General features: G+C 44.0%; 1 protein-coding gene and 5 pseudogenes across 1 annotated transcript; 3 read left to right on the forward strand and 3 right to left on the reverse strand.

The window, feature by feature from the left end:
• Positions 1–3,464: 3,464 nt before the first annotated feature.
• On the reverse strand, positions 3,465–9,934 carry HOXC13 (homeobox C13). Its single transcript, XM_065935507.1, has 2 exons — positions 9,199–9,934; positions 3,465–3,721 (listed from the first exon to the last, which is right to left on the reverse strand). Exons 1-2 carry the CDS (start codon positions 9,932–9,934, stop codon positions 3,465–3,467), a joined length of 993 nt encoding a protein of 330 aa, XP_065791579.1.
• Positions 9,935–11,722: 1,788 nt separating this feature from the next.
• LOC136167516 (FUN14 domain-containing protein 1-like) lies at positions 11,723–37,291 on the forward strand (annotated as a pseudogene).
• A 9,486-nt stretch (positions 37,292–46,777) lies between these two features.
• On the forward strand, positions 46,778–48,697 carry LOC136167518 (glycine cleavage system H protein, mitochondrial pseudogene; annotated as a pseudogene).
• Positions 48,698–50,729: 2,032 nt separating this feature from the next.
• On the reverse strand, positions 50,730–52,061 carry LOC136167519 (sorting nexin-6-like; annotated as a pseudogene).
• An 11,372-nt stretch (positions 52,062–63,433) lies between these two features.
• On the forward strand, positions 63,434–210,317 carry LOC136167520 (large ribosomal subunit protein uL22-like; annotated as a pseudogene).
• LOC136168070 (U6 spliceosomal RNA) lies at positions 84,870–84,968 on the reverse strand (annotated as a pseudogene).
• Positions 210,318–233,067: the final 22,750 nt, after the last annotated feature.

Raw genomic sequence — 233,067 nt, forward strand, 5'->3', positions numbered from 1 at the left:
GGAAAGAAAAGCTTTTATAAATCTGAATGAAGAAAACACACTCTACACCTTGAGATGAGTGCTGGCTGACAGCATTGCTACGCATGCACACAGAGAGGCAGTAAAAGCTGGGGAAATTCTGTACTAATCAGAGGCTCCATACACACACACAAAGATGCACACAGGCACACACACAGGCATGTGCGTGCACACACACACACACACACACACACACACATCCTTTCATAGGAAGATCTCACAGAGTTCCCCAGTGAGAATACCAACTCTTGGAGGAAGGACAGGTAAGGAACCAACACAATCAGGGAACAAATACTTTTTTCCCCAACTCTGGGGAATGTGTGTCTCCCCAGAATACACACTCACACAATACCTGTCTCACACAGGAGTTTCCATTCTCAGACCTGCTTACTTTTCTAGGAGAGGCATCCCCAAAACTGCTCTAGGCATAGTTAATCCAGTGAATGGGTAGCATCTTAAACACCCTGGCACACTGGGGTTCACCGGGGCTCAGAAGTACCACATGCCTGCCTGGGTCACTGGTGTCCCAGTGAGCCTGCACCAGCTTACCCTCTCTTTTCCATCACCCCCTTCTGGGGCCTTAGGGCGGGTCCCTCCATGTGGGAAGGCTCGTTCAGTTGACTTCATGTGGGTTTGTGTGCAGAAGTGGAAGGCTGCCTCGGAGAACTTCAGAATTCTCTTTCCCTACTGAGCCTCCAAGTCTCCACTGTGTCTACAGCTGTGTCATGGGACTTCCCAGTGCACTCCCAGGTCAAGAGGGCTGTGGGTCCATTAAGGAAGCCCCAAGGTCTCTTGTCTACTCACTTCCTTTTTCTGATGAAACACACACATTTAGTGTTCAATTCTTTACATCTCAGGGAAGACTGAGGGGTTTTGGAGAGAGATTAGAGTGGTGAGTGGGGAGAGAAAGGGGAGATGGAATTAAGAATGAACCTTATTCCTAGGAGATTCATCTATTTGCAACTCCTAATCTGTACTGCTCAGCCTGGGATTCTTTGGTTAGTTAATCCTGGGTTGAGATGGTGAGAACAGGATCAGCAGCCACATCAGTAGCAGAGGCTCCACAGAGGGTGAATTCTTAGTCTCTTAGTCTCTCAGATTCAGTGTGTGTGTTGTGTGTGCATATGTGTGTATCACAACCCCCACCAAACATTTATTTAAATAAAACTTGAAGACCTTCAGCCATCAGGCAAAGAGAAATTGGAGCACTCTGAATTCCAATCCAATGCCTCCAGTCTTTCTATATCTCAGGAGAGGAAAAATATCATAACATAAAAGTTGTTGCAGTAAAGATTTAATCTGAGATAACATTGTTTTAGGCTATATTGTTTTTTTAAAATCTCTTAACCTGACGACTTAGTGATCTCATTAACTCAGTGGGATAGGAAGATAGGCGCAGATGGACAGGACAGTGAAAACAAGTTAGTGGCAGAGTCTACACAGCTCCCGATTGCCTAGAAGACTGAGGTTTCCAAGAAAGCTGGAGAATAGAAGCAAGGTTGGCTTAGCAAACTTGGGGCCCACAGCGTCCTTGGGGCCTGACCTCTTGCGCAGATCGGTGGGGAAGAAAAGAGAGCAGCTTGGGAATGCTGAGCTTGCAGCCACCCCCCACCAGGGTTGACTAAGGGGACCACTTCCTAGTTCCAGCTCTGAACTGTTGGGAAGGATTTGGGACACTGGGGCACTAGAGCCTCAAGAACCTAAGATTAGAGCCCAATTGCTGCCACCACCACTGAAGGATCCAGCTCCCAGATGGGATGGCCATTTTCTCAGCCCTGGGATCCAGGATCCAGATCTGAGCCCTGACTATTAACTGAAGTGAACTCACTCACCTGCTGCCAGGCCTTTTTAGTCACTGATCACATCCTTCTCTCCGGAACCTACTCATTTGTTTGGGGCATTAGGATGGTAAAGAGTTTTCTCCTGTCTAGACACTATCAACAATCTGAATGACTAACTTAAAAAACTTAAGTAAAGCAAAATATGAGTTTGGGATGCACTAGCCTGGTGTGATGTCAGTACGTAGCCCTGGCCAACTCTGGCTGCATCAGGGCAACAGAGCCTCCCTCCCCCAAAGAGCCAGAGGATAGGAGTTTCAGAAGTAATCCAAGCAATAAAATTAAGGCAAAAAAAAAAAAAAAGATTTTATTTTAAAAACGGGTTTGTGGGTTCTTTTTTCTTTTTGCATTCAGTACATTGTCATTTAGACACCACAATACTATATACAGATACACAACATTAAAAAAAAAAAAAAAAACCTATTTCTGATGAACATTTCAAAAGAACACTGTTTTGTAATGCGCCAGTGGGAAAGGAGAAGGTGAGCCCCCACACCTCCCCAGCACCGAGCTGGCCTTTGAGGAGGGAAATGTCAGTCGTGTCTACATTAGTTGGCTAATTGTGATTATTTTGGCCTCCTGGAAGAAAACGGCTTTCTTCTGGACAATGAGTAAAAGTGAAAGTGTGAGGCCTTCTGAGCTGTTGCCTTGATGGAGAAGTGACTGGAGAGGGATTCTGCTGGGGGACCCACTCTCCATCCCCTTGGAAGAGAAGTTTGTCCTTTCCTTACAAAAAAAGTTCTGCTTCTGTGCCTGGCCTAATCTCAGCCTCACCATAGAGAGACAGAGAGATAGAGAAGACATATTTAGCAGCGTGGCGGGAGTTTCTGTCTTCCCTGGATTTTCCGATGGGACCCAGAAGCAGAACAGAGGAGGCTATGGGAGCACCAGTGGCTCCAGAGAAACTCAGTTCCTTGCTTGAAGTGGGAGGGGGGATAGGTGGTTCCTCAGCCAATTCCAGCTTTTGTTGAAACAGATAGGAAAAAAGAAAACCTAAGCGCTGTCTGTACTCCAATCACGATGCCAGATCCCTAATGCTTATGATTAATATTAATGAGACTTTTAAAATATGCACAGAAACTCTTAACTGGGATATTCTGCCTAACTAAGGAATGCCAAGGGGCTGGGAGCAGGAGGAGGGACTGAAAGGAAAGTAGGAGCTCCCCAGGTCCTGCACCCGGTGGCACCCTCAGTAGGGTTGCCTGTCTACCTGCCGGGGCAAAGGATGAGGCAAGAAAGGGATCATTCAGGGTTCCCCAACTCTGCTTTGGCTGGAATGATCTTCCCTGCCACTCTGCTTTCTGGCAAGGGGAGAAGGGTGAAGGCCAGAGGGAGTGGAGGCCAGCTGCCTTTCTCCCACAGCCCACTCAGACCCACCTCCAAAGCTGTTGAGGCCAGGTAGGTCCCATCTGCGTAGGGGTGGGGGTTGAGGATGGGGTGGGGAGTAGAGGGCAGCAGAGCCCACCATCTAATATTTTCTGCCTCTCTGCGTTCCTCTTTCTGGTTAACATTAAATATTGGTCTGCACCCGGGAGAAGGGTCCTTCTGGTGAGTTCATATATGGTACAAATCAGCGACATAAATAGATGGGGCGGGGCCGGTGGGCAGTCAGGTGGAGTGAAGGTGAGGTGTTTTCGATTTGCTGACCACCTTCTTCTCTTTGACCCGACGGTTCTGGAACCAGATGGTGACCTGGCGCTCCGAGAGATTTGTGGTAGCCGAGATGCGCCGGCGCTTCTCTTTGGTGATGAACTTGCTGGCCGCGTACTCCTTCTCTAGCTCCTTCAGCTGCACCTTGGTGTAGGGCACGCGTTTCTTGCGCCCGCGCCTGTAGCTGTTGGCCTCGGGCTGTAGGGGGACCACGTCTGGGGGGAGAAAGAAGGCAGGCAGCAGGAAGTGAGTCGCGTGCTGGATCCAGCAAACGGCTATAGAGGCTCAAGGCGCAGGGACTCACAGGCGGGCAGACTGCCCCCAAATCCTTTGCATCTCTGCTATTACCAAGGCCACGGCCGAAGTGAGGACACTGAGGTATTGCCTCTGGTGTGAGCTTTATTTTTTTTTTTTTTGGCGCAAACTTTAAAGGAGGGGGTGCCAAAAGCTCAGAAATCAAGATAAATAATATTTTCTGTATTATACCTATATGATTATCAAAAATTTCATGATGAACAAAATATCAAAATTTTAAATGAATGCAGGACCAGTACTACTGATTTTTCTTTTTGCCTCAGCCTCCAATCTGGTTCTGCACAGCATTCCTTATCAGAATCCTTGTCCCCATAGAGGGGTCCCTCCAAATTCCATCCTGGTCTGCTAGCTTGCAGGATTGCAAGTATTCAGGAAAATTCCTCTTTCCTAGCAGTTAGATCACTTGGGAATCAGTCAGTTTATACTCTGCCCAATTATTAGAAGAAGGTGTCCTTTTGTACGCTTGAGGGAGAGCACGGCGGGCAGGGAGACTGTTTCAGTGGGCACAGACCATCAAGTGGGGCCTCCTGCCTTTGGTCACTGGCTCTGCACTGGGAATCTGAGGCCAGCACCAACAGCTAGAGAAAAGTGTCCAGGTGAAGCTAGACTGCCTGGGAGCCAATCTCTCAAGGAGTCCAATATTGTAAGCCACTTTGCAACATCCCAGGTGGGAAGCCCTAGCACTGAGATGTAAGAAATCTGGTCCCTAGAAGTAGAGGGTCCACACCCCAGGGTGTGCCCACCAGAGGAGACACACTAAGAGAGGCCCTCTTGGGTTAAGACCAGCGGTTCACATAAATCTTCTACAAAAAGAAATCAGTGCCCCTCCTTTGCCCTCCCTCAAATTTTCACTCACCAAGACACAGCAACTCTGATCTGGTTCCCCATCCTCATCTTTCCACCAAGGCTGAAGGAAACTCTCCAACCCATGCAGGACCCCTAATCCTAAACTCCAAATACCTTGCCATACCACCACTAGTTCAATTTCTTTCTGTTCTATGAGAATATCACAGGAACTAAAGTGCATCACTTACAGCCCCTCTTCCACTCCACCAACAGAAAGGTCCTAGCAACACTTTCAAGGAAAGTAAGGAACTAGGGAGATGAGCTGAATAACTCACCCCTCAACTTTAAAAAATGTAATTGACTGACTTCTTCCTGCAGGATCTAATGAGTAGGGCTGAATATTTAAATGGTTTCCTCTTCATTCTTACTGCCCTTTGGAAGTGCAGACACAGTCTAGAATAAGGGCACAGAACTCTTTGTGAAATGCCTGTTCTCACCTCCCCTTTATGAATCACCTTCCTTATCCCCTTTCTCACTGGGTCTGCTCTCTTTCAGAGACCTTTATCTACACAGGACAGGAAAGAAGAGGTCACCCAGGAAGGGGGAAATAAAGTACATGGAAAGAATATGGGAGAGAGGGGATTCCAATGGCCTGGTCACACTGTCTCCAGGATGACAATGTCTATGGAAAATTGTTGGACCTGTCACTTTTCTCTGCCTATGTAGGAACAGGCTAAATTTTTTTTAAATCTGAAAAACAAAACAACTTCACTTTAGCAAAGCAGATCCTTTACGTTAAAAATGGCTTTTTTTTTTTTTTTGCACAAGATGTTTTTTAAAAAAATCTCTCAGTTCTCAAATATGTTTTGCTCTTACAGACATAACTATGATTTGAGAAACTAATGAATCTGGAACAAGAGTAAAACACAGAAAGTAAGTAATGATAATATGAGATTATTATTATTATTTTTCAATCCTTGGAACATCTTTTTTAAGGCTTATTTTATTAAACCCATTTTACAAGATAAGGAATCTGAGGCTCAGAATAGGTAAAGAAGCTCAAGTGGCAGAGCCGGGTTTTAAAACCAGATTTTTGGGCTCAACATAATGACACAGTAAGTTCTAAAATGGAAACAGACCACCTGGTACAATTTATCTTTCCCCTGGAGAACAAATACCTCCTTTCCCCTGGAGAACAAATGGGATAGAAGTGGGTTTGTGTTCCTGAGTTAACCAGATAATTGTCCCTGATCTGTTAAACGTCACTTTCTGAAAAAGCTCACAATTATCTACCTGATTTGGGCTCTCCTAAACCCCAACTATAAATTTCCCATGAGGTTGAATCAACAAACCCTAAAAGAATCAGTTTTTGAAAAGCAGATAACTGGTCTAAATTGGTTATTTTTCTCTATAGAATGCCAAGGGTTGATCTGGCCAAGCTTACCCTGGATCAGACCAAACTGCCAGTTATTTTGGGCAGCTGGGGAAATACCTTCAGCCTTGCCTTCTCAAAGAAGCCCCCTTTCATTGTCTTCTGTCTTGTCTGGAAAGGAAGTGGGATCTATAGATATGGAGACATCTTGGAAATTTAGGCCCTGAGTTGTGTCTATGCTACCTAAAGTAAATAGAGGACTCGGTGACTAATTTTACAATCAAGCTTTCCGTAGTCTCCCTTCAGCGCATACGCAGGCATGCAGGCACACACACGCACACATGCACACACATCCCACTTCATACCTGGGAACCCAACAGACACTTTTGAGGGGCAAATAAAAAATCAGATCAATGCTTAGCCACAGCTCTCTCTTGGGGTCCTGTGTACATGTTTCTACCACCCACTAGATCTTGCCCACCCTTTCCCACAACAGGGCTCTGCGCTCCGAAGAGGACCTAGTTGGGCTAGAAATCCTAGCCACTCTTCTCAACCAAAATCCAATGGCTTATCAACAGAGACTTTCAGTATGACCCAAAGAGCCCATTATTTCTGTCTCTCTATTTTTCTCTCCCCCTCATCCTGTCTGTCTCTGTCTCTCCCTGTCTCCCCACCACACCCACCTTCTCTCTTGGACTCTCTGTCAAAATTAAAAATTGTCTACCCTCACTATAGGAAGAAAAAAAAAGAGCAATGAAGCAAAGGTCTATATAATTGGGTGAAGTTGAAGAAGCCACAACTCATCTTGGCCCTAATTATCTGGATCTTTCTGAACAATTGCCTTCATCTCCCACACCAGCCCAGACTGCCATGGATGAGGTTTCTCAGAGCCAGAGGCACTGAAGAGAGACAGTAGTGTTTATGCTGAGATGCTGCCGAACAAACCACAATTGCATAGACAGAGTTATCTGGAAATCTCACTACTTCTGAAAGAGCTCTGTGTGGGTAGAAAGATGGAGGGTGTCTGAAGATAATTTCTTATTCATCTGCCTTTTGCCTATACCTCTGCACAGAGATACACCAGCCCGTTTCTATTTCCACACTGGGACTGTGTGAGCACATAGCTGTTGAGACATATTTGGTTTTACATGCGTTTTCATGCCATAATTTGCAAGTGTGTTAAATCTCAGTTGGGTTGTATGATTTTTTTATGTTAAAGATATTTTTCCCTAGGAGGCTGTGATCAAAAAGTGCTTACTTTTAGCAGGTTTTTGGCATTTTTTTTTTCTTTTCTGGGAATCTTTAAGATGTTTATTTTTGCTGATATATTTCTGAGCTCCTTTCCAATCTCTCATTCACTTGGCATGCAGACACAGCAATGCCAGAGCAGCTCCTTCTCGTCCCCTCTTCACACTAAACCAACTGCCCATTGCTCTGCCCACAGTGGGGCTGGTGGGCATCGGCCGCTCTGCCCTTCAGCCCCTTAGCATGGTCCGTTGGCTACCAGCTACCCATGCTCCAGGAATTCCTGCTAAATCCCCACCTCCCAAGGAGCTTCCCATCTGGGTGAGATGGGAAATTAAAGGGTCATATCTCCACAACACATTATTGTACACCTACATGTGAGGTGCTTATCTTCTAGAAAAGTGTTATTATGTGTTTCATATTAGGTTGTTAATAACAGAAATCATATTATATAAAAATATAGTCAGTGCAGAGTAGGTAATGCATACATCATCCCTAAATCTTCTGGCAGTCAGAAATTGGGTGTCTAGTGTGGGTCCCACCTTGGTCAGTTGTATTATACTAAGTCATCTTAGAATATTTACAAGAATATTATTTGCTACACTTTGTAACATCATCCAGTATTTTTTTTTTAACTGTCTGCTCTTTCCCCAATCCCGGATGCAGAGGAATTTCAGGCCCACCCTAAGGAGGTCTTCAGGTCTATATGTCCCAGTGAAAATGTCCCTTGGTCCCAACGGAGAGCCAGGAGGGGGGCCTGCTGGGTAGTAGGAGGAAACATATATGGCTGTTCTGGGCCCCCAGGACCCCTGCAAGCATCAGAATGGAGCCAGCCAACCCTCGCCCACTGAGCTCTGCTTATATGTAATTAGAGCAGACTCAAGATCTGGATTCGTTGAATCCTGATTTCTCAGCACTGCGCTGAATCCAAAGCTCCTGATGTGATTTTGAGAACCCTGGAACTGGTCTTTTCCTCTGGGGAGTGGGGAGTGGGTGTTGCGGGATCCTCTCCTATTCAGAGATAGTCTCAATTGGAGAGGGAACACGCCACCAGTGAGTTCCAATCCCCCACCGAATACATAGCCAGACAATACTGAGGGGTTCCCAGCCTGGGCCTGGACCTCAGATTCCTCCAAAACAAGCCTTCCCCCGAAACCTCATCCTCATTCCTCTCTTCCTGTGTCTAAGGCATGAGTAACTCTCTCCCCGACGTTTGGCGGAGTTGGTAGCGTACATACACACAGAGAATGTGAGCCCTACAGACAGGCAAAGAATTTTATATCCCAGGAGAGGGATGCAAACACCCTTTTTTCCCACACTCTCTCCAGAGATTTCAGTTCTCTTGCTCCTTCAGCAATCAGGAAATTCGTGGTCAAATTCTTAAAACAAATCAAGAAAAAAAAAAGAAAAATTTTAAAAATGAAAAATCTACATTTCTGTAGACTCCAGCAAATTAGACCCGTATTTTAAAAACAGCAACAAAACATCTGTCTAATGCCTAAATGTTCTTGGAAATTCAGGCCAAGAAAACGCTTGCGGGTTCTTATTTTTTCCTCCAATTGATTCGGTGGCTTGAGCGTTTTTGTTCTAATGGGTTTAGATTCCAAGGCACCCAAGGCCCACCCACCCCCCATTTCAGGCCGGAAGCGCATTTAGGGGGCCAAGAGCCGCGCGTGAGACTGGAGCCCTGCGGAGGGGGAGGCGGCGAGCTCCCGACTGGAGCGGAGCCGGCGGCCCGGCGCTTGGGCGCCTGTGATTGCTTCACTCTCCGCCGGGCAGCTCCGGGGAACGTGTCGGAGCAGATTTCTTCCCCGGCGCATTCCTCAGCGCAGCTCGCCCGGCCGCCTCCATCTGCAGCCCAGCAAAGCCGGCGCGCCGGGGCCAGACGGCGGGGGTGGCTGGGGCGCGGAGCCCCGGGGCAGACGGGGCTGGGAGGGGTCCCTGGCGGCGGCCGCGTTCGGGACCCTTCCTTACCTGGAAAGGGAGACTTCCAGAGGTGGGCGGACTGCGACTGTTCCTTTGAGCAGTACACCTGACTGTCCCAGCCGTTGGAGAGAGCCCAGTGCTGGTAGCCTTCGACGGGGATGAGCGCGTCGTGACGCGGCTCTGGGTGTCCGCTGATCCCAGGCACCACCGACACGTCCAGGTAGCCGGGCATCGCCTGATAGGAGCTGGCGAAGCTGGGATAGAAGGCGAACTCCTTGGCCCTGGAGGACAGGTCGTCACCAGGAAGGGCGCCCGACGGCTCGGGGTACTTATCGCCCGGGTGATAGGCGCAAGGCTTTTGCTGCAGGTTCACGTTGTGCGACAGGCGGCAGCCGTAGTAGCTGCCACCGAACGGGTAGCCATAGCCCAGGGTGGCGCTGGACGAGGTGGGGGGCGCCGGCGGGGGGGCGCACTGGCGCGCCGCCTCCGGGGTCGGGATGTCCGTGTAGACAGCGCCCTGAGGGGCGCCCAGGGGAGCCGGCGGGCGGCCCAGCACGGGGTGCGGAAGCAGATCGCGGCAGTGGCTGGCGGGGCAGCTGTTGCCCAGCCCGTCCATGCTCGGGGCTTTGCCGGGACTCGCTCCGCTGCAGCCGCCCCCCGCTCCGCCCGCGCCGCCGCCTCCCCCGCCGCTGCCGCCGCCGCTGCCGCTCTCCGCCGCGCTGTCCTCATAGACGTACATAAGGCTCTCCGGCCAGCGCGGATGCAGGAGCAGCGAAGTCGTCATGACATGATCTGCTCGAGCTTTTTAAAAACTCCACTTGCCAGAGGCTGCGAGCTAGGGAGACACCTCGCTCCCTTTTCCCCTCCCCCATCCCTCCTCCCTTCCCTCCCCACCCCTCCCCTCCTCCTCCTGGTGCTTCCACCACCCTCCCCACCTTCCCTCTACGCATGCGGGTACACTTCATTAAGAAATCACCGGCTCCCGCCAGCCTCCCCTAGGCCACCCTCCCGCGCTCACGTGACGCGGGCAGTGCACGTGACCTCCTGGCTGGGTCTCCTGGGGTTCCCACCCCTAGAGGCGGGGCGGGGCGAAAGGGGAAATGTCTCTGCTGATTGGCTCTCGGTGGGGCAAAAAGGAGGGAGCTGGGAGATTTAAAGGGACAGGGTACCGCCCCCTGGCAGGCCCGGGGGAGGGAGAGTAAGGAGGGTGAGGCTGAATTTGGCCGACTCAAAGGGGTCTTGGAGAGACCAGACCGTTCCCGGGCGCTTCCTCCTAGGCTGAGGCGGCGTACGGGGAAGACTGATTCCAACCCACAAAGGTCTCTGACCGGATAGGGGCTTGGAGTTAAGGGTGGAGGAGACCCCGTATTTTTTTTTCCTTAATAAATAAAAAATCTAGAAAGCAAGCGGAAGCGCACCGGCAAGGAGTAGAGAGCCCCGGGTCTGGCCTTGCCTAACTACCCTGGAACTCCGGCTGGCACCGGACGCCGACGCCGAGCAGCGAGACTTTGATGTCGGGGATTGGGTTTCCATTTCCGACTTTCAGACACTTTCTCCAAAGCTCCAATTGTCTGACGGGGACCCTCTCTAGTCTCGTTGCCCGCAGGTCTTCCTCCAGCGGAGCAGAGAACTGGGAGAATGTAATAACTCCCAGACACAAACATCATCACACCGAGGGCAGGATGCTCTCAATGAAAATTTGAGATCTGAGAATAAAGGAGAGAAATGGAGGCATTTCAATACACAGTAGAGTTTAAAAGCCTCGGAGTGAGATTTTTCAAAGGAAAAGGGGAGGAGGAGCAGAGATTCGGTCTAGAAAAGCTGAAAAGCCCTGGATGCGAACCAGAGCACGCGTTTCTCGGATCCATATACAAAAGGAACGTGGCATGAACCAGAGTAGGCAGCGCTGCCCCTTTGGGGGAACGTTTCCCAGGCGCTACTCTGGGAGACCCCAGGAGGCCCGACCCCAGCCCCGCGGATCCACCGCCGCCCTCGGCCATAAGTTGAGGGGCCAGGCAGAGTGGATCAACGCAATTCCCAGCCGGATAACCCCAACTTTAGCTCCCAGAGCATTCTTGGGTTCACTCCCTTTTAATGGGAAGTGTTTCAATGCTTTGAAATTGCCTAATCTTCAAGAAAAAAATCAACACCAATTTAACAATTTTCTAAAAAAAAAAAAAATAAGCCACCCTTTTCTCTCCTCCCAATTTCCCGACTTGTCGGACTTCTGTGCTCAGTTTGGATACCCCTTTCCAGAGAGCATCTCGGTGGGATTGAGCTATGTTCCCTTTCAGCACAGGGCCTCCCTGAGGAAAGCGGTAATAAACAGAGAGAAAAAAAAGGGGAGAGGGGCTGCGGCATCTCCGTCTTCCCTGTCGCTGCTAAACATTTTCAATGCTGGGTGCTCCTGTCCAGACAGCACACAGGCCTTGCTGAGGCACTAGCATTCGGCTAAGCCTAACCCACTGAATCCTTCCAACTCGAGGAGAGCAAGTGGCCAGGTCTGTACTGAGATCTGGCCCATGGGCCAGCTGCTTCCCTTCTCCCTATAGGGGCAAGGTGGTGTTTGACGATGGAGAGCACCCTGGCATGGGTGAGTTAGAATAAGAGCTGTAATCCTTATCTGTGTGATCTTCATTCGGACAGGTCACCTCAGAATTCCAGAAAGAAGGCTTCGGGCTGGGCTAGCTACAATAGGAAGAAAAATATATCAGGAATCTTGGAAACATCAGCAGGCTAGCTTGAGTGCCTGTTGAGGGCAATGATGGTGGAGGGAAGAGAGACGGGTGGAGGGGAAGGTGGGTCTTGCTGGGAGTCAATTCTTGGCTAGGAAACTGGCTTTTCTGTCTAGGGGGCCCTAAGGTCACAATAAAAGGAGGAAAGCAAACATGGCCTGGCTAGTCTAGACTGGGTCCTGTGACCTTGGCCCCCGAGTCTGCCTGCTGTCGGACTGGTGGGGGTGGGTGGGTGGAGAAGTCCGCGGGTTTACCACAGGCAAGTGTTGGGGTGGTGCAGAGGCCCTGGCTTCACCTCCTCTGAAGTGCGGGGTCCGGCCCCGCAAAGAACCCCTGGGCGAGGTGGACCAGGCTATGGGGGGCAGCTGGGAGAAACAAAGGGCCTGAAATGGCCACCCCATTCCTGGGACTCCCTCCAGGGTCTGGGGAATGGTCTAGCCCAACGCGTCTTCACCCTGCCAGAACCCAAAGATGAGTCCCTTCAGCCTTTGGGAATAAGGGGCGGAATAGCAGAAAGGCTCTGGGTGCTGGTGGCCCAGCAATAAATAAAATTAATAGTATGCTCTTTTCCACGTTTATATAAGGGCATTAACTATTCCTATTGCAATGAGATATAGATTTAATTAACCCAGCAAATGTACAATTCCATTTATTAGGGGTGCTGTGCGGCCAAAATTTAGCGACCAGTGGAAAGAGAGGGAAAAGTCCCCTTCCTTCAAGGAAGACCAGCCGAAGATGTAGGCCTCCAAGAGACTAGAGAGAGTGGGAAGGCAGCAGGGGAAAGTTCAGGACTCAGGGCGTTGAAAGCGCTGGAGAAGCGTCCGCAGGCTCTGAACGATCCCTCACTCTTTCCCTCGGTTCCTCAAGACCTTCCGCACCCGAAACTGCCGCCTCCAAGAGTGGGGCGCCCCAGGAGTGGGGAGCGAGGCCTCGAGAAGAGAGCCTGGGGCGGGAGGCTCAAAGTAAAGCCTTGTTGGTTAACTGACTTTAAGCCTGGGGTCTCTTCTCCCTCCTCCCCCGAAAAAAAAAATGTGGATCTCGCTGAGACACAAAAGCAAATTAAACACTCCAGGAGAATATGCCCTACTGGAAACGTCGTAATTACATCTCAGAGGCGATGAGGCGATCCCGCCCTAGAGAGCCAGGCGCTGAAATCCACGGCACCGGGCGCTCGCTCGCCCCCCACCACACGTCCACACCTCGCTCCGACCAGGGCTTCGCGGAGGGATGATGGAGCTGGACTGCGGTTGGCAGGAAGTCAAGAGGAATGAATAGGAATATGACCCTTCGGTCTCTAACTGTGATATTGGTGTGTGGAGGAAAGGACGGAGCATTTCATCATACCAAAGGAAACTGGAAAACAGTTCCTCTAGCCCTGTACAGAAGCCCCGGGCTGCGCTCTCCGCTCTTTTTTTCAAAGGGATATTTGTGATGGTGAGGCCACGCGATCCGCTCTTCCCTCAGCGTCCTCTATGGACTGGGGGGAACTTAAACTAACTTAACTCTGAAATTCTTGTTTTCAGAGGTTCCAATATATAAAAGAGATATTCAATGTGCCTTCTTACTGGAAGCATGTGTGTGTTTGTGTGTGTGCACGCGCGTACATCCGCGCACATGCCTGGCCTGTGGGTTTGGGGTTGTGGAGAGGCTCCATGCACTGTTTCATCACATGTTCTTGTGGATAAAGCCCAAATGTATTCATGAAGATATCTGGCTCGAATCCTCTCTGTGCAAATAAAGATCTCTGCTGGTCTGTTTCTTTCTCTGGATACACAGTTTATGCGCTCATCCTGCTCTCTACTTAGACATCGCCAGGAGAATACCAGGAAAATGAGGAAGCAGATGTCTGTGTCTTTCTCAAGGTGAGGGGTGAAATTCCTGGCCTGCTGTGTTAGAGACCAAGTTGGAGGGGTAAGTTAGCAGCATTTGGAGCAGGAACTCTCAAGCTTGGCGCACACTGCAGGCTGGGTGTAGCTAGAATACCAGGTTAGCGAGAAGGGAATGAGAGAAATGAGGTTGGTGTGCCCCATATTCAGTGCCCAGATCGCTTTCTCTGGAAATCAAGCATCAATTGATTTCCCGTCATTTCCCTGCCCCTATGCCCCCTTTCCTCTGTTTCCTCTATATTCTCCAGAAAAAAAGAAAGAAGGGGGGGGAGAGTTTGAAGCTCTGAAACTCCTACCCCCCCCTTTTTATGGGAGGCATTCCAGTTTAAAAAAAGAGGAGGGAGTGGGTTGAGGCTGCAAGAGAACAAAGAGCTTTACCACCATGGGGTCTGGATTCTTGCCCAGACTTGGGGCCCTGGTGGGCGGGCATAGAGTTTGGGGGGCCCTTTCAGGTTCAGGATACTAGCTGCAGGCAGGATGGAAGAGGAGGTTTGTGGAGAACAGAGGACATAGGACTTGAGCTATCTAGGAAAGAAAGGGATTTGGGGGATGGAGAGGCCACAAACAGGAAGGGGTGGGAGTTGAGGGGGGATATGGAAGAGACTTCCACACATTCAGAGGAAATTCCCAGTGGGTCACAAAGGGTGATACTGGTGGGGAAGGAAAGAAAAGTTATTGATTCCGTGACTCCCTGGCCCTGCCCATTTCCCTCCTTGCCTCCTTTCCCCCCACCTCCCTGGCTCTAGCATGAAGATGCAGATGCCACTCCCAGGCTCCTAGTTTCCTTTGGAATGGTCTCCACTTTCTATCTCCACCCTCACAACCTGAACTCAGAGGAGATCCACCCAGGCCTTTTCTCTAGTCTGAGACTCACCTCCTGAACAGCGGCTGCCATCCTGGCATCTTCCACCTTTTTTGTTCTCCCTCCTTGGGCCCCTCGATTGAGGGAAGGTGGGACCAGGACGGGTCGAAGCACTGCTTTGCTCCTAATTTGCTTACTGCTCTCAAACCCAAACTTGCTTTCCTCCAGGCCCTATTCACTTCCCTCTCTTAGACTTCAGGGAAATCTACCCTATTTGTCAATTTAGGGTTGCAGTGCTGGCTGTGAGCTTGGGAAGTCACGTTAAACATTCCTCTCTGGTTCTGCAGGGATGCACAGGAAGGTGGGGGATTAGGCTGCCATCTCCAGTCTTCTCCTGGATTCTCCTCCAGCTTGCCCTCAATCACAGACCCTGCCTCGTGTGCTCTGTGTTTGAGTGGGGGGATCAGGTAGCCACTTCCCTGGGGAAGTCTCAGGAAGCCTCCTCCAGTGGGCTCCAGGATTCCTACCTCAGCCCTCTTTCTTCTACTGCTTCCCATCCTGGCCCTCTCAGCCCTGCCAGGCTCCTCACAGAAACCCTTTCCAACCCTCCTTAACCTCTCCTTCCCTAGCCACCCCTTTTCTAATCTTCATTCTTCCTATTCCCTTTTTCTTTTTCAGCAGCATCTCTGCCAGTCACTTGCCCTCCTGTCACCCCACATGGACAGAAGTTCTGGAAATAAACAGAGTTAAGAAAATTAACAAAGTATCTCTCCCTCTTCTTACTGTCCAGAGTCCCTACCCCTACTCCATCCCTGCAGTGGGAGAGGGCCCTCTGTCCCCCTTCTCTCCCCGCAAACACCTCCTCCTTTTTGGAAACCCTTTAAAAACAGACAAATAAAATCTCTCTTGGTTTTAGGGCCTGTCTGAGAGGGAAGTCCAAGTTCATTTTCAAGTTAGACAAGGGAGCTGATGGGGGTTGGGGAAGAGGTGGAGAAGTGTTTGCTAGGGGCTGGATTTGACTTCCTTGCAGAGATCTAACAACAGGCCCTTTTGGTCAGACAGCCAACAAGCCAAATGCTTGAAAAGGTATTTATCACTTGATAATTTCTTCTATCTTTTAAAGTTTAAATTTGGGGCTCCTAGAAAGGAGACAGACCATCTCTTCTCATCTCTTCCTTTCTTTCCCTTCCCTCTCGCCTTTTTGTGTGTTTCTTTAAGATTTCAGATTACTTTAAAAGAAGATAATGGAAAATAACATTTTTCTGAGAAAGGATTGTAGACCTCAATACAGCATTCTTCTGGATCAAAGTGGACTGTTTTTCCTGTCCCAAATAAGGAATAAATATAAAAGGCATAGCTGAAAGGCTGAACATTTCTTCTCTAACTAGGTGAAAGTCTGCCCTCAATTCCATCATGATGCTGATACCTGGAGTTTAGTGCCTCCTAAGAGGTAGATAGAGATGGTAAGAGGTTGTATGTATATTTCATTATGAGGAAGGGGAAAATTATACTTTAAATGGATTACAGCCTAGTTCTCCCTATGACCAGATACCCTCAGAAGTAACATCAGAAGATGCATTCTAATCATTCTAATTTGAAAATAATTGAGCTGGACACCAGAAATTAAAGAACTTTCAGAAGATCCCTCACCAAAAGAAAGAAAATGTAGTTTTCCTACCTCCAAAAAACAGGGAAATGGAAACCCAAGACTCAACTAAAGGGGGATGAACACCTCTTTGCTAAAATAGCTGATCTTGCTTGAGAAATATGAAGCAAAAAGGCAGGAGGAAGATTCAGTAGGTACTTGGGACAAGATTTCTGCTGGTGGCAATTAATTCCACCTTCCTAAAAAGATATAATCTGGTGAACTATTAGTGACTGGAAGGAAACTGTCCCTATGATATCTGTAAGGAGGGAACTGCTAGATTTTCTCTCCCTCACTGTCTCCTCCTTCTAACCCCAGTTTCTCCTTCTCTAGAGTGTATTGAGAAGAATTTTCTGTCTTAGTTATGGTCTTGTACATGTACACAGTAAAGTCAATGAAATCTAAAGAACTAGAAAGGAGGATTCAGATATCTATTTTCTCTGTTCTGAAGGATCACCACACTCACTTGCATAGACAGAGGAAATTTAACTTAGATAAGAAAAAGTATATTCAAGGTATAGAGAACACCTCAGACTTCTTGCGCTTGATGGTCTTCAGCATTTCTGGGGAGCAGGACTAGAGGGTCCTAGTTTTTGAACACTACTGGATAGTACACAGGCTGGGAAACATGCACGATGGCTGGGCATTGAGCTACCATGGAGACAGACTGATCATGACAGAGGTGCTGGTGGGGGTAGGCTGAGAATGGTGAAAGAAAGGGAAACACAGGCAGGATTTGAGCTTGGGGAGACCCCGAGAGGATCCTCTGACTCCCGCAGTGGCGGTCTTCTCTCCTTCAGCTGAGCCACTATAAGCAAATGGATGGGAGAAAAGACCATCCTTATGTCTGCCGAGATGCTATTTCTGAGGAAATAAGGAAACCTTGTGCAACTCCTCTCCTACTCTGAGGACTTAGGACAACCTTTTTCTGCTAAAATCTGCATTTGTGATTTGAAGCACTAGTAATTCTTTTCAGTGCTTGGTTTATTAATGAGCTTCTCTCCAAAGAGGTAATATAGATATATTTCTCTCATCTATTATAGACCTATCATCATGAAACAAATAAATATGTAATATATGCTTTGTTAGATGTTAAGGGAACTTTAGATAAATATTAACATAAGATATGTACCCTCAGATACCCATCTCCATCTAATTACGTACTCTTTGTAAAAAAATTAATAATGTTTCCCTTGAATATGAAACATAATCACATTTAAATGTTTTAAAATTTAAAGCCAAGTCTTTAATTGTCTTTATGCCAGCGCTGAGATGTGTGTGGGGAGTTTGGTGAACCTGTGGTATGGTGGGTAAAAACATACATTGACATAGACACATGGGTTTGATAATCCACCTTCACCAGTGTTATCTCTGATGCAGTTAGTTGTTTTTAAGCAGAGATGGTATTCAGGCATGTATGTAAGGCAGAAATGCTTTTTGTTAACAATTTTGCTAAAAGCCTTCTATTTAAGAGAGAATAAAGACACCATGCCTGACGATATCCAGGATGAACTCTGCAGTATACATCACTTAGTGGAATTACGTGCCTGCCAGAAACCCAATTGCCATCTAGCCAAACTTGGCAGAATCCTGGGCATTGGCACTGTTCTTTCAGAGCATTTTTTCCCTCTGCACAGATTTTTAGGAGATTCGGGTCACTTCTGGAGCCTGGATGGCTAGTCCCCTCAGTAAGAGCAATCACTGCCGCCTGGCTCCGCTGGGAACGCGGCACCAGCATCTAATTCCTTTCTCTTTTCTTTGTGGATTGCTCCCAAGACTTCGAGAGCTCTTCCGTTAATTTTAACAGGCTGATTTTGTTTGTGTTTTTTTACATGTAATAATTATTTAGTATTTGATTTCACTAACTCCGACTAAACTGAAGCTTGGCGAAAGTCGCTTCACCCGGGAGCATCAGTGGCCGAGCTTTGAGGACAGCGGGAAGAGCGCCCGCATCGGCGAGCTCCCGCTCCACTCCCCGGGGCGCCAGCGCAGAACCAGGGGATAGTCACAATCACAATTCACACCCGTAATCCTGACTGAGGCACTTGGGGGCACTCCGTGGGCACTGATGGCCGAGCACAGCGGTGAGTACATTTCTCTGTGGTGCAGAGAGGGCTCTAATGACATCCCGGAGAGCTCTGGGCGTGTGGGGAGGCGCGGGTCCGCGCGGGTGCCTGGAATTCAAGGGCGTGCTGCTGCGAACAGATCTGATGGTTCTGGAAGTTGGTCCCTGCGCCTCCGGGGGCTCCTGTGCTTATTTGAAGGGACGCATCTTAACTGTGGATTTTTTGTTGATTACCACCACTGCCATGTCCAAGAATCAGCCAGCTTTCCTTTGCTTTTTTCCTGTCTGTCTGCCTGCTTCTGTGGAAAGGGTACCTCCTAAATAGAGAAAGAAACCCCTCCCCTTATCCTCTATGCCTTGTGTCCAGTCTTGGGCTAGGAAAGTGGTCTTCTAAAAAATCATACACTTAACAAAGATTTCTCCCAAATAGTTGAGAGAATCCCTGGTTTAAAAAAAAAAGTGGGGATAAGTGGGTGGGTGGATGGGTGGGTGGAAAGGCTGGAGGCCAGAGAAGCCGCTAAGAACAGACTTCTGCAAAGCTTTCTAAATGTTAATTGGCCTTAGGGTAAAGGAAGAAAGCAAATTATTCAGATGTTAGGGATCTTGGTATTAAATTCTGGGTTGCTATGTGTTTGTTGCCATTTGCTTATTTACATGTTTGTCACCATTTGCTTAAATAAATAATATGTATGAAGTGGCACAGTCATGCATGATCCATGTAGGAACTCATGATGACAATATCCCCTTCAAATGGATATGTTAAAGTTGTACTTCTAAACCTAGTGCATATATACTATAGACCTACAAATTTCTGATACTAAGTTTTTTCTTTAGAATATTTTGTCTTTCAAATGGCAGGGGCAGGCTCATAAGCAGTGGCAAATTTCTCTTTCCAAACACTGCCAGTAAAAAGAGCAGGCTCACTACCTTTTAAAGTTTAGCCTCCTCATTCTTGGGGGAAAAAATGTTTCCCAAATGTATTTGTCCTAGGAAGAAGAAAGTCCAGTCCTATCCCTTCTTCCCTCAAAATGACTGCTTCATTAGTCCCTGGGTTCTGGCTGTCTGGATGCAAACAGAAGAGTGCTTCTTGCAAGGCCCAGAGACTTCCCTCCCGTCTGCATGCTGGCCTCTGAAGGCTCACTCCTTAGGCTCTGAACCGGGCAGGAATCTGGGCAGGAATCTCTCAGATGTTTTGCCCAGTTTGGAATATGGATCTGAATCTACCAGTTCAAGTGGGTTGATGCCCCAAATTCACTCTGTGATTGCATTCAGCCTAGGGGTTTTGTGGAGGGGGCTGGCCCTCCCCAGCTGTGGTCAACCTGGAAAAAACCCTGGAGGTCCAAGAAATATGTTTTCCATTAACATAAGGAGAAAACCCATATTTTCTCTCTCTTGCTCACTTTCTCTTTCATATATATATCATATATGCATTCTGACAAATGTGTCTAGTTCTATGCCTTTCATCGCAGCAGAAGCCATATCCTTAGAGGAACTGGTGCCCTGGAAAGGCAGATTTTGTCCTTTTAAGCCAGGAAAAATGCACAAAGGACCCGTTCCACCATTGTGGAGCACACTGCACTGGTCTCTATTAGATTTTCCTTTTTTTTTCCTTTCTCTTTTTCCTCTCCATCCAGGAGGGTCTCCACAAGCAATCAGAATTCTCCTCTTCCTAAATTAGACAAACAATCAATCCAACGGTGAGAGGAAGAGTTGTGAGAATGTTTTCAGGATTTCATCGTGATGATGCTTTCTAGTACAGCCCTCGAGCCGCACCGCCCACGGATAACATTGCGTCTATGACCCGCCCCACACAGTGAACCTGGAGAATGCGGGCCGTGCTATTTGAACAGGAAACATACCTGTGAAATTTCAAAATCTGCCTTGATGACAAGGTAGCTTCAGTTTCGAGACTCTAAAACTGTGGGGGAGAGTCCCCCTTCTCAAGGCCGAAAAGGCCCCTTTTCCTGCCCTGGGTGGGGAGGGGGGGGGCAGACTAATGGGGGAGGGTCTTCAGCGGAAAAGCCGGTGGGGTCATAATTTCGCTCCAGACCTTTATTTAAACTTCAGTCGAATTATTTAATTTTTTTCTCTCCCAGGGCCTTTCAAATTTCTCGCGAATCTTGTCTTCCTATCTAATTCCCCAGCAGCTTCCTCATCTTCCCTGGTGAACTGATGAATCAGGCGGAGAGAATGGCCGCAGCTGAGCAGGAGAATCCTTCCCCTTCCCGCCCTGCGGCCTCATGCGCTGACCCGTGCCTTCCCGGCGGTGACTTCGAGGCGTGCGGGCTGGGATGCCCTGGGCTTTTTCGTCGTCCCTCCCCCATGGGGATCTGGGATCCAGCGGTCCCGACGCCTGCTTCCATGGAACCTCCTGAGTCTTTGGCCTGCTGGAGTCGCGCACCCCTCTCGAAGGAGCCCCGGACGGTTTGCACAATTCCAGACAGACGTCCCACACTCCCAGCCTGGGACCTGGAGACCCTTCTCTTCTCAGCCTGAACCAAACGAAATCTGCACGAGTCACAACCTCAGTTCCCAGACCAGGTGGCGTCTACCCGTTCTCATCTTTGTTTTTTTGAGAACAGATTTAAAGAAAAGAAAAAAAATCCTCGAATGGGGAGAAACGTTAAACATTCCTAACGGACCTTGTGTGTGTGGGCGCTGCACTAGGGCCAGGCATCCGCCCAGCGCCTCCCGCCCTTTTCAGAAGCAGACTCCGCTTAACGGCATTCGCCCTTCCAGGATTGGTCTCTCCCCAAAACCGTTTTTCCAGAAGTTCGCCTCCTTGTCCAGGCAGTATGCCAGCTTTGGCCGCTGCGGGCGGGTACTCATCTCCGACCTCCGCGGGGTGCAGCACCGGGAACCCCAGATCCTTCAAGCCTTCGGGCCCGGCTTTCTCCTGGACGAGCAGTTAGGTGCGGCCCAAGTGAGCTCAGGGATGATTGACCCCCGACGCCTCTAAAGACTTCACTTCGCGGCTTTGGAACTCCCAGAACCGACGTTCTGCTCCATCACGGCGTTGCGGGGACCCGGAGTAAATTCAACCCTTAAGTGTCTACATTAACGAATTCTTTACTCCCTAAGTCCGTTTCATTTTACTCAGAAAGCCTCCGTTGCTCTTTGCTTTGGGATTTGACAGACCCCCGTCTCCCTCAGTGTGTTTTTCCTGCGTGACTTCCAGATTATTTCAAGAAACCCAGAGGGAAAGGGTGCTTAACATAAAACTCTAGTGAAACTAGGGGAACGGGAAAACATTCTCTTCACACATACATGAATAAGGTAATGAGTGTCTCTGCAGAATGGAACATCTAGGGAAGAACGGAGATGCCCTTTTATTTTCAGTAGCGAGCCAGAGGCCTGAAATTTAGATAACAGAGGGGATCAAATTGCTGGAAACTTTGCCTTAGGTGATAAATCCAGCGAAGAAGCTGTTTGCTTCCATCAGGAGTGAGACGCCAAGAGAGGCAAGTGTTTATTTTTGTTTTTAATTGTAAATATTTAAACTCTTTTTGAGTTGACCTCGATCTCTGCCAGATGTGTCTTCTGATCCTACCAGAATGAAGCATTAAAAAAAAAAAAGGCAATGTAAATCCAGTTTTGGAATTACCTTCGTGTAAAGTATGATTTTGTTTAGGGTTGAAAGACCAGGCAGTTCTTCTGCTTTCATTGGATTTTTATGGCCTCTGTGTCCAGGGTTGAGTTTCATTGGATTCTTTTCAATAACAAAAAGTTTTTTAGAGTTGTGTTCCCTTTCACACTTCCTAAGACCTAGGGGTTTTAGGCACATCTTCATTACACAAGAGGCCGGAAGTTCCATGGGAGAAGAAACCAGTCTCTTGTGAGTGGAAGGTCTGGGTAAGGAAGCTGCAGGACCCTGTCCATCTTCATGGCCACCTGATTGCAGTATCCTCTGTTCTTTCACAAGAGTCCTCTCTTTGCCTCCCAATCTTTTCTCTCCCCATTCACCAACACATGCCATCTGGGAAAAAAGATCTCTTTGGAGAGTGATGCTCTTCCTTTTGAAGAAAGAAGTATTCTTACAAAGGTGCTGTAGAACCATTGGTTCTTCTTGACGATTTTCCAGGTTGGTCTCTAAAGCAATTATCTCCCCCAAATCTGGTAGCTCTTCACAGCTGGACTACATTTCCCAACTTCCTTTGCAGTTTGATGTGGCCATGTGACTAAGTTTTTGTTAATGGAATGCCATTTTCTAGCCAAAGCTTTTAATAAGTGCATGATCCCATCCCCTCCCCCAATACTTTCTGTCCCCTTCTTCTGTTTGATGCTAATCTTGAGGCCCTAGGGAACAGTGGAGAGTCTCATGGGAAGAGCCTGGATCATTGAATCACATGTGGAGAACTGCCCACTGATAGGTATCAGTTGCCTAGGACTTTACCCAAGGGAGAAATAACCTATTGTGTTTGATCCACTGTACATTTTGGATTTTATTATTGACTAACATACTCTTTAAAGACAAAATCGTCCCTTATAAATGTCAGTAGATGTTAGGTCACCTTTATTGGGATTAAAACTCCAAGAGCCTCCAAGATTCTTCTGCCTCTTCTTAGGTGACAGTCTGATAACAACTTCAAGTCATATATACAGTTTCAAATCTGTATTTAGAATATCCAGTCTGGTGTATCTTCAAGGCCCTGAGTTTGATTTAATGTGAGATCTTCTCCTCTCCCTAATTCAGGATTGCTTCAGTCTAGATGCCTGTAGAGGGAAGGAGGGGGTAGTTTTGACTTATTACTTAGCATTGAGTTTTTCCCTCCCCCTATCCTCAGCTGCTGTTTCAGATCAGTTAGTGGTTTGAGAGGTGGAGACAGTGGGGGCTTGGTTAGAATGATGTAAAGTGACTTTGAGTTTAGATAAACTAACTAGATCATGCTGCTGTAGTGGAGCATGGCACCAAATGAAGCAAAACTTTGGCCATTAGTAACTCAATTGGATATATAGACAAGAGAGTGGAGGTCTAGACAATTCATGATTTTTAAGTAGATTTTCTGAGTTATTAGTTTGATGTGTTTCCAAATTTGAGTAAAGAATCACCATTCATTCACTAGGTTGTGTAGAAATGGCCCCCACTGGTCTCCTGCAAAAGTGGCTGGTATGGAAGCATTTCTCCAAAGGTAACGAGAATACGTTGTTTTGAATTAGTTCACCCAAAGTTCTCCCATCATCTTGCCTAGATTGTAGACTAGGCTCAGTCTCAGAGAACAAATTCCGTTTTGGTTGTTTTTTGTTTTTTGTTTGTTTTTTTTTGGCCCTTTCCAATACTAGGAACTGGGCCCTTTCCTCTCTGCAGTTCTGTTTTGCATTCTACTTCTTTAATGGAAATCACAGCAGTTGTCTGACAGTTAAAATGCCTGCCAGACTCTCTGGCATTTTTGAGACACTGGCATCCCTCTTTATAGCCAGTGCCAAGCCATTCAGGCCAGCCTTGGGGTTACCAGTTGGGGAGAAAGCCTGTCCAGTAACAGCATGCCAAGTGCAGAAGTGTTAATGATACAGTTTACTTTATCTGTGGATCCTGCTTGACTGTAAGTTTTTAGGGCTGTCTACATGCTGATACAGAAAAACAACAGTGGTACCTGTGAAATGTGTAGGATTCAGTAGCAGGGTCAGTGGCTGCTGTCCTTTGGCAGACGTCAACAACATGACCCTGGCCAAGACTTTAGAATGAAAACATCAGGAAAGTGAACCCTCAATGCTCCGTCACTAGAGGACTCGCTGGGAGCTGTCAGGTTGAAATACTCATCTGTTTGGGAAGGCAAAGAACAGGAGCAAGGCCTCCGGCACTCCTCTCCTCCTTGAAAATACCTCTCAGGCAACAGAACCGATGCCAAGCACATCAAATTAATTAAGAAAAGAAATAGGAGAGGTATCAAGGCTGAGCTTCTACCCTAGCCAGTCTGTCAATCAACACCCCTATGGGGAACAAGGTGCTGTCCACCTGGGGGCGGGGACACCACAAGGGGTGAGGCTGGTTTCCTGCACAGCGGGAGACTCATCCAGTCTGTGCGGGGAGGTGGAGCATGGGCTCAGGACCCAGCAACAGAAGATGAGAAGGCTGGGAGACAGAAGAGGTGACAGAGACGTCCATGCAGAGGGAAGAGGAGGAGCGGGAGCTGAAGAGAGGCTGGAGGAATCTGCCAGAGAGGAATTCTCAAGGAGAGGAGGTCGCTCAGAGCTGAGATGGGGCTGAGGGCAGATGTGGGGAAAGGCTTGTGCCCCAGGTTGGGCAACGGCTTGTGCAACTTAGGGACTGGAGACTGTGTTGGTGCGCAAAGGGCAGGAGTCTGGTTGAGCAGAAATTCTGCAACAGGAAGTTACGGGAGAAGAGGCCAGGAAGCTGTTGGATTATAAAGCTGGCAGGAAAAGATGGGCCAAACTTGAATTTCTGGGCAAAGGTGTTTGTGGCCGTAATGTTGACAAGGGAGGAAGATTTCGCTCTGGCTACCTTTTGGAAAAAAGCAAAATACAAGCAAAGGAGGGCAATGCAGTCATCTTTGGTCAGCAACAGAGGGTAAAAGCATGCTGCTTTCCCAGTTCCAGCCTGAAGTAGCAATAATATCTTCTAGCTACTGCAGGAGCATCCAGGGAAGAGCTAAGGAATGTGTGGTAGCATGTGACTGTCTATATGTCTCTGTGAGTGTGTTTAAGGCTGCAGGTACACGTCTTTATATGTTCTGATTGTGTTTCTTCTGGAACCCTTTAGAAAAGTATGTAGAAGATGCACCAACAAATATAGTAGTGCAATAGATTAGCAGGTATACTGCTGAAAGAGCTTGAGAAATACATATCCCATGGAAGAAGGTGTAGTATTGGCCACTTCATACACACACACATGCAGAATAACATTCATATATATATATATATATTTGTATGTTTTTCTAATATATATATATATTAGAAAAGTACATATACAAAGACACACCATTTCAGATCTGTACAGAGACACAAGTGCTATTAACTGCTATCCATTTCACATACTGTAGAAAAAATTAAGAGAATAGTAGACTTTAAATTGTATTTAAATCATCTTATCTATTTTTTTTTTTTTTTTGTCTATAAGAAAGAATATCAGCTAACCAACTACTTCAAGCAGCATAGTGGCTAATTTTTTTTTGAAAGAACTACAAAAAATTAGTCCAATATCTAACTGCCACTAGCATGTGTGCTATAGAGGAAAGTGCACTGAATTCCTGTAGGAATAAAAATATATGAATTATTAGTCCATACCTATCACCTAATAGCAGACTGTCCTTTGGTAAGCTACTTTCTCTCTCACTCTGTTTCTTCATCCATTAAGTGTGAAAGTTATTTATAAAATCTAAACTTCCTCTTATCTATAGTCAGAATACACATATATCATATATGCAGTGTTATCCAAGTGGCCAGAAAGTTTGGTGAAAAAGATCAGAAGATGACCATAGTTGTACACAAAATGCCCAAATAATTTTTTAGTTCTGTTTTCTAATGACAAAATTTCAATTTTTTTGATATTGTAAGGGGTTAATGACTGAAATTTTCATATTTGAACCCCTGTTTTGGTGTCACACAATGAACCTGAGAATGAATAGGTCTATAGTCACTTGTTCTACCCAAATGTTGGAGATTGACTGCAGTTACACAAAGGAATGCTTTAGTTAAGTCAATGAAAAAAATCAGTTATTTTGGCCATTTGGCACTATGTAGTCAAAACATTTTTTTTTTTTTAACATTTTAAGTAGATTCAGTGTCTGTGTTATGGATGTGCGCCCATTTCCTCCAGAATTGGTGCTCAGGCCCTCTTCTCTCTGGATCTCTCTCTACCTTCATCCTGAGTAATACCGCACACGAAGACTTTGCTCTGGTCTCCCAGAGCAGCCACATTCTGAAAACCTATTAGCATACTTTAGCATGCATAGTTATGCATGTTGAACATACAGACCAACAAATAACAGCACACTCTTCTTTTGAAGGCTCCTATTAGAGCTCTGGCACTTGCCATAATATTCCATTGCAAAAAAAAAGTCTGCAGCTTGTAAACTTCATCCTGAATGTCAGTAGGTGGCTGATCCCATAACACAACAGTCTGAGATAATGTGTATCACAAAGCTAAGCCTGGCTGTGATTACTTAGCATTTATATAGCACTTTATCTGGGTTCTGTATGTCAGCATCATTAATGGGAGATAACTCACCAGGAGTAATAGCTAAGAAAAAAATTCATGACCAAAAAGGAAGAAAGAAGGGAAAGCTTAAAGGATCTGAGTGATTCCATAGGGGCTTGCAGTTGCCGTTACTGGGTAATGGGGAAAGGGCAGAGGTGCTATTTTAAAGAGGACAAGGAAAGCTCTTTTGTCTCTCCCCTGTGAATAGGAATGACTGAAGGTGCAGAAGAAGAGAATGAGTTCAGATAAGGGAAAAAACCCTGCCAGGGAGACTCACTAAGCCTGAGCTTGACTAAAAGAATTTATAGTTTGTCTTCTATAGTACCTTAGATCCCAGGGAAATTATCATCTAGCAAAGATTGTGAATAATGGTTGGAGAGTGGTTCTGCCTGGAGGCAAGGGGATGGACAAGATGCTCTTTTAAGGTGGCTTTCAAGCCCATAATTTTATTTTTTAAATAATTTTATTTATTTTAATTTATTTGGCTGCATCAGGTCATAGTTGCAGACTCTCTCTTGTGTCATGCAGGATCTTTTGCTGTGGTTTGCAGGCCCTCTATTTGCAGCACACTGGCCTGGTTACCCGAGGCAGGTGGGATCTTAGTTCCCCCAACAGGGATCAAACCTGTGTCCCTGCATTGCAAGGCAGATTCTTAACCACTGGACCACCAGGGAAGTCTCCAGAAGTCTAGTTTTTAAAATAGAACATTCAAAAATTCATCAACGTTCCACTGTGGTTTGTTTTTTGTTCTAAAAAAATTTTTTTTAATCATAGTTGATTTACAGTGTTGTGTTAGTTTCTGATGTACAGCAAAGTTATGCAATTATATATATTATTTTTCATATTCTTTCATTTATGGTTTATCACAGGATATTGAATATAATTCCTGTGCTATATAGTAGGATAGTAGGATGTTGCTGTTTATTTATTTTATATGTAGTGGTATGTATCTGCTAATCTTAAACTCCTGTTTTATCTTCCTTCACCCGCTTTCTCCTTTGGCAGCCATAAATTTGTTTTCTATGTCAGTGAGTCTGTTTCTGTTTTGTAACAAATTCATTTGTGTCATATTTCAGATTCCATATATAAGTGATATCATATAGCATTTCTGTTTCTCTTTCTGACTTAGTTCACTTTGGGTGATCATCTCTAGGTCCATTCATGTTGCTGCAGATAGCATTATTTCAATCTTTTTTGTGGTTGAATAATATTCTGTTGTGTATACATCTTTATCTGTTCACTTGTTGGTGGAGAATTAGGTTAGCTCCATGTCTTTGCTCTTCTAAATAGTATTGCTATCAACACTGAGGTGAATGTATCTTTTTGAATTAGCTTTTTCTCCAGATATATGCCCAGGAGCGGGATGGCTGGATCATATGGCAACTCTATTTTTAGTTTTTTAAGGAACCTCTATCCTGTTTTCCATATTGGCTGCACCAATTTACCTTCCCACCAATAGTGCAGGAGAGCTCCCTTTGCTCCACACTCTCTCCAGCATTTATTTTTTAAAATTTATTTATTTTCTTTATTTTTGGCTGTGCAGGGTCTTTGTTGCTGTGTGTGGGCTTTCTCTAGTTGTAGCGAGCAGAGGCTACTCGCTAGTTGCAGTGCGAGGGTTTCTCATTGTGGCGGCTTCTCTTGTTGCGAGCACAAGCTCTAGAGGGTTCAGGCTTCAGGAGCTGGGGCTATCAGGTTCTCGAGCATGGGCTCAATAGCTGTGGCGCTCAGGCTTAGTTGTCCTACTGCATGTGGAATCTTCCTGGGCCAGGGAGCAAACTCATGTCGCCTGCATTGGCAGGTGGATTCTTATAACCACTGGACCACAAGGGAAGTACCAGGATTGATTATTTGTAGACTTCTTAATGATAACCATTCTGACCAGTGTGAGGTGGTACCTTATTGTAGTTTTGATTTGCATTTCTCTAGCAATTAACAATGTTGAGCATCTTTTCATATGCCTAACTGGCCATTTGTATGTCTTCTTTGGAGAAATGTCTGTTTAGGTTCTTTTGCCCCTTTTTTTGATTGGGTTGTTTGGTGTGGTTTTTTTTTTTCCATGTTTTTTTTTTTTTTTTTTTAATTGACTTGTATTAACTGTTGGCACATTTTGAAAATTAAGCTCTTTTGGTTTCATCATTTGCAAATATTTTCCCCAAGTCCGTAGGTTGTCTTTTCATTTTGTTGATAGTTTCCTTTGCTGTGCAAAAGCTTATAAGTTTGATTGTTTTTTGTTTCTTTTTGTTTTTATTTCCATCATTTTGGGAGAACAGCTTAAGAAAACATTGCTATGATTTATGTCAGATAATGTTTTGCCTATGTTCTCTTCTAGAAATTTTATTGAGCATGCGGGCTCAGTAGTTGTGATGCAAGGGTTAAGTTGCTCTGAGGCATGTGGAATCTTCCCCAACTGGGGATTAAACCCGTGTCCCTTGCTTTGGCAGGCAGATTCTTATCCACTGAGTCAACAAGGAAGTTCAAGACCTCAGGTTTAAACTCAGTTCTACCATTTGTTATCTGTGTAAGCTTTGGGAAATAATTTAATCTCCTTGAGACTTAATTTTCTTATTTGTTAAATGGAAATTTTGTAGAACATATTAATGAGATGGGCTTTTCTTTCCAGCATTATAGCAAGTAAAAATCCTTTACTATAAACCACTTAGAAATACTGGATAAAATGTAAAATAAAATATATATATATAACTAGTTAGAAAGAAAATTCTCTTAAGGGACCAAAAATAATAAGAGAACTGAAAACTTGAATCATAAATGTGAGAACTGATCCTGAAGCTTCCTTTACAGTATATTTAGGAGTGATTGCTGATCCTGGTAATCAAAGGATTGGTTTTGTTTGTTTGTTTGTTTGTTTTGCTCTTAAAGTTAAACACCAATCAGAATGTTAATTTTTAAATATTATAAATACAGGAATATAAATAAATATTATAAATACAGGAACACATACAAACTTTAGATTCATTTAGGTTTACTTATTTCTTCTAATTTGATATGTTTAATTAGATTAAATAATTTGTATTCCATTTCTCCAGTCAATACCCACTATTGTTATATTATTATTATTATTTTTTTTAGGATTTTAGTGGTCACATTAGAATAAGAATCAAAATTTGGCCCAAATAAAAAGCAAGAGTAGAAAAAATATCTGCTCCCTGAAAAAAATTATAAAACAACTAAACTCCAACTAATATATCTGCTCCTTAGTAAAGGGAAAGAACAAAAAAGTTTATCTTGGTCTGGGTTCTGGACTGGAAAAGAATTGCAACATATCAAAACACATTCTCCTATGATATATATTTATGTGTGTGTGTATATATATATATATATTTTTTTTTTTTTTCCTCCCTTCATGCCAGTTTGGGATTCAAATTTTTATTAGTGGTGCATGGTATAGGAATTCTTTAGCTGAGAAATATAACAGCAACATTGAACAAATTCTGGAGGCCATGTGGGGCACTCTTGGGAAATGCCCTTGAGATCACAGAGGATGCCATTATGTACAAATGCATGGCATTTAAAAATCATTCAGAATATATGGACTCGGAATATATGGACTCGGAAGAAGTTTTAGAAGTGCTTTAATTCATTTATTTCCCTTATATATATTTTTTCTTTTTTTGATGCAGCTTGTGGGATCTTAGTTCTCCAACCACAGATGAAACCCAGGCCTTTGGGAGTGAAAGCGTGGAGTCCTAATCACTGGACCGTCAGGGAATTTCCTATTTTTTTCTAATGAATACATGGGTAATAAACTATAAAACCTTTGTCGGAAGTCTGAACTAGTTCTTTAAATAGATAGCAAAAATTTCTGTGTCGATAAAGTATTTGTCTTAGTTTAATTGCAGTAATGGCTTTCTTAATTCATTAAAATACTGCTTCTTACCTTTGATATCATCTTAGATTATGTGATGTACAAGAGTCATTGTATGAGTCAGGATTCAGGACTGAAAAAAAAAATCTCCCTAGAGATTTTAAACAGGAAGAAATCAAGGAACTAAGTCCTTTCAAATTACTGAATGGGCTAGGGGAACGGAAGCCTCAGTCAATTCATTGTCTTTATCACACCTCCTTTCACAAAGATAAATGCATCACTGAAGGTAGAGAAAGGTGGTCCCTACTCTGCTCTGCCTTCCAAATTTCTCATGCATACATCTTTTGGATGGAATCTAATTTGTACCTGGGAAATGTAGGTAGATACTTATTTGTTTTGCTTTCTAGGTTCTCTTTTATGAAAAGATAAGGGAATGAGAAGGGATTTTCAGCTCCAGCAGACCATATCCATGAGGGTAGCTAAGTATAAAAACCAAATGGATAGAATTTTTGCAATTAATTTCATTAATTGCAATTAATTTCATTAATTGCAAGTTAAATTATTAGCTATAAATTAAAGCCATAGTAAGATACTATTAGATATCCAGATTGGCTCAAATAAAAAATTCTTCTTACAATACCAAGTATTGGTGAGGTTGCTGAGCAATGGAGTGCTTATATATTGCTGATAGGAGTATAAATTTAGTACATCTTGAAGAACAGTTTGGCATTATCTGATAAGTTTGAAGGTATGCATATCTTAGGGCTCAGCAATTCTATTCTAAGTATATAACCTACAAAAATGCACATCTATATATACCATTATACATGAACCATAATGTTCATAGCAACATTGTTCATAACAGCCCCAACTGAAAACAATGAGATGTTCATAGCAGTAGAATAGTTAAATATTCGGTATATTAGACAGTGGAATAGTACATAAACATACACACAAAAATGAATGAGCCACAGATAAACACAATAAAGTAGGTAGATATTTAATGTATATTGGTCCAAAGACAAGGACAGAAAATTTTACATACAGTATTTATTTTATAATGTTTGAAAACAAATGAAACTAGCCTATATTGTTTAGGAATACATACTTAGGTGGTAGAACTTTTTTTTTTATTACAAGACAGAGAGTACCATGAAAATCAGGATTGTGGTTACCTCTAGTGGAGAGGAAGACAGTGTGATTGGGAAGATGTAGATTTGGCAACATTCTATTTCTTGATCTGTTACTGTAACTATAATAATTAATTCAACAATACTCTTTGTGTGTTCACTTCTATGTATGTGCTGCACTTCAATTTTTTTAAGTTTTAAAAAGAAACTAAATGGGTGAATAAAAAGAAATCTAGGTATAAGTAAAAAAAGAATTATAGAGCTAGAGGAGAAATCTGAGGAAATTGTTCAGAAGATAATACAGCAGATAAAGAGAATATATTAGCGACTATAGGTGAGTTGGAGAATGAGAAGGTAACATATAGTAGTTCTGGAGAAGAGAATAAAGAGAATGGGAGGAGGCCACATTTTATCAAAGAGAATATGGCTGAGAATTTTCCAGAATTAACTGAAGACATGAGTCCTCAGATTCAGACTGCAGAAATTTTCAGCAGGATTGATTAAACTAAATCCATCCATACCTTGCTGTGAATGTTCTATTCAATTCCAACTACAGTGAGAAAAGTTTAAAAAGCAAACAGAAAGAAAGACACATTATCTTCAAAGTAACAACAGTTTTATTCACGGCAGACTTTCTGAAAGCAACAAAAGAGACTAGATAACAAGAAAAAATGTATTCAAAGTTCTAAAGTTTAAAATTTTTTCAGCATGAATTCTTTAATCAGCTATACTATCATTCAAGAGTAAGCATGAAATAGATAAAATTCCAGACAAACACAGCAGGTTTCTTAACACAAATAGACCTCCCACTAAAGACATTTTCTTCAGGGAATTTCCTAAAGAAAATTTCAACCCAGAAGGAGGAAGTGAGATAAAAATAAGAATTCTGAGAATAGTTTTGATGAGTAAAAACACTGAAAAACATGTGGTATATCTAAACAAGTATTAACTAGGCAAACAATAGTAATAGTGACTAATTTGGGGATATAAAAATAAGGGGTATTATAATATTGGACAGCAATAACATATAAAATGAGAGAGATATGATCAGAATTAGAGTTCCAAGTTTCTTGCATTATTTGGGAAGACAATAGGGATATTGCTTAGGCCAAATAAGATTACTTTTTAAAAATTAGAATAATCATGAAAAGAATAGAAATAGAATATACAACTTTCAAATTAGTAAAGGAGAAAAGGAAAATTTTTCAAAACTTTCATCAACTTCATAGAAAGCAGCAAGAGAGACACTGAAAAAATATAAGCACAAAATAATCTGGTATGTATAAAACAAAAGTTATCAGTAAGCTCATCAAATATAAATGGACTAACATCAACAGTTAACAGCTTGAGATTGTCAGACCGGATTTTAAATTTTAGTTATGTGCTGTCATATGTCATAATGACATAGAATGTTTGAGATTAAAAGAATAGAAAAAATACCAAATAAGCTGATATTACTATATTAAGATGGGACAAAATCAGCTTTAAGATACATAGAAAAGTGGTTACTGTGGGCTTCGGGGAGAGGATAATAGGAAGTTATTGGTTAACAGGTACAAATTTTCAGTTTGTGATGGATGATGAAAAAGTTCTAGAGGTGGAGAGTGGTGATAATTGCACAAAAATGTGAATATACTTAATGCCACCAAACTGTATGCTTAAAAATGGTTAACATGGTAAATCTTATGGTGTGTATATCTTACCACAATCAAAAACTTAGACCTTAAGATTTTAAAAATGTAATCACTATATAATCATGAAAGCAACAGTTTACCAGGAAGATATAGTATTTACTTTTATGTGCTCACTTAAATACATGAAACAAAGCTATAATAAGAAATTCATAAATTTACCATAATAGTTGGAGATTTAAAAATTATAACTCTCTAGTAATTGGCACACTGGTAGATAAAAATTAGTAAAGACATAGGAGATTTGAATAACACAAATCTTTATATAACAATTAGGAAATACACATTTGTTTTAAAAATATAAAGAACCTTTCAAAAACTGACCACATACTGGACCACAAAACAGATCTCAACAAATAAAAAGAGTTGGTGTTATACATAGCACAGGGAACTCTACTCAATGCTCTGTGGTGACCTAAATGGGAAGGCAATTCAAAAAAGAGGAAATATATGTACACAAAGAGCTGATTCACTTTTCTGTACAGCAGAAACACAACATTGTAAAGCAAGTATACTCCAATTTAAAAAAAAGAATGTGTTACACTGACCATTTTTCTCTCCATGTAAGCAATTAATTTAGATAGCAGTAATAAAAAAAGATTAAATTCCCATATAGTTGGGAATTCATGAAAAAATTTGAAGTATAACTAATAAAGGAAATTGGGATAATATTTAGACTGAATAATAAAGAAAACATACATTCAAAATATGTAAGATATAGCTAACGTAGTATTGCTGCTGCTGCTGCGGCTAAGTCGCTTCAGTCGTGTCCAACTCTGTGCGACCCCATAGACGGCAGCCCACCAGGCCCCGCTGTCTCTGGGATTCTCCAGGCAAGAACACGGGAGTGGGTAACACAGCATTAGAATAGCCTTTATAGTCTCAATACATTAGAAAAGAAGAAAAAGAAACAAAAAGCTAAGTTCCAACTCAAGAAATTACCAAAAAAAAAAAAAAGTCACAAAACCTCCCCTATAGTCGAAGCAAATGGAAAGAAATAATAATTGTAAAAGTAGAAATTAGAAAACAAGGATACAATCAACAACAAAACTACAGATTGGTAAATGCTTATTCACCAAAGGGTTCTAAGACGTCTCAATAATGAGGTGGATGGGATCACCTGGGTCTTTAAATGTCAGTCATTCTCTATCAAACTGCTCAGGAGATAGAGAGAGAACTCTTAATACAGTAGCTATGGGCACAAGTTGGAAATTATGCAACGAAACAGATTTTGCTCTCACCCAAGTAGATCTGGCTACCATATACCTCCTGAGGATAATCTGCCAACAGCACAGACCAATAATGAGCCATATGATACTGTACCTGAGGGAACCAGCTAAGACAGGCTGATTATAGTGGATTCCTTCCATCAGGGAGAGGCTGTGTTTTGCCTCACTTGAACAGACAATTTTCCTGGCTCCAGATTTGCCCATAATGCTTCTGTCAGCCCCCTCATCCATGAACTTACTAAGTGCCTTCTTCACCATTATGATAACCCATACTGTATCTCTCCCATCCAAAGTACACACCAAAAGAAGTGAAGCAGTGGGTTCAGGCTCATAGGATTCAGTAGTCTTAACATGTATTCTACCATCCATAGATAGAGGACTTTATGAAATGATAGAAGGGTCTAATGAAGATTCTACTACAGAGCCACCTGGGAGATGATACTTTGTGAGTTTGGGGTGCTGTCTTGTAAGACTGACTGAGAGAGCCATAGTTGGAGATATTATTCCTACAGCCAAAATGCATGGGTCTAGGTACTAAGAAGTGTATGTAGGGTTGAATTCTCTCAAGTATCTGCATGCGTGCTCGGTGATTTCAGTCGTGTCTGACTCTTTGCAACCCTAAGGACTGCAGTCCACCAAGCTCCTCTGCCCATGGGATTTTCCAGGCAAGAATACAAGAGTGGATTGCCATGCCCTCCTCCAGGGGATCTTCCCGACCCAGGGATCGAACTCATGTTTCCGTCTTTACCACTGAGCCAGCAGAGAAGCCCCGATTTCTCTCACTGTTACACATACTGACCAACTTCAACATTTTTCTTGCTCTCATCCCTCTAAACTTGGATTCTGGTTTAGAGGTATTCATTCCTAGGAAAGTTTTATATCCTTTATGCCACTGAATCAAACAGGCAAAGGAGTTCTTATACCAGCTGGGGTGAGACAAAGTGGTTGCTTTGCGATGAGAGCAGGGGATCCTCTGGGGGTGCCTCACAGTAGCTCCATGATTAGGGTAGAGCTGATTGAAGATTGGAGACCCCCAATGCAGGCAGAACCCCTAAAGGCTAGCTCCTTCAGGAATGAAGGTTTGGGCCTCTCCACCAGGAACCCAAACCAGCTAGGTGCTGATTGAAGACAAAAACAACATGGAATGGGTAGTTGATTAAGAAAGTTTTAAGTGGCAGCTACAGCCTTGGTCTCAGAAGCTTTGTGCCATATATGGGTGGTGTTGGCTGTTATGATGGTGGGAGCAGCAGCTTCCTGGCCTCTTGATTACAACCACAGCAGTATGTTCTTCAACTAACAAGTTTAGTGGCACCTTCTGACTCCTGTTCTTTCAGTCTTTCCAGCAATTTTGTGAGCATCGAACTTCTTTACATCATTGTGGTAAATTCCTTTCTGCTTCGAATACCTGGAGTTATTTCTGTCCTTACATTAAGCTCTGACTAAAGGAGAAGGAGGCAGCAGAGAATGAGATGGTTAGATAGGATCACCTACTCAATGGACATGAATGTGAGCAAACTCTGAGAGATAGTGGAGGACAGAGGAGACTGGCGTGCTGCAGTACCTTGTGCAAAGAGTCGGACACAACTAAGTGACTGAACAACATCAGGTGAGTGTGATATTTGCATAGGGATGATCAGATTGACTAATTTAAAAGACTAGAACCCACAACAGACCTCTGCTATTTAAATCTGGTGTCTGATATTTCAAACCAATAGAGAAAATGCTGGACTATGTAACTAATGCCGCTGGGGCCAGTGGGCTTCCCTCAGGGGGGACATTAAATCCTTTTCTCTCACTAAACAAAAAATTAATTCCAACTGGATTAAAGAAGGAAAGGTGAAAAGCAAAAGTATAACACCATTAGAAGAAAATACAAGAAAAATTATTAAGGTAATAAATTTACATCTCTCGCTTATTGCTATTGTTTAGTCACTAAGTTGTGTCCAACTCTTTTGTGACTCCAAAGACTGTAGCCTGCCAGGCTCCTCTGTCCATGGGATTTCCCAGGCAAGAATACTGGAGTCAGATTGCCATTTCCTTCTCCAGGGGATCTTCTCCACCCAGGGACTGAATCTGTGTTACCTGCATTGGCAGGCAGACTCTACCACTGAGCAACCAGGGAAGCCCAAGGAATACTATACAACAGTTAAATAAATAAATGAGCACTTCTTGTAGCCACACAGATAAATACCAAAAACAATATTGAACAACAAAAGCTAGCTGGAAGATAAGTATGGTATGATACCACTTATAAAAATTAAGAAACATATAAAATAATACTGTATATAGCTTATGTTACATACATATGAAATAAAAGTTTTTGAAAACTTCCATGGTAATGATAAGCACCAAATTCAGGATGGAGGATACTTCTGAGAAAGAAGATCACTAATATAATAGGGGAAGATTATCCATGGATTTTCCTTATATTTATAATTTATTTCTAAGCTGAAAAGTTGGCACATAGTGTTAATTTTCTTATATAGTTTTTGTATGACTGAAATATTTAATAATTTAATAACAGGGCCCAGAACTCCCCTCCCGAAGAATATGAAAGTGATGATGACTTTTATGACATGTTAGATTTACCTGAGTATGTAAGAAGACACCACTGGTGGAATCTAGTGTTTGATCACAGCTCTGGATCTGTGGTAGAAAATTACTCAGTAGCCACCCAGACTGTAATGGATGAAGTGAGTGACAGATGTGCGGGATTTTTGTTCCAGAAAGTTGGAAAACTTGCAGCAACTGCAGTAGGTGGTGGCTTTCTTCTCCTTCAGATTGCCAGCCACAGTGGCTGTGCAGATCACCTGGAAGGGAGTTGAAAAAGACATAAACAAAGCAAAAGGATAGATGAAGAAATGAGCAAATAAGGCAGCACCTTAAATCAACAACAGAAGAAGCAACAGAACTTGTCAAACAGAACCTTGTAATATCCGGTGGATTTATGGGAGGTTTTTTGCTAGGTCTTGAATCTTGAGGCTATGAATGTTTCGTCATGGTGGGGTCACCTCTGAGAAGTGTTGGTGACAAGATGATCTCAACATTTTCAATGACACATTTTCCAGGATGACAAGAAATAACTAGCTGGACAATACCAAACCCACAGCTTAGCATTTTGCCATCTGAAATTTGGCAGACTAGTATCTACTATGGAGAAGGGAATACTAGTATCTACTAGTATCTCCATATCTACTATGGAGAAGGTAGACTAGTATCTACCCACTCCAATATTCTTGCCTAGAGAATTACATGGACAGACAAGCCTGGTGGGTTGTAGTTCATGGGGTCACAAAGAGTTGGACATAATTCTATAAAACAACCAATAGAGTATGTGTATAAAAGTATCCCTGAGCAAAACATGGCTTTTTAAAAAATTTGCAGTTGTTTAAAATTTGCCTATAAACACCACCACCAGATGTAGATATATATATAGAGAAATACTATCCTTATTTTATTTAAATAAGATGTTCTCCATTGTGCTTTTTAGTATAGCGCCGATAATTAAAATAATTTGTATTATAGCTTCAACAGTAGGGTTGACTTTTTTAAAGATATATTTGCAATAAACTGAAGAACTATAATGCCCCTTTGTGGAAAGATTTATAAATAATAGAATTATTAAAGATAATAAGCAATTTTTTTTTAAAAAAAGATAAGGACTAGGGTATAAAAATAGTCACTATTTATATAGAGTCTGGTTTGAGTGCTGTTCTAAGTGCTTTATGTGTGATAGCTCATTTAAATCTCAAAACAAGCTTTTTTCTTTTCTTTCTTTTTGGCTGTGTCCCACAGCTTGCAGGAACTCAGTTCCTGAACCAGGGATTGAACCCAGGCCACAACAGTGAAAGGCTAGAATCCTAACCACTAGCCACCAGAAAACCCCCTCAAAACAAGCCTTTGAAGTACTATTATCTTTAGTCTAGGGATGAGGAAATGAAGACACAGAGAAGTTAAATAACTTATTTAAGACTAGATGGTGGAACTGATCTGGGAGAAGAAAAGCAATTTGGCTCTGATTTTTAACTAATACACCAAATCACCTCCTAGTCCTATTAAACACACAAGACGTTCTTAATACTCAGTTGAAATCTATGAGATTATGGCTTTTGTAGACCAAAATGGCCAAATATATCAGCAATTGCATATGGTTCAAGCAATAAATGGCTAAGAAATACAAATACAACTAAAATGATTGTATGACAAGGCTCAATGATGACTTTGTCATTGCTTTTAAATGTATGGAAGACTTCTGCATGCTTGTCCTAGATGTTGTTACCACTGAAGCACGAATGCTAGACGTCCCTTCCTGACCATTAACTCTGAAATCAAGTGAAGAAAGGAAGGTCATAATAGTATAGGTGGTGTGAGAGCCAACCACGGCAGGGTTGCAGAGGGGAAATGACAGAGTTACCCTGTCAACAGCTTGAGTCTTCCTTCCTCTTTGCTTTCTCAGCTTGTCTCAGAAGCTGCTCCACAACAACCAGGACTTTGCCACAGTTTGGCTCCAAGGTCCTTACCTGCAGGCCTCTGAGTGAGCTTTTAAGAAACCCAGACAGGGCGTCAGAACCATCTCCTTAGAGTGTGAAAGAGCATGAGATCAAAGATCTCTCTCCCCAGCTCCTGGCTGCATCCTGACTCCCAGGAATTTGGAAATAGAAAGAAAGAAACAGGAGACAGATAAACATTACCCCAGGTTCAACCTGTCTGGTCTTTGTTGTCACAGTCCTAATTTTTCATCTGACATTTCCAAGACTCGTCTTTTGTGTCTGTTCAACAGCATTGCCTCCTCCCCCGTCTCTGCTTCTAGTGAATCAAAATTTAACTCCATCTACATAGTTAAAAGAGTCTGTGTGAATCACTGCTTTCCTCACGTCCTTCAAGAACAATCATTTACTGAATTCAATTCAGAATACGTAGTGCAGATTTCTGCAACTCCTCATCACCTTTATAGTTGCTCCTCTTAACCATGCAAACCTGAACAAAACCCATGTCAGTGGTTGGATCTAGCCTGGAGCCTGTATGGAAACAAAAGAATGGACAGAATTGTAGCTGAAAAGTGTAGTGAAATTATGTTGCAGGCTATTGCACATCTGCTCTTTCTATGGGCATAAGTGTCTGAGTCTGCACATGGAGAGGGTCCATGTACGAGTGCACAAATGTAAAGAAAGGTGTCTGAAGGCAGTGTGAGCATTTTCTAGAACTCTATGCTCGAAGCTTCACTCCATAAACCTCTTTTACTGGCAGGACTCTGAAAGCCAAGGGCTGTGTAATAATTTACATTGCATTGTCCTTCCTCTCTTGCTCCCCTTCACTTGCCTAAGATGAAAAACTGAAGATTGATGGTAATGTCCCTTTGGAGGAGCCAGGAGTGTCATTCATCCTGTCTCTGTTAGTCTACCCCTCTAGAGCTTTTCACTCCACTCCTTCTGTTTTGCTTTAGGAGCTCTAGAGGCCAGTCTTTCTGTCTGTATCCTCTTCTTCCCCAAACTTTGTCCGCTGACTCCTTCTGAAATGTTCTCCCCATTGGGGCAGCCACCTTGAGTCAAGTTGAAGGAGAAGGACTTTTCAGCTGATCCAATCATGAGACACCTTCCCTCCCTGGCCCTCTGCTCAAATGAAAGTCCTCCACAGGGATCCAAATAGCTCCAGAGGTTTCCTCCTTTCTCCACTCAAAACTGTTTTAGTCCAACTTTTAAAGGTCCCAGGGAAGATAAATCCATATTTCTGTTGTTCTTCAGGAAGAGTATTTCTAACTCTCAAAGCTTTACCTTTCATCCTTTCCACTGTGGTTTTGGCCATATTCTCTTTAGATTGTTTTATTTTCACTAGATAGAAAGTTCCAGGTGAAGGATAAGGGGTAAGGATGCCAGCAGAGACAGTGACCTGGATAGGGTGGTACACACTATTTTCAGTTTGCGCCTTGCAGCTTATTAGTAATATATTTAGGCTCACTGAGAATTGGAGAATTATTTTGTCTGTCCCTTGACTCTTAGCCTCTCCTCTCCAGTTGAATTATCTCTCTAGTATTCATCAACCCCCAAGCAACCACCACCACTACCAAGCAGAGTGAAATAGACTCCATTGCTTCAATAAGCCATCATAGATAAGAAACCCTTCCTGTGGTTAGATCAACTCTCTCTGAAGCAGCATCAGCTCTAATTCTGTGTAGATGGACCACCTTTGGCATCTGCCTTCTATGTAAAGAAAAACTACCTCTTTTGATGGATTCCTATTTCATTTTCACACTTCTTCAAAAATCAACTCCACAAAACATGTCTCTATGACTTCAGGGTAAAGAAAGGTTTCTTAAAATAAGATGTAAATAGAGTAAACCATAATAGAAGAGATGGGTAAATTTGACTACATTAAAAATGTGTTTTCTTTAAAGGCCTCCATCAAAAAAGTGACAAACCATGAACTAGGAGATATTTGCTATTCAATAACTTACCAAGAATTTGTGCACAGAATATATAAAGAATTGATAAAAAATCATTTTTTATTGTGGGCAAAAGGCATGAGTAGGTCATTCACTTAAGTGGAAATCCAAATAGTCAATTAACATCTGAAAAGATGTTCAAACTCTATAGTAATCAATAAAATTGAAATTAAAATTACCCATATATTGGCAAAATTTAAAAAGCATGACAATACCAAATGTTGGTGAGGATAAGGAGCAAAATTCTTATATACTGTTGGATAGAGTATAATTGGCACAACCACTTTGGAACAATTTAGTTTTATCTTCTAAAGTTGAAGATACATATCAGCCAGCAACTCTATTCATTGTGTGTGTGTGTGAGATCAAAAACATAGATTAAAAAATTTACCATCTTAACCTTAGGTGTGCAGTACAGTAGTGTTAACTATATGCACAAAGCACATCTCTAGAACTTTTTCATCTTGCAAAACTGAAACTCTACATACTGAACAATTCTTTACCACTTCTTCCAGTCCCTGGCAACCACTATTCTACTTCCTGTTGCTAAGAGTTTGACTATTTTAGATATCTCATAAAAGTGGAATCAGAAAAAAAAAAAAAAGTGGAATCAGGCAGTATTTTTCTCTTTGTTATTGAATTATTTCACTGAACATGATATCTACAAAATTCATCCATTCTGTAACATAAAAAAATGCTTCCTTCTTTTTTTTTTTCCAGAGAAGGAAGGATTTATTACTTGCAGCAAGTAAGGAGAACAGTTGCTTTCCCAAAGCAGAGTGTCTCCTTCTTTTTATAAAGACTAAGTCATGTTCCGTTGTGTTTGCATTCCTTTATCCATTCATCTGTCGACAAACAACTGGATTATTTCTATTTCTTGGTTGTAATATGAATAATGCTGCAAGGAACATGGATGTGCAAATATCTCTGTGAGATCTTGTTTTCAATTCTTTTGGATGAATACCCAGAAGTGGGGTTGCTAGATCATGATAGTTCTACTTTTAATTTTTGGAGGAACCTCCATATCATTTTATATTTACATTTAGTAGCTGAACATTCCCACCAACAGGGCCCAAATCTTCCAGTTCTCCACATCCTCACCAGCACTTTTTTTCTATTGATTGCTGTTGTTTGACAGTGGCTTTCTTAATAGGTATCAGGTGATTATAGTCTTGATTTGCGTTTCCCTAAGGAGTCAAGCCTGTATATTGTCACCCTGCTTATTTAACCTATATGCAGAATACATCATGAGAAATGCTGGGCTGGAAGAAGTACAAGCTGGAATCAAGATTGCTGGGAGAAATATCAATAACCTCAGATATGCAGATGACACCACCCTTATGGCAGAAAGTGAAGAGGAACTAAAAAACCTCTTGATGAAAGTGAAAGAGGAGAGTAAAAAAGTTGGCTTAAAGCTCAACATTCAGAAAACTAAGATCATGGCATCTGGTCCCATCATTTCATGCAAATAGATGGAGAAACAGTGGAAACAGTGAGAGACTTTTTTTGGGGGGGCTCCAAAATCTCTGCAGATGGTGATTGCAGCCATAAAATTAAAAGACACTCACTCCTTGGAAGGAAAGTTATGACCAACCTAGATAGCATATTAAAAAGCAGAGACATTACCTTGCCAACAAAGATCCATCTGGTCAAGGCTATGGTTTTTCCAGTGGTCATGTATGGATGTGGGAGGTGGACTGTGAAGAAAGCTGAGTGCTGAAAAATTGCTGCTTTTGAACTGTGGTGTTGAAGAAGACTCTTGAGAGTCCCTTGGACTGCAAGGAGATCCAACCAGTCCATCCTGAAGGAGAACAGTCCTGGGTGTTTATTGGAAGAACTGATGCTGAAGCTGAAACTCCAGTACTTTGTCCACCTCATGTGAAGAGCTGACTCATTGGAAAAGGCCCTGATGCTGGGAGGGACTGGGGGCAGGAGGAAAAGGGGATGACAGAGGATGAGATGGCTGGATGGCATCACCGACTCAATGGACATGAGTTTGAGTGAACTCCAGGAATTGGTGATGGACAGGGAGGCCTGGCGTGCTGCGAGATTCATGGGGTCGCAAAGAGTAGGACACGACTGAGCAACTGAACTGAACTGAATGACTGTAATGCTTAAAATATTTCCATATGCTTTTTGGCTATATGTAAATCTTCTTTGAAGAAATATCTATTAAAGCCCTCTCCCCATTTTCTAATTAGATTTTTTTATTGTCGAGTTGTTAGCTTCTTATATATTTTATATATTCATCCTTTATCAGATATATCTTTTGCAAATATTTCCTCCCGTTCTACAGGTTGCCTTTCCAATCTATTTATCGTTTCCTTTGCTGCACAGTAGGTTTTGAGTTTGATGTGGCCCCATTTGTCTCTGTTTGCTTTTGTTGCATGTGCTTTTGGTGCCATATCCAGAAAACCATTGCCAGATCCAGTATCATAAAGCTTTCCTCTATATTTTCTTCCGGAAGTTTTATAGTTTCAGATCTCATATGCAGGTATTTAATTAAGTTCTAGTTAATTTTGGTATCTGCTGTAAAGTAAGGGTCCAATTTTATTCTTTTGCACATGGATATCCAGCTATTGTAATACCGTTGATATAATATAATATATGTAATATAATTATAATATAAATATATATAATATATATAATATAATATAATAATGTTGAAGACATTATTCTTTCCACATTGTGTGGCCTTGGCACCTTTTTCAAAGATTATGGCTATATATATATATTTGAGGGTTTGTTACCAGGTTCTGTGTTCTATTCACCAGTTATATGTCTGTCTTTATGCCAAAACCATGCTGTTTGGATTACAGTAGTTTCTTCTTCTTCTTCTTTAACAAATGAACTTTTATTTAATTATTGGCCATGCTGGATCTTCATTTTGGTGCTTCTCTAGCTGTGGTGTGTAGGCTTAGTTGCCCCACTAGCATATGGGATCTTAGTTCCCTGACTAGGGATTGAATCTACATCTCCTGCACTGGAAGGTGAATTCTTAACCACTGGAACACCAAGGAAGCTCCTGCAACTTTTTAAAATGTTTTGAAATCAGACACTGTGAGGCTTCCATTTTTGTTTTTCTTTTTCAAAATTGTTTTGATTATTCAGGGTTTTTTTGAGATTACATATGAATTTTAAGTTTCTTTTTTTCCTATTTTTGCAATAGAGATTGCATGGAATCTGTAGATCACTTTGGGTAGCATGGACTTTTCAACAATATTAAGTCTTTTAATTTATGAACATGGGACATCTTCTGATTTATTTATGTCTTCTTTAATTTCTTTCAGCATTGTTTTAGAGTGTGCAAGTCTTTAGTTTCTTGATTAGGTTTCTTGTTTTGCATTTTACTGATGAGACAGTCACTCAGGTGTAACCACAGGAGGAGATAGAAGATATGCTCAGGAAAAATGAAGTTTATTATATTCACCCATGCTAGAAACAGGAGGCACCCCACGTGGGACCACAAGGGAAAACACCAGGGTGATCAGGAGGCAGAAGACAGGAGTGAGAGGAAAGTTTAAGCTGTAGAATTTCTTGGGATTTCCATAGAAAAGGCAAGGCCGGGAAAGGTAAACAACTTAGCGTTGGTTAGATTGAGTAATTTTGGTGGACTTTGGGCTATAGAGATGGTCTCTTGTTGCCTGGTATCTAGTCTTAGAATGAAAAGGCAAAGGAATGTTGCCTCTGGGGTGCACTAGCTAGAGAGAGGAAGCATGACTGCCAAGTGGTTAGTTTACATACCAAAGGGATGCTTCCAGCTGGGTATTTTTTTTTCTACTTTCTCTAAAAATTGGCTAGCCCAGGAAGGGTAGTCTCAACCCATCCAGAAAAGTCTTTTAAGATGTCAAAATATCATAATATACAAGGGGGGAAATTAATATATATAAATGATACATTTATTTATATACATTAAATATATACACATAATGCATTTATTCCTAAGTGATTTATTATTTTTGATGTTATTAAAAGTGGGATTGGGCTTCCCAGGTGGCTCAGTGGTAAAGAATCTGCCTGCAATGCAGGAGACACGGGTTCGATACCTGGGTCAGGAAGATCTCCTGAAGAAGGAAATGGCAAGCCACTCCAGTCTTCTTGCCTGGCAAGTCCCATGGACAGAGGAGCCTGGAGGACTACTTCCATGAGGTCACAAAAGAGTCGGATACAATTTAGCAGCTAAACAACAACAACAAATGGGATTATTTTCTTAGGATTGCTCATTGTTAGTGTATTGAAATGCAACTGATTTTTGTGTCTTGATTTTGTATCCTGCAACTTTGCTGAATCTGTTTATTAAGTCCATGGGCATCTGTTTTATTTATTTAAGACTTTTTATATATATATTTAAAAACTAATTTTATTTATTTATTTTTGGCCATGCTGGGTCTCTGTTGCTGTGTGGGCTTTTGTCTAGTTGTGGAGAGCAGGGGCTACTTTCTAGTTACAGTACACAGGCTTCTCATTGCGGTGGCTTCTCTTGTTGCGGAGAACTGGCTCCGGGGTGCTCAGGCTTCAGTAGTTGCGGCACACAGGCTCAGTAGTAGTGGCTCCTAGGCTCTAGAACCCAGGCCAGTAGTTGTGGTGCACAGGCTTTGCTGTTCTGCAGCATGTGGGATCTTCCTGGATCAGGGATCAAACCCATGTCTCCTGCATTGGCAAGCTGACTCTTTACCACTCTGCCACCAGGGAAAACCTATTTAGGATTATATTTGATATACACACTTTTCTATATGTATGATGTATCTGAAAAGTATAAAAATGCTCCCTCATTCAACAACTATTTGTCAAATACCTACTATGTTTCAGTCCCTGTTCCTAGGGTTGAGACGTAGGAGTGAAAAAAAAACAGAAAGAAAAAAAAAATTCAGAATTAGAAGGTGAAAACAGCAAACATTTAAAATAAATCTTCCAGCCAGGAAAACTGTTTAAGTAAATCTGTGCCAAATTCTGTCAAGTATGACTCACAAATATTAGAGCAGGAAAGAGCACCCAAATCTGCTATCCCCAAATGAGGCAGTGTTTATGACTCTCAATGATTTGCTCTGGGCGCGAGGTACAGTGGTGTGGATAATCTAAGGAAAGGATTATATACTCACCTAGATCAACATTACAGGGAGGAGGCAGAGGTAGAGTTAAGCCTAAATAGTAGTTCATCTAAAACATCAGCTAATCCAAATAATAAAAAAAGAGCAAATATCATTTGCATTTGTCTTTGGGGTGTATTATCCTGCAATTATAGCATATCTACACAATGCACTTTCTCTTGCACATTTTAAGAAGTAGTATTAACTTCACACAGGCTGCCTGGGACTGCCCAAGAGAAAACAGCTGCTGATTCAGTCACTCATTCAACAAATGTTTGTTGGTCTCTACTAGATGTCAGTTATTGCTCTGGACACACCAGATACAAGACAAGTAAATTTGATTCCTGTCCTGAATCAGTTTAGCCTTTAGAGAGGTAGCAGAGGAAAACAGATTTCTCAAAAGAACTTTAACATTATAAATGTTAAGATGAAAATAGGAACAAGGCCTTCCCTAGTGTTCAAATGGCTAAGACTCTGGGCTCCCAACACAAAGAGCCCAGGTTCTATCCCTGGTCAGGGAACTAGATCCCACATGCTGCAACTAAAGAACCCACATGCCTAATATCTAATATCTGGTGGAGCCAAATACATATAAATAAATAAATAACTTTTTAAAGAGGCAAAATCCTTTTTTAAAAAAAAAAAAAGAAGAAAGTATAAACAAAATGCCAGGAGTATACATAGGAGGGACCACCCAACTCTTTAGAGGGGAACACAGCCCTCTCAGAAGTGATGATATTTAAGCTGCATTAAAGAACAAGTAGAAATTTTCCAGAAGGAGAAGGGCATTTCAGACAGAAGAACCAACATATGAAGACATATGTGGCTTCACAGAGCACAGGATGATAGGCAAGTCAATGTGGCAGCAGCCTAGGGTAAGTGATGGGGAGTTTGACTGATGGGCAGTTAGTGCCACACCCAAGTGCTTGGCCTCTGGCCTATGGGCAATGCAGAAGCAAAGTTTGAGCAGAGGAGTGACCCACCTGGATTCATATTTCAGAAAGATAATTCTGGTGGTGGCAGTGGTGCGGGAGGTGTAGAAGTTTGGGCTGCAGGATGGAAGATGCCTGGTAGAAAGAAGTACATAGTGGTTGTTGCAATAGTTCAGGGTAATGATGATCATAGTCTGAGCCAAAAGAAGAGACAACAGAGAAATATATTCACAAGATATTTCTGAAATACAATTCAACTGGTCACAAGCCTGGATAATCAACTTGATATGGAAGAGAGGGACTTAAAGATAATTGCAAAGTTTTTGGCTTGAGAGACTGAATAGACAGTGACTACATAAACTGAAATAGGAAAAACCAGAGAAGGAAGCTTTGGAAAGATTATGGGTTGAAGAGTGAAAGGGGATTGGCATTTTAGGGGAAAGAGATTCAAGGATAGATTTATTTGGGGTGAGGAAAATGAAAACATCAAGGACAGGTGAAAGAGGAAGAAGATGGAATGAGAACAGAAGGGGAGAAGTTGATCTAAAAGCAGTAAGGCCACATCTGTATATTCCTCTAATTAATATAAGAGACTTGGAAAGGCTATTGGTTATAATACAATTTAAAGACTAAGGGGATGGAAGTTGTGAGTGTTAGCATTAGCTGGTTTTAATGGAGGGGGCAGTAGGAGGAAAGATCATCTAACAAGGTTGAACAAGCAATGTGCGATGTGAGAATACACTATTATATGTACTCTCCCAACTATATGTATTAATGAAATCATAATACTAAGCCCACAGTTACAATCTATAGCTTAAGCACTTGCTATTCTCATAGATGTTCTTCTCACTAGTCCTTTATTCTCTTAGAGCTTCTTTCTCCCCTGTAGACATGCTACTCAAAGTTGGTTGACGTCAGAAACAACTTCAGTTAGCAAATCAGTGTCATTTCTTCACTTTTTATATGGTTAAATATATAACTGAAACCACTGAGAACTGACTTCTGCTCAAACTTCTTTTTTTGACTTAAGGCTCTTTCACTTTGGGCAATTTGATAAATGTCTAGCAAGCTGCTTAAACATTTGAAATGTTTAAATTTTATGTTTAAATTTAAATTTAAATGTTTAAAGTGTAAATTCCGGAGGAAATACCTAGTTCTCTTCACTACCCATTGAGAACTTGTGTCGCAGGCACTGTACTAGATTCTAGAGATCAAGAACCAGGGAGACATAGCCTTTGCCCCTGGGCAGCTGACAACTACGGGCAGAAGCTCCGCTCTGGAGTGTAGAAGGCAATGTGTTTGTTTATTTCACTGTTATCGCTGTTTATTTGATAATAATTGATTTAGTCTGTGAGTTTAAGACAAACGTACTCGTGCGAACACGGCGCTGCAAGCGGTGCGGAGCGTGCGGGCCGCGGTCGGTCGGCAGCCGGCGCGCCATCTCCGCACCCCGCGCGCCAGCTCCGCACCCCGCGCGCCTTGCTCGCCGCGGCCCTGGGGACTGCGGGCGGCTGCCGTCCGGGCGCTGCGCACCGGCCCTGCTCTGCTGGCGGTGTGGAGATTCACGGAAAAACACGAACGGGTAACAACAGAAGACGGTGTTGGAACAGTGGGAATCAGCAATTTTGCACAGGAAGCTTTGGGAGATGTTGTTTACTGTAGTCTGCCTGAAGCTGGGACAAAGTTGAACAAAACAAGAGGAGTTTGATACTTTGGAAAGTGTGAAAGCTGCTGGTGAATGCTATTCCCCTCTATCAGGAGAAGTAACTGAAATTAATAAAGCTCTAGCAGAAAATCCAGGACTTGTCAACAAGTCTTGTTATGAAGATGGTTGGCTAATCAAGATGATATTCAGTAACCCTTCAGAACTAGATGAACTAATGAGTGAAGAAGCATATGAGAAATACAGAAAATCTATTGAGGAATGAAAATGGAACCCCTAAATGAACTACTTTGACACAACTTAATCTAGCATAGTTGTCTTAAATTAGTGGTGGATAGATATTTAAAAAGCAACTTTTAGCAAAAGAAACTACTTGTAACAATGTTTACTGAAGAAAATACCCCTTAACTTTCTAATGTCTTCAGATAAACACTGTGCATCTTTTCCACAGCATCCTGTGATTTTTAGGCTAGGCTCCAGTTATAATATTCAGAATTCCTGAAATTATCTCTGGTAAAACTAATTACAAAAATTATATAATTCAAGGATAACATGGTTATCTTATACCTTATCTTATACCATTGTAACATGCTTACAGCTATCCTTGGATTTAGGTCAAAATGATCTTCCCACTAGAAATAACTGCCAGTGGAGAAAAGTTTGTTTGTTGTATAGTGTCCAGTGAAGAATATTACTGTCTTAATTTTGCAATATACTGTGTTTGCTGGTGCTATTTTTATACAGTGAAGCAACAGCCTTTCAGGAGAATAAACAATTTAATAATAAAATATTCAACTTCTTAAAAAAAAAAAGACAAACATAGTAATACATTTGCTTTTCTTCAGAAATTGTACTTATAAAAATTACATAGAGTCTCTCCCAAAACCTCTAAGAAATGATCATTAATCAAAAATAAATCTGATTAAGATGCTTTACCAGGAAACAAGAGTGAACTAAGGTGGTGTACAATGCTTTTTTTAAAAAAACAATTAAAAAAAACCCCAAAACGGCAATCTCACCTTGTTTGAACAATGTATTTTGAAAGGGTTAAACTTCAGGTATTACTTAAAGGTTAAAAAACAGATTGACAACCATAAGGGATACTATTTACAAAATAAACATAGCTCGAGAGCCTACTTTTTTTTTTTTTGAGAGGCTACTTTTTTTTTTCCATTTATTTTTATTAGTTGGAGGCTAATTACTTTACAATATTGTAGTGGTTTTTGTCATACATTGACATGAATCAGCCATGGATTTACATGTATTCCCCATCCTGACCCCCCCCCCCACCTCCCTCTCTACCCGATCCCTCTGGGTCTTCCCAGTGCACCAGGTCCGAGCACTTGTCTCATGCATCCAACCTAGGCTGGTGATCTGTTTCACCCTAGATAATATACTTGTTTTGATGCTGTTCTCTCAAAACATCCCACCCCTCCCTTCTCCCACAGAGTCCAAAAGTCTGTTCTGTACATCTGTGTCTCTTTTTCTGTTTTGCGTGTAGGGTTATCATTACCATCTTTCTAAATTCCATATATATGTGTTAATATACTGTAATGGTTTTTATCTTTCTGGCTTACTTCACTCTGTATAATTGACTCCAGTTTCATCCATCTCATTAGAACTGATTCAAATGTATTCTTTTTAACGGCTGAGTAATATTCCATGGTGTATATGTACCACAGCTTCCTTATCCATTCGTCTGCTGATGGGCATCTAGGTTGCTTCCACGTCCTGGCTATTGTAAACAGTGCTGCTATGAACATTGGTGTGCACGTGTCTCTTTCAGATCTGGATTCCTCAGTGTGTATGCCCAGAAATGGGATTGCTGGGTCATATGGCAGAGGCTACTTTTAAAAAGACAGCACTTTGGGCATCTGAAGACAAGGAGCGTGCGATGATCCGCATTTCTCTGGGATGCACGCGCAGGTGAGCAGGTCTGCAGGTCCCGTGGGCAGCACCAGGCCATTGTTTCTCAGAAAAAGGGAAGATCATCTGTTTATTTTGTTTCCAGTGAGCAGTAAATGCCTAACATAATTAAGTAAAAAAAAAATTAAATCTGGGAGCTTCCCTGGTGGTCCAGGTTAAGATGCTGTGCTTCCATTGCTGGGTGGCAGGTTTGATTTCTGGTTGTGGAACTGAGATCTCACATGCCATGCAGTGTGACCAAAAAAACCGAAAAAAAATTGTTTTAATTGTTAAAAGAATTAAATCTGAAGGAAGGCAGCCCTTTTTAAGGAAGGTGGCATGTGGCTTATGTGTCTCCATAACATCTCCAGGCAGTTCTGTAGCAACTATGGTTACCCTTTGCTTGCTTCACTTCTAACTCTGCCAGTTACACTGATTTTTTTTCCGAATGCAGTGACTCTTTTTGTTTTAAAATCCATGTGTTCTTGTTTTGCAGATTCAGATATTTTTTCAAGTTTCTGACAGCATAATTGTTTGGGACATGCAGAGCATCTTTATTTTTCTATCTTGCTTTACTCAGTGCTTTGTTAGCATTTTAATAATCCACTAGTGACCTACATCTTTGATAGAGGAGATTCTTAGCAGTTTGAATTCTATTAAGTAATATTTTAAAAGATCAGGAGGTTTGAAGTCCTCATCAGCTGATACCTGTGCTTCTATTTTTCCCATTTTATCAAATGGTTCTGAAACTTTGAGAAAAAACTTGCATATTTCTGTAGAATCCTGAGTTCCTAAAGCAGATAATGAAGAACCAATTCTACTGCAATCATCGCCAGCACTTTTGTGGGATCTTGTCATCCTATCAGATTTAGCAGATGTACCCTTCACTCGGTTGCTACTGTTGCTGCTAAGTCACTTCAGTCGTGTCCGATTCTGTGCGACCCCATAGATGGCAGCCCACCAGGCTCCCCCGTCCCTGGGATTCTCCAGGCAAGAATACTGGAGTGGGTTGCCATTTTCTTCTCCAATGCAGGAAAGTGAAAAGTGAGAGAGAAGTTGCTTGGTTATGATATCCTAAAAGGAATATTCATTCATGTTCAAAGAAATCATCTACAGCCTTTACTCCAGAGACTACTATTCCATCTGCTGATTGAACCATGTTTTTAAAGAAATCTTCAAGTTTCTCTTTTTTATTTTTTTCCTTCCACACTCAAATCTTTATTAAATTCCTAGAAGATGTAGTAATTTAAATCTTTCCATAAAATAGAATGTGCTGCCACACGACACAGGAACACTTCACGCATTGCCATGGTCTTGCATATAGCCAAATACTCAGCTTCCGACTCCTGTTTCATCTTTGTGGATTCTTCCTTTGTTTTAGACCCTTCTCCTTTTCCGAGTTTCTGTAGTTCTTCCCTTGAAGCATCACAATCAGGTCTCGGCAATGCTGGATGGATAATGTAGCCTGCATAGTCTTCATTTTCAATGAAGGAATCAAGCTAGGTAAATTGCTCATTCTGTCCAACAACGGAAAACCCATTTTATTTAAAATTTGGCAATGAACTGTTTGTGTGAACAGTGAATTTTACTTTGTCTCTCTTACTAAGAGAATCAGATATGTCCACCCATTAAGCAGTGGCACTTTGAAAATCTCTATTTATTGCCTTAGGTCCAAGATCCTCCTCTGGGGGGAAGTTGGGACTGTTGCCCAGATGTTCCGTCATGGCTGCTCTGAGGCAGGAGGGACAATATGTTTTACACACAATGAGATATAGGGAAATTGTGCTCTGGTCGCTGCAGTATGGGGGCTCCTTTTTTGTGTGCTGCCTTTTTTGCAGCACACGGATTTTCTCTAATTGTGGCACACGTGGGCTTAGTTGCCCCATGGCATGTGGGATCTTAGTTACCCAACCCAGGAACTGAACCTTTGTCCCCTGCATTGGAAGGCAGATTCTTAACCACTGCACCACGGGGAAGTCCCTGGTGCTCTGTTTTATACAATACTTTTAATGAGGCATTACTTCTTCTGTGTATAGACTATTAATATACAGTCAATTTTTCTAAATTTTCATAAATTTTGACATGAGTATACATTTGTAATTCCATGGCATGCATGCCATGCATGCCATGAAATTAGAAGATGCATGTTCTTTGGAAGGAAAGCTGACAAACCTAGACAGCGTTTTGAAAAGCAGAGACATCACTTTGCCAACGAAAGTCTATATTGGTTTTTTCAATAGTTATGTACAGCTGTGAAAGTTGGACCTTAAAATAGACTGAGCACCAAAGAATCAGTCAGTTCAGTTCAGTTCAGTCGCTCAGTCGTGTCCTACTCTTTGCGACCCCATGAATCGCAGCACGCCAGGCCTCCCTGTCTATCACCAACTCCCAGAGTTTACTCAAACTCATGCCCATAGAATCAGTGATGCCATCCAGCCATCTCATCCTCTGTCATCCCCTTTTCCTCCTGCCCCCAGTCCCTCCCAGCATCAGGGTCTTTTCCAATGAGTCAACTCTTCGCATCAGGTGGCCAAAGTACTGGAGTTTCAGCTTCAGCATAAGTCCTTCCGATGAACACCCAGGACTGATCTCCTTCAGGATGGACTGGTTGGATCTCCTTGCAGTCCAAGGGACTCTCAAGAGTCTTCTCCAACACCACAGTTCAAAAGCATCCATTTTTTGGCGCTCAGCTTTCTTCACAGTCCAGCTCTTACATCCATACATGACCACTGGAAAAACCATAGCCTTGATCAGACAGACCTTTGTTGGCAAAGTAATGTCTCTGCTTTTTAATATGCTGTCTAGGTTGGTCATAACTTTTCTTCCAAGGAGTAAGCGTCTTTTAATTTCATGGTTGCAGTCACCATCTGCAGTGATTTTGGAGCCCAAAAAAATAAAGTCTGACATTGTTTCCACTGTTTCCCCATCTATTTCCCATGAGGTGATGGGACCAGATGCCATGATCTTAGTTTTCTGAATGTTAAGCTTTAAGCCAACTTTTTCACTCTCCTCTTTCACTTTCATCAAGAGGCTTTTTAGTTCCTCTTCACTCTCTGCCATAAGGGTGGTGCATATCTGACCTCTGCATATCTGAGGTTATTGATATTTCTCCCAGCAATCTTGATTCCAGCTTGTGCTTCTTCCAGACCAACATATCTCATGATGTACTCTGCATATAAGTTAAATAAGCAGGGTGACAGTATACAGCCTTGACATACTCCTTTTCCTATTTGGAACCAGTTTGTTTTCCCATGTCTAGTTCTATCTGTTGCTTCCTGATCTGCATACAGGTTTCTCAAGAGGCAGGTCAGGTGGTCTGGTATTCCCATCTCCTTCAGAATTTTCCACATTTTATTGTGATCCACACAGTCGAAGGCTTTGGCGTAGTCAATAAAGCAGAAATAAATGTTTTTCTGGAACTCTCTTGCTTTTTTGATGATCCAGCGGATATTGGCAATTTGATCTCTGGTTCCTCTGCCTTTTCTAAAACCAGCTTGAACAACTGGAAGTTCTCCGGTCATGTTTTGCTGAAGCCTGGCTTGGAGAATTTTGAGCATTACTTTACTGGTGTGTGAGATGAGTGCAATTGTGCAGTAGTTTGAGCATTCTTTGGAATTGCCTTTCTTTGGAATTGGAATGAAAACAGACCTTTTCCAGTCCTGTGACCACTGCTGAGTTTTCCAAATTTGCTGACGTATTGAGTGCAGCACTTTCACAGCATCATCTTTCAGGATTTGAAATAGCTCAACTGGAATTCCATCACATTCACTAGCTTTGTTCATAGTGATGCTTTCTAAGGCCCACTTGACTTCACATTCCAAGATGTCTGGCACCAAAGAATAAATGCTTTCAAATTGTGGTGTTGGAGAAGATTTTGAAAATCCCTTGGACTGCAAGGAGATCAAATTCAACCCTAAAGGAAATCACCCTGAATATTCACTGGAAGAACTGATGTTGAAGCTGAAGCTCCAATACTTTGGCCTCCTGATGGGAAGAGCCAACTCACTGGAAAAGACTGGTGCTGAGAAAGATTGAGGACAGGAGAAGGGGACAACAAAGAATGTGATAGTTAGATAGCATCACCAACTCTACAGACATGCATTTGAGCAAACTCCAGGAGATAACGGAGGGCAGAGAAGCCTGACGTGCTGCAATCTATGGGGTCACAAAGAATCAGACACAACTTAGTGACTGAATAGCATAACATAAAATACCTTTGTAGAATCAGCATCACAATCTAGATAAACATATTTGTCCCCCTCAGAAGATTCTTCTTGCCCCTTTGCCATCTTCCCCTCCAGCCTCAGCCCTTCTAGGCAACCGTCAACCTAACTTCTGTCACTGTAGAATAGCTTGCTTTTTCTAGAGTTCTACATAAATAAAATTATAAATATGTTCTCATTATTACCTGGCAAACGGCCATTTTTTTGACTGACTAATGAAATGTGGATATTTCTTTTTAAAAAATTAAAAATTTTTATTTAGTTATCTACTTTTGGCTATGTTAGGTCTTAGTTGCTGTGTGGACTTTTCTCTAATTGTGGCAAGCAGGGGCTGCTCTCTACTTGTGGTGTGCAAGCTTCTCATTGAGATGGTTTCTCTTGTTTTGAAGCATGGTCTCTAGAGCATAGGCTCAATAGTTGTGGGGTGCCAGCTTGGTTACTCCACGGCCTGTGGGATCTTCCTAGATCAGGGATAGAACCTGTGTCTCTACATTTTTTACCACTGAGCCATCAGGGAAGACCTGGATAATTTCCTAAAGAGGATGTATATTTATTTTAAATTCTAAGGGGAAATATTTAAAAATTAAATTAATACTCAAGATCATGTGAATTTATTGATCAAGTTCTTCTGGAATTTGTGTGGGAAACTTAAATGCACATAGATTTGGCCATTTACAAATAGGAATACTCCTTTGAGTATGCAGTAGAAAATGAATTGATTTGGGAGCCAGAATTATATCTACATTTAGGCTCCATCATCCCTAGAAAAGTGAGTCTGAATAAATTATTTAACCTCTCTGAGTTTCAGTTGTTTAACCCATAAAACGGGAATAACAAGGACCTCTTTATTGGGTGACGGGGAAGATTCAATTAGACTTGGATATGGAAGTTGTCTCATAGTCACATATTAGCCTCTCTTCCCCTAACAGTGATTCTTATTTCTATGAGAATATTACTTCAGAATCGTAAAGTAAGTCATCTAAAAATTACTCAACATAAAAATAGTCACTTAATAGCCTTTATGAGAACATATCTGGTGTGTAGAGCTATGTTAATCTATGTAATCTTATTTTACAGTAGCTGGCTAACTTTCCTAATTCTGCTTTGTCCTAAATGACATGAAAAAGAATTTGGTATTAGTATTCCCTGACTTCTCATTGATTAGGGATGGGAGAAGAGAGCCAAGAGGCAGACCAGGGAGACCATCAGAAATTGATTAAAAAAAAGACCATGGATAAACTCCAAAATGGATAACCCCTACAGAGAAAATACTGAGACCATGACGGTAAAACGAACCAAGTGCTGCTACATGTGAGGCTTTGTGCTAAGGCTTTACCTTAATTTAACCCCCATAACAAACATTTGAGTTAAGAACTATTATTGGGCCTATTCTACAGATGAATAAATCAAGGCTTAGAGAAGTTTAGTAACTAATTCATTCAAACAGATGGAAGTGACAAAGGATTCAAACCTCAGTCTCTGCCCTCAAAGCTCAGATTACTTCTTCTAGAGAAACACAGATGAATCCCAGGCTTGAAACATGTCCCTAATTTGCAAACACCCAATTCTTTTGTGGTAGGCCTCAGAGAAGTTTTACTCTCTCAGAAAGAGAGGAAAGGAAACTACTATAAAGTTGTATCCTGGATTTTAGGAAAGCACCCATCCACAGTGACTTAAGTGGAATTCAATCACTTCTTGATCATCTTTCTGTACCATTTTTTTCCATGTACCACCCATTTTAGGCCTTCCTCAGTTCCCTCCCCAGCATCACCCCCTAATACATGCCTTTGAGTTCCCTCACGGCTGGAAAAGTCCTCCTGTTGTTGAACCTCAACCATCCCATTGAAGTGGAGTCCCTCCAGTCCTGGCTAACACCCATTTCCCTCCAGGGCTATTTGTCGAGGAGGGGGTGAGTATGGACTTAATGACATGCTTTCCTTAACAATCTTCCAAACCTATCATCTAGGATAGGGTTTATAAGCATTCATCAACAGCACCCCAGCAAAGTAGGTTAGTAGGATGAGCCCACTACCTGTTTAGGAATCTGGAGGGCTAAGAAATTGGTACTAAGACTCAGGGATTTTAACCTCAGTTCCTCCTGTACCACATGGCCTTCAGTAAGTTGTAAGCTGCTCTGGTTGTCCATCTTTTCCCTGCCTTCCTTCCGCCCCCACCGCCATCATCTCTGTTGGCAGAGTGAAGGTTGCGTTTTGCCTTACTTCCCACGGAACTAATTAAAGTCTACAAAGTGCTTTGAGAATATTCAGTGTGGAGTTCTTGCCAAGATAGAATTATAGGTGGGAAAGGCAAGGAATAGGAATAGACTAAACTGAAAGAGTTGAGTTGTTCTAAGAAAGGCTCTGAAAAGCCTCTTTACACTGTGAATCTAGAGGCTCGTCCTTCCTTGCTCAGCCTTCACAGGGAAGATTCACTTCTTTTCCCCTTTCACAGGCTCAGACATAACGTGAACTGGGACCTGAGTTCTGCTGTTGAATCTGCCCTTTCCCCTCAAAATCACATGCAGACCCCTTCAGACAATACTTGTCTCACAAAAAGGAAATGGTTAGATTATATATTAGTCTGGAGTGAAGTCCTCAGATGCAGGGTGTTGACTGTTGCATCTTCAGGGTTTTACACTGTGGTTGGTTCATCTTTGTGTTTGAACTTGTACTCTAGTACAGCCTTGACATGGGCACCTCTGGTCAGGGACATGCTTCTGAGGAGTCAGATCCTGTCTAGGGGGAGTTTACCTATGAAGGTACACTCAATAAAAATTTACCTTTTACAACAAAAGCAACTTGAGAACAATTACAAAGCAACACATTAATATGGACAAAATAAAATAGCACAATGGATGTTGTGGGTTCTGCTTTGCTTGCTAGGTTTAGGAATATGCCCATTTGAAAGCAGAGAACTTTTGGCTTTAGTACTTGTCACTCATGTTACAAACACCTCAGTCCTTGGGGTCTTTTAAATATGTCCTGCTTTTAAGCAGGTCTGCAGTATCTTTGGGTAACTTTGGGTATCTTTCCCGTTCTTTTCTCACTGTCTTATGAAACATTTTCTGGTTCCATTTTCCTCACTCCCATATCCTGAATAGCAGAGGCTTTCTATTGTCTAAATCAACCTGTTCTCTTGTGGGACATATCATGGAACCAGCCAATAAGCTGCCAGCTGAAGGGGAACAGCACTGTTAAATATTCTTTTGTATGAGTCTCTAAGTACAAATGCTGATGTGGAGGAAGGAGGATGAAGGTTGGGAAAGGTTATCTACCCCTCATAAGTTCTCAGAGGTTAAGCTCCACATCCATCGAACCAAGGCCTTTCACCTTTTTAGAAAGGGCTCTTTGTTGTCTCTGAACTGAGGAGACTCTTGAGAGTCCCTTGGACTTCAAGGAGACCAATCAATCCTAAAGGGAATCAACACTGAATATTCATTAGAGGAACTGATGCTGAGGCTGAAGCTCCAATCCTTTGACCACCGATGCAAAGAACTGACTCATGGGAAAAGACCCTGATGCTGGGAAAGATTGAAGGCAGGAGGAGAAGGGGATGACAAAGGACTAGATGGTGGGATAACATCACTGACTCAATGGACATGAGTTTGAGCAAGCTCTGGGAGATGGTGAAGGACAGGGAAGCCTGGCATGTTGCAGTCCATGAGGTCACAGAGTTGGATACAACTGAGAGACTGAACAACAACAGTTCTGTCATCTCAACTGTCCACGTTTCTGGTAACCAACTAGAAACCGATAGTCGAAAGAGATTTCTGATACAGATGGAACAGTGTTCCTTGAGGGGTCTGATCCAGCAGGAAGAGCTTCTCTAGGAGGAGTGGCTATCAGGAGGGGTTTGTTTTGTTCTACTATCACCAAATGATAGAGCAAGGAGATGGCCAAGCCCAAGGATGCAGGGTAATAGGAAAAAGCTGGGCCGAGACAAAGCACCTGCCGCAAATGATTCCAAAATGTTAACAAACAGAGACAATGGCAAAATGAACAGACAATAAGTGGGAAATGATCAACTCTTGCCAAAATTATATTCTCATTGGAAGAAGAAATAAGAGGAAAGGGAACTCTAATTTGGGGAAGAAAAGGAGGTTATGGAGATGAACCCTAGTTCCAGGATCACTCTGTAACTGTGGTTTCTGGCCAGGAGGTTGTGTTTTCAGACTTGCAAGGTACATGACTACAGTCCTGGAGGAGAAGGTTCTCTTCAGTGTGGGTTCAGCCAAGTCAAACAGGCCCAATGTTCTCTTCCAGCCCCACTCTGCTCTACCGGTTTTTTCTCTTCTTCTTTACCACCTGCTCTGTTGCACCTATGTTCCTGATCTTTTTTCTTCAAACTACATATAAGGCTTTTTGGACTCCATTGGATACACTTAAGGAATATGGATGAATTATATCTTAATACAGAGCAAGCTTCTCTGACATAGATCAAAATAATACATTTCATGAACTTGAAATGGCAGAAGGGCCAATCATAATTTTTTGATACCTGTCCTAAAATCTACTGTGGTTTTAGGCCAGGTATCAATTATTTAATAATATCAAAGAATATAAAATAATATTAAAAATACCTGGCCCTGCCCAGAGGACCTTACAGTTTAGTGGGGAAAGAAAACACAAAGATATGAGAGCAATCAAACAGCTCACACAAGTCTAGGAAAATTACACAGCACATTTTGGAAAAGGGAGAATCGAAGCTAGATTTCCTTCTATTCTTCTTAACAACCATTTCTGAGCATTCAGTGTCGGCCAGGCACAGTGCTGGCAGGTACTTTAATAATACAAACCTTTGTGGTGGGAATTGTTACCATCATTTCAGAGATGAGACTAGGTAACTTGCCCTACTAAGCAGGAGAGTGGGTTGAAACACAGGCCTATGTGACTCAAAACTCATACCTTTAATCATCACCTCATACTGCCTCCTTCTGCAGAAGAACCTTCTACCTGGAAAGAAGCTGAAACTCCTTCTTTGCTTGAGAGGGGGATGTACACTCAGAGGCTGTGAAACTAGTGTAATGACTTCATGAATTTTTATCCTTGCCCGATTGGCTCGCCCAGCTCAAAACCCTGGGCCAAGGGAAAAAAGGCAAATGCAAAACACTGCAAGCTCAAGAGATGCTAAGAATGCACATCTAGGAACCTTGGGCCGAAAGGTGCTTTAAGGAATCATTCTGCTTTCCTGAAGAAGGCTCTTTCTGCTCAGTCGCTCAGTCGTGTGTGACTCTTTGCAGCCCCAGGGACTGTAGCCCCCCAGGTTCCTCTGTCCATGGAATTTTCTAGGCATGAATGCTGGAGTGGGTTGCCATGCCCTCCTGCAGGGGATCTTCCTGACCCAGGGATTGAACCCACGTCCTTTGCATCTCCTGCATTGGCATATGGATTATTTACCATTAGCACCACCTGGGAAGCCCTAGAAGGCTCTTTAGACTCAGTGGAATTCACTTTGGCAAAGTAGAAGAACAGTATCTTAGTATAGAGCAAACTCCCTTGCAGTAGAAGATTACATAAAGCATTTCATGAACCTCTAAATTGGTTATTCCTCAATACAGCTTTTGTTGTTTCACTAGACTCAGTGAAATTAGTAAAAAGGAATATTTGTGGAATCACTCCTTTGACTTTCCAGCATAGCAGTTTTCCCATATGTCTAGCCTCAATCCTTGCTGCTGTGAAATAAGCCTGAGAGTTTTACTGTGGCTAGGAAACAGGCCACATACGAAGCTATTTAAGTTATATACAATATAAAGCTGCATACAATGGTCGTTGTCCTCCAATAACTTATGCCACTGTATATAAGTAATTACAATACAAGCAGGATTCAACATGAGAGGAGTATGAAAACAGACTATATAGTTCTTAGGACCAAGAGCCCCTTCAGTTAACGATATTTACACAAATGCTAATGGATCCACAGTCTATGTAAGGAAGTTTTGAGTAAGAACACTCAGGTCCTATGCTCAATTTGGGCTACCAACCTACCCTCTCCCAGCGCTCATGGACCATTTACTGGGCACTGATGCTTGCAAGCACTGGGAATGCAGAGATGACTCTGAGGTGATCCTGAGAGCTCTCACATACCTAGGGATCCATGTCCATCCGACACATCCAACTTTAGCATGGAGTTTAATTAGGGAGTGTTGCAGGGAGCACAGGGCTTAATGCTCAGGGTGCCGAGTCAACAGTTTCTCCACCCCACTGCCTCAGAGAGTGGGGGAGTTGTAGGAAACCACATGAGTTTCACTAATCCCCCATCAATAGCACCCACTGCATTACTGGCCTCATTATTTCTTAATGGGACTTCGTTGATTACAGACTGCATAATTATAGTGACAGACTCTTGGTTGATGGGGGGTGTGGGGACTGGGGCAAGAAAATAAGAGTGAGAAGGTATGGGGGGGCTATGGATGCAAGCAATCCTGTCCTACCCCCACAGTCCAGGGCAGAAGCTAAGGTGAGGCAATCTCTGATCAGCAATGTTGACCCTCCCACCACTGCCTTCCCCCCAGTTCATAAAACCTCCAGAAATAAAGGGGGAAGTCAACTTCCTGTGATAGCTCTTTTCCTAGTATAACTTCCTTCTTTAGGCTTTTAAAATTTCTGGCAGAGTGGTGGTGGTGGTTTAGTTGCTAAGTTGTGACTGACTCTTGCGACCCTATGGACTATAGCCTGCCAGGCTCTTCTGTCCATGGGATTTTTCCAGGGAGAATGCTGGAGTGGGTTGCCATTTTCTTCTCCAGGGGATCTTCCAGACCCAGGAATCAAACCCGGGTCTCCTGCATTGCTGGCAGGTTCTTTACTGACTGAGCTACGAGAGAAGGTAATTAGAGAGACACAGCAATATCATGTCACTATTGAACCACAGATATAATTCTTGGCACACAGTAAGTACCTGATAGACATTTGTTGAATACATGAAAGATTACTGAGAGAGACAAAAGAGGGAAAAGCAGACAGAGAGCAAGCTGATGATACATCTATGTTGGGCTACTTGAATCAAAGCACTGTTCCCCATTCACTGAAATCAGTCGGTAACACCAAAAGGCACTTTTAGCATTATACACATGCATCTCGTGATCAAAAGAGAAGAACGAAGAAGGGAGAGAGGTTTTTCTATGTGAGTAGATAGGTGCAGCTGTCCCAGAAAGGCTAAGGTGAAAAAACAGAATGGGCAAGGCAAGGTTAGAAACACTGAGGGAAAAGGTGTGGAGCAGAATGGGCATTTCAGGCCTTAAAGGTTTGGGGCTGATCCGGAGTCACATTTTCAAGTAATATGATTTGGTTCTTCTGTGGCCTTGAACTGACCTCACATTGTCACCCCTGCCATATCACCATAGCTATCCCAGGTACTCAATAAATATTCTTGGTTTAATCTCAGGCAACTCTTGATCAGTTGTGCTAATAAAGATGAAGTGGACAGTAAACATTTTTTATTATTAAAATTTTTTTAAAATTTTAACTTTTTTTTCTCTGTGCTGTGCAGCTTGCAGGATATTAGTTGTGGGTTGAACCTGGGCCCATGCCAGTGAAAACACTGAATCCTAACCACTGGACTGCCAGGAAACTCTGCCCAAATTTTAAAATTTGGTTTGCCCAAGGAGTTACATCTTAGCAATTATGATTTATATAAGCAATCCCATTTGAAAGAGTTTGCAATGCTGATTTGGGAATGACTGGGATAGGGGAGCCAAGATACATGTTGACAGGCAAGGAAAAGTCATGTTAGGTTTTTAAATTTCCTAAAGATAGTTGGCATGCCAACGTTTAATAGCTGACTCTTTGTACTCACATTCTTTTTTTTTAATTTACTTATTTTTAATTGGAGGATAATTGTTTTATAATATTCTGTTGGTTTCTGCCATATATCAACATGAATCAGCCGTAAATATACATATGTCCCCTTCCTCTTGAAACTCCCTCCCTCCTCCCACCCCATGTACCCATGAACTACATGATTTGTGGAAATTTCTTTAATGTTCTTAGCTTTTATTTGTCATAGTCATCATCAAATGCAAATATATCTCAGGGTTGTTTCTCTCTTCTGTTATATAAACTGGTTTATGCCTTATTCTGGTAGAGTATTAAACTGTCTATAAAGCTCCCTAAATTAATCACCCAGTATTTTAAACATAATAAACATGCGAATTGTCTCAGTTAATTGGCCCAAGAAATTGTGTTCATCCACACCACCATATTTCTTTTTTCTCCTCACACTTTCCCTGTCATGCTGAGCTAATGTCAGAAGCAAGAAACATTTGTTCTTGAAAGATGCTGAATTCATATCCAAAGTTAGAGCAAGATCTTAAATAGGAATTTAAGAGGGACTTCCCTGGTAGTCCAGTGGCTAAGACTCCATTCTCCCAACGCCAGGGCCTGGGTTCCATCCCTGGTCAGGGAACTAGATTCCACATGCTGAGTTTACATGCCATAACTAAAGATCTCACATGCTACAACTAAAAAAAGCTTGCATGCCACAACTAAGTCCAGAAGAGTCAAATAAATACATATATGTATATTTTTAAAAATAGGAATTTAAGAAATATCTCACTGACTTGGAGAATTATCAGATGACGTGTGGATCAGTGACTTCTGAGGTGACCACCTTGTGTTCAGGGAGCAGAAGGAAAATCCAGAGACAGGAGACCCTCTTCTTATAGGTGGAGTCCAGTCCCATCGGGGAGGTGGGATGGCACTCCTGACACAGGGACCAAGGCAAAGAAAGACAAAGACACACCAGGAGGCACTTTATTGAGCTGCAGAGATAAGTGCTGGAAAGATGTCAAGAAATGAAACAGAAAAATCAAGGTCAGGACTAAAGATTAACATGAAGGGATAGCTTTTCTGGTAAGGGGCTTGAGATGACCTCTAAAAATGGTTTGCCATTCACTTGACTCAGGAAACCCCACAAAATCATGCAAATCATGAGGTTCATATCTTTGTGTTCACTCTAAAAACACTCATGGAACTGCCCAGGCCATTAAGGGTATGAGTATCTGAAAAGCCACCACATACCTAAAGGATGTCCTTTATAGAGCTGTGAGTACCACTCTGCCATTATGATAGTAGAGTTGGGAGGTGGGCCTGGGTCAAACAATGGGGCCAGATGCAGAGTCAGTGGCCCAAAAAGAGTGTTGAATGTTTACTGCACGTGCTCAGAATGCAGAGAGTAATGCCGAACTTAAGGGCTTAGATGTAGATTCTCTGGTTATTGAGTACATTCAGATAAACCAACTCCCAAGATATGACACTCATGGTCAGACAACCCATTCATGAGCTCTCCCTGCCACACTGAGATGGTTCTTACTGAAAAATAACACACTGTTCCTAAACCAGAAGATGGGGTTGCACAGAAGAAAAGAAACCCCAGAAGAAACTAAAGAAACAAAAACTTCTGGGAGTAAATGCCGTAAGAAGATAAAGTTAAAAAAAATAAAGAGAGAGAAACATGAATGGATATACACAAGATGCCATGTATGTGTCTCTATGTATGTTTTGCAAGAAGCATCTGGAAAGGGTAGTGAAAAGCAGTGGACCTAGATCTGTGGAGAGGAGCATAGTAAGGACCTCAAGTCTGGGGAAGAAAGTAAGAGGGTAATAGACAGGGAGGTGTGATGGAAACTAGGTCACCAGCTTTCTGTTCTCCCAGTTGATTCAGATCCACACCCACCACTGGTGGGCAGGTCAGTAGCTTCTTGCCAGGCTATTTGGCCCATGAAATACATCTTCAGGGTCCAGAGAATGAAAAAGAGTGATCTTGCTTACATACACCTTTGAGCCTCTACTGAGGAACACTCAGAGTTAAGTCCACTCTAACATGAAAAGATGGGCACTGGGAGAGAACCGTCTTCCACACCATAATGGGCTTCAAATCTCTGAAGAGTTATTGTTTGTGGGACCACAGGCAGCCGTTCTTCATTCTTTCTGGGGAAATAAAAACCACAAGGAAATAGAATGAAACTATAGATGCAACAATTGAGTTAGACAGAGGAAATATTTCCTGAGTGAAGCAACCCCCCTCTTGGTAGTGTTTAGGGCAAGCTTTCTGATACTCACCCATCAGGATGACTTAGATGCCAGTTATTCGAGCTTGTTGGAAAATAGTGCTAAATGCAATGTTTCATTGCAGAACTCAAATATTTCCTCATCTGTAAGATGGGCAAAATAATTTTATTTCACAGAGATGGCATGGGAGAAAATGCATAGTCCCACAAGTGGCCCCTAGTAGGTAGTGTGTGTGTGTGTGTGTGTGTGTGTGTGTGTGTGTATGTGTGTGTGTGAGAGAGAGAGAGAGAAATAATTTCCTCAGTAAATATTGACACTTTTCTCTGCCCCCTCCTCAGTTTTCTTAAATATAAAATGTGTATGGACTGCATCCTTTAGAGGCTTAGTGTGACTATCAAAGGGGTTCAATAGATGGGAAATATTTAGATACTGTAAACACACAAAGATATATGTTATCATTAGAATCTCTGTGTAAGTATTTCACCATATTGTTCTATCAGTATATCGCAGTGGTAAAGAATTCTCCTGCCAATACAGGGGATGCAAAAGAAGCAGGTTCAATCCCTGGGTCAGGAAGATCTGCTGGAGTAGGAAATGGCAACCCACTCCAGTATTTTTTCCTGGAAACTTCCATGGGCAGAAGAGTCTGTAGGCTATTGTCCATGGGGTCGCAAAGAGTCAGACACGACTGAGGACACGTGCACTGTCTGTTATCACAGGTCGGTGTTTTGTGTCACAAATATAGGCTATACCCCTTGCCCCTGGCTCAGAATAACACCCTTACACTGCTGGAAAAAAATGCCAAAATAATCCTAAAAACTCAAACTTCCCTGGCTTCAGATCAGTTCTAGCACAGGAGAAGAAAGAGAATAAGAAAGCTCATAAGTCAGTCATGACTGAGTCCAAATCCTAACACCACTCTTATTTAATATCTTTGAACCTTGGTTTTCTTGTTCACAAAATGGAGGTAAGTATGATCTCCCATTTGGCCCGTTTTAAGGTTTTAATAAAATCAAATATATGCAAGGCCTGGCCTATTGAGGATGGTCTTTGAGTACTAGTTCCCTTCACACAAGACACGTTACATCTTTTTACCGGTCAGGGTTCTGCGAGGAGACAGGAGCATGAATACATGATGTCTAACAATCTAAGATTTGGAGCAATGTGTAAAGGGCAGGGAGAATCACAGAGAACCTCTAAAATAGGACTGCAACGCCCTGACAGAATGACCATCGTTTCCCAAATTGGTTCTTTCTTTCCTGTACCTTCTCCAATAGAAATTCCTCATTTTTCCCTGTAGGCTAATGTGCCACTTTAAATAGTTTTCAGCCTCAAAGTAGCCTCTGGGTCCTACTTTGTCCAGGAGAAGAGGGCAAGGAGACTGGTGATTAAGAGAAGATGCTACCACAGAGGGCTTGCCCAGCTCATTTCGAAAACTGGTCCAATATACATCCATGATAGTTTTCAAAGCACTTCTGCTCCTGACAAAAGGGAGCATGTTTCCACATCCCTCACCTTGCCAGGGGGAAGGAAGGAGCCTGGAGGGGAAGCTGAGGTCTGCAGGTGTATTCGTGTCCCTCTGCAGGTACACACATTAGACAATATATCTGAATGGATATGTATTAGCGGAGGGGAAGGTGGCATAATCCGAATGTGGGGAGGCTTGCTATTTGGATGAATGTATGATTAGTGAGTGCACACACTGGGTTATTGCTAAAGTGTAATCGTGTCTCCAGGTGCCAATGTCTATCTAGCATGGCATAGGTGCTACGGATAGGTGTGTGTATTATGTATATTGGTGTTTGTGGTTGAGAAATATGATCACAGAAAGTCACATGCAGATAGAGCTCAATTGTCAAATTAAAGTGGAAAAATGAAGCCATATACATATGGCTGAACTGAAATTGTCAGACAATTTGGGCAAAAAGTTTTTCTGTTCTCAATCTGTCTCTCAGTGCAGTCTTCAGACTAAACCGTTAAAATATAAACATTATGAAGGCAGGAATTTTGACCATCTTATTGTTTTATAAACATTTTATAAAACGTCTTAGACTGTTTTATCTGGTGTATCCTCAGCATCTAGAACAAAGAGTGCTTGGCACAAGGTAGACGTGAGATAGATATTGGAATGCCTGTGTGCGTGCTAAGTCACTTCAGTCGTGTCTGACTCTTTGCGACCCCACGGTAGCCCACCAGGTTCCTCTGTCCATGGAATTCTCCAGGCAAGAATACCAGAGTGAGTTGCCATGTCCTCCTCCAGGGGATCTTCCTGACCCAGGGATTGAACCAGCATCTCTTATGTCTCCTTCTTTGATAGGCAGGTTCTTTACCACTAGCACCATCTGGGAAGCCCAAATATTGCAATAAATATCTTATAAATAAATAAGTGATTTATTTGAACTCCCAGGCCCATTATGGCTTGGCCAATTAATGGGGGAGTTGGGATGATGGCAAAGAAAGACTAGGGACCATCTGGAAACTGATACTTGAGGAAGAGGAAGCATATGAAGAACGAAGCTGGAAGAATTCATCCAAGCAATCTCCTCAGGTGGATGGGGGCGTAAAACAGAGAGCTCTTAACATTCTATGGGAGAAGTTATTCCTGAGTATTTGTTCTCTAACATTTTATGAGGATCTATCGTGTGGAGGATTCGGTATGTGGTGGGGTGATTATAGTGATGAGCAAGCTGTGATCTTGAGGTGTGCATTTTAGTGAAGACAATAAAATGGGCATGGGCCTTGCTGCTGCTGCTAAGTCATGTCCGACTCTGTGTGACCCCGTAGATGGCAGCCCATCAGGCTCCTCTGTCCATGGAATTCTCCAGGCAAGAATATTGGAGTGTGTTGCCATGCCCTCCTCCAGCAGATCTTCCCCACCCAGGGATCGAATCCATGTCTCCTACATCTCCTGCAGTACAGGTGGATTCTTTACTGCTGAACCAGCAGGGAAGCCTATAGGCCTAAGTAAAGTTTTGTATAAAGTGCTCTGGGAGCAGATGGGATGGCGGAGGAGCTAGGTTTTGAAGCCTGAGTTCTTTCTTACTTGCCCAGTGCAGAAGGGGACAGGGTTTTCCAAGCAGAATAGGGCAAAGCCCCTGATATTCATGGGAACAGGGAGATGTGGGGCTTATTGTGCGTAGGGGCAATGACACAGAGAATGCACGAGGAATCCAGGCTTGTGGGTACAAAGATTTCCTAGAGATGCTGTCCTAGAGCAGATAATAAAGCACAAACCTAACGACACAGGTATCATCTCCTGACTGCACATGTAGCATTGATTTCATGCGCTGTGCTTAGTTGCTCAGTGGTGTCCAACTCTTTTCAACCCCATGGCCTGTAAGCCCACCAGGCTCCGCTGTCCATGCGTATGCTCCAGGCAAGAACACTGGAGTGGGTTGCCATGCCCTCCTCCAGAGGGTCTTCCCGACCCAGGGATCAAACCCAGGTCTCCCACATTGCAGGTGGATTCTTTCCCATCTGGGCCACCAGGGAAGCCCAAGAATACTGGATTGGGTAGCCTATTCCTTCTCCAGGGAACCTTTCCGACCCAGGAATCAAACTGGGGTCTCCCGCATTGCAGGCGAATTCTTTACCAACTGAGCTACCCGGGAAGCCCATTGATTTCTTACTTGTGGTCAACAGTAAGAAAAGGGCAATGTGTGGATAAGGATTAAGAAGTTACATGGAGATTTTTGTGAGACAATATCACATGAACAGCATTGTAAAATGCAAATGAAAGAAAAGGGAAAACAGCTACTGAGAAGAATTTCTTCATAAATTCACTTAAGGAAACACAGCCCACATATAGAAAAATGACTCAAAAACACTTACAAAGCAACATATAAATAGTGCAAATAAATACAATACAGATCGAGTCCCCTGGTGCTTTGTAAACACGGAGTAAACAAGAAACCAATATTGGATGAGGAGATCTAGGGAATGCTTCCTGCGGGATGGAGATTTAATTATTGGCAGTCCTGGGATAAGGGTATGTTAAATAGAGTTACTTGGAAATAAATCAAGCCACATTGTGAAAATAGGCAGGGTGAGAAAATCATCAGAGCCCCCCTGGCTCACTCCCATTGAGGCTGTTTTCCTGCCTGCCACATTGAGCACATTACTCATTTGCTACTTTGAACAGTCTGTGTTCATTTCCTATGCTGGCAGACACCCCTGTCAGATGTCCCACTTGGTTTCTCACAGACAATTATGACTTTCAGATTTCCTGTGGCTCCAGGAGTATGGGGGTCAGGTAGCCCTAGACCACAGAGAGACAATTATCTCGGTAATTTAGGTGTCAAACTACTTTACTTGAGTATCAGGCTCATCCCTCCAGTTTTCTGCTCCCCACAGCCTGGCAGTTGACTATCCTAAGACGAGCATATGCAGCACTGAGTCTTGGAAAATCTAACAATGTCCAATAAAATGCAGCTATATGGACATCAGGCAGGACCTTTGGGCCCCTCAACCACCTTTTCCATCTGCCATGTGGTTTGACATACACAGCAATCTTTAAGTTATTGTTCAGTTGCTAAGTCGTGTCCATGGACGGTAGTAAACCAGGCTTCCCTGTTCTTCACTATCTCCTGGGGTTTGCTCAGGTTCATGTCCATTGAGTCGGTGATACTATCTAACTATCTCATCCTCTGCCGCCCCCTTCTCCTTTTGCCTTCAATCTTTCCCAGCATCAGGGTCTTTTCCAAAGAGTTGGCTGTTTGCAGTAGGTGGCCAAAGTATTGGAGTTTCAGCTTCAGCATCAGTCCTTCCAGTGAATACTCAGGGTTGATTTCCTTTAGGATGGACCGGTTGGATCTCCTTGCAGTCCAAGAGACTCTCAAGAGTCTTCTCCAGCGCCACAATTCGAAAGCATCAATTCTTTGATGCTCAGTCTTCTTTATGGTCCAACTCGCACATCTGTATGTGACCACTGGAAAAATGTTAATGTCCTGTAGATGGATGAGTGAAGATCAGCTTCTGGTTTTGTTAGGTTTGAAAATCAAAGTAGTCACTGACCTAGAAAAGGAATGTGAGTCTGAAAGAACCCCTCACCATGGGGATCTCTAAACTGAAAGACTGTTAGCCTAGACTTTTGTCAATATAAACTGCCTGATCTAGAGGTAGGTTTGAGAAGAATTTAAATGGAAAGGATTTGGTAATTTAAACAATGGTAGAGAGGGAGAAGAAGAGAAAGGAGTCGATAAAGGTGACCAGGCTTCTGGCAGAGGCAACTGGATGCCCCAAATGAAGCAGGTTCCATAAAAGATAGAGCAGTTTAGAGAAAGTAGATGAGTTCTACTTTTGAGCACATTAAATTTGAGCTACTAGGGGGACTTCCCTGGTGGTCCAGTGGCTAAGATTCTGTGCTTCCAAGGCAGGGTGCCTGGGACTGATACATAGGGAGGGAACTAGATTCCACGTGGCACAGCTAAGGCCTGGGGCACCCAAATAAATGAATAAATTGTTGTCATTGTTTAGTTGCTAAGAGGTGTCCAAATCTTTGTGACCCCATGGACTGCAGCATGTCAGACTTCCCTGTCCTTTACTATCTCTCGGAGTTTGATCAAATTCATTTCCTTTGAGTTGGTGATGCCATCTCATCCTCTGTCACTCCCTTCTCCTGCCCTCAATCTTTCCCAATATCAGCGTCTTTTCTAATGAGTTGGCTCTTCCCATTAGGTGGCCAATTTGAATTTTTAAAAAATATGAGCTACTTGGGAGTGAACAGTGGCTGGATACATCAGTCTGTTCTAGCCTTGTCTACTCTGTGTATTCTGTTTTATTTCATGCTCATGTAGCCTTAACCTCCTACCATATTTCATGTCATAATGTCTAACATTTCTTTAGTATCCACCTCCAGAGAACCTCAGATGGGGTCCACTCACAATTGGGGCTAATATTTGTTGTTGCTTAATGGGCTGGGGAAAAAATATTTGAAGACTCTTTAAGAGAAAACTCCTCCCTCACAACTTGCTAATTTATTGGGGGCAGCATGTTTCTTTGGACCCAGTATAGACCAGTTTAGACCAATGTAGCTTTGCTGTTTAAGTCTTCTCTCTTGTTTTCTTTTTTTGAAATAGTCCTGGTTGTATCTATTCACTAGGTTTTTAAGTTGTCAAACGATATTAAACTGAAGTTAGGGTAGATGATTTCATAAGTCTGTCACCATGACTGCATTACTATTATTTTAGTCTATTACTTTATATCATAAAAATGCAGCTATATGGACATCAGGCAGGACTTTTGGGCCCAGTTTGTCCCACCCCCATAGCAAATGTACACGTATCAAATAGTGCTAAGAGGACCCAGGAAGAAGACTCTGACCTCAGAGACCAGAGATTTTGGAACCATTTATTTGATGCTTTTGAACTGTGGTGCTGGAGAAGACTCTTGAGAATCCCTTGGACTGTAAGGAGATCCAACCAGTCCATCCTAAAGATTAGTCCTGGGTGTTCATTGGAAGGACTGATGCTGAAGCTGAAACTCCAATACTTTGGCCACCTCATGCGAAGAGTTGACTCATTGGAAAAGACCCTGATGCTGGGAGGGATTGGGGCAGAAGGAGAAGGGGACAACATAGGATGAGATGGCTGGATGGCATCACCGACTCGATGGGCATGAGTTTGAGTAAACTCCGGGAGTTGGTGATGGACAGTGAGGCCTGGCCTGCTGCGATTCATGGGGTCGCAAAGAGTCAGACACGACTGAGTGACTGAACTGAACTGAACTGAATTTGTGGTAGAGACATGTTATGCTCCCACATATGAAAAAGCAGTAGGGTTAACTCTTTCCCCCCATTTCCTCGCTGCTATGAAGAGTACTCCATCAAGTTTGTGAAAATGTGGAATTAATTTTTAAATTCCCCCTAATCTTTGCCTTATACAGTCAAACCTTTCACGTTCTTCCACCTTTTTATCTCTCAGATTCTGCTCTTCTCTCTTCTGATTTCTTGGCTCTAGAAATCAGAGCCTGAAGTAGAAGTTTCTGTGATAACATTTTATTGAGGAGTACAATTCCAGGAAAGCAAGAGTGAAGGATGGGGAAAGCAAAGCAGAAAGAAGGAGCAAATCAAAAGGATTGTATTGGGACTTCCTGAGTGGTCCAGTGGCTTGGGACTCTGTGTTCCTAATGCAGAGGGCCTGGTTCAATCTCTGGTCAGGGAACTAGATCCCACATGCTGCAATTAAAGATCCTGCATGCCACAATTGAGACCTGATACAGCCAATTAATACATTAAAAAAGTAAATATTAAATAAAAGAATTGCATTATATAGCTTACCATGGCTTCTTGAAAAGTTGTTGCTTCACATGGGACATTGTCTTCAAATGAGCCCTGTGAAGCTTCCATGTGTATCCCCAGTCTATCTAGGGGAAAGAAGGAAAACATTTAACTGCTAGCTCACATGATTAAATTTTTGTCATTTGAGGTGTTAACTATCTCATGTATGTGAGTGTGTATGTGTGTGTGTGTGTGTGTGTGCACAAGCCTCTTAAGCATCAAGAGCAGCATGGAAGCCCCAGGGTAGGGGACAAAAGACAGAGAGGACAGGTGTAAACTGGGCCAGTCTGTGCGTGTCTGCAAGTTACATGAGGAGCCTTGTTCACTGGGACTGAGCTCCCCGAACTCCTAGCAACAACAGACACCCCTGCCAGAGGCTGCATCTGGCGTATACTTTATCATTTTTATAGTCCTGAACCTGGTCTAGAACCAAATTGGTTGTCTGGACTATCTCAACAGACTCCTAGCCATCTTTCATGTTTTCTTGTGTCTAGTATTTCCCTTCTTTATTTTTTAAACTTGTATTGAAACATAGTTGAATTACAATGCTGTGTTAGTTTCAGGTATACACCAAAGTGACTCAGCTATACATATATATTTCTTTTCCAGATCCTTCTCCATTATAGGTTATTACAGGATACTGAACCCTGTGCTATACAGTGGGTCCTTGTTGATTATCTCCTTTATATACAGTAGTGTATATATTTTAATCCCAAACTCCTAATTTATCCCTCCTCCCTCTATCCTCTTTGGTAATATAAGTTTGTCTTCTATGTCTGTGAGTCTATTTCTGTTTTGTAGGTAAGTTCACCTGTATAATTTTTTTTGTATTCCACATGTAAGAAATAGCATATGATACCTGTTTTTCTCTGACTTACTTCACTTAGTTGATTATCTCCAGGTCCATCCACATTGTTGCAAATGGCATTATTTCATTCTTTTTTTATGGCTGAGTAATATTCCATTGTGTATCCCTTCTTTCAATTAACTAGTTACTGGTAAAAAATAAAAAATCCATAAAAGTTGTTTTAATAGGGTCCCTTTGTTATGCAGTAGCTACTGTTGTTCATCATATCAGACCAAATCTCCTCAATTTGGGCTTAATTCACCCCTTGTGCTGCTTTAGCCCTCTCCCTCCATCTAATGGCTTTCTAAATGGAATCTCTTCTCTGGTTCAAGTCCCCTGTCTCCTCTCTTTCATATCTGACATATTCATGCAAAACCTTAGGAGTTCATGTCAAAAATGCTCTTCTCCAGTAATATAAATTCCTCTCCTTATAAAAATAATGATAGCTAAGATTTCTTAAATGCTTACTATGTGCCAGGCATTGTGCTGAAGATTTTGCATATATCATCTTCAGTTAACATTTTTAAAAAAACCTTTAAGGCAAGTAGCATGATTATCCACATTTTACAAAAGAGTTAACTGGTACTTGGAATGATTAGGCATTTCGCCCAAGATTATATGGCTAATAAACTGCACTGTAATGACTTAAACTCCGGTTTGCCTAAACTCCACATAAAACTTCCTATTTGCAGGAAGACTTCCCTTGTTAACTCAACCCAGTAGTGACAACTCTATTGCTCTGTGACTGCTCAGCAGTTGCAAATATAGTTTCATTATGCTGCTTTGCCTCTTTTGAAACATTACCTTATTAAGTGTTCTTAAGTCTTTTATTGCTGTGTGTGTGTGAGAGAGAGAGAGAGAGAGAGAGAGAGAGAGCACTTTCTCAAACTAGACCTTAGACTGGGAAATCCCAAAAGTCAGAGACTGACTTTCATGATTTTTTGGTTAATCATTTGGTTTATTATTTTTTTTAATAATTTTTATTGGAGTATGGTGTTCTTCAAATTTTAAACTTTTTATTTTTTATGGGGGTATAGCCTTAAGAATTTGTGATATTTTCAGGTGAACAAGAAAGGAACTCAGCCATACATACACATGTATCCGTTCTCCCCCAAAACCCCCCTCTCATCCAGGCTGGCACATAACATTGAGTAGAGTTCTATGTGCTATACAATAGGTCCTTATTGAGTATCCATTGTAAATATAGCAATGTGTATATGTTGATTTACAGTGTTGTGTTAGTTTCAGGTGTACAACAAAGTGAGTCAGTTATACACATACATATATCCACTCTTTTTAAGATTCTTTTCCCATATAGGCCATTATAGAGTATTGACTAGAGTTCCCTGTGCTATACGGTAGATCCTTATTAGTTATCTATTCTATATACAGTGGTGTGGATATATCAATCCCAATCTCTCAACTTGTCTCTTCCCCCTTACCTTAGTTTCTTTTGTACATCTGTAACTCTACTTCTGTTTTGTAGATAAGTAAGTTTATACTTTTTAAAAATTAATTTTTATTGAGCTGTGTACTAGTTTCTACCACACAACAAAATGGATCAACCATACCCATTCATATGTCCCTTCCCCTTCGGATTTCCTTTTTGTTCAGGTCACCACAGTACATTAAGTAGAGTTCCCTGCTGCATACATGTGCTCATTCTGTGCTTTTGTTCTCAGTCATAGCTGACTCTTTGCAATCCTATGGACTGTAGCCTGCCAGGCTCCTCTGTCCATGGGATTCTCCAGGCAAGAATACTGGAGTGGGTTGCCATTTCCTCCTCCAGGGGATCTTCCTGACCTGTGTCTCCTGCACTGCAAGCAGATTCCTTACTGCTGAGCCACTATTTTATTTATTGGATCAGTAGTGTGTATGTGCATTTGTACTTTTATATCTTTGTCATCAGAGGGCAGAACTCTGCTCTTCAGCACTAGAAACACAAGGATACTAGAATGCTTACAGAACAGCATTCAGATTTTTATTTTGTATAAAACAATGGTGTGGCCACACACAGGATAAGAACCCACTCCTAGATTCTCCTCCCTATGAATGAAAATGAAGTCAAGGATGGCCCAGGGAAGAGAGGCCGGACTGACTTATGACAATAGTGATCTTTATTTACAAAGATAAAATTTGGCTGGGTAAGGATACAATGAAAAATTTTAAGTCAAGAAGGATATGATTGAAGGTGAATATAATATTTACTAAATCATGAAGTAATGGGTCAAGGGGGGCACATTTTGATACATAAAAAAACACCTGGGGATCTTGTTAAAATGTGGATCTTGATTCAGTAGGTCCAACGCAGGGCTGACATTCTGCATTTCTTCCAAGGTCTGGGTAATGCCAATACTTGGGTTATGAGCCACACTCTGAGTAGCATATATCTAGACTTTGCAAGAGACTCCTGAAAATCAATAAAGAAAACATAACGACTCTAGTTGAATAATGTAAGGAAACTCAGATATGAATATACACTTCCCAGTATTCTGAAGTTGCATGTGTTGATAGTTTATTCCTTCTTGTTGCTGAGAAGTATCTCATTGTGTATATCCCACAACTTGTGATCCATTTACCAGATGATGGACTTTTGAGCTGTTTACAGTTTTAGCTCTATTATGAATAAGGCTGCTGTGAACATTTGGTGTTCAAGTCCTTGTGGAACATACATGGACTGTTAGGGATAAATCTGGGTTAGTTTAGCCTTGGTACTAACGCATCATCCTTCTGGAATTTCCACTGATTACTCCAGGTGTTCAATGATGTCTAAGTGAATGAAATCTGACTGTTTCCCAGTCCTGTGCAAATTCTAAGAACTGTCCAACTTACACTTATCTGCTGTTGTTCTTTCCTCAGCTTCATGGAGTTTTACCCTACCCAAGCACAGATTAGTATCTATCCAAAAAATTCCAGGAGGCTGTAAACAGACTTCTGGAGCTTTTTCTCTGCATAATTCCTCCTCTAAAGTCCTCTTACCCACCAATTCTAGCTGTCTCAGCTTCCCTGATCTCCAGTTTCTACCTCAACTTGTCATGACCCCCATACTCTACTTGATGCCTACTGTCTCTGCTGCTACTCTTTCCAAATTGCCTCCAGGCTGGAATCCAGGGTGATGTAGGATCCACCTTGTTTGTTTCCCTCTCTCAGGGATCACAGTCCTGCATCACTTTTGGGCTCAACATTTGAGAATATTTGAAAATATCATGTGTATTTTCTAGGTGTTTACAATAGGAAAATACGTTCCAAATCAGCTCTTTCCTGTAAGCAGTCCTCTTACCTGTTTTTATTTTCTGTTACTCTTCATTTTTCATATTCTGACACTGGTTAAGTATGGAGTTTCTTTATTTAACTTGCTTGGAACTCATTGGACTTCTTAGCAACTAAGCAGCTTTAGAAAATTCTGTAGGGTAATTAACTCTTCAAATATTGCCTCTTCTCTATTCTTTCTCTCCTTTTGTTTTGGAACTTTAATTAATATATGGTAGGTCTTCTCACTCCATCTTCCATATCACTCAACTCTCCTCTATATTTTCATATTTTTGTCTCTGTCTCTCTGTGCTATATTCTGGATTTCTTCTGACTTACCTCTCAGTTTGCCAGTTCTCTCTTCAACTGGATGATCCAATCTGCTGTTAGATTCATTCTACAGTAAGTCGTCTACATATGAGCCTTCAATTGTGAATTTTCAAAGATGAGAACATGTGTTCCATCAACATCAGATGTGAGTGAAATCGCAGTTTGCCCTCTGTCTCCTATTGCTGATGATCCTTCAGTTCAACCATCTCCCACTTCCTCTCCCTCCTCAAGTCAGTAACTCTTCTTATCTGTTCATTTGATGCTAGCTGATCTGATAGAGTGCCTGAAGAACTATGGATGGAGGTTCAAGACATTGTACAGGAGGTGGTGATCAAAACCACCCCCAGGAAAAAGAAATGCAAAAAGGCAAAATGCTTGTCTGAGGAGGCCTTACAAATAGCTCAGAAAAGAAGAAAAGTGAAAGGCAAGGAAAAAAAGGAAAGATAGACCCATCTGAATGCAGAGTTCCAAAGAATAGCAAGGAGATATAAGAAAGCCTTCCTAAGTGAACAATGCAAAGAAATAAAGAAAAACAATAGAATAGGAGAGACTAGAGATCTCTTCAAGAAAATTAGAGATACCAAGGGAACATTTCATGCTAAGATAGGCACAATAAAGGACAGAAATGGTATGGACATAATATCTAACAGAAGCAGAAGATATTAAGAAGAGATGGCAAGAATACATAGAAGGACTATACAAAAAAGATCTTCATGACCCACATAACCATGATGGTGTGATCACTCACCTAGAGCAAGACATCTTGGAGTGTGAAGTCAAGTGGGCCCTAGGAAGCATCACTGTGAACAAAGCTAGTGGAGGTGATGGAATTTCAGCTGAGCTATTTCAAATCCTAAAAGATGATGCTGTGAAAGTGTTGCACTCAATATGCCAGCAAATTTGAAAAACTCAGCAGTGGCCACAGGGCTGGAAAAATTTGGGACTCCAATCCCAAAGAAGGGCAATGCCAAAGAATGTTCAAACTACCACACAATTGCATCCATCTTGCATGCTAGCAAAGTAATGCTCAAAATTCTCCATGCTCAAAATTCTCAATAGTACATGAACCGAGAACTTCCAGATGTACAAGCTGGATTTAGAGAAAGCAGAGGAACCAGAGATCAAATTGCCAATATTTGTTGGATCATTGAAAAAGCAAAAAAATTCCAGAAAATCATCTACTTCTGCTTCATTGACTACAAGAAAGCCTTTGACTGTGTGGATCACATAAAACTGTGGAAAATTCTTAAAAGAGTTGGGAATACCCTATCACCTTACCTACCTCCTGAGAAATCTGTATGCAGGTCAAGAAGCAACAGTTAGAACTGAACATAGAACAACAGACTGGTTCCAAATTGAGAAAGGAGTACGTCAAGGCTATATATTGTTACCCTGCTTATTTAACTTATACACAGAGTACATCATGCGAAATGCCAGGCTGGATGAAGCACAAGCTGGAATCAAGATTGCTGAGAGAAATATCAATAAGCTCAGATATGCAGATGACACCACCCTTATGGCAGAAATCAAAGAGGAACTAAACAGCCTCTTGATGAAGGTGAAAAAGGAGAGTGAAAAAGTTGGCTTAAAACTCAACATCCAAGAAACTACAATTATGGCACCAGTCCCATCACTTCCTGGCAAATAGATGGGAAAGCAACGACAACAGTGCCAGATTTTATATTTTGGGGCTCCAAAATCACTGCAGATGGTGACTGCAGCCATGAAATTAAAAGACGCTTGCTCCTTGGAAGAAAAGCTATGACAAACTTAGACAACATGTTAAAAAGCAGAGACATTACTTTGCCCACAAAGGTCCGTCTCGTCAAACCTATGATTTTTCCAGTAGCCATGTATGGATGTGAGAGTTGGATCATAAAGAACACTAAGTGCCAAAGATTGATGATTTTGAATTGTGGTGTTGGAGAAGCCTCTTGAGAGTCCCTTGGACTGCAAGGAAATCAAACCGGTCATTCCTAAAGGAAATTAATTCTGAATATTCATTGGAAGGACTGATACTGAAGCTGAAGCTCCAATTCTTTGGCCACCTGATGTGAAGAACTGACTCATTAGAAAAGACCCTGATGCTGGGAAAGATTGAAGGCAGGAGAAAGGGACTACAGAGGATGAGATGGTTGGATGGCATCACCGACTCAGTGGACATGAGTTTGAGCAAGCTCTGGGAAATGGGAAGCTTGGCGTACTGCAGTCTGTGGGGTCGCAAAGAGTCAGACACAACTGAGCGACTGAATGACAACAGTACTTTACAAGGTATTGTATTGTAAGATTAAAAATGTTTTCTTTAGGACTTCCCTGGTGGTACAGTGGATAAGAATCTGCCTGCCAATGCAGGGGACACGAGTTCGATCTCTAGTCCAGGAAGATGCCACACACCACAGAGCAACTAAACCCATGAGCCACAGCTATGGAGCTCACACGCCACAACTACTGAAGCCATTGCATCCAGAGCCTGTGCTTCACAACAAGAGAAGTTACTGCAATGAAAAGCCTGTGCACTGCAATGAAGAGTAGGCTACACTTGGAGCAACCAGAGAAAACCTGTGTGGAGCAACAAAGACCCAGTGCAACCAAAACTAAAAATAAAGAAAATGTTTTCTTTATTTTTTGTGTTTGTTTCTTATATATTATTTGTGTGAAAAGTATTATAAGCCTATTACTCACAGTACTATATAGCCAATTGTGTTAGTTGGATACCTAGGCTAACTTTGTTGGACTTATGAACAAATTGGACTTTCGAATGCACTCTCAGAACAAAACTCATTTGTATGTAGGGTATTTACTGTACTTAATTCTGTTTCAAATCCACTAGGTCACTTTTCATATGTTCCCTGTAACTACTTTCTAGCTTGTCTTATATTCCTAAGAATATTAATGTCTGAATTTGTCATGAATCTGTCTCTGTTGTCTGTCGTTATTGTTGATTCTCTTTCATGGCGCCTTCCCTCCCTGTGTGCTTGCTTATTCATTGCCTTTGAAGAATAACTTGTAGGCATTTTTGAAGGTTAGGATTAAAGTGTTTTCACCAAGGGAGGATTTGCATTTTACCTTTGCCAGATGCCTAGGGAAATACTTGTTTGGCATCATTTTAAAATTCAAGGTTTGAGGGTTTTTTTATTACCTAGGTAATGTAAATTTGGCTACAAATTCGGCTGGCTCAGAATCTTCCCCCTGCTGTGTTCAGCACCAGGGACACTTTCTTGCAGTCCTTCAGGAGGTAGAAGAAGAATTAGGTTTACTACTGTTTCACCTTGGAGAAGGAAATGGCAACCCACTCCAGTGTTCCTGCCTGGAGAATTCCAGGGACGGGGGAGCCTGGTGGGCTGCCGTCTATGGGGTCGCACAGAGTTGGACACGACTGAAGCGACTTAGCAGCAGCAGTAGCTGTTTCACCCTTACCCTAAGGATGTAACCCTTTGATTCTTCAGTATGTTCTAGGAAAGGTTTCTTATCAGACTCCCCACTTTAGCCAACCCTGAGTTTTAACTTCTGAGACCAGAGTTGAGTTTGCCTTAATCAGCAAATATCTTCTGGTCAAAACTTGCCTCTTTATTCCACTTACCACTTTGAATTTTCACCTTTCATTAAATTTGGCCTGATAATTCCTTACTATCTTGTCAGCTTTTTGATGCTTTTAAGATGTTTTAAATATTTCATCTAGCATTTTTAGTTGTTTTCAGCAGGAAAGTTGATTCAAATAACCTAGCCTGTTGTGTTTCCAGAAATTGAAGTAGTTTTTGTTTTGTTTTGTCTGTTTTAACAGATTCCATCAAATAGCCTCTATAAGCAATTCAAAGTAGCATTGATTCTGTTTTTATTTGGTGGGGAGGGGTGCTGTTTGTTGTTTTTTCTGGCTGACGTGTCTTCCCCAAAAAAGAACCTAATTTTTCAAATTCAAGTAATTGAAAACATATTCTACAATATGAGACTTTATTTTATGAGGATTCATATATAAACCAACTTCTTTTCTAGGAACTTATTTTGGGAAGATACAACTTCACCTTATATTTAGGCCAAAATGGTATATAAAGACTCTTTAATAATACCCAGCATAGAGTAGGTATTTCATAAATATTCATCTCCCCCAACTCCTTTAGCTCTTCAGGGATCAACTTTAAAAATATTTAAGTGGCCCAGTTATTTAAACTAATGTCAGTCTGTCTCTGCTTAGGGTAAGTGACATGGTCAGTGTGACATTTTCTAGGTCTCTTCTAGTCAACAGTAGTAATCACGTGAATTACACACACACACAGTCACATAACCTTATAAATGACTGGGTTTTATGCTCTTTTATTTTACAGGGATTGTTATGAAGCATAACAGCCAATATATCATAGAAGAAATTTGAGTTCCATTTAGAAAATGAAGATTTTTTTTTTTAGCTCCAGACAGAACTAGTCTTTATTTACTCACATAGGACTTGGGGGTTTCTAAGAAAGAAATGAGTAAGAACAACATGTAGTCTTTTTTAGTGACTCTAGTGAAGGTGGGCTCATCTTCCTGAGGTAGAATAAGCATATTTCTAGGCTACAGGGTCACTGTACAAAGGATGTAAGGCTTAAGCCATAGCCACTTCCCTACCCTCTAAAACATATCACATGTATTTCTGTAATATTACAAGATTGACCTCCCTGGTCCTTGCTACAAATTCCCAATCATTACCACCAGTACTGCTTACACACTAAAATGGCTTTTTCAAACCCCTACTAATTAGGTGTCTCTCTTGCTCCCCCTTTTTTCTTTTTCTTTTTTTGGTGTTGGCAGGTTTAACTTCTCCTGAGGCCTCTGTCCTTGGCTTGCAAGTGGCCATCTTCTCCTTGGTCTTCACATGGTTCTTCCTCTGTGAGTTCCAATCATGTCTTTGAATTCATTTTTCTTTTATTCTCTGATCTCCCTGCTTGTAGCGTTCTGTCAATAATTTTGGAGGAGACCAAGAAGGAAAGGAAAACACAAATTCATAATATTTCAAGTTTAAAGCGGTCTCAGAGATGACTTAATGCAATACTTCCCTGTCCAAACAATTAACTGAAAGGCCAGAAAGGTTATGAGTTGCCCAGAGTTACCCACACTAGAACCCTGGGGTTCTTGACTTCTGTACTATTCTACACCCCTATAATACTCTGTTACTGGTCCCCTGTCTGCTCCTCAGGACTTTTTTCATCTGGACTTCGTATTAAAGACAGTGAAGTGAATGCAGATCTTGAAGCCAGCTGAATGAAGTTCTTCACATGACTGAGAGAGGGAATCAGAAGGACTGGGAACACAAATGCTCTTAGGAAAGGCAACTGACAGGCAGAGAGAGAGAAAATGGAACAGGGCATTAAAGTAACAGAAAGTCAGGAATGATGAGAGAGGAAAAGGCATCCCAGACAGAAAACTCCATCTGAGGCCTCAGTCCAAAGAAAGGATGAGATATATTGGGGGTGGGGCACAATAACAAAGTGACAAAAACATGGACCACTAGTTCAGGTCAACAGTGCTCAGGTAATGAGGCAAAATTCAAATAACTTTCCTCTTCCTCTTCTGGTACAAGGAAGACAGACATGAAACATAAACTAACATTTGAGAAGCTTTATAAAAGAACTGAGAACTTTTAGCTGGAGAACTCTAAGAGACACCTGGATCTCCTTTTTTGGGTGGGCGGTGGGTGGGGTATGGCAGGTGATCTTACAGGATCTTAGGCCCCCAGCATGAAGTGCCAGCTCCTAACCACTGGACTGCCAGGGCATTCCCTTGATCTCCCTTTTCACAGTGACATGTAATGGGTTGAAATTGCCAAAGGAAATTGAAATTAGACAGCAAAGGCAAAGAGCTGTGCATGTTCAACCAGAAGATGCTGAAAACTGAGGAAATCTTGAAACAAGGTCTAGAAGAGACAGCCTTCAGTCTGGGATGAGTTAAATTCAATCCTGCCTAGAGGCAGAGGGAGGGTTGAAATGTCCTCTCACAGAGTCTGAAAGTCTGGATCAAGGCCGATTCATTCACTGAAACAAAGCATCTCATTATGGAGAGAGGTGGAGAACAGCAGGAAAAATCCCCAACCTATTTGCCTGAGGCTTCAAAGCAGTGTAGATGCTTTCTGGCTTGATCAATTTTAGGCTCTGATTATAACACAAAATTTTTCAGTTAAATCAAAGTGAAAGAACATCCCGTGATGCTATCATAAAGATTGAATCTCATTTACTGGGAATTTAACAACTGGGAATAATTTGCAAGAACAATTTAGGCACCACTGGGGATGGAAATAGCAAGAGGGAAGAGATTATCGCTTGGTTTGGGGATTTAGGAGGCAGCGTGAGGCCCTGGACTTGTCAGGGAGCATTGGTTCAGTGAGGGTCCTCCCAGCCTGGTGGCTGTGCAGGAACCCGCTTCTGGGAACCCGTGAAGGCTGGGTGTGGCCGAGCGTGTGCTGAATTCCTGGCTTCAATTACAGACTAGCAGGCGGCTGAAGAGTCTGTCATTGCCGATGTCATCACATTTACAAGATTCATAGGTCCCCTCTCCAGTAAGACCCAAGAACCAGGGCCTCTCCACACCTGCAGCCATGGCCCACCACTGCACGCCGGGTGAAGTAGGGAGTAGATGTGAGGATCTATCTGGTGCATTCACTCAGTCCTAGCAGGGCGATGAGGAAATGGGACCTGGGAGAATTTACACCAAGCTCCCGCTGCCCTGGTAAGGCCTCCATGTTATAGGCCAAAAAAGTCTTCAAGGGAAGAAGAGATTTTTATTTATGTGGGATCAAGGCAGAAGTATGGATAAGATGAGCTCTCAAACATCCTTTCCATTGAAACACTCGATGATACTTTGATGGTCTATGGATTGTCCTCTGCCCATTAATATCCAATTAAATTCTCCTGTCAACATCCTGGGGGATTCAGAAGAGTGTGGCTGCTCATTCTGTCTTCTTCAACTGATTGTTTCTAGGCTCTGCCCTGGGGATGCCATTAGAGAACCGACAGGCACGGGGAACCGGCTTCTCCTCATAGAGCAAAACTCCCAACCAACCAACCCCACATTCCTCTCTGACTCATGTCACAAACACCCCACCACCACCACCACCACCAGCGCCCAGCAGGTCAGTGGGCTGGGAACCCTGCCACATCTGGAACAATTGCAGCTGGAATAAGATGTCTATTCTGATACCCAGGACTCACCTCCTCCCATCCACAGCCCTGGATCACTCCCTGGCCTGTGCCCTAGGTTTTACCATAAGATGCAGCCAGTGACGGGCAGAGGATGTCAACAAGGGATCTGCCCTAGGGCTGCCAGCCTCACCTGGAGAGATCTGATCTCAGTCTGTGGCTCATCTCCGATTCCTCCACTTGCTGTAGTACAGAATCCTTCCAGCCTCTGGAAAGGCACTTCTCATTATCCAAACCAGTAGATAAGAGTAGAGGCACACAGAATTCTTTCATTTGTTGACTGACTACTATGTGATTAGTCCTATGATAAATGTTGAGTGTGAAATGGCGCATGAAATAAATATAAGTCTTGCATGAAGCTTACTATCTAGTGGTAGAGGCCACTATTAAACAGACTCCCAAATAAATACATAAGCTCAAAATGTAATTAGCGTTACCAAAAAAAGTGAGTGAAATAAATGCATATAATTTTACCCACACAAAGTCGCTCACATACACACACTTGCAAGCATAACATCTGTGTCTACAACTCATGGTCTTTCTTTTTCTTTAAAAATTCATTTATTTATTTGGCTGCCTTGGGTCTTAGTTGTGGCATGCAGGAATCTTTGTTGCAGTGCACAGACTCTCCAGTTGTGTGGCCTAATTGCTCTGCAGTATGTGAGATATTAGTTCCCCTGAAAGTTGCTCAGTCATGTCCAACTCTTTGCGACCCCACAGACTATACAGTCCATGGGAATTCTCCAGGTCAGAATACTGGAGTAGGTAGCCGTTCACTTCTCCAGGGGATATTCTCAACCGAGGGATAGAACCCAGGTCTCCCGCATTCCAGGTAGATTATTTACCAGCTGAGCCATCAGGGAAGCCCTAGTAACCTGACCAGGGATTATCAAACCCATGTTCCCAGCACTGCAAGGCTGACTCTCAATCACTGGGCCACAAGGGAAGTCCCCCTGATGTTCTTTCTGACACTTTCTGCCAAACCCAAGGCAGTGCAAGTATGGAGGCTGCAAAAACCCACCAAGTGGATAATCCACAAATCAGGAATAAAGACTTTACCCAATATCTATATGAAAATTCACCTTGATTAATCATCTAGATATGAAAATCATATCAGACTTGATCACAAAATTCCATGTGCACATCTAGGTGAATAAACTTCATTTTCATTTTCCTCAAGGTTTTCTATCTCTGAATTAGAAAAGCAAAAAAAAAAAAAAATTTTTTTTTTTGAGAAACCAGAAAGGCAAGCAGCCATGGTAAGAGAGAGATGAAAAATGAGTTCAAGTCCCTCTGGCTTCCTCTGGCTAATTCCTATTCTGAAATCACTGAGTTTTAGGCCTTCAGAACTTTGGAGGTCTCCACATCTGTTTCATCACCTCCAAAATCAAGCAGGCAGTTGGTAATTGACCTAATTCGTCTAGTTTCTCAGATAAAAGGAACTACAAAATTTCCTTCATGAATGTGCATGTCATTCTTGCATAGGAGCCATGCTAATCTTCTCTAGTATTATTCTAATTTCTTTTATTTTAATTTAAAATATTTATTTATTTATGTATTGCTCCACTGTTGGGCATGCAGGCTCTTAGTTCCCCCACCAGGGATTGAACCCCTGCCGTAGAAGTGCAGAGTTTTAACCACTGGACCACCAGGAAATCCTCTTATTCCAATTTTAGTATATATGCTGCCAAAGCACACACCAGTTTCTTTCAATCATCTCAATAACCCACTTTGTTGGGAAGTTCTTCTTTCTTTTGTGTTTCTAGTCTTTCTTTCCCCACAAAATTTAATTCTTTTCTTGGTATTTTGTCTTTTAAACCTAAATATATCAAAGAGAAGAATATCTTTTCTCCTCATTCATATTTAAGCATTATATGGAAAGTGGTCATCCCTTCCTTCTGCTTCAGAGGAAATTCCAGCAGAGCTTCAAGGTGAAAATATCATAAAAGTCCTGGAAGCTACAGCCGATACTCTTTTCCCCTGTGGTGGTGGTTTAGTCGCTAAGTCATGTCCAACTCTTACAAGCCCACGGACTGTAGCCTGCCAGGCTCCTCTATCCATGGGATTCTCCAGGCAAGAATGCTGGAGTGTGTTGCCATTTCCTTCTCCAGGGAATCTTCTTGACCCAGGAATCGAACCCAGGCCTCCTGCATTGCAGGTAGATTCTTTACCAACTGAGCTGTGAGGAAAGCTCTTCCCTTCTAGTAGCTAACATAACCCAGATTTAGAATACCTCTCTGACTAAATCTAAAGGCAGTTTCTCCATGAATACTTACTCCCCTCAAGCAGGGTCAGTCCAGAAAGGCAAAGGTCAATGGACAGACAGCAGGTGTGAAAGTTTCTTTGCCTTACCTTGAAGCCTTTTCATACAGGAGAGATGGACAAACTGAAGAATGCAAGAAGCATGTGACTGGGTAAGCTCATTTCTGTAGAGTCATTCTATGATTCCAGAGTAGAACCAAGCAAAGGGAAGAACAGAGTTCTTGTGAATAAATAAATTACAGCTGAAATTTAAGCAATATTTTGAAACAAAACAAAACAAAAAACCAGACCCCTGGACTTATGTTATGCTTGGTCTTTGTTCCTTCCCTCATGTTAGCAGAACCCTTATGTCAGATAGTAGTCAGAGTTCTAAAAGCCTTAATACCCTATTCTCAAAAGCTGAGGGGAAGAATAAAAGTTTTAGTCCTCCTAAAGCTATTTTATTTATTTCCCTGCCTTCAGCTAGGAAGACACATCAACCTAGGTTGATCATCTCCACCAAATCTACTCTAATCTCTCACTGAACCTATTTCCTTTTATTTTTCCTACTTAGATCTTCTGCTTCAGCCAAGATAACCCACTCACCAACTCCCACATTCCCACTCATTCCCACATCTAAGCCTGTGATTGACTATCATCTCCTATCCCCTAGAATGTCGTCTTCATGGCCTCTATTTCCCACATCTCCCATCAAAACCCAGCTGCTCAAAACCCTTTCCTCCAAAGAGCCTTTCTTTATTAACACCAAGTAACTGAGATGACTTCTTTGCTCCATTTTAGTTTTTCAATAATATTTAATTGCATAAGTTGCACATAGGTACCTTTGTATATAACAGTGGGAGAAATGTTTTCTGTCTCATTTGTTAAAAGTTTAAGTTCTGTGAAGGCAAGAAGTAGGGCTTCTGTTTTTTGGGGGGACTATCTAGTCTCCCCAAGAATCAGACACAGCTGAAGCGACTGAGCATGCATGCATGCACACATCTAGCCTCACCACCTCCATCCTTTGAGTTCTTCAGTAAATGCTAAAACTGCTCATCACAGGATGAGACATAAAACAACATTTCTATATCAAGTTCTGAGAGACAGACCAATGATGAGTAGCAATATGAAATCCTAATTTTGTCCTCAATGAGCGACTTCTAGGATTTTGACACTATTTGGGGACATCTGATTAAGTAGTTTCCCATAGCAAACCAGTATCTAAACTACGACTCAGAAAGAACATTGAGTATAAGCTATATACAGGAAGAAACATAGAACGGCGCCTAGTACACAACAGATGTTCAACCAGCATTTGAGGAAGGAAGGAGTGGTGGGAAGAAAGGACCGAGGGAAGAAGAAAGGGGTCAAGAAAGTCAACAGCTTCTAAATCTCTCTTCATTGTCACCTGTTAATATTGGTTGGCTTTCCAAGCAAGAGAAAGCCAGCCAATGACCTCTCTGACTGGAGAAACTGGAGGCTGCATGGGTGCACGCAGAGTTAATAAGACAAGTAATATCTATATGGGGGCATTCCCTGGATGATGGAAAACAGGACACAGAGAAATAGGAACATCATTAAAAGATCTGGGCTGAGGTCTTGCCACCCAGGCTGGGAGGGATTAGGAAAGGTTAAGGACATTTCTGGAAGGTTGTCAGAGAAGACTTTCTATAGGAAGAGGAGAAAATAAATCAGGATATGGCAAGAAAGAAGGTACAAGGACTTCCCTGGGGGTCCAGTGGTAAAGAATTCACCTTCCAATGTAGGGGATGCAGATTCGATTCCTGGTCAGGAAACCAGATCCCACCTATAGAGGCAGGGGGCAACGGCTAAGCCCACTCACCGGCCACTAGAGAGCCTGTTCCCCCTAATGAAGACCCAGCTCAGCCAAAAAGAGAAAAGAAACTACAGAATTGAACACAGAAGACAAGGGCTGAAGAAATTACCCATACAGACCTTCAGAAAAGAGAGAGGGTAGCAATGGAAACAATCTAACAGTTTAACCTTAGAACATAAAGGGTTTGTTGAAGTCGGGAGACCTAAGATGGTGTGGAAGTGAGTAGTTAATGGGAAGAATTGTCAAGAAACCCAGGAGGTTAGATTTGTCTTTTCTTAAGCATATGTCAGACCTTATTTTTCTGGGCTCCAAAATCACTGCAGATGGTGACTGCAGCCATGAAATTAAAAGACGCTTACTCCTTGGAAGGAAAGTTATGACCAACCTAGATAACATATTAAAAAGTGGAGACATTACTTTGCCAACAAAAGCCTGTCTAGTCAAGGCTATGGTTTTTCCAGTGGTCATGTATGGATGTGAGAGTTGGGCTGTGAAGAAAGCTGAGCGCCGAAGAATTAATGCTTTTGAACTGTGGTGTTGGAGAAGACTCTTGAGGGTCCCTTGGACTGCAGGAGATCCAACCAGTCCATCCTAAAGGAGATCAGTCCTGGGTGCTCATTGGAAGGACTGATGCTGAAGCTGAAACTGCAATACTTTGGCCACCTCATGCGAAGAGTTGACTCACTGGAAAAGACCCTGATGCTGGGAGGGATTGGGGGCAGGAGGAAAAGGGGACGACAGAGGATGAGACGGCTGGATGGCATCATTGACTCGATGGACATGTGTTTGAGTAAACTCCGGGAGTTGGTGATGGACAGGGAGGCTTGGCGTGCTGCAATTCATGGGGTTGCAAAGAGTTGGACACAACTGAGCAACTGAACTGAACTGAACTGAACGGAAGCATATGGAGCCGTCAAAACATCATGTTCTTCACCTCCTGCCAACAAGCACAGCGGAGCAAAGCCGTCAGCCCTTCCTTAGGCACCTGATAGGAAAAGCACTGTCAGTAACATTATTGTAGCAAAAAGAAACAAGCTGGGTGCCAGGAGTAAAATGAATACCTCTAAGCAAGTACACTGCCCTTTTTGCTGACATACAAAATCCTTAAACTGATCCCTTTCCCAGAAATCAGTATCTTCTCACCTTCAGGCTCCTCTCCCTTGATCCTGGTTTCTCCCCAGTGGCTCGGCAGAGCCATCCCTACAAATGCCTTTTGCTACGCAGGAAAGCTAATCTCAAACCAGTCCAGAAACTGTCTAAGGATGGATCTCCTTTTGGGATCCTCTGAAACCTGTCAGTTCCACTGCACTTAGATTATTTTAGATGCTCAGCTCTTACTATAGACAGAGATGAAGAACACCCAAAGACAAATTCGGTCAGTACAAAATGGTGACTCGGTTAGAGGAGAACTGTAAGAGCAAAATGAACATAAAAGCAAGGCCCTGGGGACTTCCCTGGGGGTCTAGTGACTAGACTCCACACTTCAATGCAGGGGGTGCAGGTTTGATCCCTGGTTGGATCTCACATGCTGCTTGGCTGAAAAAACAAAACACACACAAAAAACAAGGCCCTGTTTTCCAATTAACTGATATTTCTTGAGTACCTACCGTCCAAAGCATTATGAGAAACATAGGAAGGGATACAAAGTCCAAAAATACACAATTTCTACCTTCCAGAAGTTTACAATCTAGTAAAAGAGACATATAAATATATGATATAGGTTATATAATATATATGTGTATATATGTATATATATGTGTATACACATGCATATATGTGTTTATATGTATACATGTGTATATGTATATATGTATACACATGTATATGTATACATATGTGTATATATATGTATATATGTGTATATATATATACATTTTTCCAGTACAAAACAGTGCTATTACAGAGGTTCAAAATAATGTGACATTCTAGTTGGAGGAGAGAGAGAAATAGTGGTCACTTGAGAGATCTAAGAAGTATTCTTACAGGAGAAGATTTTAAGTTCAGCTAAAACGAAGGATAGGACCTTGATAAGTCAATAAGGGAAAGGATGGCATTCCAGACAAAAGAACAATATGTGCAAATTGTGGAAGCTGAAGAGCATAGAATAAGTTCAAGAACCTCAAGACCCATGAAGTTGTAGTCTAGGTTACATAAAGGAGCATAGAGATAAATACAGGCAGTGTCAATATGGAAGACTCTGAAGATCAAGCAATGGAATCTGGACTTTATTCTGTATGTAATGGAGAACCAGGTAATCACAAGTGATGCTCCATATTTCTTCAAAATAACCAGGTAACTGACTCCATTTCTGAAGTTTGAGAATGAACAATCTTTAAGTTATCATAAGGAAAATAGCATTTCTCATGGACTCCACCAAAGAAGCTACTGTCTTTATCAAGTTCATCTGCATCTATCCGGCTCCACTGGAAGTAAAAACTGGAGGCCAAGGAAACATGTACAGTCTCCTTCTTTGGGAGGCCTTCCACAGAAGAGAGATTTTTATTCACCTAAGAAGCTGGTAGGATTAGTTTTTCTCTCGGTCAGGAGGCTCATTCAGACGGCCACAAAAAGTTCCTTTATGGATGTAGGGAGCCAATAGGGCAAAAGGCTAAGTGCAAATAACATAATGTTGAGGACCTGAGAAACAGTGGAGTCCTAGGAGTCAGGTAAGGCCAATTAAAGCAGCTTTATCCCCTGGAGAAGGGCATGGCAACCCACTCCAGTATTCTTGCCTGGAGAATCCCTTGGACAGAGGATCCTGGTGGGATACAGTCCACAGGGTCTCAAAGAGTCAGACGTAACTGGAGCGACTAACACTACTGTAGAAGAGACTTTTAGAACCTGGCAACAAGGAGGAAAGGGACAGGGTTGAACAGAGAGGACAGAGAAACAGTACTAAGGTTGAAGAAAGAGGAAACTGGCCTGTCAAAATGTTTGAAGGCAAGTACCAGCAAGTACATGTGGTGAGTGTCATGTGTGGGAGAGAGAGAACAAATGAACTCAGCTGGAATGGACAGTCTGTAACATGAGCCGACAGGGACTCAGTCCACAGGTAGACCAGTTTCCAGCACAGAACCTAGGTCAACGCTGGATGTTACACTGGTCTCGCCAGAAAGGGAGGTAGGAATTTCAGTCTTCATTTTCCCTTTATATTTAATACTTCCACAAGACGTGGGTTACATTCCTAGTTGTTCTGACATTGACTCATCCTCCTGTAATGAATCTGAGTGTCCTAGGATATGATGCTGTTTATTGTACTGAGGGACAAAGTGAAGTGGGGGCAAAGAAGACTATGGGGCCCAAATTCAAATTATACTTAAGAATGGAGTTCTGCTTAGGCTAAAATTATACTCTTCATCCTCTGCTCCCCCTGGTCATCCCTAAATCAGGTGAAGGAGTGGTCAGGTGTAGGAGTTACAGGTTATTACAGAATGACTTCAGAAGGATTGCATTGCTTGGGGTTAACTGCCTCTCATAGCCCAGGCCCCATAGGTTAAAGTACAACATTCTTGCTTCCAATCCCATCTGAATTCACAGAAGCAAGTAGCCACAATGGGAATTTCCTGAAGAGCCTGATATCAGAGTAGAAACTGCTCATTGACCATTCTGTGCAACCAGTGAAGCCATGTTGACGTAAGCCATGAAGAGAAGTTTTGTTGAGTAGAACCAAATGTTCATACAATCCAACTGCAATTAGAAGCTGGGGACAAGGCGTCCCTGAAACCCAGCCGAGGAAGTCCTCCTGCATGTTTTCTCTAAGCTCTGTATTCTACCACAGAAGACAGTTAAAAGGGGGCTGCCCCACACCCTTCTTGTAGGAAAAAGGTACACTTTGGGATGGTTTGGAGGCATCAAAATGGTAAGCAATTTTAGGGTACAATTAATACCTGGCTGCTCAACCCTACAATAAATTACCATCAAAGGCACTCACACGTCAATAGGGGAAAGAAAAAAAACACAAGTGCTTGCAAGACGATGTGTGTTTGATGCTCATAAAAAAGATAAAAATATAGGTCATCATCATGTAACGAGCTTGTAGGTGTCAGAACGTGTGCTGTTGGGGGAGGTAGGGGAGGAGAAATAGAGGGGGATCAGCAAACCAAAAAACTGGAAGTCAGACTCTATCTCCAAGTTCTTCCCCGAGGTCAAAGAACGAAAGGTGGGCAACGGGGACACAGAAGGACATCTCTCCCATGTTTTATTGCTCGGGACATCCCCTTCCCTGCTCCCCTTCGCTGGATTTCCGACATATTAATCACCTCTCCCATTTTGAAATCAGCAGGTCAGGCTATTATTCAAGCATTGTTAATGACACCATCGGCCAAGGTATCAATTAGGCAAGTTGGGATAAGAAGAGCAGAGAATGGGCTGGCCAGAGAGAAGAACACACGTCTGTTTTTGTGTAGCTAACCCACGCGACAGCAAGGGCTCCCTACTCTCCTTTTCTGCTCCCCTTAAAGGCAAACGCACTGAATTCCCCACTCAAGCCCTAAACCAAAGCTAGGATAGTGGGGTCACAAGAGCCCCCTCATCCGCTCAGTCACCCCTTGCCTAGATTTCAGCTATCACTGAAATCACGCAGCAAATCACTCACCATAAGCAGGCAAAGGGCCTCAGTTAACCAGTGCTGAGGGGAGTTATTCCTGCGGTGGGGGCCCAGCATCACGGGAATGAATGCATCTGCAGTCCACACTCGGAACTTCCTTTAAAATCTCGCTCAACATTTCTCATTCAGAAAGGTGTTTTTTTGTTTGTTTGTTTTTTCAAATAAGGAAAGTCTTTCTATTTGTTGATTCTTTACTTCTTAAGTCCAAGCGCTCACTAGCATTTTTCTCATCAGACTGTTTCCTGAAGACCAGCAATTAAGTCTTTTCTCCCCCTGCCATATCTCTCTGCCCCCAAACCTGCCCCCACCCCTTCCTTCTGTCAAGATAGGCTCTGTTCTGGATGGGGGAGGAGTTTGGGGGAGAATGGATACATGTATATATATGGCTGAGTCCCTTTGCTATGCTCCAGAAACTATCACAACATTGTTAATTGGCTATACTTCAATATAAAATAAAAAGTTTTAAAAAAAGACAGGCTGTTGTTTAGAACAAATGGGTGTGAAGATAACTGAAATTGGGATTCTTGAAAAATGAAGGGAACCAAGACTAGAATCAAAACTACAGTATGTGTGTGCATGCTAAGTAGCTTCAGTCGTGTCTGACTCTTTACGACCCCATGGACTGTAGCCTGCGAGGCTCCTCTATCCATGGGATTCTCCAGGCAAGAATACTGGAGTGGATTGCTCTACCCTCCTCCAGGAACTGGAGCATAGTAGGAGTCAATTTAGTCATCAAGATGTCCAAGTTCCTTCCCATTATATACTTACATACTTATGCAGAGTCTTTTGTTCCTAGACTCCAATCTTCTTGAGTCATTCCCCAGCTCTTTCTCACCTTGCCACTCTCCAGATGGAGACAAGTTCTCCGTGGCTTTCTTCCCACACCCAACAATTATCCAGATCTTCAGGCCAATGTGGGAGACTAGAGGAGGATACAAGTTCGATATTTCATATTTTTAGTGTCATTTGCACCAGAAGAAGGTGGTTGAGACAACTCAGTTCCAAATACCATAACCAAAACTGGAACCCTCAGTCAAAGATATTCATATTTGGAGTCTTGAAGGCATGGTTCTTACCTATTAGATAGGCTAGGAGACTGAACAGGCCTCCCAAGCCTCTTCTCCAAAGACTTCACTCCTTGGGTTCCCTTTAGCCCTTATTCTCTGTCCTTTTTCCTCCTCTGCCTTTCCTGCACCTTTACCCTGAACTCCAAAGCACTAAGTTTACAGTAGCCAACAGACAATAAATTAACAAACTTTCAAAATGGAGTGGCCAGGGTTTTTAAGATGAAGAACAACAACAACAAAAAAATCAGTTAGCTTGTAGGTTCCCTAAGGGCAGGCACTGTATTATAATTTTCTTTGTTCAATAAAAGCTTTATTGAGATATAATTCATATACTATATGATTCACCTATTTAAAGTGTCTACTGTTCAATGCTTTTAATATACTCACAGGGCTGTGCAACCATCATCACAATCAATTTTAGAATATTTTCATCACCTCAAAAGGAAATCTAATAGCTCTTGTCTCCCATCCCCTACCCCAAGAATCCTAGCTCTGGGAAATCACATCTACTCTCTCACTTCATAGATTCACCTACTTTTAACACTTCACATAAATGGAATCATATGATATGTGGTCTTTTGTGACTGACATCTTTCTTTTAGCATAATATTCTCAAGATTTATCCATGCTGTGGCGTGGATCAGTTTATTTCTTTTTTATTGCCGAATAATTGCATTTTGTGAATATTCCACATCTTATTTATCCAGTTGTTGATGGATATTTGAGTTGTTTCCACTTTTCAGCTATTATGAAAGTTCATTCTGCTATGGAAGTTCATATACACATTTTATATGACATATGTTTTCATTTCTCTTGGGTATTTACTTAGGAATAGAGCTGCTGGGTCATATGGTAATTCTAGGTTTAGCAATTTTCAAAAACCACCAGACTGTTTGCAAAGCAGATGTATCATTTTATATTTCTACCAGCCAGGGTTAAAGTTTATCCAGCCTTCAGCAACACTTATTATTAATATATTATTTTTTATTATTATAGCCATTCTAGTGGTTTTGATCTGCATTTCTTTGATAGTTAACGACACTGAGCATATTTTCATGGGCTTATTGGCATGTATTTCTTCTTTGCAGAAATGCCTATTCATATCCTTTACTCATTTGGGCTACTTGTTTTATTTTTGAGCCATGAGAATTCTTTATATATTCTAGATACAAATCTCTAATCAGATAAATGATTTGCAAATATAGTCTCTTATTCTGTGAATTATCTTTTCACTTTCCTCAGGTATCCTTTGAAGCAAAAAGTATTTAATTTTGATGAAGTCCATTTATGTATTTCTCTTATGGTGCCTTTATCTAAGAAATCATTACCTAATTCAAAGTCATGAAGATTTACACCTATGTATTTTTTTTAAAGAGTTCCACATTTTTAACTCTTACATTTAGGTCTTTCATCCACTTTGAGTTAGTTTTGCATATTGTGTGAAGTAGGAATCCAATTTAATTTTCTTGCACATGGCTGTCCAGTTGTCCCAGCACCACTTGAAAAGTCTATCCTTCTTCTATCGAATTTTCTAGGCCCAGTGTCAAAAATCAATTGACCATAAATGTGAAGTTTTATTCCTGAACAATTATTCTATTTCATTGATCTATATGTTTTTCTTTGTGCCAATACTGTACTGTCTTGATTACTGTACTATTTTTGAATGTTTAAAAATCAATAAATGTGAGTCTTCCATCCTTGTTCTTCTTGTTCAAGATTGTTTGGGTTCTTCTGGGTCCCTTTGGTTTCTATACGAATTCTGGGATTAGCTTGTCAGTTTCTACTAAAAAGTGAAATGAGATTCTGTTGTAGGCATTATATCGAATATGTAGATAAATTTGGGAAGTATTGCCATGAAATGGGGATGTTTTTACATTTATTTAGGTTTTCTTTAATTAAGTTTCAACAGTGCTTTGTAGTTTTCAGAGTATAAATTTTTCAATTCTTTTATGAAATTTATTCCTAAGCATTTTATTATTTTAATGCTATTATAAGTGGAATTGTCTTTATTAAATTCACTTTTGTATTGTTTATTCAAGTATTATAATTTTCTTTTAAATACTATAGTGATGGGCATAATTATTTACAGAGCACCTACTCTGCTAGGTTGAATGGGAAATAGACAGTATAAGACTTGTGACTTCCCAGGTAGTCCAGTGGTTAAGAATCTGCCTACCAATGAAGGGGACACATGTTCGTTCCCTGGTCCAGGAAGATCCTGTATGCCACGGGGCAGTGAACCTTGTGGACCCTAAAGCCTGTGTTCCAAAACAAGAGAAGCTACCACAACAAGAAGCCCTTGCACTGCAACTAGAGCAGCCCCAGCTAACCACAACTAGAGAAAGCCCGAGCACAGCAACCAAGACTCCAAAATAAATAAGCAATAAGTAAATAAATACATTTTTTAAAGGGTGTAAGATTTGGTTCCTAAATTCAAGAAATTTATGATCTAGTTAACTAGAAACAATGCTTTACACTCTTTTCACCTGTACATTTTTTTGAAGTATTTCAAATAGTTCATCTTAATCCTGACAATGCCATTCATTCATTCATTTATTCAAATGTATTTATTGGGTGACTGGCCAGTGCATAGAAGCACTGAACTAGATTCCGGGAATTAAACGGAGAGGGAAATAAACACAGTTCTTGTCTTCCTGAATAAGCCTTTCAAGTGAGGAAGACAGATCTTAATCAACTACAAGTTACAAACTATGAGAAGTACCGTCAAAGTAAAGTACACTGAATAGTAAATAGGGCAGGAATTGCTGTACCCATTTTGCAGAAGACAAAACAGGCAAGCAAGCACCTGAGTGTTCTAGAGGCAAAGAGCAAATGAATTCTGTGAGAAGGGTTAGGCCCTTCAGCTTTTAACATGGAGTTGTTTGATTATAACCCAACATTTGGTTTTATTTCCTCCCTTCAGCCTAAGGTCAGGGGAAGGAAGAGGCAACAGGATCAGCAGGGATGTGAGGCCTCCTGTTCCAATCAGGCCAGGACAAGAGAAACAGTCTTCCTTGTAGAACACGATACAGACCCTGGTCCCTGCTTGCTGTCCCACTGCTCTAAGTTAAGGGTAGTTTTCTTTTCTTTTCTTTCTGGCCACACTGTGGGGCTTGCAGGGTCTTAGTACCCTGACCAGGGATTGAATCTGGGCCCTCAGCAGAGAAAGCGCAGAGTCCTGACCACTGAATTGCCACGAAAGTCCCTAGGGTGGCTTTAAACTGCTGGTTAGCACTGGCCAAAGTAAACCCAATGGGTTCTTTCCTATTATTTCACTTTCTCGGCATTCCAGCCTCCTCAGCATTAGTCAACCTGTCCTAACTTTTGTAAAAAACTGTCTCAAGTTATAAATACTCTTCCAGATAACTTTGAAATACTTTCTTAAAGATTTCACAGAAAGTTGGGATAGGACAGAGTTAGACAGAGCTGGTGGCTTCCCAGAAGACTCAATGGCAAAGAATCCGCCTGCCAGTGCAGAAGACATGGGTTTGATTCCTGGGTCAGGGAGATCCTCTGAAGGAGGGCATAGCAGCCCACTCTAGTATTCTTGTCTGAAAAATTCCATGGACGGAGTGCCTGGCGCACTAGAGTCCATGGGGCTGCAAAGAGTAGGACACGACTGAGCACGAGTGAGCCGATGACTATTATATGAGTGGATTAGAGAAGAAAACTTTGGTTTTATTTCTTCTGGGTGACACAGATAGAGAGGAGGGACAGTGCATTTAATTAACCAAGGAAGCAGAGGTCTGGCACTGGCCCAGGATCTTGCCCCGATTTCATCTTGACAACCAGCAGCGGGGCCAAGTCACAAACTGCAATCATGGAGCCTGATCCAGAACCCAGACCTCCAGACTCCTATTCCAGTGCTTCTGCCACTGCAATTCCAGAGACTTGACCAATTCATTCAACAAGCAGAGTATCATACTAAGGACTAGAATGTACGACAATAAAGTTCTGGCTCTCATCTTCCGCTCATTGAGAGTCCATCCTCCACCCCAAAGAGCAGGTTAGATATCACCTCTCCTTTGTGCTTTTATAATACTCTCGTGTTACTTTTTTCATTGTATTATACCTATTTGCGAATATGTCCATTTCTTCCACAAATATGTACCGTGAGGACCTCATAGACAAGATCTTGTTGTCTTTACACCAGAACCTCATGCAGTTCCCAACACTTAGTAGGGGCTCAATAAATCTTTGCTGAATGAGTAGATGAGATGCTGGTCCTATCCTCCTTGGCCCACTTAGTTCTGCTGTCACAGATCTAGGTAGTATATAGGCACATATATCCCAAGCGAGAACTGGAAAGCTGGTATATCCACCCTGTGATTAAATGGCATCACCAGGAATATGGATGAAATAGAACAGCATCTAGGTACCTAACAGAGTACTTCCACTTCTTCTTCCTGCAGGCCCATTCTCAACTAGAGATTTGACTCAAGTAAAACAACAGAAGTTGGTTTAATGTTGAATGTATTTAACAAGGTGGGATGTTTAAAACTGAACAATTCAGAAAACTCTCTTTTATTTTATTTCATCCCTGAGTAGTCAATCTTGGGTTCAAACAGGGTAGTCTTTCTCCAAGGCAGAGTTGTTTTCTTCTCCCATGCTTCATTTTGGTTTTGCAAACAAGATAAAAGATGCAACTAGGAGAATGAGGTGCATATTTAAAACTAAGTTGTTGTTAAGCCAATCCAGAGAGAGGAGAATATTAACAAAACTCATTTATATAATTTTTCATAAAAAAACCATCACAAATGATGTAAAGTGGGGTCTTGGGAGCCTCCATAGTCAGCTCAGCCTGGACTATGCACAGGGGATGGGGAGATGGTAGCAGTGACCTTCTTCCCGCTCCATTGTCCATGGTGTGACCCTGAGACCCAGCTCTTGGAGGCGGACTTGGGGGACGCAATTCCAATATCTGTTCCAGTTTCAGATACAGAATCAGACTGGGAGATAAGTAGGAATGTCAGAGAAGCTCAGAATCAAGATAGTAAAGTAGGGACTTACCTGGTGGTCCTGTGGTTAAGAATTCACCTTGCAATTCAGGGGAGGCAGGTTTGATCCCTGGTTGGGGGACTAAGATTTCACATGTTGCAGGGCAACTAAGCCTGTACACCACAACTGGAGAGAAACAAACTAAGACCCCACGTAGCCGAATAAATAAATTAAAAAAAAAAAATAGATGGTGGAGTAGAAGAACATGGAGCTCCTCCCACAAATACATCACAAAAAGTACATTTTCTACATGCAGAACGATTCTCACAGAATACCTACTTAACACTGCCAGAAGACCTCAGACACTTGAAAGAACAAGAAAGATCTCCATGTAACCAGGGAGGATGACAGAAGTGTCACAGAAATCTGATAAAATATTTGGTAGTGGTTTGTAAACAATTTCTCAACCAAGCCATTTTGGGTCTAACGCACATCTCCATAGCTGTGGCTTGTGTGCACTGGTCTGTTCTTGTATCTGGAGATAGCCTTGTTTTGCTTACTCCCCTCCACGGACCATCAAGCTGCTGTCAGTCCAGCCCAGAAAGAAATTAGCATCAGTTTAATAAAAAGAGTGAGTGTGTAGATGTGTGTATGCATGCATGCCTGTGTGTGAGAGAGCAGGACAAAGAGTGAGAGAAAATAATCTGACTTCATCACAAAGACAAATTGAATTTCTTTCTCTTAGCTTTTTCTTGGATAGTTTTCTATTCTTCCTCCCTTCAAGAGGGTGGATAATGCAAATTGGAACCAGTAGGTCCTTAACTATTCATCACACACTTGCGCATTCAACTGGTTCAAATTTGTAGGGCCTGTATCTACGTAGCACCAAGTATGTGAAGATTTTAGAACTGAATTCATATAATTAGTAAATGCAGTTTATTTAAGCCCCAGTGTAGATTACTTGAGTTTGAACTGCTCACTTTGGCTATCTACACTGGTTCAGAACCCTCTCTCTGAAAAATAGCATATATGTATATATAATATATATATATCCTAATCTATTCTATGTATAATGTATACAAACATCTGTAGGCAAACTAGAAAATACATATATAATTTATAAGTCTAAATACTTGTGAACATCAGGATAACAGTGAAATTTTCAGTCAAATATAAAAATGGTTACAATTTTCAAAAAACATACCTGAGCTATCTGCGTAATTACCTCCACCCTCCACAAGGTTGCTGTAGTTATATAAAAATATTTATATACCACTCTATTTAAATCTGCAAACACACATATTGTGTAAGCTACTAATATGCAGAAACCTATATATGTTTATATGCTGAGATATATCAGGATTCATAAGTACATTCTTGTTCTTTTATTTATTAATTTATTTATTAGATTTCTATTAGACATGTCTATTTTGGTTAATTATCTGGGGAGAATCTGGCCTCACATAGCCCTGCCTCCCTATTTCCATATTTCTGCTGCCAGGAGGTCTTGTGCCCTAAGGCCTGGGAATTTTTAGCTCCTTTCTGTAAACTAGGGAAAAGGTCAATCGCGGCCTGAATGAACCCATAAATGTTAATACTGCCCCATTTCCTGGGATGTTCTTACAAGAAGAGTCATCTATACACTATCCTCCCTAATAATTTTTTTATGTAAACAGGGGCAGTCCTACAACAGAACTGCTCCCCCTCTTGGGATGAGGAAAGAGGCGGTGCAGGGGCGAACCATGGAATCCTGTTTCCACCCCAAGTTTAAATATAACTCGGAGTCTGTATAAAAGTGACAGGTAACCACTCTACCCCTATCTTACACTACTTAAATTAACTAGACAGTAAGCTGAGCAAGTAGGCAATGAAATTTGGGCCCCATGACCCTGTTTGTGTGTCTTTGTATTATTATTGTTTAGTTCCTAAGTTACATCTGACCCTTGCAACCCCATGGACTATAGCCTGCCAGGCTCCTCTGCTCATGGGATTTACCAGTCAAGAACACTGGAGTAGGTAGCTATTGCCTTCTCCAGGGGATCTTCCTGACCCAGGGACTAAACCTGGGTCTCCTGCTTTGCAGGTGGATTCTTTACCATCAGAACCACAAGGGAAGCCCAAGAATACTGGAGTGAGTAGCCTATCTCTTCTCCAGGGGATCTTTCCAACCCAGGAATCGAACTGGGGTACATTAGCACCTACGGAGCCTTTAAAAAATACTGATACCTGGGCCCCACTCCACACCAGCTGAATATATACATCAGGGAAGAGGCATCACTACTGCTTAAAAGTTCCCCCAGGTGATTCTGATCCACAGTGTTGGTTGAGAGCCACTTATTTACACTGATCTGATTCAGCATAAGCTAGAGACATATCCCAGGAATTGGGGACTGATAGACAGAGTGATTCTAGCCAAAAACGAACAAACTAACAAAAAAACAAAGGTTGCTTTCACAAGAGCATTATGTGTTAATATCAGATCATGTAGAAACAGCCAAGAAACTGGGTTGCCAGTGGGGGGATTGCTGTCTTTTAGGAACTTCACGTTTGGGAACCCATTCCCAGAGTAGTTACAAGGAAAACTGGGGCATGTGTGTGCACGTGCACACGCGCACACACACACTCATCCACATCCACACATACATACCATGTGACTGCAAGCAACTTAAAACAAAAAAATTTTAATTGAATTTCGGGGCCTGGGGAAGATCTGAACCTATAATTATTTCTTAGCAAACTGCTGAACACAGAGTTTCTCTCCTCTGGGACGAGATGAGACGGGTAGCATAATGAACCCTCTTTAATTAAAAAATAAAATGTTTAAGGATAATCATATTCTTCCAAGCTACATTATATTTTTTAAAGGAAAAGAAGGATGATGAGAAAATGTCCATTTTCAAATGCCCAGTGTTAGGCGGCCACAAATGGCCTTATTTCTCACTCAACCCTCTAGATTTAAACTTAGGTCCTCAAGGGAGAACTCGAGTCTCTGCATTATTCCCAGGAGGAAGCTAACTTCTTCATCCCAGCTCTATTCCCAATTCTCTTAAAATCAACAGGCAGATTCAATGCCAAATTGATTCTAGCCAAGGAGAGCTGCAGGAGGGGAGCAGAAGTTGAGGCACCAAAAAGAGACTCTTTGCCCAACAGCCCTCTCACCTAATTTGATACGATTCTCCAGGAAAGAAGTGCACTTTTCCAGACTTATGGACAGGGGGTGGGGGAGGGTTGGGGGAGGTGCTAAGAAGGAGAGGAAGGGACAAACAGAGAGAGTTGCATGGAAACATATACAGTAACATGCATAAAATAGACAGTATAGACAGTGGGAATTTCCTGTATTTGAGTTTCCTTGAGTAAACTCAAACCAGGGCTCTGTGACAACCTAGAGGGGTGGGATGGGGTGGGAGGTGGGAGGGAGGCTCAAGAGAGAGGGTACACATGTACACCTATGGCTGATCCAAATGGATGTATGGCAGAAACCAACACAATGTTGCGATTACCCTTCAATCTGTTACTCAGTTGTTGTGACTGACTCTTTGCAACCCCATGGACTACAGCACACCAGGCTTCCTTGTTCTTCACCATCTCTGAAGTTTGCTCAAACTCATGTCCATTGAGTCAGTGATGCCATCCAACCATCTTATCCTCTGTTGTCCCCTCCTCCTCCAGTCTTCAATCTTTCCCAGCATCCTTCAATTAAAAATAAATGAATTAATTAATTTTAAAAAAGAAGTGCACTGTTCATGTTTTCCACCTATAGTTCTTCCCCAGTTCCTCAGGAAAGAGATATTTGGAATGTGGATACACAGGCAGAGGCGGGTAAATAGCAGATCCTGGGACTATGGAAGGAGCTGGGGGGAAGGCAGAGGAAGGCATACGCTCTAATTAACAGAAAATGCTTCTCTTCAGAAAAGGGAACAAAACAAAGGTATCCATGGAACTAGAGGCCTGAGTTCTACCTCTCAATGGGATCTGAGTTTATTGATGGCCTTGGGGGACAGTCAGTGATCAAACACCAGGATAAATATGAGACATCCAACTCAGGACATTGTTTTTTAGTGTTGTTCTTTTTATTTTCTTTGAATCCTATTTTCTCTTCTACTACTTCTGAGTCCAACACCCCTAATGCTTAAATTTCTGCATTTAATGCCAATCTCTTTATTCAAGGTAGTAAGTAATACACTGGAAAAACTAAATGAAAATTCTATTTTTCCAAAACTTTTCCTACCCCTTTTGCCTGAAGAAAGAGTAAAGGTATAAGGTTCAGATGGAAAAGAATCCATCTGCCAATGCAGGAGACACGCATTCAATCCCTGGGTGGAGAAGATCCCCTGGAGAAGGGAATAGCAATCCACTCTAGTATTTTTGCCAAAGAATCCTATGAACAGAGGAACCTGGTGGGCTACAGGCCACGGGGTTGCAAAAAGCTGGACATGACTGAGAGGCTAAGCACAACACACACAGTACATAAAACAGCTAAAACCTATTACTGTTGTTGCTTTCACATCACAAATGACGGGTGACAGGCTGTGTCTGTACTTCCAAGTGCAGCAGGTACAGTGGCTACTGACACAGCTTCTTTAACCACTCAAAATACATTACAGTCCTTTTCCTAGGCAGTGTAAACTTATGTTCTCATAGTTAAAAGGGAAACATCCACACTTCAAACTACATGTAGACACACACACACACTGCTGCACCAGAAGCAGTCACTCGCCGAGGCTGAACGAAATACTAAAGAGCCTGGAAGTCTACCAGTGGGGAGGGACCTCTCAGTCAACAGCCTAGAGAGCTTTGCCCTGGCCAGGTCTACACCTGCCCAGGGAGAATTTTGGTAATTTTAATAAAACCAAATTAAATCCTAAAGTAAGACCAGTTGGTGATTCAGTAGGAATGGCCCCAGACCATTATGGAGTGACTATAAAATAAAAATTATAGATGGATAAGAATAGGAGCAAAGCAAATAAAATCATGTTAATGGAGGCGAGAGGGATCACGGCAGAGAGGAGGAAAAACTGCCAAGTGTGGAGACGGGAGTTGTTGACAGGATTCCCCAGGTGAAGAAGCTTTTGAGGTTGGGGACCTGAGGACAGAGAAGAGAATTGGCACTGAGCTTGGGATTTGTCCATTCGAGAGGAAAGCCTGGACGGGGGTAAGGAGGAAGGCTTGGGTGAAAAAGCCTCCCAACGAAGCACAGAGGGGTAGATGCGTGAGATATTGGAGAAGGTGGAGGTATGTGGAGTGGGGAGGGGAGAAGGCCAGTGAGATCCCAGCTCTCAAGGAACTTCTCTTTTCATCAGGGGGACAAGTTTGGCTATAAGACACTCTTCTGGGTACTTGATGTGCATGTTTTACTCTGTTCTCGTGACATCTTGTGAGATAGTCTATTATTCAATTCAGATTTAGAAAGTGAAGTTCAAAGGGTTAAGTAACTTGCCCAAGGTCCAAAAGCTAGAATGATCAAGTCTAGGATTTGAACCCAGGCTGAAGCCCACATCACCATATTCTTTCTAATGCTGTGACAGAGACTGACTACAATGCCGGTGTTTCCCAGAGAGATGTGGGTCTGGAAGGATGCTCAGTGTTAGGCCGTCCAACCAACTGCTTCTTATGCTAAATCCTGCCCTCCTCCCTGGACCCCCTCCCTCACCTGAGAACTTCTGTGGGCAGGGCCTCTCTGGCTGAGGTTGGCTTCTCTCTCCCCACCCCCGCCACTTCCCAAGAAGAAGACATCAAAGATCGCAGCAGGGCCATAAAGAGAGGGAGGGTGTTAGAAGGGAGCCACCCTGGGCTCATAAACTGGGCGGGGGTGGGGGGTGGAGACCCACCCATTTGTCAGGGACGCTGCATCTCACTTTCCCCAAAAACTGAGATCTCAGCTTTTGCTTGAGGGCAGGGCACTTAAGCAAAGTGCAGGTGGCTGCATCGAGAGGCGGGGTGGGAATGGGGGTGATGACTGGAGTCATTCTGACATAGGAACAGTGCCACCTCTCCACCCCCACCTTCTGAGGCCAAGACACTGGGGTGGGGGGGTTCATCTGAGACCTGAGTTGCAGTTTCAGTTCCACTGCCCTGTAGCTGTGAGGACCTTCTTCCTATCTCCTCAGTCTTTTTACCTTGTTCTGGAGTTAATCTTCACTGGCACCCCCCTTTACCTTACTGACATGTTCACTGGAGACCACACAATGGAGGCAACCTACAGAGCACAGCTGAGTTCCCTGGGCCGCAACCAGGCTACACATGTTGGAGGACAGCTAGAGACCCCAAGATTATCCGTGGTCTCCCAGTCACCACCTCCTTCTACCATCACAGTCAACCAGAACCTCCAAACTCTTGTTGGGTGGTGTCTGAAACTGCAAGTCATGCAAATTCAGTAAAAAAAATGCAGTCTCCTCCATTAGCCTAGGAGCTTCTCAATGACAGAAATCAAGCCTTGTTCCCAGATAGTTCTTCCACTAAATGGAGAGCTCTGCACACAACGGGGGCTCTTGAAATGCAGTCAGAAACATCCACATGGATCAAGAAGTCCACGTTCTCCTAGGCAAACTGGAGAATCACAATTAAAATTCTCCCTTCCTCCCAATCACATTCACCATAGAACTGCTTTTTTTCTGCATCACTGTAATTATCAACAAGCTTTTATTAAATGTGGTGGGGTACTTGGTGCTTGACATGACAGATATCACAGGTCCTGCCATCAGGAGACATGATATAGACATCTAAAAATATAGTGTTGGGAGAACTTGAGTTCTGGGTCGCAAATGCCTGGGTTCAAAGCTCAGCTCTGCCTCTTTTCAGTCATGAAACATTGGACAAGTTCTATAACTACTCTGTACCTCTCTTTCCTCATCTTTGAACAGAGAAGACAAAAGGCCCTACCACACAGGGTTGATGTGGTGAGTAAATTAGATGATGCACACAGAGCATTTAGGATAGTATCTGACACATAGCAAGCACTCAACAAAGTAACCATGGGAACCAGTTTCTGAGCAGAAAAGTGGCATGGTTAGGGCCATGTTTTAGGAAGACAAATCTTGCAGCAGAGTTTAGGATTGCTACAAGGGAGAGAATTGAAGGAGAGGAGGGGGTTTGTTTGTTTTTTACAACAGATAAAGCTTTTACAGCAGATAAGGCAGAAAGGCAAGGACAGCCTGAATCAGAGTACAAGGAAACAACAGCTCCTCATACTCTTGGAGCCTTGACCTCCCAGAGAGACCAGGAGCAACCACTATTATTCAAAAGTTGATGTGAGAAGAAAAGGCCAAGGAAGCTGGTGAGGAAAAGTATGAGACCTGAAAAGTATGCATTCTGTTTATAAACTCATGAATCGATGTTACACTGGAAGTTTCCTGACAGCTTTCCAGATCACATATAGATATATAGATACAGATACAGATACACTGATAGGTAGCCCCTATCCCAACTCCCACTAACACAAAACTAGTTGGGATGGTAGCAAAAGAGATTCTATTAGGCCTACGATCTGGGTTCAGTCCCCTGGAGAAGGGAATGGCTACCCACTCCAGTAATCTTGTTTGGAGAATCCCACAGACAGAGGGGCCTGGCAGGCTACAGTCTGTAAAGTCGCAAAGAGTCGGATATGACTGAGCAACTAACACTTTCACTTTAAGATAACATTAATGACAGACAGGCGGATGGAATAGTTCAGTGGGCTTCTGCTGCTCCGATATCTTTGAGAACCAGTCATCTAATCACATGTTGACAGTACGGCCTACAGGTGGGGACCTGGAGAGAGTAGCCTCTGGAACTTCCATCTAAACCACACTGCTTAGAACATTCAATATTTCATCAACGAAATATTAACAGGTTTGTGGGTGATGGCATACCTTTCCCAGTTTTCTTAATATTTTCTTATCCTTGCAGTTAGATTTGGTTTTTTTAGACCTCATTTCTTTTTCTCTTTTTCTTTCGATCATGCTATGTGGCATGTGGGACCTTATTTCCTCAATCAGGAACTGAACCCATGCCCCCTGCATTAGCAGTATAGAGTCTTAATCACTGGACCACCAGGGAAATCCCCTCTACCTCACTTCTTTTGGGGCCCATGCCAAGACCATCTTATCCTCAAACATTCATAAGACTTCATAGGAAAATCTGTATTCCCCACCCTGGGAATTCTTCAGAAAGGGCTCTCTCCCTCTTTCTTTCTTTGTTGGACACAGATTTTCAGCCCCCCCATAATGGCCTCTAGACTTTAGTCAGACGCCACATGTGTCACTGTTGCTAACAAGTTCTATACCCTTGAGGAAATCACATTAACTGCTCTGTACCTTGGTTTCCTCCTCTGTCAAATGAAGGTTAGAATTCCATCACACAAAGCTATTGTATGATTATAAATGAAAGCACTTTGAAACTGTAAAATGCTATTAATATTTAAATGTTTGTTATTATTACTACAATATTTACCCATTACAAGAAAGAAAGAAGAGGGAGCTGGCAGGGACTCTGATCCCAAACCTTTTTTATTTTAATTAACTAATCAATTTTATTTTTGGCTGTGGTGGGTCTTCACTGCTTTAGCATGAGCTTCTCATTTCAGAGGCTTCTCTTGTTGTAGAGCACAGGCTCCAGGCATTCAGGCTTCAGCAGTTGTGGCCCACAGACCCAGCTGCTCCACAGCACGTGGAATCTTCCCAGAGCAAAGATTGAACCTGTGTCCCCTGCATTGGCAGGCAAGTTCTTAACCACTGCACCACCAAAGAAGTCCTCCTATTTTTTTTTTTAAATTTAATTAAGTTTTAGTTTTGGTTGTGCTGGGTGTTTGTTTCTGGGCAGGCTTTTCTTTAGTTGCAGCAAGTGGGCCCTACTCTCTAGTTGCAGTGTGAGGGTTTCTCATTGCTGTGGCCTCTCTTGTTGGGGAACATAGGCTCTAGAGCACAGAATCCAGTAGTTGAGGCACATGGGCTTCAGTAATTGAGGCTCTGAGGCTTGAGCACAGGCTCAATAGTTGTGGTGCATGGGCTTAGGTGCTGCACGGCATGTGGGATCTTCCTGGATCAAGGATCAAACCCGTGTCTCCTGCACTGGCAGGCAAATCCTTTACCACTGAGCCACCAGGGAAGCCCACCAACCTTTTATTTTATTTTATTTTACTTATTTTTGGCTGCGCTGGGTCTCCGTTACTGTGTGGGCTTTTGTCCAGCTGCTTGATAGGAGGCTTGCCTCTAGTTGGAGCGTGCAGGCTTCCCATTGCAGTGGCTTCTCTTGCAGTGGTGCACAGGCCTGTGCTGGCTTCAGTAGTTGCAGCCCCCAGGCTCTAGAGCACAGGCCCAGTAACTGTGTCACATGGGCTTAGTTGTTCCGAGGCAGGTAGGATCTTCCCGGATCAGGGATCAAACTTGTGTCTCTTGCATTGGCAGGCGTATTCTTTACTACGGAGCCAGGGAAGCCCCACCCCAACCCTCTTTTGCCTTGCACATTTTGTCATTTTTCTAACTCAAACTACCTTTTTAAATCCTCAGAAAACTGGAACACTGATGTTTTCCAAGAGGGTAACACCTATGCGACTGGTAGACCGGGCTAAAGCAAGTATTGTGTCATCTAAAGAACAGAGATTTAGGGATCTTTTGTGCATCAGTATATTTAGAGGATCACAGGGCTTCCCTGGTGGCTCAGTGGTAAAGAATCTGCCTGCCAATGCAGGAGTCGTAGGTTTGATCCCTGGGTCAGGAAGACCCCCTGGAGTAGAGCGTGGCCACCCACTCCAGTATTCTTGCCTGGAGAATCCCATGGACAGAGGAGCCTGGCGGGCTACAGTCCATGGGGTTGCAAAGAGTTGGACACATCTGAGCGACTAAGCACCACCACATGCATCTGTATGTAAGGTCCTGCCACTCTCACTTCCTAGTTGGTTTGAGATGACTTTTAGCCTCCACACTCTGTGTAGGAGGCTGGGACAGGAGCTATATCTAGGATTTTAGGGAGTGTAAATTCTGCTCCAGGATGTGCAAATGAGGCCTAGAGGGAATAGGTCAGAAAACCAGGCGCCATGCTTTCTCCCCCAGTTGTTGTAGTTACAGTAGGATTGGCAGATGTGGGCTAAGGAGAGAGGGGGAAGGAGCAGAGCTGCCATGAGCCCTAAGGACGGTGACTGTGTTGAACTCCCTGTGTTTAGAGTCAGGCTGATGGTTGTCTGGCTTCCCCAAGGAGTAAACAATAATAACCCTGATCATCTTCAACATCAGAAAACGATCATTAGTGTCCAGCTCCTTTTCTCCCTTCCTCAAGAGTAAGGGTCCAGGCTGCTCCCATTTTGTAGATAGAAAACTGACTCATCATGACTGAAGTCAGCTGGGAAGAGGTACCAGGTTTGGAGAAAACTTCCAAGTGTTTCCAGTTGTTATTTTGTTCAGAGGCACAGGTTTAGACCCATAAAGATCTCTATCCAGCCACGGTGGATGCCTGTCTGAATTTTGGCAATGGCAACAATGGGAGGGAGGCGGAGCAGCGCGTGGGCCCTGTCCTGAGAGGGCACAGGGCAGAGAGGAGCAGCTCAGCATCCCTGAGGGGGTGACTCTCAGTGGATCGGAAACTTCTCCCGTTTGGAAAGCTTCAAGACTTTGCATTCCCAGTGACTTCTGTCTCCACAATTTTCTTGCCACCAATGACAAAGTACCAAGTCTTTCCTCTTGCTTAGCTTGAGTCTCATGAAATCTACAAGGAAACAAAGAAGGACCCTCAGGACCGCAGACTTCTCCCTTCTCCCCCAAATGAGTGAGAGGGACAGAGGGAAGCACCGCATTCAAAGCAAGCCTGTTTACCAGCTGCCAGCCCAGACACACCCCCAACAAAATGCCATGGAGAACGATGTCGTGACTCATGGCTTGGCAGGTACCGGGATCATGCCCCGGGCTCCCAGATACCACACTGGCTCCTCCAGGTCGCTCTGGCTGGATCTCCTCCTCCTCCTTTTCCCCAGAAGCATTCCTCATCATGCCCTCTCTTTCCCAGCCCCTCCTCTCCTCAAATCATTCTCCGCAGTGAGAGGTGGGGGTGGAGAAGCAGACGTAGAACTGGGATTTGAGTTAGGGTTAATTTCAGGAACAGGATTAAGGATGGGATTAGGAATGGAGTTAGGGGCTTCCTTGGTGGCTCAGACAGTGAAAGAATCTACCTGCAATGCAGGAGACTTGGGTTCAATCTCTGGGTCGGGAAGATCCCCTGGAGAAGGGAATGGCTACCCATTCCAGTATTCTTGCCTGGAGAATCCCATAGACAGAGGAGCCTGGTGGGCTACAGACCGTGGGGTTGCAAAGAGTCAGACATGACTGAGTGACTAACACTAGGGATGGAGCTACTTTGAGATTGGGTTTAATCAGGGGACTTATAGTCGGTAGAGACAACAGAACTCTACTAACTTATATGCATTATGTCTTGGGGTAGCAGAGGATTAGATGTCTTAGCCAGAGGTCCACATACTTTTTTCTTTTTTGACCACACAGCATGTGGGATCTTAGTTCCCCCACTAGAGATAGAACCTGTGCCCCTGCATTGTAAGGGTGAAATCTGAACCACTGGGCAGCCAGGGAAGTCTCAAGGTCTGCTTTCTTTGAGATCAGACTAGAAGAGTTAGAATCTGGTTTAGAAGGAAGGAAATATCAACACTTAAACAAAGATGTACTCAAGAATCACTTCCTAGGAATCTGAGCAAAGATTCCTGGGAATCAACTTCACCTCTAAGGGTTGTAGTTGCCATAGAACTACTATATCTGTTCTCCAGGCACTGGGCAATATTCTGTGACTTCACCATGATCTCAAACTTAGAACGTTCTAGTACACCCAAGAGTCTTTCTTGGATTCCTTCTTCTAATCCCCTCCTGCTGCTGCTGATGCTAAGTCACTTTAGCTGTGTCCGACTCCATTCGACCCCATAGACAGCAGCCCACCAGGCTCCTCCGTCCCTGGGATTCTCCAGGCAAGAACACTGGAGTGGGCTGCCATTTCCTTCGCCAATGCATGCATGCATGCTAAGTTGCTTCAGTTGTGTCCGACTCTGTCCGACCCTATGGACAGCAGCCCTCCAGGCTCCTCTGTCCACAGGATTCTCTAGGCAAGAATACTGGAGTGGGTTGCCATTTCCTTCTCCTACTCCCCTCCTAGTCTTATCCAAAGAATTGTTCCACTGTCCCACAGTCTCCAAAGCACCGGGGCCCTGACATTTGGGTACCTTGGGCACTGTCTTGGCAGTGAGGCAAAAGCAAAGCATGCTGGGGCTTCCCAGACTGAGACATCTGTCAGTAACCTCAGGAGGCTCCCCTTGGGCGAAGGACAAGACACATTGCAAGTTCTGAGCTCAGTTTTCAGAGACAGGAAGAAAATAAAGTAGGAACAACTAGTGGGCAGTAGCAGGGCATGGAACAGGAGACTTCCCAGGGGCTCCTCCAGGAGAATTTGGCCCATAAATTGATGTGATGCCATTGGATTGGATCCCTAGAAACCTACACACATGCACACACACCAGCCCCTCTTTACAAAAGTTGCTCAACCCAGAAAGATGAACTAGCAAGCAGTCCACCAGTGCTGTGCAAGCAAAATCTCTTCCATTTCACAGGGGCCTGAATTTGTCTTCTTTCTCTCCAAACTCTCCTCCCACATCTGGCCCCTTAGGTGCTTGGAGATCCTCCCGCAGAGGGACGAGAGGGTTCGAGGCTGGCACAAACCCCACCTCAGCCCTGCCCTCCCAATCAGCAGCAGCAAGACGGTGATTAGCTGCTCTCCCCAAGGCTCCGAGGTAAGGGAAATTTTTTCTTTCAAACATGTCACATCTGGCACATTTGCTTTCCTAGCAATGATGCATCCCAAGGGGTATAATCAACAGTTGGGGCGGGGCCGGGAGGCAGGTCTGTACTGACAGAAGCCTGAGCCAGAGATGCCAAGAGCAAAACGTAGGAACAGCCACTACCCCCACTCCCATTCTACCGCAGGGGCTGAAGATGGGTCCAATCGCTGTGCAACTTCCTGCCTTACGGCCAGGTGCCCTCCTCACAGGCCAGATCTATTTGAGGGCACAGAGATGATGCATGGTGCACTTTGCTTTGGGAAATTACATAATCCTTTCTCTTGTCCACCCTTAAACTCTTCTACTGGAATAGGAAGGGAAGTGGAAGAGAACTGGTCATCCATCCCCCTGCCACAAATTCAGAAGCCCTGGTAGTGGCTCCCTATTCTTCCTCCCCTGCTCCTAGTAGCCACCTTCATCTCTCCTCTGCCCACTCTAACTCCTTATTCTTTCCAAGTCCAATTCCTCACTGCAGGGAAAATGTCCCTCCCCACCCTGGACGTAGTGTTTCAAGGGGCTACCTAAATGCCTCCTAGCAACAATTGGATGAAATACCATCAACACTTCTATCCTTCTGCCCATTGGAACAGCCCTCTCCTCCACCCCCGCCCCCACTTCCCTGTGACTTCTTCACTCAAGACACTGCCTGTCAGCTTGGCAATCTGCTTCCTTCCCTGCAAATGTCTCCCCTTCTACCTTCAAGGTCATTCCTTTCTTTCTTCAAAGGCACGGTCCTTTCTGTCCTTTCTGGGCCTAATCTGCCTCTCCCAAACAGCCCCCCCCACAGTCTCTCCTGAAGGAAGTCCTCTGTCAGTAAGTCACCCATTTTGCTTCTAGTGGTGTCTCTCCATCCTCCATCACTAGCTAGACCTCACCCTCATCTCACTATGTATGCGTGTTTGTCATTATCCTGGGTATCACAGCGTTCCCATCACACCTGGAGTCTCCCTCTTGTGCCCTGTATACACCAGTTTCTTGCTGTAGTAAAGGAAGGTAACTGAGCAAGAGAAAGGCATAGGGTCTAATACCTACTCTGCTCCCACAAAAAGACAAAACCAACATATACACATGTACACACATGCATACAGATACACATACATACACCAAGTCATCCCAAAGATGACTGAGCTTGTCAGATATAAATCATGTTTGGGTTTCAAATGCAACAGTAATTACACGGTATCTTAGCTATCTGTGCAAACTGTCAGAGAAAATATATTGGCAATTCAGGGGAAAGAGGAGGGGAAGTTTGGAGCATCCATTGAACACCACCCTCACCTTCTCTGAAGTCATCCGGAGATAGGACAGCACAGAAGGGCAAAGACATGCCAGGGCCAGTCCCAACACTTTCAGAGCCTAATGATTTTTTAGGTGAGTTGTGCCGTCACAAGCTCCCAGGGAGGAGGGGATAATTCAAGATGAATTGTAGGCATCACCAGTCTCTGAAGGTGTTGCAAGCAGCAGCAGGAAGGATTTAGGCTAAATTTTCTAAAGACAGTCCAACAAAACAGAGGCCCCAGAAAGACTGAGTCCTTCCTCCGTGAGTTTGGGAGTCATCTGATCTAACCCCTGGCATCCAGGCAGAACTAGATCCAGACAGTTCCAGAAGGGGAGTGATATTTAGAACATCCAATTTTATCTTTTTTAAAGGAACGAATTGGTTTTTAAATTTTATGTATGTATTTATTTATTTATTTTGGGCCTTATTTATTTGGGGCCTCATAGCTACATACGGGCTTTTCTCGAGTTGCAGCAAGCGGGGGCTACTCTTCGTTGCAGGGCATGGACTTCTCATTGCAGTGCTTTCCCATGTTGCAGAGTAGAGGCCCCAGAACACGTGGGCTCAGTAGTTGTGGCGTACAGGATTAGGTACTCTGCAGCATGTGGGATCTTCCTGAATCAGGGATCGAACCTGTGTCTCCTGCATCAGCAGGCAGATTCTTCACCACTGAGCTACCAGGAAAGCCCCCTAGAACACTCATTTTAAGTGTAAAACATATTCATATATGTAGGAGGTCTCTGTGTCTGAGATTAGGATTACATTACTTCTTCTTAGTTGTAGCTACAATTTAGGGCACTTCTCCCCCAATTCTCTCTGAACACTCCTCCCGGCTCCAGACTGATGTTTGCTTGGACTCCTCTTTTTCTAGAAGCACTGCTTATCTGTGTCCAGGCTACTTTTCATACACATCTTCCTGCCAGTGGTCTTAGGGATAGCAGACTGATAAATTTCAGAAGGAGAAAATGTATGTAGGGAAAGGGCAGGGAGCGGGACGTGAGAGATGGGAACCAGACTGAGAAGGGAGAGATCAGATTGGGGGCAGGAGCGCAGGCCTGGAGTTGAAAAGCTCATTGCTGCAGGGCAATGAGGGTGAGGGGGACAGGTGGAGAATGAAAGAAGCAGATTTCTGTGGTCTCTTGCCTTTGGGCAGATTTTACACACACACACACACACACACACACACTTGGTTCCCCACCAATGTCAAGCCAGGGAACTGTGTCATCTAAAACTGAGAAAAGAATAGTGTATCAAGAGCTGGTTTATGAACATTTCTACTGTGCGTGTGTGTAGTTGTTCTGGTGACTTGGTGGGCAAGAGGAGAAGGAAGCTGCTTGGACAAAAGGCTGTCATATATGGCAGCAGAGGGCAGGGCCTTCTTCATCAGAGATGTAGGAAATGCAGATGGAATGTGTCTTCCCAGAATGATTCTGGATAATCTATTCTTATATGTTCCCAAATCTTCTTGACCTAACCAACTAATAAAACAACACACATACAGACACACACAAATACATTGTATTATTACAAGCTCGTATAAATAGTAACCCCCAATTCCCTAGTTAGCATCTGGATGAATCCTATTTTGTTCAACACCCCAACTGCCCCACTAGGCCACAAGTTTCTCTGTCAAAGGAATAAGATTCTCTCCATTTTTCTCACTTGGGGACTTCAAACTCACAAGCCCTATTTTAATGTTGGTCCTACTATCAGTATCTCATTCCCCTAGAATATACATTCTAACTATCCTGTAAATGATATCCACTCTATTTATGGAACAAAAGTAGTATGACAGTCACACAAGCAACAGAGATTCAGGATATACCCTAATGGCCAGCACAGCTTTCACACTTCCCGGGTAGGGTTATTCATATGCTGCAGGGCAGGCAACTAGAGAAGAGAGAAGAGAAGGGATTGTTTTTTTAGTTTGTGGAAGAGAGATCTCCAACCCAGCCCATTCCCCAAATTCCTAGGTTCCTAAAGATTCAGCATTCCTTAACTCCAAACACTGGAGTTTGCAGGGATGAGATTTCCCAACCTGTCCCTGCAGAGCCGTGAAATTCAGTTATAAGGCAAACAAGGCCATGTTTGTCCCATAAAACCACCGTGTGCGAGCTAATTAAATGACACCATAAAACAGAGAGATAAACGCAGGCTGCAGGGAGCTCGCCTAGAGATGAAGATAGGATCAGATGCGTGGCTGAGATAAAGACAGACGAGAAAAAGAGTTGTGAGTTAATATCCCCAACCCCAACCTCAAGATTCCTCAGGAGCTTCCAAGCACAAGTGAGGGGTGAGAGAAAGGAGGGTTTGAAGATAGAGAAAAGTTACACGAGGCCTAAACTGAAAGATGCTAGCAAAGGAAGTAAAGTGGAATACACAAATGTGGACCTCCCCAACCTGATATCGTCACTCATGGAGACTCTTACATATTATAGTTAAATGGATTTGCATATTTACACGAAGTCATATGTAGAGATATAGATATACATAAGGAGTTTCATAAAAACACATTCTATACAAGATAATTCTCCTCCATTTCACCTCCAAAGTGAGTTAAGCCTCTTCCATTGCAACGCAGGGTTGTGTAAGTCATGATCACAGGGATTTCCTCCATCCCTAAAAGAGTCTTTGATTTTGTGATCTCTGAGCACACTGAAAACATTTTAAATGACATATGATCACTGCTTCCCCTAAATAGTAACCCATTGAGAACATCACAGAAATGATGGGTACCTAGAGAAAATAAAACTCACATTTGTATCTGGTCACATGGCCTTGATTTCTGCTGTTTGCAACAGCAGAATGGGTGAGGCCTATCACTGGGCAAGGCGCCTGTCCCAGAGGAATACTGTGGCAGGTGAGGTTCAGGAGCTCACAGAATTCCAGAAATAAGCTTAAAATTTAGTTTCCTTCATAGATCTTCTTAGACAAGTAAGAGTAAGTCTCAGGAATTTCTCCCTCCCTTCTTCCATTTCTCACTGCTCCATCCAGGCTCACATCTCATCCAGAGAGGTTAGACTAATAGTTCAACTCCTCATGCCTGTGCCCCTTCCCAAAGATATTCACATTAGAAGGAAAAATTGGGAATGAGGGAGATATCAGATCAGTAAGACAAACTCAGGGATAAGGGCCTTCTATATACCAAGCACAACTGGAGAAGCAAAAATGAATGACCCTGAAGAAGTAAAATTGTCACTATTTGCAGATGACCTGATAATGTATATTGTTGTCGTTCAGTTGCTAAGTCATGTCTAACACTTTGCAACCCTGTGGACTGCAGTACATAGGCTTTCCTGTCCTTCACTATCTCCCTGAGCCTGCTCAAACTCATGTGCATTGAGTCAGTGATGCCATACAATCATCTTCTGTCACCCCTTTCTCCTGACTTCAATCTTTCCCAGCTTTAGAGTTTTTCCAGTGAGCTGACAATTCACATCAGGTGGCCAAAGTCTTGGAGATTCAGCTTCAGCATCAGTCCTTCCAACTGATACTGTATATAGATAACCCTAACATTTCCACCAAAAAAATATTAGAACTAACAAGTGAATTCAGTAAAGTTGCAAGTTACAAGGCCAGCATATAGAAATCTGTTGCTTTTTTATACACTAATAGTGAACCATCAAAAACAGAAATCAAGAAAAGAATCTCAGTTAAAATTGTTTAAAATTGCATTAAAAATGAGTAACACATCTAGGAATACACTTACCAAGGAGGTGAAAGACCTATACTCTGAAAATTATAAAACAGTGGTGAAGGAAATTGAAACTGATACCAAGAAAAGGAAAGATATCTCATGTTCTTGGATTGTAAGAATTAATATTGTTAAAATCTTCACACTATCCAAAGCAATCTACAGATTTAATACAATCCTTATCAAAACACCCATGACATTTTTCATAGAACAAATAATCCTAAAATGTATATGATAATCTAAAAAAGAGTGGATGCATGTATATGTATAACTGATTCACTTTGCTACACACCTAAAACTAACACAACATTGTAAGTCAACTATACTCTAATAAAACCTTTTTTAAAAAAATCATGGAACCACAAAAAAACCAAAATCCCAAAGCAATTTTGAGGGAAAAGAACAAGCTGGATGGATCATGCTGTCTGACTTCAGACTATACTACAAAGCTACAGTAATTAAAATAGCATAATTCTGGCTCAAAAATACATACATGGGTCAATGGAAGAGAATAGAGAGCCCAGAAATAAGCCCATGTACCCATGGTCAATTAATCTACAACAAAGGAGGCAAGAATAGACAATGGAGAAAAGACAGTCTCTTCAGTAAGTGATGCTGAGAAAACTGGACAGCTACATGTAAAAGAATGAGATTAGAACATGTCCTTACATCATATACAAAAATAAACTTAAATGGATTAAAGACTTAAATGTAAAACCAGAAGCTGTAAAACTTCTAGATGAGAAGATAGGCAGAATGTTCTTTGGCATAAATCTCAGCAATATGTTTCAGATGTCTCCTGTGGCAAAAGAAAGAACAGCGAAAATAAACAAATGTGACCTACTTAAAAGGTTTTGCATAGCAAAGGAAACCATCAACAAAATGAAAAGGCAACCTACTTAATGGGAGTATTTTTGCAAATGATGTGACTGACAAGGAGTCAATACCCAAAATATAGAAACAGCTCATACAACCCCATATCAAAAATAAAAAAAAAAAACCCTGATTGAAAAACGGGCAGAAGACCTGAAAAGACATTTGCCAAAGAAGACATACATATGGCTAAAAAGCACATGAAAAGATGCTCAACGTTACTAACCATTAAAGAAATGGGAATTAAAACTACAATGTTACCTCAACCTATCACCCATCAGAATGGCTATCATCAAAAAGTCCACAAATAACAAATGCTGGCAAGGGTGTAGAAAAAGGGAACCTTGTATACTGTTGGTGGAAATGCAAACTGATGCCACCACTGTGGAAAACAGTACAGAGATTCTTAAAAAAAAAAAAAAAAAAAATAGAACCACCATATGATCCAGAAATTCCACTCCTGGGTATATATCTGAAGAATACAAAAGCACTAATTCAAAAAGATACATGCACCCCAATGTTCAGAGCAGCATTATTTAAAATAGCCAAGCTATGGAAACAACCCAAGTGTTCATCAACAGATGAATGGATAAAGAAGATGTAGCATATACATACAAGGGAATATTATTCAACTATAAAAAATGAAATTCTGCCATTTGCAACAATACAGATGAACTTAGAGAGTATTCTATTTAGTGAAATAAGTCAGAGAAAGACAAATAATGTACAAATCACTTATATATGGAATCTAAAAATACAACAAACAAATGTATATAACAAAATAGAAACAGACCCACAGTTACAGAAGACAAACTAGTGGTTACCAGTGGCGAGATGGAAGAGGGAGGGACAAGATAAGGGTATGGAATTAAGAGGTACAAATTACTATGTATAAAATAGATAAACAACCAGGATATATTGTACAGCACAGGGAAATATAGCCTTTATTTGGTAATAACTTTAAATGGAGTATAATCTATAAAAATATTGATTCATTATGCCATAAATCTGAAACTAATATAATATTGTAAATCAACTATAATGAAAAAAAAAAAAAAAGACCCTGATCCTGGTCTTGAAGCATACACCTCTCCTTGGGCAAGGCTGTCTTTGTCAGTGACTCCAAAAAGGAGTCCCATATTCTGAAATGCTAGCCTCAATTTTCACCATTCTCTACTGAGTTCTTTTTTGTGCTGAATGTGCAGAAAACTGGAGCCCTGAATCACTGGAAGTTGAGGAGATGGTCTCCCTGGACACTTAGGTTCCTTTCCTGGCTCCATCCTGTCTCCCTGAGCAGTTCTGGACAAGTTATGGACTCAGTTTCTCTACTTGGGAAGCGGGGGAGGCTCCCACTGACTAGTTCTCAACTTCACAGAGCAGCTTGGTGATTAATGGGTTAATGTCCGTGGGAGGCTTTGAGCTCTTGGGATGAAAGACACCCTAAAGCCCTGACTCTATTGGAAACTCTGCCCAGCCAGCAAGATACCCTGAAACCAGAAAGGGGGCCTTTGATCATATATTAAGGGTTGTCTTTGGAAGAATGAACTAGAGGGGATGAGTTAAAACAGCAGCAGAAATTAAAGTAGCATGAAAAAAAGAGGACTTTCTGGCTCCTGGGTGGAGTCCCTTGCCCTGGAGTTGTTTTCAGATCTTTCATTTGCCTGTAGAAAGGGGGTGGTCTGGATCATTTCTGGAAGATTTTTTTGGACATCCTATAGCCCACACCATGTTAGCTCCTCTCTGGCAGATATTTGATATTTAAGGTTAAATATTTAACCTTAATGTCTCTCTCCACTCCATGTATGAAACTAGCCACCTTTCCCACTGCCCAAGTTGGTAGCAAGCATAAATAAGAATGGTCCACTTACTTTAAAAAATGTTTTAATTAGTTTAAAAAGTTAAACGGGGACTTCCCTGCTGGTCCAGTGGCTAAGACTCTGTGTTCCCAAAGCAGGGGGCATGGGTTCTATGGTCAGGGAACTAGCTCCCACATGCTTTAACTGAGAGTTCACATGCTGTAACTAAAGAAACCGCATGCTGCAATGAAGATTAAAGATTCTGAGTGTCACAACTAAGGCCTGGCATAGCCAGAAAAATAAATAAACACCTTTTTTAAAAAAGTTAAGTGTATAGAAGAGTTTTGCTATAGAATTTATCCAAAATCTCAAAATACTCATTATCAGGATAAAGTATAAACATTGAGATTTCAAGCTTGGTTATGGGGTCAGACTTAAGTTTAAACACTGGCATTGCCATTTGCCAGTTATACAACTCTGAGCATCAGTTTAATCAACTGTAAAATGGCAATAATAAAAATTCTAACTTCACATGATATTGTAAGGATTGAACTGGAAAATTCTGAGACTACTAAGAGTTGACAAGGATGGTAGAACAACAGGAACTCTCAGATACTCTTTTTAGAGTGAAAATTGGTACAAATACTTTGGGAAACAATTTGGTATTACTGAGTAAACTTGAATATTCAGATATCCTCGAACCCAGAAATCCCACAACTAGGTATAGACCCCCCAAAACATGGGCACATTTGTACTAGGATACATGATTAAGTATGTCCAAAGCAGTACTGTTTTCAATTGATTAAAAACTGGAAAGGATGCAGGTCTCCATCAACAGTAGAATGGATAAAATATCAGCTATTCACACACAATGAAATATGTATGGCAATAACAATAAACTACAGATATAACAACGACATGAATGACTCTCATGTCATATACATTCATGTAATATGCTGAGTAGAAAATGTAAGACTAAAGAACACTCACAGTTTGGGTGTCTTTATATAAAATTCAAGTGGGGCAAAACTTTGTTGTTTGAATACATGTTGTTATTTAGTAGCTAAATTGTGCCCGACTCCGTGGACTGTAGCCTGCTGGGCTGCTTTGTCTATGGGATACCCCAGGCAAGAATACTAGAGTGGGTTGCCATTTCCTTCTCCAGATCGACCTGACCCAAGGATAGAAGCTTCGTCTCCTGCATTGACAGGTGGATTCTTTACCACTGAACCACGTGGGAAGCTCCTTAAGGACACATACATTGGTACTGAAACCATTATGAAAAGCCAGAAAACTATTATTATAAAATACAGGATAATTACCTTTGGGAAAGGGAAGTGAATGTGATCAGAAAGGGGGCTTCTGGGGCGCTGGCAAAGCTCTTTCTTTTTATGAGTGTTGGCTACATGGCTGTTTCTAGGTGCCACAATATTCATTAAAATACACATATGTTCTTTACACACTTTAATGAATATGTGTCATATTTTACAATTTAAACATAAAAAAGATTTAATTAGATTACATATGTAGAGTGATTAATAAAACGTCTAGTGAACACTAAGCTCTCAGTGAATGTTAACTATTATACCCATTATTTTTCCACCGCTAGTTCAGAAATTGGACTCTTTCCCCCCATTAAGCACGGTAGATATGTGGGTTTGTGTTAATAACATTTAGTTGCCTACTATGTGCTGGGCTTCCCTGGTAGCTCAGTAGTGCAGGAGATGCAGGGTTCTATCCCTGGGTCAGAGGAGCCCGACCAGCTACAGTCTCATGTGTGTGTGTTAACAAGCTTCAGTTGTGTCAGACTCTTTACAACTCTATGGACTGTAGCCCACCAGGCTCCTCTGTCCATGGGATTTTCCAGGCAAGAATACTGGAGTAGGTTGCCATGCCCTCCTCCAGGGGATCTTCCCGAACCAGGGATTGAACCCACGTCTCTCACATCTCCTGCACTGGCAGGCAGATTCCTTACCACTGGGGCCACCTGGGAAGCCTGGATAGGGTCCACAGGGTCGCAAAGAGTTGGATGGGACTGAACGACTGAGCACAGACACACAGACACACACACACACACACACACACGCTATGTGCTACACACTGTATGAAGGAGAGATGAACCAGAGAGCATTCCCATCCAAGGTGCTCACTGCACTGATCTGACTGCGCCCAGACAGCTCCTGCTTCCCAGAGTAGCAACTTCACTTTCCATCTATCCAGGTTAAATGTCAACTTCAACGATGATGAAATCACAAACAGGCATTTGTGTCCAGAAAGAAACCTCCACTTCAAACCACCCCTCCTGCATCCTTACCAATTGTATTACTGCCCCAGACAGTGGATAACTACTCACCCTGCTACACACACACCAGATGCAGTCCGCATCCCATCTGCCACACCCTCCACTGTGGCAGAGAAAAAAAAGAGCCGTGACCAAAAAATCTCCCCAGTGTCTGCACTAGCCTCCTACTCATGGCTTCCCACCCCAACCCCACCACCCCAGCTTCAGGGCACAAAATACATTATGACCCTGGGCCTTCGTTTACATGTAACAAACAGAGGTCAATTTATTTCTAAATCACTTTTTTTACGGCTCTATTGAACTATTTGCCACATTATTTATACGTTAATGGGCCAGGCCCCTCTGGGAAGCTCCCCATCTAATAAATAACGTGCCAAATCATTAAGCAAGGTGATAAAATCAAAACCATTTAAAAATACATCAACCTGCATTCCCTTCCAGTGAAATAAGCTCCAGGGGACCAGAGAAGGGACGGGGGAGGGGAACCACCTTCTATTACTGAGTTTGGTCAGGTGTAGGGTTTGTTTTTTTTTTTTCTTCCTCTGGGCTGGAGATAAAAATCAGAGCTGAGAGATCTAGATAACCTGGCTGCTTACCCATATCGCTAGCAGCTAAGAGTTAGAGGAAGCGGATAGGTATTCACTAGGGATGGCTTCCCACCAGAGGAAGAAGGGGCATCAGATTCTACCTCCCACCTGCCCTGTAGTCTCCTGGAGGTAGACAGTGGAGCCCAGCTGGGCAAAAGAAGTTACATCTTCTGGCTGGGAACTAGTAGTTAAAATCCACCAAAGGCCTTTGCCTTTCTACCTGTTTCCCATCACTATAATTCTCTTATGAATCTCTGTATTTACAATTAATCTGAGTCACAGAGAAGAACACTAATAATAACAATTACTCTGGTTACCCCTCCCCCATTCTCCACCTCTCACCCTAGAGGGCTTTCCACACCCTTCTTTACCACTAACCCCCTCAGAAAACCTGTCCCAAGCTAGCATAGCAGTGTCAAAGAAACCTAGGCTGGAAGACTTACTCCTGAGCACCCTGAGGATTTGACCTTGAGCTCCCAAAGGACTTGACCTTGAGGTTCTTCCAAGTAGTCCAGAGAAAAAAGGCACAGGGGAACTCTTCAATCTGTCCCTACCCTGAGGCTCCCTGTGGGTAGACCCCTGCCTTAGGTGTTAAAAGGAATGATTCAGCTAGATCATGACCCCATTGTGAGAAAGGTAAGACCCCTCCTCAGGACTCTGAAAACATAAACAGCAATGCAACTGAAGGAAACACAGGTTGAATATCTAAGCAGAGAGGGCAGGCAAAGCAAAGACATTATCTTTTGAATAGGAGAGGTTTAAATAAATATGTAAGTCTCTTTTTCAAGGAAACAAAACATTGTTTACTTTGATCATAACAAGAGCCTTAAAAGGTAACTATAGATTCAAAGAAGTAAAAAGATTTAATCAGGTCACGTAACAGATAAGTAGAGGGCCAGGGCTTGAATCCAGGTATGACTGTCTACAAAAGGCATATATATTCTTTTTATTAAATCATCATGCCAAGGAGTACAGATGAGCTTTGAGCTGAGTTCTAAAGGAAGAAACCCATAGGGATAAACTAAGAACTGGGGAGGTAGGGTTGCCAAATAAAATTCAGGATACCTGAGCCCAATTATTTCATGGGACACACACTAAAAAATTGTTCATTGTTTATCTGAAATTTAAACTTAATTGGCATCCCGTATTTTCATTTGCTAAATCTGTCAGCCTTAAAGCAAGCAATTCTTGGGACTTCCCTGGTGGTCCAGTGGTTAAGAATCCACCTTCCAAGACAGGGCACATGGGTTTGATCCCTGGCCGGGGAACTAAGATCCCATGTGCCACAGCTAGAGAAAGCCTGCATGCCTCAATGAAGACCCAGCATAACCAAAATTTAAAAAAAAAAAAATCAAAGCAAGCAACTCTTAAACCTTAAAGCAAAGCCAATGGCCTGAGTGAGAGCTCCGAAGTGAAGGGAAATAAGGCTTGCAGAAATGAGAAATTGGTTTGCCTGCTTAGTACAGGCAGTTCTATACTGGAAAGTCAAAAACTAGGGAGATGATGGTCATAGCCAGCTGCTAGAAAGGTCTTAAAGAATGAAAAGTTAGACTTCATAGGGAATTGTTGCTTCTAAATTGTAAGCTTTGAGGAAAGGACAAAAATAGTTTCACAGAATTTAGAACTGGAATTTAATTTTTAAAATGTAACACCTTTTATTTATAGATTATAGTTATCAAAGCACTGTCACATACGTTTCATTTGATCCTCATATACCCCTGGCATGGTAGACAAACGGATGTTATCTGCTTCTGTTGAGTCTGTTGCCCCTCAGCCTAGCTGGTGTCCATCCTTCTCTCTACTGCCAACGTCCTGAAAGGCACCCCACTGCCTCCCACCCCCAACTTTACCACCCTCCTGAAACCGCTCACAGGGTCACCTATAACTTAGTCAAAGGCTTTTTTTCATTCTCCATCCCACTTTACCTTTCTTTGGCTCTAACACTGTGGACAATCTCCTTTATCTGTGATACTTTTGATTTCTTGTTTCCTCCTACGTCTTGGATCATTTTTTCTCAGTCTCCATCACTCTTCTCTTGTCCTTCCATCCCCTCCTTGATCTAGATATTTCAGAGTTTCCTTGTTCGATCTCCTTGGGTGATTTCATCCATCTATTTTCAGTCACTGAATGCGTACTGATGACTCCCAAATTTACATCTCTCATTGGCTTTCCAGATGCTAGGTTTGGATTTTAAATTGCCTCCTAGAATTTCTACTTTCTATGTGAGCTTAGTCACTCAGTCATGTCCAACTCTTGAGAGCCCATGGACTGTTTCATGGCATTCTCCAGGCAAGAAGACTGAAGTGGGTTGCCATTTCCCTCTCCAGGGAATCTTCCCAACCCAAAGATGGAACCCATGTCTCTTAGGTCTCCTACATTGGTAGGTGAGTTTTCATCACTAGTGCTACCTGGGAAGCCGCCCACTCTATTCATCCCCCTACTGCCACCAAATCTAGCCATCTTTTTCAATTAACGAATAACTCCCAATTACTTATAGGATAAGATCCAACTCCTCACCATGCTCATCCATGGCCACACAGTTATGGTGAAATTTGGTCTAGATAAGGAGATGGCAAACTTTTTCTGTAAAGGACCAAACAGCAGATATTTCAGGCTTTGCAAGCTGCATATGGTCTTTGTTGTATATTCTTTGGTGCTTTTTTACAATACAACCCTTAAAAAATGTTTGAAAAAAAATTTCAAAAAAAAAAAATTTCTTAGCGTGAGAGTTGTACAGACTTAGGGTCACAGTCTGCCAACCCCTGATCTAGGATCAGAACTCCAAACTTTATTCTCTTTTCCTTGTTTTCAGAAGTTAAAAACTTACATGTGTAGAGCATTCACAGCTTAAAAAATTCCTCTCATGCACTTTTTTATTTGTTCTCATTTCTTTGAACTTTAGTGACTCCTCCTTGATGATACACCCTCCATTTCACAGCTTATTACTCTACTAGGCTCTTTGTGAGAATAATGGTTATCTCTCACTCATTTTTTATATTCCATAGCCACTAGCCCAATATGTTATTGATAATGGGCACTTCAAAATGTTTGTTGAAAGAATTAATAACCTAGTTTAAAATTTTTGTTTAAATAGGAAAAGTTGAAGAAGGATCTGAAAGCTGAACACTCGGTCAGTAGATGTTCTTCTGGACTATAACAAGAGCCATGGGGACAGGAAGGAGTGGTGAGAATGACAGAAATCCCTCAACACTAAGATCTCGGCTTCCCCCACTGGGAGTCCAAGAGTTGAACTGCCCAAGATTTTCCCAAGAGAAGACCTATCTGGTTTTCATTGCCGGTGGGTGTCTTAACTGTTTCAGTGGCACTTCAGAGGACTCCAAGGCAGATTGGAATGAAATCAGAGAACTTTATATTTATAAGGGGTCCAGCTTGCCACCTAAATGGCTAGAGTCAACTCCCAGTTATCTCGGCTCAGGCAGGAGAGCTGTAACATGGCTCTCACCAAGTCAGCAGAAAAATTAAATAATTTCTTCTGGACTTCTTAATGTAGCATTTTTTTTTACCTTCCAAAAATGTGTCTTTGCTTTCAGAATTTCTTAGGAAGTATGTCTCATAAGTACACCTTGCTGGGAAATAAAGGAGAAATTAGCCTTGATTAGGAAAAGATTGAATGAGAGACTTGACAACCCTATTCCTGTAGCTAATCTGAGGCCTGGGGCTGTTAGGGCAAAAGTCATTGTATTTTAATATAAGGGCATCAATAAATGTTAATAAACTTGTCAACCTACTCTTCTCCCATATCTTTCTGCCTTCTCTTATTAAATCATGCATTTGGAAGTGGCTAACAAGGAAGAATTCCAGACATCTGAGCTTGGGCATTTCAGGAGACACAGCTAACTGAGAGAATATAGCAAGACTGGGTCACTTTCATACTAAATATCTCAGTCTAACTCAACTTGTGACTGCAATGGAATGAGCTGCAGATGTCTCCACCAGTGCATCATCAATCAGTAGACATACCGAGAGCCTACAGTAAGCATGATTTGCACCCAGGAAGTCTAAAGCTACCCTCTCATCACTTAAGGTCATTTCTTTGCACAAGCATCACCAAGATGTGTCAATACAATTGGCCAGGTGTCAGCTCCCTTTTTTCTTCCAGGAAGAAGCTGAATTGTATGACTCACAGAACTGTTTTAGACAAATGTCTTATCTATTCAGGGGCTTCTTAGGTGACTCAGTGGTAAAGAATCCACCCACGATGCTGAAGATGCAGGAGATGCCACAGGTTCAATCCCTGGGTTGGGGAGATCCCCTGGAGGAGGGCATGGAACCCATTCCTATATTCTTGCCTGGGAAATTCCATAGAGAAAGGAGCCTGGCAGGGTTAGGGTTGCACAGAGTCAGACACAACTGAGGTGACTGAGCACTATTCAGGAAATAACTCTGACAGCTGGTGACAACATGAGTCAGAAAATGGTTGATATGGAAACACAGTAAACAACGTGTAGAGCCTTATTCCTCACCCTGTGATCCAGGGACCAACAGCATCAGCATCACTTGGGAGCTTATTAAACTGCAGAACTTTGGGCTCCATCACAGATTCACCAAATCAGAATGAGCATTTTAACAAGGCCCAAGGTGGTCCGCATGTTTATTAAAGTTTGAGAGGCACTGGTGTATCGGATGAGGTTCTGCTACTTAATAGCTGTGTGACCATGGGCAAGTTAGCTAACTTCTTCACAGCTCCATTTCCTCATCTGCAAAGCTGGGATAATAATAGTATCTCCTCAAAGTTGTTGTGAGACCTCAGTTAACACATGAAAAGTGCTTAGAATTGCACCCGACACCTGGTAAGCATGCAGTCAATGTCAGCCATTATTACTCTTCTCTCTGAAGCACTCCTCAAACTCCATTAAGGGGAACTGGCTGAACTTACGGGGACAGGATAAGAGAAAGTAGAGGAATACATTTCTGTGTGTGTGTGTGATGGGGTGTAGATAAGGACACTGATAACAGGAGGAATAACTTTTTTGATTAATAACAACAAAAAAATTCAAGGGAGACAGCATAAGGCCAAGTTGGGGGTACCCAGAGCACCCAGAAGAGTGAATGATGGATTCATTCATATTCATTCATTCATATGATGGATTTGTCAGTAGATACAATGCCATGCCTACAGAGTGGTAAACAAGACAGACAAGGCTCCAGCCCCTAAATTAGGGAAATTCAGAATTTCTATTAAACACTCACAAGAAGTGAAGGCCTATGGATGCTATATACTGCAGCCTGTTTAGACAGCCCAATTATGAGGCCTTGGAAATTTGGCTTGACTCTCTACCCAGATCTTATCAACCTAGAGTCTCCATCACTCTTCTTTCTTCCATATCCCACATCCTACTGTCACCTGAAGCAGTCATGCAGCTCACATGGCTGTATCAACTGCTGAGCGGAATACACTGAGAGTAAGGACTAGCCTGCTCAGAAGCCAGTTGTCCACATTGTCCCAGTTTTCTGGAATTGTCTTTCTTTCCTTTTTCTTGTAATCATCGTTTTTCTTATTTTTATTTTACATGGTAGTAGAGGCCATTGACAATGTTGTACCCGCTTCAAGTGTGCAGCAAAGGGATTCAGTTATACACGTACCTATTTTTTTTTCAAGTTCTTTTCCCATTTAAATTATTGTTATCACTGTTATTTTGATCACCACTTTTAAGGACTTCCTCCTAGAGTAAGCACCCCCAAAGTGGATGTTTGTCAGGCAGGAGCAAAGGCAAACTTCATAGTTTGGTAGCAGGAGTCGGGATGTTCTTAACGAAGTTCTGAAAGCCTTGGCTGTATTTCTTGATTTTGTTTGGAGACGCCTGGTCTCTTGGTAGGGATCAGAAGCTAGGATTGCTCTTGAAACTGCTTCTGGAATTGTCTTTCTAAATCATGGATCTGATCTTGTTACTCCTCTGTTTGGAAATCCCGAATGGTACACAAGGTCATTCACATTTTAGCCCCAAACTATTTGGCAGTTTCCTTACAAATTATTACCTCTACCTAGTGCAGCGTGCACCCTACACCTTAATTACAAGAGTGGTTAAAGACTGGGGCTCTTTTCAGAACTGGGTTTCAAATCCAGGCTTTATTGCCCACGGTATATGTGAAATTGGGCGAGATACTCTATCTAAGCCTTGGATTTTGCATCCGTTAAACAGGAATACCAATAATGAGACAGTAATTTTAAAAAACAGCTAATATTATCCTGTATTAAGTACTATTCTAAGCACTTTCCATCTTTTGAGTCACTTCATCTTCACAACAGTCCTACCTCATAACATTGTTGTAAAGATTAAGTGTGTATGTACCATGCATGATATGAAGTAATATTAACTGCTACTATTATTGATATTAATATTACAAAGCAAAAAAGCTCCATTGTGCTTTCATATTCCCTATCCCTGGAATGACCAACTCCCTTTTCTGTGCTGCAAACTCTTAGCATTCCTCCAGAAACCTCAGTTTTTTAAGTTCCTATACACATAGTACTTTAAATATACCTCCCTATAGTTCACTTATCCTAGTACATTGAAAATAGTCTTTGCCTGCTTTTCTCTACCACTAGACTGTGAGCTTCTCAGCAGTAAATATCCTGTATATTTACTTTATGTCACTAGGGCCAACTCTAACACAAGAAACATAGCAGGTACTACATGAATGTTAGTTCAATGAATAAATGAAAGTCTGACTGAATAATTAAATACTTATAAGAAAGGACCTAGAGTGGGAAGTCCCAGAAAAGAGTTGGGGAGTAAAACAATCTAGATAGCTCCTGCCTCTATCCCCCAGCCTCTGAGCCATTCCCCAGCCCAAGCTGCCTCACATGTCACTGGATGAATTGGAACTCCCCATCAAGAACACTCCCCAATCCCCTCTTGCTGTAGACACACCACTCGCCTCTGGCAGTGACAGAAATAAAGAGGATTACATCATTTGTTACAACAAAATGGTTATTATAGTAATAAGTATAATTAGCATCAGACAATTACAATAATAACATATTTCCTTGCTGCAGAGGTACTTTTTTAAAAAACAGGTTTATTTAATACCCCCCCTCACACACCCCCAAGAGAAAACAACTCTTTTCACGAACAGCAAAGGCCTCTTTCATTCTAGTGAGATGCTATCTTAATGAAGGAACATTATTGACAAAGCCCATAAAATGGGAGCAGATTCCCTTGGAGCAAAATCTCTTTTGCTGTCTCTGGTTTCTTGGGGGAAAGGAAAATCTTGTGCCTCTCTTTCTAGGGATTAGGAGAACTGGTTGAAGGATAGAAAAGATGAGGCTGGGGAGAAAGACAAAGAAAAGAAAAAAACCCTTCTCAAACAGCTAGAACTTAATACCTGTTTTTGACAATCTCCCTTTTTTTCTTCCTGGTTGGATGGACCTGGAAGGGAAGACAGTCTATTTATTTATAGAGGTAAATAAGTGTTTTAGGTAGTTTTCCAAGCTCCATAGGAGCAAGAAGTGCCTAGAACACAGAGCCCCAAGAGGAGCCTGAAGGTGGATAACAAACAAGGCATAATGTCATTCCATGTGCACCTGCCCATGTGAGATGCTTATACTACATCAAGTTTGTTATCTCCTGCCTTTTTTCTGAAAAGATTTGGGGGAACTTACAGTAATCTGTAATGCAAAATGTAAAAACTAGATAGACGAGAAAATTAGGATACACATAGACATTTCAAAAATGTAACATATACTGGCACTTCCCTAATGGTCCAGTGGCTAAGACCTCAAACTCCCAATACAGGGTGCCCAGGTCTGATCCCTGGTCAGCGAGCTAGATCCCACATGCTGTGACTAAAGAACCCAAGTACCACAACTAAGACCTGGCACAGTCAAATGAATAAATAAAAATAAATAAATATTAAAAAATGGCATATACCTAAGCACATGTACAGTTTCCATACATACCTAGAAAAGGAGACACACCACATATACATACATAGACATGTACATTGTACATAGCAGGCTCTCAGTGAATACTTAATGAATTACTGAAACAAACTCACCCCAAAGACAAAGAAATGTAAAAATAAGTGACTTGAATAGATATAGCCTAAGATACAGACAGAAATATGAATAAATGTTCATATATAAAATATATATGTGACCTCATGCCTTGTATATGTAGAACAGATCACTCTCTAAATACACATGTCATGTATACACCATTTTACACACACACACATAAAAAATTGAACCTCATCCTTTTACAATAGACACAGCCATAGATAGACATATGATCACTTTTCAAACTCATATATACACATAAAACATGGCCACATTTCCACAAATATGTGCAAGTGCACACTTACTCATGTAAACACACATTCATACACATAGACAGGTGCATACAGAACACTCATACACACAAACAGAATATAAGTCAAACAGAAACAGCTATGAAGATACACGTCTTTCCTCATCACTCTTATCTTCTCTAAGTGATGGTGCCCAGAGGCACACACTTAATTTAGGGCTCAAGCTCATCACACCCAATGCAAGAAAAGGCAAAACATTTGGGCCACCCACCAGGGAATCTGTCTGTCTCCAAGCCATCCACATATGTGTGTGTTCAAGCACCCTGGCATTTCAACCTCCCTGGAGAAATGTGTGTTGGCCTACTTTTCCAGGTACTTCAGATAACCTCTTCTTCACCCTCATTGACTCTCAGCACCAAATCCACCCTATCACACTTCCCAGGTGAGCATTTTTCTATTCACCTTGAATTTTCAGTCAAGTAGGTTGCCCCATAAACCATGGATACCTGCTCTCCACACCCACCCCATCAGCAGAGAATATTCTCTTTCCTCGCTTGATGTCAGTGCTCCTCTCTTCCAAGGAGCCTTCTCAGAACTTTCCCTTAAGACATTCAGCTGCTTATGGAACAATCATGTTTTCTTTCCATAAACGGCTTTCCTTTCCATAATGTCTAAAATGCATTTTTTCAGCTCTCTTAAGTCACATATTGGTTTAATATCTTATTCTGTTATCCAGATATCCTTTATGTCAGGATATGTATCTTAGATTCAAAGTTTCTGATTCTTAGGAGATTGGGCCTCCGTGTGGATGCCTTTGTACAGTGGCCAACACTTGGGTATTTTCCTTCTATCCCCTTCTATCTTTAGATAGACTCTGTCTTAGATGTTTTAGGAAGATACACAGAGTTCTAAAGAAGTGTAGTGCCCATCTTAGGGATTCTCAGTGTAATGGTAAAAATTCTATAACATCAGAGCCAAGAGAGGATTGAAGGATCATTTAATTCAGATCCCTCATTTTTCTAGTAAAGGAATGAAGGTCCAAAGAGGGGAAGTGACTTGCCCAGAGTCACCTAGAAAGAAAAGTGCAGGTTCCTATCTCTTGGTTCAGTATTCCTTCCACTACATCAGCTTTCTCAAAACTGAAGTTGATGAAACACTAATGTCCCCAAAACTGACACCAAGTTTTTCTCTGAAAAGGGTGCTATGGTCTAAATAATATTGCATATGGTGTCCCCTGTTAGAGATTCATAATGCATATCAATATGTTAAAGGTTCTGAGAAGATGTCCTGCAGTTTAAGAATTTTGCCCAGTGTTTCCTAAACTGACCTATTCATGTAATACTTTTTAAAGAAATTGTTATTAACATCACATGGGACTGTTTTGACAATTACACAGTTTAGGAAACACAGCACTTGTCTAAATACAACAATGAAGAGGATCTGAGTTGAATTCCTTCTGGAAAAGAGAGAACTGATCACAAATATGAATGTAAGACTGCCTTCTTCTCTATGGAGGACAAAGTGAAGCAGGGTTCGATGAAAAGCAAGGTGGTGAAACGAAGCAGGACTTTGTTTGGCTCTTGGGCATGGAAGCCCTTCTGTGTCCCCCATACCTTGTTTGTGGGGAATAGACTTCAGTATTCATCCTTACCTGAGTCCCAAAGGGTATATCCAAAGAGTTGCTCATCCAGGAAGTAAGGGAGATGCAGAGACAAGGGAGGCGGAGCCGAGAAACAATATCCAGTCCTGCAGCAGGGTCCTGGTTCTGCCCCAAGGGATACACATAACAATATCTTTAAATTCATTATAGAACTAAATCCCCCAACAAATGGAAGATGTCAGCATTCTTCTTTTCAGAGAAGACCATCTGAGGCCAGATTAAAGGGGCCAGAGAAATTCACCAAGAGATTACCTAAGACCAGATTAAAGGAGTGCAGGCATTGCACACACCCTAATCTTATCAGCAACCCCACTCTTGAACCATTGCTGTAAAACTCGTCACTAAATCCCCCTGGTGGGACACAGTTTTTGAGGGCAGGGAGTCTGATGTGTCCCCCTTTGCCTGGCAAAGTGATAATGCTGTACTTTTCTACTTCACCTGAAACTCTGTCTGCAAGATTCAGTTTGGCACCAGTGCACAGAGGCCGAGTTTTCTGCATCAGCAGAAGAATAATACAAGAGGTGGAAATGATCAATCAGAAACTTAATGAAGGGAGATGGATAGGGTTCAGAAACCAAGTTCTTCCAATGGTGGAAAAGGAGGGAAAAGGTGTTATTATTACTACTACAAGATGTTATAATAGGGGGGTTTCAAATTATTCAGTTAAAAGGTGAAAGTAGCAGCATTCTCTAGAGCAGAAGTCAGCACACCCCCTTCATGAGAGGCCACAGCTCACACACAGTAGGCATTCAGTAAATATCTGTTGAGTGGATAAACCAGTGAAGCAAGCTGATTTACTTCAAGTCATGGAGAGAGCTCATGCCAAGTGAATTTGAGGGTACTGCTTGTCTTCTGCATCTCCAGGGAAGATTAATGTTCTATGGGAAAGAGGAGTAGGAATCTATATCTAGATACCCACAACCATTGGCTCCCTTATTTCCATAGGGTCTGAGGGATTTTTCCTGGCAAACCCCAGCAATGAACTGAATATGGCTGGTGGAGGGAATGAGTCAGGTTGAGCTGTTTGTTTTCCAGGGCAGGGACATGCAAGAGTCAATAAACACACTGGAGCCTCTTTGACTGGGCCTTGGAGCAAGAGATCAGCTTGTTTGTTCTAGGGAATTTGAACTTGGGTCAAAATGGCTCTCAGGGCCTCCCTTCCCTGGGGTAGAGACCTCCAGGCGGCAACTGAGGTCATCTGCTGGGCAGCCAGGTGCTCCGCCTAACAATGCATGCCACAGAAGAAAGTCCTTTCACCAGCTATTTTCTTTTCTTCACAACATGCAGTGGATATGTCAATCTTCCACCTGCTATCTGCAGGGTGTCTCATTTAACACAGGCCACAAAATTGGTGACAGTGTCAGCTTAAGGCTATAGTACATCCAAGTAGGTTCACATGCTTCCAGAATCCCAGGACTGAGAACCACCTTAAGAAACCATTTCAAATACATCCCACCCTCAAAGCAAGATCACCATGCCCACCTATCTCTAAGTCAGTCTTCTTTTCTTCTTTCCTTTTCCTGATTACAGTAAGAATTTTAACTTTCTCAGCCTATCCAATCCCTGCTAGTCAGGCAACAATATAAAATTCCCGCTATGTGTTCCAGGCCTTTTTATTGGGAAGTTCCTAATCTAAGTAAATGGAAAGTAAAGTGTTAGCTGCTCAGTCATGTCTGACTCTTTGCGACCCCATGGACTATAGCCCTCCAAACTCCTCTGTCCATGGCATTCTCCAAGAATACTGGAGTGGATAGCTATTCCTTCTCCAGGGGATCAACCCAGGGGTTGAACCTGGGTCTCTTGCATTGAGGGTAGATTCTTTATGGTCTGAGTCATCAGGGAAGCCCAATCTAAGTAAACTGATAAAACTTAAATTTCTAGAAGCTGACTTGAGAATGCTTATTAAGCAACAAAGCCACAAGTTCAAGCCAACAACTGGGATGAAAAGATAGAGACCCAAGAAGTATTCAAAGACAAAAGAGGTACTTCAGGAAGGCTTCCTGGAAGAGGAGCTATGAAGTTGGGTTAGACAGGAAGAAGGGAACAGAGGGAAGAGAAAAGTCGGAGATGACTGAGCCTGGGGATGGATGTGGTTTAAGGGACATTTCAGAAGCCAGAAAATGTGTAGTACGGACAGGAAGCCAGGAAGCAGCTTGGTTTCACTAATAGACAAGAGGGAGGGACAGGAAAGAACTGAGTGAAAGGAAGTTGATATGGGATCCTTGCAAGTCAATGTAGAGTTTGTGACAGGCATGGGGAAGTATAGTATTAAATGTCTTGAAGTAGGAGTCAAGAGACATGGTTCCAGTCCTAAATCTGTGACCGTCTATAGTACCATACGTCTTAGTCTGCTCATCTGTAAAATAAAGACATTGGATCAGAGGGTCCCTTGCAGTTCTGAAACTGCAGGGTGCTAAGGTACAAGAGACAATGAGGACCACAATGGCGGCTCCTGGACAAATCCATTTAATATTTTTTCCTTACAAGACAAGTCTAAGTTCCCTTTATCCCTGCTACTGAATTACAGCTTGAGCATATTTACTACATCAAAGATTAATCCTCTAAACCCGGCAAGCTCAATGGTTGAGCAGCAAGGAAATATCTCTATAAAGAGAATAGACTCTATAAATTATTGGTCACTTACCTAGGGTTGTTACTAAATTATTTTAAAAGGATATATATTCTGCTCCTACACTCTCTCTTCTGTCTTTCTCAGACTAATTGCTTCCTGAACTAAGAAGGGTGCCCAGATGGAGACCTGGGAAGTTTGATATATTCCGGATCCTTCAACGACTGAGATTCCGGATGATAAATAAACTGCTCAGTGGAATTTGAAACAACCTACTCACAGACTTGAAAGGAGTAGAAGGGTAAGTCATTGAAATTGCCCTCCTTTTTCCTCTTCTAAGCATTCCAAGCAGCAGAATATTTCCACTGGTTTCCACGAGGAAGTGTCAGCTTTCCCTTGCTCCTACCTCGGGCCTTATCACGTGGTTTTTTTTTGTTTTGTTTTTTGGCCGTGCTTTGTCTTCCTCGAGGCATGCGGGCTCCTTCTTGTGGTGCATAGGCCTCTGTTTTTGCAGCATGCGGGCTTCTCTTGTGGATGGATCACAGGCTGCAGGGTGCTCGGGCTCAGTAGTCATGGATCATGCGCTTAGCTACCCCGAGGCATATGGAATCTTAGTTCCCCCACCAAGGATTAAACCCAAGTCCCCTGCATTGAAAGCTGGATTCTTAACCACTGTATTACCAGGGAAGTCCCATCACATTGTATTTTAGATGTTTCTTTTTCTGTCCACCGCTCTAGACTGCAAGCTCCTTGATGGCGGGGATTTAATTTTATTTATCTTTAAATAGATATTCCCTGGTGGCTCAGATGGTAAATAATCCACCTGCAATGAGGGAGACCTGGGTTCAGTCCCTGGGTTGGGAAGATCCCCTGGATGAGGGCATGGCAACCCACTCCAGTATTCTTTCCTGGAGAATCCCCATGGACAGAGGAGCCTGGCAGGCTACAGTCCATGGGGTTGCAAAGAGTCAGACACGACTGAGTGACTAAGTACACAGCACACCTTTAAATAAGACCTAGCATAGTGACTACCACATAGTTGATCCTTCCTTGTTCAAGCCTGAGTGTATAGATGAAGAAATCATTATCTGATTGAAAAAGACAGGCTAGTATCTAGCCTTAGTCTTCTGCTACCATAAATACTTACCTCCTTCTGTCTACAGGGCCAGTAAATGACACCTCTTTGCTCCTAAGTTAAATGTCTAAACCCTCATCCTGGTACCTGATAAGCATCTTCATCACAGTTCTGATCACGCTGTATTGTAAATGCTCTACTTGTCTATCTTCTCACTCACCTGAAAGTACTTAAAATGTGGACACCTTGCCTTATTCATTTTGTACCCCTTGTTCAGAGTAGTAGCTAATACAAGTAAGGCAATTTGTTGAATTAATCAAAGAAACACAGTAGTTTATATTTTCCATGTTATAACAGAAGAAAGAATCTTTTAGGAGTTTATTAAAGATCAACCTCTATGATGTTGTGCTTACTTGGCCAAAGGAGAGGCTTGTGGAGGCAATCATATGGCTATTTTAATTATCTAAACATGCTTCATAAAAACAAAAGTTGTCTATACAGTTCAAATAGGTAACTGTCCACCTCTAGTATTTTGGAATAGTATTAATTCAGTCTCTCAATTGCACTATGAGGAGTATGGAATGGAGTAAAAAAATGCAAACACAGCTCTGTTGTCAAGGATACACAGACTAAAACACATCAATGAGGGTGAACATAAGAAAGATGAAGACCATCAGTGCTGTACAATTATCCAAAGAAAGGCATTAGGCAAAGGAAGGTTCTGGGGGTACTTAGCTTGAGAAATGGGAAGAGGTGGCTAATCATTCAAGTTTTGAGAAACTTTCCTCTTATTGGCCCAGGAGAGCTTCTTAGGTGTAGGGAAGAAAGCACAGACTGCTGGAAGGATGAGGAAAAGACCATCTAATAGTTTGAGGGAAATCAAGGCCAGACCCAAAATGTTAAAAAACTGCCCCAAAGTTATGAACAAGGAAGCCCAAGGTAAGTGGTAGTGAAATAGGAAAAATAGGCCTGATATATATGGCTGAGTCCTTTTGCTATTCACCTGAAGTTATCACATTGCTTATTACTTGGCTATACTCCAATACAAAATAAAAAGCTTTTTTTAAAAAAAGAAAAGAATAAAATAGGCCTGATTCAAAAGTGTTAGTTGCTCAGCTGTGTCAGACTCTTTGAGATCCCATGGACTATAGCCCATGAGGCTCCTCTGTCCATGAGATTCTCCAGGCAGGAATACTGGAGTGGGTAGCCGTTCCCTTCTCTAGGGAATCTTTCTGACCCAGGGATCAAACCCAGGTCTCTTGCATTGTAGGCAGGTTCTTTACCATCTGAGCCACCAGGGAAGCCAATGAAAGGGTCTCATGAATTCTTCTGAAAGTTATAGGTATGCTGTAGGTGAACACTAGGAGAGATTGATGAGAATGTGAGCTAATTAATCAACTGGAAAACTGGATGACCAGACTCTAGATGATCCATAATGGAATCTATACTTCCAAGTTGTGTGACATCTCCCACTAACCCACCTCTGCCCAAGGGGCCATTTCCTCTAAGAATAATCTCCTCCTTCTCAGCTCCATGTTTGTCTCTTCCAAGAAGCCTTCCATAGCTAATGACTCCCCAAATGCCCTTCTCCATCCACAGCAACTTGGATCTTGGCTGCACTACATATTACTCATTCATTTCCTGACCTTTGGTCATTCACTGTCTACCCCTGGAGACTGCAATCTGTCTCATCTTTTTAGAAGGGTACCCAGAATAGAAAGCATCTTATCCTCCTTTGTGCATTTTGCTCCCCAAAATTGTTCATGGTAGGAAAGCACAGACCACCCAAGGAAGACAGCCATCAGATGGCTCCATTCCCCGCATCACAGAGTCTGTGACGGGCTCTTCTCTCACACTGGAGTTATGGAGCAGGAGTTATGGCTCTCCCTGTAAAAAGTCATTATAATTATGAAAAATGTCTACAGCTCCTTCCACCGTTTAGGCAAAGCCTCTGGCTGTCCCAATGAGCAGAGATTTAAGATCCTGTTCTCCATAAAGATGGCTAGATAGCTGTAGAGATGGATGTGGTAACGCCTAATTGGTCACTGTTGAGTCATCAAATCTGTTTCAGAAGCGGGACTGGACAGTCTCATCTGATAAGGGAGGGCTGAAAACAGCTCAGGAGGGTGGTGGCAAGGGGTTCTTTTCGACATTTTGTCTGCGCTAGCTGCCCCCTGCCCCTGCCCACTTCTGATATCTCTTTGCTTGGGATTTCTAAAAACAGCAGATTCCACAGTCTTTCTCAGAAATACCTTCATTCAACTTCCCAGTACCGCAGGGCTTCCTTTAAGTCTAACCTTAATCTCTGATGTTGAAAGTCCCAGTTGTTTCTGCTCTGTCTTCATGAAGGCCACTATTTTCCTCTTTGTAAGTGTGTGTGTGCTCTTTCAATACTTTATTTTTTTAAAATAAAGTGTTTATTTATTTATTTGGCTGTGCTGGGTCTTAGCTGTGGCACACGGGATCTTTAGCTGTGACATGTGAACTCTTAGTTGGGACACATAGGATCTAGTTCCCTGACCCCGGACCCTACATTGGCAGCACAGAGTCTTAGCCACTGGACCACCAGGGAAGACCTGCTTTCAATACTTTAAATCACTGGTCAGCACCTTCTCTCCCCATCTGCTTCCTCTATCATCACTCTTCAGTCTTGATCTTTCTCTTCTACATATTAATCACAACTTTCTTAGTGATAAACATTTTTCAAAATCTTGTGACTTTTTTTTTTTTCCCAAGAATACCATTCCCTTCTCCAGGAGATCTTCCTGAGCCAGGGATCAAACTGAGATCTCCTGCACTGCAGGTGGAAAGCTTTACAGCCTGAGCTACCAGGGAAGTCTCTCTTGTGACTTTTAAAGAACACTTTTCTAGAGTCTGTAATGACTATCGCTTGGTTCAGAGTGGGTAAAATATATTATTCAAACAATAGACCCTTTTGGCAGCAAACAATGTGGAAATATAGGCCAAACTCCAGGGGGTCTATCACTAGGAGGCAATAACTGATTCAGTGTAGGAGTGAGTGAAGAAGACAGCACTCTTCACAATTTGTGGCTTTAAAAGCAAGGGAAAGAGGTCAATCTGTGGTAAAAGTAAGACGTTTAAGATGGTAGAGGGTGTGAAATCTTCATTTCAGGCTTTTAAACACGAAAAACCATCCTCCTGCCTGAGTCCGAAAATATTTCAAATGGTAAAGAGAACTTCCTGGGTAGATGGGACAGAATGACTTTTCAAGCAAAACCTGTGACTCTTCTTTCTTCCTAAGGAAGATGGTTTGGTTTGTGAAAATGGAAAAGGAATACTCTTCGTCCTAGGAGTAAAGGTGCAGATGCCTAGGGCAAGATGGGAAATAAGGACTGGCTCCCTCTGACAGTGGTGCCCCCTTTCCCACCCACCCATTCCAGGTGGATGCAGTTGAGCAGCAACTCCATTTGTTCAGCTCAGTTCAGTTGCTCAGCCGTGTCCGACTCTTTGTGACCCCATGGACTGCAGCGTGCCAGGTTTCCCTGTTCATCACCAACTCCAGGAGCTTGCTCAAACTCATGTCCACTGAGTCGGTGATGCCATCCAACCATCTCATCCTCTGTCTTCCCCTTCTCCTCCTGCCTTCAATCTTTCTCAGTATCAGGATCTTTTCCAATGAAACTCCATTTGAGTTACCCCCCAAAACACTCTGCCATCATCCAACATTTTTACTGACCAAAGCCCGGAACATCAACCCTACCCCTCACAGGCAGAAAAGTAGAGCTGTGTATTTATTGACTAAGAGTACACATTCCTTAAGGTTGTCCTCAGTATCCTTCTGTCTCTGGAATGCTCCTCCACCTCAACCACTTAAGTCAGAGATGAAAATTCTCTTCATTTAAAAACCATCACAGAAGGTGCCTCTGCCACTTCCCTGGTGTGACATCTTTCCTCTTTCTCCTATAAACCTAACATCACTCCTGGGCAGCCGTAAACAGAACCCATTTCCTTTTCTTCTCCTGCCTACATACAGAGTTGGTCGTCTAAGCTCTCTTGGACCAACCACTCGCCTCCCCATTTCAGTCTTAGAGATGAAGGTCAGACCAGGTGGTTAGCCTCCATTCCTAAAGTCTGAGTGCTCCTCCACATCCAGATCCTCTTGAGACACAGGAGCTAGAAACGAATCTGGTTTCTGTCTCTCTGTGCACTTCCGAGCGGCTGCACCCCCTAGAGAAGGAGCATTTCCTAGTTTACTGAGCTCGTCCAAGGCTACCTGCCCAGCTCCAGAGGGAAGATGGCAGATGGTAAAAAGGAACCGTGCTGATACCCATCAGAATCCAAGGCAGATAAAGCAAGGCAGCTTGCCATTCCTCCGAGGGCCTGGCACTCCCTGGAGGGACAAAGGGAGCTGGGTACCCTGATCATCCGGAGTAATTGCTGCCGCCGCCACCCTGACAATAATAACCCCCGAACCACAGGCAGCCCTTTTCATCTGAAAGATCTCAAAGCTCCTAGCCGCCAGGTGCTCATTAAGCCCTCTTGGATGAGGTTGGCCTGACGGGTCTGAGCCTTGCTACAGACGGTCAGGGTCAGGGGGTGACTCAGAGAACCTGGGATGCCAAATGATGCAGAGGAGGGGGCCCACCACCTTCCTACACGTGGGAAAGTGATTCTCCTTGGCCCAGGTCTGAGTCTCAACTCCAGAGGAATGAAAAGAAGACTAGCTCCTCCCCCAGCCCTCTACAAGCCAGGTCATGTAGAATGAATCCAGCACAGAGCTCAACTACCCCAAATACCAGACAGGACTGTTTACACCCCAAGAACTGGTGGGAGTCACAGGGAAGTGCTAATGGGCAAGGGGAGTTTTGAAAGAGAAAAGCAGAAACGAGAGACACCTTTTCTCTTCACGGAAACAGCCCCTGAATCAAGAGACTGGTTCTGGGCATGACCCTGGGTAGCAAAGCAGAGATAGGCTAGTCTTCATTGCCCTGATATCAAAAGAGGCAAAATCTATTTTTCTACAGAAGTGGCCTCTGCACAAAGACTGAATTCAGAGTGAGAAGGAGGAGTTGTCATCCACTGAACTCTATACTTATTATGTGTAGGTCAGAATGTGAGTTCTGTTTACCACCTATTCTGCTATCCTGTCTCACTTGAGAGCCTCCATCAGACCATGCCAGGAGTTACACGGATCAGGTAAATGAAAACATCCCCACCTGCCTCCCTAGTCCACAGAGATCAGTATACTGAAGTGAATCCAAAATCATTTTGAATGGCTCTTTCTGACACAGACCACAAAGCCTGCCTTTAGAAAAATAGCCCACAAACCAATCCCATGGACCATTTGGATGGATCATTAGACAGACAATCTCAGAAAATCATATCCTTCACTCACTCCCTTTTTCTATTACAACTACCACAACAAAAGTTGAAAGGCCTTTTATCTGATGGCATATGTGGTTTTGAATAGAGTCATATCTAATCTAAAAATAAGCTTTAGAATAATGGCATCTTTGGTAACAATTTGAAAATGCATAAATGGGCAAGATTGCAAGCCTGTCTTGCTCTTTTTAGATGACCCAAAGCCAAATCACTACTGATTCATCTAGTAGCAACTGTTGGAATTTCAGGTATAGGTGCCTTAAAGAAAACGGCCTTTATTCTACAGCAAAAACTAACACTACATTGTAAAGCAATTATACATTGTAAAGCAATTAAAAATAAAAATAGAAAACTACCTTTAGTGCACCTTCATACTCCAAAACAAGAAGATGAGAGTAGACATACTTAGTGGCCTAAACTGTGGGCTGGGAGGAAGATCATTTCCTGAGTATCAAACTTGGAGAACCAATGACTTAGGAAAACATTGAGGGAGGAGAAAGAGTCAACTAATAGTTCCAGCTTGCCTCTGGAAACCAAAGCTCAGGAGACTCCAAGTCCAAAGGGCCCCAGACCTGTTGTTTAACAGCCCCAGACCCGTTCCTAAAGGTTTCCATCTCTCCACAACTCTACAGTCAGGAGAAATATCAGAAGTATCCTCTGTTTGGTGGCTTCCCAAGTGGTGTTAGTGGTAAAGAACCATCTGCCAATTCAGGAGACTAAGCAACAGTGATTTGATCCCTAGGTTGGGAAGATCCCCTGGAGGAGGGCATAGGAACCCCCTTCAGTATTCTTGCCTGGAGAATCCTATGGACAGAAAAACCTGGCAGGCTACAGTCCATAGGGTCGCACAGAGTCCAACGTGACTGAAGTGACTTAGCACGTACACATGCATCCTCCACTTTTATTTAGTATACGCCTCAAGGTCATTTTTGTAGTCTTTTGCTCCTAAAAAAGGACCTGCCCCTACCCTTCAACCTCAAGTCTCCCAAGCAAGAAAAAGGAGAAAGCATCCATTTGCCCAGAAATCAGGGGTTCCCACTCCCAACCTCCAAGAGGTGAGGGAGGCAGGGGAAAGACTCTCATTAGCAAGTTGCAGGTGCTGTTACTAGGGTATTATTTATTATTTGTTGGCTGCCAAGGCTTTCCTGAGCCTGCAAAGACAGAGCCATTGCCTCGGGGGCTGCAAAGTCTGAGACAGACAAACAACACACAACCCAGGCATGAAATCCGCCCCACTAAGGAGCTAGGGGTAACCTCAGGGATCAGAGCCACCCTCTTCTTTGGGGAGTCCTTTGCCTCCTGAAAGTAGTTCATGGCAGACCCCGGTTCAGAGAGGAGAGGGCTGTTCATGGAATGAGAGGGGCTCCAGAGAAAGGATCCCAGGCGCAGGTTGAGGCAAGAGGTCTTAGAATGGTGTGAGAGGTAGGAGGAAATGAGATCAGGGTTACAGGCTGGGACAGCAGGCAGAGGAGGCGGGTTGGGGGGAGAGGCATTGCTGAATGGATGGGGGAGGCCAAGAGATGTCATCAGCTGTTGCGTGGGGGAGCACTGATGCCAGAACTCAAGTTGTGGCAAGAATGGACTGCCAGAGGTACCAAAAGATTGGGAGTTTCACCAGGGGCAAAGAGGGGCGGCTTGGTCACTGATAATACCCTCTGTTGAGATGCTACTGCTGCATGATAACTGATCCATCCCCAGTAAAAAGCAAGCAACAAAAGAAAAGGCTAGCACCTGGCACTGAAGGACTCTTCAAGACAACAGTTGGTCATGTATCCCTTTGCTGGGAGAAGTCCAACCATCTCAGAGATGGGTGAAAGCTGTAAGTCTTGCCTGTGATGGCTTTCCCTAGGAAAGTCATCTGAGTGCTCAGCATCCCCTGGAATCTCTGTTCCATATCCCATCTTTTTGGTCTGGCCTCATCCTCTGTGCAGACTTCAATAGTAGAAGTGAGCTTGTTAGGAGCTTTAGCAGGGAAAACTGCTCTTGTCTAACCAAAGACAGCACTTCTAACTAAAGAAAAGCGCTTCCTGACTTTATTTTTTTTTTTAATGTGCAGCTTCAAGAGGGATATACATGAAAAGGAGAGGGAAACAGGGCATCCCATTCAGTCAGCAGTGGAAATTGATGAGGTGAGAGACATCAGAACCACACTCAGCCTTGGCACCCCACACAGGGTGGCAGAAAACAAGGCCTGAGAGGAGGACAAAAGGGACTCTGTCAGTTTCCTTGCTCTCAGGAAATCCTGGGCTCAGGTTAACCTCAGCACCTCCAACTTTGAAAGATCTTTTCTTACTCAGAAAAGGAGAATAGCAATTACCCTTCTTCATTTTGCTACCCCAGAAACTGGTTCTACAAGCCCCAAGTCAGGGTATCAAACCCCTGAGCCCCCTGTAAACTCAGCAGTCCTGGGTTTCATTTGCTGGTCTCTTCCCAAGAATCCCAGGCTGCACCAAGTGAGGAACCTGACGGCAGGAAACCTGCCCGAGTTTATTTATTTCTCTCCTTCAAAACCTGCACCCATTGCTCAATAACCTTGGAGCGCTTGCCCCGTGAAAACAAACACCACAGGACAGCCCTCTCCTGCTATCCCTGCCCAAGCAGAAAAGCCAAACGCCAGCCTTCTGCTTTAGACTCACTAGAGCTACCTGCAACGGAATGGAAACTTCCTAACAGTCTGGTCTAAAATGGCCCTAGGAGACAAGCCAGGTCATCATGGAGAGCAGGTATGCCCTCCTTCAGTGTGTTCCCAAACAGTAGTGAATGGAAACATCGTCTACCCTGTGCACGCTTGCTCAGTTGCTGTCATGTCTGACTATTTTCGACCCCATGACTGGAGGTCCACCAGGCTCCTCTGTCCAAGGGATTCTCCAGACAAGGATACTGAAATGGGTTGTCATTTCCTCATCCAGGGGATCTTCCCGACCCAGAGATTGAACCAGCTTCTCCTGCATTGGCAGGCAGATTCTTTTACCACTGAGCCCCAGCTTCCTCTAAACTGTCAAAGTCCCTAAGTAAGCTAAGGAGCAGCCAAGACTATAAATCTCTCCAAAAGTTTCCATGTTCACCCCAAATAGTGAAGTCCTACACCCTGTGAACACTGGGAATGGAGAACATAACCCACACAATCCAAAAATGTTTAATAAATTTTCCAAAATCCATGTGGCTCTGAAATATTTTATTTAGTGTTTTTGCACAACACATGTTTATCTGTGTTATTTAAACCGCCATTAGATTGCTTTTCCCTAGCACATGCTTGCTTAGAGCTGGGGGCGGAGGGAGAGCAAGCCCAGGGTCACAAAGATGTCCTAAAATGAAAACTAAATAATTGTTCATATTAAAAACTATTGCCTACCGAATCCTCATAGTCACTGTATACAGAGAAATCCAAAACTACCGTGCATCCACCAGGGGGCCAGCTGGTCAGCAATCCTTCCCAACAGCAAACACTGGGGCTGAGGGAAACGAGATATTATTACTAATCACTGCAGGCTCGGAGGGCACTGGAAGGTCTACTCTCATATGTTAGTGGTGGAATCAATTCTATCCTTCAATCGGTTTTCAATTTGACTAATTTATTGAAAGGAGGAAAGGCAATCAGGCCAGGCACTGTGGAAGACTTCCTAATAGAAATGTGGATCTATTAAGCTATAGGATCTCTTAGACTGGTTAGCTTTAAAAGCATAGACTCCGTCCTCTTTTTCAAGCTAGATTATAAGACAGTCTGTCCTGAGGCCGCAAGACTGGTTAAAGGACGCTCCTGCTCACTCAAAGCCTTGACTCTTTTCTCCTCAGGGAAGCAGATTCAATATCCAGAAGGTGAGGGCTGCAGTGTTATTTTACAAACCAGCCCTTCCTATATCAACGCCACTTACTGTACTGGAAGCCAGTATTAAGTGAACCCCTAGCGTAGTGCATCAAAGGCTTATTGAATATTGATTCCCATTTACGTGACAGCAAAATGGCCTAAGAAATCTTCTCTGGATGCCTCAGCTCCTTGATAAAGAGGGTGTTAGTTTTGTTTTATGAAGCCGGGATCCCAGCCAGTCACATCTTATAGCTCCACTTACTTTTATTTAATAAAAACAAAGGATGGTATGAGTGAGGAGGGGGAGCTTGTTGTGTCATGTTGTTTTTCAAGAGGATTCGATCTGTGAGCAAAGCAGGAGGAACAGGAGTTAGACTTCAGGGAGGATTTTGTCATGGGCCAAAGAAGGGAACAGAGACATCCTAAAATGAGCCATCTCAAAGGCATATATATAGGGTTCCTTCTTCCATGAAAATGGTGAGATAGGGAAGGGATTTTGCTGGCTTGCAAGTACCATACGAGCAAACAATGAAATAGACCGCTTTGGCAGCAAGGGCAGAATCACAGAGTCTGTCTTCAGGGAAGCCAGGATAAAAAGGTTTCCATATCCCTTCTGTATATGCTAGGTCTCCCTAACCCAGCCCTTAGTGGGAATTCCTACTAGTCTCCAAATTTTACAGAAAAAGAGATTCCACTATTTTCCTACCCCTAGTTTCTAGCAGAGAAAGATTCCCTAATGTTAAGCCTTAATTCTATTCACCAATTTTTTTAAAGTTTTCCATTCTAGGAGATAAGCTACAATACTTTTGTGGAAAGAAACAGACAGCTCCATGCCTGAATGACATGAGGGTGGGGTGGGGAGCATGGAGTACAGGGTCAGGCTTAGAAGGTGAACCCTCTCCTGGGTGTTCACCCCCATCCCACTCCACCTCAACTCTTAAGGTGATGCACCTGATAAAACTTCTCAGTATGGAAGACCACAGAAGCCACTTCCCCTAGCATCTCTAACTGGATGGGGTGCAGCGGCAGACAGATGCCAAGATTGGAAACAGCAACGGAGGGAGGGTGAAACAGAGGAGCTGGGGAATGACCACAAATCGGTCAGCCTGCCAAGAGCCACTGACCCCGTTTTAATATCCCAGAGGTTGGAGGCGAGAGCAGAAATCACAGGCTCCAGAAAAAACAATCTTTGAAAGAAAATTGCCTGTCGCAGCCAGAGATATATGAAAGTGCTGTTACAGTCGGGGGGGAGAGACTGTAAAACTACACCTGGTTATTGCACGGACTGGCTGACACCATGATGCTTTTGCACAGCAAACAGTTTTGTTTGAAATGAAAAATCCCTATGGACTTGGGTAACTAAGATGGTACTGGATGAGGTAACTAGAGAGAGGAGACATGGGCAAGGCTGCTCCAGCTTCAGCATAGAAGCAGATCTGGGGTGACTGGGCTGCTACTGGGATGACCAGACTGCAAGGAGGAATGAGAGGTGGGACCAGGACATGGAATTCAAGTCCCACAGTAGCCAGAAGCAGGAAGAAAGCAGGAAATTTCTGACCCCAGGGACTTTGCACCAACTTCCACAAGTAAATTCTCCACCTCTCTCCCCCGACAGCCTTTGTACTTGTGTCCTGTCCTTTCCCTGATGGCTTCCCTGGTGGCTCAGAGGTTAAAGCATCTGCTTCCAATGCGGGAGGCCGGGGTTCGATCCCTGGGTTGGGAAGATCTCTTGGAGAAGGAAATGGCAACCCACTCCAGTATTCTTGCCTGGAGAATCCTGTGGATGGGATACAGTCCACAGGGTCGAAAAGAGTCGGACACGACTGAGCCACTTCACTTTCACTACTTTCCTGTCCTTTCCATCTGACTTTATCTCTCTTCTTCTTTCACTTACCTTTCACTGTTCCCCTCTCCCTTGCCCATCTTTATGTCTTTCACTTTGTCTCTGTTTCTGCCTGGTTTTTGCTATCTGGTCCTCTAACTTACAACTATTTTTGTGTCTTTGTCTCCATGGTATCTCTGACTTTTGTTAACCCTCCTTTCTTCTTACATCAACCTCTTGTGTCTGTCTACTTGGATAACACTCTCCCTGATTCTTTCTACCAAAAAGTGACCAGGGATCAGACAGGGAATTCTAAAGAAGACTGTTCACTAACTTTTTGTGAAACACTTGCTTAACATTCTTTTATTTAATCCTTACAAGTCTGAAAAGTAGGTCTTATTATCCCCGTTTTACAGATGGGAAAACAAGAGCAAAGACTGCTAAGCAGCAGAGCCAGGATTCAAACCCAGAACTGCTGACTTCAGGTATCCGACCTTAATAACTAATGGGCAAGAAAAAACAAACAGAAAATGATAAGAGGGTAAGTAGATGCTCTGGAGAAAACCATAGAGACAAGAGCAGGTAAATGTTCCAGACCAATCAGTGGGAGCAACTTGATGTACTTAACTTCAGGCCCAATGGACCAATTACCAGATCTGTCAAGGAGATCCTCAGCTCTGTCCAGACTCAATGGAGAACCACTAGCCCCAAGAAGAGCATCCTCCCCTTAGGCTGGGCCTAGTCTTTCCTAAACCTCCTCTCTAATTGAGCCCTGAAATTCTTTGTGGGGGGAAAAAAAAAACAAAAACTGGCTCCTTCTGGCTTGGGATGGCACTGTCTCCACAGCCAGACATCTGTTCATTTGTTATGTGTAAATATAACATCATCAGAAACTGTGTTGGATCACAAAATTCTCAGGCTGGAAGACAAGTTTTTGTTTTTTTTTTTTGTTTTTTTTTTTTTTTTTTTATCTATACCCAATAAATCTCTTTTGTTGTAAAACTACAGTCCTCTCCATGTTCCCTGTCCTGTACCTGACACTCGTCATGTTCACTCTTCATGTTCCTCAGCACTCCTGTTCTCCCCTGCTAGAACTGAATCTCAGTCGCCAGACTTTGCCATCCAATTCTCGGATAAGCGATGGCATCTTCTAGCTCCCACGAGTGCCTGGCGTGTGCCACAGAGCATGAGATGGGATCTCTGTTATCTCAGCGTCATTACAAATGGAATAATTGGTCATAAAAATTATGCAGCCTGTTGGAAAAGAAATAACACACACACTCATTACAGATTTCTCAGATAGCTTCTCCTGGCTAAAATTTCACATTTTCTCCACATCCCAGTCACCACTAATATCCCCCACTTCCTGTGCCCCAAACATTGAATCCTCTCCAGAAAGAAGGCTGAGACAGAATACAGACTCAAAGTTATAGCCGCATCAGAAGTTTTGCTCAACTGAATCAACATAACCTGACCTAGAAGTTGAGGGCTTCTTTAAAAAAAAAAAAAAGGCATGTTACTTCTCTCATAAATCAAAATCTGAGACACTCTTTAAAGTGGAAAAGCAGGGGGGAATTTCCTTAAATTTCCTCCTCATCAGCCAGCCTGTATACTGACACTGGTACAAAGTGAGATCCAGAGAAAGGAGGTGGCATTCCCTGTGGGCAGGGAAACTTCAGTTTGATGGTGAAAATGAGTGTGTTTAGGAAACGGACATACTGAACCCAAAGTTGGAGCAGAGCAGTGGTTCTGAGCTCCCAGAGCTGGTGTAAAATATAAGAGGGAGATACACTGGGCTTCCCAGGTGGTGCTAGTGGTAAAGAACCCACCTACCAGTGCAGGTAGATGTAGGAGACCCAGGTTTGATCCCTGCTTTGGGAAGATCCACTGGAGGAGGGCACAGCAACCCACTCCAGTATTCTTGCCTGGAGAATCCCATGGAATGGCTATGGTCCAGAGCATCGAAAAGAGTCGGACACAACTGAAGTGACTTCGCACACACACTGGTAATAGATGAAATGATCAGCCCCATGCCACTCCACAGAGAAGAGAGAAACAAGGAGTGTTATTATTTATTCTGAATAACGAAATGCTGGAAATCTACTATCTATAGGCACTGTCAATGTTCTGAAAGGCCTGGGGTGCACCCAGCCTCGTGGTCCTGACTATCAGTCCCCAGTGCCTCACCCTACCACTTCCAGGCATGCATAACACTCAAGGATTAGATTATTACACATGGTGAAATCAAAGGGCACTGTTCCAAAAGAGAAATGCTTTTTTTTTTTTTAATTTATTTACTTATTTTTGGCTGTGCTGGGTGTTCCTTGCTTTGCTGGCTTTTCTCTAGTTGGAGGAATCAGGGGCTACTGTCTAGTTGCAGTGTGCAGGCTTCTCATTGCAGTGGTTTCTCTTGTTTCAAAGCACGGGCTCTAGGGCACTTGGGCTTCAGCAGTTGCAACTCCCGGCCTCGAGAGCACAGGTTCAGTAGTTGTGGTACAGGGGCTCAGTTGCTCCACAGCATGTGGGATCTTCTTGGACCAAAGAATGAACCTGAATCCTCTGTGTTGACAGGACTCTTACCATTGAGCCACCAGGGAAGCCTAAGAAATACTTTGTTTAAAAAAATTTTATTAGATTATAGTTGATCGATAATATTGTGCTAGTTACTGCTATTCAGCAAAGTGTATCAGTTATACTTATACATTTATCCACTCTTTTTTAGACTCTTTTCCCATATAGGTCATTACAAAGTATCGAGAAGAGTTCCCTGTGCTATAGAGTGGGTCCTTGTCAGTTATTTATTTTACATATGATACAGTAGTGTGTATATGTCAACCCAGTCTCCCAATTTATCCCTCCCAATACCACACTTTCCCCTCTAGTAACCATAAATTTGTTTTCTACATCTGTGACTCTATTTCTGTTTTGTAAATAAGTTCATTTGTAGCATATTTTTAGATTCCGTATATATACAATTATCATATGATATTTGTCTCTGTCTGATTTCTTTCATCAGCATGACAATCTCTAGGTCCATCCATGTTGCTACAAATGGCATTACAAATGGCATTATTTGTTTCTTTTACAAGGCCGAGTAATAGTCTATTGTGTGTATATATATCACATATTCTTTACCCATTCCTCCATCAATGGGATAAATGCTTGGAGATGACAAGAGACACACATGAGGTCTTTTGCTCAGGCTGTGGTCTGGAGGTCTCTGCTCTCAAAATCACCACTAGGGAAAAACCGAGAAACACATATCTTCACCAATAGAGCAAAATTTAGAGACTCAGGAGCCCAGAAAAACATGGGAAAGATGCAGAGTAATCTCCTTCCATGACTCTGGGGGAAACCTCTGGTTTATATTATTTTCCCACTCAGCAGGTCACCTCTTCTTCCCCAGTTTACCTCAAACTTCTTTGCTCTCTGGGATTCCAAGGTAGCTCAGTGGTAAAGATCTGTCTGCCAAGGCAGGAAACGTGGATTCTATCCCTGGGTCAGTGGGATCCCCTGGAGGAGGAAACAGCAACTCACTCCAGTATTCTTGCCTGGAGAATCCCATGGACAGAGGCTCCTGGTGGGCTACAGTTTGGGGGGTCGAAAAGAGTTGGACACAGTGGAGCAACTGAGCTTGCATGCACTTTGCTCTCTAGTTGCTCTATAATCCCATTCAAGATCTAAAAAGAGGCAAGGCCAGTAGTTCCTGGCATCCTCTTCTGGAGATGACCAAGAAGCACTCAGCACTGGTCTAAAGAATTTCATGCTCCTACCTCCAAGTGTGCTTCTGGACATCACAGTTCTACACCCAAATCTGGGAGAGCAAGGGAGCATGTTACCTACTCTCCCTGATTCCCGACGGGAGAGAGAACAAAAAAGAGGGAAGCTGGCTGTGAGCCAAGCAGACTGAGAGACCGGTTCCTAGTTTTCCCAGCTGTGGATTCAACTTCTTGGAGTTGGAGTGAAGAGTGAGACGAGGAGATTGCTATGTGAAGAACAGGTTTGACTCCCACACCCTGTCTCCACTCTCTGTGCTTCTCTGCACTCCCTCTCTGTGGGGTGAGGAGGAAGGAGGGAATTACACCAGCTCCTCAGCCATTCCCAGCTACAGTCAACCCTCCTACAAAATATGAATCAGCACCGGTGGCGGAGACAGAAACCAGGAGGTTATTTTGAGATCTGTGAGCTCTGCCTTTCCCTAGGACCTTAGGGACAAATGTCGGCTGGGGACAAGGTCCCATTCTGAGGTGAACACCATCAGTCAATCTCCGAGAGAATTTTAGGGAGCTTGAACTCTGTCCTACGCAACTTGGAGACAGACGCCTGGGAGGGTCCCAAGCCTTCCCCTCAAGAACACTGTCTCCTGTGTCCTCCCAGCCTCGCAGAGTCAGTTCCCAGCTTTCCAGGCAATTCTGATGGGGTTTCATCAATTCAGAGGACACAAATATCCTTTTCCCCCCTCTTCAAAAATATCCACAGTTTGAATCTAGTCTGGAGTGCTACTTTAGTAGCTTTTACTCAGGCACATCTACAAGATAACTATGTATCATCCGTCCTTCAGCGGAGCTTCTCTCACTTTGTTATGCATGGGGTTGTTCAGTCACGCAGTCCTGTCCGACTCTTTGTGACCCCATGGACTGCAGCACGCCAGGTTTCCCTGTCCTTCATTATCTCCCAGAATTTCCTCAAACTCACGTCCATTGAGTCGGTGATGCCATCCAACCATCTCATCCTCTGTCGCCCCCTTGTCCTCTTGCCTTTGATCTTTGCCAGCATCAGGGTCTTTTCCAATGAGCATGGGGGATCCTGTCCAAATGCAGATTCTGACTCCACAGGTCTGGGGTGGAGCCTGAGATTCTGCATTTCTAACAAGCTCTGAAGTGAGGCCAATACTGCTGGAGCCCAGGCCACCCTGTAAGTGTGGAGGATCTAGGATGGAGTAGGTGAACCCAGGGAAGATTTTTGTGAGAGGCTCTTGAGATTGCCTCCAGTCTGAGAGGAAACTAAGACACAAAGAAGGCGAGAACAGGGTAAGAGCCGCCAGGCAGAACACTACAGAGTGCGGGAGGGATAGGTCATGTGATTAAAGCCGGGGCATCGTAGGACATCAGGGAGGATGTCGAAGCAGAAGTGTGGAACAGAAGCGGAAAGTCAGGGCAAGGGGGAGGGGCAACACGTGCACAGGATCAGGTGGGAAAGAAGGACCCTGGAACAGGAGCATGGGGCCAGGATTGCCTCTCAGAGCAGGACTCTGAGCCAAGCAATGCTAGGAGCTCATTGGAGGTAGTCCATGGGGGCAGTGGAGGTGGGTCTAGAAATTCAGCCCTAGGACCTGAAATTTAACAGAAGAAAGCAAGTCTCTGTGGTCAGAATGGTGCTATAAGAAGCTAAGTCAAATGGTAGTGGAGGCATGCCTGGGGCTAGGGGCAGGGGATGGGGAGTTAGTGTTTCATGGGCACTGAGTTTCAATTTGAAAAGATGAAAAAGTTCTGGAGCTGGACGGTGGCGATGGATGCTCAACAACGTGAAGGAACTTGATGTCACTGAAGACCACACACATAAAAATGGCTTAAATGGACAATTTTATGTTATATCTATTTTACCACAGAAAAAGTCATAGTGGAGGCTGAGGTCATAAAAAGATGGCACTACTATGTAAAAATGACTAAAAATTTTAAAATTTAAATAGAACTAAGATCCAAGCCCACCCCAGACTGAAGAGATGCTGGAAAATGGGCCTCCTGAAGTAAACTAAAATCTGGAACTCTTTCAACCCCAAGCCCCACCCCGCCTCCACTTCATTCTCCTACCATAATGTGCGATGCTTATGTTCTTAAGGATTTGAAAGAAAAACAACCACATTACAAATGGGTTTCTGTTGAGTCTTTGAGCTCGACCTGCTCATCTTGAGTCACTAGGAGCTGCTGCACGGGCAGTGCACGGATCTTCTTGCTCAGCAGCCTGCAAGTGAGAAAGCAAGCCAACAATGAGGAAAGGCCAGCTCTTAAAATGCCCAGGCTCAGAGTCCTTGGGAATATGCAGCTATTTCCTGTCTCTGCAAGGGAATTCAGGAGGAAAGGGATGAGCTGAACCGGTAGAGAATGAAAACAAACTGTGAAAAGAACCTACCAACCATCCAAATTGGAAACCTTCCCAAGAAGAAAATAGTGGCCACCCTAAGAGGCCAGAGGAGCAAAGAGACAGGTCTGTCTACAGTCAGAGGCGTGGACATCCTTGGGCTACAGAAGGGGGTGCACACGACAGAATGCCAGCACGCTGTGTCAACGTTTCTACCAGGCGCGGGCTGTGAAGTTGGCTTGCCTGAAAATCAAGGATGAGCCTCAAGCCAGACAACTAGAAGAAATCCTTGACAGGATTATGGGGTTGAGGAGGGAGTCTGGGGAAACCAAACATGCTTCCTCAGGTCAGAGGGGAGGCGGGTAGAGGAGAAAGGAAACCTCAGAAAAGTGAAGCAGCTCCCCTGAAACCCGTTATGTTGATCCGTCCAGTGGAGAGACTCCAGAGCGATACCCCATCACAACCCATCCTTCAGGGTGAGCTCGGACAGCCAGGGTTCCAGGGAGCTGGGAAGATCCCGGATTCCAGGCACATTCTCTGCCCCTGAGCAGTTTCTGCCCCAGCTTTGGGCCTCCTCCCTCTGTAGGTAATGGGGTGAATCCAGCGGCTGCTCTTAAGTCATTAATACGAACAGAGCTCGATGATATTTTCTGACTCAGGGCAGCCTAGTCAGACTCTTAATTTCTCGTTGGAAATCCATCATCTGGGATAAAAGCACCACTACCGCTCTCCCATGTAATCCCGGGCTCCTCCCGGGTCATCAGAGAAATCCCCCTGTCTCCATGACAACGCCAAGGAACTACCTCATGATAGAGGTGGGGAGGGGGGAGACAGTTGTTGGATCTCTCCTTTTACTTATGTTCTCATGCGTAAGTGGTTAAGGACTCCGTTCTGAAGTCTGTCCCCAGTCCCTCCTACTTCAAGGACAAGTATTTGTTTTCTTCAAGAAAAACTTTTAAAGGGACATGTGTCTCATTGGCAACAAAGATCAAAGGACTGCTGTCTACAAATGAATACAGAGGGAAAAGACTAAGGGGTGATGTAATTCATAATTATTTAATATTCTCTTTTTAGCTATACTATTTATAGGAGAGAAAGGCTCTTCTGCATTTCCAGTGAGAAGTTAAGAGGGAGTCATGATCTAACCATCACAAAGTTTTTAGGGAACTATTATACCCATCATTTCAACCAGTCTTCACAAACATCCCAAGATATGGGAAAGTAGGTATTATTATGGTTATAAGGCTCATTTTAAAATACTGATTTGTTTATTGAATACTGAAGCCCAGGGAATGATCTTGACTACAGGAGTTAGGTAACTAAAGTTAGGTATCAAGAATTAACCATCTGTAGAAAAAATCTGAAACGTTAGAAAGCAATACTAAGGGATAAGAGTCCATCCAACTTGTCACAGCTGAAAGAGGACTTTGGGAAAAGATGGCCAGGGGCCTTCACTTGTCGCCTTCTATCAAAATTGCTCAGGTACTCCGTGCTTCCCCAAACTGCTCAGAGCCTGTGTGTCCCTCAGAACCGACCAGGTCCTCAGCTGGCTGGCACTTACCAGGTCCTCAGTAAGAAGGGGTAGAGAGAGAGGAGGAAGGAAGGTAGGCAGGGCTGAGGGGCATTGTAGGGAGATTAGGAGAGGCTGAGAGGAAGCTCAGGAAGGAGACAAGAGGGGGAAGGGTAGGGGGAGCCCAGGAGCTCCCATATATCCAGAAGGAGAAACAGGCTTAGGGGGCACAGAAGCAAGAGAACTTGGGGAACTAGGGACCCCCAGGACACCAGTGGTACAAGATGGGAGCAGGGTCACAGGGAAAAAGAAGGTTATGGAGAAATTTCTATGCAAGAAGCACAGCTGGTGCCTCCTTTTAGAGGTACCTCCTTGGGGATCATGTAAGTCGGGGACTATGTTAGGTGCTAAGAAGAGGACAGCTAAGAAGAAGGTGTTAAGAAGAAGGGAGTGTAAGACAGACAAGTAGGAGACAGATATTTTTTCAGCAAACATCCCACAGCAAATCAGCAAGGATGGAGAAGCCAGCTTTGGCAACTGCTTTGCTGAGAAGTCACTAGACAAGTCAGGCAGGTGGAAGGAATTCGGGGAGCACATAGAAGCTACTATGCCTAAGACATGATCTCATGTTGCTGGGCATCTGGGCGCCCACTTCAACTCAAGAACTGATTACAAAGGAGGTAGGACTGGGGCAAACGTCAAGGGACTCTGGGACAGGAAGCAGGGTAGAATCTTCAATATGCTAGGTGTCTTTTGGAGAGGAACTCAAGCTCTCTGGCTTTCATAGGGAAAGTGGAAAGAATTGTACAGCCAGGATTTTTACCACATCTAGGCCTCACACTTTTGACACTTGAGCCATAGAAGCAACAGCTTCTTCACTAGCCTTATGTACCCACTCCCCATTATCACCTTCTGCTCCCCTGATTCAATGTCCTCTGCTTAAAAACAGACAGACTACGCTGAGGTGCCTTGAAGAGCTGGAGAGATACAGTGTATGAGAAACCAGTTCCTATTGCTGCAAGGAAATTTTCAGGAAGGATCATTGGACTGTGGATACCCAAATTAGTTTCTGGTTTCAGAGGAGAGGTCCATCTGTCTATATACAGATAAGGATAGTGCTGTTCCAAAGATTCACTGAAACCCCAGACCACACCACTGGTAAGAAGGGACACAGGCTTCTGCTGCATCTTTCCATCCACAGACTTCCTGGATGTACCTAGAGAAATCAGAGTAGATAATTCAGTTAACCTTGGAACTAGACTCTACCCCTAATAAGGCCTCTACTCTCACCCACCTTCCCATCCCAGATTTTGATTCTTTTGAGGATGAAAAGGTAGCAGTTCTCCCTTACAGCTTCTCCTGACCTGCTGCAGGAATCAGAATAGAAATGAGGATTTCAGCCATCACCATGGAAACCAGCAGTCTCTCTGGCTCCCCCTCTCACACACTTTCCCATCAACTCTTCCCCTCCCACCTCTAAGTCATATCCAGCTCACAAGATTCCTCTTTGTGACCAATGCACTAATTCATTTGGAACAAAGAACAGAAAAATAGTTGTTTTGGGCGGGGGGGGGGGGGGGAGACTGACCCTTGGCTTTCTAACCACTCACCTCAGCTGAGATTCTCTCCTAGACCATCACACCTCTTCTCTCACCCAGATGTTCCTCTTCACCCCCACCATCCATTTTCGGCACCCCTCTGAGCCCTTTTCCTCTTCTCACATAGTTGCCCCCATCCAGAACCCCTTTTCAACTGGTCCCCAAATATAGATCCATTTGCTTCATAAACCCCAGTTTACAACTGCTCACCCTCATACTGCCATCCTCCAAGTCCAGGCACCTTCACCCCCATTCTTCACACCTCCCCATACACAGCCACTATTTCACAGTCCCAGAGCCTCTCACCCATCCAGTTACCCTCCATTCTTAATGTTCTCCAATTCGAGGTCCTCATCACTTATTCTTCCCAACCACCCCCCCAGAATCTCAAGCACTCCTAATGAAAAGGGGTCTTACAAAATATCAGTCTTTCCCATTATCCATTCCCCTTTCCCCGCTCAGTCTTAATTCATCTAAATTGGAGGTTTGAACCGTGGGCCCCTTGAGAGAAGAGGAGAGAAAGGAACTCTCTCTCTCGATGCTCCCTTCTCTTAACTTGGTCCTGCGATGGTCCAGTCTCGGTCCCCACTGGGGGCTGTGAGAGTTAATTAGCCTTTTCCAGATTACTCTGAGATTCCCGAGACAGGCTCCAAAGACTATTCTGAGCTGGGAGGAATTTTATCGGCATCTTTTATGGTTTTGTTTGTTCTTCAATTTCTCCAGCTTGGACTCCTTAGCTGAGTCTCTTCAGTCATAAAACAACCTCAAAAGAACAAGCTGAAACCAAACGATGTAGATCCACCTTGATGCCTGTCCCTCATCCCACCCTGTGATGGGGAAGGGGTGCCTGGATCCCCAGGCTGCCCCTCTCCTGCCCACCCACCCCAAATATCATCTCCAAACATGGTATCCCACAGCACACACACCCCTCCATCTGGGAAAATGGAAGCCGAAGATGACTCAGGGGGTCAGGGAGGATCAAGGCTTGTTTAGAGCTTTGAGATCTCTAGATGAAAAGTAAGAAGGGTGGGGAGTTGTGAAAAAGTCAGCGTCTGGGGCTCAAGAGCAAATCACTGTCCACCCCACCCACCCACTTCCCAGACTGAGGTTCTTAGTCTTTCATAAATCGGTGCAAAACAGGTTTGCATCGAAGCGTGAGCACTTTAAGCTAGCCTGAACAGAACTGCCGGGTATTTGCTTCTCTAGGGAGTTGAAAATTGAGGAGACAGACACATCTTTTTAGGAGAGGCTCCATCTGTTTCAGCAAGATGAGCTAAAAAATTTCCATGAAAGCCAGTCTATTACTGTACTGGTCAAGATCCAGACTTCAGTAGAGAAGAGACTCAAGAGGGCTGAACATAGGGTCTTTTCTGTTTCCAGAGTTACTTAACCTCACCTCTCAAGAATTAGACAAGAAAAAGCTGGTAACAACACCAGAAGACATTAAAAGGTGGACCGATCACGTACTCACTCTTTCCCAAAGAAACCTCCAACTTTCTAGCTTTCCCTCTGGATACTTTTTTCCCTCAATTATCCCACCAATTTTCACAGCTTCGATTATTATTTCTATGTAGGTCAGCTCTCAGTCTATCCTTCCATACCTGACCACATTCTCCCTAGTTCTTTACTTCCCGCGTATGATAAATTTACCTAGTGGGGGTTCTACAGTAACTTAATCTAAAATGTAATTCATATTATCCTCCAAACCAGCTCTTCTAACTTCCACTTTTCCTTTAAACAGGTACCAGTATTCTAACAATCACCAAAGCTAAGAACCTCCAGCTTCATCTTTGACTCCCATTTCTTGTATCCCCTTCTCCATCGTACCTACACTCCCCACCCCATCCCCATCAAAGTCCATCAGTGACCAGGTTCTGCTTTTCACAGGGTTGATACCTCCATCCTTTCATGTCTATTCCCATGCCATTGTTAGTCTTTTAGCATCTCTCATCTAAACTTCTACACTAGTATCTAACTAGCAACCCTGCCTCTGTCTTTTTTCCAAGTTATCTTCCCATTGCCTCAAGAATAACCTCATTTAAACAGTTTTTTTTAATGTCATTTCATCCTCTGCATTAGAACCTACAGTTCTGTTCATATCTCTTTCAAGGTCCTCATATGAACTCTCAGTGCTGAATAAATGGGTAACTCTTTCATTTACTCAACAAATATGCTTTAACATTTACCTTCCACATCTTTGGCATGTTGAGAGAGCAAATGTGAATATATATCATTCTTGACCTTAAGAAGCTCAGAGAAAGCTCTACTGAGTATCCCTAAAATATGTCTTTTACTTCTTCTTTCCAAGCCATTGTCCATTCCAACCATGTAGAATGTTTTCTTGTCCAGTCTTAAATTTTTCCTTAAAATCCTACCTCTTCCATGAAGCTTTCCCTAGCCTTCCTGGCACAATTCCCCCTTCATTCTCAGAATTCCAATAGCTTCTGCTGTCTGTATCACTGGGCATGCCTTACTGCCTTGGTGTATAGTTTCCCAATACTACACTCAAATATACTAATACTTCCCCAAATGAGGCATCCCAGGTGGTACTAGTGGTAAAGAATCTGCCTGCCGATGTAGGCGATGCAAAAGACATGGTTTCCATCCCTGGGTCAGGAAGATCCCCTGGAGTAGGAAGTGGCAACCCACTCTAGTATTCTTGCCTGGAAAATTCCATGGACAGAGGAGCCTGATGGCTACAGTCCACAGGGTGGCAAAGAGTCAGACACAACGGAGTACCTGAGTACTTTCCCTAAATGACTCCAACCATCTAAAGGTAGGGAGTCTGGCTTTCTTTTTATCACCCCAAAAATATTTAGCACAGTGCCTTACGCAGTTGTGCCTGTAATGTGATTGGAGGTACCACACTGGCCAACAGAAGAAGTGAGTTTACCTTCCAGCTCTACCAGTTATTAGCTGAGACCTTACATTCTGAGCAGGGTTTTATGAGGACTTAACTTCATGAGAAAACACATGGAAAGAGTACACCAGTGCCTAGCACCTAATAAATGCTCAATAAATATTCATTTCCTTCATCTCAGTTTGGTTCTGATAAGAAGGAAGGTTGGATAAAATAACCTTCTTTGTGGGCCTTCCAGCTTCAGTGTGTCCAGGTCAACAGGAATGCAACCAGGGGAGAAGAACTAACCTACTCAGTCACTGCTGACTCTCTCGCCGTCTTTATTCTTAAAATCCTCAGCTTTTTGTTATCACATTTGTCATATTGCAACCTCTCCTCTCTAGGGAGGTTCCTACTCAACTTTCACCCAGGATTGCCCAAACTAGGAAATTTATTTGAGAACTTCAAGTCTAGAGAATTTATTTTCTCTATCCTCCCGTTTCCTAGACCCAGCATCATCTCATAACCTTTTCTGAATATGCTTAAGCCTTTGAGGATATTACATCTCAGTGCCTCAACATCCCTTCAAGGAGCCCATTATCATCAACATCAACCTCCACATTTCCCAGCATCTCCCAGATACTGTAAAAAGCTTGGGACAGTGGCCTGAGCAATGAAGTGGCCATGAAGGCTCAGGAAAGTCTAACACCTCCCTGTTCAGCTGAAATAGTCAAGTCATCCATCCTGGAAGGAGAAGTGAGTAAGTGAGTGACAGTTGCTCAGTTGTGTCTGACTCTTCGCGACCCTATGGACTGTGGCCCGCCAGGCTCCTCTGTCTATGGAATTCTCCAGGCAAGAATACTGGAGTGGATAGCCATTCCCTTCTGCAGAGGACCTTCCCAACCCAGGGATTGAACACCGCATCTCCTGCATTGCAGGCAGATTATTTACCCTCTGAGCCACCAGGGAAGCCCCTGGAAGGAGGGGAAGTGATTAAAAGTTTCTTTCAATTTTTCTTTATTTGCATGTTAGGGTCTAAAAATAGACAAGGAAACACAAAACGGTATAACCCAGGTGTCCTGACCCAGTGGCGTCATCCTCTCCCATCACTGTCACCACTAGCAGCAGCAGCAGGTCTCCACCAGGACCGTGAGAGCTCCTCTAATGGGGAGAAGGGGGAAAGGTAGGGATGAGTCAGCGGGAGCTGAAACAGAGTGTTTTGTTCAGGGAAAGAAGTCTGATGCAAGCTCTGGGGAAACAATGTGCTCCCTGTATCTTCAGCCCCTCCCCTCCCGCTCCCTCCTCTCCCCACACCTCAGCCAGGTCACTGACCAGGTCTCTGGTCACAACAGAAGCTTCCTAAGCCTCTGGCTTCCATCTAGCCCTTCTCAACTCAACAACCTTTACCTTCACCATTATCCTGACTTTTCTTCTTCTCAGGGGCCAGTAGTAGCTCACATTCTTAATTTCAGATGATCATTCCTCAGTTTAAGCTTTAGAGTTTAATTGTCATGCTGCGATTCCAGTGTTCACTCATTGCTTTGAGCAAAGGAAAACTGTTTTTGTTCTTTCTGCCTCCAAATCCTTAAACCAATCTCTGTCTGGCATGTCCTTTTCTTTTTTTACCTAGGTCTATCCCTTCCTTTCTTCCAAGCCCTGCTCAATATTCTCCTCCTCTGAGAAACCTTCCCCAGATAAGCCAGATTTTCAAATCCAAGCCCCCTTTTACACTATGTACTCTCAGGCTCTGGTACCCAGTTTACTGTTTCATGTGCATGTATCTGTCAGACTCTAACTTGTGTAGCTGATGTTCCTACTCCCCTTCAATAATTTTTTGAGAGTTTTATGTTCAGCATCAAGCATAAAAAGAGTCCAAGTTACAGCAGTTTAAAAAATGGAGTGGGCAACCTGGGGAAGGAGGACATAGGGCAGTGATGGGGTGGAAGATCACGAAGTTGGGAGTGCTTGATGTAGAACTGATGTAAGAGGCAGCAAGTCATGAAAGTACAATCATTAAGCTTTTCTTCACTATCTATCTGCACAGATTTCTGGGCCTGGTTATACAGAAAGAAAAGGCACAGATGGGCTTCCAACACATTAAAGTCTCATAATGTAGTCATAATTGTATAATAAATAAAGGGCAAATGAACCCCAAAAATTTTTTAAAAATCAGAAGACTAGAGACTGAAATATTAAATTAGAATATCCCACAGAAGTCAGAAACAATTCTGAGAAAAGAGAACAAGATAAATGCAAAATGAGAGGAGGGGACAGGGTTTGAAAAACGGAGTGGGGGAGAGATACAGGATGAGGCTAGGGTAGCAGGTTCCAAGCCCATTCATAGTGAGACCAAAAAAGTCACCAGCTCTCCTCTAATTCAGAAGGCATCTGAAATAATGAAATTCCATTGAAATAATGGAATTTTTTTAATGCTTTGAGGGGTAGAAAAGAGAAAGGGAAAGCAAACAGGCAAAAAGGGAAATTGGACCCATACGTGCTCAGTTGTGTCCAACTCTTTGCAATCCCATGGACCCTAGCTCGCCAAGCTCCTCTGTCCATGGGATTTTCCCAGCAAGAACACTAAAGTGGGTTGCCATGCCCTTCTGAAGGGTATTTTCCCAATCCATGGATTGAATCCATGTCTCCTGTGTCTCCCGCATTGGCAGGCAGATTCTTTACTGCTAAGCCACTGGCAAAGCCCCAAAGAAAGGAATGAGATTAGATGAGCCCAAGACAGGTAGAGAACGGTCCTCTTCCATCTTGGTCCTCCACCAGTTCGTCCAGTAATCCCAGTCCAGCATGGCTCCCTGGGGCAGAGAACTGTTCCCAAAGGACTGGCTGCTTTGAATGAGTTCCATCTCCTCTCCCCTACCCAGGAAACGCTTCTACTCCCCACTGAAGTGCAGGACTTCATATCCTGAAATAAATCTCATCAATAGACCTTACAATTGTGACATTTCACAGTTTTCAAAACATTCTCATATATCTGTTCTCGTTTGAGACCTCCCACTTCCTACTGAATTTCTATCCCACTCTGTGAATACTTAAACCCTTTTTAAGGGTCTAAACTGCATCACAGTTGGACATGATGCTCCTAGTACCTACTTCACACTGCCTGGAACAGAGCTCTGGCTCAGTAAACACCAAGAAATAAAGGATTGATTAATTGATCATATGTTCTCATTTCAACAAAATGGGATGATGTTTGATCCGAAAGGACTCAATAGTGTGGATAGGAAAGTAGTAAAAACAAAAGCCATCCATAGTCACAGAACTGTTCCACAAATTCTCTGGTTAACGTGGACCTCTAAAATGTCTTTTCCTCCCATTTTAGCTTCTAAAAGAGAAAGGAAAATAATACTTGTTATATCCCTACCATGTGTCTGTAGTAGGTACTTATACATACATTATCTAATCAACCAAGCCATATGCCAACCCACCCCTTCCAGAAAGATTGCTTAGGCATTTTCTTTAATATTCTGCAGAGAGGCTGACTTCACAATTCACACATAGGGCCTTTCTACTTCTACTCTTAAGATTTTTCTTTTGACTAAGGGCATTACTTTGCAGTGCAATTTAAACTCATTTCCATTCAAAGCTTCCCTCTTACAATCCTTACCTTATCCCTCTCTCTCCCTTACTCAGCACCCCTACAAACACCCCACACATATTTCGTTTTCTCCTCTGGGTCTCTTCCTCCTTTTTCCACGCCAAAGGCAAACGACATTCCCTAAACAGCAAAAGGTGGAAGAAAAAAGAAGGAAGCAGAGGACACTGGGCGATGATGGAAGCCTTGAGCCGAGAGAGACTAACAAGGGCGAGAGGAGAGAGCCACCCGCCCTCCGTCAAGGTGGCTTTGCCTGCAGTTTTTATTATGCATCGATTTTCTTATCCATCTTCTTTAGAGCCTCTTAGATCTTCAGGCTGTGGCTGTTTCTCCAAATTGTCATTCACTCCAAGCTCTCTAGCTCCTTGCAGCAGCTAAGGGAGGGTGGCGGGGATTGGGGTTGGGGTGGGAGGTGGTGGTGGGGGAGGTGGGGAGGTGGAGGGAGAAGGCAGCCAAGAGAGGTGAATGAGGGTTGCTAAGTAACCGTTGCCAAGGAGCCAGGACCAAGGAGCATCCCAAGCTGCCTGCTTATTCCAACCTACCCCCCTTCCACATCCTCCCCTCACTTAAGTTCTCTCAGGTCTATAAAGCAGCTTGGTTATGTCACCTTCACCAGCTGCAGAGCCATTTCCTCAGCTCCTCAGTTGAAGGGCTGCAGATTCCAGGGACTGAGAATCTCGCATTCCTAGACCTGGGCTGATCATCACGGACACTCGTCTATCCTTCAGATGGCACAGTTAAAAACAAGTTACTAATGTGTTTTAATTTGATTAACAAAAAGAATGATCCTGTCTGCAAAGACAGGTTATGTGTACTGGTCTGAATTCAGAGGGTAGACATGGGGGCCAGGCAGAAAGTCAGAATAAGTCCATTACCCTAAGAGGATTTCAACCCCCTCAGGGAAGCTCCATTACTTGATCTGAAATTTTGTGAATCCCATGTGCTTACATCAGGATCAATTCCATACTAAAATGACATTTTGATTATTTAAATTTTGGATCCTCTACTAATTAGGATTATCCATGACTGCCCTCTCAATTGATGCAGAGAATCCAGGAAGTACTACATAATACTTTTTAGCAAATTTACCTTATCAATTCAATTTGACTCAAATAAATATTAGAAGTTCACATCCCTTCAGGGGTAATAGGAGGAGTATATAGAAAAGAAAAAAACAAACAAACAAAGGAGGTGGAGCTGGGAGAGTGTCATTGAGGAAAGCCAGTTGAGAATTCAAACTCTGCCAATAGGTGATCCAGAAAGCAGGTAAACATTCTGCCAGTCACCCCAGGTAACACCGGAGCCACCATCTCTCCAAAGCTAGTTTAGAGGAGGTAAGGTACTACCCTGAGCTCCCCAGCCTCATTCCTAAACTGATTAAGTGCATTCTTCTTACTAGATCCACAGTTCGTACTATATGCCAGATATTGTTCTCAGAACAGCCAAAAGGTTCTGGTCCAAAGGGTCTCTCAACCATCCTCCTGTCACTACTGAGAAAAATATATTTCAGTTCCCTTCAAATTCTACCAGAGTTTTCTGCTGTTGAGACTCAGTACATCTTAAATTTTCCTGGTGCTGCTTCAGACCAAACAGCAGCACTAAGGATAAGAAGCCTTTTTAGCAGACTTCCCCAGTGTCCAGTGGTTGAGACTCCACCTTCCAATGCAGGGGGCATGGTTTCAAATGAACTAGGATTCCACATGTTACACAGAAAAAAAAAAAAAAAAAAAAGCCATTTTATCTAAAGATCTCCAAAAGGTAGCCATCCAATATAGCACAGTGGTGGGTAAAAGCAAAGCTTTAGAGTCAGACATACATAACTCCTTGAGCAAGGAACACCACCTCTCTAAGCTTCAGTTTCTCATCTGTAAAATGAGAATCATATCACCTATTATACTGAATCCTTATAGGATTGAAGTAGGTACATCGCCAACATGGTGCTCAACAAATAGTGGCTGTTGTTATCATCATCGTTATCCCTGGTCTACTCAGGATTAGTGCATGCACGCTCAGTCGCGTTCAACTCTCTGTGACCCTACTGACTGCGGCCCACCAGGCTCCTCTGTCCTTGAGAGTCTCTAGGCAAGAATACTGGAGTGGGTTACCATTTCCTCCTCCAACTCAGGATTAGGCAAATGGATAAATCAAAACCAGGAAATGCTCATCCAAAACCCCATGTTTCATGGCCACCCATCTTCCAGACCTGAGCTAATTATCTGTGAAGTGAAGCCAGAAGGCTGAGGCTACCATTCTAGTAAACAACATGGACTAAAGAAGGAGACTTTCATTGAACTAGGATAGCATTGAAGTCCAGACCATAACCTTGGTCCATGCTGCCTGCTGATAAGCCCACGGAAAATTTGAAGTTCACAAACCAAAGTCTGAATTAAGAAATGAAGAAGGGAAAAGGGGTTGAAGAATATCATTCTATGGGGCCAAGGAGTTTCCTTTGCCCTGACCCCTTAAACTAACCACATTTTATTTAGATTTCTGTCGCTTGGGATTTCCCTAGTGGTCTAGTGCTTAAGACTTTCATTGCCGAGAGCCTGAGTTCGATCCCTGATCTGGGAACTAAGATCCCACAAACCCCACGGTGAGGCCAAAAAGTTTTTTAAATAATAATAATAAATAAAATATGAAAGTGAAGTATTTAATGGCGATCACAGTTTTGATTGGAGTCTCCTATTTCTTTCATCCCCTAATCCCATGAACCTGGACAGGATCACGTGACTCCCTTTCTTCCTCTGTCTCCCATCCTCTGCTCCTCCCCCTACCATCTTTTCAACAAAGCTCCTTGGGAAAATCTGCCCATGTTCACTGGCATTAATGTCAGCTCTGGATCAGAATCTGCCCTGGCCTGCCCTGAGCTACATGCCCTGTCCTGTTTGCCTAAGAAGCGAACACATAATGCTGCTGCCCACTGAAGGATAAACTCTAGAAAGGTTCTCAAACTCACAGCTAGAATATTGGTACATCTAAGAAATTAGTAACTCAGTACCCAATAAAAATCTTGGCTCCCTACGTTCAGCAGTTGGCTTAACCATTTCCCCTGCCTCCACGTATATTCTTGCTGCACTCTTCCTTTTCCTCTTCCAAGCAGTGTTACTTCTGTTCCACCTCATTTTCTCTGTACCCATAGCATAAAGTCCCTTATCAGATCTAAAACCAACCTCAGTTCATCTCAGGTTCCGGCCCTGATGCAGATAGAAGAAGGTATACAGCTATCCTAAATGCCTCCCACTTCAGGCATAGCAAGTGGTCCAGCTTGGACAAGAACTTAGCTATTTGACATCAAGAGTTGTGTCGGTACTCTACTGTGTATGTATGACAATCACAAGTATGTCTTATGCACGGCCTGAGCAGCTAAAGGGAAATGTAGTTCTTCCTCCTCCAGCAAGCGTCTCTTCAAAACAAAGTAGCCTGAGTCCTCTAGGTACATTTCCAGATTACACAGCAAAGAGGTAGAGTTCATCTGGAACTGTGCAAGGATACAGGCTCCATCCTTGTGCAGGATGCCATTTGCAGAGAAGCTAGTCCCGGCGGGGTGGGATAAGGCCGAAGAGAGGCAAAGGCTACAGCTTCAATTAGAGAAACTTACATCAACCTGAGTAAGATCCTCTCAACAGTCTGAGGTGTTCCTTAGCATGACTAAGGAAGTCATGCCCTTTGTGAGAAGGGGAACCATTAGTCTTGAGCTAGCAACTGAAATGTGTCATCCCAACAGGAAACAGGGGTCAGGAAAGGGTTAGCGAATGTAATATCTCCAGGTACTGGTATAAGACTCTTACCCTCTCCCAAGCCTTTCTTAATGGGACCAATCCTCTATGAGAATCAGAAATTAATGCTATCGACTTGTGCCAGGAGGAGGGGGGAAGGAAAGTGGTCAAGAAGGACTCTGGCACATTGGGAGGCTGCATGCTCCTCACACTTTTGATTGTCTTCAGCCTTGGAGCTGGAATCCAGGAAAGACAGAAGTGTGTATTGGTTGCTCAGTTGTGTCCAACTCTTTGCAGCACTATGGACTGTAGCCTGCCAAACTACTCTGTCCTTGGAATTCTCCAGGCAAGAATACTGGAGTGGGTTGCCATTTCCTTCTCCAGGAGGAATGACCAGGGGGGCTCTAAAGTCACTCGGGGGACATCTCCCCCCGCCCCAAAAGACCCAACACATTGTGTTTATTTGTGACTTCATGGACTGAGCCTGCCAGGCTCCTCTGTCCATGGGATTCTCCAGGCAAGAATACTGGAATGGGTTGCCATTCCCTTCTCCAGGGGATCTTCCCAACCTAGAGATCAAACCCAGGTCTCCTGTATTGCAGGTTGATTTTTTTTGCTGTCTAAGCCACCAGGGAAGCCCCTCCAAAGCCCCAAAGCCTTGATCAACCCTCCTCCCGCCCCCCCCGCCCCGCCACCACCCGATCCCAGAATCGACTGACACTCAAGTAGGAGGTGAAAGAGAGTCTCTGTGACAATTTGCCTCTCTCTTCTCTTTGTCTACCTCTGTCTCCATCTCTTCCCCAGCTTCTCACATCCTGGGGCATTATTTCAGAGGCCTCTGCCTTGATCTGCCTCCAAGTCTCTAGCAAGATCAAAGCTCTTAACACCTGTTTTGCATGTCGACTCCTAGGCTGGAAAAGAGGGGCAGGGTCCATCCTGAGGCAAGGGGAGGGCCCTGACTTCCCCTCTTCCCAAGGCAGAAGGGAGGTTGGGAGGTTGGGCCAAGGAAGGAACCTACTTGGAGGTTGGGTTAACGAAACACCCCCTGATGGGAAGGCTGTTATTCTTATTCTGCTGTTGATTTTATTACTGTTGGTATTCAGGTTGTAAACTGAATTAATTCATCAGCGTAGTTGGGTGACAGTGACCAGAAAGACCTTTCCTAACCTCCTCATCTAAAGAAGACTCCCTGATATTCTTTATCACAAGACCCTGTTTATTTTCTCCCAGTATTTATCACAATCTATAACTATTTGAAGATTTGTTTTTCTCTCTTATTGTCTATTTCCCACTAGGAAAAGCTCTATATTAGAATGAGAGAAAAAGTGAATGACAAATAAATAAATTCATCATTTCATCCTTCAGCTCAGTCATGTCTGACTCTTTGCAACTCCATGGACTGTGGCCTACCAGGCTCCTCTGTCCATGGAATTTCCCAGGCAAGAATACTGGGATGGGTTGACATTTCCCTCTTCAGGGAATCTTCCTAATCCAGGGATTAAACTCACATCTCCTGTGTCTCCTGCATTGGCAGGCAGATTCTTTACCACTGTGCCACCTGGGAAGCCCATAAATAAATTAGATATGTGCATAAATCTACCAGTGGACTAAAAAGTCCCTAGTAATATGCTCTACACCTGAAAGTATCATATCCAGACTTTTCTTAACAATAATATCCTTAGTCAAAATCCATAATACCCCTACTTCTGCATCTCTACCCATGGCCTCTTTTCCTACAACTGTTAAATTACTCATTAATGTTACTTAACAATTCTAAACAGCATTATGGAGTAAATATAAAAATATACAGGGCACAGTCTGCCCACTCCAGCTTACAGTTGAGGAGGGAAAGACATACAATAAACACAGCTGAACACAGTGTACCCTAAGACAGCACACGATAAGACCGAAACTCAAAGGAGGGTAGGAATTCAAAGGAAATAAATTGCTTCTGGCTGAGGTTATCCAGGAAGGCTCAGGCAGGAGTAACATTTAAGCTGGTAACATTTAAGTGCTGACTATGTAGGAACTTCACAGTCAGAGATTGGAAGGAGGGAATTTTGAGGTTAAGACATAGCTGCTGGGAAGGAGTTCTTGACTTTGGACATCATCTGACATTGAACTTCTGTTCATCATTAGCCAGTGAAATGCAAGCACCAATGAAATTCTAGATAAAATGGCAGAAGCTTGAGGCTTTAAATTGGGAAGACAGGAACCAGGACCAGGTTCCCAGCTCAGGTTCCATTTTATCCCCAAATCTCTTTTATCTGGTCTTATTTGAGGGATCCATTATGTCTCCATCTATACGTCTCTCATCTCCTCTCTCCCCCAACTGAGTTCTTTAATAACAGTGAAATGATTTTAATCTCATCACTGAGAAGAGCACAAAGCACAGAAAAGCATATGCTACACAAATTAAGTAATTTGTATACCTGGGAAGGAGAGAAACTCCTCCTCCTTTCATCACCACACTCAATTTTCCTTGATGTCCTGACACTGTATATCAATAAGTATCTGTATTTCCTCCTTCCCTGGAAAAGAGATGCTGTTAAATGTCAAATGTAAAGTAAAGTTTGTCATAAAAATCCCTCATAAAAAAAGAAAAAATATCTTCCAACTACAGCACTGGAAGGTGGAGGAGGGGAGTACTGTTTTTCCCCTAATAATGTTCAAGTCACCCCACCTCCTGCTTCCAGGAGCATCTCTGACAGCCTCTTCTTAAACTTTTCTAAAGTAAACAGAGGCATGCGTCTCCCCTTATCACCCCTACTTCTGAGAAAGCTCATTCTGTTTGTGTTTTTTTTTTTTCAATGAAATCAGTTTCACAAGTGACCAGTTTCTCACAATCTCAACTCTAGATTCCCTAATTAGTATAATTTTTAATCCTTCTTTCTGGGATGGCTTAAGTATAGGGTCTCAGTTGGAAGCAAAGAAGTAAATGAAATGGTTTCTCTTAGCACCTTCCATCGGGGGCTTCTAGGAGAGTGGAGGTGGTTATGTGGACGGTGTGCCCACAAGGGCAACTGTGTATTCGGCTAGCAAGTAAAAGACAGGAAGGGATTGCCTTGCAGCTGCTGTTTCTCTTTCTCTGCAAGCCTCCTCTGATTATAGCAGATTTATAGGGGCCCCAAAGCAGCCCAGCATCTTAGCTATAAACTTCCCAGAAAGAAAACTCATTGAGGCTCCCTTGAGAGGTGATGAAAAATAAATATCAGGGTTTGGTACAAACACATCAACCAGGGCCAGGGGTGGAAGGCAGCCAGTTCCCTATAGCTGGTTTAACTCCTTCAGAATTTGTGTACACACACACACACACACATACACACACACACACACACACACACTCCACAACCATACCCTGAAAGTCTAACAAAAATACTCATGTTTATAGACCTACTGAGATAAGCGTACCCCACTCCTTGGTACCTATTTCCAGTCAAAAGCAAACACATACGTCCATGGAGTATATATTCACACATGACTTTCAATGAGTGGTTCTATGAACGTAATATACCCAACCTCTCCCCCTTCCCAAGCTCCTGACTCCAGGGCAGAGCACAGTGAAGGTGAATGAGGGAATGTCTGAGTATAAACTTGCACGTGTCACTAAGTGTGTCTCTGATGATGTTCCAAGAAACAAATAGAAATTGCTTTCTCAGTGTTCACTATTTGGGATCATTCATTGTCTTTCAGTTAGCTTTCAACACACCATCAAGTTCCAATGATCATCCCTCCCTTTCTGAGTGGCTGCTCTGTGCAGAGTACAGCCCAGGGGTGAGCAGCACAAGCTTTGCACAAACATGGTACAAATCCCAGCTCCACTACTTACTTTGCACAAATGACTCAACCTCTCTAAGCCTTAGTTTCAACTTCTGTAAAATGAGAATAACATACTCACCTCGTATATATTATATTAAATTCAATAATCAGGTAAAGTGCTTAAGAACGAAGTATGTCATGTGACATGACATGACAAAGTCACTTTAGTCATGTCTGACTGCATGTGACTCTATGGGAGCCCACAAGGCTCCTCTGTCCATGGGATTCTCCAGGCAAGGTGAGTTGCCATGGCTTCCTCCAGGGGATCTTCCCAACCCGGGGATCGAACCCATGTCTCTTGTGTCTCCTGCATTAGCAAGTGGGTTTCTTATCACTAGTGTCACCTGGGAAACCCCAGTACTGGGCACAGAAGTCAATGAATGGTAACTGTTACTGTCATTGTGTTTCAGGCATTGGTACTATAAGGAAGTCATAAACAAAAGAGATGCTCTTTTCCCTTAGGAGTTCTTAAAATCTCATTGATGAGACAAGATAAACACATAGAGAGTGAAAGGACATTAGGTTTCTATCACCTAAAACTCTTTATTTGTGACTGAAAATGTCACTTTTTCTCCTAACTCCAAGCCCTGTTTTGACATTTTTAGTAGTGATTTCAATGAGATTGGTTTTTTTCTTCAATCATTTACTGTCCCCATGCCTCACCACCTTACATACACCACACACCCACCCCAGTTTGGTGGTTTTTTTGGTTTTTTTTTTGTTTGTTTTTTTTTTTAATTTTTTGGTTGTGCTGGGTCTTGGTTGCTGTGTGCAAGCTTTCTCTAGTTGCAGCTACTCTTCATTGGGTGTATGGGCTTCTCATTGCAGTGGCTTCTCTTGTGGCCGAGTATGGGCTGTAGGTCACAGGGCTTCAGTAGTTTCAGCACACAGGCTCAGTAGTTGTGGGGCACTGGCTTAGTTGCTTCATGGCATATGGAATCTTCCCAGATCAGGGATCAAACCTGCGTCCCCAGCATTAGCAGGCAGACTCTTATCCACTGTACCACCAGGGAAGTCCTCAGTTTTTCACTTAAGGAGTTGGGATAGAAAAGAGCATGAGAGGGAATTCCTTGGCATTCCAGAGCTTTCACTTCAGGGGGCACAGATTCAATCTCTGGTTGGGGAACTAAGATCCCATAAGCCACAAGACCAAAGAAAGAAAGAAAGAAAGGAGTCTGAGTTCATTTTGTGTGTTTCCCTCTTTCCAGGAAGATGTCTTCTGAGGCATCCCAAGCCAAACTGATGCCACCACACACATGGCCAGAGAGAGAAAGTCCCCATCCTCCTATCTCCTTCAATCACATCCTCCAACCTCAGATGTTTCTTTATTTCCAGCCTCCATCTGTTTTCCTTCAACACTGAACTCTCTTTGTCACTCTTTCTTATTGGGGATGAAATAAACAGCTTTTCCAAAGCTTAAGAAAAGTTCTCAAATGCCTACTTGGTAACTTTTCTGCATTGCCTATCACCCCAGTATCTGGAAATACATGTGCCAAATATTTAATCCATTAAAAATCATCAAAAGAGACTTTAAAAATGAATGATTTGGCCTTTGCCAGAGTATATCCCCTTTTCCAGTCATCTGTTCTCACTTTAAAACCTTTGAAAGATGAAAATATTTTCATTTCCATGACAGATAAAGAACTTCTATTTCAATCCCTCCAGCTCCCCCAGTCTCCTCAGTTAGCATAATCAGATTGTCACTCATTTGATTAAGGGACAGCACAACCCTGAAGCAGGGGCATGACTAATATGACCTCCCTAGTCCCTTTCAGTTCATTCATATGAAATAAGGGAAGCAAAATTGGCAGCAGTCCCAACCTACGCAATGCTTGCCCCAGGGGAGCCCCTGAGGACCAGGCAGACTCCAGCGTGGGCACATAGATATTTTCTCAAAGTAGACAGAATGCCAAACCCTGGCAGAGTGACTGGTGTGGGAGGCCTGGAGACAAGGAGGTGAGCCAGGGCCCACACTCCCTGCTCTTCCCCAAATTCAGTTTCCTCAGCCCAGGTCCCTCCTCTTGAGCTCCTGATTTCCAAAGTTCCTAGTGTTCACCTAAGGCCAGACATCTATTTTTGAGGCTGGTGTTTCTCAAACGTGAAAGAGTTTACAAATGACTTGAGGGCTTGTTAAAAATGCAGATTCTGATTCAGTAGGTCTAGGTTGGGATCTAAGATTCTACATTTCTAACAAGCTCCCAGATGATACCCATGCTACTGGTCCATGGACCATACTTTGAAGATCAAGACTGCAGTCATTTCTATAAGGGTTTCCTAGGAAGAGTTCATCCATCCATCTCCATCTATCTATCCATCCTCCAGACAGCAATGAGAATCATATTTTGTACCTTTCTGATTCAGGAATCTCCCTCCATAGCACAATACACAATACAAGCCTGGCTCATAAATTCCACTTTAAATGTGACAAAACATCCCTCACAAGAGTCTCATTCTTTCATCACTCTAAATGTCCATGCAGCCTAGAATTACTGTCTCATTTCTTTTCCAACTTGCCTATCCTTCTTTTGTTTCCCAAATTGCTCTAGAGGCATCCTCCTCCAGGAAGCATCTCTTGACCAACATTTCTCTCCCAGTTTCTACTTAACATCTTCCACTTCCACAGTAATGATGTCTCAATTCCTGTCTATTTACTAATCCCTCCTACTTCATTCCTAGTCTTTCTCCCCATTTTGAATGTGAATTCTTTCTCCCCAGAGAGTCTTTGATGCTCTCACAAAGTTTTTAAACCTGTCTATCAAAAAAGCCTCTAAAGGAGTTGGCAAGTATTTGAGTAACCCTGCCTCTAGCAGGTTTCCCTGGTGTCACCTACTCCTTGTTGGGAGTATCAGCAGTTCCAAAAGTAAGAGAGTTGCTTTCCATCTCTCCCTCCCAGGGCAGGTCCCTTACATAAATACAATAGAAAAACACTGGTCCTTCTATACCAAAGCATATAGCTCTGACTGCTTCAGGAAAGATGTCTGTTGTGCCCACGCTGGAGCCAGTCTAGTCTTCAGGGATTCCCTGAAGTCAAGTACAGTGGGTTGGGCCTTTTATCAATCTCTTTACTTCCTGCTCCTCCCCAAATTACATGGGACTTGATAGAGAGGAACCAAGGGAGGTCTTTCAGGCATTCTCCTGCCCCAGGGTTGAATTACACCTCATCACTCTTTGAATGAACACTATTCTCACCACTGAGTCTAGAGGAAGGAGAGAACCTAGTCCCTGCCCTGAACAAGATTTCACTATGATGGAATAGACAAGAGTCATCAGGACTCAGGGATGGCCCAACAGAGACCAAATGAGAAGCAGCTGGGGCCAGTTCTAGACACCAGAAGGATGGGGAGAAATGCTGTTTCTTAAAGAAGTCTCCTAGAACTTTGTTTTAAAGGAGTTTTAAAAGACAGTATAGTCTGAAAGGAAGGAGAATCTTTTTTTATTGAAATATAGTTGATTTGCAATGTTGCGTCAATATCTGCTGAATCACAGCAAAGTGACTCAGTTTCATATATATATATCCTTTTTTTTAAATATTCTTTTCCATTATGGTTTATTCCAGGAGACTGAATATAGTTCCCTGTGCTATACGTCGGGACTTGTTTATCCATTCCAAATGTAATAGTTTATACATACCAACACTGAATTCCCAGTCCATCCCTCTCCATTCCCCATTCTACTCTGACAACCACAAGTTGATCTCTATGCTTGTGAGTCTATTCCTGTATGTATGTAGATAGGTCCTTTTGTGCCATATTTTAGGATCCACACGTAAGTGATATAATACGGTACTTGGCTTTCTCTTTCTGACTTACTTCACCTAGAATGATAATCTCTAATTGCATCCATGTTGCTGCAAATGGCACTATTTCATTCTTTTTCACGGCTGAGTAATATTCCACTGTATAAATCTGCCACATCTTCCTCATCCATTCATCTGTTGATGAACATTTAGCTCTTTTCTATGTTTTGGCTATTATGAACAGTGCTGCTATGAACATAGGGGTGCATGTTCTTTTTGAATTATAGCTTTGTCTGGATATCTGCCCAGAAGTGGGATTGTTGGATCATATGGTAACTATTTTTAGTTTTCTGAGGAACCTCCATACTGTTTTCTATAGTGGCTACACCTACATACATCCTCATCAACAGTGAAGGGGGGTTTCCTTTTAAAGGAGAATTTTTTATACCAAAGAAATGTACAAGGTTCAATTCAAGTAAATAGGAATTTATTAAATGTTCATTATGTATCTGGCACCTAGCTGGATAGTATGCAAGAATGAACAAGATTCTGTCCTCACCTATGATCTACAATCTAGGGACAAAATTAAGAAAATAAAGACATACAAATAACGATTGTATTTTAATAGAGGTGCTTTATTAAGTGAAGCTAGTGGGGCCTCCCTGGTGGTGCTAATGGTAAAGAATCTGCCTGTCAATGAAGGAGACGCAAGAGACACAATTTCAATCCCTGAGTCGGGAAGATTGCCTGGAGGAAATGGCAACCCACTCCAGTGTTATTGCTTGGAGAATCCCATGGACAGAGGAGCCTGGTGGGCTAAGTTCATGGGGTCACAAAGAGTCAGACATGACTAAGGAAAGCATTTGAAAGGAGCCTTTGTTTCCTTCACTTCATCTTTATAGGTGGAAGGGCTTCAGTGGGAGTTTTGATTTTCAGAGTGTGATCCCTAGACCCAGTCAGAAACTTATTAGAAATTCAAATTTGGGTCCCATTCAGACTCTCCTAAATTTGAAACACTGCGGGTGGAGCCCAGCAATCTGTTTTAACAAGCCCTCCAGGTGATGCTGATAACACTCGAAGTTTGAGAACCACTGGGCAGAGTAATATTCCTAGCCTATCTCCCCACCCCTCACCGTGGTCCCTTTGATTTGAAGAGACAGCACTGAGCATGCCCTACTCAGCCTCTTCCATTGTGTTGGTGTTTTTATTTTTCCCCAGAGTCAGCCTGCCCATGGGACACATGCACTCCAACCTACTCAGACACAAGAAAATCTAATAAAAGTAGGTTCTATCCTAGTGGAAGGCAGCTGTCTGTTCAGCACTACCTATAATGAAAAGTAAGTCTGTCTAATTTAGTGATGCACTATTAGCAAGCGAATTTGCCTGCAGATCTAAAGTTGACTGTTTAATTTTCTATCCGTCTCTACTTCTCGATTAATCAATTAGTTCCAAATACAGGAGGGGGGAATGAGTGTTATTTATTGTACCTTTAAAATGCCAACAATGGGTTATAGTGAAAAGCAAGCAGGATACACATTCAGATTTCTTGCAGTAGAGACCTAGTTCAGAGAGTGAGGGCAGAAGAACCGGAGAAAATCCACCACCTGTTTCTCATGTTAAAGATAAAGAAGCAAAGCACTAAATGAACTGAGCGGCTTGCTCAAGGTCATATTGCCTGTTAGTGGAAACAAGACTAGAACCCAGTATACATGGCTCTCAGCTGTACACTTTCCTAGCAGAATATAACAGAAACTTTAAGAACACAGATATCACCAAACCAAAGAATCCAACTCCAGGGCTTCCCTGATGGCCCAGTGGTTAAGAATCTGTCTGTCAATGCAGGGGACACAGGTTTGATCCCTGGTCTAGAAAGATCCCACATGCCTCAGGGCAACTAAGCCAGTATACCACAACTACTCTGCCCCCAGTTGGAACTACTGAAGCCCAAGTGCCTAGAGCCCGTGCTCCACAACAGGAGAAGCCACTGCAATGAGAAGCCTGTGCACCGCAACAAAGAGTAGCCCCCACTCCCCTGCAACTAGAGAACTAGAGAAAGTCCGAGTGCAGCAGTGAAGACCCAGCACAGCCAAAAGTAAATAAATAAATCTTTAAAAAAAAAAAAAAAAAGAAGAAGAAGAACCAACCCCAGAATTTTCAGCATGCGGAGTGGGTTCAAAGCCAAAGTGCTTGGTGCTCACAGGAAACCTCTGGCCCCAATGCATCTATGCACCATCCCCATTCACTCAGCCAAGGCTCAGGCTGCACAGCCTGCTCAGTGGGTTCCGAAACTACTTCACTCTCCCGCGCTTTTCCTAGTGTTACCCTCTCTGCCTAGAATTCTCCCCTGCCCCCGTGTGTGGTGAAATCTTATCCATCCTCCAAGAGCCAACTGCCAGCGCCATCCTCTACAAAGTCTTCTCTGATTTCACCAATCAGCCCTCTCCACTGTGCCAGCCCAAAATCATCCTCCTCCACCCTGAATTCCCAAGATGCTTTATTTATAGATAACTTATGACACTTGTCACTTTCTCCTTTGTGTTGCAGCCTGCTTCATCCCTTGCATCAGAATATAAGTTCCTTAAGGGAAGGGGCCATGTTTCATCTTATATGGGCTGTCCTTCCATAATGCCTAAGATGTGTGCACAGTAAATATTTACTGAATCTATTAGTCAATCAACCAACCAAAACTCAGAAGTTAGATGTCACCTGTTGCAGCCCAGATAGCACGGAAACTGATACCAAAGGATGCCATTGCAAAATCAACCCTGCTTTCCTTCCGAAAAAGTGCCAAATACCTCCCAACATTCTGCTTTTTTACGCACCACATGACATAATCCCATTTGGGTTCGTCTAACTCATGTAGCTTCATGTACTAATTAAGCTGTAAGACACAACAGGGCATGAATTTATTGTGCAATAACTCACATGCGGGATGTTTGCGCAGTGCTTGGGCGTGAGTTATGACACATTAATTCACGGCCTAGAGGGCCTCACTGCAATTACAGAACCATTTTTTAAATAGCATCTGGATTTAAAATACAAACATTGGTCCCCCCAATCTGAAAACCCTTAGTCCCAGAAATGAGCTAGCCAAGGTCAGAGGTTGCTTTGGCTCCCTTTCTCCTGGTTCTATATTATCCATTTAGCTGTATTAATGACAAAGGATGCACAGTCCAACCCTGCACTTCACTCACCTAGACCACAGAGGTGCCAGGAAAAGAGAGGAAGAGGGGAAAGGGAGTAGAGACTTCCTAACCACCTGCAGAAACAGGAGAAACTGGCTATTGGGTAAGAAAACATGAAAGTAATGGATGCAGCAGTCAACTAGGGGTCCATTACTGAGAAAGGAGAAAAGCCAGAAAGGACATTTTGTGAATTCTGACATTTAATAAACTTCACCCAAAGCAAGCAGGCAAAATTCACTACCACTTTTTTATGTCCACTGTTAGGAGAATGTGATGGGTAGGGAGAGAAGAAATAAGTCACCTGGCTTAGCAGCTCACAACTGAAAACAATTCCTTCTGTCTGCTCTCTCCCTAGGGTTCTGGGAGAAAAGGTGAGCTCACTTCTGTAGACAACTATCCTCGCTGGCCACACTGTGCTCTATAAACACCCTGTGCCATGTGTGATGTCAGCCACCAGCCACCTGGAGAATCTGCCCTGCTCCATGAGTTTGTATTAAAACACTCACTTATAACTCCCTATTAATTTTTCACGAGGAGTTATTTTTAACTCGCTCAAACCATTGTCTGGATGTGCCAAATAGATTTTCTTAATGAACAAGCCTGGCGTGTGGTTCCTCCTTCCCTCGACCCCCCTGCTGCTATTCAAATGGTCCCCTCCTCACGGGGGAGCAAGGCTTCAGATGAACAATTCACAGCGATGCCCCGGAAATGGGGAGCACAGAACAGAAAGAACCCCATCGAGCAGCCCACAGCATCCTCCCTACTCAGGCATTGGTTTTGAAAGGATTTCAGGAAATGTTGTCAGACGTTTTTAAAGACAGGAAGATCAAGTCAACATTGAAAAACCTTCTTGATAGATCATCCAAATGGACCCTCAGGTTATTGCATCAGACCTTCCCTCTACAAATCGCTCTAGACTACCTTATTTGCCACTCACCAGTCCCGATATTACGATTTACTCACAAGCAAGAGAAGTAAAGAGAATCGATTCTTAACTCATGGAACCTTTCTAAACTATAAATTTGATTGAGTTGTCCCCCATCACCACCACCATCTCCAATGCCACCAACATTAATACAACCATCACCAACACAACACCAGCTTAAAACCCTTCAGTGGTTCCCCACTGCCCTCAGGATAAAACCGCAACTTCTTAGCACAGTGCTTCCTTTCTTCACAATCTGACCCATGCTTATTTCTCTAGCCTGATCCCCTTCCCAGCGCCTGCTCTGGCAGCCCAATTCTAGACGCATCCTGCTTCTTTGCCTCTGATGCTTTCTTGGCCCCCTTCGCTTAGCTGACTCCTACTTATCAATTCCCAGCTCAAAAATTCCTTCCCCTGGAAGCTTTCCCTGACTCTTAGGCTGAAATAAGTTGCCCTTCCTCTGTATTTTCACAGCACCTGTGTTTATCCCATTTGCCATTTATCATAACACATCACAATGCCGGTTTAGCTATCTGTCTCCTCCACTAGAGTGTGAGTTAGGTGCTCGATAAATAGGTGTTAAGCAAATATACAGAGAAGAGAAACCCTGAAAAAACACATAATCCAGAATTCCCATTTACTTGACTTTGAGACACATACTTTGTAGCCAAGCAACCTTTATAAATCTGACGCAGGTAAATTATAAATGGTATTACATTCCTTGTAGAAGGCTATCAAAATGAAAAGTGTGAAGGGAAAACCAACTGTGATAAAACCTTGACCACAGATAATTCACGGCATGTAGAAGCCACACATAGGTGATAAACAACTGTTTGCCTTTGGGGATACTCGTTTAAGAAGTATCAGGCTGCCTCAGGTTACAGAGAACCAACCACTCATGCCCAGTTAGAGAATCTCTACTTTTTTGAATATATCATGCTCAGCCCCTATAATCTAGGCAGGACACCCCCTAAGCCAGAGGATCTCATTTTGAGAGACAGAGGAGTCATAGTGAAGACATCTGTGGACCATTTTCAGACTCCATATCCTTACCCTCTGGAGATTCTTTTCCAACTAGACCCTTACTTTCCATGACTGCCTGAAGCCATCCCAAATGACAACTGTCCTAAATTTAAAAGAGAAGAGATTCTAAAATCACCCTTCAGGGACGTCCCCAGCTGTCCAGTGATTAAGATTTCGCCTTCCAAAGCAGTGGGTGTGGGTTTGATCCCTGGTCAGGGAGCTAAGACCCCCACATGACTTATGGCCAAAAACCCAAGCCAAAACAGAAGCAATATTGTAACAAATTCAATAAAGACCTTAAAAATAGTCCACATCAAAAAAAAAAAAAATCATTAAAAAAATTTTTTAATTATCCTTCAGAGGAATACAACACAGTTTACTAGTTAAGAGTAAAAGCTCTGCAGGTAGATTGCTTAAGTTCAAATATTAACTCAGTCTCAAAGCTGAGTGACTCTGGACAAATTTAAATTCTCTGTGCTTTAATTTCCACAAATAGGAGTAAAGTTAAATACCTTCTAGGGTTGTTGTGAGGATTAAGTGAAATAATGCTAGCAAAGTACTTGGCTCAGGGCCTAGCAAACAGTATGTACTTATGTAATCGATCTAATATTTAAAAGTAAAATTTGATCCAAAGTCCCCAAACTTTGACTATCAATTAGTCTTTATAAATGTCCAGCCTCAAAGTCATCCACTAGAGCCTGAGCCTCTTAGCTAGCCCTCATGAGAAACAAAAACAGTCTTATTCCACATAATTTGCCTTGAAGGTCTAAGGACTCACATTAGACACCTTCACCCATGCTGGTGCTGAACACTTCAGGGGTTCCTAGGCTGCTCAAGTTATACCAGGCATTGAAAAATGCCAGGCTTGGGACTTCCCAGGGGGTCCACTGGTTAAGACTCTGGGCATCCAATGCAGGGGCATAGGGTCAATCCCTGGTCAGGGAACAAAGATCCCACATGCTGTGCTGCACAGCCAAAAAAAAAAAAAAAAGCCAGACTCAAATACAATAACAAAAATAATTATGATGATGGCTGACACTTATGAACCTTTACTATGTGCACTATATTAAACATTTTACCTCTACTTCCTCACAACAGCCCTAACATGCGAGTCTTGTTATTGTCTCCATTTTACCTGTTAGGAAACTGAGACTTAGATGAATAAAAAAAAAAAACACAACTGTACAAACCACAGACAGCAAATGATAGAGTCAGGATTTGAACAAAAATTATCTGATGCCAAAACTCTGCCATCCTGCCCTCCTTCCCTATGGCTACTGTGAAGAGCTTTCCATTTGACACCCCAGTTCCTAAAATGGGCAGAGACTGAAAGAAAGGCCACAGTTCCCTTCTAGTGGCTCCCTGAATGTCACGAATTTTGTCTTCTGTCCAACTAGTTCAAAAGAGGAAGATCGCGTGAATAGTAATAATAACAATAATATTATTACTATTGTCTATGGATGCCGCATCTTATTTCTAGAAGTGGCAATACTGGCTACTATAGTGGAAAAAGCAAAGACCATTATGTCAAAAATTCTCCATGTGGGCTCTGGCTCTCCTACTTGACTATATAAACTTGGATAACTTACTTAATCTCCCTAGATCTCAGATTCTTTATCCATAAAATGGGAATGATAATAACACTTACCTTACTGGACCAATTCGAGAATTAAATGAGAAGATACACATTTTCACGCACTGCTGGTGGGAGTGCAACTGAGACCATCATCCCGAAGCACAATCTCAGTGGAATTAAATACGCACCTACTCTCTGACCCAACAATCCTGCTCTGAGGTACATACCCAAGGAAACTGTCTCCCAAGTCCATGAAGAGGCCCATATGAGGGCAATCACCACAGCACTGCTTGGGGTAGGAAGAAGTTGGAGGCAACCTAAGCATCTATTACTAGAGGAACATATAAGTAAAATGTACTGTATGGATGCAATGGAATATTAAACAGCAATCAAAGATAATGAAGTAGATTTACCCACAGCAGCATGGGGAAATCCTAGAAACAATTTTGCTGCTGCTTTTGCTGCTAAATCACTTCAGTCGTGTCCGACTCTGTGCAACCCCTTAGACGGCAGCCCACCAGGCTCCTCTGCCCATGGGATTTTCCAGGCAAGAGTACTGGAGTGGGTTGCCATTGCCTTCTCCAGAAACAATGTTAATGAAAAGTAAAAAGCGGGATGAGGTATACAGCACAATGTCATTTATATACAGTTAAAAAGCCAAAAAAAAAAAAAAAAAGCCAAAATAACACTGTATATTTTTAAGAATAGACATATATCTGCTAAAACTATATAGATCGTATCATTCCTCGGTTCAAAACCTTTCATTGGTTTCTCTTAATATTCATAATATAAGGGCTTCCTTTGTGGCTCAGCTGGTAAAGAATCCTCCTGCACTGTGGGAGACCTGGGTTCAATCCCTGGGTTGGGAAGATCCCCTGGAGAAGGAAAAGGCTACCCACTCCAGTACTCTGGCCTGGAGAATTCCATGGACTGTATAGTCTGTGGGGTTACAAAGAGTCGGACACGACTGATCAACTTTCACTTTCAGATTATAAAGTCTGTGGGCTTCCCTGGTGGCTAAGACAGTAAAGAATCTGCCTGCAGTGCAGGAGACCCAGGTTCAAACCCTGAGTTGGAAAGATCCTCTGGAGAAGGAAATGGCAACCCACTACAGTATTCTTGGCTGGAGAATCCCATGGACAGAAGAGCCTGGAGGGCTACAGTCCATGGGGTCACAAAGAGTGGGACACGACTCAGTGACTAACACACACACACATGTAGTCTGTACTTCCGATGGCCTGCAAACTCCTACATTATTTTGCCGCTGATCCAGCTACCTCAGTCTTGTTTCTCTCTCTTCTCACTCATTTCGCTCTGGCCCCATGCCTCCTACCATTCTGGCCCCCTAACACACCAGGCAAGATTCTACTTCAGGGCCTTTGCACTTGCTGTCTCCTATGCTAAACCACTCTTACCCCAGGCATCCATATGGTTGTTCCCTTACCGGCATTTGGTGAAACAACACCTTTTTCGTAAGGCCTTTCTTAATCACCCCACATAAAACTTTATTCTGCTCACAACCACCCACAATCCAATTTATCCCCTGCCCTTTTTGTTCCATAGCACTTATCACTCTTTAAGGTACTATCTGTTATTTAATTTGTTCATGATTTGCTCTAGAATGTAAGCTCCACAAAGGAAAGAATTTTGTATAGTTTTGTTCATGACTATTCCCAGCACCTGCAGCTGCCTGACACGTAGTCAGCACTGTACATTTGTAGAATGGGTGAGTATATCTAAATAAACATATAGAGCATGGATTGGAAGAAGGTTTATGGAACGCAGCAAAGCAGGTGCTTTTGTTTTCATTCTGTCTAGCCTCTGATGGAAGAGGATAAGGGGCTTCTAGAAGCTTCCTGGTGGGAGGGCATGGCTGTGGGTAAAACTGGGTCTTGCTCTGGTAGGCAAAGCCATGTTCAGTAAAACTTTAACCCAATTTTCTGCTGATGGGTGGGGCCAAACTATGATAGGTGTAACGGAGGTAATGGTGACCTCCTTCAAAAGGACATAGGCCAGGATGCTGTGCCTCCTGGGACTGTTGTAATCAGTACCCCTGACCCCGAGGCAGGCCACTGTTGACACATGCCTCCACCAGAGACTCCCGGGTACTCAAAGGCAAGTCTGGCTCAGGCTCTTCTGCGGTCACTGCTTCTTTCTCCTGGGTCCTGGTGTGCACAAGGTTTTGTTTGTGCCCTCCAAGAGTCTGTTTCTCTGGGGGTTCTCAGTCCTTTTGCTGGCTCCCCAGGTTGGGATATCTATTGTGGGCCCTAGAACTTTTGCAACAGTGCAAGGACTTCTTTGGTATAATTGTTCCCCAGTTTATGGATCATCTGCTTGGTGGCTCTATAGTGGAGCTAATGGTGACCTCCTCCAAGAGGACTTATGCCACAGGCCACAACCCCCAGGCCTGCTGCAGTCAGAGCCCATGTCCCTGTGGTAGGTCACTGCAGACCCGTGCCTTCACAGGACACACTCAAGCACTCAAAGGCAGGTCTGGCTCAGTCTCTTGTGGAATCACTGCTCCTTTCCTGGGTCCCAGTGTGCTCAAGGTTTGCCCTCCAAGCATCTCTGGCAGGTCTGAGATTTCATTCTAAACACGATTGTGCCCCTCCTACCATCTTGTTGGGGCTTCTTTGCCCTTGGACATGGGGTATCTTTTTTTGGTGGGATCTAACATTCTCCTTGGAAGAAAAGCTATGGCAAAACTAGAGAACATATTAAAAAGCAGAGATATCACTTTGCTGACAAAGGTCTGTATAGTCAAAGCTATGGTTTTTCCAGTAGTTATGTATGGATGTGAGATTTGGGCCATGAAGAAGGCTGAGTGCCAAAGAATTGATGCTTTTGAACTGTGGAGTTGGAGAAGACTCTTGAGAGTCCCTTGGACCACAAGATCAAACCAATCAATCCTAAAGGAAATCAACCCTGAATATTCACTGGAAGGACTGATGCTGAAGTTGAAACTCCAATACTTTGGCCACCTACTGCAAAGAGCCAACTCATTAGAAAAGACCTTGATGGTGGGAAAGATTGAAGGCAAAAGGAGAAGGTGGTGGCAGAGGATGAGATGATTAGATAGTCAGATAGCATCACTGACTCAATGGACATGAGTTTGAGCAAGCTCCAGGAGTAGGTGAAGGACAGGGAACCCTAGCATATTGTTGTCCATGGGGTCACAAAGAGTCCAACACGACAGAGCAACTGAACAACAACAAAAGCAGGTACCTCCAGTAAGGAGGAGAAATGAGAACAGAGATGAGGGATGAAAAGGAAAAACAGAATGAATTGGAAAGGGGCCTGACATAAATGGATGATGCTAACGTGCCATGAACTGGAGGGAGGTGAGTGACTCAATTCTATGCCCTTGAGGGTCAATAAAGGAACTGAATGAGATGATGCAGTGAGAGTACCTGGTGCAGAGCCTGATGAATGGCAGCTATGCAGCTGAATGAAACTGAAGAGGCTCAGAATCCTGTACATGTCAGGATGTGGAGTGTACAAAGAAGGACTACCAGCTAGAAACAAGGGGAAAATTAGTACCCTCCTACTAGCACCCTGGGTACCCCTTTTCCATCGCCCAGTTTCTCTTTCTCTTTCCATCTACTTCATCTGTCTTGCAGGCTCCAGCAACTGGCACTAAGGATGCTTATACCCCATTTCTGTCTGGGGAACTATGCTCAGTCACCTACCTCTCAATAAAGAGTAGAACAGTGGTTCTTAACAATTTTTGAATCACAGTCCCCTTGGAGGCCACTCACCTCAGCAAGATGTTACACACTCTTCTGAAGTCCATCCATGAACTCTGAGCAACAACCCAGATGAGGAACCTCTAAATGGCAGGTTCGGAGGTGGACAAGATTTTGCTCATTTCTGTTTTCCTCAACTTTGTTACTCAGGGCGGTCCTTGGGCCCCTCCCTCTTTTACTGAAGATGAGTGAAAATAGACCTACAGACAAAGTATGAAGATACCAGGGAGGCAACCTAAAGAACAAAACAAATAGGAAACTATTATGTGTAAAATGGGCTTCCCAGGTGGCGCGAGTGGTAAAGAACTCTCCTGCAACACAGGAGACACAAAAGATGCCAAACACAAATTGATCCCGAGGTCAGGAAGATCCCCTGGAGGGGGCATGGCAACTCACTTCAGTAATTCTTGCCTGGAAAATCCCATGGACAGAGAAGCCTGGCAGGCTATAGTCCATAGGGTCACAGTTGGACATAACTGAAGCAACTTAGCATTCACGCACACATGTATAAAATAAGCTACAAGGATATATTGTACACCACAGGAAATATAGTCAATATTTTATAATAAATATAAGTGGAATATAAGCTTTAAGAATTGTGAATCACTATATTGTACACCTGTAACTTATAATATTGTACAGCAACTATACTTCAATAAAAAATGGGAATTAAACAATTACATTTTATTACTCAAACTGAAGCAAGTAGAACAAATAACCAACCCTACAGAAGAAAAAGCAAACGTGCTTTTTCAGAGGAATCCTGAAAAATCCTACCTTCAAGCCATCTTATAACAATAAGCAGAAACCTCTTCCTCAAATGCAATGTTCAGAAATCCTCTTTCCTCGTGCAATAATCTGCAAATAGTCCAATTATTCCAAATATTCCAATAATCTGGAATTCACTCCAGACTCTACAACTTTAGCTGTCAAACCCTTCCCTGATTCTACCTCCTCCCCACCCTCAGGCCCATTATTTCATTCCTAACTCAGCTCCTCATGTCTTGACTTACACTCCATACAATGAGACTTCAGCCTGTGGGAGTGACTCACTCTGTCCAGGATGCCCTCCTCATGCCTTTCTATCCAGTCTTGACCCTACAGATCCTCTTAACCCTACTCTACCACCTTCCCTGCCATCCTACAAAGCCCTTTCTAAATCATTCTGAACTGTGGCATTGGAGAAGACGCTTGAGAGTCCCTTGGACTGCAAGGAGATCCAACCAGTCCATCCTAAAGGAAATCAGTCCTGAATATTCATTGGAAGGACTGATACTGAAGCTGAAACTCCAATACTTTGGCTACCTGATGCAAAGAATTGACATTGGAAAAGACCCTGATGCGGGGAAAGATCATGGGCAGGAGGAGAAGCGGAGGAGGGAGGATGAGATGGTTGGATAGCATCACTGACTCGATGGACATGAGTTTGGACAGGCTCCAAGAGTTGGTGGTGGACAGGGAGGCCTGGCATGCTGCAGTCCATGGGGTTGCAAAGAGTCAGACATGACTGAGCAACTGAACTGAAACCATTCTGATTCCTCAATCTCCAGCCTTCCTCCCCAGTTCACTGGCCCTGAGAGCTCGCCCTGATGCTCAGCTGAAATAAATATTCCCTTCTGTCGAGTGGAGTCCTGGGTGTGGCCCTTAAATTCCTTTATAGACTAAAAGCTCCCAAAAGGCCTCCTCCTTCTGAATTCCACATTCCCATCACCAAACCTCTCTACCCAGGATATGGATCTGCTCATAATTGTATTAGGCAACAAAAAGGGGAGTTTAGGACAGAGAAATGAATATATAGATCTATCAATTGACTACTAAATCTTAAAATTCCTAGAAGTAGGGGAAAAAAAATTTAAGAGAGAGAAAGAGCCAGACAGAGGTGGAAACAAGAGTCTAGAACATGCCTGATCATCTATTTCAAGAGTATTTCCCAAGTATATTTCCTAAGAAGGGCCCTGGGCCTGTGAAGCTCAGTTTAATTAGGAAAGTCCCTCCCAAAGGAGGTGCTTGGCACAGGGGAAGTACTTAAAGAAATGCAGAAGAAAAAAAAAAGAAATGCAGAGAGGGGCCAGGGAACAGGAAGCCAGCTTGTATGAATTCCACAATGCCCCCGGCTCCTTCCTTCCCTCTCCCTCCACCCAACACCTGCCCCCGCCCTTCGCCACCCCCCACCCCCCATCCCTCCCCCGCCCCCCCACCCCCCACCACCGGCTTCCCTGTGTTTCAGTCTCTGAGATCATTCCAAGCTCCAAAACAAAAGTTCCATCCCAAGTAGCCAAGAAAACTCCTGTCAAATCCAACAATCCACCCACTAAATTGCAGGCTGTCCTCCTTTCCCAGCCAACCCCACCCACTTTCCTTCATCCTGGAGGTCACTGTGTTCTCTTCTGTCTCTAAGAAGGGCACTACCCTTCCTCTGGACCTTTCCTTTTCAAAACATTTGTCCCAGGCAATAAGTCCCACTGGTTCCCTTTGGTTGGGTGTTAAGAATACTGCCAGTCAGGAAGTTTGGCCTCATTGCTCCTGCTGAATAGCTTCAAATGTAGTTTGGATCTGAGTTGCTTTGCTAGAAGTTTAATAAAGACTTGAGAGGGGAAGGCTAATTAGGTTATTAATTATTTCCAGGTCTCAAAGTGTCAAAGAAGTGAACTTTAAATGTCACATTTTCAGAGATTGTATCAATCCTCTGTAGGCAAGTATAGCTCCTTTTCTTATTTATTCATATTTTTTTGGCCACACCACACAGCATGTGGGATCTTAGTTCTCTGGCCAGGGATTGAACCCGGGCCCCTTGCATTGGAAGCCTGGAGTCTTAACCACTGGACCACCAGGGAAGTCTCTACAGCTTCTTTCCTGATTCCAACTATATGAGTTCTCTTATCCTCCTTAAAATTTCCAGAGAATGAAAACTCCCAGAACCAATCAAACCAGTGTCTCCCAACAAACAAATATAAAGTTTCTGGATATCTGGTCTTCCCCAGAGTTTCCAAAAGTCCTAACTTGAACATCCTTATAACTCTGGTAGGGGGCAGTCAGGAATTGAAGAGCAGAGACTTTGAGTTCAGGGTGAGAGTTTTAAATAATCATGAGTGTGCTGCATGTAGTAGACCAGGGCTTCCCAGGGGGCATGAATTGTAAAGCATCCACCTGCCAATGAAGGAGATGCAAGAGACTCGGGTTCCATCTCTGGGGTCAGGAAGATCCCCGAAATCACATTCTCGCCTGGAGAATTCCATGGACAGAGGAGCCTGGCAGGCTATAGTCCATGGGGTCCCAAAGAGTCAGACACGATTAAGTGACTAACACTTTCACTTTCATGTAGTAGACCAACACTTCCAAACTGACAATAGCTGAGAATACATTTATGAGGATAAATAGGGCAAAAGCCACCATGAGAATGTCCAAATCTCATATCCAAGGTTAGAAGAAAGTAGTTGATCAAGTCAAATGAAAAAGGAAAATCTTCCCATTTCTTTTCTGTTTGCACCTGCTCTGTCTCTAGTCATAGTCATGGTCGTTCATTCATTCAACAACTACTTACTGACCCCCAAGTATTCAACACTGCAGACACAGCAAAGAAACCACAAAATCCCTCCACTCAAGCTGTTTACGTTCCTGCAGGGGGAAGCAGACAGTAAACAAGTAAGTGAAAAGAATATATTGGGTTATATATACCCAGTCTAATACATTGTGTTGGATTGCGATCAGTGCTGCCTAGAAAAACGAAGCAAGAAAGGTCAGGATGGAAATTGCAACATTAAAATGGGTTGGTCCAAGAAGGCCTCACTGAGAAGATGACATTTCACCAAAATCAGAAGCAGGTAAGAGAACACACCACAGTGCAGATCTCAGAGAAGAGCAAGTACAAAGACTTTGGCCATTTTTAAATGACTTTTTTATTATGGTAAAATATATATAACATAGGGCTGCCCTGGCAGCTCAGAAGTAAAGAATCCACCTGCAAAATGCAGGAGACCTGAATTCTATCCCCAGGTTGGGAAGATCCCCTGAAGAAGAGAATAGCTGCCCATTCCAGTTTTCTTGCCTGGAAAACTCCACGGACAGAGGAGCCTAGCGGGCTACAGTCCACAGGGTCACAGAGTTGGACATGACTGAATGACTAAGACTTTCACTTTTGTCATAACATAAAATTTACCATTTGAGCCTTTTTTCAGTGTACAGGTCTATGGCATTAAGTCTATTCACACTGTTGTGCCACCTTCACCATCATCCATCTCCATAGTTTTTCATCTTCCTAAACTGAAATTCTGCAACCATTAAACAGTAACTCCCCACCTCCTCCTTCCCCAGGCCCTGTCAACCACCATTCTACTTTCTTTCTCTATGAATTTGACCTTGCTAAGGACCTCATACAACATGAGTCATCCAATATTATCTTTTTGTGATTGACTTCTTTCACTTAGCATAATGTTAGGGTTCATCCATGTTTAGCATGTACCAGAATGTCCTTCCTTTTTAAGGCTGAATAATATTCCATTGTATGTACATACCACATTTAAAAAATTTATCTGTTGACAGGTGTTTGGGTTGCTTCACCTTTTGACTATCATGCATAGTGCTGCTATGAACACAGGGGTTCAAATACGTTTTTGAGTCTCTGCTTTCAATTCTTTTTTAAAATATTTATTTCTTTATTTGGCTATGCCAAGTCTTAATTGCGGCACATAGGACCTACTAGTTGTGTCATGTGGGATCTAGTTCCTTGACAAGGGATTGACCTCAGGCCCCCTACATTGGGAGCACACAGTCTTAGCCACTAGACCACCAGGGAAGTTCCCCTGCTTTCAGTTCTTTTGAATACATACCCAGAAGTGGGAATGCTGGATCACGCGGTAATTGTATGTTTAATTTTTTGAGAATCATCATGCCATTTTTCCACAGCAGCTGCCCCATTTCACATTCACATCAGCAGTGCACAAGAGTTCCAATTTCTCCACATCCTCAGCAACACTTGTTGTTTTCTGGTTTTTTAATAATACCCATCCCAGTGGGTGTAAGGCAGTATTGCCTATTTTTGAGGAGTAACAAGGAGGCCCATGAGGCTGGTGCAGAGTGAGGCAGAAGTAGCAGGGAGTAAGGTAAGAGAGAAAGCAGGAGGGCAGATCCTTCTCAGGCTCAGTAGGGCCTGAGAGTCACTGTGAAGAGTGTGGCTTTTACTTTGGGTGTGATGGGAACCCTAAATAAAGTGACAGTTTCATAGGTTGGGTACCAACTTTCACATTCTTTGAGCTAAGTATTTGGCTCTCAGACTAAGGAATAGTCCTCCAGGGTTTGAAAACGAGGCTTGGAGAGAAATTAGATGTCTGGTGCTTCTGACAACACAATGGGGACTACACAAGCTGAGATTCTCCCATCTGCCTCTTTTTCTAGGTACCAAAGAAGAGATGTCATCCATCCCTCCGTGGGAGATGAACATGATGGACTGTTTTCATGGAAGTTGTTCCCTTTATGGATTATCTTTAGCCAGGATTCCACCACTTAAAAATCAAATAAGAGTCATCTTGGTATCATTCACTCTTATAGGGTATCCCCTCCATGATTGTAGATAATCAAGCACTGACATGGAGAGAAAGGGTACTTTTTCCAGAAACTGGTAACATTGCGGGCTGCAAAGACAGGGGTGGGTGGACTCTCAGAAAAGGTGCAGGAGCAGTGTGAACCAGGCACTCACAACCTTGCAGAATTAAACAGATGAATTCAGTCCCAAGCCCCAGATGCCTCAGAAAGGATTGTCAGAAATGTCTGAGATGATATGAGCTAGGGAGAGAAAGGGTCCCAAAGGGAAGCCTGAAAACACATTTTTGAGAGGCAAAGAGTACCTCTCATAACCTCGCTTCCCCCAGGCGGCAGGGATGAAAGCTTCAACATCAAAATGAGCAGTCCAAGGAGTTATAGATTTCCTCAACAATAAATAATCTGCAGAGAATGGCTGCCTAACCAACATTGATAAATGTTAGAAAATACTCACTTGTGTTGGGGCTGGGAGGGGTGGGGGGAATGGAAGGTGGAGAAGGAGAGAGTTATGGGATTGTCCCCTCTGGGAAAGGAGGAGGGCCAGAAATTAGTTTTCACTATGGCATTCTTAGGATTCAAATGGGGAGGGACGTATGGTAAAATCTGGAAACTTAAGTAACTAGTTTCTCTCCACAAGAAAACAGGCCATGTACTCCTATGTGCTGTTGTCTTTCTTTCCATCGGAAACCACCTCATTCATCCTCTCATCTGAACCCAGTGCGATCACCACCCAGGGTAGAGACACCACTACTCGCCTCATATCATAGACCCCAGTTCATTTCCCTTCTTTGTGGTCTCATCACAGAGGTCTTGGATTACCTTTTTTAAGCCCCATTTATGATAAAAGTGGGACAAGGATAGAGGAGAAGGCTACTCTTCTCCCTTTGCTCAGGTAGAAAAATAATGGACCTAAGTGGCAATGAAAGTTTTAGGTCACTCATTAAGCATCTTCTAAATGCAAGTACTGAGAGTCCCTTGGACAGCAAGAAGTTCAAACCAGTCAATCCTAAAGGGCCTCAACCCTGAATATTCATTGGAAGGACTGATGCTGAAGCTAAAGCTCCAATACTTTGGCCACCTGATGTGAAGAGCCGACTCACTGAAAAAGACCTTGATGCTGGAAAAGATTGAAGGCAGAGGAGAAGAAGGCAACAGAGGATAAGATGGTTGGATGGCCTCACCAATTCAATGAACATGAACTTGGGCAAACTCCAGGAGATGGTGAGGAGCAGGAAGGCCTGGCATGCTCCTCTCCATGGGGTTGCAAAGAGTCCAGCACAACTTAGCAACTGAACAACAATAGATGCAGTCATTGTGCTTGGTATGACAGGCACAGCAGGAAGGAAAAAGATAGTCCTTGCCTACATGATACTCACCATCTTTAAGTAAAGTTTTTATAACAGACTTGTGGTGGCCAAGAGGGAAGGGGGTGAGGGAAGGATGGGAGGGTATGAGAGCAGAATGAGTGAGAAGTTTAGGATTAACAGATGGAAACTATTATATTTAGGATGGATAAACAAGGTCCTACTGTATAGCACAGGGAACTCTATTCAATATCCTGTGATAAACCATAATGGAAAATAATATGAAAAAGAATGTATATAACTGAATCATTTTGCTATATAACAGAAAGTAACACAACATTGTAAATCAACTATACGTCAATAAAATTTTTAAAAGAATGTTCTTATATAATGCTGGTGGTAGTTTAGTCGCTAAGTCGTGTCCAGCTTTTGCAACACCATGGACTATAGCCTGCCAGGCTCCTCTGTCCATGGGATTCTCCAGATAAGAATACTGGGTTGCTATTTCCTTCTCCAGGGGATCTTCCCAACCCAGGAATCGAACCTGGTCTCCCGCATTGCAGGCAGATTCTTTACTGACTGAGCTATGAAGGAAGCTCTTTTCCTATATAATATCCTGCCCAAACTGTGTAACCTGAATCTAACGATGAAAACAATCAGTCCACAAAACACCATTCTGCAAAAAGCTGACTTTTTTTTAAAAAAAATTAATTTATTTAGGCTGAGAAAGTGGAAGCGTTTGTCACTCAGTCATGTCTGATTCTTTGTAACTCCATGGACTATATCCTCCCAGGCTCCTCTGTCCATGGAATTCTCCAGGCAAGAATACTGGGGTGGGTAGCCAATCTCTTCTCTAGGGAATCTATTTAGGCTGTGGCATGAAGGATCTTTTTTCTTCCCCCTTAGTTGCAGCATGTGGGATCCAGCTCCCTGACCAGAGATCAAACCATGGCCCCTGAACTGGGAGTGTAGACTCTTAGCCACTGGACCACCAGTGGAGTTCCCAGAAAGTTGACTTTCTACAGAACAATTGACCTGTAATCTTCAAAACTGTCAGTCAAGAATTACAGGTTGAGGAACTATTCCAGATTAAAGGAGAATAAAGAGACATGACAATGAAAAGCAATGCATAACCCTACATTGGACCTGGACTGGGGAGAAACATTTTATAATAAAAAAAATTATTGAACAATTAGCAAAATTTGAATATGGAGTGTATTAGTATTTCATATATGTGTATATATAAAAGAGAGAGGATGAAATGTGGTAAAGTATGAAAAATTGGTCAATTATGGTTAAAGGTAAGTGAGTGTTAATTATACCGTTCTTGGAAACTTTTCTCTACAACTGATATTTTTCAAACTAAAAAGTCAGGAGGAAATCAAGAAATCTCGATTGTAAAGGTTATGAAGTCTCCTTCCCTGAACAACCTTGATAAACAAGCTTGCCATCATTTTTGTTTGGAACAAATCCCACCCAGAACGATCTAGCCCCAAATCAGGAACTTAGATCAGAAGGGTGGGTGGGAGGATAGAACTCCTTTGTCTTTGATTTACAACCAAAATTGTCAGCAAGTAAAAATACCTAGAAAGAAACCACAACCTTGGCTCATGTTAGTATAGTTATAAAAACTACATACTGTTATTGTCATTTTGTGGGACTAACACAAATTAATAAATCAGGGCCCTAGACTTGAACTCTGTGAGGCACTGGGGAAAGAGTTGCAAAAGCCGGAGGCAAAGAAAAATGGTATCTGAAAAAGAGATATACCAGGCATATGTGCAAGAATTACAGAAACCTGAAGAGGGAGGTGAAAGAGAATCAGAATTTTGCTGAACTGCAAGTAATGCACATATGTTATTTCATCTAACCCCATAACAACTCAATGAAATAAGTATTATTATTCCACTTCACAGACTGAGATTAAATTACTTTCCCAAGATCATACAGCCAATAAAAAGAAGTGTTGGAATTTTAACTTGGTTCTTCATAACTTCAAAGCCCATGTTCTTTCTACCGAGTACTCTGCCTCCACAAAGAGTAAAATTAATGTTTATTATTGGATAATTTGAGCCAGTTCTTATCCTAGTGCCCAAGTCAGCCTGTCAGTGTCTTCCTTTTCCTCCCTAACAGACACTGATGGACATGGGCTGGAAGTAACTGGATTACTGAATCTGAAAGCTCCATATAAACCACCTGCTAAAATCCTAATCCAATCAAGGGCCAAAATGTCTCCAGATTTTGCTCTCAGATGCCATGAAAGGCAATTCCAAAACATCCCTGTAGCCATTCCAATAATTTCCAGATGCAATGTTACATTTAATTACAATTCCAACCCACAACTCTAACCCATCTCCTCTAGTTTGACTTTTAATGGAAATATATAATAGGATAATATTAGTTCATCTATGTGCTTAGTCACTCACTTATGTCTGACTCTTTTCGACCCATGACTGCAGCCTGCCCAGCTTGTCTGTCCATGGGGATTCTGGAATACTGGATTCAGAATACCGGAGTGGGTGGCCATGCCCTTCCTTCTCCAGGGGACCTTCCTGATCCAAGGATCAAAGCCAGGTTTCCCATATTGCAGGTGGATTCCTTACCAACTGAACCATGGAGGAAGCCCAATACATTTCTAGATGTCTATATGTCATCCTTCTTTTTTTTGTTTGTTTTAGTTTAGGTTTTTTTTTTTTTTTTTTTTTCCATTTTTTGGCCATGCATGGCATGTGAGATCTGAGTTTCCCCACCAGGGATCAAACCCATGCCCCCTGCAGTGGGAATGTGGTGTCTTAACCACTGGACCACCAGGGAAGTCCCTATATGTCACCTTTCTGAGACTCCTTTTATCATACTATTCCAAATCTTTTCTGTTCACTACCTCATTCTTGAGAAGAACAAAACCATCTTCAGTTCAGGTTAGGAAAGACCAGAGAAAGAAATGAAACCTTATTCTCTTTGGCTAAATGAAGATGAGGGTGGGGAAACAGACAATTTTTTAAATGGGAGCCCGATGGCAGGAAGATGGTTGCAACTTCCCTGACAATCTAAATACCTCCAGATTTGGCCTTCCTAAACCTCAACCATCACCCAAGGCTTCCAGATGCTGCCGGCACACACCGTTAAGAAACATCTGTCACAAAGGACAGCCCCAAATGGGACAAAGGAGAGCAGGAAGGCAGACGGTGCCAGTTTAATGAGGATGGTTTAACAAAACATCTTTTAAGCTTCCTAATTCACTTGGCCATTTGCTCCCTAGACTTGGCTGCCAATCAGGAGCAGACTGGAAACGTTTGCCAGAGAACAGCAATCTCTTCCTTATCCTTAACCCAGAAGAACTCAGGATTACAAAAATGTCAACATGTTAGTCACTCTAAAACATGATTAATCCCACTCCAGAGCTACAAATTCATGATGATTCTAGGGGAAAGGACTTCAGCTACATCACCTTGATCAGTGTGGTTAGACTGTTGGTGACCAGAGATCAGACTTGGTAGAATATAAAAATAAGCATTAGTGTTCCCATCATAACCCATGTCTGTGCCCAGCTCTGAGCTCATAACACCTAGAACATTCTTAATACTTATTAATCATCCATAGAAATAAGCACAAAGGCCGATGGACTTCAGACATCAGCATAGACTTCTTGGTCTTATATGGATCTCCTCATGATTTTGTAAAGGTTATTAAAGTGTATGGACTTCAGACATTTGGAAATTCTATTTCCAAATGGAATATTTGGAAATTCTATGAGTATAGGAAGATCAACAGAGAAAATAAAGGACTGTCTTTCCATTTTAGTTTCACAAGGAACAAGGCTCTAGATAGGCCCAAAGACAGGGAATTGGCAAAGGAACATCTAAGGATCCTAATTTTATTCAGGGAAATTGCATTACAATTTAGATTAAACCTCAGGAATTTTACCTGAAACCACTGGTTTCAGATATTTGGGGATCACCAACCTAGCTCTCAATTCAATTCAGCTAACATGAAGTCACTTAAACACTCAGCACGTTGTCCCCGCTATCTATCCAGTAGGTTCCTATAGCTGGCAAATACTGTGTATCCAGGGCCAGCCTCCTGCCAGACTCTCTGGTTCACCCTCCTGGTCCATAAAATTGGTCATTCTGAACTATGAGCCGCTCTCAGATCCCACTCAGATTCCCCTGACAGGCACCAGAGAGTGCTGCCCTTCCTTGAAGCAGACGACAGCCCTAAATCACGACCGCCCTGACTGCTGCATTGCAGCAGATAACTGAAGTGTGAGTGCCCTCTACCCTCCTTCTAGAAAATGACACATTCCTCAAGTCTTAAAAAGACACACACACGCACACACACACTCTCCCACACACACACCCCTTCTCCCAACCAGACCTGCAGTTTCCTGATCTCTGCTGAATCTGAACTTCCATAATGGTATTTTCAGGACTTTCTTTTTGCTGTTCTTCTATCACGTACTCCTACTATTAACCTTCTCCGTGGCTCTCTGCTTGAACAGGACAAAGCTTTCCCACACATGAACACTTCACTGTCCTTCACAGGACCACCCTCGCACAGACTGGCCCTCTCTGCCTAGAATACCCTCCTTCCAAACCTTTTTCAACACGACCCTTCTTCGGGAAGCGTCTCTAGCCACACCTACAGGTATGTGATCTCTCCGGTATGTTCTCTGTGCTCCGTCTCTCCCCTCGTTAGGGTCCAGTGGTATAATTCACTGGCCTAGAACTTGGCACTGGGAGAACACCCAGCTGGGGAAAAGAGCAGGAGCCATGAACGGTGACACGGAGCTGAGGAGCACGGCTTCTGCCTGAGGAAGCTTCCGCTGACTTCTCCTTCCCGCTGAAGCCTGAGGTACAGTCAACTGGGAACAGGCAGGGAAAAGTAAATTCCCGTGACAAAGTGGAAGTACAAAGGGGATAACCCAAGTTACCTGAGACAAAGCACGTTATCTGTGACGTTTTTCATTTGCCCCAGTGTCATCCCCTTGACGTCCAAAGACTGAACAGACAACGGAGTTTTATTAGTTTCATTGCTTTACTTAATTTGGAAGATAAGTCATCTAGTGCTTTGCCATCAAGCAGCATGATATGATACTCAAACTGTAATAACTAAGTTTAATATTACACTACAGTAAAGAGGGGTGGTCTACTAGTCAAATGGCTGGATATTGTTTAGGATAGGACTTTCCTTGTTTCAGGAGGATTGTGGAGGTATGCACGAAAAACCCACGTGCTTGTAAGCTCCCAGAGAAGAGAATTTTCTGCATTGGCTATCATTTATCCCATACTGCCTGCTTGTTAGTACACAGATGGATTCTGTTACTCTTGGGTTGGGTCTAAAGTGAAAAACTGGACAAACCCTATATGGGTTTTTGTGGAAACCACAAAAACTTTCCATGTGAGGAAGACTGTTTTCAAACTATTAAAAACCAGACTTCAACTAAGTGTAAATGAATACAAAGACAAATTGCAGGTTAGAACACTCAGGCACCAGAATGATTCTTTGTGCAAAAGAATTCAGTCAAAACCAAAGTCTTTTTCCCCCTAAATCATTAACATAACCACCATCACCTCTAAATCACCACACACTCGTTTATAAGGCAGTGTAAGGCAATGGTGACAGAGAATTCTCCCCTCTGGGAATGTATAATTAGAGGCATTTTATGAATTCTTCCCCAACTCACAAAATAAGTAAAAGATATATAAACCAGGAACCGGAAACAGAAATGAACAGTATGATATTCACATCAGAGACAAGGGCATGTCAAGATCCCAGATGATGTTACAGCTGACAGAAGATAAGAGTAGTAGGGAAAAAAAAAGAGTAATAGGGCTTCATTCTCCATTGTTGGCAAGATTAGGGTGTCTCTTCGGTCCATCAAGGGAAGTCTGAGAAGACTGCATGGAAGAGGGGGAATTGCTCCATCTTGGCCTTTTGTTCAAGTTTTCCAGGGAAACATCAGTCCAAAATACATCTTCATAATGGTGTGAAGCCTGGGCTATAATTCAATAAATCCAGCTTTATTGAGGCCTTTCTTTCACGCTTCCCACCAAAAATACAAAACAAAACAAACTCAACAAACCAAACAAATCCAGCTTGCTCAACTACACAGACCACGTTTAATATACACACACGAACACAGACTTCAGTACTAAAATACAACAATAATAAAACAATAAAAATCTCAGTCTTGGTCTGTGAAGAAAAGTAAGAGTCTATCAGGGAGAAACCATTTCAGTGTAATAAGTCTGTTACATCTCCCCTGAGGAGAGAAAAGTCAAGCTCAGAAAGTTCCCCTGAAAGTTTGGAAAGAAAGCTGAAGTGACCAAATTCAACTCTTACCAAGGGAAATACATATGCAATCTCCTCTCCCAGAAGTCTTGCAAAAAGCAGCCTCACCAAACCGATCGCTTGTCCCATGCATCTTCCCTCCACCTGTGGTCTTACTTTGTGCTTCATTCTGATTGAATGCTACTTGGGAGAATATTCTGTCTCCCTTTCTAAAATAAAAACTCCTTAGGGTAGAAGCTGCTTCATGTTCTCTCACTGAGGCTAGAAGCCATATTTCTGCAAGTAAATATTGCCAGTTGCAACCAAGACTTGAACTTGAAAGCTGTGGCAGGCCCCAAACAGCTACCTCATCCAACTCAACTACCTACCCCACCACCCACAGCATTACCCTTCACAAATCCCATCCCAATCTGACAGAGGCTGAATTCCAAGTAGTGAAAACTTATCCTGATATAGACCAAAACGCTCCAAATTTACACCAACCTGGTGTTGACAAAATCCACCTACCCAAATATAATCCAAAATCCATGTAGATGTAGACCAAAATATTTTTGCTTCCTTCCCTCAATATTCATGGAGCCTATACTATGTACAGATACTACACTAGCATCATTATATCACTATTTGGGTAAACTGATAGCCAGAGCCTCTGATGCCAAATCCAACATTCCTCAGTCATGATTTGACACATTTTCAGGTTTAATTTCAGTCAGAATCCAGTTTTCAGAATTCTTAACCTTTCTATTATACCAAATAATATCATCAACTTGACAAATGCAAAAGCAAAAGCAGAAGCCTCAATCCCAAAGAAGGACAATGCCAATGAATGTTCAAACTACTGAACAACTGAGCTCATTTCACATGCTAGCAAGGTTATGCTCACAATCCTTCAAACTAGGTTTTAGCAGTATGTGAACCAAGAACTCCCAGACAAACAAGATGGGTTTAGAAAAGGCAGAGGAACCAGAGATCAAATTGCCAACATTGTTGGATCATGAAGAAAGCAAGGGAATTCCAGAAAAACATCTACTTCTGATTAATTGACTATGCTAAAGCCTTTGATTGTGTGGATTACAACAAACTGGAAAATTCTTAAAGAGATGGAAATACCAGACCACCTTACCTGCCCTGAGAAACCCGTATGCAGGTCAAGAAGCAACAGGCAACAGTTAGAACCAGACATGGAACAACAGACTGGTTCAAAATTGGGAAAGGAGTACTCAAGGTTGTATATTGTCACCCTGCTTATTTAACTTACATGCAAAGTACATTAAATGAAATGCCAGGCTGGATGAATCACAAGCTGGAATCAAGATTACTGACAGAAATATCAACAACCTCAGATATGCTGATGGTATCATTCTAATGATAGAAAGTGGAGAACTAAAGAGCCTCTTGACAAGGAAAGATGGCCTGAAACTCAACATCAAAAAAACTAAAATAATGGCATCTAGTCCCATCATTTCATGTCAAAAAGAAGGGGAAAAAGCAGAAGCAGTGACAGGTTTTCTTTTTGGGGGCTCCAAAATCACTGCAGACAGTGACTGCAGCGATAAAAATAAAAGACATTTGCTCCTTGGAAGGAAAGCCATGACAAACCTAGACAGCATATGAAAAAGTAGAGACATCACTTTGCCGACAAAGCTCCACAGAGTCAGAGCTATGGGTTTTCCAATAGTCATGTATGGATGTGAGAGTTGGACCATAAGGAAGGCTGAGTGCCAAAGAACTGATGCTTTCAAATTGTGGTGCTGGAGAAGACTCTTGAGAGTCCGTTGGACTGCAAGGAGATCAAATCAGTCGATCCTAAATGAAATCAACCCTGACTATTCACTGGAAGGACTGATGCTAAAGCTGAAGCTTCAACACTTTGGCCACCTGATGCACAGAGCCGACTCGTTGGCAAAGCCCCTGATGCTGGGAAAGATTGAAGGCAAAAGGAGAGGAGGGCAGCAGAGGATGAGATGGTTGGGTAACATCACCATCAGTTTTTGAACACTCCAGAAGGCAGTGGAAGACAGAGTAGCCTGGTGTGTTGCACCATGGGGTCGAAAAGAGTCAGACACAACTTAGCAACTGAACAACAAAAATCTTTCTATCATACCAAACAAGTTCATCAACAGGACAAATCCAAAAGCAAAAGCAGAAGCCTTTGCTTCTGGAGCTCTTCAGTAACTAGATGGGCTACTACGAAGAATCAGATTTTGCAAACAGGATTCAGAAGGAGTTGCAAAAAGCCAAGAAGGGTATGAAACTAAAGGATTAAAAGGTGATGTAATATGTTGATGTCAAAAGTGAAAGTCAGTTCCTTCTCTCCTTCTCCCTGCGATTCTCTATCATCCTTTTCTCAACGTATCAACCCAGAACTTCTAACTACACTCCTCAGATGAAAACAGGGGAAGGAAATCCATCTTCCTGTCCACCTTATTTTCCAACCTACAACTGTAACATAGGAAGGCTTTTGTCTCAGTGAGCACTAATCCACACTCACTTTTTCCAAGAAGCCTCGCTAAACAGCTTTAGTTTTGTTCCCTGCTTCCCCAAACCTTCCTTTTCCTGTACACATAGAATCTAGAAATCCAACCAGGGGTCCCATGTATCACTGTATGCTGTCTCTACTTTGAGACTAGCAGTTGTGAACAGCCAGAGCCCACAGGCCCTTCTACCACAGACTTCCTCCCAACACCCATGATAACACACTGCACACGAAGTGGCTTAGAAAATACCAACTACCTATCTGGTTATCTTCCACCATACCTTTAAAGGTGTCCTCTGTTCCCCCCCCCCCCCATGTAAGTAGATGACCATCTCTCTCTCTCTGTCCTCTCTCACCAGACTTTGCTGGGTTCCTCTTATGGCCCTAGGTTGCTACTCCACATCCCCATCTCCCTTGGAGAGTTCATTTGTTTTAGAAAGACACCAGATCATCTGAGTTATAAGAAGGTTGTATCATGCCTCAGAGTCCTGAGTTCTTATCCAAACATAAATCAGTGTGACTTCTCCATCAAGACCCACCCAGCTCATGCATTAGCATCTACAGCAAAGAGCCTTCACCACCATGCTTTTTAGGAGACGCACTCATTCCCTGATCTTTCTTTTTTCTTGACATGCCTCCTGCAGTGGAAGCACAGACTGCAAACCTCTAGACCGCCAAAGGATTCCCTCCCTGGTTCTTGCTCTAGACTACCTTATGATTTCTGTGATAATAAAAGGAAAAAAAGGACAAAAAGAATAGAATCCAAAAATAATGTTTATGAATTTGGAATAGACTTTTCAAAGGAAGCTAGCCTTCCCACATGATTTTGCTTACACAAAAGTTAAAATGAGTCTGCCTTCTGGGGACATGCATCACATGTCGATTAATAACAGAGAGAAGCTGCCCAAGAGCTGCTGGAGGGCAAGAGAAGACAATTTAGAAATAAACATTTGCCACAGCCAATCAATAAAACAGTTGTCATGCATGGGTAAGTGTTGTCTGAGCTTCTGGTGTTGGTGGCAAGTGGGGGCTACTCTCTAGTTGCGGTGGCGGGCTTCTCATTGCAGTGGCTTCTCTTGTTGTGGAGCACAGGCTCTAGGGAACTCAGGCTGCAGCAGTCGCGATGCACAGGCTTAGTTGTCCTGTGGCATGTGGAATCTTCCTGGACCAGGGATTGAACTGGTGTCCCTTGCATTGCAAGGCAGATTCTTAACCGCTGAACCACCAGGGAAGCCCCTACCTCAGCTATTTTAAATTAGATAAGAGAGAGAAGGAGATTACCTTCAGCAGATGCAAAAATATCTATCTAGCTCCTTGAGCATCCAGGAAGAAGCCCACCAATCCTCTCTCATTCGTGTGGACCACCTTGTCGAACGGGACTAATGCTCTTTGCTCTTCAGAGTCCACATAAATGTCCTCCCTGAGATGATGAGATATGGAGACTTTCAGAACCACAAGTGAGAAAGGTAAAAAACCCAAAGGAGACAGCAGACCCAGGAGGAAGAATCTTCATTCATTCAAAGATCATGTCTAAGTACACTATGTGGTAGGCCATGCTGCAATAGAGCAAGGCCCACACCAGTCCATAAAGGCCAGGAGCAACAGCATGGCAGAAGAGGGAAGGATGCTGAAGAAAAAAGAGCCAAGGAATGACTTCCTCTAACTCATATTTTCCTAGGACCCATCTACTGAGGACTTCTCTGGCTTGGAGAATGGAGTGTAGGCCTCCAAATCACTCTGGCTCCAGCACACCTACCCATCCCCTCAAGCTCCCAAGGCCTCTGATCTACACCCCCCAATCTAAAGTCCTACCCTGGCACCATGGAATACTCTCTGCTCTGTGGCCAGCAGCTCTTTGGGCCCAAACTTCTTCCTCTCTGGCTCTGGCTATTTTCTTACCAAGTCTACAACCACAGAAAACCACTTACGCATGGACTTTTTCTACTTCAGAGGAGAAAAAACTGAGAAGAAAATTACCAGCCAAACCCAGGGAGAGGTAAGGAAGGGACTTGGTCAAGCAACATCAGGAAGGCCAGGGTGCCCAGAGGTGGGGCTTTGGGAAAGTGTGAGAGATGGTTTAGCCTGGAATCCAGGAGGAACTTGAGGTGGGCAATGGAGAGCAAGAAGAGCAAACCAGTCACTCCTAAAGGACATCAACTCTGAATATACATTGGAAGGACTAATGCTGAAGCTGAAGCACCAATACTTTGCCCACCTGATGCAAAGAGTTGACTCACTGAAAAGACCCTGATGCTGGGAAAAACTGAGGGCAGGAAGAGAAGGGGGTGGTAGAGAATGAGATGATTGGATGGTATTACCGACTGTGGACACGAGTTTGAGCAAACTCCGGGAGACACTGAAGGACACGGAAGCCTGGCATGCTGCAGTCCACAGTGTCACAAAGGACTGGACATGACTTAGCAGCAACTGAACAATGGATGCCAACCAGGGCCCTGTCTGGGTGAGAAGCCAAAGTGTGTTTAGACATTCAGTCACGTCCAACTCTTTGCAAGCCCATGGACTGTAACCTGTCAGGCTCCTCTCTCCTTAGGAATTCTCCAGCAAGAATTGGAGCAACCCACTGGAGTGGGTTGCCATGCCCTCCTCCAGGGAATCTTCCCAACCCAGGGATCAAACCCAGGTCTCTCGCATTGCAGACATTCTTTACTGTCTGAGCCACTAGGGAAGCCCAAGAATACTGGAGTGGGTAGCCTCTCCTTTCTCCAGGGGAACTTCCTGACCCAGGAATAGAACTGGGGTCTCCTAAATTGCAGGCAGATTCTTTACCAGCTGAGCTATCAGGGAAGCCCGGGGAAGCAAAATGAGACTTTAAATGGAGATTGGCTGGAGACTGAGCAAGAGGCTATGGATTAGGAAATAAGCATACTTTCTAGGGTACTGTGTAAGCAGCGGGTGTTGATTGACTGGAGGAGAGTCTGGATAGGTGGTGGAGCCCCACATGTGGAGATGTGGGAACCAGTCCCAAATCCAGTTAAAGGACCTCGACTCAAGAGTCCTCTAAACAAGGATAGAAGAAAAAAAAAAAAAAACCCACCAGCCTCTTCCAGAATCCTCCAACCAGGTTGCTCTATCCCCACCACCCATCTGAGCCCCCCCTCACCCATATTTCCCATCACTCCAGAAATAAAACTAAAAGGAAACTAGTTTAAGCTTTATAACAAGGTGAAAACAGACATTCAGTCAGTTCTAGAAAGACTCAGACCAAGAAATATCTGGAGTCAGAGAGACAGACAGATAGACAAACAGATATACTGACTATATTAAAACACAGTGGAGCAGAAAGAACTGCTCCAGATCTCAGAAAGGACTCCCAACTGAAGAACACCTCAAAGCCACTGACCCTGCCCTAATACGTCTCCATCAGGCATAGAGCATTAATTGAACACCTCCTTTATTCCAGACACTATGCTGGGTAGTGGATGAGGGGGTCCCAGTCAAGGGTACAGAACCCAAATTCCTAGAGGCAAGGGAGACAGGCAGGAACTGGAAGGATGGCTGCAATGACAGAACAGTTGGGGAGGGGCTTCTGGGTGTTTGATTTATGTCTGTTCCAACAGTCCTAGGCTGTCTTCCCCTGCTGCAAGCTGGGATTTTCCCAGCTGTGCATCTGCTGGAGGGAAAGGAGGGCGGGTACAGGGGGAGGGTCTCCACATCCTTCCATCTGGTCCCAAGAGCAATCCCTTCCCCTTTCTCCCCCGCTATCCACTGCCTGCTGGGCAGAGGGTGGGGGCTGGGGGAAATGCCAGGGCCCGCAGATAATCACCAGGTAATGAAAAGTACTGGCCCAGGGCTGGGGGGAATGCAGAGGATGCAGAGTTGGGGCCATAAATCTCTCTGGGAGGAGGGGGTACAGAATGGGGGGACATGACAGTTGGAGCCCATCCAGGTGATTTCACATGAAGTATCTGAACCTTGAGGGGTGGGTGGAGGAAAGATGAGAGGTGGGCAGGGGTAAGAGCCAGAGACAGGGGAAGAGGCTGAAAGAGACACAGATAAGAGAAGCAAATGAGAGATGGAAGGGCAGGCGAGAGATGGGAACAGTGATGGGGGAGGCAGCACAAGGAGACAGATGGGAGGAGGTGGAGATGGAGAGACTAAAAGGCACACACGGTGAAACTCATAAAGATGTGATGGTCCGAAGGACCCTCGGGGAGAGGGAAGAAGGCATGAGGGAGAGAGGGAGAGAGAGGAGCTGATGGCAGAGTTCTAGAAAGACTCACACCAAAAAAAAAAAAAAACCTGGAGTCAGAAAGACAGACAGGTAGACTGACAGTCAGATCTGCCTGACAGAGATGAAGGTGAAGGAGGCAAAGAAGAAACAAAGAAAACAGGGATGCGGTGAGGAGATGGGAGGGAGCGAGACAAAGAGAGAGCAGGAGGCAAGTGTAGAGCAGGAGGAGGGAGCGAGGCCGGGGAGGAGGATATATATTTTCTTTATGATCCTCTTCAATCTCACTCGGCTCACTGCTGAGCCGGTTCCCCTCTCAGGTGCTGCTCCGTGGTGGATGTGCCCAGAAAGCTGATCAGGTGAAACTGCTGCCATGGCTGCCCCCGGGCTCTCTCCCAGTGCCAACCTGGGGGATCTCAGAGACCCCTGCCCGAATATGAAAACCTGGCCTGCCTCTCCTTCCTACTTCTCCCCCTAAATACTGCAATCAAAAGAGGCCTGAAGCTTGGCCGGAAATTTTGCAGAGCTGATAGAGCCTCACACAACCAGTACAAGGGGAAGTGGGGCAGAGGAGAGAGAGAAATAGAGGCAGGCAGGCAAGCTCCAGCAGAAGTGTTGGGGACATACTTTGGTCAGGGGTCGCTTGGAGAAGAACCAGTAGAAGAAAGGACTGGGATGATGTCTGCCTTTGAGAGTTAAATGAGCAGTATGCAAAGGATAAGTAAAATAAGATACTAGTGACTATCCATCAATTTGGGGTTGACCATTTGGACACCTTCTGAGCAATTATGATCAACCCCTTCAAGCAACTCTCCACTATAAAAGGCTCCCACAAATATACACAGGAAATATGAAACCCACAAAAAGGAGAAACTGAGGCATAGAATAAAGATCCTGAGGCCAGTGTATATGCATGAATCCAGATTTTAAGGGACCAGTGATGGAGCAACCAGCCAAGTTTTGAAGACCTAAGACTTAGCACTGCAAGCTGGACCCTGCCTTGAGCTGAGCTCTGCAAACACGAGCTCCCCCAGCTCCTCTCAGGACAACAACTGAAACAATCTGAAGGGGAACTGTTCTCCCCACACCCTTCTCCGTCAGCCACCTTTAGAGTTCCCAGAAGCAAGATGACTGATTATAGGTAGAGCCCAGAGTCTCTTTAGCAGCAGGAGGAATCTTATCCGAGCTGGTTTGGGTCTCCCAGAGGTAAATTCAGAGGCCACACGACAATAGCTGAAGTCACCTAACTTCCTACAGCCATCTCAAAGAGGTATGGGTGCATGGCCACCACGGGACAGGAAGGGAGGGACTTCACAAACCACGGAAAAGGAGGTCCCAATTCCCAGAGTGCCTGTCAACAACTAGGTAGGTCAGTACTTCTGGTATAGGAAGCAAGGCTGGGCAGCCCAGGCTCCCAACCAGCTTAGGGACCCCGGAGGCAGCTCTAGGTCTGCGTCTTGGCTGGGTCAAGCAAAGCTGCAACTCGGAAGCTCTGCAGTACTAGAGGGGACCGCTAGGGGGTGCGCGCCAGCAGTCAGGCTCTAGAGAGGCTGGAGTCGGCTGACGTGGAGGAGACCGGAAGGCAATCGATCAGAGTCGCCCTGGCAACCGGGCTGAGCCTGAGACAGACAGCACGTCGATAATGAAATCATCGTTAAATGACTTCAAGCCCTAATTAATAATCCGGGCCAACCGAGGCCATGCCTGACTGGGGTCGGGGGGAGGGGATGTCATTGTTGGGGGAGCATTGGAAGCTTCTGGACAATTAATCAATTAATCCACTCACTCAATAATTGGCTCCTTTGTCCTCTGCTGTGCCGCCCTCCCCCACCCCATCCACCTCTGACTGTGGAGAGGGTAAGAAGCGATGTGGGGCTAATCATTTCCAAGGGTCGCAGTGCCTCCTTCTCCTTTTTCTTCACACGTCTGTTTCCTGGACCATCTCACTGAAACCTTCCCCAAGGTTGGACGTTCCTATGCTTTTATAAGACTTACCAAAGGGTGACTATTTCAGGACCTGGAGCCTTAGCTATCCAGGGACTTCCCCATAACCCTCTACTCCTTATCCTATCGCATCCTCACCCGCTCCCCCCCCCCACAGGTGCACACACAGACTAATCACCCACCCACAGCCCACCCTGACTGAGGAAAGAGCCCTGAACTCCAAGCCAAGAGTCAGGTTTATCCCAGCCACACCGGCCCACTTTTAAATATGTGACCTTGGGCAGATTACATGTCCAAAGATATCAGTTTCCCCATCTGTTACATGAGGGGATCCAACTGATTCTCAAGATTTTCTAAGATTCCTTCCTGTCCTCTATGTAGTATCCTATGATGCTAATAATTGCACCTGGATCACCTCCCACTCCTCTCTACTCGGTTTCTTTACCTTTGGGAGGTAAGAGAGATTGGAAGGAGTGCCGGGCACTGATTTATCAAATTCCCCATCCCCAAAGAATTCACCTTGAGACCTGGATAAAGGGAGATGGCAGAGAGTGTATGGAAGAAAGCTTCCCCCAGCCCATCCCCCACCTGCCCCGTCTGTCTGGTCCCCGCCACCCACCTTGCTTATTGCTCTCCACAACCCCCAGCAGGAAATGAAAAAGGTACAGGAAATTGCACTTTAAATCCCCCAGCTCCTGGCTCCCTCCACCAAGCCAGGGAGCTAGGGATAGACTAACCTCACAAACCAGGCTCTCTCTGTTTGTAATTAGTAAGCCACTTAAGAAGGGAGGGGCCTCCAAGCAGAAAGAGCCCCTCCCTCCGCCACAACCAAGTGGTCTATTCAAAAAAAAAAAAAAAAAAGGGAGGGGGGGTTGGGGACAGCATATGGGTTTGGAGAGAAGGAACCAGGAGATCTAAGAAACGTAAAGAGAGTCAGTGAGGCACCTAGACTGGATAACACAGGTCAGAGTTTCTGGGAGAGCTGATTTAGAGCCCCACCTGTAGCTGGGTGAACCCGGGTGCAGCCAAAGGCTGGGATGCGGATGGACGGTGGAGAGGGAACCCTCCAGAGAAACCCTGCAGAGAAGACCAGGGAACAAAACCCACCAGGTCCATCCCACCCCCATGGACACTTAGTAGTTTAATAAAGTTCAGAATGTCCAGGGCTTATGTGTAATTAAAGCCAGGAGCTGGGTAATTACATTTCTTCTCCGAGTTCTACCCTTGACCTGCTTCCTCCCCCACATACACACATCTTTTATGAAAGACACTGAACTTTAGAAAATATCTCCACTAAAGAGGCTTCATTTCAGCAAAAGAAATTGAGAGTACACTTTGAAAAGAATTTCAAAGGGGAGGTAAATGCTAGAACAAATGAGATGTACATGCACACGCGCGCGCGCGCGCACACACACACACACACACACACACACACACAAGTATATACCCCCAACAGGAAAAGGAAAGCCTGCTCTTGACTGCCATTTCTTTTCATGTGTGATTGACCTCCAGATGATGTGTCTCACATCATGTGGCAAAATACAGTCTCTCTAAACAGGAGGACAATAATTTCTCCCAACCCCTATCTCCAGGAGGGCAATGGTTGTTCCCCTCCAGGGTCATGGCTAACATGCTAGCAGAAGGGTTACACAGGCCACAGGTAAGAGCCCCAGGTGGAGGCACGTAGCCTGGTGTCCAATCCCCCAGGCCCTCCCTCTTCTATTTTATCTCAACCTCTCTGTACCTCTCAGGGTCCATTCTTTGAACTCATCCTGTGAACCCAGTTCTGGGAAAGGGAAAGGGTCCAAAGAGAGGAGAAGAAGGGCCCTGATCTCTGGAATGTGAGAAGAGAGACACACAAGACTGGAGATCAAGAGAGAGAAAAAAAATGCATGTAAGTTAACAGAGTGTAGCCAGATCCTTCAGGTGCCAATGGGCCTATGGAAAGGGGAGTGGAAATAAAGATTGAGATTCTAAAGCAAGATCAGAGAGGAGTAAATGCCAGGCTTAGAGGCTAGAAGGTGCAAAGGGCTTGGGAGGCAGGAGGCTGTGGTGCCCAGCAGGTATGGACAGAAAAAGCTGGGAAGACATCAAAGATGAGGATGAAAACGATTTAAATGCCTAGTACATTTAGAGTTATAAATCTTTACAACTGTACACAGTTCTCTTGCATAAATTTCATTTTACCCTCAATAATAAGCCACAGAATCACGTACTGGTATCGCTATTTTACAGACAATGAAATTAGGGCACAGAGAGGCTGAGTAACTTGCTTCGGTTCACAGAGCTGGTAAGTGGCAGAGCAAGGAATCAAATTGTGTATATCAACTCCTGCTGGTTCTGCTTCTTGGGAAAGTAGTAAAGGAGAGACTACCTCCCAGAGGGCAAAAGACCTGCCTCCTGGTACCCTTCTCAGCATGTTCTGCGCAGGAGACTCCGGCTAAGTTAGTCAACTTGTCCAGGCCTCTTGTGTGAAACGAGGAAGTAATATCTTAACCTCTGAAGACGGAAGGTTAAACCGGGTAACTGACTGAAGATTTTTAGCTTTAAAATGCATAATTCAATCCATGAAAGGAGTAAGCTTCCTCTCCTTCTTTCTGATCTTTCTACTGATCCCCAGAGGCCTCTTCTCCACATTTCACAGTTTGAGCAGCTGTCTCCACCTAGCCATGTCTCACTAGCCCATGAAATCCAGGCTCATTCATCCTCGGGCTGTAAGAGGACACATCAAGGTCAGGGAAGTCAACCTGACTTCCCAGCATCCTATGTAACCCAGGGTGGGTCACTGTGGAGCTACAGCATGGGACATTTACTCAGCCATCTCACAGCCCAGCACCACTGCCACCCTCATCACATCCGGCCCCAGAGGGATGGTCCCCTCGGACTTCTCTGCCCAAGCTCTCAGGCCAAAGCCCTCCCTCCAGCAATCCTGCCCTTCCAAACCCTGCCTCCTTCAGCCCTCTGCCTCCCCAACACACACTCCTTAAGCACACACGCACAGACGCAGACACACACACACACACACACACACACATCTACACATTTCTTCCTCATCGGCCTCCTGGGTTCACATTCCCTACCCTAAGATAATGCACCTCCTGAGAGTTGCCTCTCCTCTCATTTCTACTGCTCCCTACTACCTAAAGGAGTGCCATTTTCCTTGTCTTCTAGGAAGGCTTCTGGACCTCCTCCTTATCTTCCTCCATCTTCCCTCCTTCAGTCATTCCCAGTCTCCTGTCATCAGAATCACAAGAAGGCGTGACCCAGTAGCTTCTGACCAATTCGACTCACAAGCGCTTGCTAAGGGGGGTGCCAGCAGGCCCCTAGGCCCTGGCTATCAGCCCCACCTTACCATCAGCCTAGGAGTGCCCCCAGGGCAGGGCCCCGGCTCCTCCCCTCTGGGTCTCCCTTCATTCCATTCAGGCAGCGTGTGGCTCCCGGTTCTGCTCCCTAGGAGTGAGGAGGAAAGTCAGAGAGAGAGCAACCGGAACAGGGATAGGACTCTGAGCCCCACACTTTGTCCTGTAAGGGTTAGTGTCAGAGGACAGGCAGCTGGAGGGGACTGATCTCCAGTGTGGTGCTGCCTTCCTGTAGCAACCCAGGGCTCCTTTGAATGTGTGTGTGTGTGTGTGAGAGAGAGAGAGAGAGAGAGAGAGAGAGAGAGACGCGGACCTGCATGGAGGGGAGAGGAACACGAAGGTCTGTGGCTCTAAGAGTCTAGTTCCTGCCTGGGGTTGGTGCTGGGGAAACTGGACTCCTAGGCTCACTGCAGCCTCTCAGCGGATCCAGTCCCATGCCTGCATCTACAGAGGGCGGCAGCTGCAGGACTGACACAGCTTAGACTCTGGGCATGCCTCCATACCCCCTGGGTTTGCATCTGCTCAGACCAGTGCACCAATCCACATCGTTTCCTATGCTCTGCGGTTCAGTGCAGTCCCCATCGTCCCTCCTCGTCCACACTCAAGGCTCTGAGCTTAGAGCATCTGTTAGGATGAACCATATAAAATTCCTGATACTCAATTGGTTTGGGGCCTATAAAACCTACTGGTTTGGGTCTTCTCTCCTCAAAACTTTTTTTTTTTTTTTTAAACTCCAGGGTAAGGAGACAGGGGAGCAGATTGAGGAAGGGTTAAGAATAATAATGGTCTAATATTTATTGAGCACATAGACTGATTATAGGTGTGTTACATTTAAAAAACGCAGCGCTAATCGCATCTAAGGTTTATATCCCACATCTTACAGGTGAGTAAGCCCAGGTTAGAAGGTTACACGGTAAGGAACGAGGGCTGGGATTCAAACTCAGCCCAAGAGCCACCGCTTCACAACTGCCACCCACAACTAGGGAAGCCCAGGAAGAGCCTGGGAGCCAGCGATCCTTGCGTGCAGCTTCACAAAAGGAAGGCAGAGAGAAAAAAACAGACCAAAGTCAAACTCTCAACCAGAAGAGCTCCAATCAGAGGGGGCGGGGGCAAAGCCCAGGGACCACACCTGAAACCTAAGGTTAGACGGGTCAGAGAAACAGACAGAGGGCCCGGGAGGAGGCTGGGAGGCTCCCACCGCCGTGGCCAGAGCGCGGGGGAGCGGGAAGACAACGTGGAGGAGGCCAAGACCGGTGCAGATGAGCTGAAGGACAACGGCGCGGAGGAAGCGGGCTACGCTCTATGCGAAGCGAAGCAGAGATCGATGGCGGCAGCTGGGGGAGGAAAGATAAAGTTCAGGCGAAAGTGTGGATGGCGGGAGGGAGGGAGAGACCCTGTGGAAGAGACACGGAGACTGCGGCAAAAAGAGGAGCCGAGGGTTAGAGGCAGAGCACGGAGAAGGGGGGAGTCGGACTCAGCCGCAGTGAGAGGGAGTGGGAGGGAAGGAGGCAGAGAGAAGGGAGGACGAGACAGACCCGAAAAAGAGAGCCAGAAGCTCACTCTGGCCGTCTGGTGTGAGAAGGGACCTTCATCTCAAGGACACCGCGAAAGACAGATGGATGGTGAAGAAATCGGGGAGCCGCGCGACCCCGGCGGGGCGGGCACTGGCCCAGCCGGCCGCCCCCAGCCGCGCGGTCCTCGCCCCCGCCGCCCCCGCGCCGCGCCCTCCGGACGGCGAGCGCCCACACTCCCCTGCCCGCCCCCGCCCGGCCCGGCCCGGCCCGGCCCGGCCCGGCCCGGCCCGAGCTCCGCGCTGGCATGAAATTGGCTGCAGCCGTAATGAGTCCGCGCCGCGCGGAGGAGGCTGAGGGCCCGCCAGGGAGCCCTGCGCGCCTCGTTTAGCTTGTTTATTGTTCAGGCCTAATTAAAACGTTCCACCGCGCTGCGTTTACATCCGCCCCCCGCTAATGAATTCTCGGCCGCCGGGCGATTTCGGAAACTGCCGCGGGCCGGAAGCGGGGTAGGAGGTGGCGGGATTGGGGAAGGAGTGAAGCGGGGGGGCGGGGGGGCGAGCACAAACACACGCACGCACCAAACACACTCGCTGCACACACCCACAGCCTTCCACGGCCAAAGGAGCAATTAGACATCCGATGGTTGACTCTGAGGTCCGAGTGAGCGCCCCCAGCCTCGTCACCCCAAACTCCGGCAAGCAGGCGTTTGGAGGGGATGGAAGGCAGGGTTTGGAGGACGAGGAGTGGAGAGAGGGAGGTCACGAGTGAGTGTGTGTCCTTTGCGTGGCAGGCCTGCGTGTGCCTGTGGGCGCACCTGCCGGAAGCGCGACCGGGGAGCGGCCTTGTGCGCACAGGATTCTGTGTGTCTGTCTGTCTGCCTGTCTGTCCACCCTTCTAGCTGTTCATGCCGGTTTCTCTCCCACAGAGGGAGCCTGCGCTTGCCTTGCAATGTTTCTGGTGGTTCTGGGCGCAGCATTTTGCCATCTTGCGGTTTGCCTCCTTGTCACGACCTCAGCGCGGGCAGATGGAGCCAGTGGAGGGAGAGAGACAGACGGTGATGCTTGAGCAGCCAGGGCTCCCTGCCGGTCCCTTTCCTCCTGCAGACACACACACACACATTCAGCCCTCCACTGCAGGTAGTCAAATAAAATACACAAAAAGCAACCGAAATCCCATTCACACTTGACCACATGGAAACACACAAATGAACAAACACTCGCAGACAGAGCAACTTGCCAATCACACACGCAGATGGAAAGACCACCTGTATGAACATGGCCCCCTGCCGCGCGCGCGCGCGCACACACACACACACACACACACACACACACAAGACATGCAAAGGCAGGAGGAGTGTGGATGCATACACACTTCTCCAGGCAGTTGTGCGTGAACTGTCACTGCCTGACACATCCGTGTACCATTCAGTGGGCCCCAATTCCTCTCATAGAAAATTCAGATCACCCAATCCCACCTTCAAAATCTGCCCCTCTCCATTCCCCTTCATCCTGGTTCCCCAACCCAACTTTTTATTTCAGGCCAGAAAAGCTATTCCCTGTCTAGATTATGGTTTGCTCCTGCTCCAGAACCATCAGAGAGGTGTTCTTCCTCTTTTCCTACTCCATTCCATGCCTCCTTGAGTTTCTCCTTCCACAGCCCACATATAATTCTCCTCCTCCAGGCAGCCTTCCCTGATGAACTGACTCTGAATCTTCCCTGGTCAGTTGCACTTGTTGATCTGTGCAGTGGTGAGTGTCACCAGGTTACTTTGATAGTACATTGTCAGGGAGAGAGACTGTAAGCTCCCCAAGGGCAGGGCCACTTGACCAAATATTTCAGGCCAATGTCAAGCTGAATGTGCCAGGCTTCAGTGCCAGGCTGGGATGTTCCTGGGAGTCCTATTACCTGGTTTTAACAAACAAAAATGAAACAAGTCCTCAAGAAGCCATCAGGAAAGTCTCCTTCTGTCACATCTTGCAAGTATCTCCTTCAGAATGACATTTCAGTGCCACTTGGGAAGACAGACCCTCCACTGGGCCTTCCCACATTCACCTTGTTCTTAACTGGAAATACTGCTTCCCATCTGGGCACTACCTCATCCTCCAGTCTTGGAGAAAACTTGGCTCTTTTGAAAACTTAGATTCACCCTAAAGAATAAAAATTTGCTGTACAGCTTAGAGCTGTACTGCATGTGTTAAAAGTGATTCCCCAAAAAGGAATGTCAGGAAGGAGCAGGCAACTGCAGCAGTTGAAGATGCTACTGTGAAGAAGATGGCATGCATTGGATTAATAAGGTTCTTTGTTTTAATCAAAAGACAAGGTCATCCTAAAAATCCACTTGTTGACTTCCCCCCCAACTCACCCGAAAGGTTGTTTTATCCCAGCCCAAGCTCTCTGGAGAGACAGGTGCCTGCCTGCTACTCCCCTGTCCCCTTAGTCTGCCTTCTTCTCAGCAGCCAAGTGTCTCTCCATGCCCCTCTCCCTCCTGCAGTTAAAGGCTCCCTCCCTCTCCCTGTCTTTCATCCAAGCACGCCTCTGTCATATTTCTTTCTCCACCTCTGTCTTGCTCTGTCTTCTGTCAATTTCTCTACTCCCTTTTTCAATAGCCGTTTCTCTCCCCCGATCTCTGTTGAGGCTCTCCCCTTCCATTTTCTGTCTCAGTCTTTAACTTCCATCTTTGCTCTGCTCTCTCCCCCATGCTGCACCTCAACTGCTCAAGCAGTCACTTGCAGAGGGAGGATGTGTAGAAGTCTAGTTCAGCACCAGATGATTCTGGCATTTTGAATAGAGCTCTAAGTTGCTGTGTTCCTACACACACACACACACACACACTCTCTCTCTCTCTCTCTCTCTCTCTCTCTCTCTCTCCCTCTCTCTCTCTCTCTCTCCTCTTAACCGAGTCCCAGGTGGTGAGACACCCGCAGAGTCTAGCCTCAGGGTCTCCATCGTGCTCTAGCTTCCATCTCCTCTCTCTCCCTCTCTCTCTCCCCCTTTCTCATTACTCTCTCTCTGTGTCTGTGATCTCCTTCCCTCCAGTCGCAGATGGATCTGTCTGTGGCTCTGGGTCCCTGACTTTCGGTTTTCCCCTGGGCCTGGGTCCGCTTCCTGTCTCTGAGTCCCTGTCTGTCTGGGCTAGCTCTGCCCTCTGGGTGTCTCTGTCGTGTCTGTCTCCCGTCTTCCTCTCTGCTCTCTGGATGCTCTCCCCCGTCTCTGGCTCTGTCTCTCCCCCGTCTCTCCATTTCCTCTCGGCCAGAGCCTGCCTCTGTCCCCTCTGTATCCCGTTCTCTTTTCATCTCCAGGGGGCCCTGACCCACTCGGCCCTTTTGGTCCCACAGCGTCGATCTTGGCTTGAATTTACAGGGCCTTTCTGTCCGCGTCTGTGTGTCTGTCTCACTCTTCTCGGCCCCTCGGCACTGCATGGGTGGGCTGGCGCGGAGGGCTTCGAAGGGGCGGGGGCGGGCGGCCCTTTGTGTGGAAGATTGACGGCCGCGCGGCGCAGCCTCCGCAGCGCTGATTAGGATGCAGCGCGGGCGCCGACTGCAGCATTGTCCTCCCCGCCCAACCTCCTCCGCGGCTCCAAACGCCGGCCCTCCCTGCCCGCTCAGGGTCGTGCGGCTCACCCCTCCCTCGCCCCAGTTCGTCCACTGGGAGCCACTGGAAATTCTGGGCGGGCATCTGAGGGCCCCCTCTCTCACTCAGGTATCCACATGCCTTGGGTATTTTAAGAGAAAAGGAATGAGGAGAGGTGAGAGGTCTCCTGGAAGTGCTTTGTCCCAGGCGGGCAGGTGTCAGGGTCGCGAAGAACAGAAACGCGCCCGGGGACTTGGCCTCAGCGTCATTCCGAATCGAGAATGGCCTCGCAGCTCCTTGCGCCCTTCCGACAGGCCCACGCGAAGCAACAAGTCCCGGGAGGAGACACAAATGCGTGCCCCTCTTTCACCTCCACCCCTTCATAGGACCTATAAACCCTTCCTGGTGCCTAGGAAGCTCCCGATAAAATTACTGACATATTTCACCAGTTCTTCCAAAATTAGCACCAACATCTGTGGAGCTCAGTTCCTTTAATTATGCCTCCTCATTCTCTCTGCCCATTCACACACACACACACACACCCCACTACACCGCAACTCAATATCTGCCCTCTGGACAATTCCCCCTGCAAAGCCTTGCAAGCACGCCAGTGATTATCGGACCTCAGCTCCAAATCCCAGTTATTCCAACCACTCCACCCCAGCATCTACATGGTGTTCCTCCCGCCTCCTCTCCCTCCCTCATCCACCCCAGTGCAACCTGGCCCACTGGGTTTCTCCCCAAAGACAGTCAGTCACTAAGGAGCATTGACTACTAGAAGGGGAGGGCCAAGGGCAGCCTGGTGGGTGGGAGGGGATTCCAGAGCTAGCAAATAACGAGCCCTGTCAGCATCTGTCAAATATGCCATCTCCCTCCATCATCCCTGTCTCCTGCTTCCTGGCTCCTGCCAATCCATCTCCCTGCTGACGAGGGAGCTCAGGTGCAAATTCGCCGAAGCCCAGACGCATAATGCCTGGTCCACTCCAAACCCATTTTCTCCAAGAATGTCACTAGACTCCGATGTCGTTCTTTGAAAACTCCTGACGATCCTAGGAAACTGGGGTTGTAGATGGAACCCAAAGAGAAAGAGAAATTGCCCTCTCTGATCAAAATCTTGCCCTCAGCCGCCTGTCTCCACCGCACACTGCCAAAAGCAATAGTTAAAATATCAGGCAATGATACGAAGAGTCAAAACTCAGGAAGACCTTCCCAGCTTTTTAAGGAAATCGTGAGGGCCTCAAGAAACTAGGGAGATGGTGAGGAGGTAGGGGGCAGTTCTTGGACAACCCAAAATCGCTTCTTGTAATATAGCCAATTTCCACCAGGGGGCGAGGGATGCGGCTCTGCGGATTTAAGAGGAACCTTCTCAGCGGCGACCTGCAAAGAGTTCGGCGGCCACAGGAGGGCGGCAGAGAACGGCGCTCCCTGCCGAGCCAGCAGACCCCGGCCCTGGGTGCTGAGATGGGGCCAGACTGAACAGGCTGCGGGGAGTCTTGCTCCAGCAAGAACCCATGAATTTCCAAATTCAGGAAACCCCTCATGCATCCCTCTCCACCAGCATCTCTCCTCTGGCTCTCAGGCCCCTGAAAGGCTATTACCACCACCCACCCCAGCCCCCTTCCATTTTCTGGTCCCCCAGCACTGGGTCCATTGGCACAGAAGGGGCCTGTGGCTTTTTCATCACGATTGTACAGTGAACGATCCAAAATTCAAAGAAGTGCTGTTTCATAGGATTTCAGCTGACAGCGGGGAAAAGGCAATGGCAACCCACTCCAGTACTCTTGCCTGGAAATTCCCATAGATGGAGGAGCCTGGTAGGCTGTGGTCCATGGGGTCGCCAAGAGTCGGACAGGAGTGAGCGACTTTACTTTCACTTTTCACTTTCATGCATTGGAGAAGGAAATGGCAACCCACTCCAGTGTTCTTGCCTGGAGAATCCCAGGGACTGGGGAGCCTGGCGGGCTGCCGTCTATGGGGTCGCACAGAGTCGCACACGACTGAAGCGACTTAGCAGCAGCAGCAGCAGCAACTGACAACCGAAGCCAAACTAGAACCCAGGTTTTCTTAATTCTCAATCCAGCGGTCTTCCCATTGTGCTGGTTGCCATTTCTGAGAGAAAAGCATACTTTACAGATCCCAATGAAAAACCAGCTTACAAATCAATGTCAGAAATTCCCTGAAGGTCCAGTGGTTGGGACTTGGTACTTTCACTTCCATGGGCCTAGGTTTGATCCCTGGTCTGGGAACTAAGATCCTGAAAGTCAAGTGGCATGCCCCCCACACACACACACACACAAAATCGATGGCAAAGCTACACTCTCCCCCCTGCCTACATATGTAACTGGTGTACATGGGACTGTTAACCACAGGCACAGAGATGCACCCTCTCGTCCTTAAGGCATACACACTCCTCCACCCCTCCCCTCTCTCCCTACTTCCTGAACTACAAGAGAAGCTTCTCTTCATTTATAATTTGCGATTTTCATTATATTTGCAGAGGCTCCTTAAAGTTGAGTCGGAGAAGCACTTTCTCAGTTCTAACTTTGGTCCTTCCTACCACAGCCCTGTTCAGGTGGAGGAGAGGGGCCAGTCCAGGTCTCTCTCTCCCAGTGATTCTCTGTCCTGAGCCTTTCACTGCCCCCTTGCCTCTCCCACCCCTCTGCTGACTAGCCTCATCCTCTTCCAGATCTTTCTTGCCACTGGCTCTCCTTCAGCCTCAAGAGCTGAGTCACCTAGGAAGGTGAGCACAGAAAAGGGACAGAAGGAAGGGTGGGAGAGACAAGGAAGAGAACCTAGGCTTGAGTCCAGATAGTTCTCTGTCCTCCACCCTTTACGCTCAGCTGGAGTACTACCTCGAGTATGACCCCTGCCTCCTGGCTGGTCTGCACTCCTTCCACTCTCCTTGGGGCTAAAGAGCTGATGAAGGTGAGAGTCAGTGAGGAGGGATGGGGCCTGTGGTGGAGGGGTGGGAACTCATGCAAACTCCAAACTCATGGGCTGAGTATGTGCATACAGGGGTGCCACACCCCCACCACTTCTGCATAGCCCCACACGTGCACTCCATGTCATTCCCTATCCAGGACTCATTCCTTATAAAACAAGAGGAGAAAAACTCCCCAACCTCTCAAACACCTTATTCCAACTTTCATCCTCCAGGGGAGATCTGAAAAGACAAAACCCTCCCCTTGTCGTCCCCCCTCCCCATGTGCTCCTTGTCCACTCTGGCTTTCAAGATGTCCCCCTAGGCCCTTGGAGGCAGCCCCCACCTTCCACAGAATTGGGGAGGCACCAGCCAGAGCCTCCTCCCTACAAAGGACTGAGACACACGCCAATCATGTTGGGGCCTCTCACGGTGCCCATTCTGCTATGAATTCCCAAGGTCAAAACCATTCTGGTGTTATTAAAAACATAAATGTTGCATACCAGGCAGCAGGGGAAAAAATTATAAGGCAGCCAGACGAGAGGGAGATGGAGGGGCTGGTAATTGTCTTCGTCTTCCCAGAGTCAAGCTCCACGGGGCTGGAGCCGCACACAGAACATTGCTTTTTAATTTAACTCAGTAAGGTCAGCAGCAGCAAATGAGGCAGGAGAGGAATGGTACCTCAGAGGGAGGGCGCCGGGGCACAGCCCCCCACCCGGAGCCTGCAGAGCCAAGGCTCCTGGCCAGGATCTCCAAGCAGTGCCAGCAGGAGCAGAGGGGAGATGGTGGGAAGGATTCTGTGCCTCTCAGCCCACCAAAGAAGGGAGCTGGACTAGGGGCTGGAGGAGAAGGGACCATTGTGAGGGCTTCTGAGGAACTGGGATTTGGGTGGAGGGAGAGAAAAAGGCTCCAGAGGGACCCTAGGTGCAACCTGAAGGACTCAGGCCAGTGGAGACAAAACCTTCTCCCATCTTGCCGCCCCACAACACCCACTCTACGGATGACAATAACAAGGGCCATGACTGAAACTCAGGGGTTTGCCTTCCCCCAGCACCTGTGAATCCTGAGGCCGAAGCAGAGAGAGTTCTCCTGTGGGCCACTTTGTCCCATCTCCAAGGATCCAGCAGGGCAGGGGAGTGGAGGATGGAGAATCCGAGGCAGAATTGCCCTCCCTCAGAACCTTCCTCATGGGTTCCTTTCTCTGGCCACCTTCCCCTTGCAGCTCTGCTAGATGAATGGTGGTTCTCTCCATTTCCAGTGCTTTAGGAAGGACTGGAGTTAGACCACAGAAGGGACTTTCCTGATTAACATCTTGATCATGGCCACAACACAGGCCAGGGTAGGGAAGGCTAAGAAATCTAGGCTTTTCTGAATAGGCCCAATGAACTGAGCATGATGAAGTCAGGGAACCCAGAGAAGATGGGCAATCTCCTGTGTATGGCGGGCAGCAGTGGCTTTGAAAAGACTGTGCAACTATCAGAAGCAGTGACATCTAAATACACATTGGGATTCATTGGGAAGTTCTTCTGCAGGTCAGACCTCAAATCGTCCAGCTTTAGTTTCAGGCTGTTTCTTTTTTAGGGCTCTTTCGGGGAGGGAGAATTTGAATAGTAGGTTTGAGACTTGAGGACAGAGTTTCCATTATCTCTCTCCATCTAGAAGTGTCCTTGCTACTCTCCTCCCAGGTTTCTTCTCCCCTGTCAATTAAGAATTCAAAGCTCCCTGAAGAAGCCACCAATGTCAATTAGGAATTCTGAGGCCTGCTACCCTCGAAGTGTACACCCCTAGCGGCCTTCCCAGCTCTCTTGCCAAGGAGGTCCCAATCTTGGCACCGGGACTCCATCCCTGCAGTTCTCAGTGCCTGCCACAAGGTGGCAGCCAACACATCGACGGGTCTAGAACTAAAGCCGGTGCCTCACCAGTGCTAAGACCCTCTCCTCCACCCAGATCTCCACTCACCCCATCCCGTCCTCCCTAGGCAGGATGCCAACCCTGTGCCATCATGGTGGAGCTTCCTGCCACTCCCCACACCAGGCCCAGCGTCCCAAGGGCCCCAGGATAGTGGTGTAGAGGGGCCTGTTAACGGGGCCAGAGGCAGCCAAGATCAGGAAGAGAAACAGGAGCGAGGGGTGAGGCCTAACCCAGAATAAAGACCAGGAAGGGTCTGCATTGCCACCTCCCTCCTCGGGAGGAGATCCAGTGGGACACCATTAGCTCCCATCCCCAGAGCACAGAAAGCAGGACAAGGTTCAGTCAATTCTCCAAGGCAGTCCTGACCCTCCTGCTGCATGGAGAAGGATCCTGGGAGGGAGGAGAAATCAGTCCTGCCATTGAGGCACCTTCCATTTAGAAGTGGGAGCAGGGTCAAGGTACACAGCTGGAAAGAGCAGACAGAAGAACCAGGAGAGACTTGCAGCTACACTGGCAGTGGTTTAGAAGGAGAACGTTTGGGATCCAGAAACAGGAGGATTAATCAAGGAATACTTCCCAGAGGAGGTGAGTATGAGGTGATATTGCAAACGGTCCAGAGGCTAGTCTGCAAGAAGAGGAGGAAAGGAAATGGTTCAGACTGGGCATAGACCATGAGGCTAGGAGAGGGCAGGGAGGACCGAATGATATGAGGGCTGCCCCTTGATGCATCTAAGAGAGCAGATGGTGGGGGCCTGCGAGGGGGGTGGAAAATTGAAGGAACAGGTGTTGGCGGGGGAAGGGCCTCAAAGCCCAGCTGGGAAGACTGGGAAGGAGTCGCTGAAGGCTTCAGCAAGAAGAAGGGGGACAGCCCCCCATTAGCTGAAGTATTCCTCCCTCTATTCCCAACTCCATAAAACCAAGAGAAGAGAAGCAGGGTTAAGGGTTCCCCAGTGGGACACAAGAAGGATTCCTAGACTAGGAGTCAGGGGTTTAGGACACTGAGTGAGCCTTCCCACCTCTGAGGCTCTAGCTGCTGTCTGTAAAGTAAGTGAGCTGGAACCCATGGTTTCCGAACTCTTGTCTCTGATATTGTCCTGTGATCATTGCCTTCCTCTCCAAGAATGATCGAACCCATCTGTGATCCTCCAGGCTTCAATCTCCCATTCTCTGAGTGTCCCTAAACTTCAGACCCACTCCTCTATCCAGAAGAAGTTACTTCCATGCCAGGGGTACTAGGTTCCAATTTCACACACTCAGCCTGGACTTACTGGGTACATGGTGTAGCAAGAGGATAGAAGGTTAGACCCAGGAAGAACTTCCCAGCACAAGGGCTCTGAAAGCCTCAGCTTGTATGTCTCCAAGAGACAAGGACATTTGTTTTGGACCTGCCCAAGTAGTGCTAACTAGAGAGAGGTGTTCTCACTGTGGTTATGCACCACCACCACCACTCCCATAGTCAGAGACCTTCACAGGAAGACTTCTGGAGACTCTACCACCCTAAGGCAGAATGGGTGGAGCCTAGAGCTAGGACTTGCAGCCTGGATGGAAGACACTCCTAAAACCTGGTGGGGGAAGCTGTGCAGAGAATAGGCTTGACCCCTCCACTGCTCAGACCCCTGTCTGGGCCCTACCTCCTCACTGCCCTCCTGGGTCAGAGCAGGGCCTCCAAGCACTTCCAATTCAAGCCCAGAATGAAGACCTCAGGGCCGGGGTCTCCACCCAGCCTCAAACCTGGGACCCTGACACCAATCCCCCCCACGCCTGGTGGGGCACAGGCACCCACTGTTCAGGCTACCCAACCCCCCATGTCCCCAGCAGAAACAGCCTTCCTCTCCTGGCCTCTCACCTCAGCCCCACCACATACCACATCCTGGAACCTGATAGAGATTTCAGCAAACGAAAGATATCTTCGGCTGTGAGGCTCCCCTGGGACACGACACACATCATACACCCATTCACCTGCATACATGAAGATACACACACACCAAGGCACATGCTCATACATTCACACAGACACGCTCAAAATACACACACATCCACACATTACAAACATTCTCACACACATGCGACACAGACACATGCTCATGAACTCATACAGACAAGCATACATATACAAACTTACACATATTCCTACACTCACCAAACACATGTATATACATACATACATGTGTCTCCACTCCTTCCTTCTAAGGATGAAAAGCCCAGCCCTCTAGATTCTAGAGGTTTAGAATGAACCAGGGGAAGCTTAGAAACCCAAAGGAAACCTATTTCCAGTTTCCTGACCCAAACTGGAACTCATGCTGTGTTCCCTTTTGCCTCCAGAATCTCTGGGATTCTCGTCCATTGAAATGGAACCTGCAAAGCTCATTCATTCATTTATACAACAAACATGTTGAGCACCTGTCTGCCACACACATGCCTAGGTGCCTGAAGCTGACGTGGACATATAAAAGAGTGAAACCTTCTCCCCAGTGGTGTGGTGGAAAGACCAAGAGTTCAGGAATCAAGGACCTGAATGCAAATCCTACCTTTGCCTCTGAATAAGCTGTGTTACCTAAGACACAGTACATAACCTCTCTAAGCTTCAGTTTCATCACCTGTAAGGTGGGGTTAAATAAAATTTACCCAGTAATTCTGTGATGATTAAAAGACAGGGAAAGCCTCCATCAGCAACATGTCCACTGTGGAAAGTCACCGTCTTTCCTTTCCCAGTCCCCCTGGTGAGGGTCTCCCCAACACGCTCCCAGTCCTGCATCCCTCGAAACAGAAACCCAGCCTCCCTCCGCCTCAGACCCCCAGGTGCGCGAACCTCGGGGAAACTTGATCTCGGACTTGGCCGGCTCCATCCGACTCCCCCGCCCCCACCCTGGTCCCCGCCCCTCCCGGTCCATCATGCCTCTCGCCCGTTTGCAGGTCGCGTTTTCCGTAATAACCTTTAATGCGGCTGGCCACGGCCCAAATGTTCGCGATGGAGCGCTGGGCCCCGCGCATCAGATGGACGATGAAGTGTTAATCATCCCCCAGGGAGCAGTCCCGCGGAAAGTCGTCATTAATTTCTCTGAATTACACCAATTCCGAGACATTCTTTATGGACAGACAGTGCGGGAGACAGTTATATGACAGGACTTGCTGTGCTAAGCAGATGTGGGAGAGATTGCGTCGCCCCATGAATACTAAACAATCGCTCGGAAGAAACCCCACCAGCTTCTGCTCTCAGAACTGGGAAGCCGCCCAACACACCCCCACCCTAATGGGCACACCCAGCAGGTGCCTGGGGCTGGAGCAGGGAACAGGATCGCACCCCTACCCCAGCTTCTTAAGCGGCCTACTCAACGCCCCTCCAGAGTCAGGCCTCAGCCTCAAAGTGGGAAGTGGCTCTGAAGGTCTGCTCCTCACCTTCCTGGGACCCTCCAAGGACCCACAAGCACCCTAGCCTTCTGTATCACAGCCTTTGCTCCCTACATTCCTTCCAGAGCCTGACCTGCCTTCTGAACTGCTGTCTGTCATCCCCACTCTGAGCTTCCTCTGGCTCTCCTTCCAGACAACTCACCACCCTAACCATCTCTGAGCTTCCATCAGGCATTGCCCCATCCTGGTTCTTCCACCTCCCCACCCCACCCCATATCTCTCTACCACTCCATCCTCCTCCATATGCTCCATCACTCCACCTCCCCGCCCATCTCCAGCTCTCTGACACTCTCATCCTGCCCACCTCCCACTCTGCCCGCCTCCTCTCCTCGCTCACCTCCCCAGCCCTATCACCTGCTTCCCCACCTCCCCAAACCACCCCACCTCCCAGGGAGGTCTGCTTTCGCATTACCTCCATCTCTGCAACCTGCTGCATTCTACCATTTTGCCCCATTTCAAGCTATTGCCCCTACATCTGCTTTCACATCTCTGCCACTCTTCAGAATCTAGAGGGGAAGGGAAAGGTTCAGAGCCGAATAAAACCAAAGTCCGCACCCCCAACCCCCCACCCTGCCCTCCTCCCTCTCTTCCTTCTGGCAGACAGGACAAGTGTAAATGAGAGCTTAAGAGACTTCTCCCCACAAGTGAAGCAGTGGGCGGGAAGTGGGGGAGGTAGAGGGTGACCAGGGAAAAACCTGCCGAGGCAATTCGGTCACACCTGAGGGAAGCCCCGCCCACTAAGGCGCGCCCCGCCCCCTCCTCTGTGGCCTCGCGAGGCCTGGCCAGCCCACAGCTCGCCCCGCCCCACGTCTGAAAGGACCCTGGGCAGCGGTGGGACCTCGGTCGCCCCAAAGCCACTCCTCCTCAGGAGAAGGCAGAAGGCAAAGGGGGACTGTTCCCCCCTCAGGTGGTCCCACCACCCTCGCCTTCACTCGGGCTGCGGGGAAGAGCCCCCCGCTGCTCCTAGCTTGGGATTGGGGGAGAAAAAGGAAAGTTGCGCAGCCTCTGCGCATTTACTCCTCGCAGATAATTTATGTCTGAGAGCCGAGCAGATGGCGGGTAATTTAGCAATTACCATGTGCAGGAATAGGACTCGCGCCTCCACACGGAAGCCGCAGCCGCATCTTCTTTTCTGCCCGTTTTCTCTATTCTGTCTCCCCTTCCCCACTCCCGCCACACCTTGCTGAATCCCACCGCTCAAGGGGAGAGGATATCCTTCCCTTTTCCTCCTGACCCCTTCCTGGATCGGGCGGAGGATTTCTGCCTCAGGAAACGAGGAGAGCTGGCTGCTCCCTGGAAGTTCTTCCGCTCCTCTCGCCTTAGTCTTTCTTGCTGCTATAAGTGACCATACTGTCCTGGGAAATTGTGAGGCGCTCTCCCAACCTTCTCCCCTCCCCCTGTTTCTTGAGGTTTATCATGGTATTTCTTCCAGGTATCTAGGTTCTACATCCCAGGCTTCAGAAAACACTTCTGGGCTCTTAAGATAGACCCAGGAGCTGAGGAGTCTGAGTCTCTGTCTGCATGGGCAGCAAGGGGGAAAGAAGGCAGTGGTTATGAAGATGAGAATAAGGAGAGGGCCTTTGGAGTTCTGTGCACACAGTGAGCGTGTAATAAGTGTGAAATGGCTGATTGAGAAGCTGCACTTATTGAGCTAAGCCTCACTAAGGAGGGTAGCCTCCTGAGGAGGGTAGAGGGGACAGGAATGAGGCTGGAAGGTTCTCAAATGTCTCCTCCCTGTTCCACTCGCTTCCTCTCTGGGCCACCTGGAGAAAGGATGCTCTAAGACAGGCCCCGAGCCTGGAGACCTCTCTAAGCTGAGGGGGCTGTCCTCCCCTCCATCCACCTCCGCCAGCCCAGCCCAGGACTCCAGGACACCCACCACTGAGAGCCCAGGCCACTGTACCCCACACACCTCCTCTTCAGCCAGGGCTCCCAAGTCTGTGACCCAAACCCTGCACACCAGCCTGATGCCCCTATTCTGGCAGAACCTTAGGTGACCTCTGGGCTCTGAACAGCTGGGCTCTTGGGCTTTGAGACACCCCCACCATCAGCTCCCCCAGATCCTCCTCATTCCTCGACACCAGAGGAGCACTAATTAATTAGCGTGTGCAACCAGCCATGGGCACGATCTCGTTACCCACCACAGGGACCCGCTGTTAACACACCAGACCCCCGAGACGCGGGCACACACTAATTACACAGCCAGCAGCTCAGCTAATCACAGTTCCTGGTGACACTGTGGCTCACAGAGGAATCCCCAGCTTTTCTCTCCACTCCCCACCAGCTTCTCCCCCCCACCCCCCTACCCCCTGCCGTGCTCCTGCCTCCTAGAACAGGAAGCTGGAAAGGAGGAGGTAAAGACTGGTTAGAAAAAAGTTGAAACTTTCTGGAAAACAGGAGGCCAGCCATGGAGCAGCTGAAGGGAGAGTGGGGATGAAAAGTTGGGAGGAAAAGAAAATTTTCCTACTAATCACTTTGGGCTATAAACAGCCACTGTGAAATTAGTAACTACAGCAAGAGAGAGTGGTGGTTAGACTATAAGAAGGACTTCCTGAGACGGTGCTAGGGTAGAACTGGGTCTGGGAGAGAGCAGCTTTCCCAGAGGCAGGACACGATGGCCACTGAGGTGGAGGAGGATGGGAGAGAGGGGCAGTTCCAGGAACTCAGGTATTGGACTCCATCCTGTCTCCAGTTACAGTTCAAGGGTACAGAGAGGAGGCTGCCTCACTGCAGACACAGATAGACGGCTTCCCCGCACACACGTCCCATTGACTTTGCCATTCTGCTGTCACTCCACAGCTTCTCCAAGATTTAACATATTGACTCTTCGAGCTGCAGAAAATTGAATTTTCTTCATTACGACTGTCTCCCGACAAAAGCAGCTCATAAATTCTCCCATCTTTTTCAGGCTTCCCACCCCCTCACCACCCAACATTTCTCGAGGGGATTCACATATTTGAACACATGGTTCACATAGGTGGAAAGACAAGGCATAACCAGCACACTCCAGAGACATACCTCCCACCAGGACCATCCCTTTCTGCCCATGACCAGAAGTGGCCTACACCCGGGCCAAGCCGTTATGCTCAGGAAAGAGGGCACATGGGTTCCACAACCAGGGTCCAAGGATGTGATACTCAGTGCCCCATAGCGCAGATACAGTTGGTCCATGCCAGGGGTCTAAAAGGCCCCATGCCTCTGTCACACATGTACTTCTCCTGTACCTGACAGCACTCTCACAGATGTCATTCCCGCATGCAACAGATTCATACAGCCTGACATGCACTATTCATGGCAGGTTCACATCTGCACTGCCTGGGCAGAGCTAAAAGCCCCTCCCCACAGCATCAGAGCCCTGTGCACAGTCCCACCAGGGCATAAACCCACAAGCAGGAAACATGCACCAGCTCACATGATTTGCACAGACACAGAAAGAAGGGGAACATCTCCCAGGACCTAGTAGGGCGTCTTCCTTCACACCCAGGCAACCAGTGCTGTCTTCTCCCAACACTGCCCCAGCCCATCCCTACACTAAGGGAGTCCTCCATGGACGCAGCCTAGCGTCCACCCCAAGGTCCAGATGACCCTTTCCACTATGGAGGGTGGGGTTGACACTGGTTTCCCACGCAGGGTGCTCCCTCTCCATCTGATTCTCCTTCACTTTGGCCCCAGCAACAGAATTAGGGGAGGGCAGGGCCGAGTAGTAGTTCCTTTTGATACCTGTGCCAGTCTGGCAGCTGAGGCTATAATGGATGGGCAAGAGGCCAGGCTGATGGCCAGCACCATGTGGCTCATGCCCAGGGCCAGATTGGGGCGGGATGTAGTGGGCTGGGTGCCCAGGCACTCCACCCTCCAAAATGCCACACAATCTGTGAGAGGAAAGAGACAGAAAGAGGGACCCAGATAGATACAGACGAGGACACTCCCTAAGACCAGACTAAGCCAATCTCTCCCCCCTTCCTGGCCCCTCAACAGCTGCTCCCTCCCCCACAACTCTGACCCAGGCGAAAAGGGAAGTTCCCCTGAACTGGCAGGAGGGAGGCCAACCAGTTCTTTCAGGTAAAACGAGTCCAACCTTACACAACAAGACTTAGGGGTTTGGGGTGCAACCAGAAAAGAGAAGGACAATTACTAAATTAGGAGAGTGGTTGAGACTTGAAGGGGGAGTCTTTATGCATTTTTATGTGCGCTAATTACTGTGCAAATGTTATGAAGTGCAGAAGAACATCTATTGTCTTTGTAATCCCAACCTGCTCCTAATGGTATTTACACATACACACACACTCTTTATTTCATCTATGATTGACTCCTGTTTCTGAATTTCTGAACCACCCTCTGTCTTCTCCTTTAAGAGCATGTCTAGAGCAACAGAAAGATTGTCAGAAAGGCCTAGCTCCATAATACAAAGAATGACTCTCTGGAGACCAGGAAGTATTTCAAACCATCTATGTCCAGAAGGAGAACAAATTCCTCCACCCAGCCTCACCCTGACACCTGCTCCTTCCAACAAGTTCCCCATCTCAAGGAGGAGCCAAGAACCTGTGATTAGCCATGACTCTTCCTTCTCCCTGGCTTAGGGATAGGACAAGGAAGACTTTTTAAGCTAAAAGTCAAGCTTTTTTAGAGTCACATTCCACTGGCATCCAAATGACTTCAAAAATCAAAATGTCCTGCCTACCTCTCCTTTACCCTCACACCCTGTCCATGAAACCTCCTAAATAACTTTTCTGGGCTGCACCAGATGGTAGAGAATCTGTCTGCAATGCAGGAGACCGGGGATTCAATCCCTAGGTTGGGAAGATCCCCTGGAGAAGGAAATGGAAACTCATTCCAGTATTCTTGCCTAGGGAACCCCATGGACAGAGGAGCCTGGCGGGCAACAGTTCATGGGGTCGCAAAGAGTTGGACACAACTGAGTGATTAACACTTTTTCACTTTGAGGTATGCTGGATCTTAGTTCCGTGACCAGGGATGGAACCTCTGCAGTGGAAGCACAGATTCTTAACCACTGGACCACCAGGGAAGTCCCTTAATAACTCTTGAAGCTACCCACTTGGCTCCATTCTCTCTGGCAGATGAGGAGCTCTCAGCAAGATGCCTGAACTGCCTCCTTACTGCTTTCCCAGGCTCCGGGGTTAACCCTCTCTATTCTCATGGCACTGGGGAGGCCCAGGAAGCTTAGAGGACATTCCCACCCACACAGTTTCCCAGAGAGAAGTATTTTGAAACTGCGAGGAAGGTTATAGAATTGTCAAGTGCATGAAATCAATGACTAAAATTATGACTGTAACACAGCTTTGTTTACTTGGTAATAGTGTAAAAATTTTCAAACTTTTCAGCAGACTATAAAAATCACAAAAACTATAGAAATAACTCCTTCTTGAGGGGAAAAGACCACTTGTATCACTAGTCACCTTGGAGCCTGATGCTTCACCCACGTTTGAAGTTCTTCCCAGAGGCTTCTTTTCTTCCAGGACAACTCTTATCAAATCTTGAATGTTGACTCAACCCCATGTTGATGCAAAGTGGAAATGGCACATGGCTAAATTTGACCCCCCAGCCCCTTTGCAGTGAGGTGAGGCCATAGAACGGGTCACCAATGGAATATAAGCAGAAGTGATGTGTTACTTCTGGACTGAAGAGGTTAATAGTAGTTATAGTTTCTCCACATGGTTTTTCTTCCCCATCTGCTGGTTGGATGACACCTGGGCAACCTGAGGCCACATAGTTAAGATAAGAGATCTACAGCATGAACAGATCCAGATTCCCAAGTTACTTGACCACAGACATCCACATTGGACTATGTGATACCTAAGTCTTTATCATGTTAAGATGCTGAGATCTGGGGGTTGTCTGCTACAGCTGTTTTATGTAAAGTACAAATTAAAGTAACAAGGCTGAAATAGCAAGAAACCAGGCCTAAGGCACCATAGAATTTGCATTGTAATGGACGTAGAAGGTAGAGGGGAGCACTTGGGATTCAGAAATTCTTTATTTCAGGAGCGTGCTTTGCAGCATGCAGAATCTTAGTTCCCTGACCAGGGGTCAAACCTGTGATGCCCAAAGTGGAAGCGCAGAGTCCTAACCACTGAATCACCAGGGAATTTCAAGGATTCAGAAATTCTTGATTTGAATACTATACTAAATAACTCTGGTCAAGTTATTTAGCGCTTTAGTATTTTTGAGCCTTGGCTTCTTCACTGATAAAAATTACATAGTAATAAACAGGGGCTTCCCTGGTGGCTCAGTGGTGAAGCCACTGCTGGCTCAGTGGTGAAGAATCCATCTGCCAGTGCAGGACACATGGATTGGATCCCTGATTCAGGAAGGTGCCTTGGAGCAACTAGGCCTGTGCACCACAACTATTGAGCCTATGCTCTAGAGCCTGGGAGCTGCAACTACTGAATCCCACAGACCCAAGAGCCTGTGCTCTGCAATGAAAGAAGACACCACAATGAGAAGCCCACACACTGCAACTAGAGTGTAGCCCCCGCTCACTGCAACCAGAGAAAACCCCATGCAGCAATGAAGACACAGCACAGTCAAAAACAAATAAATAAAAATTTTAAATTACATAGTAATAATACAACCCACTTCACAGTATTGATTGTGAGGATCTAATCAGTCCAAGAAGGTAAAAGGCCTTTGAAACCAGAAAGCTACATTGTCATTGGCTATTATTCCAGCTGTTGACACATAATCCTTATTTTAAATGTTTAATAAATAACTATAAATGAGTGAGAATAAATGTATAGGTGAGTTCTCAGAGCTACATATTCTCACCACTAATAAAGGAAGGACTGATGTGATGTGACATGAACACTTTCAGATTAGAGTGGGTCTGTGCATCAATAGAGTGAAGGGGAGCTCCAGGACCTGAGTATTACTGAGAACCCTAGACCACCCTTCCACCTATCCTGAAGAAATAGTGCCAAAGAACTAAGAGGACAAAAGAAAATGGGCCAAGGGTCCTAAAGAGAAGTCCAAAAGAATCCAACTTTGCCCTAAAATAATGCTAATATTTTCCTGCTGGTGTAGACTGATTGTGTCCACTCAAAATTCATATATTGAAACCCTAAACAGCAATAGAGTATTTGCAGATGGGGCCTTTGGGTGGTAATTAGGGTTAGATGAGTTCATGAGGGTGGGGCCCTCATGATGGGATTAGTGCCATTATAAGAAGAGATCAGAGAGCTTGTCTTTTCTCACTCTCTTCCATGTGAAGACACAGTGAGAACTCACTGTGTACTCAGCAGGAAAAGAGTCCTCACCAGGAACCAAATCAGCTAGCACCATGATCTTGCACTTTCCAGCTTCCAGAAACATGAGAAATAAATTCTTGTTGTTTGTGCCACTCATTCTATGGTATTTTATTATGGCAGCCTGAGCAGACTAAGCAGCAGACTAAGCAGATTAAGACACCTACTTCCCACAGAGTCCACAGTTTGGATACACTAGTAACAGCCTACAGTGTCTGATGCACCAGCTGCTTCTGTATGTTTGTAAAGCACCCAGCAGAGCGCCTGGCACTGGCAGGCACTCAGTAAATACTAGCCATTATGATTTTCTGAGAAAGAATCTTGTTATAATGGAAAAAGTATGGGTTTCAGAATAAGATTGTTTTTTGAGATCTTGGGCAAGTTACTCTCAGAGTTTCAGATTCTTCATCTGTAAAATCTGACAGCATCTTGCAGGGTTTTGTGATGATTCAGTGGGTGAAAGGACTTTCTTACACAGTAGGCACTCAACTAGTGGTAGATCCTCAAAGCATTCCAAGAGTACAAGACTACCTTCCATTCAACATTTATTATCTATCAGGCACTGGGCTAGATGGAGCAATGCCAGAGTTAGGACTTTTACCAAAGAGAAAAGAGACTTTAAACTTCAGGAATATAGGATTCATTTTGTAGCAGCTCCTTCCACAGCCTCTAGAAAGCCTCCCCAAGATCACGGCAATCTTCCACCAGCCCAGTCAGGAGTCAGCCTGTATTCTGAAAACACCAACAGTCCCAAGATCTCGCAACCTCACTCAGAAGGATTCTTCAATCCCTACAACTGTAATATCCACTGGTCTTTTTTTTTTTTTTTTTTTTTTTAAAGGTTGCACTTGGTCTTCACTGCTGTGCACAGGCTTTCTCTACTTGCAGTGAGCAGAGGCTACTCTTCTTTGTGGAGCACAGGTTCTAGGCACACAGGCTTCAGTAGTTGCAGCTCAAGGGCTCTTTAGTACAGGCTCAGCAGTTGTAGCACATGGGCTCTGCTGCTCCAAGGCACGAGGAACCTTTCCAGATCAGGGATCGAACCCATGTCCCCTGCATTGGCAGGCAGATTCTCATCCACTGTACTACCAGCAAAGTCCAAATTTCCACTGGTCTTCACAATATTATTCCCTTTGTTAAAAAAAGTCTCAGTGACTAACTTCTTACTCCTAATGGGAATCAAGTCCAAATCTCTTAATCTGATGGAAAAGACTAACTACTATAAAACATAAAGCCCCAAATGTTAGTGCTTTAACAAAATAGAAATTGATTTTTTTCATCAAGTGAAATCCAAAACACATGTTCCTGATTCAGTTCAGTTCAGTCACTCAGACCCCATGGACTGCAGCAACCCAGGCCTCCCTGTCTATCACGAGCTCCCAGAGTTTACTCAAACTCATGTCCATTGAGTCGGTGATACCATCCAGCCATCTCATCCTCTGTCTTCCCCTTCTCCTCCCACCTTCAATCTTTCCCAGTGTCAGGGTCTTTTCAAATGAGTCAGTTCTTCCCATCAGGTGGCCAAAGTATGGGAGTTTCAGCTTCAACAACCGTCCATCCAATAAATATTCAGGACTGATTTCTTTTAAGACAGACTGGGTGGATCTCCTTGCAGTCCAAGGGACCCTCAAGAGTCTTCTCCAACACCACAGTTCAAAGGCATCAATTCTTTGGTGCTCAGCCTTCTTTATAGTTCAACTCTCACATCCATACATGACTACTGGAAAAACTATAGCTTTGACTAGACGGACCTTTGTGAGCAAAGTAATGTCTCTGGTTTTTAATACACTGTCTAGGTTGGTCATAACATTTCTTCCAAGGAGCAAGTGTCTTTTAATTTCATGGCAGCAGTCACCATCTGCAGTGATTTTGGAGCCCCCCAAAATAGTCTGTCACTGTTTCCATTGTTTCCCTATCTATTTGCTATGAAGTGATGGACCGGATGCCATGATCTTAGTTTTCTGAATGTTGAGTTTTAGGCCACTTTTTCACTCTCCTCTTTCACTTTCATCAAGAAGCTCTTTAGTTCTTCTTCACTTTCTGCCATTAGGGTGGTGTCATCTGCATATCTGAGGTTATTGATATTTCTCCTGGCAATCTTGATTCCAGATTGTGCTTCCTCCAGCCCAGTGTTTCTCATAATGTACTCTGCATAGAAGTTAAATAAGCAGGGTGACAATATACAGCCTTGATGTACTCCTTTCCCAATTTGGAACCAGTCTGTTGTTCCATGTTCAGTTCTAACTGCTGCTTCCTGACCTGCATACAGGTTTCTCAAGAGGCAGGTCAGGTGGTCTGGTATTCCCATCTCTTGAAGAATTTTCCATAGTTTGTTTTGATTCACACAGTCAAAGGCTGTCAATAAAGCAGAAATAGATGTTTTTCTGGAACTCTCTTGCTTTTTTGATGATTCAGCGGATGTTGGCAATTTGATCTCTGGTTCCTCTGCCTTTTCTAAATCCAGCTTGAACATCTGGAAGTTCACAGTTCAGGCACTGTTGAAACCTGGCTTGGAGAATTTTGAGCAGTACTTTACTAGTGTGTGAGATGAGTGTAATTGTGCAATAGTTTGAGCATTCTTTGGCATTGCCTTTCTTTGGGATTAGAATGAAAACTGACCTTTTCCAGTCCCATGGCCACTGCTGAGTATTCCAAATTTGCTGGCATATTGAGTGCAGCACTTTTACAGCATCATCTTTTAGGATTTGAATTAGCTCAACTGGAATTCCATCATCTCCACTACCTTTGTTTATAGTGATGCTTCCTAACTTGACTTCCTTGGCCTCACATTCCAGGATGTCCGGCTCTAGGTGAGTGATCACACCATTGTGATTATCTGGGTCGTGAAGATCTTTTTTGTATAGTTCTTCTGTGTATTCTTGCCACCTCTTCTTAATATCTTCTGCTTCTGTTAGGTCCATACCACTTCTGTCTTTATTGTGCCCATCTTTGCATGAAATGTTCCCTTGGTATCTCTAATTTTCTTGAAGAGATCTCTAATCTTTTCCATTCTATTGTTTTCCTCTATTTCCTGCACTGATCACTGAGGAAGGCTTTCTTATCTCTCCTTGCTATTCTTTGGAACTCTGCATTCAAATGGCTGTATCTTTCCTCTTCTCCCTTACCTTTCACCTCTCTTCTTTTCACAGCTATTTGTAAGGCTTCCTCAGACAACCATTTTACCTTTTTGCATTTTTCTTGGGGATGATCTTTACCCCTGCCTCCTGTACAAAGTCACAAACCTCCATCCATAGTTCTTCAGGCACTCTGTCTATCAGATATAATCGCTTGAATCTATTTCTCACTTCCACTGTATAATCATAAGGGATTTGATTTAGGTCATACCTGAATGGTCTAGTAGTTTTCCCTACTTTCTTCAATTTAAGTCTAAATTTGGCAATAAGGAGTTCATGATCTGAGCCACAGTCAGCTCCTGGTCTTGTTTTTGCTGACTTGTATAGAACTTCTACATCTTTGGCTGCAAATAATATAATCAATCAATCTGCTAATTCCTGATTAGCAGACAGTTCTTTGCCAAGTAGTGATTCAGGGATCTAAGTTCCTTCTAACCTGTAGCCCCACCATCTTTAACATTTAACCTTCGGATCACTGTGCATAAGGTCCTATGCATGAAGCTAAAAAGGAAAGAACCTGAAGGGTCTCCCTTGGGAGGTTTCATAAGCCAGGTGGGAAAGTGCAACACATCAGAGAGAAACCAAAAAATGTGGTCCATCTTTAGTCCAAGAAAAAAAAGGAAAGAGATTCTGATAAATACATAGAAAGCTCTGTTTTACCTGACATTCAGGGTTCTCTACACCCTGGCTTAAACTTACCTATCATACTTGATACCATTACCCAGACATGTGCATTAGTCAGCTTTGCTACTATAACAACCAATCTCAAAATCTCAGTGACTGATAGCAGCAGAGATTTATCTCTAACTTATGTACATGTAGGCCAGCTCTTCTCATCAGGGACTCAGGCAACAGAAACAGCCCTCATATGGAACATGCCCATTCTAGTGGCAGAGAAGAAC

Source organism: Muntiacus reevesi, chromosome 4 (genome assembly GCF_963930625.1).
Source record: "Muntiacus reevesi chromosome 4, mMunRee1.1, whole genome shotgun sequence".
NCBI classification, from domain to species: Eukaryota; Metazoa; Chordata; class Mammalia; order Artiodactyla; family Cervidae; genus Muntiacus; species Muntiacus reevesi.

Bases quoted from the DNA above. Each gene is read 5' to 3' on its own strand.
- HOXC13 (XM_065935507.1), bottom strand. From the start codon at position 9,934: ATGACGACTTCGCTGCTCCTGCATCCGCGCTGGCCGGAGAGCCTTATG. The intron at 3,722-9,198 runs GTAAGGAAGGGT...TTCTCCCCCCAG, and splicing joins CTGGAAGTCTCCCTTTCCAG to ACGTGGTCCCCCTACAGCCC.